This window comes from Equus asinus, chromosome 1 (genome assembly GCF_041296235.1).
Source record: "Equus asinus isolate D_3611 breed Donkey chromosome 1, EquAss-T2T_v2, whole genome shotgun sequence".
Taxonomy (NCBI): domain Eukaryota; kingdom Metazoa; phylum Chordata; class Mammalia; order Perissodactyla; family Equidae; genus Equus; species Equus asinus.
The window spans coordinates 192,437,298-192,696,590 of record NC_091790.1 but is presented as its reverse complement, the minus strand read 5'-3'; the positions used below and the strand labels follow the sequence as shown (position 1 = coordinate 192,696,590).

Sequence of the window (259,293 nt, the reverse complement as noted above, 5' to 3'; positions counted from 1 at the left end):
CCTACCCAAGGCATGACTTTGGTTTTGGTTTTAGAGGGGTCTGGGGGCAGATGGTGGGAGGGACATTTGTGAGGGTGACTAGGGGTCACACTGCACTTTGGAAAACTGAACACTCCCACAGGCAGTTAAGTTTCCAAAGAATTTTGCCCTTTGCCCTCTTTGCACCTTCAGTACCTTCTGGAAGTTTTTTTCTCAGGCTTTGAGCACTGCTGGGGGTGGGGACGGGGGGGGGGTCTCTCCATTCATAGCAAATTACCCTTAAACACATGAATGTTGGGAGTGTGTCTGGTCATAGATGGAGTTTTAAAGGGCGGTCCTAATTGTTTGACTCTGGATGTTGAGTCCCTAACTGACCCCAAAGCCGAGTTTCCGAGGTGTGAAGAGGGCGGTCCCAGTTTCGGCAGCCCATCCTCATCCTCCCCCCTTTCCTTCCTCGCTCTGCAGCCTCCCATCACAATCTACTGTGAAAGGTGTTTGTATGGTGATACCTGACCTAATTGAGTAATGAAGCCGTTACCTTAGCTCTTAGCTGTGAAATGTGAAATAACTCTGGAAATTTCCCCTCCCCAACCATAAATTCTACTTATCTTACCAAGAAGTAGGTCCCCAAAGTAGAACCAGCTTGGTCCAGGCCTTAGGCTGACAGGAAGGATACGATGACCTGCTCGAGATGGGGCACACTCAAGCAGCCCCCAGGAGCCCAGAGGGGCTGAGCCCGAGAGAGGTATGAGATGCCATCCTCATGGCGCCACGATCGTCTTTATCCAGAGGTGGGGCAGTGCCATCATTCTGACACAACAAGAAAATGGCCATCCAGAGAGGGTGGGGAAATAAGTCTTTGGAGGACTCACGAGCCAGAGCTGCACCAGACTGGAAAACCCGTTTGTTCCGGACTTTCGGCAGCCAGATGGTGGCAGTACCCCATCAGATTGCCTCATGCCCAGTGACAGTAGTAGCCTCTGTTTGCTTTATTGGGTAGCATCCTGGGCCCCCTTGCACACTTCACTTCCAGCCCTTTCTAGATCTGATCTTTTACAGGCAAAGACAACATAGCCTTCCATTTTAAAGAAAATTATTTTGTCTACTTAAGTTGGAAGTCTCTTACTCTTTCACCTTTTTCTTTCCTTTTCTTCCAGATCAGGAATGAAAGTTCCATGCTGCTCATAAAGATGATATTATTGTACTAATTATTTTGGTTATTACCATTGTAATTATTATCATTATCATCATGTTGATATTTTAGTTGGGGTTTTAAATGCACATTTATTCCAAGTATCTTTGTGTTTTCTCTTTAATATTTAAACTTATTTTTTTGTATCTGTGAGCATATGAGTTGACAGGAGGGACATACAGATGTCCAGTTTTGTGAGACAAAAAAAAAAAAGGAAAGACCCAGGAATTAGGAAAATTGTTTCTGTCATCTCTATTCCACAAAGAGCTGTCAGGAAAGATCCACCACAGAACAAAAGTTTAATGAAGAATCAAGGCCTTTTCTCAGTACAGACTAGTTTGGGCTCTTGACAACATGGTCACCATCAATACTGTATTTTTCCAGGTTCACGGTGGCCTGGGAAGAGCTCTGAAGAGGCGTCTCCTGGGCTGAACCCCTAGCTGTGGTTCTCTCCCTCATTCCCTGCACTCTCCTGTGCTTCTGGAATCAGCTCCATAGATCCTTGGCCTCACATCTGATATTTACCTGGCAAGCAAAAAAAGAGCCGCTCTGCCCAGAGCTGACCCAGCACCTTTCCCCAATGCCCTCCCTTTTCCCATGATGCACCCAGAGAAGGAGAAGGGCCCACTGGGAGAAGCCAGCTTCCTCGTGCGCTCGTTAGCACTCGCCCAAATCTCCCATCCTGTCCTCCGACGCTGAGTCGCCCTGGCAAACAGGATGAATAAAAAGCTGCCCGTCCCTAGGACCAAGCTCTCAAGTAGAGGGATGCCAACCTAGTCCGTATTTAGGCCATAAATAATCTGGAGCATCATCTGTTCTTTGATTGGCTCCATCCTTCTTTACTGAAGAAACATCATTAAGAGTAAGGGGAAGATTGAAAAAGACAGGTCAAGGAGAATGATGTAATAGGAGGCTTAGGAACCACAGGTCAATATGATTCTGTTCTGCTTGCTGACCCATCTGGGTGTTTGCAGCCGTGTCTCTGCGCTTAGTGCCTCTTTCATGATGTTTGGCTGTTTCCAAGGGAAGGGGTGAGCAGGCCGATGGGTGGGAGAGTCTGAGGCTTGATGCCGGTTAATACTGTGAAGTGGAGCATGTGGTTGATCGAATTCAGAGGGAAAGGAAGGGTTGGGGCAAACTGAGGTTGTCTCCTGGACTGTATTTGCATTCTGGCCTTACTGGCGGTGAGTGGCTTGCAGGCTGTGGGAGCCAGCTGGCCTTGTCCTCTTCACCCTGGAAGACTCAACCCGCCCAGACACCAGATTGTTGGACGTAAGGAAGGGAAGGTGAGATGAGCACAGCTGCTAGGGTGATTTCCCTTGACCAGACCTTTACAAACACTCATTTTTGAACAAGCGTGTGGTGGAGGATTTGGGTTGTGTGAGTGTGTATGAGTGAGTGGAGCAGACTTTCTTGGAAACTGGAGGAAGGAGATGAGGAGGCTTAAGGAACTATTACTGATGGGCTGTGGTTGATGAAACGAGGTGCATCCATGGGCCTGCCGCAGCTTTCATCCCGGGTTCTCTGGTGCTGGGGACAGGGTGAGGTGTGAGGCACTTGCTGGCCTGCCCAGGAGCTGCTAGGACAGAAAACAGAAAGAAGAAAATAACTAGGTTCCCTCAAGTAGCAGAGAGAGTTTGACAGAGAGGCAAGGATTCCTTCCATAGGACTAGCCTGGGACCCACATCATGGTTTTGCCACGGAACATTCCAGCCCCAGGGACTTTGCGTGCTCCTCTCCCTGTCTGTGTCTTTTCTTTCTGGTGTGTCTTACAGATTTCAGATGGGGAAGCCTCAAAATTGAGCAGGCCAGAGATGTCCTTACCAAATTGGAAAGGAAGGGGAAACTGTTCCTTTCTTTAGCCAAAGAACCCTTCTCAAAGGACACCTCCAGAATGGACAAAATGGCATTCCTCTCTTTCCTTTCCAGGCAATAATGACGTCATTATTGATGCAACTCCGTTGATGTTTCTCTTTCCTCTCTAACCTCATTGTATTTTTTTATTGCTTTTATTTCAAAACTACTCATCTTTTAAGAGGAGTGAAAATTAGTTACCCTAAGTGCTGCTGCTATTGGGAAACCGGAGGCATCCCGTGAACACGTGGGCTAAACTAATCTCCTGTTTCCACGGTCTTGACTGAAGCAGCCCTTCTGCCAGGAAGCTCTGCTGTGTGGGGGGGGGGTAGACGCACGCTGGAGCTGGCCTCGGGATGTCACCGCTTTTCCGCTGTGGTGCCTCAAGACTCTCACTTCTCATCTGCACAGACCACACGCAGTAAAACCTCCGTCGGGCCAGTAGAGAATTGAAGATGGCAAAGTGGCATTTAAATGCAATAGAAATCTGTCAGAGGCTTTTGGTGCCATTGCTCAGAGTGACCCAATCTAGTAGCAGTTTCTTGCAACTTCTAGCTCCAAAGACCTAGCTCCAAGGCAGTTCTTCCCCTCAGATTCAGTGAGAGTTTACAGAGAAGTGACCCTCCTTCAGGGCACACTTTCTCAGAATACCTGGACCAGAAGGGATCTTCCTGATTGCACCGGCTCACCTCCCACAAGCCTCTGAGAGCCCCTAATCTCACACCCCAGCATTACAGCATTATGTTGACTGTCTCCTTTCTGATGAAACTTGCAGTGTCCCTCAAGTAAGTAATAACCAGCATTTGTTAATGCTCTCAGTACACCAGGCCCCGGGCCAAGCCCTGTGTGAGCGTGACCCCGTGGAGCCCTGGTAGCCACCCAGTTACAGCACCCCCCATTTACGGATGAGGAAGTGGACGAGGAAGCTGACGCTCTAAGAAAGTAGCATGTGTTAAAGGAAAGAAAATGCAGTGGTGGTCCGAAATCTCCAAGTTTTTGGTGAACTTTTTGTTAATCAGATCTTTACTAAGATACAATTTTTTTTTTGACTTTCTTAAATTAACAGCAATGAGTGGCCTCGTATTTCTGATGAACCATTTAACGACGCTCCCATTTACTGTGTGCCAAACACTGTGCTAAAAGTTGCTTGTTGTTAAAAGTTCGTCTTCATAATAACCATATGAAATCGGCAATATTAGTCCCTCGAGTTGAGGCAACTCGCTGAGAGAGCTCGTAACCAGCCTAGGGCCACACAGCTAGTAAAGGGTGGAGTGGGGCCTTGAACCTGGGTCTGCCCAGCTCCAGAACCAAGCTCGCAGCTTGCCTTGGCCGTCTCCCGTGTGTGTGTGTGTGTGTGTGTGTGTGTGTGTGTGTGTGTGTGTGCAAAGAAAGGCCTGGAAGGGTCGTACCCTGCACCATCCCCACACCACGCATGGGACTCAGGAGAGCCTGCGTGAAGAGGGAGTCCTGAACTGGGTGCAGGCGGAAGGCACAGGATTAGGTGGACTTTTAGAGAAGATCTATGGGGAGTTTCTTTTGCTTCGTAGTAGAGTTCCTTTTAGATTCCTTTCCCGCGTACCAGCTAGCTTTAGTAGTGCTGCTACAACAAACTCTTACAAGAGCGAAGAAAAAAGTGTTCTTTTCTTCTTTTAAAAAAATGATTTTTCTTGCTTATAGTTGATTCTAGAAAGGCAATACTAAAGGTATATATTTTTTTCAAAATGCTATTTTTTACTGCACTGATAAATATCATGACAACTCTGGTCTCTGTAATCGATCCGCTCTGCAGCTCTGGGTAGAACCAGGTGCAAGATTCACACCAAATTTGTAAATACCGTGTGTGGGTCTGGTGTCAAGGAACTTTTCTCTTTGTGTAAAAAAAAAAAAAAGGAGGAGAAAGACAAGATGACTTTTAGAAAGAGGAACAAAGTAAAGTTTTCTTTTGAGATAAGCTTCTCAAAGAAACAGAAAGCAACAGTTGTGTAAACTGAGAAAAGCTAGCCAACTTTCAGGACAGAAGGAGAGTCTCTTGCCGAGGTATGAGATTAATAGTAATACAGAAGCATTTTTATTTTGGTTGAGAGGTGGTAAGAATTTAGAAATGCTTTAGGACTAGATTTTTATTTTTTAGAAAACTACTATCACTTGTTAGGAAACATCTCCTCAGTTTGGGGTGGGTTTTTTGTTTCTTTTTTGTTTTAAAAACTTCTTTATTGACTGGTTCCAGGCTTGTTTGCCTAAATTCTTAGGTAGTTTACACAAGTTCTAGAATCTTCTAGAACTATTACTCCATTGGAAGCAAACCCAACTAATCAGAATTTGAGATCCTGGTGGGTATCAATAGGTTTCTGGAATTCTGACGGAACACCTAAGGATTTTTTTCAAGAAGGTTTTAGATACATTATCTTACACAAACTGTGACCTAATGGCAATAATTACCTCAAATGTGGGCATTCATCCTGGTTTTAGCCTTTTTTGAAGTCATGTAGCCAGCTTGATCTTGGGATTTAAAAGATATGAACTCTAAGTGGGCTGAAAATAATGATTAATGCACACCCTGGTCATTGTTGCTTAAGTGAATTCTGAAAATAGCTAATCTTTACAACAAAAATTAAACCAAGGAAGAGATGATTCTTTGTGTGTTGTAATCAAATGTGATATTCAAATGCACATGTTAAGTATATATGTTTTTAGCCACTGTAAAATGCTGTTAGCTTTCTAAGATATTGAAAGTCATATTTTAAATGCATAAACTAAATAATCGACTGTGGATACTTAAGCATATTTCTGGCTACGTTTTATAGTTAAAGTGTTTTATAGTTTACATTTAAACTGGTACTTTTTAAGGAAAATTTCTGTTTATAACTGACATCTTCAAACCCCAGTGATTGCCTCTGTAGTTGGAGGCCGTGTCCCCCCAAGGCAGGTGTGTTCTCCCCGTACCGTTGTGTAGCCCGACACAAGCATTTCCCTTCATGTTATTGGTTTCCATGTGAACTCGAGAGAATGTGAAAGGATTCCCAGGTTGGGTGGGAAGGGGTGAGTCCCCCGCCTGGGCTGGATGCAAAGATCTCATGCCATGTTGTATCAACACTTGTCTTGAAGGCCTTCTCTTTGACATCTTGGAAGAGGCAGAGAGAACAGATACCTGATTCGTTGATTTTGTCTTGGTTTGAATGTTTAACTTATTAATCTGTCCACTGACTTCCAGTCACCAGGCAGTAGAAGACACTGGGATTCAGGTGGCCTCGAAGGTACAGCTGCTATTTCTGGGCCCCCGGTGATATTCTGATCGGGGTTTTGCGGGCGAGAGTCATACATCCCTACGCCCATACTCACTGGCTGGGTTTTCCATATCTGCTGTCATTTCTTTCTTTTCTCCTTTAAAACAAAGTAAATGCAAAAGGATATGTTTACTTTTTACTCTTTGTCAAACTTAGATTTGAAGCCTAGGTCAGTGGGAGGGGGGCACCGAGTTTACTTCCCAGAGATTGTAAGTGCTGCTGAGCAGGAGGAGCGGCTGGGGAACCAAGGGGCAGCTCAGGGGCCATTGAGACCCATCGAAGTAGAGGTCATCATTGTAATGGCAAGAGAGGCTTCAGAGAGTGGGCCCCACTGTCATGTGGGAACCAACTGGAAAATGCTGGGTCCCCTGAGATGGTTCGTTTCTTATTTTCTCTTGTACCACAACCGAAGTGCGGAGGACCTGGTGTTATCTAAAGGGCGTTCCTTAGCGGATGCGACCTTGAACACTGCAGAACACCTCGGACCAGGGAACTGGTGGCGGGGGAGGGGAGTGGTTAATGCATTTGCTTTTTCCCTGTGAACTCTGTTGATAGTGTGTTCTTACTACAGTTTTTTGTTAGAAATGTTATTGTAAAGTATTTTTCATCTCTCTCCTCCTAATTATACTCCCACTTTTCTATTTGGTTTTTTCCTTTGCTTTAATTAACCAAGTGAATTTTGTGTCATTGTCTTTGGGGCTTAACCGTATTTTTAAAAATTAGAGACATAGAAATTGGCCTTTAAAAAAAAGAAAGCAAACATGTCTCTGAGAAGGGCTCTGCCATTGCTCTCTCTAGTTTCCTTTCAGCCCATCTCCACACTCATCTCTCCCGGTGCTGCCTCCCCATCTTGTGTTCAGTCACTGTTCCCATGGCCACCTCGGCCTTTGCTCTGCTGTCACCACAGCCCCACACCCAGGCACTCAGAACTCCCAGGAAGCTCTCAAGAGCCAGGACCCACTTAGCCTTGTGCGTGGTGGCCTTGCCTCCCTGTTAGATGTTCGCCTGCTTGGTTGAAGGAGCAATGGATTTATTATTATTATTATTATTATTATTATATTATTAATTATTATTATTTTAATAGTTTGGCTCAGGTTATAAGGAAGAACTTGGGAAGTGGACAGTGACTTGACCATGCCCATCCTTTGTAGCTTTCTGTGACTTCTGAATGGAACATAATGCGTCCCCCGCCCACGCCCCCCTCCTCCCTTCCTGTTGGCGTTGCCTCCACGGCACGGAGTTTCTCCCCACCCTGGTGCACTCCTCACTTTTGTGTTACTGCTCATTTAAAGCTTTCTTCCGTGGCTTTTCCAGGGCACAATCACTTCTGGCCCCCAAAGCATCTCTCATCCTCTTTGTGTGCATTTTTTTAACCAAATGAAGTAGACCAGGAAGTCATACTTGGGGGCAGCAGAATTTCTAGTTTAGTAGAATCACTGTATAGATATAGATGTTGATATATATGTTTGTGTATATATATATCAAACCAAATTTCTGATAGGAAAAGTATAGCTTTACAGATGAGGAGGAAGAGGAGCTTTTAGAAGTCGGAGTCAGCGTTGGCTGAGCCTGGGAGGGCCCAGGCCACACCTTCGTACATGAGCCTGAGGCATGGTGCCAGGCCCTGGTCACCCACCTCAGCACAGCAGAGGCAGGTGGCCCTGAGGGGTGCTGCTGCTCTCTCTGGGTCCCCAGCATCAAGGGCATAGATGAGTGAGGGGGGCAATAAAACAGAATGACTGGAATTTTCCATCCCTCTTTGCTTTGACCACATGTATTGAGCTACAGCCTCTGATACTCTGTCACACATCCAAAAATGGGATCCATTAGGATGGAAGGAGAACGGATCTGTAGAAATGTTTACCTTTCAACTGCCCATGAATTCAGGACACTCTCGATAGAAAGGCTCACTCCCCAGCATGAGGACAGGGAAGAGGAGACCTGGTGATGTTCGGTCACCAGTCAAGGAGCATGGCTCCCTCCCCAAGGTCATCTCGCCTAGATCTTTCACTACCAGGTCATCTCAGCTCAATAACCCTATGAAAGCCCTGGTCTGTTGTGTTCCTTCACTGTACGGTTTCTGTAATAAAAAGTGTTAATCCATGTTAATCTTTGTGAAAATTATTGCGTGCAACAGTATTTTCTCGTGTACCTCTTTTCCTATGTGAATTGTCCCTCTTTTCTTTTTTATTTATAAATGTCTCCTTTTTTTAAAGACAAACCAATGTGTTGTAGGCCTATATGTAACCTATTCCTAGTCTCATATTATAGGTATGTTATAAGAATGGATATTTTACTTGGCTTTAGAATGTTTTACAAGAAAAATAATTCTTAACTGATCAAGTCCTTGCTACTAAAATGCTTGTGTTTTTCATCATGACGTCGTGTGCTTCTAAATTAATAATCATTTTCGTTGTAGAAAAATGGAGTGAATTTATATTAGTCTTGGAAACTAATATAGCATTGTAAATTTATGAGATGATTTTAACAGAAAAAATTATAGAAGAATATAGTTATTTTAATTGTAATATTACTAACTGTAGGGTGAGAAAGGGGGGTCCCGTTGTGGTGAACTATGTTATAGCTTGTTACTCACAGTTTCTTTTTGATCATTTTTTCGGTCTCTGAGGTGAAACGAGTTATTAATTAAAATTTGTAAGCTCACATATGCATATTGTATATGTGCAGAATGTAATCACACTTTGTCTTGGAATTACATTAAACTGTTTGGAATCACTGTATGCTCGGCCTGGCGCACTGATTTACTGTAGAACCAGACCAGTTATAAGACTACGGAGGTTATTGTTACAAGTCACATCTCAGAAGTTTGTTAGCCCTTCAGAAATGATTTAGTACCGTTGGACGTGTTCATGGCCCACTACCGCGTTTCACATTTGCCAGCTCCCTGCAGCTTGGAGGGAGGGCCTTGAGGTCGTTTCACTCCCAGCTCCTGCACGGCTGGGCAGGGGTGTCTCCTGCTCCCACCGCCTCTAACAAGCCCTTCCAACCTGGGTGCTTCCCAACTCCGTTCCTGAGAGCTGTCCAACGTTCCCTCCACCCTTACCTTCCCCTCCGCCTCCGCCGCACCCCCCCCCCCCCCCCGCACCATCTGGGTGCCGGTGCAGCTTTGCTCTGCCCCCAGACCCTGCCCTCTCACCAGACTCCAATGTCAGGCGGCCCCTCCCTCCTCTACCTCATCATCAGGGCCTCCCCCAGGATGCCCCACTTGAGCAGTGAGGTCCACACCCCACTCAGGCCCTCGCACTGTAGCTGCTCCACCTCAGGAAGCATAAGAAACTCCACATCTTCCTCTGGCTGTGGCTTCGCATCTTTCCAGCTCTCTTTTTTTTTAAATTTTTTTATGGTGGTGAAATATACGTAATATAAAATTTTAATCATTTTAAAGTGTACAATTAGTGGCATCAATTACATTCACAGTGTTGTGCAACCATCACCACTAGCTATTTCTAGAACTCTCATCATCCCAAACAGAAGCTCTGTGCACCTTGAACAACTCCCCGTTTCCCCTTCTACTTGGCAACCACTCTTCTACTCTCTGAGTTCGCCTGTTCTAGGTACCTCGTGTATGTGGAATCATATATCTGCCCTTTTATGTCTGTCTTATTTCACCTAACAGTGTTTTCAAGAGTCATCTGTGTTATAGCTTGTGTCAGAATTTCCTTTTTAAGGCTGAATAACATTGCATGGCATGTATATACCATGTTTTGCTTATCCGTTCATCTGTTGATGGATAAGTGAGTAGTTTCCACTTTTTGGCTTTTGTGAAGAATGCTGCTGTGACCCTTGGTGTGCAAGTACCTGAGTCCCTGCCTTTGATTCTTTTGGACGTTTACCTAGGAGTGGAATTGCTGGATGAAATGGTAATTCTTAACTTTCTGAGGAACCATCAAGCTTTTCCACAGCCACAGCACATTTTACCTTCCCACTAGCAAGCAGCAGTTCCAGTTTCCTCATTTGGCACTCTTGTCCTGGCTTCCATTGCTGGTGTTCTCGGGCCTCAGGACCGCCAGGCTCCTGGCCCTCCATCTTCTATGCCTCCTGGTTTCACAGGCTTCCCAACCAACCTGAACTCCACTCACCTTCTCAGCTGTACCCTCAGCTCCCAGCTGCCTGTCGCTCCTGCCACACCCACTTGCTGTGGATTGATTCAACCATCTACCGTCTCTGCTCCTACACCCAAGCTCCCAGAGCTGCTGGGGTAGACCCCCAAACCCTGCAGACCTCGCACCTCCGCCAGGCCTTCAGCGTGCATCAGCTCCCTCTGTGGCTAATCGGCAGCCTCACCACGCTCTCTCTACCCCTCACTCTCTTCGGAACCCCTACCCCCCACAGTAACCCAGAGAAATCCAAGCTGCTACAGAGCTCCCTCAGTCCCACGCCATCCCACAAACCTCACCCATCTTCTCCCTGCAGCCTCAGAGGAAGAAGGGCCCTGCATCCACCTCGTTCCTTCTTCACTCTCCAGAGCGCTTTCTCATCAAGCATCCCCTCCTGTTTTGGGACCTTCTTGCTTTCCTCACGCCTAAGCCCTCCAAGAACCAGCCTGCATCATCTCCCAGGGAACCTTGCCCTAACGTCCTGATAAGTAAGTGTCCCTTGTCTAGGTTCCCAATCCCATGTCCATAATTCTCACTATGCCATACTGTCAACATTTCTTTCCTGATTTCCCTTCCCCACAAAACCGCAAAATCCTTGCAAGCAAGGCTTCCTCTTTCATCTCTGTTTCTAGGGCACCTATTACTATGGCAGGCACAGAGTGGGTGGCCAATAAATATTTGGACAAATGGACAAACAAGTCAGCCCATTTTCATTGCCCAATCTACCCACCTTTTCACTCTCCAAATTCTGTGTCTCCCAGAATTCAGGTAATATCAACAAAACCCTAAATGCAGGCCATACCTGAACTTGGGTTAAATTCAACTCAACCAAAATGCAAGTTACATAAAAATCTATGCAGAAGATTTTGACAGAACTTCAGAACTCTTCCATCATAACCTTATTATTTTTTTAATTAGAAATTCACTGCCAGGGATCACAGCCCATGGAAATGGAGAGAAAAGCAGACCCTAGGTACCAGCAGGGTAAGAGCATGTCATTCGTCTGAATGCGGTGCAGCTGTGCATAAGAATCTCCCCATCCAGGTCTCTGGAAAGTTATTTACCCCTAAAGTGAAAAGACAAACTCACTGCTGTCAATATGTTCCCTCAAGCATATTCAAAACCAGGGTAATAAACACCTTAAGTGGTCGTAAGTTGCTCCCTTGAACCGATGAGGAACAGGAAGCGGAGTTCTAGACCACCCAACAAGTACTATTTCCCAACCCAGCCAAGGAGCCCTCGAGGAGGCAAGCCAGCCATCGGATGGTGCTCTCCCCGGTGGCCAGCTCGGGCCTCTGCCCACTGGGGCTTCGGCGTTCAAGGGAGATGCTCCTGCATCGCCAAGCTCCCCGTGTTTTGGGGACGTGTTGCTGGATGGTGGGGCTCAAGCCCAGGATCCTGTTGCAGACAGCCAGGTGTACATTTTTTGTGAGTCTGACTTACAAAAAGGTTTCTGACTCTTCCCTGGAATAGCTAAGCTCAAGCAAATATTAAATAACTGTGAAACAGAGAACACACTAAGAGCAAAGTGTCAATATGACACTGATGGGGTGGGTGTCCTGAGGAACTCTGAACGTGCCTGTTTAGTCCTCCTTTCTGCGGGACTCTGCTTGAAGCAGCCCTGGATCCGGCCTCCCCAGCTCACACATTCGTGTCCCACTTGGACCGTGCACACTTCCCCTAGGATGACTCTTTCCTCCACAGCTTCCCTTCCACTGTCTGGCGCTGCTTGAAGATGGAAAACCCCCACACTTCAGCAACAACCCCAATCCTCACCCTGTAAGGAAAAGCAGAGCTCCGAGCTAGGCAGCCCTCTGTGTCGTGAAACCATCTATGTCACCCGTGCTCCTCTGTGGGTGGTCTGTAGTCCCTTCTCCTGAGACCCTTTGCATTTGGCAGCACTTCTGAAACAACATTGCAGGACAGGTCCACTATAGAGAAACCCTTACAGCTACTTTTATGTCTTTTTGGTCTGTTTAAATGTCTTCTTACACTTTATCGCAGTGGCTCTCTCAGAATCTTCATCCACTGCAGACTAAGCCTGTGGACAGCGCTGCTTGTAAGAGAATAAATTACCCTCTGATAGATAAAAGGACAGACCCACAAGGAAAAAGTGGGTGCTTGGAGGAAGTCCTTCTGAGGGGGCAAAGACTGTCACAGGTCGCAAGATAGCACAGGCCAGAGAGGAGAGAAGGCAGTGTCGACAGCAGAGCGATTCAGGTCCTGGCTTTGGAGTCAACCATATTCGGGTTCAGCTCCAGGCACTGTTGTTTATGACTGTTAACCTCTGAAGCCTCAATTTTCTTATCTGCAAAATGGGGATGAGACTACATGTGGCTGGATCCTTCCCAAAGCCATTTCCTCTTCTGGCTCAGCACACAGCTAGACCATCTCTCCTAGTTTCCCTCGCGAATAAATATGGCCAGACCTGACCCCTAAGATGCTCTCAGACACTTATCCACACTCTTCCCTCAGTTCCTAGCCAGATGTGAAAGATCCAGTGAAGGACTCTGAGGGCCTAGAGGAGTGGGGCCACCAGATGGAAGAAGCCTGGGTCGCTGCATGACTTTGCGGCCTCCTAATAAAGCCACATTGGGCAAAACCACAAAAGAGCAAGAAATACATCTTTTTCTCTATAATTAAGCCACTGAAGCTTTAGGATTGTTTATTACAGCAATTAGCCTATCCTGTCTAATATAAGCATTGAGTCCTGAAAGTGAGGTACTGCTGGAACAAATATCTAAGATGAAACATATGACAGTGACGTAGCAGCTGGACAGAGAAGCAAGGAAATTGATTTCAGGAACTGGAAAGATGAAGGCCCACGTTATGCTTCAGTAAAACACTAGCTAAGCATGCAATTAAAAACCCTAACCAGTATACCAAAAAGTCTACTAGAGCCAACAAGTCAGTCTGGCAAGACTCCAGGGTGAAAGGTCAGTGTGCAAAAATCTATCCCACTTCTTTTTTCTTCTTCTTCTTCTCCACAAAGCCCCCCAGTACATAGCTGTATAGTCTAGCTGTAGGTCCTTCCGGTTGTGGCAGGTAGGATGCCGCTTCAGCATGGCCTGATGAGCGGTGCCAGGTCCGTGCCTGGGATCCAAACCAGTGAAACCCTGGGCCACTGCAGCGGAGTACACGAACTTAACCACTCGGCCACGGGGCTCGCCCCTCTATCCCATTTCTTTATACTAGTAACAAAGAGTTGGAATATGAAATTTACAAATTATATCATCCGTAGTAGCATGAAAATTAAAAATATTTAAGGATAAACTTAACAAAATATATACAAAAACTCTACCCTTAAAACTTGTAAACTGTTGATGACATTTTTAAAAACTTAAATGGAGAGATCTACCTCATTCATTGATTGGAACAGTCAAACTGTTAAAATGACAGAGCTCCTCAAATAGCTTTGCAGATTCAGTACAACCCCAGTCAAAGTCCCAGGAGGTTTTTTTGGAGAATTGATAAAAATAAATAAAAATTGAGCACTAGAGACCTGTGTGACAACGTCAACCAGCCTTAATGGGAGTCCTGCCTGGAAGGCGAGAAAAAGAGATTCAGGCAGGAGAAATGTTTAAAGAGAGAAAAGGCAGAGAACTTTCCAACGTTGGTGAATAACTCGCAGGTTCTCAGTGCACACCGGCATACAGCAGCCTGTGTTTCTCAGCCCTGCACGACCGGCCCGGCCAACGGCCTGTGGGCAGAGGTGATGTGCGCCCCCTCCACGGCTGGAGTAAGACATGCTCTGACCACAGGAGACTCAGTCTCCGAGGATTATTGCTCACGTACACGGTTTGCTGCCAATTCAGACAACTCCCCAGAGAGCCTGTCCCCCACACTCCAGGGTGCCATCAATCGACAAATCACGATTCGAGGGGAGGGAAAATATGGAGATGTGTGCATTGGTCCTTAAATGCTTCCACCTGGAGATGACGTGTGTCACTTTTTCTTGGTTAAAGCAAATCACCGGATACCTAACTTCAAAGAGACGGGGCAATACGATCCTTCCAGGTGCCCAGAAGGAAAGGAAAGGAAAAAGTCTTGGTGCACGTCAGTCCTATCTACACATTGCCTGAAATATGTCCTGTGTGGACCCCACATTCAAAGGCCCTGGATGGAGCAAAGCTGTTCCCCGTCACGGACCTGCGTTTGTCTGTGGCGTGAGCAGAAAGAGATCTCTACTTTGTTAAGCCTCTGAAATTTGGGCATTATTACAGAAGCCAGCACACTCTGACCAACACCCTACTCAACTTACAGCATAAAGTTAAAGAAGATGATAATTTTTTTAGTAAGCACTTACTTCACGTGTGAAATGCTTAGCTCAGTGTCTGGCCCTACTAAGCTCTTAATTCGTGTTCATTGTTCTTGTTCTTCCAATTTTGTCTTAGATGTGTATGTATTTGCTCAAATGGATTCTGTGCTCTAGACTGGAAGACCCGAACGGGTGACGCCATGCAGCGGAACATCTTGCGTATCTTTTCTCTGGAAATCGGCCAGTTCTCATACTTTGTGGGCAGCCGAACTGGACATGCAGGTTTCCGGGGTCAGAGACAGCATGGTGTAGAGGAAAGAGCACTTGAACTAGGAGTCAAGATCAGTTTAGTTCAACACACATTTATTGAGCACCTTCTGTATGTACCAGGCGCTAGAGAAACAAAGGAGTACAACGAGAGCAGATCCCTGCCCCCTAGGAGCTTCCACTGCTGCATGGACGGCAGACAAGCAAACAAATGAACAAAGCATGAGATGTGCAACAAGGAATGGGAGAGCCACAAGACCTCAGTTCTAGCTCTGCCACAAGCTGTGTGACCTTGGATATGTTATTTAACCTCTCTGAGCCTCATGATAGTGAGAATGGGGCAATTTCTAATCCCTGAAATTCTAACACCTACACTTCTCAAAACCCCGGGAGGCAGACAGGGCAGACATGATTTCTACTTTATGGAGGTGAAGCCGGGGGCCACAGAGGTTTAGCACAGTGGCCTGAGCTACACGACTGTGTGTTGGTAGAGCTAGCCGCAGACTAGACTCAGGTAGGTCTTCGGAGCCAGGCCTCGCATGTGTCCATTGCAGGCTGCCTTGGCAGAGAGGTGGGCTCTCCAGTGGGCGTGGCAGGAGGTTTTCCAGCGGCCCTGAGTTTGAATCTCACAGTGTGGGGCTCGCTACAGACCAGGCAGAGGAAAGAGGCAGTTGCCTCCTGTGCTCGCCTCTCCTGGGGTGAGCTCGGGGCAGAAGGCGGGCATTTCTGAAAGCCAGCTCATCTTTCACAGAGAGGCAGTGACGTGAGCGTGATTATCCCAGTGGTCACAGAATCTTCAGCACCAACCCCAGTCCCTGCCGGAGACCCTCCCGGGGCTGGTGTCCACTCACAGCCATCTCCCCATCGGCTGGCTCTACGCACGGTGCGAAGGACACTGGGGAGGCTGAGGCAGCTCGACCCCATCGCCCCTGCACACCCAGCTGCTTGGGGACTGTGAGGGAGCTCGGGTAATGGAAGCAACACAAAGGAAAGCATTCAGCTTTGCGGCGCCTCTAAAATCGTCACACCCACCAAAACCAAAAAGACAAGCCTTCTGAGGAGGGCCAGCCACTGCTCTCTCCTGCCACAGCAAACAGTTCAGAGAGGATGCTGGGGGCAATCTTACTGTCACCTACAACAGTGTTTTGAGCACGTGCTCTGTGTGCTACAAAGACGCCATCAACACACAATCCCTGCTATCCAGGGGCTTATAATCAGATGACAGGAGCGGTCAGATGACCTGAGGGGAGGAGGCACAGACGACAAGGCCACACAGACTCGGGCCATGTGAGAGGCTAGTCCTAAGTGCTAGAGGCCCCGGGAAAAGGAGTGTCACTGAGGGCTGCAGCTGGAAGGCATCCCAGGAGGCTCGAGCTGGGCCTGGAAGGGAGAGAAGAAGTCATTACTCACGCTTTATGGGTAATTCGTGTGAAAAATCATAGGAAGAAGACAAAAGCGTCCAGAAAAGGAACCGCCTGTGGGCACCCGATGTCCCTTCCTTAGGGCAGCCTCTTCTCCATCGTTGGCACCCACAAACTGCCCCCCCACCACCACCCCCCAGAGCTGGCCTTAGAGCTGGCTGGCTGGGCAGGGGACACACCTGCCACACAGGTGGCTTCCCAAGGGCCCCGTCAGGGTGCGTCTGGATTCAAATCCTGCCTCTACCACCTCCTAGCTGTGTAACATGGAGCAAGTCCCTTAGCCTCTCTGAGCCAGTTTCCTCATCTGTGAGAACGGGCGACAATGCCAACCTTGCAGGGTTGTGGGGGACTGACAAGCACACACCATTCAACCCACCAGCACAGTGCCAAATGCTACCACCCAGCGAGCCCTCCTACAAAGTCTCCCCTGCCATCCTGCCTCTTTGCAAAGGACGTCTGAAGGTGGCCGGTGTGCGTGTTCCGGCCTTCCGCAGGCACCTGCGCGCTCCAGGGGTTACACCCAGGACGGGACTGGGGCTGGGTTCAAATCCGCCCACGGAGCTGCAGCCCAGGCCCCAAGCTGAGCACACCCTCAACCCCATAGGAGTCACCTCAGAAAGGGAATAACTTCCAAAGGGGCTGAGGAATGGGGCTTGGGCACGCATAGGCCCTCGGGCCCTCCGCCGAGGCAGACACGGGCTCCACGGGTCAGAAACAGGGGGTGCTCGCTGTCAGTGCTGGCCCCTGTGGCCGCCTGGAGCACAGCACAGGGCACTGCCGCCCAGCAACCAGGGCCCCGGTCAGCCCATGTAGGCGGGTGGGGTGCTTGGCTGGTTTATAACCTTTGGAAGGATTTTCTACATTTCTGAAGTCTGACGTTCCAGCGTTTTGTTTTGTTTCTGTCTTGTGTTTCCTTCCTTGGTGGGAACCAGATAGAAAAACTCTGCAAACACTGGTGACCCTGAGTCAGGGCTCCTTTAGCTGAACGAAACTGATTTAGGATTGTTGTGTGTTCCCAGGGCAAACCCGAGGTCACAAGAGCTTATTTGCCAGTGTGCCTTGAAAGCTTCAGGCAGCAGGCTTGGACCAACAGAGAAGAAATAAGATCCGAATGGCTCATGGCTCGTTCCCTGCCCTCTCACACTTCCCAGCCCACCTCATGGCTGGGTTCTCCCCACAGGAACCCACAGCGCAGGACGAGAGCACAGTTCGGAGCCCTAGGCCCGGCCCTACCATCCTCATGGCCCTGGGGTCCCTGCCATGGTACAATTCCATCGCCTGCAGCAGCACTACCTGCCTCGGGCATTTCTGCGAGAATTAAATGAGGTACCACAGGGAAAGCAGCGAGCTAAGGCTTTTGAGCCTCACTGTCTCTGAGGGGAAGACGCTGGTGAGAACCACCGGCCTGTGCCTGACAGAGAACACGTGTGAGTGAGAGACACCCCCACCACAAACGGCGGCGGCAGCCGCTGACCACTCCCTCACTCCTCAGCCCCTCAACGCACTTCCCCACAGGTGCTGGAAGGCAGTGGGCTCCCTGCCACCCCCTAGAGGCCCGCCACCACCACGCTGGATTCCCTTCACTTCCTCACCATACGCGCCGGTTCCCCACTGCTTCCCAATAAAGACAACATATGAAACCATAAAATATCCGTATTTTACTAAATGTCTGGAAAGTCTGCAGAAAGGTCAACAAAACCAAGTTGACAGTTTAGTCTGAAAACCGACACTAAAAGGACTGAGCAGACCAGAGCAGGACCTGGTTTCCCTCTGAGCTAGTTTCTGAAAATGGGCCAGGACCCATATTCACATGCGCAGCTCCCAGGCTGGCCGCCTGTGTCTCACCCAGCCGGGGACACGAGAGGAGACTGGGAGGACCCAGGCCCCACTGCAGCTGCTCTGGGGCCCCAAGTGTGTGTGTGTTGGAGGAGGTGGCACTTGGAGCCTCTCAAGGTCCTAGGGAACCGCCAGTCCCCTACTTCCTCCCCAGGCCAACCAAGGGGGAGAGGACGGGGCCATAGGACGTGCACAAACTCTTATGGGGCCCCATGAACATCATCTCCTCTCCATGGCTAGTCCTCCTGCTCACTTCACCCCATCCTCCCCTAAGGCAGAATACACCATCCCTCTCCTGTGTTCCAGAATGTTCTGGTGCTCTCCAAGCTGTTTCCTCGGCTCCCTGTGTGCTCCTTGGGGGATAAAGCTGTTGCTCCCCATGCCTGGCGTGGTGTCTGGCACGTGGTAGGTGTAGATAAATGTTGCCATACTGAGTTGGATAGTAATGAGGGAGCCAGATGGCCTCAGACATCTCAGAATAACTCAGCGGCCAAGCAAAATTAAATGGTGCCCTTAGGCCACAGAATGTGTTTTTGTCCTCCGTTCCTACACACTGCCGCCTGCCACACTAGCGCGTCTTGGTGGTGCCCCTCCAGAGACAGGCCTCCAGGGACCTGCCGCCACCCCTCCCCCGAGCCACAACCTTGAAAGAAATGGCAGCAGACTTCTCTGGAGGCCAGTCACCTCTTTATTCCATCAGTGACCAACACAACAGCACCATGGACACAGCAGGGGCCTGTCTGAAAACCCCGGGCAAGGCAAAGAGGGTGGATGCAGGGGGCCAGGTGAGGGGGAGCATCCCTCCCCGCCTCACCAGTGGCCAGGAGGGAAAGGGCTGGGGAGGGGGCCTGTCTGTGCGGTCACTAGTGCAATCCACGTCCGCCCCCATCCTTCCTCAAAGCACCAGGGCCACATGAGGAAGGACTGTTCCAGGGCGGGGCCAGGGAGGGACTTGTTGGGGTGACTAAGGGTGGACTCTGCCTTGAGAGGGGACTGTGCGCATGCACTTGCATGCGTGTGTGTGTGTGTGTGCACACGCTTGGAGCACAGGTGCCTACACTACTGAGCATGTGGGATTTGACTGCTGAGCCACAGGACCTGCCTGGGGCCAAGGAGACCAGGAACCAGGGCTCTGGGGCCAGGGAGAGGGGCTCAGGGTGGAGGCCAACGCCCTCACTGCTCCGCCTGGGAGAGGAGCCTGATGCAGGCAGGTCTCGGACCGGCTGGAGGCCGCCTCCGGCCTGACCCACCTCAGGTGTAGGCCATCTTGCTGCACACCCAGGGCCGAGTCATCAGACACTCCGTCGACACCAGCCGGGTGGGCTCCACGAAGACACACTCCCCCGGGCCCGAGATGGGGAATCTGTGGCCGGGAGAGAAAAGACCAGGCACTCACGACCTGCATACACAGCCCATCACTGGGTGGCCAGAGGCCCTGGGACCTGACCCTCCCTCTGGAGCCAGCTTCCAGGACATTCAGCCCCGACAGACCCTTCTAGCACGGCCTCTCGCTGCCTCCCTCCTCCGTGCCCCATGCTCCAGCCACCCTGAGGATGCCCATGGACACTTTCTGGACAAACCCTGCGCTGCCACATCCTTCCAGGGTCAGCTCACTCGTCCCATGAGCCCAGTACCCAGGTCAGGACCACCCTCTGCCCACCTTCCCTCCCTGCAGCACCCTGCCTGCGCTGTCAGGCACCACTCATCACAGCCTCCTGGGGGCCTGTGTCTGTCTGTCTCCTCCAGCCCCCGAGGCGGGCAGCTCCTGAACAGTGGGCTCCAGGCCTCTCTCATCTTGGCTCCCCTCAGCGCACAGTGTTTAGAAGGAAGAGCTCGGTAGAGATGAGTGGAATTCAATGACCTCACCGGCTAGGGGAGAACCCGAATAACCCGATGTTTAACACCTGAGCGCTGTCGCCTGCCCAGGAATCATTCCTAGAACTGGGCTTGGGGGGTGGGGGGGTGTTCTCCCTGCCTAAAATCATCCCTTTCCAGTCTCAAGATTTCTTGTTAACCTCATTTGGTCACCCTGATGTGAGTACCCTGCCAAGGCCTGAACTGGGGTCTCACAAGAGAAGGTGTCAGAAGGACCTTGGGGAAGTGCAGGGGCGAGGCCACCTCAGTGTCAGGGAAACGTGGCCCCAAGGTGGTCACCAGGTGGTCAGCACTCTGGGAACCCCGGCCTCTAGGGCTCTCCCAGGCTCTGGGAGCAAGAAGTTCCAGAAGGCATAGAAGAGGGTAGAAAGTGCAAGACTTCTCCAACTGCTCTAAGAACAGATCTGGGATGGTGGCAGGAAAGGGAAAGAGGAAAAGAGGAAGAGGCAATGAGGACAAAGAGAGGTGCAAGATGCAGAGAGGAGACAGGGAAAGGAGAAGGGAAGGAGCTCTCCAGAGGCCATCACCCCCTGCAGGCTGTGGGGACTGACACGGCCCTAAGCCAGCCTCAGATGGGAGGGCAGCTGATGGACAGCCTCTGGCCACGGAGGAGGGCTGGGGGTCTTGGGTGCCCTTCTGCTTCTCCTACCTTGAGGACACCCATGCATCATCATCATCAGGTCAACAGCTGTGCCTCCGCCCGCCTCCTCAGGGCCTATCCCTCCAGCCTTAGGGTCTCGGCTAGAAGCTGAGGTCCTTGTTCCCCTGTCTGCACTTCCTTGCATTTCCTAAACCTAGGCTGCCCCCCTACACACACACTATCACCACCCCTACTGCCACAGCCATATACCCCACCACCCATGATTACCACCACCATCACCCCACAACACAAACCCGTCCCTGGCATCACACACTCACCACCCCATCCCATGCTCATTTCCATACCACTTGGGCCATACAAATAACACCACCACTGCACATACCAACACCCCCAAGAGGTGTCGTCTCAGAGAATGCTCGTAGTGCCCAGGGCTCAGATCCCCTTTCTTCCGTGGTAATAATGTTTAGGTGGCACATGGTTGTGCAGGATAAAGGCCCCATCTCCCACCCTCCCTTGCAGCCAGGTGTGGTCAAGTGGCTAAGTTCTGGCCAACACAGAAGGATGTCCAGGACACAGCCTCCCCTTCTTCTGAGCCACACTGAGCCACGCAGACGGGCTGCTGCATGGACAGGGGAGTCACAAGATGGAAAGAGCCTGGGCCCTGGCAGCAGGAACCTCTGATGACTACATGAAGCAGAGCCACCAAACCAGGCAGGACCTCATGGGAGAGAGAGGTACAGGCATCGTCATGAATGGGTCTCTATGTCACACCACTGAACCTACAGGTTTGTAGCTCTAGCAGCACAAAACCAAGTGGTTTTCCCTCGGGAGGTTGTGTCCGGGGGGCCAGGCCTTCCCCAGTCTAAGCTCAGTGGCCAGAAGATGAAGCCTCAGCTCACGTGTCCGGGTCAAACGGGTCCCCATTGACCCAGTGGAATTCGTCCCCAACTCTGCGCAGGCCAATCCAGGGCTCCCTCCGTGTGAACTTGAACATGAATTCCTGCACCAAGGAAGAAAGAAACCTCACAGTTAGACGCAGTCTCCCGATTGCTCACACATCCTAAGACTGACCCCCAGCTCGGAAGATTGGCTCCCACAACGTACAGACGCCAAGAGGGGCACCCTTCACTGCATGCCAAGGGTGAGAAGCTGGGGTCAGAGAGGACCCTGAACTGACAGTGACCTCCCAGCAGCTGCCTGCAACAGCCTGTAGGGAACCCAGCTCTGGGACATGCACACTGGGCCAGGAAGCCAGGAACACGGCTGTCTTCCTAGCTTAGCAGCCCAGCATGCCAGCATTCCTGATTTTCTACTTGATGGATTATCTGGGACATATCTCAATGCTCAGACTGGTTGTCCTTCTACCTGCATACTTCTGGGCCTTTCTCTGCAGCAGGGGTTTATCACATTGTGTATCAGAGACAAACAGAATTGATTTTTAGATTATCTGCTATTTTGAATTGTCACATCACTGTTACCCTCAAAATCCACAATGGCCACTTGACTCATGACTTGCCTTTCTTTCACATTTCTATTGCTAAAACTGTTTGGGGCATTACATGAGAGATCATGCCCTGATTTGGACTAGTAGAAGATGCCAATGTGTTTTTATGATCAACAAAGGCATTTACAATTTGTAATGCTCGCCCTTCACAACACTGAGCTGAGCTCAGCACGCCAGCCTTGGATCGACACAGCTGGCCTTGACTACAGCAGTGGAAACAAGAGCCACTCGTGAACCCGCTCAGACCCCACGGGGCTCACCTGCACACCCCAGGCTGGGCAGTGGCTGTGCGTGCTCCGGTAACACGTCATGGGGACACCACATCCTTGAGGCACCCCTCTCCCCTAAGGTCCCCCCGACCCCAGCACTCACCAGCTCCTTCTGGCTCTGAATCACAGCCAGCGCGGCCTCGTGGGTGTGGCAGTACTGCCTGCCCGTGTTCCAGTCTCTCGGTTCCTCAGAAAAGAAGTAGCATTTCCTCCCATAGAGCAGCCAGTCCTCCGGGCAGGGCGCCTCGCACTTGATACAGCCCTTGGAAGCTGCGGGGAAGAGAGACGGGGCTCAGCATCCGCCAGCATGCCTGGCCCCACCTGGCCCTGAAGAATCGCACGCTGCTCCCCACCGCTCTCTCCACCCGCCTCGACTTTGGTGCCCTTCAGCGACACAGCTCATGTGGCTCAGGTGAGCACCCCTCACAGTGCCCAGGAGATGAAAGGCTGGCGACTAAATGAATAAGAAGGAGGAATCTGGGAGGTGGGCAGAGGTAGCACCATGAAGGGAAGCGACAGCAGGGTACCCTCTGGGTTAAGATCTCCTCTCTTTCTGCAAACGTCCCAAGGTGTGGAACCCCAGAAACTCAGATTTGGAAGGGACCTGGAGGCCATGCATCCTATCTCTCGAGCCAGGGTGGGAACGATGGCAGGCTCGATGGGCCCACTCTCATTGGCTACACCCTCATTAGCTAACAAGGCAGCCTGTTCCACCTCTGAACTGCTGGAAAGTTCTTTTTCAATTTTGAGCCCCAGCCTGCCTTCCTGTGACCAGGATATGCCTCCAGAGCAATCCAGAGCATACTCAGTCCACGTCTACCGCCTACTTGAAGGACACCAGACTCCCCTCATCCAGGCACCATCTCTTCCACAATTCCTGGCAGGGCATGCTCTCCAGAGCCGTCTCCATCCTGCCTGGCTCACTGCAGTGTGCCCACATCACCCCGAAAACAGCGCCACCAGAACAAATAGAACACGTCAGATGCGTCCCCCCCAGCAGCAACAGTGATCACCATGCTGCCTCCCAGGTGCTACGGGCCTTCCGCTCCGCAGACTGTTTCAGTGAAAAGAATCTGTGCGTACGTGCATACACGCACTTTTCTGGGAAGGAAGCCCGGAGCTTCCATCAGATTCCCAAAGGGCCTCCTTGCCAAAAGGAATGAAGCCATACTCTTCAACTGTTTTCACATGATCTGTTTCCAGGTCCAGTCTCTCCAGTGTCCAGATCACGTGTAAATCACTTTTCAAATCCAAAGGCAGCATCTTAGATTTATTTCTTCCACATTTATCTTGTGCACATTGACTTGTTTGAGATTTTAAAGATACATTTTAATTTTGATTTTTTTTTCATCTGTCATGTGAAGCACCCCTCTTTGGATGGCATCACCTACAAATTCCATTTGTGTTCATACAAGTGATTGATGGCCAGGACAGAGCCAAGAGTGGACCCATGGTACTCCAGCCCTTGGGACCCACAGCCACACCGACACCAATTAATTAATCGACACTCCGGCAACTCCGCTCAGTGAGCGGCAGGGCCACGCAGGAGTATTGACCGTGGTGTGGCTACATTTCGACTGCTTTTCCACGAGGATCTCTGAAGAGACTCTGTTGTACTCTACTGAAATCACAACATGCTATTTTACACACGGCCCTGACCTCCCAACCTAGCAACAAGACAAAAGAAAACTGATTAATTTGTGGTAATTATTCTGAGTGAATCCCAGCTGGCGCCAGCGGTCAATATATTCCTTTCTAAACACTCAAGCTCGCTGCTCATCATGCACGCCCTCCAGGCGGGATGGTAGGGACTCATGCTGTCAGTGGACTTTTCTCCCATTTTGAGGTGCCCACTCCTGGTCTTATTAAGGCGCTTCTCAAAGATTAAAGACAGAGCCACTGAACTCAACCCTTCAGAACGCACGACAGTCTTTGACTCGAATCCATTAAAGGCAGCCGAACTCCCTGGTCACGTAGCCTCGCCTGTCCTTAGTGGCAGTTTCCTCCTTTTTTATTCTTTCAACCTTTTCAGTCCCACACACCACTCTGTGTTTTTCAGGCCTCTTCCACCCTCGGGATGTTCTGTTCCCTCCATCTCCTGGTCTCCAGGAAAGCCCTATTCATTCTTCAGGGTTTAGCACATGTTTCCTGCTCTGGGACGCCCTAGAGCAGCAATACCTCTATAACTGGACGGGGAAGATGATATCACACTCATCTTTTTCTTTTTTAAATCCCTAGCACTTAGCCCTGGGCATAACACACAGCAGGGCTCAGTAAATGTTTGTTGAATGAATGAATGTGATCTTTAAAGGCCCTTATCCCCAAATCATCTCCTCCAAGAAGCAGTGCCTGCCTAACCAGCCCCCTCAGGTTTGTTCTGCGTTCTCGCAGCATATTTATGCAATAGTGCCTACAGGACATCTCCACTTTCCCTGCACGGCTTAGTAAAAGGGACGTGTATAGCTGATGTGTGAATATATTATTTTAGGCTAAAATGCCATCATCTCGAATTAACACTCTATTTTCTATTTACTTTATCCTCCACAGAATTCATGGTATGTCTGGAACTTTTCTTTCCTAATTAGACGTGCTTTTGACAAGGTGTGTATAAACTGAATTGCGTGTGTTCTGACATCCATGCTCACCCAAGATGCTCATCACCACCAGGATGGCGAACAGAAGGACGGCGATGGCCCCCAGCAGGAGACGTGTGGTGGTGTCTGAGGAGAAGAGAAAGCGGTTCAATTCCCAGCCACCCACCCCACAGCCAATCCCAACTGCCAGCCCCAAGGCTTCATAGTGAGAAACTCTGCGGGTGGTCTGTTTTAGCAAGCCCTCCAGGTGATCCTGAAGCACACAGAAGTCTGCGAGTCACTGTTCTAGGACACAGTTCTGATTCTGTGATTCTTCTGCTTAAAAACCCTCCCTCCGGGGCCACGCACCTGAACCCCGTCTGTGGCTGTCAGAGCTTTCCAATCTTTAATCTCCTGCTGCCTCTCTACCTGGTGCCCGGTTTCAGTCACACAGACTTCTTGAAACAACCCAGTCCGCCTCACGCCGCCCTGTGCCGGGTCTTTGCTCCCAAAATTCTTCTCCTCCACTGCTACGGCTCAAAATCCTGCCACCTCGACACCATCCATCCTCTCCACAAACCCTTTCCCAGCCTCTGGCTTCTCCTTTTTTTATTTTTATTTGTTGTTACCACTTAAAATTTTTATTTTATATTTAATGAAAGAACCATTGGACTTTAGACATACAGTCTTTTAAAGTTTTTTTTATTGTTATAAAATATACATAAAAGTTGCCATTTGAACCATTTTTAAGTGTACAATTAGTGGCATTAATTACATTCACAATGTGGTACAACCATCCGCACTGTCCATTTGCAAAACTTTTTCATCACCCCAAATAGAAACTCTGTACCAATTAAACATTAACTCCCATTCTCGCCTCCCCCCAGCCCCTGGTAACTTCTAATCTACTTTCCATCTCTATGAATTTGCCTATTCTAGATATTTCATCTAAGTGGAATCATAGAATATTTGTCCTTTCATGTCTGACTCATTTCACTTAATACAATGTTTTCAAGGTTTATCCATGTTGTAGCATATATCAGAATTTCTTTTTTATGGCTTAATAATATTCCATGGTATGAACATACACATTTTGCTTATCCATTCATTTGTTGATTGACACAGGGTTGTGTCCACCTTTTGGCTATTGTGAATAATGCTACTATGAACATTGGCGCACAAATATCTGTTTGAGCCTCTGTTTTCACTTCCTTTGGGTATATACCTTGGAGCAGGATTGCTGGATCATATGGTAAATCTAGGTTCAACTTTTTGAGGCAGCACCAAACTGTTTTCCACAGCAGTTGCACCATTTTACACCCCACCAGCAGTGCCAGCACTCAAGTGTTCTAATTTCTCCAGCACCTCGCCAACACTTTTTAGCTTCTATTTTTTTTTATTATACTCATCCTCATAGTGAAAACTCCCTTTTTTAAGTCTTTTTTTGAAACCAAAGTTAAGTGTGAGCATTGACGAAAGTGGCACCTACACAGACGAGTGCTGGTCTGTAAAATGTTACTCATCCATGATGAGGTACGTATCAGAATGGAGAGGAAGTATCCAGAAACTTTTATAGCAGTTTAACACTGCCATGACATCCAAGTGCACGAACATGTTTCTAGGAATTCATTTGTATTCTACTTTGCAAGGATTGGGAAAAGAAACCTGGTCCTTCATCAAGGATCAGAAAAGCACAGATCTAAAGTTGAGAAATTCTACAAGGCCTCATCAAACAAACAAACAAAAAACATCGCCCCTTCCAGGAAGCAACCACTTTCAATTCTTTTAGCCAATTCTTTGGGTATTTGCCTCCAAATCTCTAAATGTCATGTGTATGTCAAGACTTCTTGACTTTTCCATTTAAGATATCATTTATTGACTTCCCACTGTAAGGATGGGTTTAATTCGCTCTGCAGTACCTTCCCACCACGACCTCTCACACACTTCCTGCCCTCTCAAACCAGAGATGGGTTAGATTGACAATGCGGGTTAGTCTTATGACAATGTAAACGCTACTCCCAGCGAAGCCTCGCAGTATAGTATGATCTTCAGTTCTACACGTCTTGTCTCCCTGTAGTTAATCATGGTCTTCTTTTTCCTTTGTTTAGACTTCCATGTGCTTGTTATTATTTCAACCCCCAAACTCTTCTAAGATGATGAGACAATATCGGGAATTCTCTTTCGCCTTTGTCCTAGTCAGCTCGGGCTTCTATAACGAAATATCATAGACTGTGTGGCTTTAAAAAGCCAATTATTTCTCAAGGGTCTGGAGGCTGGAAAGTTCAAGATCAAGGTGCTGGCAGGTTCTGTTCTTGGTGAGGGCCCTTTTCCTGGCTTGCAGACGGCCGCCTTCTCCACATGTCTTCACGTGGCAAAGAGAGGAAGCTCTGGAGTCTCTTTGTGTTCTTAGAAGGGCGCTAATCCCATTATGGGGCCCCACCCTCATGACTTCATCTAAACCTAATTATCTCCCAGAGGCCCCACCTCCTCATACTATCACATTGGGGGTTAAGGCTTCAACATATGAATTTGGGGGGACACAAACATTCAGTCTCTAACAACCTTCTCAAAGAAATGCCCCCAGAACCACCTGAGAGGCTCCGATCTGACTTTGCTGTCTAAGCCCAGTGGCCACCCTGGGACCTCCCTTCACGAGCAGCCTGATGATCTCTCTGCCTCTCTCCTGTGCTGGCTCTCCTGCTCCTTCCAGCCCACGTCTTCCTCTTTCTTGGTTTACTCCCTTGTTTTGGTGGAGCACATCTTTCCAATGGCTGTGTGAGAAAGGGTAGACCAGGACCACAGCACTGCACAAACCTCCAAGGGGCAGAAAGTTTATTCCTCCCTGGATAGTCCTATCCATCCCAAAGTGCTTTGTTTCTGTTCATTTGTTTTGGTCTCTGGCTTCCATGTTAAAGAACTTTCCTCATTGTGCTCAGCAGTGAATGGTGTGCCCTGGAGTTGTGAACTCAGAGGCCTGAGAACTACAGGTTGGAAATAATTCTCCTTCAAAATTTTGAAGGCATTACTTAATTGTCTTCTAGCTCCAGTGTTGCTTTTGAAAATTGTAGAGCAATTCTGATCCACGATCCTCTTAACGATCAACTGTTTATTTTTTTCCCCTCTGGAAGCTTTTAGGATCTTTTCTTCATCATGCAGTCTTCTCAAATTTGATCATGCATGCCATGCCTTGGTCTGAGTCTGTTTCATCCACGAGAGCAGGCAGTCAATGGGCCCTTTCCATCTGGAAGCTCATGTCCTTCAGTTCCAGGACATTTTCTTTAATTGTATCATTGATGGTTTCCTCTCATCTATTTTCCCTGTTGTCTTTCTGGAGGTCACGTTCTTCAAATGTTGGACCTCTTGGATTGGTGCTCCAAGTTTCTGGTTTTTCTCTTCCTCTCCCTTACCCACTATCTCTTTGCCTTTTTTGCTCTATTTCCTGGAAGATTTTTTTCAACTTTACCTTCCTATCCTTCTACTGAATTTTTCATTTCTGCAATTATTTTTAATTTCTAAGGTTTTTTTGGTTTTGTTGCTACTGTTCTCTGAATACCTCCTCTTAAAGCATCCTTTTCTTACTTTAATGATGCAATCCTTACTCTCATCTCTCTGAGGATATTACTGATAGTTTGTTGGGGGAGGGGAATGAGGAGAGGTGGGTGGAAAGTTTATTCTTCGCTGGATAATCTCTGTTTCCTCCAAATTGCACTTTTTTTCTTCATTTGTTTTGGTCTCTAGTTTGCATGTTAAAGACTTTGCTCTGATGTCTGGAGATTCTTGGTTATTTGTTTATGATTAAGGCAGGAGGACTAAAGAGTTCACAGGAGTCTCTGAGACATGGAGGGGCTTGTTGACTGTGGGGGTCACAGCAAAGTGATCTGGCTGGGCTGATCCTCAAGGCTCTCTGTATGTTGACCTCCTTGGGTTTTTCCTCTTGGGTGGGTCAGAGTCCCTGGAGAAGGCTCTTCTGTTTTCCCTACTGGAGGGTGTAGGATTGGCCAGGAGAAGAGGATGAGAGGCCATCCTCAGCTTTCAGTATGTGAACGTCACCTTAATTGCTTGCTCTCAAATGTGTTGGTGTCAAGAGACCCTCTCTCATGAGATTTCACCTCAGGCTCCCTGCCAGGGCTGGGAAGAAGCTGTAGAGAATAGGAGGAGGATCTGGAGATCTAAATCCTTTCGAAAGAAATGTTCAACCAGGTTGAACCTGGTTCAACCAGGAGGTTCAACCAAGCCTCCTGTTTTCAGCACCATCTTCACTCACTGCCCTGATGACTGGTGCCCCCATCTCTGTGTTTTGGGAGTCCTACGTGTAGCTCGGGTTGCTCCTCTGCTTTCTGAACTTTCTCGGGCCTGTGGAATCAGTTACCACTCACTTTTGCTCCCTAGCTCTCAATTTTATTGCTACTGTCTCCTCTCCTGTTCTTGTCCTTGTGGCCTCTTAAAAACCCCTTTACTATTGTATTAGTAGGCTTCAGAAGGGAAAGAGAACAAATGCATGCACTCAGTCTGCCATCTTTACCTGCAAGCCCAGCAAACATTTTGGAGTCCTTCCTATGAGCAAGGTCTATGCTGGCGAGTGACCAGGAGTCCAGAGGCAGGGCACTCCAGGTATGGTAAGAGCAGAGGCTCACACGTGTCCTCGAGACCTGGGGTCTTTCTGTGTCTGCTCTGCTGTCCTCAGTGGCAGTTTGTCCCGTAAGGGATCCCCCTTGAGCTGCATGACGGCTGCCTGCGGCCAGCACGCTGTACATATCCCTCCTCTCCCTTTACACGCCTCTCAATCCTCTTCTACAACACGGCCCTGTAACCCTTTGTGCATTGAGGATATGAGTATACTGTCTTAAACCACTTTGCCTGGGTTCAAATCCCAGCTCTGCCACTTTCTAGATGACTGAATAACTTTTGCATAGCTAATTCCTTAGCTTCTATTTTATTTCATTTTCCTCATCTTTAAAATGAAGTAACAATACTACCTGCCTCTTAGAATTTTATGAGAATTCAATGTGCAGTACTTAGAACAGTGCCTGGCATGATAAGGTCTACTTCAACATCAGCAATTACCATCAGGACGCTGATGAGCAGCCCACAGCCTCCTCTTGGGTAAGGGCTGTGCTCTTCTGTCTTTGGAGGCCCTACACGGGCTCAGGCACTGCCTTGCATGCAACAGAGCACCCACTGGTACCAGAACACGAGGGGAACTTAGCTACACTGAATGACAGTGGCCTTGGTCAGCCTTAAACTCAACTGAGTTTCTAGGAAAGGCCATGTGGATGGCCCTCTGGGGAAAGGGGAATCTGTGCATGTGTCTCCAACATCACCAGAGCCGAGGAGCCTCTTCATTCTTCCTTGGGGATTACTGCTCTGGCTGCTGAACTGTGCACAGAGAAAGGATAGGCTAGGGAGTCCCATTCATTGTTCACTGTCTGCCCTCATGGAGGACGGCTGTGGGGCTGAGCAAAACAATGTGGTATTAGTTTCCTAGGGTTGACATAACAAAGTGCCATGAAACAGGCGGCTTAAAGCACTAGAAATTTATTGTCTCACAGTTCTGGAGGCCAGAAGTCCATAATCAAGGTGTCAGCACGGCCGCACTCTCTCTGGAACCTGTAGCAGAATCCTGCCTTGCTTCGTCCTAGCTTCCGTGGTTTGCTGATCATCTCCGGCGCTCCTTGGCTGCCGCTGCATCACTCCCATCTCTGCCTTCACTGTCAGGTGGCCTCCTCCCTGTGTGTCTCTGTCTTCATGCACATGTGTACTTACAAAGATCAGTCATATTGGATTAGGGTCCACCCTACTCCAGTATGCCCCCATCTTAACTAATGACATCTGCAACGGCGTATTTCCAAATAAGGTCACATTCCGAGGTACTAGGGGTTAGGACTTCAACACATCTCTCGGGGGGACACAATGCAAGCCATAGCAACATCTAACTCAACAATCCCTCCTCCACGCAATGGCCCGTGTTAGATGGAGTTTGAGGGGGCAGTTCACATATGTTTATAAAGGTATACGATTTAGCCTAACGTTAGAAAGAACCACTGAAAAGATCTGGCTTCCAAGCCCAGACAAATCTGCCATCACCCTCACACCACGGCCCAAACCAGACTCACAGCTGACGTCTCCAAGTCGTCAGGGCCACAGGCTGGCGAGCACAATCTTGACTGCTCAAAATGATCAAATGTAGAGTTTGGTAATTTTTAAATTTTTAAGAGGCTTTGCTAAATGCATGTGTGTGGTTTTGACCAGGAAGTTGCGGGTTTAGGCCTAATCAAGAAACTTTCAACATTAAAAATTCAGAATCAGTGAGCACTGAAAAATCTATAGCCTGAGAGACGCAGACTCACTCTGGCCCCCTCCCACGCCCCCAGGCCGCTTCCCCCCCGCCCCCACCGGCTCCTGAGCCCAATGCCAGAAATATTCCCATCTCACATCACCTCCAGTCTTTCCAGAACCCGGGCCAGAGCGCTGGGTCACCTTTTCGAGGCTCCTCCCGAGACAGGGGGGTGGAAGGAAAGGTGCGTATCCACGGGCAGGAAGACTTGGTCAGGAAAACTTCTGTTTGGCTTTCTATTTATAAAGCTGATTGTTCATCTAAGGAAAGTCTTAAAGACCTGGGCTCTAATCCCAGCTTTATGATTGAAGAAGTTCCCTTTTCACCTAAGCTGGGAAGAAGAAAAATGTCTGTGCTGGAGGTGGCAGAGCTGTCTGAGGAGCGTGGGGAGGAGAGCCACAAGCATCATAAGCACGATTTGATTCTCCCCCATTCGTCTCACCAAGCCCGATGTCTTTGGTCAGCACAGGACAGTGTTAGAGCTTTCACGTCAGAGAACCCTTGTGGCAAACCCGATGGGGGGGTTTCATGTGTCAGCAACCAACACGTGTCCTTGGGCAAGACGCTTAGCCTCTCTGAGCCTGTGTCCTCATCTATAAAATAAATAGAATGCTCACCAAGCCCTTGCAAGGGTAGATGTGAGGATTAAATGAGACAGCATTGGGAAAGTCCCCAGCACCCATCCAGCACACAGCAGGTGCCTAATAAATGTCGGGCGCATGGTAAGGAAGGAGCACAGGCCCCCTGAGTATCAGCTCGGTCAAGTCAAGAAGTCTCCCTTTTCTCTCAAGATGGGTGCTTGGCTAAGCAGGGGCTGCAAAACCCTGTGATCCCCAGACCTGGCAGACCCCTCCCCGATCACGGTGTTTCTCAGTGTTCGCGGACTGGGCTCACTATGTGGACTCCAGTCTAGCAGGGAGTAGACTCAAGGTAGGCAGACCAGCAGTCAAAGGATTTCAACTGAGTTCCCCACCAGGGCTGCAGGGCGCCGAGTCCAGGTGGCTGGGGAGAGGAGTCCCCTACACACAGCCCACATGCCAGCGCCTTCGTCTGCGTAGCACTGAGAGGCAGAAATAACTATCTAGCTAGGCAGAGGAGGAAAATGAGCTCAAACAAGTTCGGAAACCTGCCAGCCCGTGGCGGCGGAAGGACCTGGCACAGGCTTACCTGACTCCAGACTCTGTGCTCTTTGTATCTCGCCAGGCTGCCCCAGCCCCTGTCCCATGATTTCTGCTAGGGCAGGGATGCTCCCAGAACCAACAGCTGTGCCTGGACAATGTGGGCATTCCATAAACGTTTGTGGAAGGGAAGGAAGAGTGAGGGAATGTGGGAGACCAGGGCAAAGACAGTGCTGGGCCCACACGGCAGCACCCTGGACAGCATCAGCCCTGGGCCCACAGCTCCCCTCCACTGACAGGAGACGGGGACACCCAGGGAACCCCCAGGAGACCCTCAGGGGACCAGCGGCAAAGGGGAAGCCCCTGGCAGGGACTCAGATTCCAGATCCTAAAACTCCTGTGGAAAAAGTCCATGGGCTCCCAAGGGCCACAAGCATCAAGGGTGGAGCTGCTTCTGGGAGGACAGGGGGCAGGAGGGCAGGGGCCAGAGATGGCATGAGACACAGAGCCAGGCAGGGTAGGGAGCCATGCCAGGACAGGTGAGACAAGGCTGGGCCCCAAGCCGGCACTAAGCATGGAGTGGGCTAGGCTCCGCAGGGGGTGGAAGACCCAGTGTCCTGAGAGAGCCGCTGGGCCACTTCCCTGCCCGCTGTGCGGCTGCTTCTTCAGCGTAACTCACAAGTGGTCGCCCAGCCTCAGCTGGGAGTAGGAAGCAGAAAGGGCCTGTCCTTTCTGGTCTGGGCGGGAGGGAGAACAGGAACCAGCAAGCCCGAGGCTTTGAACGAGGCCACACCACCCCTGGAGCAGCCCTAACCATCGGGGAGTTAGAGTTAGGTTAGGGCAGACTTTGCAGAAATGCTTACAAATGAAGACATACAGGCAAGAGGAGTGAGCATACAGGCAAGAGGAGTGAGCAACTTCAAGAAGTAACCTGCGCAGGAGAGATGCAGGGGGTGACGGGCAAGTCCAAGAGCGCACTCGGAGATGCCCACCAAAGAGAGGCGTTTGTCCACCTTTATTTAACTCAACTCTTCTCAGCCCAGAGCTCTTCTACTTGAAGACACAACATCTTTGCCTCCTTTGTCCCAAATCACCATGCAGGCATCCAACTCTCCCTCTGGAGTCTGCACAGACAGTCCACATCCCCCGGCCCACCAGCCGTTGGGCCAAAGGCTGACATTACTGTCCCCACTTTTCTCCCCTTGGCAAGGCACCTGTCCTGGCAGGTGCTGGTTATGTCCCTCCCCTGACCACTGCCCATGCGTCCTCCCTGACCTGGCCTTGGTTTGACCCCTCTGGGCCACAACCACCTTTCCAAGGGCAAACCTACTGTCTCATTCTAGGCTTAAAACCTCTCAATGGCTTCTTCAGACAAAGTCCCAACTCTTGGGCAAGGCCTGGGTGGCCACTCACCGTCTGGGCCCTCCAGACTCATCTCTTCTCACCCCTCCCCCCATCCTGGTATTCTGGAGTTCAGTTCCCGACAAGGGACAGGGGAGCTCTGGCCACTTGGCCCCTGCACTTGTCACTCCTTGAGCCTGGTGCACCCTTTCTTCTCCTCTCCACCTCTCCTAAGAGGTCACCTACTCCAGGAAGCCCTCTTTTCCTGATACTCCTTCCCTATGGGTTGGGTGATTAGACTGGGCTTCCCTAGTGAATGCCGCCCAGGTCCCCCGCCTTTGGACTGGGGGTGTCGGGAGTATGAGAAGTCCAGAGGGCCCACCTCTCTCTTGCCAACTCCAGCATCTTCCACCCCACACACCACCAGTGCCCACAAAGTTTCCTAAAAGAACTCACGAACTTGAAATCTATTTTCCACTTTGCTTACTGCCCCTTTGACCCACCAGGGGTCACTCCCTGAGCCCGTCAGACTGGAAGGGGTAGGCAAGACCCATGATCTTACAAGGAAGAGCCTCCAGCACACTCTCTACCTCTCCCCTCCCCACGCAGCACCATCACCACCAGGTGACCCCCCACCCCCTTCTCACAGGGCACCGGCACCATCTCTGGGGTCTACAGCTTTTGTCACTTTGCCCAAAGCATTTCCACTGCTACAGATTCAAGCCACGCTCTCAACATGCCCATCAGGCAAGTGCCAGACAGTAACTGTCGCCTTCACTCACGAGGAAACTGGGGCTCAGAGCATGAAACCTGCTCCCAAGGACAAAGTGTGAGTGAGCTGCAGAGGCAGGGTCCAGGCTGTCACTACAGTGGTCCCCAGTTACATCCTCCTCCCCCGTCCTAGGTGGCACCCTATGGCCCTAAAATCAATCCTCCGGGTTCCAGAGTCGCGCTCCCCGCGCTCCCCTCCGGGAGACCCGCCAAGGTGACTCTGACCCGCCTCCGGGTCCCGGGCTGGGGGACGGAGGACCGCTCCGCGCTTACCCTCCAAGGCCGCCTTCCAGCTGGTGCTGCCGTCGTAGCCCGAGCCCGATCGCCGCAGCAGCCCCTCGGCGCCGCGGCCCTCCGCTTCGCCGGGCGAGCGCGGCCTGGGTGCGGCGGGGGCGGGCGCGGGGCGTGCGGCTGGGGGCGGCGGCCGGGCCCGCGCGGGGGGCTCCCGGGTAGGGGGCTCCCTGGCTGGGGGCTCCCGGGCCGGGGGCTCGCGGGCGGGCTCCATGCCCTGCGCTCCGCAGCGCCGCGCCCGCGCTCCTGCGCCCGGGTACGGAGCCCAACCCGACGCGCCCTCGGCGCTGCGCGCGCCCTGCGGGCCCCCCAGGCCGCCTCTGAGCCCGGCTCCCGCGCCGCAGCCGCTGCGCCCGCTCGCCGCCGCCGGCCTGCGCGCCGCCTGCCCCGCCGAGCCGCAGCCTCCGCGCAGAGCGGGCGCGGGGAGGAGCCGGGAGGAGCGGGATGCGTGGGGAGGAGCGGGATGCGCGGGGAGGAGCCGGAGCGGGTGGGGCGGGGCGGAGCGCGGCGGAGGGGGCCAGCCCGCAGCCCCGCCGCCCGCGCCCTCGGCTGGAGGCCAGCCGCGCAGAGCGGGGGCGCGGAGTCTGGGGCTGGGACACCTGGGTCCTAACTCAGCTCCCCCTCCCGGCCACCCGCTCGTCTGTTCAAAGAGGAAGAAAGTTTACGGGGACCACGCCGTGAGGCTCAAGGACGGGGAGGGGCTCTCCTCCGGGCTGCTCTGGAGCCGCGGCGAAGGGGCGCGGGCTGTGCCTGGCCCGCACCCTGAGCAGAGGAGAGAAAAGACAGGAACAGAAACGGTGCGAGCGCGAAGGTCCACGGGGACACGTGGGGCAGCATTTCACATTCACTTACCAGTGACAGCATCTACTAAGCGCCAGGAGCTTCGGCATGCTTTAGCGGACAACATGCCCTAAGTTGAGAGCTGGAATTAAAGAGGTCAAGGGCGTCTCTGGAGGCGGCACCACGCAGGTGTGTGCTGGGCCGCTCCTCTGCCTCCCGACCGGGCTTCCTGCGACCTTCACCCGGCCTGCGCTCTTCCCGCGGCGGCCCCGGGCTCCTCGCCTCCAGCCCCGAGCTGCTTTCCTCTCCAGTCCCAGTCCCATGTCTCTTTCCTGTCTTCTCTGTGGTTCCTCATCCTCAACTCCTGCAGCTCTCTCTGCCCCCAAATCCAGTCAGCCACCAACTCCTACGAGCTCTCCCTTGTAAAACCTCAGTCTACCCATTTCTCTCCATGACTACGGCCACTCCCACGAGCAAGTCAAGGTCACCTCTTGCCTGACCACAGCAGCAGCCGCCCAAGTGGTCTCCCTCAACTGCTGCTCCCTCCATCTAGCCCCTCTGTCTCAGCACCAGAGGGCTCTTCCTAATGTGCAAAGCTCGCCACGCCTTCTGCGCCCCCTCTCCCTGTGGGTGAAGTCCAACTTTTTCAAGGCTTCCTTCATGGTCTTAGTCCTGCTCTTATTTCAGGCTGCATCTCCTTCTACTCCTTTTCTGCGGGCCCCTGACACACCCAACTATGTTCTTTCTTTCCTCCAGGCCTGTGACTGTTCTCTCCCCTCTGCCTGGAACACATTTCCTCCTTGGTCCTTCTAATCCCAACCTGTAGCCCACTCACACACCAGTTCGCTTGTTTAACTTCTGCTGATGCTTCAGACTGCACACCCTCTAGCACACTGCATTCATTCAGATTTGGTTCAGCAGACTACCAGAGAAAACCTAATAACAGTGGCTTAAACTAGAAAGGAGTTTACTTTTTCTCCTGTAAAAGAAGTCGGAGGTGGTCAGTCCAGGACTGGATTGAGAACTCCAAGGTGATCAGGGACCCAGGCTCCTTCTATCTTTCTGCTCACCATCCTTAGCATGTAGCAGCTATCTTCAAGATTCCCTCATAGTCACAACATGGCCACTTAGTTCTAGCCATCACACCTGGGTCCAGGCTGCAGAAAGTAGGAAAGATAAAAGAGGAAAAGGCATGCCTATTGTTAAATCAGGCTCCTTTAAAGAGTTTTTCTGGAAACCCCAGTGACTTCCATTTATCTCTCACTGGACACTTCTATCCGCAAGGAAGTCTGGAGAGTGTGGTGATGTTTATCTGGAGCCACTGCCACTCCCAACAATGCAGGAGATCTGTTAGGAAGAAGAGGAGAATGGATCAGATGCACGACCAACAGTCTCTGCATCAAAAGCCTCCTGAGACCCAAGACTGCGTTTTCCACATCTGCTTTGGGCTCCTAGAATACTCGCTCTCTTACCATACTGCTTACCACACCTGACTGTCACTGCTCGCCTCCGCAGCCAGGTGGCCAGCTGCATGGGGGCAGGCATGGCTACACCCCCTGCTCCCACTGCGGTACCCGGAGCTTCAGACCTCATCACATAGGCAGGAGGAGGCACCAAGATATTTGAGCAGGGAAACCTCATACTCACAACGTGCTTTGGGAAAATTAACTTTGGCATCAGGTGCAAGGCAGTCTGGGAGCTGGGAAATCAGCGAAGAAGCTCTTGCAATAAATAGTGGGGATGAGAATGAGTAACAAGAACATAACGCCAAAGGGGCGGCCATGGAGCTAGCCTTAGAAGCATGCCAGTGGGGACCAGCCCCCTGGCGCAGTGGTTAAGTGCGCACGTTCCACTTCAGCGGCCCGGGGTTTGCTGGTTCAGATCCCGGGTGCGGACATGGCACCATTTGGCCAGCCATGCTGTGGTAGGCATCCCACATAAAAAGTAGAGGATGATAGACACAGATGTTAGCTCAGGGCCAGTCTTCCTCAGCAAAAAGAGGAGGATTGGCAGTAGATGTTAGCTCAGGGCTAATCTTCCTCAAAAAAATAAAAAAATAAAAGAAGAAGCATGCCAGTGGCCAATCGACAGCCTTTAGGACCTGGTCAGAGGTAAGGACTGAGCCTCCCGGAGTCCCCATGCCATTACTGGCTCCCCTGCTCCCCAAGTTAACTACTTGCACTCAAGTCCTTGTGTCAGGGTCTGCTCTGCTCTGGGGAAACCCGCACTGAGACCATGACTCCCCAGGGCTGTCTAAATGAGAGTCCTTTGAGGGGGCTGCCACGGTCACCAAGAAAGGCTCATGATAACAGACACTACAACTGAAATAAACCCCTCCAGAACCCCTGTCCCGAGCTCTGAGAGCACAGAGTCTTTAAGATGGCCCGCCTCGGGGACATGGGGCCACGGCTGCAGTAGCTGTACCACCAGGAACAAGCAGGGTGGGTTCTGCTTCCCTCCTGGGGACCCGAGGTTCTCTGGCAGATGCTGCTATCAAATCATCAAATCCTGTGCTATCAAATGCCCTTGGATCCTTACACGGGACATCTAAAATTCCCCAGGGAACACCCACATCAGTGTCACACACTATTAATGATGCCTAACAGATAGTTGATCAGAATTAGGGCGAGCCCTCCCAGCTTGGGAAGTAGAGGAATATTTGGAACCCTCCTTGACCAGCACCACTCTTCCTGCTGCCCCCTTGGGCAGTGGTTTTATCACACCCTAACACACTGCACGTCCCTGTCTCCAGAAGACTCAGTGCCAGGTAAATCTGAGTCCCTCTGTGTCTCAGGATATTGACTCAGTCTCCTTTGCTTAGAGTCAGGTAATGGGAATGCATTCATTCACTCAAAGGGAAAACCAACGTCTCCTTTTCTTCTTTTAAATCATCTCAATTTTAACTTCAGTTTACCGTCCCAGTGGGGTAGTAGCGAATTCCATCTCAGTTTTGAAAAAATTTTTGACTGAGATAAAATTTACATAACATAAAATTCACCATTTTAACCATTTGAAAGTCTACAATTCAGTGTCTTTTAGTATATTCCAATGTTGTGCAGCTATCACCACTATCTAATTCGGAACATTTTCACCACCCTAAAAACAAACCGGGTACTCATCAGGCAGTCACTCCCCATTCCCCCTCCCCCAGCCCCTGCCAACAACCAATCTACTTTCTGACTGTACGGATTTGCCTGTTCTGCACATTTCATATAAATGGAATCATACAATACATGGTCTTTCGTGACTGGCTTCTTTCACTTAGCATGTTTTCGAGGGTCATCTGCATTGTAGCATGTGCCAGTCCTTCGTTCCTTGTCATCTCAGTCTGTTTTGAGGGCTATCCTCCAAGCTTGTATCAGAGTCCCCAAGGCTCCTGAGGGAAGTATATTTGACACCCCTTGTCAAGTCAGCATGTTCCTCAAAGCCCAGTAGAACCTGGTTTCTGACTTTGACGCCATATGGGGTCTTTGCTGGTGCTGGGGCTCTGGGACCCAAGTCCTGCCTCTCCCGGCCACCCCACCATGTGGCCACCTCCAGGAGGCTATCTGACCTGGTGGTGGGCCCCGCTGCCTGTGAGGAGCCCCCAGACCCCTCTGCCCTTCCCAGCCAGGGGCTCACCCTCCTCACCTTACCATTTCTCCAAGGTCCTCTCCCTCCCAGGATACCCCGTCATCTCTTCAGTGGCCTTAGGTTTTTAGTACTGATCAGTTTCATTTTCAGGCTCCTTTGCCCTCTGCCCCACCAAAATCTGTTAGGCGAGGAGGTACAAAGCCTGGTGAATTGCTCACGATCAGGAAATATGTTGAGAGACAAACAAAAATTTTGTTAGAATCGATTATCCTGCCACCTGGCAGAGTCTGATGGTTAGACCTGAACCCTTCATCTTTTCCCATGTGCCCTGAGCAGTTCTGGAGTGTTGGCATTTACTGGACCAGGAGGGCACAGCGCTGCAAATCCAAATCTCCAGAGACCAACAGGTCACAGGAAAGAGTAAATTCTGCCAGCGGGGGCTGTGGAGGACCCCTTCACTCAGGTCAGATCGGAAGCTGCATTGCCAAGTGGGAATACAGCTCCATGTTACCAGCGCTTCCCGATTTTCCAAATGAGGTGGAAAATTGAGTTATGTGAAACTTCATAAATTTTACTGCCGGCAAATAATTCATATTTTTAATAGAAAACACTATATAAGCCAAAAAGAGCAACAACAACACACACACATCTGCAGGATCGATTCGGCCTCTGGGCTACTCGTTGACAGTCTCTGATTCAAGCAATACATTTGATGTCAGGGTGTCAGGGACCCTGTATAGCACAAGATGTCACAATCCCTCAGGAAAAATGGTCGCTGAGTCAGACCCCCAAAGGTAAGGGCCTCGTTTGTTGTCTTGTTTGTCTCACCTGGAAGGAAATTTCTCCCTGCTTGTTATGTGAGGACAAGGTGTGGGCTGTCAGCGCTGTGAGCAGGAGTGGAGCTGGGAGGGCATCAGGAAAGGTATTTCCATGTGGACAAGGACTTAACCTGTACACAGGTTCTAGGTTTCTCGGTTTTGTTCCTTTGGTCTGGGCTTGAGAAGTCGCACTGCCTTTCCCCATACTGGCACACACCTGGAAGTCAAGAAATCACCTTAGACCTGCAACCAGGCTGCACGTCCCCATGGGACGCCAGGGAGGTCTTAGCTCTCGGCAGAGAGAGGGCTAGGAGCACATCCTTTACAATAACGAATATAAACAATTCACTTCACTGTCCATACGTTAACAAAGAGAAAACATTGTGAAACCAAGACAAGGAGAAGAAAAACTAAGTACTGATAGTAGAAAGCATTTTATTACGCGGTTGTATTTTGGCATAGTCTCTTTCACACAGTCTATTCTTGGCTGTCAACAATCAGATTCTCATTGCCAAGTCCATGTGAGTAGCGCTGCGTGATTCACTACTCCACGTGGAGTCACGGGGTCTTCAAGGTCCTTCTTCTTTGAGTTCAGGAAGACATTGTCCTTTTTGTGGATCAGAGAAGACATCCTTCTATGGAAGAAATGCCTCTCCACTGGGGCAAAGGCTCCCCTCTGTCGAGTTCATCTGTGTTTCTCTCTGGACCACGGCTCATCTTGCTGGAATAAGTCTCCCCAGCAGGTAAGGACCTCTCTTCCGTCCGGTCTTCTTGCCACAGGTTCCCCATGATGTATTCATCCTCCACCCTCTCAGGCCAGGTGATGACTCAAGAGTCTTTTTAGTCCTCAGCCTAACCCCAATATGCAGCCTATATTTGTGACCTCAAGTAGTGCACACAAATAGATTGCTCAAAGCAGAAAAGGGGATAGGCAAAAGACTTTCGCCAAGAGACATGCCAATCACAGAACCAACTGTGAGACGCGTTGCCAGTAGTACTGTGGCCCAGGAAACGAGCATGGGCTTGGTCAGTTCCCAGATGTGTGCACATCAAAAGATGATGGTGGTGAATAAATCTTTGAAGCGGCAAATAATTTTGCATAGCCAGCTGTTTTCCTAAACTACTCCAAAGATTGTTCTCAGGAAGAAAGAGAGACCATGGGAGTTAAAGGATGTGAGAGTAAAGATGAGGGCTGGCCAGCTGGCCACTTTTAAATCCTCTCCATGACTTTTCTGCGCCCAGGGTCAGAGGCCCAGCTCGCTTCTCCTCGTTGGTGCAGCAGGGCCTGGAGATCGCCTGTGGGTTTGGCCAACACCAGCCTTTGTGAGCCAGATGCCAGTATCTCCGACAACACAGTTCCCTTAGGATTTCAGGGGCTTCCTGGCTATTAGCTTCCCAATGCCGCGGAGCAGTAACAAAGCCGCCGACCCTTGTTACTCTTGAGTCTTGACTTCTGGGTGTGTGCCAGTATGGGGGGGAAGGCAATGTGACTTCTCAGAAATCTTGTCAAGGGGAAGTCTTTGATTCTAGAATCTTTCCTGGACATTTCAAGCCTCAGGGCTCCAATCAACCCTGAAGGACCCCCATCATGGCCCCTGCCTTGGGGTGACAAGGCACTATAGGCAGCCTTGGGTTAGAGGACAATAGGGGAACATTTTGCGTAAATCTGGTGAGGAGGTACTTAGAAGCAGCAGAAAGAAGCAGCCCAGGTGGCGCAAAGGTTAGAAGCTTGTGACCGGCCAGGTCACAGTCCTGCTCTGTCCCTCACTTCCTTAGGATTTATTTCTTTACCTTCCCCATGCCTTTATTTTCCTCATCTGTAAATCAGCACCTACTTCAGAGGGTTGTTATAAGTACATGAGTTCATATACGTAGAAACTTACAAGAGACACCTCAGTGTCAGTTATTATCATTTATTCTCCTAAGTTCCAACCTTCTCTCTTGCTGTTTTCTGCCTCTCGGCCTTTGCTCACAGTAACTTTAGCTTGGTATAGAAAATTCAGCTCATCCAGTGTAGCTTGAGCAGACTCTCACCATATTGGATTGCAGGTCACAGGCAGAAAGGGCCTCTCTTAGTAAAGTTGTATTTTCTTCCTTCTGTGTATTATTTTAATTGTGGCAAAATACTCATAACATAAAATTTGCCGTCTTAACTGCTTGGAAGTGTCCAGTTCAGTGGTATCCAGACATTCGCACTGTGGTGCAGCCATGGCCGCCAGCCACCTCCTGAACTCCTTTCATCTGGCAATGCTAAAACTCTGTACCCGGTAAACAGCAGTTCCCTGTTTCCATCTCCCCCAGCCCCTGGCAGCCACTGCTCTTCTTTCTCTCCCTAGGAATTTGACTGGTCTGAGTACCTCATATAGGTAAAATAATACAGTATTTGTCATTTTGTGACCAGCTTATTTCACTTAGGATACTGTCATCAAGGTTTGTCCACGTTGGAGCAGGGGTTGGAATCTCCTTTTGCTTATTTCTTTCGTATAGGATCTTACTGAATGAGAGTGGCAGGAAGCGCTCATCAGCTTTTTCTATTTAGCACCTTAGTTCTCCAGCATTGGTAAACACTAGTCTGAGCGGCCACAATGTGATTCGTTGCTTCATTACTGCATTACAAGAAGGCCGACTTGCTGCCAAGAAGAGAAGGGTCTGCACTTTGCCCTGTCTCAGCCAATTCTATACTCGAGGGTCACATGCGATCCCCCACTCTAGATGCCAGTTTCTACGTCAGGACTCTCCCCAGGGGGAGTTACAGAAAGCCCGGCCCACATCAGCTTAGGCAAAAAAGAAATTCATTGGCTCGTGTAACTGAAAGTTCAGGGTGGAGAGGGAGGGCTCGAGGTACAGCCGGAACCAGACTCTCAAGCTGTGTCATCAGACAGGCACCATCTCTCGCCGTAATTTGGCTCGGCTCCTCTTCATCACAGCTTCGTTCTCAGATTCCACACGACGGAAAGTGCCTCAGGCCTGCATCTCCCCAGTTGCAAGTTCAGCAGAAGGAAGAGAGCTTCTCTTCCCTTAAGAGTTCAAATAAAGTCCTGGCCCTGACTGGCATGGCCTCCCCTGCCCACCCCACCCCCAGTCACGTGTCTATCACTGAACCAATCACTGTGGTAAGGTCTGGACCGTGTGTCCAAGCCTGGAGCTGGGGTCAGGGTCATCCCCACCCCAATCACAGGACAGAATGGGGAAGAGACAATTCTTCAAAGAAAATGCAGGCTTCTATTACAAGAAGAAAGAGGAAAGTTTGCTGGGGAGAAAAAACAGTAAATATTTGCCACATATTCAATGGAATAGTATGCAGCCATTTAAAAAGAATAAAGTAAATTTGTATGTCCTGATTTGGAACAATCTCCAAGACAAATTAAGGTAGAAGAAAGCAAGGTACAGAAGAGTATGTATAGTGTGCCTATTTGTGTCCACCAAAAGATGTGTGTGAGGGTGTGTGTATGTGTGTGCTTGTATATGCGTGAAGATTTGGGGGAGAATATACAAGAAACAGTTAACAGTACAGTGGATCTGGGGGTGCGGGGTGGAAGGAAGACTCATTTTTGGTCTTCTATCCTTCTGAATGTTTAACTGAGTGCGTGTGCATTTTCATTACACATCGACCTACCAGGCCCCATCTTTACGTTGTGTTTGGTGCACCTGTGTTGGAATTTTTACCTCACACAGTCTGGGGACGATCACTGGGTGCACGGAATCTATGACCCGGCTGAGATTTTGACTGAGGGGCAGTTGCCTGGGATAGCACAGCCCCGGGGCCCCAGACCAGGAACTGGGCAAAGCAGAGCCACCTGTCATGTTTCCGTGGTCAGAGCAAGAGGCTGGGGAGCCCTTCAGAGGGAAAGGGAGCGCAGGGCTCAGCTCTGAGAGCTCAAGGTGGGGCCTTTCCACCTTTTACAGAAATAAAGAGAGCACTGGCATCTGGGTGGGCCTAGGTTTGGGGTCCAGAGGGTCTTTGGAGGGATCTCAGGGCAGCTGCAAGCCCACTTAGGTCCCCCTTTGGTACCTTGTCCCCAAAGATTACCGCAGAAGTGCTTCATTTTGCTTTGAGCATGAACACCGCTTACCGTTATTTATCTCAGGTGATTAACATTTATATCTAGTTACCATGTGGCAGATTCTACAAATCGCTAAGACATGTCAGATCAACTCTATGGTGTGATTTCTGGGTCCAGAAATGCGTCTTCTCCTGTATGTTAAGACTTCATCAGGTACTGCTCAGGTGGCCGGGCCATCTGCTCACAACTTTACAAAATGAGGAGCCCGGGAGCCAACCCTGGACTCATCACCCAGGAATTGCCAGCCACATTCACGAACACCCCATTTCCCCAAGATACATGAAAATCAGGCCGACAGGGTTCAACAAGTTTTTCTTCCTTCGACAAATTCATTAACAACTAGTGAGCATCAACTACATGCTGGGTGCTGTGCCAAGAATATAGAGGTCACTGATGTACCCAGCCCCAGCCCTTGGAGCTTCATGGCAAGGGCCCCAGTGGTGGCTGGAAGCTGAGCCTCTTGGTCTCTCCTTCTCTTTAGAAGCTCCTAAGTGAGAGACCCCCAGGCCTTGTCACCACAAAGGTGAGTGCCCTGGCTACCAGCTCGGAGAGTGAGAGGGCAGCTATGTTTAGCGTTTCCTGATGGAACCAAAATCTGCAGCCAAGAAAAGCTGGTCCTGGCCGAAAGAAAGATTGACTTTTGGATGAGAACTATGTCTTCAACAATAATTCTGCCAAAAACCACTGTCTCAGGCATTAGCCTCTCCCTGGAGGGTAAGAGGAACCTGCAAGCGACAGAAAATTCACCTCACACAGGCTGAGGAAAAAAACCAAATCTGATTTTGTATTTTTTTCTAAAACGACAAAAAATAAACACAAATTTTCTTATTACAAAACTCATACATAGGCTGTTTTCATGCAAACAACATATAAAATTTTAAAACAACTTTTCCTTAGAATTTGGCATACTATGTATGATTGTAAGCACTTTTTAATATATGTAAAATAAATACTTATGATTTTTTTTTTTACAAAAGTGGAGTTAATACATTCTGCAACTTGCTCTTATGCTATTTCATATAGCTCTACTGCATTCCTTTTTAACATTTATATAGAATTACATAGTACGGAGGTACCATAATTATTATTACTTCATTATTCTCCTGTTGATGGATATTTAAATTGTTTTTAATTTTGTAATAGTACAAACGATGCTGCACTGAACATTCTAGCACATATACTTTTGTGCCCTTATAGAAGTGTTTCTGCGGAAGAAAATTCTAGAAGTGGAATTATTAGGTCAAAAGTTCTCTGAAACGGTTCAACTTGATTTTGAAGTAAAGAATACTATGTAAGTGAACACTCTGCAGACCAGAGAGTTATAAAATAATACACAAGATTAATTATTTAGAGCGAGCTGTAAAATGTGCCTGTGGGTATGCTCTGGGCTGTTGGGCAGACCTGGTCAGAAATGTTCCAGTGAGTTCCCTCACTAGGACAGGAATTCAGCAGAGCAGGATTCCTGAGTCGGTATCTCCCTGATCCCACTGACATGAACGTGTGAGGAATTTTGATGGCAGCAGCAGGATTAGTCATGGACTGAACACACAGTTAGGCATAGATGGTGATGGATCACACAGGAGCATGAGAAACCCTCAGACTAGAAAGTACTGTTTTGGAGAAAGAACAGCGCCCCCAAGAGGCATTTGGCTGTCAGCACCTGTCCTCATAGTCCCAGCTGATCCTCTGCCTGTTTGGACAATAAACTGGGGTCAGTTTCTCATTTATTCTTAAACTTACCCAGTAAATATTTGTTATCAAAATATCTTCTTAAATAAAATTAATACAATATAACACAATAAGACTCTGGGTAAGTCTCAGAGAGTCTGAGTAAGTCTTAGTGTTCTCATCTGGTGAGTGACCAGAGGCCCGTGATATGCAGTGATGCATAGATTTTCCCACAATGGTGTGGGAGCCACTACCTTATCGAGTCCCTGGGCCTCACCAGCTGGCCAGCGTCCACCTCCCAGGACAGTTTTGTTGTTGTCGCCACATTACTGAACATGCAGCGATGCTCCCCAGTGATAGAAACTGACACAATTGTTTAAAAACAGTCATAAGGTAAAAAAATAGAACATTAGTAGACCAGGAAACGATGGTTAACTGGTAGTCTAAGAACGAGTACAGGAACAACTCTGGACTGAGATTTTTTTTTAAGGAGCAACTCAGGAGCCAAATAAACACTCCCATATTCCAGGCTTTCTCACCTTCTGCAAGGTTGACATTTTGGTCCGGATGATTCTTTGTTATGAGGGGCTGTCCTGGGTATTGTAGGATGTTTAGCAGTGTCTATCCACTAGATGCCACTAGCAACCCCCTAAACCCAGCTGTGACAGTCATCAATGTTTCTAGAACCACTGCCACATTTGAACATTTGGAGATTCAAAATCTTGGGGAGTATCTCTCTTGAAGGCCAAGCAGCTGCTGTGGACCCTGCCCCCAACCACAGGAACCACTTTGGACTTTTCCTAATCAATTTCCCTCATCCAGACCAGAAGCCTGAATTCAGCTACCATGGGGCGGGGTGAATAGCCCACAGGGAAGGGAGTAGCCTCTGGGGATGGGAAGCCCCTCAAACAAGAAACCCATAACTTGGTTTCTGGAGCAGCAGTGTGTGCTGGCAGCGAATCTTTCCAGAAAACTGGAGGCTCTGGCACTGTCCTGCCCAGAGAGAGACTGAGAAATGCCTGGTGAGGGGGCCGGTTGGAGAATTGCAGTCATCTTCATGTGCTCCCCAAGGTATTTACTGAGCACCTGCTCCTGGACGGTATGCTATAGTGGGGGGAGAGGGTTTGACAATAAGCCTGTTAGGTGGGGACATTTGCTGTGACAAGGCATGACAAGGAGAGAGGGCAATGACCGTTGGGAGGGGGAGCTGTTCCAGACGCGGGGGTCGGGGCCCATCATCTCTCTGATTGAATGACTTTCAACCTGAAAGACAGGAAGGCACGAGCATCTCATTTAGCCCCAAATTCCCTGAATCTGACAGCAAATGCATCTGGCAATACGGCACAGGCTAATTTCAGCCTAGTCGGGCTGTTAATTTACCACATGCTCTTGAGCAAATGGCCTTCTTCCCCTAAGCCTCCGTTCCCCATCCACCTGCTGGAGCTGTTTCAGGGCCGAAATGACGCAGACGTAGAACATATACTGTGAATAAATGTATAGGATGAAGATTAGAAACTTGTCTGCGGTTGTTACTTTCGAAACATGCCCAGACATTAAGGAACATTTTAGGAGCTACAAAGCACAGTAGATTTTTTTTTTTCTCACATTCTACGCTTCAGTTAAGTAGGTGTCCAAAGCGGTAAGAAAAAGCACTGTTTCCTGTAGCGCTAAAACTGCTTTCCTCTCGAATGGGATAAAAATACACACAGCCTTTGTGAACATCTTTATTTCCCCTGGTTTGGCTTTGGGAACGACGGGAGGAAGTTTCTCTGAAGCCCCGCCCATCCCTTCCTTTTGCTGTTTATAACCCGCAGGGGACGCCGCTGGCCCCGGGGAGCCTCGACCCTGGAGTCCTGGGCAGACGCATGACATCCGAACCCCTCATATTTGCGGGGCAAAGTGACTTCACATCAAGCGTGAGGTCTAATCGGGCCGTGGAGAATTCGCTCACAACGGCCGTTTCTCTGCCTTAGACTCATCGATACTCAAACCCTTTGATTTGGGTGCCGTGATATGCCTGACTGTGAAGCGATTCCACAAGCTTCCAAACTCACTGCAGGGCTGTTATTATTATTATTGTTGTTGTTGTTCAATTGTACACGCTGTGAGCACACAGAGCCGCTCCGGTCGTCCGAGGAAACAGCTCCGCGCTCAGAGGGTGCGGCTCGCGTGCTGCCCCCGCGGGTGGGCGCCACGCGGCCGTGGCCTGGAGCCGGGGTCGGTGCCCCGGAGCCCCTGCTCGGCTGGCCTGGGTTCTCCCTCCCTCTCTCAGGGCTCACCTCCTTGCCCCGAGACAGTGCTCCACCTAAAAGCAGCATTTGGGGGACAAAGCAGGCAGCCGAGGCGCGGGCGCAGGGCCGTTCGCCGTGTGCGCTCGGCTCGGGGAGCCGGGGAGCCCCGCCGGGGGGCGCGCGCGCGGGCAGGGCCGGGGCGGGGGAGGGGTCGCCAGCAGCGCCGCGCCCCGAGCCCCGAGCCCCCGGCCGGCCGCGAGAGCGGGCACCGTCCTCTCTCCGGGGAGAGGTGGGGGTCTGCCTTCTCCAGACTCCCCAGGCAGCTGCGCGGGGCGAGCGGCTTCCAGCGACGTCCTGCTTTACCTTTACGCAGGGTCGCCATCTAGTGACAACAAGGGTGTCTTGCTTTGTTCTAGCGGAAGATGGCCAACGCTGCAACTTCGGAACGTTTGGGTTTGTGCGGGAAAGCTCGATGGTGGGGGATAAACCCAGTTCCAGGCCCTACTGGGGGAGGATGATTGGCAGCCCTTTGCTCCCCTCAACACGTGGCCTGGGGCCATCTCCGCAGAGGACGGCGGGCCTGGCCTCCTGTTGACAGTGCTCTTGTTCCGGAAAAGGGGAGGCCTGACAGGTTGGCGCTGAGCGTCGACACTCTGCCTAAGGGCTGTCTGGAAGTAAGCCTCGCTGAGGGCACCCCACTATTTTGGGGAAAGGGAAAGGTGTTCAGGGAGACAAGTGTCCCAGCGGAAGCTGCACCGTGACTAAGAGCACAGAACAGGCCTGACTCTTGCCCTCCCAGTGCACCTCCAGGTACAGACTGAAGATAGCGCAGGGCACAGGGCAGGACTCCCAGGTTCCTGGCATGGTCTCCCCTAGAGCTACCCTGCCTTGCCATTCCCACCTGCTCCAGGCACAGACCCAGAGTCAAGTGTGTTCTGCAGCTCAGTGAGCATTCAGGTGGGAAGGAGGCTCCAGCCTCCTTTTGTTAGACATCCCCTTTTCTTTCCTAGGGTTTTCTTCCAGCCCCCTGCTTGGCTTCATGGAAGGAAAGCACCAGCCCCATTAAGGGAATGGCCTCTCTCTGTAAGCACTGTACTCCCAGAGGCTGACGACCTCCTTCCCTCCCTGTGGGGCTGTAGTGAGGGGGTTTGGGGGAGAGGAGGAAAGAAAGTTCTCAACAGGCACCATTCAGTAGCCCTGTGGATAGGCTTGGCCTGACTGCTGAGATTCCCTGGACTTAGAATGTACGCTTAGCACCTCTTATCCACAGCTTTGGGCCTTCACTGCCATTCTTGGGAAACAGGACAAATCCCCCACCCACATGGGATAAGTGCATCAATAGAAGCAGATATAAACTGAGAACAGAGAGAGCAATCAGAGCTGCCATGTACGTTGGTGCAAGTTGCTAACTGCATAAGGGTCCCTGCCTGGGAGGCCATTGGGATCTGGAATTCAACCCTCACCTGATCGCAGAGCTGTGCCACCTGGCAAGGAGCCACTGCCTGGAAGAAGGGGCACGGTTTTCAAATTCACCTGCTCCCCGTGAGCCTGGCCACAGGGGCCCCCTTTTCTGATTCTCACAAAGGCACAGACAGGGGCGAGCTGCAGCCCTTGGGGAGCTAGGTGACTCTCCTTGGAGAAAAGGCTCCTGCGTGGAGCCCAGGACGCCTTGGCTTCCGTGGGCACTGACTCACCTCTGTTCTCCCACAAGTAAAAATTCCCCGGAGGTGCCCTGTGTGTTAACTGGGGGGCAAGACTTTTCTGGGAAATAATGTCAATACTCTTGCAGAAGCCTAGTATGGATTATAATGTTTGTCAAGCGGAAAACGTATTTGCCACTCTTCTGCTCACTCTGGCCTGGTTCCTCAAGCCATGCCATGAAGAGCCTGCCTCGTTCTCTTGTTCTCAGAACACCTTGATACAGACACTCCCCAGGCTGAAAGGTCATTGTGGTCTCAGTGGACAGAGATTAAGGTGGACCTCGAGGTGGGGTTATGTCTCCTCCGTCTGGTCTATAAAATTTGGGTGGTTAGCACTCGTTGATGTTTGAAATGGAACAGTCAGGCCTTTCCTCAGGGCCTATCAGAGGACCGGGAAACTGTATTCATTTGCCAAGGTTGCTGTAACGCAATACCGCAAACCAGGTGGCTTTGGCGACAGACAGGTATTGTCTCACAGTTCTGGAGTCTACAAGTCCGAGATCAAGGCGTTGGCAGGGTTGGTTCCTCTAGGGGCTGTGGGGAGAATGTGTTCCAGGCCTCTCCCAGCTTCAGGAGGTTTGCTGGCCATCTTTGGGGTTCCTTGCCTTGTAGACGCGTCACCCCAATCTGCCTTTGTGTTCACATGGCGTTCTCCCTGTGTGCGTGTCTGTGTCCAATCTCCCCCTTTTATGGGACCCAGTCACATTGGATTAGGGCCACTCCAGTGACCTCACCCTAACTGATGACAGCAGCAATGCCCCTATCTCCTAATAAAGTCACATTCTGAGGTACTAGGGGTTTGGACTTTAGCAGATGAATGGGGGGGCGGGGCACAATTCATCCCATAACAGTAAGATCCGCAAACAAGATAGCCCTGAAAGCCTCATTTTCTACCCATTACCATGGTGACAGGAGGAGTTGATGGAGGGGGAACAGGGGAAGTTTAACTCCTAAAAGCTACAAGAAAGCTTTTCTTTCTGTGTCAGGTTTGTATCAGGACCCTGTCTGATCGCCTGGTCAACAATACAATCTCTAAGACAGACAAGCCAGACGGTCTCTTATTTGTGTGTCCCCAAAGGACACAAAGGAGACGGAGGCTTCAAGTGCCAAAACAGACCCGCACTATGTCAGTGCGAGAAGCTCAGGTCTTTAGAAGGCCTGGCGGACCCTCAGCATGAGCCGTCACAGACCTTGCGGGAGGTCGCCCCTTTGGCTTGGGAAATTATAAGTTTTCTTATCATCATTATAAAGGTCTCCTTAAAATTAACAATAGCTCAAATGCTTGTTTTAGTCGATATATTTTGCTTGCAGAAATGTCATGGTTCTGGCTAAAAATCACAGTGTTTGTTCCTTGAGCGCCGTGGCCAGACTGGCTCTCGAGCTGAGTCATGGTATTTAAATCTGTTGTGTATAAAAGTCCTCCAGAATCCCAGTTCGGGGCTGTGATGAGACAGGTGGGAAACAGCCCTCCAGTGGCCCGTGAAATCTTCATGGGCAAAAATGCATTGGAGCAGCTAAGCCAGCTGGTCAGAGCTTCACCCTGCAGACCAGGGGTCCTTCATGGCTGCTTCAGGGAATCTGTGGTCCCCTAAAACTGAAAACTGCAAAACGTATGTATTTTGCTAGGGAGACGGTCCCCATCTTTCCCGGAGACCCAAAGGAATCTATACAGAAACCAGCTAAGAACTGCTGCCCTAAAAACTCCCATCCTCTTGACATCTTTCTGGTAAAACAGTGAATTCCGTTTTCTTCTAAAGATAGAAGCTCAGCACGAAATTTAGGTTTGTTAGCAATGGGAACGAGGCCTTTAAACTTGACAATGGTTAATCTCCCAATCTGGACCTTGAATCTCCTGTCAAGGTTGTGTATGTGGATTTATAATTTGGTCTAAGGCTATGTTCTTGTGGGCACAGAATGGCACATGATGTGGTCCCCTATGGCCTGGGGTCTCTGATGGGTCTCCAGTAATAGAAATGGAGTCCATGGACTTGATCCCAAGACTGTTAGGGATGTAAGAACTTTCTACTAGAAGTTTGTCTCTGTAGAGGGTTTGTGTAGACATCAGCCAGAGTTGAGTGGCAGACAACTGCTACTTGGCCGAAGGATTCACAATGTTTATAGTAGGACAGAAACTAGTCCAACTCTCTCTCTCTCTTTCTCATTCTCCCCATTGTCTGACCCCTCTCCACCACTCTACCCTGTTATATATATGGATATTATCATATACATATAATTTGTGCCTGGATAACTTTCATGGTACCTAGTACGGAAAGTTCTCAGTCTGTGTTACAAAAAAGACAGCCAGATAGCAACTTTTACAGAAATGAATTAAGAAATGTTAGCAAACTGTTTAAACTATTTTCTTAAATAGATTTCCTTCACAGCCAGAGATCTTCAACAGCCTCCCCGTGAGACATCAATTCTTCACTAACTGATGGGTTTGGCTTTTAATTTGGGGAGAGAAGCCTCTTTTTCTCTACTTGCTTGCACTTTTTGCTTTAATGTCTTCCAGAAAGCTGGGCCATTTTGATGCACGTGTCGAGCACCCTGGGAAGATCTCCACGTCGCTGTGTGCTGTGAGTGTCTCTCTCGGGCCATCCCTCTCCCTGTATTTGACAGGCTGGCTACCATGTTACGCTCATTACCCTGCAGGCCTGGGCAGTGTCTGCCCAAATATGCTCACTGTTTGGAAAGCATCTGTGTGATGTAACCCAGAGGAAGGCTAAGGAAATCCCCCTCCCCAGCCAAGCCCTATGCAAGGGCGTTAGGGTCAGAGTGTCTCCCTTATTGGCCATAGTCATCACCAGTGTTATTAACCTGAGTCAGAGAAGGTCCTCACAACTCCTACTTTTTGGGCAGTGGGGGAATTTCAGGTCCATGCTCGGTCAGGAAGTGAGGAGTCTACACCATTGAGGGTGGTCCTGACAGGTGCAGGAGGGATTGGCACAACATGTCCATGGACAAGAAAGTCCAGGCTGTGGGCTCCCCCTGCCACTGCCAGTCTTGGGTCATTTGGGCCATGGAGGTATGGCGGGATCTGTGGTTGGGAGGTGGGCTCAGGCCCCTGAGCCCCTAGAGAAAAGACACATGTGGTTTAGATGAAGGTCTGAGGGAAAATTTGGCCATGAGGTGTGCTGGCATCAGGACTGGCGGGGAGGAGAGGTGGCCATGACTTGGGGGCAGTGTGGAGAACTCTGGATCCTGGGGTTGCTCCCTTGTCGGGGGATGGGTAGCCCTGGGGAGTCACAGTGTTCGTGCAAGACCTCTCCTCTTTCTCACATGGACAAGTCCTTGAGTGTTTGGGGCCCTTCCAGTATCCAAGACAGGTCTCAGGAAGCAGGCCCACCTGTGCTGAGGTGCGTGGAGGGGACTGAGGGGCAGATGGAGGCAGGTGAGAGGGAGCCATCACAGAAGCAGAACAGGATTGAGATAGCCCAGTGCCTGGGAGCGCAGGTGACCCTACGCTTCGGACGGGCAGAGGCAGCCAAGTCAGTTCAGTCCCAATGGAGCCAAGTCCAGGGCCCAAGAGACAGTCAGGGGAGACCGACCCCCAGCGGGCCGTGGGGTTGCTGAGGCCTTGCGTCTGATCTTTTATCCTGAGCAGCCTGGGCTTCCTGCTGGCTCCAGCACTCCTATCCAGCCTGACATCCAGCTTCACTGGAGCAGCTCGACTTCCTGGGAGGACCAATGTTTCAGATTCAGGTGGAACCAGAATCTGGTGGGTTTGAAATTAACTCAGCCTCTTTGTCCTCATTGAGCTCTGCCCACTTGGGCCTAGAGTGGGTAGTCGGGGTCTTGCAAGGAGACCCCCACATCTTCTTCTGTAGTCAGTCACCGACTGGGTCCAGTAGAGGGGCTCTTGACCAGGGTGTGCAGTCAACAGTGCAGGCTGTCACTGCTCAGCCCAGGGATGCCACTCACCTGGACTCTGATGTGAGGGAGGGTTGAACATCCTTGGAGCAGAGCGCCTCGCTACCTGCTCCTGACAGCAGTAAAGAAACAAAGCTGATGCGTAGGAAGACTCTGACTCAGAGTTAGCCAGCTTACTTTCCTGTAGATTCAGGACCAAAAAAGAGAGGTATTTTCTGCTTCTTCCTCTTCAGAGGGCAGTTGGACTTTTTGTCCTGAAAATTGAAGCATTTCTAGCCCCAGAGGAGAGTTGAGTGTTTCGTTTTTAAAAGCCTAGACTCATAAAATAATCATAACACAGGAGGTTTGGGATAGAGGAAGACTCATGGATGGAGTCCAAAGAATAGCCAAGGATGGAGGAGCCCAGGTGGGGACAGGTGTTCCCATGGTACCAGAGACCCACCCCTAAAGGGGCCAGGACCTCAGGCTGGGGAAGGGATGAGTGGATGTGTGTGTGCAGAGACTCCCTCTGAGAGGTGCAGCTCTGGAAGGACAGCGAGGGAGGAGGGAGTCTGTAATACAAAGCCTGTATTAGTCAGAGTTCTCTAGAGAAACAAAACCAATAGGAGATATGTATATATATATATATATATATATATATGTATAGAATTATTATAAGGAATTGGCTCACATGACTATAGAGGCTGAGAAATCTCAAGATCTGAAGTCACCAGGCTGAAGACCCAGTATAGCCAATGGTGCACTTCCAGTCTGAGGGCAGGAGAAGACAGATGTCCCAGCCATCTGCACCCACGTAAGGAGGGTGAGGGGGTGTCTGATCCCTAAAGAATGGAAGACTAGCCTTGGAGGCTGCATCTGTGTCACGCAGAAGCAGTAGCAAAACGGGGACCCAAGATTCAAGAAATTGGTGTCCCCTCCTGGGATACTAATAAGTCCTGGGGTCATTGTTTAATCCACTTGAGGGAGGGGACCCTGGAAATTGACTCATAGTGAGGTTCGTACACCTCCATAAGTGAGAGCTTGAACTGGATGTAGTATGACCTAGGAAGTAAAGAAAGGTGGCATTTCTTGTACTTGAATGTTGAAGTGCACATTACCACCCAATACAGACCTTTAGGAGCCCTGTCGGTCTAAGGGACAACAGTGATGCAGGATTCAGCTGATGACTAGTTGTCTCTGCAGCTGTTACCTAAGTGAGGGGTTGAACTTTAAAGAAAGTGAGATGTGGGGGCTTTTTCCCACACCAACAAGCAATTCTGTGACACCAGCTAGGCGTCCTACCATTCAACTCAATTCTGACGCTATCTACCTGGAGATAGTGTTAGACCCCACAGGTTACACACTGAGTCCCACAAGATTTCCCCCACTTCAGATGTCAATCACAAGTCTAGGCGGTTACCTGTACTTCTGACCAACTGGCTATAAATCAGAGGTTCCCACGACCCCCTCCTTGGTTTCCATTAATTTGCAGAGTGTCTCACGGGACTCAGGAACCAATTTAGTTGCTAGATTACCAGATTAAAAGGATATAACTCAGGAACGTGCAGATGGAAGAGATGCATAGGGCAAGGTAGGGCAAGGTATGTGGGAAGGGGCAGGGAGATTCCATGCCCTCTGCCCCGCATCTCCACATCTTCACCAACCTGGAAGCTCACCAGACCTCATCCTCTTGGATTTTTATGGAGGCTTCATTACAAAAGCACGATTGATTACATCATTGGCCATTGGTGACTGATTCAACCTTCAGTCCCTTTCCCCTCCCTGGAGGTCATCAGGCTGGGACTGAAAGTTCCAACCCTCTAATCACTTGCTTGGTTCTCCTGGCAACCAGCCCTCAGCTTTTAGTGCAGCCCAAAAGACATCTCATTAACATAACAAAAGACACCTTTATTGCTCTCATCACTTAGGAAATTCCATGGGTTTTAGGAGCTCTGTTCCAGAAATGGGCATGAAGATCAAATATATATTTCTCATTGTAAATCACAATATTATAGATGGTGTTCCCCGGATGCAGTGGTTGAGCCTGGTGATCTCTGGGCTCTCGTCTAAAAAACCAGGCAGATGGTCACCCAATCACACATAATCCAGAATTCAAGATTGTTCACACATGGTGGGGGAGGTACTGGGGAGATGGCCCCCCACTTCTACCTGCAGGGAGCTCCTGGAAGGGAGGAAGGAGCCAAGATTAGGCAGAACAGGAGCTGGAGCCATCAAGATAGATGAGGGGGCCCTAGAGGTGAGGCCACTCACTAAGACCACAGGAGAACGGTAAACTCTAGACGAGTCAGGCAGGATCCAGTCTAAGCGGGGAGTGGATGGTTTCAATGGCAGGTTTTCACCCCAGACTAAAGGGCTCAGATGTCTGAGGCCAAGAAAGGGGAAGGGGAGGGGGGGTGGCCAGGAGCCACGGCGGGACAGACAACTAGGCCAAGCTTGGGACCTCAGACGGGTCTAGGTGGGAAATGGGTTATGGCCTTGGCAGAAGGCCACAGAGGCCACATGGCCCTGTACTCAGGGGTCAGACAGGGAGGTGACAAGAGATGAGATGTGCCTCAGACTCACCAGCCACCTGCACAGTAGTGGGGAGGGCCCCTGATCCTCCCCAGGCTGGCCCCCCTTGCCAGCACTCTCTATATCGAGCCGTGCTTGGAAAGCTTGCCAAATGCTTGTATTGGGGAGACCTTTTCTTATATTCCACTGTTTTTTCCATCCCTGCCTTTCTCCGAAAATGATTGCTTTGTGGCTTTTTTCCTGATTATATAAATAATTACCACCTTTGTCTTGAACGCATGTGTTCTCCAGCTGCTAAATATTTGATTAGATGACAGCTTCCCACATTGAGTCATGGCTTCCTGGTGATGGACTCTAGGCCGTCCGTTCAATTTTCACAAGGCCTGCTTTGATTTGGGAGATACCCTGTGCCTAAGGACTTGCTAGCAAGTCTCAGAGGGGTAGAGGATAACTTTACCCCCAAATTTGGAGCCTCCTCACTGTGTGCTCCTGGCCACTTGTGTCTCCCTCTCCTCCTGCTGCTCTCACACTCACGCTGGGGTCCCTCCAGCCTGATGGAAAGAGCCCTTTACACACCTGCGATGTCAGGTGGTGGGCACTGCTTCTCCTGGTCTCGTGTTCCCTTGCCCCCTTGTCCATTTCTGCCCCTCGTCTCCTGATCCTTGCACTGGCCCCCTTGCAGGTCTTTCCAAGTGTTGAGCCTCAGACCCAGGGAGATCAGCTAAGGCAGGGGCATTAATCTATAGGAGAGCTGGGTCCACCCCAAATGTTACTGAGTCAGGGCTGTCTCTTCACGCACATGTTGGTTACTCACACTCCAGGAACGGATTCCATGGGTGGAGCTCCCCTAAGGGAGGACTTTTGTTTTGACATGCAGGGAGCAAGCAGCTTCTGGCTCAGGGAGATGTTTTCCCGCCCTGTGAAGCTTGCACCATCCAGGGGGACTGTTCTTTTAATCCCTGTTGCAGCCTTATCTACACACTCGACCGGAAGCCACCATTTGTTCCTCCATCGGAATCATGTTTGTCTCTCTGCCCAGCTGCCGGTGGATCCTCCACTAAATAAACGAGGCAGAAACAGGGTGCCTTGTCACTCCCAATCGTTGACTAATGTCTCAGAGAGCAACAGAGGCCAGGTCGGGGGTGAGGAGTGGGTGTGTGGCTGCAGAAACTTGCAAGCGAGGCCTCGTCTGCTGCGTAACTGGGTCAACACCTCCACCTCGGCCTCAGCCCACGATTTGCATGGACCAGATCAGCCAGAGACTGGCGACGAAACCTTTGGGGAACCTAGAGGACTAGGGCAGCAAGAAGCAGGAAGAGGGGAGAAAACGTGTGTTCAGGTGTCAGAGATGCGAGATGGCATCTTGACTTTGCCACTTAGCGGTCGTGTGACCCTAGCAAGTTCCTCAGGCTCTCTGGCTCTCAGTTTCCTCACCTGTGAAGTCGGAATTTCAGTGCGTTCCTCACAGAGTCGTTATGAAGAGCAAATAGACACCACAGCTGAATGCAATGTATGAACCTTGATTGGATGCTGGTTTGAAAAAAAAATGGGGAAATTTAAATATGGTCTCTATCATATCATCTATTATGGAGTGACTTTTTGCCTCCTGGTGTAGGAATGGTATTGTACTTATGTAGAATACATGTGTTGGTAGGAGATAGATGCTTAAGTATTTAAGGGTGAAGTTTCACGAGGTCTGCGTGCACTCAAATGGTTCAGCAGCAACAAAAAGTATGTTTGCGTGGAGATAAAGACAAAGCAAAAAAGGGGAATGCTCATTGTTGAATCTAGTTGGAGGGTATTCAAGTATTCACTGTTTATTCTTTCCATTTTCCTTAAGGTTTAAAATTTGTCAAACAAAAATTGGGGGAGAAAAAGAATAAATGAGACGAGGTATGTCCAGCACCTCACACAATGACCCATTTGGCATTATTTAATTCGTAAGTATTCACTAGCCCACTGGGGGTGACATCAGCCAAGAACTAGGGATGGGCATGAAGACACTGTTCTGGGGATACAGCAATGATTTCTAGAGGGCGATAGATAAACATTAAACAGCAAAACAAACATGTGAACGTGTTGGCGGGAGACGGTGCCGAGTGCTGCGAAGACGGTCCATACCTGAGGGACTGGGGACCCGGGGAGGTGGGAGTGCCACAGTGGCTCGGGTGCCCCTGAGCCTCTGAGCAGGTGGAATGTGAGCTGAGGATGGGCCACGCCAGGGAACTGGCTGGGCAGAAGCGTCCCTCGTGCCCTGTGTGTCCAGGGGCCCTTGAAGGGTCCAGGATGCCATGGGGGGGTGACATCAGCCCAGAGCCAGGGGCCAGCATGTTTGTGTCCTCTCTAGCAGCAAACAGCCATGGTTCAGTTTATGCTCTTTTAACTGTTGAGTCTGTTCAGACAGGCCAGATCCCATCGGCCTCCCTGGACCCGTGGGGAGGTGTGGAGTGGGGGCAGGAGGGGGTAACGAGGAGACCTGCTGAGTCACTTCCTGGAACCAACGGGTGATCTGGAACTGGCCTTAGAGGGAATCTCAGTAGCCTTTTAGACAGGCCCTGAGACTGGCAGAGACACTTCTCATGACACAATTAACAAAGGAAAAGATGTTTGACCTTGTTCATAACTAAAGAAATGCAAGTTGAAATTTTATATTTTCACCCATCTGATTGGTCAAGACTGAGAGGATTGGTAATATCAAGTCTCTTTCATCATTGTTCGTTCAGCCTCTTGTGAGCTATTTGGGTAATTTGGGTACTGTCCATCAAATGTGAGATTGTGACGACCCTTTGGCCAGCAGTTCTATTTAAAAGAATCTATTCTGGGACCAGCCCCATGGCTGAGTGGTTAAGTTCACGCTCTCTGCTTCAGCGGCCCAGGGTTTCACCAGTTTGGATCCTGGGCACCAACATGGCACGGCTCATTAGGCCATGCTGAGGCAACGTCCCACATAGCACAACCAGAGGCATTCACAATTAGAATATACAACTATGTGCTGGGGGGCACTGGGGAGAAGGAAAAAAAAAAGAAGCGGCAAAGCCTAGTCCTCATCCTGAGAGAGCCCTGGGGAGCCAATGGTTGGACTTGGGTTTTCTGCCACTTGCAATCAGAGTGGTAAATAATATGCTAATTTAAGGCAAAAAGAAGGGTGCTAGGGGAAGGATACTCTGGGGTCCCGTGAAATCCACAAGCCAGCTTTAGGAGGGGCTGAAAGCAGAGAAACTCCAGGGACCCAAGGAGGAGTTGGTGGGCCTTCTCTAGAGAGTTGCGCTGTTGGGAGGTGTGACAGCTCCCAGCCCCGGGCCTCTCAGGTCAAGAGCCAATTTCCTGCAAGGGAGAATCTGAGTGGCCCAGGTGAGTCAGTGATGGTGAAAGGTGGGGGGGCAGAGACCACCTGCATGGGTCCAGAGAGCTGTCACCAGGGCAGGCAGCCATCAGAACAGGTGACTTGTATTGGTTTGCTAGGCCTGCCGTAACAAAGTACCACACACTGAGGGGCTTAAACAACAGAAGCTTATTTTCTCACAGTTCTGGAGGGTGGAAGTCCGAGATCATGGCGGCAGCAGGGTTGGTTCCTCTGAGGGCTGTGGGGGAGATCTGCTCCAGGCCTCTCCCAGAGCTGCTGGACGTTTGCTGGCCATCTCTGGCCTCCCTTAGCTTGTGGACACATCACCCCGATCTCTGCCTTCGTGTTCACGATGTTCACGATCTCTGCCACATGTCCCCTGTGAGCTTGTCTGTGTCCAAATTCCCCCTTTTTATAAGGACACACCAGTCGGATGAGGCGCCCACCTACTCCAGTGTGACCTCATCTTAATGAATTACATCTGTGAATGCCCTAATTCCAAATGAGGTCGAGTTCTGAGGCTCTAGGCGCTGGGACTTCAACATAAGGGGCCAGGCAGCGTGGGAGGACAAAATTCAACCCTTGGCATAACTGTTATGGTCAAGATCAGGAGACGGATCTGGGCTGGAGAGGCAGGGACTTGATGGAGAGCAGAAAGCCTCTGGGAGCAGACTTGAGGAGGAGCAGCTGGGGAAGCAGAGGAAAAGCAGTGAAGTGCGGTGTTAGGAAAGCCACACCTGCGTGGGTTTTGGGGCAGAGGCAATGATCGACAATGTCAAGAGCTTCTGAGAGATAAAGCAAGCACTGAAGAATGTCTACAGGATTTGGTGACATGTGCTGCCCTCGGCAAGGAAAATTTTGGCAGACTAGTAGGGGCGGAAACAGACTAGTGCTTTAAGGAGTGCCCAGGATGTGATGAAATGGAAAGAGACAGTGGGGACAATTCTCTTGTTAAAGAAGGTTGATCGTGACGAGGAAGAAATAGACAGGGTGTTAGCTGGAGAAGGATGTAGGGTCCAAGCAGGTATTTAAAACTTGATCATGTTTAATGATCATGAGAAAGAACCAGGAGAAAGGGAGAGATTAAAGGGAGAGGAGATCATTGTGGCGCGAGCTCCCTACAAGGTGCGCTGGCCGTCTACCCGCATGCCAGGCACACGATAGGTGCTCAGGAAACGTTGGTGAGATGAAAGTCTGACTGCAGACAGGAGGGGACAGAACCCAGCAGACAGCCTGGAGGGACTGGCCAGGGCCCATTTTGAGGCCACTGCAACTTCTGCTGCCCACTTGTCTTGCTGCCAGCGTTCTCTCCACTCCTGACCTCTCAGCGCCAGGGCCCCCACCAACTTCCCAAAAGCACAGTGGTCTTCAATTCAAATTCAAGGCGGAATTTAGCTGCCCCTGGGTGGCTCTGAGTCAGGAGCCCAGGCCAGGTTGGAGAGCTGTGGCCAGGGGGGCCAGGCCTCTGGGATCCCCCAACGGGTCGAGGGAGTGTGTCTGGGAGCGACGCACATCGTGTTTTCCTCATTGACTCTCTCTGAGCTGAAGGTCCTTGATTTTACACACTATTTGATAATCATCATCCCAGGAGAAGACATTTAAGCAGGAAAGCAAGTCAGGATGCTCCTCTCTCAGCTCTAGACCACACCGAAAATGCACAAGCGGCCAATCTCAGTGGCTGCCTCTGAGAGGTGAAACAGAGGGAAGCGACCTGTTCTTCATCTTTTATGTACTTTTGAACAACATGAATTTTTTTTTTTTTGGTTTTCAACTACATTTAATTATCTCTTTTTTGAGTAGAAAGACTTGACAAAATCTTAAAAGCATGCTGGAAAATTTCAAGAATGAAATAGTTTAAGATTTATGGTTTATGTAAAGACTGAATAATCTTCTCTCCATTTTAAAAAATAAAATAAAGTGAGATTCAAAATTTCATGATTGTGTGATATCTGTTACTATCAGGGAAACTGGATGTTGAAATGGACAAGACTGAAAACCAAAGCAGATATATTCCTAAAAACTGTGAAAGAGGCAGGGGACGTGGGGGTCTTCAGAGGAATAAATCTGACATTGACCAAAACCAATTTTAGCTCTAGGCTTTGCTGTAGACTATGCATAACATGAATGGAAAAATTGGGGCACCATTTTTTCTTAAATAGTTGAAACTGTGGTTTTGACCTTGAAGACCATGTTTTATCAATTCTTAAGGGACGGGGATGAGGTCCACTGTGTTCAAGGACGGAAATGTGACAGCATAAACTCTTTACTGCTCTGTAAGTCTGTTTCATACAACCTTGTGGGTTGGTTCAGCTATGTGTTTGCAATCTCCAGCTTTTGCTGGGCCCTCATTGTGGCCCCTAATCTTATGCCACATTTCCCCAAGAGAACATTCTAAATTGTCACTGTTCTCACTCTGAACAACCTTACACCCAGGTTATATTACCTCCTAATTCACAGAGGATGCATAACTCAGCAGGCAAGAACTCACTCAACTTCTTGATCCTCTCACTTAGAAACAGTGATGGCCACACCCCTCCCTCCTCGTTTCAGGCCTGGCTCCCCTACATGTGCCCTGGGGGGGGGCAGTCCTGCCCACCCCATCTCTTCGGCTCAACTAGTCACCCCTACTCTACTAGGTGCTTTTAATCACTCCTTTCTGTTGGTTTCCTCTCCTCACACGTGAACGCACAATTCTTTCCCATCTTAATATGTACAACTTTCCCCTGACCAGGGAGTCCTGGACACCATAGGTCTCCTTTACATATACAGTCACAAGGGGAGTTTATATTCATTACTTCTGCTTCCTTAAGAACAACATGAACTTTTACAGTAATCTTTATTAGTCCAAAAAATAACTTACAATATGCCATCTTTTTAAAGAAATTGAATTTTTATTTAAGAATATGCGTAAATACATTCTCTTTCCAGAAAGTGGAAACATTACAGATAAGGTTAAAGACCCCTAGGCTATCCGCGGCCCCCCAAACAATCTACAGCAGAATCCACTATCATTCTCACTTTGGAGTATATCATGCCACATCTTTCAAAATGCATTTTCATGTATATACATGTCCCCACATTAAATCTGTAGTCTGGGTCTTTGAAGGGGTTAGAGGTGCAATGTCTTCATATAGCACTTTCTTCCCGCTGGACTTTTTCTCTCAGTTACTTGTCCTCAAGGAGCATCCCTTCCAGTAGTTTAAGCCCCCTCCTAAGAGCCTTCCCTCCACGTTCTCCTTCCTTCCCCTCCCCCAGGAGTAACAAGGCCATGGTCCTTTCCAGGCCTGCTGCTCCTGAGGCCACTCCAGAAGTCGTCCCTGGAGTAGGGTTGCCAGATTTAGCAAAGAAAAATATAGGAGACAGGTTAAATTTTAGATAATGAATAATTTTTAAATTTTTATTTTAGTTTTATTTTAATAATTTAATAATTATTAATAACAATTAATGGATTTTTAAATAATTTAATCATATTCTATTTGAAATAATTTTAAAATAAGTATATCCCACACAACACTTGGAACACACTTATACTAAAAAACACTATTTCTTGTTTCTCTGAATTTCAGATTTAACTGATTGGCCCGTATTTTATCCATCTGTCCCACCCTGGGGCATTGATGCACATGCCATTGGCCTCATCCCCTTATGAGAGTCAGTAGTTCTGGGTCGAGCCCAGCCAGGAATCTGTATTTTTAAAAATGCTATTCAGATTGCTGGGCAGGGTTGGGAACCCTGTACTCCACCACACCATGCTGGCCCGCGACCAGGCTCCTCTCCCGGTGAAAATACACATTTTTATGCTTATTCCTTCCTCAGTCTTTAATGAGTTAAGTTAGTAGGAGTCAGGCCTGCAGAGTAGCTGCCCTGGGACTTCTGCTGTGAGGGAGGCCTCTCAGTATGGCGCCCCTTCCCCCACTACATTGTCAGAACGACCAGCTCTGCTGCTTTTCTGCAGCCCCCCGCCCCCGGTACCTTCGGACCCGCTGATGTTTCTGAGGTCCCAGGATCTCTCCAGAGTTGCCAAACGCTCACCGCCCCAGGTGTAACTCTCAAAATCAGCATAACGGCCGAGGGCTAGAGGGAGAAATGAGTGGGGTGGGGGCAAAGAAGAGGGAAGGGTCAGGCCAGCCTCCGGGGTCGCCCTCACGCGTCGCTCGTGCCTGGCTGGCTCCGCAGCGCTGCCTCCCACCGGTTAAACCCTGTGCCAAGGAAAGGTGGGGCCGGTGGCCTGAAGGGCGTGGCCAAGGAGTCCTACCCACAGCCAATCTCAGCGGGGTCCTCGGTGGCGGGGGTGGGGCGGGGAAGGGGGTTGACGGTAAGGGGCGTGGCTGCACAACTCCGGCGACCGGGCTCGACCCACCCAGATGCGGGAGGGAAGCTGGCTGCGTACCCCGGCCCGGTGCGCTCCGCTCGGCTTCTCTCGGCTGCTCCGCGCAACGAATGGAGTGCGCCCGGGCGACATCGGGAGGAGGCCAAGCCGGGGCCGAGGTCCCAATGGAGCCCTTGGGAAGCCAGGTGCCCGAGGTGGAGCAGCCGCAAGTCCCCGCGGGAGAGCGAGGGCCCGGGAGCCCCGCGAGCAGCCCGATCTCGGCCCGGGCCGCGAAGGAGGCGGCGGGCGCGGGCCAGGACCTGTCGGGCGGGAGGAAGCTGCCCTCGCCTCGCCCCGCGCTCCTGCGGGTGCCGCCGCCCAGCCTGGGCTACGGCGCCTTCCGCCGCCAGACGTCCTCCGGCCCCGAGCCGCCGTCGCCGGGCCCCTCCGCGGCCGAGCAGTCCCGGGACGGCGAGGCGCCGGGGGCCGAGCTGGCGCCCTGGGCCGCGCAGGGGGAGCCGGCGCCCGGCGCCTGGGCGCCCATGGAACTGCAGGTGGACGTGCGCGTGAAGCCCGTGGGCGCGGCGGGTGGCAGCCGCGCGCCCTCGCCCGCGCCCTCCACGCGCTTCCTCACCGTGCCGGTGCCCGAGTCCCCAGGCTTCTCCCGCCACACCTCCCCCGCCTACCCGCTCCTGTCCCCGGGCGGCACGTGGGGCTGGGCCGCGCCGCTGGCCCCAGCCCGGGCGGAGCGTGGCCACGACGCCGAGGGCCGGGCCAGCCCCGCCGAGGGGCGCGCGGAGTCCCCGGGCTCCCCCACGTGCCGCTGCCGCTGCCGGGAGCTGGGGCTGGAGAAGCGGGAGGACGCGGTGCTGCTGCCGCGCGCCGACGCCGACTGCGACTGGAAGCTGCCCCGGGCCGTGACGCTCGTAGGTAAGTGCGCGCGGCGCCCGGAGCCCACCCCGCCGGGGGTTCCACGCAGCCTGAGAACCAGCCCCCCGCCCCTTCCACCCGGCACTGGGCCCCTAGGCAGTGGAGGGACTAGGGGACCCAGACAACCATCCCGATGCCCCCACCCCACCTGGCCTGTCTGGCTTAGAATCAGTAACATTCTGGCCTACGTAATTGTAATTCAAATCATTTGCGGTAAAAGAATCCAACCACTATTTCTCCGCCCCACCTCCCTCAAAAACTCGCACGTTCTCTCTGCGCGCAGCATCTTTGAGAAGTGGAGGTGGATGGAGTTCCAGGCGGGGGAAATCTTTCAGCATCACGTGACGGTGGCGGCAGCCGGGGCGGAAGTAGCCTTGGCTCCTGGCTCCAGGCTCGCCGACCTCCCGAGGGCATGGGCTCCCTCTTTCCCTCCGCCGTATCCTGAGGAGCGTTTGGCCCCAGACCCCATCCCCTCAGCAGCTACAGGCCAGACTGTGCTAGGGTGTGTGGATCCTTTGGTTGCGGGGAGGGCAGAGAAGAAGAAACAGCTTGAAAAAGCTATAAACAGTTGTGAACAAGGAACCAGGAGGGAGTGGTCGGTGAACTTGGGGCCGTGGGAAAGCTTCCAGGAGCTGAGCTTTGAAAGGTGAGTAGGGGTTAGAGGTGCTAGAGGCCGTTTCTAGCCGGAGAGACACAGGAAAGAGGCTGGGAGGGGCTAGAGGCCTGCCCAGCAGGCAGCCTGCCAGAAGCTTGGCCCGGTGAGAGGAAGGACAGGCCGGCCAGCCAGGACCCAAATCCTGAGGACCTCTGCGCCAGGGGTTCTTAGACGTGAGTAGAGTTGAGGGACCCGGATCACTCAGAAACGTTTGCAGTTTTGTGTGAGCACATTTTCTGCCTGCTGGGTTTATTAGTTTTCTATTGCTGTTGTCACGCATTGCCGCAAACTTAGAGGCTTAAAATGACCCCAATTTATTATCTTAGAGTTCTGTAGGTCAGAAGTCTGAGTTGGGCCGGATGGTCTAAAGTTGTCAACAGGGCTGTGTTCCTTTCTGGGGCTCTGTGGGAGATTCTGTTTCTTTGCCTTTTCTAGCTTGTGGGGGCCACCTTGTTTCTTAGCTCATGACCCTCTGTGTATTCAAAGCCAGCATTGTCAGGCTGAATCCTTCTTCCCCTGCCATCTCTTTGACTGTCCTGTTCCTCTGCCTCCCTCTGCCATTTATGAGGACCCTTGTGATTACATCGGACCCACCCAGAAAGTCCCGGATAATCTCCCCATCTCAGAGTCAGCAGATTAGAAATCTTATTTCCATCCGCCACCGTAATTCTCCTGTGCTCTGTAACCTAACATATTAACAGGCTCCCGGGATGAAGACATGGACATTTTTAGGGGGACATTGTTCTCTACCACAGCGAGTTTATAGCTTTTCATCACATTGATAGTAAACAGTCTGTGGCTAAAAAGGGTGGGATTATAAGGAAATGAGGAGTCGGGGGGAGGTGACGTGGTTGGATTTTTATTCTAGAAAGTGAGCTCTGACAGCCATGTGGAGAAAGGATGGGGCAGGCATGAGACTGAATAAGAGATGTTAGGAGGTGATGTCTGTAGTCCAAGAAGAGATGATAAAGTCGTGATCTGTGGCAGAGGTGGGAGGGAGGCTTCGAGAGGTAGAATTAGTGAGCTGGGCTGATGAACGTGGGCTAATGGGAGGAGTGGGGATGAGCCGAAGTTGCTGACTTGGGTAGCTGTATGATAGAGCATGTTATCCTTCCACAATGGAGACGGGGGAAGAAGTGTGGGAGAAATAAATAAGAAGGTGCATTTGTAAGTTCCAGGTAGAGATGTTATTTAAAGGGACACGGTAAGCTACAGCCTGGCAAAGAAAAATGTAGGTGGTAGGAAGAGCATCAGGAAGCATAGAAGCAGAAAAGGGAGAGAGTTTCCAGGAGAGTGTGGTCAGCAGTGTCCAATGTTTCTTGGGGCGTCAGGGGAGAGGCAGACTTTGGGACTGGACCATTAGGGAGTGCTACCACGTTGAGTCAGTGCTCTGGGGGTGATGCAGGTGACCAAGGGATGTGAAGACGAATGGGTGGGAGGGCGAGATGCCAGACAAAATACTGCGAGTGCATGCTGATGCTCCGCCCTCTGGGCTTGCTTTCTGGGAAATGTGAGATTAAGGGACTTTGGCATTCCTGGTGCAGGGCTGAGGCATGCTGCTTGGATGAGGAGTGGTTTCCGCCTGTGGTGGCCTTTCCCACCTTGGATCAAGCTGGTCACTCAACAAGGGGGCCAAAGCACAGCCCAGACACCAGGACTTGCCCAAGCCATACCCAGCTGATTCGCAGGAGGACCTTATGAATCCGGGAGGGCAGAAGCCGCTGTGGAGAGGGTTGGGAATGTCAATGTTCTGTCTCTTCTCTGCTTTTTTGGGCAAGTGTCACAAAGGTGCTGTCGAGCTATAGGCTGAGGCATCAAAAACTCAGAGGATGTTCTCGATGGCAACGCTCAGCCTAAAAGAGAAATCAGTCTGCGGAGAGCCTAACACTGGAGCAAGAGCTGGATCCTCAGATGGAGAATGTTTCCCCCTTAGGTGTTGGTTTAGAGTCACCTCACCTGGTCCCCAAGGATGGATTAGATGTCCCTATTCCATGCTCCCGCCGGCCCTGGTGCGGCCCGACTGTGGCATTCCTCACAGGTGGTATAGTTACCTTTTTGTCAGTATCCTCCCCTAGATTCTGAGCCCCTTGGGCGCATGGAGGTGGAGTTTAGACTTTTAGGGAATCTCCAACACCTGGCATGTTGCTCTATAAATAACTACTAAGTGAACGGCCCTAACCCTCTCAGAGTACACATGTCTTAGTCCCCGGCTCTCTAAGCGGGAGCTGTATCTCAGTCTTTGCCAGCCCCCTGGCCCCTGCCAGACTGTGCTCAGCGCACCAGGTGTGCAGGGTATGAGGCAGTGTCTGCCCTGGCCTCTGCCGTCCAGGATTCTCAATCTGGACAGGGGGGAATATATTCATAAATAAGCACGAGGCAGTCTAGGATGGTGCCAGGAGGGGAAAAGGGAGGGAGGACTGGAGCCAGTAATGAGAACAGAGGCTGTGGGTGAAGGTGTCTTTTGGAGAAGGTGGGGCAGCCTAGGAACCCCAAAGGTGGTTAGGACTGTGGTGGGGCAGAAGGAAGAATGTTCTCAGTCCTCAGTGCATAGAGAAACTGGAGCCAGGAGAGGGTGATGTCCAGTGTGCTCAGGCCCTGGGAGGAGCAGAGGTGGCAGCAGAAGTAGATTTACCTGAAGGTGATGACACAGAAGCAGGCCTCCAGCTGGCAGGAGCCCTCTGAGTCCCTGTACCAAAATTTGTATTTGGAAGTTTGTGTTATATAGATATAGATAGATAGATAGATATTTTTTAATTGAGTTCATAATAGTTTACATCATTGTGAAATTTCAGTTGTATGTTATTTCTTGTCTGTCACCACACAAGTGCTCCCCTTCACCCCCTGTGCCCACCTCCTACCCCCCTTCCCCTGGTAACCACTGAACTGTTTTCTTTGTCCATGCATTTTTTTATAATTCCACATACGAGTGAAATCACATCGTGTTTGTCTTCCTCAGTCTGGCTTATTTCGCTTAGCATAATACCCTCCAGGTCCATCCATGTTGTTGAAAAATGGGATGATTTTGTCTTTTTTATGGCTGAGTAGTATTCCATTGTATATATACCACATCTTCTTTATCCAGTCATCAGTCGATGGGCACTTGGATTGTTTCCATGTCTTGGCTGTTGTGAACAGTGCTTCAGTGAACATAGGGGTACATATGTTACTTTGGATTGTTGATTTCAAGTTGTTTGGGTAGATACCCAGTAGTTGGATGGCTGGGTCATATGGTATTTCTATTTTAGGTTTTTGAGGAATCTCCATACTGGTTTCCATAGTGGCTGCACCAGTTGGCATTCCCACCAGCAGTATATGAGGCTTCCCTCATATACTGGAAGGAAGCCTCATATACTGCTCACACCCTCTCCAACATTTGTTATTTTTGTCTTAGTGATTATAGCCATTTTAACAGGTGGAAGGTGGTATCTTAGTGTAGTTTTGATTTGCATTTCCCTGATGATTAGTGATGTTGAACATCTTTTCATGTGCTTATTGGCCATCTGTATATCTTCTCTGGAGAAATGCCTGTACACAGCTTCTGCCCATTTTTTGATCAGGCTGTTTGGTTTTTTTTTTGTTCAGTTGTGTGAGTTCCTTATATATTATGGAGATTAACCCCTTGTTGGATATATGAGTTGCAAATATTTTCTCCCAGTTGGTGGGTTGTCTCTTTGTTTTGATGCTAGTTTCTTTTGCCTTGCACAAGCTCTTTAGTCTGATGAAGTCCCACTTGTTTATTTTTTCTTTTTTTTCCCTTGTCTGAGAAGACATGGAATTTGAAAAGATCCTTTTAAGTTCGATGTCAAAGAGTGTACTAGCTATATTATCTTCCAGGAGTTTTATGGTTTTATGGTTTTATGGTTTTATGGTTTCAGGACTTGTCCTCAAGTCTTTGGTGCATTTTGAGTTAATTTTTGTGTATGGCATGAGATAATGGTCTACTTCCATTCTTTTGCGTGTGGCTGTCCAGTTTTCCCAACACCTTTTATTGAAGAGACTCTCCTTTCTCCATTGTATGTTCTTGGCACCTTTGTTGAAGATTAGCTGTCCGTAGATGTGTGGTTTTATTTCTGGGCTTTCAGTTCTGTTCCATTGATCTGTGTGCCTGCTTTTGTACCAGTTGCATGCTGTTTTGATTACTATGGCTTTGTAGTACATTTTCAAGTCAGGGATTGTGATGCTTCCAGCTTTGTTCTTTTTTCTCAGCATCACTTTAACAATTCTGGCTCTTTGGTTGCCCTATATGATTTTAGGATTCTTTGTTCTCTTTCAATGAAGAATATCATTGGGATTCTGATTGCATAGAATTGTAGGTTGAATCTGTAGATTGCTATGGGTAGTATGAACATTTTAACTCTGTTTATTCTTCCAATCCATGTGCATGCAATCTATTTCCATCTCTTTATGTCATCATCTATTTCTTTCAATAATGTCTTAATAGTTTTCATTGTATAAGTCCTTCACCTCCTCAGTTAAATTTATTCCTAGATGCTTTATTCTTTATGTTGTGATTATAAATGGAATTGTATTTTTGAGTTCTCTTTCTGTAAGTTCGTTATTAGAGTATAGAAATGCAACTGATTTTGTAAGTTGATTCTGTACCCTGCATCTTTACTGTAGTTGTTAATTATTTCTAATAGTTTTCTGATGGATTCTTTAGGGTTTTCTGTATATAAGATCATGTCATCTGCAAACAGTGAGACTTTCACTTCTTCATTCTGTATTTGGATTCCTTCTAGTCCCTTCTCTTGCCTAATTGCTCTGGCCCAAACCTCCAGTACTATGTTGAATAAGAGTGGTGATAGTGGGCATCTTTGTCTTGTTCCTATTGTCAGAGGGATGGTGTTCAGTTTTTCCCCATTGAATATGATGTTGGCTGTGAGTTTGTCATATATGGCCTTTATTATTGTGAGGTAATTTCCTTCTAGCCCCATTTTGTTAAGGGTTTTTTTTTTTTTTTAATCACAAATGGCTGTTGGATCTTGTTAAATGCTTTCTCTGCATCTATTGAGACGATCATGTGGTTTTCATTCCTCATTTTGTTAATGTGGTGCATCACGTTGATTGATTTGAGGATATTGAACCATCCCTGCATCCCTGGAATAAATCCCACTTGATCATGATGTATGATCTTTTTGATGTTTTGCTGTATGTGGGTTGCCAATATTTTGTTGAGGATTTTTGCATCTATGTTCATCAGTGATATTGCCCTGTAGTTTTCCTTTTTTGTGTTGTCCTTGTCAGGCTTTGGTATCAGAGTGATGTTGACCCCGTAGAATGTATTAGGAAGCATTCCATCTTCCTGATTTTTTGGAATAGCTTGAGAAGGATAGGTATTAAGTCCTCTCTGAAAGTTTGGTAGAATTCTCCAGGGAAGCCATCTGGTCCTAGGCTTTTATTTTTTGGGATGCTTTTGATTACTGTTTCAATCTCTTTACTTGTGATTGGTCTATTGAGATTCTCTGTTTCTTCTTGATTTGCCTTTGGAAGGTTGTAGGAGTCTAAGAGTTTATCTGTTTCCTCTAGATTGTCCATTTTGTTGGCATATAGCTTTTTGTAGTATTCTCTTATAATCTGCTGTATTTCTGTGGTATCCGTTGTTATTTCTCCTCTTTCATTTCTAATTTTATTTATCTGAGCTTTCTCTCTTTTTTTTCTTTTTAAGTCTGGTTAGGGGTTTGTCAATTTTGTTTATCTTTTCAATGAACCAGCTCTTTGTTTCATTGATCCTTTCTGCTGTCTTTTTTGTTTCAATAGCGTTTATTTCTGCTATAATTTTTATTATTTCTCTCCTGCTGACTTTGGGCTTTGTTTGTTCTTCTTTTTCTAATTCAGTTGGGTGAAGTTTGAGATTGCTTATTTGGGATTTTTCTTGTTTGTTAAGGTGAGCCTGTATTGTGATGAATTTCCCTTGTAGTACCACTTTTGCTGCATCCCATATGAGTTGGTATGGTATGTTTTCATTTTCATTTGCCTCCAGATATTTTTTAATTTCTCCTTTAATTTCTTCAGTGATCCATTGGTTGTTCAATAGCATATTGTTTAGTCTCCTCATCTCTGTCCCTTTCTCAGCTTTTTTCTTGTAATTAATTTACAGTGTCATAGCATTGTGATCAGAAAAGATGCTTGTTATTATTTTAATCTTCTTAAATTTATTGAGGCTTGCCTTGTTTCCCAACATATGGTCTATCCTTGAGAATGTTCCGTGCACACTTAAGAAGAATGTATGTTCTGCTGTTTTGGGTTGGAGAACACTATATATGTCTATTAAGTCCAACTGGTCTAGCTTTTCATTTAATTCCACTGTTTCCTTGTTGATTTTCTGTCTGGATGATCTGTCCATTGATGTGAGTGGAGTGTTGAGGTCCCCTACTATTATTGTGTTGTTATTAATATCTTCTTTTAGGTTTGTTAATAGTTGCTTTATGTACTTTGGTGCTCCTTTGTTAGGTGCATAGATATTTATAAGTGTTATTTCTTCTTGATGGAGTGTCCCTTTGATCATTATATATTGTGCCTCTTTGTCTCTCTTTACCTTTCTTATCTTGAAGTCTGCTTTGTCTGATATAAGTATTGTGACACCTGCTTTCTTTTGTTTGCCCTTAGCTTGGAGTATCGTCTTCCATCCCTTCACTCGGGGCCTTTGTCATTGGAGCCGAGATGTGTTTCCTGGAGGCAGAATATCATCGGGTCTTGTTCTGTAATCCATCTCGCCACTCTGTGTCTTTTTATTGGAGAATTCAATCCATGTACGTTTAGGGTGATTATCGATATATGAGGGCTTAATGCTGCCATTTTATCACTCATTTTCTGTTTCTCCTGCATTTCCTTTGTTTCTCATCCTGTGTATTTTGGTCTACCAATTGAGTTATGTAGTTTTTTATGTTGTGTTTCTTTGTTTCTCCTTATTTATTATTTGTGTCTCTGTTCTGCTTTTTCATTTAGTGGTTACTTTGAGGTTTGTACGCAAAATCTTGTAGCTAAGATAGCCCATTTTCTGATGGCCCCTTATTTCGTTAGACTAAACCGATTCAGTCCCTTTCCTTTCCCCACCTAAGTTATTTTTCTCACATCTTATTCCATCTTGTGTTGTGAGTTTGTGATTAAAATGACAAGATTATCTTTGTTTTTGATGTTTTCCTTCCCTTTATCTTTAATGCTATTCTTGAGTATTTGCTAACCTGTTCTGGTGTATAGCTACGATTTTCTGATTTGGTCTACCTATTTATCTCCTTACTCTGTGCTTTGTGACCCCTTTCTCCCTTTTTTTTTTTTTTCGGGTATGAGGGCCTTCTTGAGGATTTCTTGTGGCGGGGTGTCTCGTGGCTACGAACTCCCTTAGCTTTTGTTTATCTGGGAAAGTTTTTATGTCTCTGTCATATCTGAAGGATATTTTTACTCGATAGAGTATTCTTGGCTGAAAGTTTTCATCCTTCAAATTTGAATATGTCATTCTAGTCTCTCCTAACCTAGGATTTCACAGAAATCCGCTGAAAGCCTGATAGGGGTTCCTTTGTAGGTTATTTTCTTCTGCCTTGCTGCGCTTAGTATTTTTTCTTTGTCATTCACTTTTGCCAGTTTCACTACTCTATGCCTTGCAGTAGGTCTTTTTACACTGACATATTTAGGAGATCAGGTAGCCTCTTCCACATGGATTTCCATCTCCTTCCCTAGGTTTGGGAAGTTCTCTGCTGTGATTTCTTTCAACAAATTTTCTGCTCCATTCTCCTTCTCTTCTCCCTCTGGAATATCTATAATTCTTATGTTGTATTTCCTAATTGAGTTGGATATTTCTCAGAGACTTTCTTCGTTTCTTTTTAGTCTTAGTTCTCTCTCCTCCTCTATCTGGAGCATTTCAACATGTCTATCCTCGATTATGCCTATTTGCTCCTCTATGATGTCTGCTTGAGCTTTCAGGGAATCTGTATTTTGTTTTATCTCTTCTATCATGTCTTTCATCTCTAATATTTCTGACTGATTCTTTATAGTTTCAATCTCTTTTGTGAAGTAGCTCCTGAACTCGTTTAATTGTTTCTCTGCATTCTCTTTTCACTAGTTGAGTTTTTTGATGATAGCTATTTTGAATTCTCTGTCATTTAGATTACATATTTCTGTGTCCTCAGGACTGATTTCTGCGTACTTGTCATTTTCTCTCTGGTCTGGAGACTTACTCTGATTTTTGATACTGCTAAAGGGCGTGGCTCCGTTTTGTGCGCATCTGGTATTATTTGGTCGCAGTTACTGCCTGTCATCATTCGGTGGGGGTCAAGAGTTGTGTATTCTGAGCCCTCTGCGTTCTGTTGGGATCCCAGGCGCTGGGGCTGGCACTGGGCAGGTCGGGGGGCAGGCAAGCATTCTTAGGGGTGCTCTTGGGGTTTTCTCACTCTGTCTTCACTAGGTAGTCTCCGGGGTGTTGGCTTGATGAGGTCACCCCTGTGCTAGCTTTCACCCTGGTAGGGGGCTTTCCCCTAGGCTGCCAATGTACTTGGGGAGCTTTGATGTTCCCATGAATGAATGTCCCCTGCCCTGTTCCTTCCCTGTTAGAGGCTGCCCGCAGTCCCGGATCGCAGTCTTTTGGGGAGGGAGCAAAGTTTTCTCTTACCCCGTTCCACCTCTGAGGGGGTCTCCAGCCTCTCCGCCCTCTGACATATGGCTGTGTGGGTCTCTCCAGTGTCTTTTGTGTTGTGTTTGGATGTTGGAGTATGAATGTCTTTTTTGTTGTATGGTGGAGGGGAGAGATTACCAGGAAAGCTCACTCAGCCATGATGCTGACGTCACTCTTTGTTATATTTTTTAAGATGCCCCACCCCCAATTGAATAAAATTTAAGTCCTCCAAAACCTGACTCCACCCCCGCCCTGGGATTTGACTAGGAGGAAGCAGAGGGTGTTTCAGGTGCAGGGTAAGAAGGTAGTCAAAATGTAGTAAATGAAGATGGGATGAGCAGTGGGAAAGTGAGCAGAGGGTGTCAATTCAGAGATGTCAGTCCAAGACTTGAAAAGGACGTTGGGTGGATGCTAGAGAAGAGGGCAGAAGGGAAGATGCTGGAGAGGAAGGGGACGTATAGTATCATCGCCATGTTACTGCTCTCTCGAGGTGTGGCTGAAGCCCCTTAGGAACTGGACTGGGTGGGTTTGCAGGCACTGAGAGAATTCGATTTAAAGAGGAGAAGGTCCAGGATTGGGGTAGGGAGAAGACGGGGTTTAAAGGGGACTTTAGCTTCATGTGTAGTTTCATTTGTTTACAAGGAGACTTGTATTTGTGTTACAATTGCCTTTGAAAGGGGGTGGGCGGGACTTCTCTTTGCCTGGAAGTTGGGGGGGACAGAAGGCTCTGTAGGGGCCCATTTCCAAGGTCAGCACTGCAGCCCTACATTAGAAGGTGTGTGAAATGTTTGCAACCGTTGGTATTTCTTTACTGCTTTGTTTTCTGAAAGGTCAGAGCTGAATTTAGTGTTCAGACGCAATAATTATTTACTGAGGTGACTGATGGATTTATTTTCCTATTCTTCTCCAGGCTTTTTAGTTCTGCTTTTATTATTTTAAGACTCAAATTACCTGTATCTTTTATTTTAAGCATTTTCGTATCCCTGTTTTGGTAACAGCTTCATTGAGCTATAATTCACACACCACACGATTCACCTCTTTAAATTACACAATTCAATGGTCTTTAGCATATTCGCAGAGTTGTGTAACCATCACCACAGCCAGTTTTAGAATATTTTTATCACCCCAGAAAGAAATGCTGTACCTTTTAGCTATCATCCCCCCCCACCGCAACCCCCAGCCCCAGGTAACCACTTATCTACTTTCTGTCTCTGTGGGTTTTCCTATTCCAGACATTTCATAAAAATAGACTCACATAATATGGGTCCTTTTGTGACAGGCAAGTTTTACTTAGCATAATGTTTTCAAAGTTCATCTGTGTTGTAGCATGTACCAGCACTTATTCCTTTTTATGGTTGAGTAATACTCCATTGTATGGTGGATATACTGCGTTTTATTTATCCATTTATCAGTCAATGGAAATTTGGGTCAAATCCCTTTAAGATGCAGATTATGTATTTTAAAAAAACAAACTCCAAAAAAGGTCACAGATGGCATGTCGACTTTTCAGGTATCAGTATAACACACTTCTCCAGTCTTTGAAGCGAGCATTTTCTCTAATACAAATGGAAAAATGAGGATGTCAAAAGTGCCTATGCTTTTAAAGTTCAATTATTATTGAAACCTTTATTAAAAAGGTTTATTGAAGGTCTGTTGCAAACCTTGCAATTGTGTTGTCTTTGCATATGTGTGGGTACCATACACACGTGCACATTTATGTGTGGGTATAGATGATATACATGTGGGTTTAAAATGGCATTAGTCTTTTCAAAGTAATAAAATATTTGCTACAGCATTACTTCAGCTGTTTCAGGCTTTGTCAAATATGATGACTGAGTTCTTAGGACCCTCACAACAATTATGTGGCATTGCTGACCCTCATCCTCCAGACTGTGGGGGGTCCTGGGCCCCTTGCAGCAGGGGCTCTGGGAGAGAAGGGTCCCCTCTTCTTCTCCCCGGTGTCATGCTCTGGCTGGGCTTAAGCATTTGCGGTGTTTATTTTCCTAGTCTCCCCCTCTGGCCACCCTGGTATTCCCTTTACGTGCTGGGATGTGGCCTTCGAATATGTTCTCTCGCAGAGTCTTTGCCTGTGCCCTTCCTCCTGCAGAAGTGTCCTCCTGTCTCCGGAGTTCCTTTACCCTCTGCAGCCTCATTCCAGCCATCTGGTCCCCTGGGTCCTTGAGCGGCTGACAGCCTGCAAGGCACTCTCTGCACAATGCCTCCTTAGAGGCCTCCCATGACCTGGAGAGAGAGAAGAGGCCGGTGTGATTCCAGGGTTAAAGTGGGAAAACCCCAGCCACACTTGAGGGGCCCATGGAGTTGGGACTTGAACCCGGGTCTGGCAAACGTCCAGCCCTCATTCCTTTCTATTTAAGAAGCGGAACACCTAGTGTTTTTCTTCCAAATACGAAGTTTACTGAAATCGAGTGGTTTATCGTGGTGTCTTGGGCTGACGGGGTGCTCTGTGGGGCGTGATGCTTGTAGATGAGTTCGTGTGGTTCTGAGTTGGGTCTGGTTAGGGGGGTCTCTTCCTAACCTGTGTCTCCTGATTGTGCCTCCTTGTCCCAGGGCTGCCCATGTACCTGAAGTCCCTGCGCTGGGCCCTGATAGTCATGGCCCTGCTCCTGGCAGTGTCTGCAGTCGCCATCGTGGCCCTGGCCTCTAGAGCAGGTACGGTGCCTCCTTGGGGTCTCCTCTCCTCCCCTGCTCCACCACCCGGCTGTCTAGTCCTCACTGTGCTTTTGTGAGAATTAGAAGACGTCCCGGGGCAGATGCAGCATGAAGACACGGGGCCTGCTGAGCAAAGAGAAGGACAAAGCTCCTTCCTCCCGCTGGACACGGCCTGCTCTCTGACAGCAGTGGGAGGCAGGCCCCTCGGGGGCTTGGTGCACTGTACCAACCGTGCAGCTTCCGGGGGCCCTGCCCACCCTACTCGCCAGCTCCATGCCTCCAGATTTGCCCCCTCACTCGAGGCGCGGCCGTGTTTTGACTTTTCAGTGCACGTACATTCAGCTCTTTACAGTTTGCCCTGTGCTCACCGTGGTCTCTGTCCTTGCAGGGGCCAGGTGCCGGCCCTGCCCCCAGGGCTGGATGTGGTCCGAGGAGCACTGCTACTACCTCTCTGCTGACACTCAGGCCTGGGAGGCCAGCCAGGCTTTCTGCGCAGCCCACCATGCTACCCTCCCCCTGCTGAGCCACACCCAGGTGAGAAGGGGGGTGGGCAGGAGAAGGGTGTGGATGCCTTTACAAATGACAGGTTCCCAGCATTGGAAGGAATCACAAAGACCTAGTCCAACTCTACATTATAGAAAAAGTCACCAAGGCCTGGAGAAATGCGGGAGGACTGGACGTCAGCAGTGGAGGTGGAGCTGGAGGGCTGGAGCAAGGCTGCTCTCATCCAGCCTGGTGGCCAAGCAGTTAACAGCGAGCCCAGGACCTAGTCTGTGCTGGCAGGTCTGTGGGGGAGAAACGTGTGTATTCTCTGGGAGGTAGTACGGAAAAGAAATTACATTTAGTGGGTATGCTAGTCAGATATTGCTACAATAATGCTGGCTAACAAGTCACCCCAAAAGTCAGTGACTTGGACAATAAGCATTTCTTTCTTGATCGTTGGTCTGTGGGAGGACCACTGATGGGCTGATCTTGGCTGGGTTTGACGCAGCTTCAGGATGCAGATTGGCTGGGCGTAGCGTGAGGCTGTGGGTTGGGTTTGCATTTGCTCCATGAGTCTCTCATCCTTCTTCCTGAGAGAAACTCTTCAAAAGAAAAATGGCAGAAGGGCAAGAACCAAGCATCATTTAAGGTCTCTGCTCATGTCATCCCTGCTAACATCCCATTGGCTAAAGCGAATAACATGGCCCAGCCCAACGTCAAAGGGACAGGGTGGTGGACGTCACCCCAGGGGAGATGGGGAAATGAAAAAGACACAGTGTAGATTGAAAAAAATCAAATCTATGATCCCAGTATGGTAAATATATATGCCAACAAAAACCACTGAAATAGACTTTTTTTTTTAAGATTGGCACCTGAGCTAACAACTGTTGCCAATCTTTTTTTTTCCTCCCCAAGTCCCCCCAGTACACAGTTGTAGATTTTAGTTGTGGGTCCTTCTAGTTGTGGCATGTGGAACGCTGCCTCAGCGTGACCTGACAAGTGGTACCATGTCCGCTGCGCCCAGGATCCGAACCAGTGAAACCCTGGGCCACCAAAGCGGAGCGCGTGAATTTAACCACTCAGCCACGGGGCCAGCCCCAGACTCGTATTTTAATAGTGGTTACCACTGGGGGGCAAGTTTACAAATAATTTTTTTCTTCTTCTTTAAAGTTTTGTTTAATCTTCTAAATGTTCTACAAACACTATGTGCTTTCATTAGGAGGAAATGCTAGAGGAACGGTAGCCAGTGAAGGCAAGAGATCAGGGTGCACATAATGGTTTCTGGGCCTGGGCTGGACCCTGAGTTCTTATAATTGGGAGATGAAAACAGGCTGTGCAGAGAAGGCTTCCCAGGCACCTGCAACGAACAATCCAGCCCGGTTGCATCTGCAAAATGAGGGCCAGTGGAAGCGGAGGGAGGTCCCTAGAGAGGCCTGGAGCTGGGGAGGGTGGCCGAGCCGGGCAGGGACTTCGCAGGCCAGCATAATTTTCCCATCTCGTGAGACAGACCCACTGAGCTCAGCAAGTGTCATCAGAAAGCCAGTGAAATGAAGGGTCCCTGCCCTCCAGCCTCTCATCAGACAGGTTCAAACCAGGATGACCTCAGGCCTCGGCTGAGCAAACGGCCTTCCTGTGGCTGGTGGGTCCTCAAAGGGGAAGACGGGCTTAACCATCCAAGTTGCAAATGGAGCTTGAGATAATTCTTTTAAAACGAAGCATCAGGGTCAATCATTTGAAACACAAGTAAATATTCAGAAAATATATCACAAAGTCTGGATAAGCTCCTTCCAAAAAGCTCCTTGCAAAAACACCAAAGCAAAGATTCGGGACCCAGGCAGTTACAGTTCAAAATACGCTAACTGTGGAGCTCTGGAATCCTCCTGACTTCTGCACGAGGGCCAGAAGCTCCAGGAGGCACTGAGCTGGGGGTGGAGAGGAGCAGCCAAGGACAGGCTGGCAGAGGGGCTGGGCCCCCTGGCAGAGGCCAGGCTCCGTGAGCTGGGATGCACAAACCCAGGGGCATGCCAAGGTGCCAGCCGTACACACAGCCCTGGGATCAACACATCTCATCCTCCCCAAGAGCTGGTTGCGCTCACAGTTAGAGAAAAGGAGGACGTTTCAGCGCCGTCTACACCAGCAGTCATTAGATTCACTCGCCGTTGGTGTGAGAGCAGCTTCGTTGTGCAGGATGGGTGAGGGAAGAAGCCGCCTTAAATGAACACTGGCCCGTAAGCCACCTCTTGATTGCAGAGAGGAAAACATGAGTAAATATACATCATAGGATGAGGAAAATCAAATCATTCACAACATTTAAATATTAAAGCAGAAATGTATGGAGGCAGGACGGAGAATGGTGCTTGCCGGGGGCGGGGGAGGGGGAGTCCGTGTTTGGGTGCAGAGTTTTAGTTCTGGAGGTGGATGGGGGTGATGGTTGCACAAGAGTGAATGCACGTAATGCCACTGAACTGTACGCCTAAGAATGGTTCAAAGGGTAAATTTTATGATGTGCACATTTCACACAATTTTTTAAAAAGAAATGTATGAAGGCATAGGAAATAATTTACCTTAATTTTCAGACTATAATTTGAGATTTCAAGGAAGTTCTGCTCAGGCTCACATTCCCCCTCCTCACATTCGTGGCGAAGCTAGAGAGGCACCAGCTGAAGAGAGTGGAGGCCTTGGGGTGTCTGTGCCTTCCTTACAGAGCCGTCCTTTGAGCCATAAATTACTCAGAAGTTTCTGGAGCTTATTTATGTCTCTGGACAACACTTTTCTCACACCATAATTTTTGCTAACAGTGAGAACAGGTTAATGGGGTCTGAGCTGCAAGGAAAAGAAGGACTGGATGGAGTGGATGGAGCGGGGCAGGGACAGGCCATGGCTCCTGTCACCAGGAGGCACAGAGTTTGAAAGAAAGGAGAGCCAGAGGGCCTGGGGCTAGGACAGAAAGAAGGGCTGGATCCTCTTAGCAACGCTGTTAAATGAGGTCAGTGTTGGGGACAGGGCACAAAGCTTTGCATGCCACCCAGCGCAGACTGGCAGTTCCTCTTGAATGAGTGTGTACTGCATGCCCTTGGCTTCATAATGTGATCTCAGGCCTCATTACAAATGTCTCCTCCATTTTACAGAGGACCACACTGAACCTCTGAAAGGCTGGGTAACTTGCCTCAGGTCATATAACTTATAAGTCAGAGAACCAGAATTTGAATATGGGGTGGCCTGACCCCAAAGCTCTACTCTCCCCAAAGATGGCTCCTCTCTCAGCTCTGAGCCCTGGTGTGCCTTCCCGAACAGGCAGCTAACTGCCCCAGGAGGACGGTGCTGGCCAGCAGGAATCCCAAATCTGCTGCAGCCACGGCAGCGAGATGCCTGGGGCTGCTCTGCCCTCTGACTCACACCCCAGAGCCAGCCCAGGGTCCTTCTCATTCTCTCCCAAGCTCCCCGCCCGGCCCCTACCCGCGGGCCGCAGCGTGTGGAGTCCAGCCAGAGGGGAAATGACTAACCTAGGCAAGGCTGTGTGTGCCTTCTCTGTTCTGGCCACCACTCTCCCCTTATCATCTGCAGTCTGATCTTTGGAATTTCAGAAGGGATAAGCTTAACAACCGTCAGCCTGGAAGTTGCTTCTGGCTTCTCTCAGCTTTAGCAGGCTGGTGCTCCCTTGAGGGGAGAAGATGGGTCTGCACTGATACCTCTGGGGCACATGGTTGCCCTGATGGCCCCTGTGTGACCTGTGGTCCTTGCTGGTTACTGGCAGCGAGCACAGTTTTGTTGAGCTAGCCTCCTGTGGGCTGGGCTTTCATGGTCAGTGGAGAATAAGCTAGGCCCCCAGTCCTCAGCCAGCTCACTGTCTAATACAGGAAACTGACACATAAGCAAGCCGGTGAAATGCAGCCCACCAAGCTCTAAACGATGCAGGTTATGGTAGCACAGAGGGAGCTCACCTTAGAGGGGGTCAGCACGGTGTCCCTGCAGGAAGGGACCTTTAAACAGACCTGAATGGCACCAAGGAGACAGTCATGACTGCAGCTTGCTTTCTAATTCCCAGGGTTAAATATAAAGATTCTGTCTTTGCCAACTTAATTTTCTAGGGAAGAACTGAACATACGTTAAATTCATTTATACCAGTCTACTTGTAATCTTCACTAATGTGAATATATGCTTCTTGGCATTGTGAGTGATGTGTATTTGCTGGTGTGGCCTGCTTATTTTTTTTACTTGGCATGATTTCCTATTTACCTTTTCTTGCATAACTACATTTTCTGTGTACTTGTCATCTTTAACAGCACTGTAATTTTCCATCATGTTGATATCTCATAATTTGCCTAGTTATTTCCTGATTGCTGAGCATTTGGGAGCTTTCCATTTTTTTCTTTATAAATAGCACTGTGTTATCTTTGGGTAAGTTCATTTTCTCCCCATTATGTTCTTGGATTTATTCCCCAAAGTGGAATCACCCAGCCGAGCAATAGGAATGGTGTTACCACTCGTTCATGGCACCAAATTATGTTCCAGAAAAACTGGATTCACGTGGACTGTGCCAGCATCGCTGCCCCACCCCACCAAGTCCCCGCATTGGTACTTACAATACTGAAACATGTTTTTGCAAGCTGAAGTTTTTTTTTCTTTTGAAGATTAGCCCTGAGCTAACATCTGCACCAACCCTCCTCTTTTTTTTGCTGAGGAAGACTGGCCCTAAGCTAACATCTGTGCCCATCTTTCTCTACTTTATATGTGGGATGCCTGCCACAGCTTGGCTTGACAAGTGGTGCGTAAGTCTGTGCCTGGGATCTGAACCAGAAAACCCTGGGCTGCCAAAAGTGGAACATGCAAACTTAACCGCTGCGCCACTGGGCCGGCCTCGCAAGCTGAAAATTTTTAAGTACAATTTTTTGCTTTAATTTGTTGCTAAAAACAAGACGTTGAGGACAAATATTTAAAAGAAAAAGATCATCTCTAATACCTCTCTAACACACTTGTTTTGGTTTTTGTTGCTCCTTGTGTGTCTGCCTCCATGTGCATACTTACCTTTTCGTTGTTATAATCACACAACTTTGATTCGGCTGTTTCACTTACTATAACCCTTCACATACCATAACTTTCCCCATATTGCTCTGTGGTCTTCATACTTGTCTTTTTTTTTAATGGTCTCAACAGTATTGTGCTGAACGGTTACAACGTAACGTATGCTCCTGCTGGCAACTGTATTGTTGACCATCTTCTCCCAGTCTGCTGCTGCAGCCTTTGCAGCCCCATCACTCGCCTCCTGCCCTGTTAGGCTTTTCGCTATTACCTGGACGTGCTTTGTAGCCTCCAGCTCTGCTCATGCCTTTCCTCGCCTTCTCTGTCTGAGCTTTCTCTGTCCTCTCAGTACCCATTGTGTGTTGCTCGCTGGGGATTGGTGTTCACATCCTCTCTCCCCTTGAGGGCTCAGATGGGATCACCCCATTTCTGGTCCCCAGTCCTGAGCACAGTGCCTGGCAGCTAGCAAGCATCCAGTAGAGCTTTCCGATTCCTGGTGTTTGGGGAAAGGTGGCTTGAGCAGTTGCTTCTCCGGCTTAAGGAGCAGGGAACGTGCAGAAGCCTGGGGACGGGGACAGAGCTCCAAGTGAGCCATCCTGGTGTCGGGGAGAGTGAGCAGCCGCTTTTTTTCCCTCAGGACTTCCTGAGCAGATACCCAGTCACCAAGTACTCCTGGGTGGGGGCCCGGCGAGGCCCCCAGGGCTGGCACTGGATCGACGGGGCCCCCATGCCACCCCAGCTGTGAGTGACCATGGGTCTGGGTGGGGGCCCCCTCTGTCCCCAGCACACTAGTGTGGGTTCCCCAGTGTGACCAGAGTGACGGCAGGTGCCAAAGAGGGGCTGGAGGCCTTCTCCTCTGCTGACACCTCCTCCCACTGCCATTTCGGATCCTTCTTAGTCCCCAGATTCAGCCTCCCGCCTCCACCCCCAGCCTGGGGGGCCTCTCAGGAGACTGACCACATCCATGCTCAGGACCATACTCCAAGATTTTGTTTGGTCCCCATCGCCCCGTCCCTTGTTTGCGTCCCCCAGTGCATTCACCCAGGCAGGAATGTCACACTGTTTTACAGATAAGGGGTATGCAGCTCAGAGAGGTTTGGTGGCTCACCCAGTGCCACATAGCTGATGAGCCAGGAGGCATTCTCATGGCTCCTACCGCAGGGCTCTCTCCAGACCCCCTGGCCTGTGTGGCCATGCAAGCAGGACTCGGGCCAGTAGAGGCAGCAGGCATGGATGCTGGGTGGGCCTGCAAAGGCCAGGTGGCCCAGTTATCCTGAGTGCCTCCCCTCTTCTCGCGCTTCCCCAGAGTTCCGGTGGAGGACGAGGACGAGCCGGATCTCAAGTGCGGGGGCCTGGAGAGAGGCAAACTTGTGGCTTTGGACTGCGCCTCTCCAAGACCTTGGGTCTGTGCCAAGGGGACCGAGTGATGTGGGTTCCGCTGTCCTGAGTCTGTTGGCATGCAGCCCCCGCAGGGGAGGCCAAGTTGAGAGCGGGAGCAGCTTTTGCCTGGACTCTGGCTTCCAGGCCTCCCTGCTCCACGCTCTAGGGGCCCTTCCTGGGCGAACCAGAGAGCTGGACTTCTGGCGCAGGAAGATCGCATCGAGGGGGAGGAGACCTTCTGTGGCCATGGGTCTCGATGCCCACTTAGTCTCCAGCTTCTGAAGCAGATTTGTTTGGTGACCTGGGGATGGCTTTTTTAACATTTCTGAGCCTCGATTTCTCCCTGATTAAAATGGCCATTTCCCATTGTCTCCCTTACCTGCTTAATCGCAGGCACACTCTCTCAGTCATAGAGGAACAGAAAGACTAATGACCACAGGTGATCCCCATCTGGGTCTCATCTGAGCCCATGAAATGAGTCTTCTGTCATTTTATGGCGTTGGGATTTGGCAGTGATAACATCATTGCTATAAATGCCATTCCCAGGCAGCTGGGCGCATGGCTGACACAGCTGACACAGCGGCAGTGACAGCAAATGAGAAGTGGCTGCCCCAGCAGAGGAAAAGGGAGGGGCCTTCCCTGTCCCGAGAGTTGGCAAAGGGCTCGCAGAGTGAAGTTCTGCATAGAGACTGGCGTGTGGGGCCCCGGGGCCTCTGACCAGCTGACGGCCAAGGCTGGGAAGATGCAGAGGACAGGGCCACCTGGGTAGGAGAAGCAAGGGAGCAGCCCCTGCTTGGTCGGTGGAGTTGTCGCAAAGCAGGGGTCCGTCGGAGTGAGAACGGCACTGGCAGACGTGTGGGGATACCAGCCTGAAGATGTCTCTGTATCAGGGTTGCGTGAAGGGCCTTCGGGCTAGAGGGAGTGGCAATGGGGTGGGACGAAGGGCTCGTTTAATCACTCCGGCCTCGACCTGCACCTTATCTTGGTGCTGAGCATTCAACACAACTGTAATGTGCAAACCAACCTTCCTTTTAAAGTCAGACCATGCATCCAAATTCTTTTCAAACAGGGATATCTTCATTGGTCCATTTAAACCAGCACCTTGTACTGAATGTCTGGGCCGTCTCGGAGAAGGGGGCTAGTTCTAAGAGTGCGCTTGACAAGCAATAAAAATCTTAGAAACACTTCGGTCTTTCTCATGGTTTTCTTACTCGGACTACAAATTACCCCTCAAGCTTGGTAACATGTTCAATTTTAACTCATTTCCAAGCCCTTCTAAGTAAACATCCTGTGTGTGGTGCATTCAGGAGCCTTCGACTCCTCCCAGCATCAGGGCCAAGTACCAGACTTGGGGCTCCCTGGGCACGGGCGCCACTTAGCATCACTGGTGGAGGATAAAAGATGCAGGTGCCCAGGGTGCCGTGATGTGCTGAGGCCTGGAAGTCTGAGTTTTTTGGCTTCACTTGGGAATGGGAATGAGTGAACTTCTGATCCGCCATAGTAGGACGCTACTAGTTACTGTCCAAAGTTGGCAAACCAAGAACTAGCAGTTCACACTTATTAATTAGAAATGAGACAAATACTAGAGGAAACCTCAAAAATAATTTAAAGTGGTGTCTTAAAACTAAGTGATGGTGACAGAAGTCAGAACATGGTTCTCTGAGGGGAGGGCAGTATTAGCTGGGAAAGGGCACTAGGAAGCATTCTAGGGGCTGGGAATGGTCTAGACCTTGATGTGGGTGGGGTTGGGTGGATACATAAGAATCCAGCAAACTGTTACACTTAAGATTTAAACACTTAAATGTCTGTCTCCAAGGAACAGGAATGAGGTTAACAAGGGGCTTATTATTTTTTTTAAACATGCATCCTTTAGTACTAACTTAAAACCATATTCACATTTATTTATTTTGAGGAAGATTAGCCCTGAGCTAACTACTGCCAATCCTCCTCTTTTGCCGAGGAAGACTGGCCCTGAGCTAACATCCGTGCCCATCTTCCTCTTCTTTATATGTGGAACACCTACCACAGCATGGCGTGCCAAGCGGTGCCGTGTCCGCACCCAGGATCCAAACCGGCAAACCTGGGGCCGCTGAAGCGGAACGTACGCACTTAACCACTGCGCCACCAGTGAATGTTTTAATTCACATTAAAAAAACAAAAAAATATTCATGTACTACTTTGATAAAAAGAGAAAGTAGAATTTTTGAAAGGTGCACGAGATTCTGATGTGCAGCCTGGCCTGAGAACTGCGAGCTCCAGCAGTTACTCCTGTGACTGCCTTTTCTTACAGCCTCTAATTCTCTTTCCCTGAGGTGCTCCCACAAGTTTCAGCCTAGCCTTCTGAGCATGTCTTTTTCCCTTTCTACAAAACAGAAGTGGAAAAGTTACACAGCAGGTTAGTCTGCGTGGAATTCCTCTGAGTAATTTTCCTAGTCTCTCTTCCCACTAGGCACTGCCAGCTGCTATTGTTTGAAACCAACATCTAATAACGTTGCCACCAGCACTGGCTTGTTTCCTGGAGCTTTGGAGACCAGCCTCCGATACCGGCTGGTCCAGCAGCTCGCAGCAGCCTCTGGGGAGCAGCTCTGGACATCTGGTTTGGGGAACAAACCTGTGTTAAGCACATGCAACTCATTCTCCCCAAGTCAGGAGATCCTGATTCAGTGGGTCAGGTGTGGGACAGTGGCCCCCAAGTCCAGTTTTTAGCAGCTTTCCTGGTGATTCTGATGCAGACAGTCCAGAAACCAGATTATGAGAAACCTGTCTGAAAGAGTACATATTGCCACCAGGAAAAAAAAAAGTATATATATTTTAAATCGACCTCCTTGAGGTATAATTTGCACAAAAGAAATTGCACCCATCTCGAGTACCTTTTTTTTTTTTGTCAAGGAAGATTAGCCCTGAGCTAACATCTGTTGCCAACCTTCCTCTTTTTTTCTCCCCCTCCCCAAAGCCCCAGTACATAGTTGTATATCCTAGTTGTAAGGAGTTCTAGCTCTTCTCTGTGGGATGCTGCCACAGTGTGGCTTGATGAGCAATGCTAGGTCTGTGCCCAAGATCTGAATCAGGAAATCCTGGGCCACCGAAGCAGAGCACACGAACTTAACCACTCAGCCACGGGCTGGCCCCACGCATATTTTCTTTTTTGATTCTGATACTGATGGTCCAAAGAACATATTTAGAGAAATCCTGCCTAAAAGACATATGCCTACCAAGGCAGAGCAATTTTAAAGTGATGATTTAAATGAAAAGTCTGATATCCCTCAACTTTGTGAAAATTTTCAAAATATAGTTGAAAAAAGTGACATGATGAATACCCATATGCTCTCTAGCCAAATCTAACAACTGTTAATGTTTTACCACATTCACTCTTATTTATGTATATGTATAAAACTGTTGAACCATTTGAAAATAAGACGACACGTCCCCCCTAAATACTTCAGTATCTCCTAAAAACAAGAATATTTTTCTACAATTGTAATTCCATTACAGTTAATTAACTAAGATTAACATTAAGTTCATATTCAATCCATGTTCCGATTTCTCCAGTTTCACTAATGTCTTTTAAACAAAGACCCAATCAGGGTTTAAGCATTATGGGTTATCTCTTTAGTCTCTTTTAACCTAGAAAGTTTTTTCTGTAACACTGACTTTTTGAAGAGACCATGTAAGCTGTCTTGTAGAGTGACACAGATTCTGGATTTGTCTCATTTCCTGTAAACTGGAAGTTAGGCTTAAATTCAATATAGACACTTTTGACAGAAATACTTTGTGATATTGGGTACTTCATATTTCATCACCTGATAGATTTTAACACTGATTTCAAGTAATTTGTACCAAACTTTCTAAAAAAATTTTTTCTCAGGGAACTAAAACATGTAACTCCATATATTCTCGTTTGAACATTGGCTTTTCATCTGTTATTTTCAGTTTTAGAGGTAATATAAAAGTGAAATGAGACTACAGGTTTTAGAAATTGTACAGTACTATACAGTTATTCTGCCTGCGTTCATTTTGGCATTTTTTGTTCCCTCTTTGGACACTTCTGTTGGTCCTGAGTTGCCCCTCCCAGCCCAGGACATCCCTGTCACAATACTATGCCAGGAGCCACCTCAGGCTCAGAATCAGATATCAGCTGACTGTGTCGTGACTTGGATTAGTCACTTGGCACCACCGTTTCCTCCCCGGTAAGTGGGTGTGATGATGGGAAACTGCTCCTGCAGTTTCACGGTGATGTGTAAGTCAAACGAAACCATGTGGATTAGTGTGCTTGAACTGCTAAGGCACTTCATTCATGACACATTTACTGAGCATCAGCTGTGTCCCTGTGCCAGGCTCATGGGAGGATGTGGAAAACAAGGTCCATTCTCTGCCCCAGAACTTGGTCTGGCTGTAAACACTAGGGTGTGTGTGCAGGCCAAGGAATCGCTGGGGTTGTCTCTCCCTCACCTGCTCTACCCTCCCGCCTGCACCATGGAGCAGCTGTGTGGTCTGGCAGTGACTCCAGGTTCGGGGTAGGGGTGAGCAGGGATAGCAGGCATCTGACACATCTAGGCCAATCCTGCCAACCTTGCACTCCCGACCCCTGGCCAATGTTTGGTTCAGGAGCCCAGGCCTAAACCAACCAGAGGTGTCATTACCCTGCCCACTTCAGTTGGTTCCCAAATGGGAACACAACGCAGTTTGAATCAGAGATGTAGAAGAAGGTTGCCTGAGGCTTCTGGGAAAAATTGCCTTGCTCTTAAGATACACAAGGTGGAATGGTTTCTTTCCATCTGGATATCAGGCTTGGGTGCTAACCTAGGGATGGAGCTGTCACATGGAACTCACTCCCATGAGCCAATACAGACCCTTCATTTTTATGCCCATTTGAGTTGATCTTCTGTTACAGGCAGCCAATAGTATCCAGAAATACAAGTGTGCTATCTTTGGGACTTTTAGAGTCACTCTTCCAAAGCAGTGTCAGTTGATTCTGGTGTGCGCACCAGCCTTTGGCGTCTCCTGTATGGCGTCTTTCCTTGCTGGATCCTTGACTGAGAGCCTAGTTCTGTGAATCTGAATGCCCTGCTTTCATCCTAAACCCTACTATGCAGGCTAAGTTTGGTCTGATCCCCAGATGTGCTTTTAGACCCAGAACCTGCAACATCCTGGTCTCTGCTGAACATGTGGGCATATCTCACAGTTCAGAAACATCTGCTGGCCCCAGTGCCCCACAATGCTCTGCTCACCGGAGCCCCAGCACCACTCTGCTGGCAGGCCTCTGCCATCAAAACCCTGTTCTCAGCCCTCTCCACGCTTTCCTAACTCCCCTGAAGCTGGGATTATTTCTTCAAATTAGAACAGGCAATGGAAAGAAAAACAGAGAAAGGGGCAACTTTGTATTGCCATATTTAAATCGTGGGAAAATCTAATCATCAGTAGTCAAGGTTTAGTAAGATCATGATGTAAACAGCTTTGTTTTTTCAGATAGGAAAAACACAGACGAGGATGGTTTTCAAAACATTTGAGTCACTACAGCACTGTGGTGGGCCAAGGTTATGAAGGTTCTCAGCTGTGCCAGGCACCAACCTTGAGAAATGCGAGGATGTTCTTGGGTCGGGGGAAGGCCCTCAGGAAGCTCAGGGCAGCATCTAATTACTGACCGAAGGGGCATGTTTCAATGTTTTAACAATTTGTATAGCCACACCAGTCACAACCAGCTGAATATCCACCTTGGATATGTATATATCTTAAACTATATAACATTTACTTGGGTTTTTAATGTTGAAAAACTTAGACATTTATTTATAAAAACATTATGAAGATGGGTCATTATCTAAAACTACCATTTTGAAAGGTACCACAGTGAATGACAAATTACCACGATGAATGCCCAAAGTGTTTAAATTTAACTCACCCTTGGCTTTGGTTCAAAGGGCTAATGTTGGAAGCTATTATTAAATAATTAAAATAGACTCTTAAAAGAGGACCTGAAGGGAAAAAAACAGGACCTTGGAAAAGACAAAGAAAAGTTAAACCTTAGTTTTAGGGTTAATTATCAGAGAGGTAAGGTGGTCTTCCTTGAAAAAGAAAAACCTACTTAGAAATGGAGGGTTTTTTCTTTAGCTTTAGCAGCTCAGCAAAGCAGCTTTGGGGGGAATGCTTGATGAAAGCAAAACAAAGGCCTTACTGAAGGGAACACTTAGCACGATACCCCCCAGGTTATGAAATGCATTTGCAAGTATGTGACTAAACTTATACTTTCTATTAGTGTTCACCAGATAACAGAAGTATCAAAAATTGTGTGTGTATGAGAGAGAGAAAGATATTGAGATTCTATGGTTATTCTAATTCAGAGTGGCTGCCCTGGCTTAAGGATGATTATTAAAAACAGACTGTCTACCCCAAAGTCTAAATATTAGGAGTATTTAAGCAACAGAATTTTTATAAAAAGATTTTTTAAAAGTGGGTTCATTCATTTAAAGAAGCTTGCAGCTCAAGTGATCTACCATGGTGCCAGCCCGGGATGAGGATGTCCTTCCCTGGCTGTGATTGATTGCTGGTGGTCGCGCAGCCTGTACCACCTACAAATACCAACTGCAGTAGCAGCTAACAAGACAAGACACCCCGTCATTTAGATGATTAGGCAGGGAACAAGTGTTGAATTCAATTTATACAAACATAATTCTAAAACACTTTTTAATCATGTTTTGGAGTTTGGTCTCTAACTTCAGATATATCACTAACTCTAACAAGTCAAGACCCAGACAGTTTTCCTTACACCCACCAGCTTAACCTTTTTGATCTTACTCCATACCCCAAGGAACTAAATCCAAAGTACTTAGAAGGATTTAAGAAAACAGTGCAGACCAGTAGGAACAAAGTAGATAAAAACAATTTCCCAGCAACCAAAAATAAAACAAGGGAATGGACCACTGTGTAGGCGGCTCTCTCAGATTAAATTCTGTATAAATTGAATTGTGAAACCAGATATGGTAGAAATCCTTCAGCTAATGAGGCATAGCTTGGTAAACTGGGAACTTAGTGAGTGTCCCTTCTAGACGTAAATCTGATGTCACTTAGATGGTATCAGTTTCCCTCTCTCTCTCAGGCCCACGTTCCTCTGTCACATCAACTTTGTCACACTTAAGGGACCAAAGACAGAAATAGTTCTTGAAAGGTGTTTTTTTTTTTGAAGATTTGCACCTGAGCTATCATCTGTTGCCAGTCTTCTTTTTGTTGTTCCTACTTCTTCTCCCCAACCCCCCCAGTACACACTTGTATATTCTAGTTGTGGGTCCTTCTGGTTGTGCTATGTGGGACGCCACCTCGGTGTGGCCTAATGAGCGGTGCCATGTCCGTGCCCAGGGTCCAAACCAGTGAAACCCTGGGCTGCTAAAGTGGAGCGCGAACTCAACCTCTCGGCCACGGGGCCAGTCCCCCTGAAAAGGTGATCTTAGTTAACTATGCTCACAGACACTAATTTCATTACTTAATGTATTTTTGTTCCTCAGATTTCCTAGAATCACAGGTGATACCTGCCACCTACTGTTTAATCACCAGCGGGCCCATCAATTTTCAGTGTAGAAATCGTTAGTCTCATCATGTTGGTTATACCGTGTTTTTATTTCAGTTTGCCGGAGAAGAAGAAAAACAAAACAAACCAAAAACAAACAAAAAACCCAATTTCTTCTGCCAGTCCGGTCCTTCTCCATAGCGGTTGTTACGACAGCCCTGAAGTAGCTGGAATAGAGTCAGCAAGGGGCCCAGGTGGAGCAACAGTTCATCCTGAATCTTTGCAAGTATATATTTATTTCCTTTGGTGCCTTGCACAGTAAGGCACTATTAATGATATAACAGAATAGAAGAAATGCCCACAGCAAATAGTTCTAGTGACAATTTACTAGACAAGTTACAGTTTAATGATGGTGGTGGTGATTGTTTCTTTCATTTTATTACTATTATTATTTTTCACAATAAGAGTGTAGCCTTTATACTCCACACACACAAAATAAAATAAGAAGTGCTTATGAAAGAGTCCCTGCCCCCACCCCCCTTCAAAACATCCTGAATGTAGCAATTTAATAGAACAGAAAAATCAAGACGTTTGATTTCAAAATTTCAATAAAAAAGCAAACTATGTAATGCAACAGCTGTTCAAGTTCCAACTCTAAATAGGCACCATTAAACAAACAAAAAAACCTCCCAGTATTTTAAATTTCTCCAGCACACATTCCATTATAATGCTCTGAACTGTAATCAGCTAGTAATTAATAATGGGAATAGAATCTTAGAAGAGAAGTTATATTGCTTCCCTGACCCCCTTTCTCTTACAATTAGGGGATACAAAAGGCAGGAAGAATAAAAGAAAAAAAAAAATTCCCCAAAGCTGCTGCTGTTTGAACTAGAAAGGAAGACAGAATTTTACAGATGTTCAAAAAATCCCAAGGCAAGTAACACAATTCGTTCACTATCACTCCTACTAGAAAGAATAAAGACATCAGCATCTTATATAAAACTGTACTTTCAGAATTGTATTACAGCTTCACCAGAAACTAGGGATGTAGTTATAGGCTTCACAAGGAAAACAAGTTCAGTTCAGATCAAGTTAGATACTGTACATCTAGCCTAGCTGGACTGGTGTCTCGAACTGCTCACTGTGTCACCCCGAACAGCTGTAAACTAAACAATAGTATGTAACTCCATAGGAAGCTTAAGGATTGAGGACATGTACATAGCTAATTATATCTCCCCTGCTTCGCGCTCTTCAGAGCTCCTCCTGTCTTCTGATCTGCCATTAGCGCTCTCATAGGACCGCTTCTTATCTTTTCGATCTCTGTCACGAGGTGATCTGTCTCTTGAACTCCTGTCTCTGTCACGTGATGCTAAGTCTTGGTCTCTGAATCTTTCTTTTGAGGATCTGAAAAATATTAATTTGAGGAGCAAAATGTGTTGGGAAACCCAAAATCCAAATGAAAGAATTGGATAAATATTAAGGTATTGCTAGCTGAAGATATAGAGAATACATCCAAGAAAGAAAGGGGAATGATTTATAGGATATTCTCATTATCACAGAGGCAATCATAGCAAATTGATAGCAAATGTATTTAATATAAAAAATAATATAGAGACAATACCTTTAAAAAGTGAAAAATGTTATCAAATTTTTAAAAAATATATAACAGAATTTAGATTCCAAATTGAATGGAAATCAATGACTGGACACAGGAGTCAGCAAACCTTTTTTCTTTGCTGTCTAGTGAGACAGTAAACATTTTAAGGTTTTGTAGGTCACATACAGTCTCTATGGTACATTCTTCTTCCCTTTCTTTTTATCACCTCTTTATCAAAGTAAAAACCATCCACAGCTCGCTGGCTATAGAAAAACAGGCTACAGGGCCAGATTTGGCCTGCAGGCGGTACTTTGCCAACACTTGACTTATATAAGAGAACTACTCAATTAATAGTATGGCTTTAAATAACCATTTATTATTTTGAATATCTACTTTACTCCTCCTGAATTAGCTCATTCAACCAACAGAAAAAAAATCAGAATGGAAAACAAGATGATCACACCATAATAAATCTTGATTAACCATAACTGCTTCTTAATACCATCTGCTCCATTCCCATACCCAACTTCAATAAGAAAGGTAAATAATAACAAAACAAGCTCATATCAGAGATTCAATCAGAAGGAAAACCAAAGGACAGTGGGATCAGAATTAATACGGAATCTTCCATACTTTCAACATCTAGAATGACTCAGTAACATATATTACATTTATTTGATTCTTTACAGGTGACATGGTACTTTTACATAATTATCTCACTCAACTCATGTTCAGAATTAGGATCTGAGGCACTGCCAAAAACCTGAATAAGTAATACTTTCAACTTCTAAGGCAGGAAAAAAACTACCACTGAAATCAGTTTTAGAAATATAGTTAAGGAGGGTCAAACCAAAAAAGCTGGAAGATTAAATAATGTTAACTTTGAGCATTCTATTTAATTAAGGTTTTAATAAACTTAATTAAAAAATGATGTGTAAAAAAAAAAATCATACAATGCATGCCTAGTTACACTAGTCCTACCTACAGCCTTTGTAAGAACAGAACATGGAGAGAGATGATGGAGACGATGCCTAAGAATAGGGACACCAGGTGCTGGTAAGTCCCAGAGGTTGGTAATAATAACTGAAAAACAACTATGAGATGAGCATCAACTAACGTTTTGTGAGAGATTACAATGTCCCAAACATAAGCTATTCACTATTTCACTCAAATAAGCCTAATAAGGTAGGTACTCTTACTATCTTTACTTAGCAGATGGGGAAAGACAGGTAGGATAATTAGATTACTGGGCCCAGGGGGCCAGTGAACTCAAGTAGGCTTACTCTGAAGTCTGCACTACATGTGTCTAAACACAATAGGAAGCAGAAAAACGCAAATAGTCCTCATTTACCAAGGGTAACTAACTATTGCCAGAGAAAGGTTACAAGCAGAATCTACTTATATCAGAGACCAGTATTTCACAGTTGGAGCAGGAGAACTGCAAACAAAAAACTTCTAACTGGGACTTTCACCTTGAAAACTAAATATATAGCAATAACTTGATGTTATCTTATATGTCATAACGTAGGTTTTAATAGCAATTGTCTGCTAATTTTTGGCAAAAACAAAGAATGTTACTTTGAAAGAATAATTTGCATATAAGGATTAGAAGTGCTCTTAAGGAAAGCAAAATTTATAATAAATAATCCTCTTTATGAACATGCTGAAAATATTAGATTAGAGGTGTCATGTAGTATGGTGGAAAAATTTCCTATACAACTTCATAAATGCAGGAAGCATTAGGGACGAGGAAAACCCAATCTCAGATGAGGAGACTTCATGCCCACCCCTTCCATCCCCACCACCAATGAAGGCCTTTAAACATTCAGACACCAGAAACAATGACAGGTGGGCAGGCTGACAAGGGAAATGGTCTACATCTTCCATCAACCAGAAGGATGATTCTCAAAATTTATACCACAGATACCACTCACGGAGAATTTTTTTAAATGCAATTTTCTGGGCAATGCACTTGGTGCCCACAGTTTTAAGAGTGTGAGATAAGTGGTCTACAAATGACACTATGGGGAACTGTGTCCCTTAGAAATTCCTTGCTTGTTTTCTGCATTTGCTTGTGATATTCACTCTATCTTGAATACCTTTTTCCTACCTGGTTTTACCTATTCAAATTATACCTACTTTATTCAAGTTTTATCTACTACCTGAAGCCATTTTTTATCACTCTGGAATCTCCCTCATCTAAATTCCTGTATTATTTACTCTATGATATAAAGTTTAGTACATTATAATATATTAGGTCTTATATCAGTCTCATTATTGTCGAAGATGTTAGTCCTGTGTTCTAACTCACTCAAAGTTGTTTAACTATGTTGTATTTCTTTGTTATTTTTTTACTAGGCTAGTAGAGTAGAAAGTATACAATTCTTACTGACTGAAGTCACCTTAAGAACTGCGTGGTCCGCTAAGAGAATAGAACTTAAATGTTCTCACCAAAGAAAATATGTGCAGTGATGGTGTTAATTAACTAATGGTGGGATCCTTTCACAAAGTATACATATATCAAATCATCACGATGTACACTTTAAATATCTTACAATTTTATTTGTCAATTATAGCTCAATAAAGGTGGGGGGAAAAAAAGAATCTCGAAAAAAAAAACCCTACTTGGAACAAGGCAAGAATATAATAAATAAAATACTGATTGAGAGCCTATTAACCAACTGAGCTTGCAAGTAGTTTCAGGGAATGACTGGTTCAGGGTCAAAAAGAAAAAAGATTTTCAACAGCTTTCTGTGGATTCTATCATGGGCTTTATGTGGAGTAATCCACAGAAAATTTAAGACTAGTAGGTACCAGGCACTCAAAAAGTCTGTCATACATACGCTGAAGAAGAGTTGGCAAGAAAAAGCTATTTTAAGCATGGTTTATGTTCCATAGAAATCACCTGGCTTCAGGGCCATCAGACGACCTGAGCAGCTCTGGGAGCTTGGTCTACACAGACTGCGAATGCTGAGGCTCCATCACACTCGAATTGTCTGTCCTGAATAGACACTCAGGTCCTTAAACATCCCTCACTCTAAGTCTACCCTCCTTGCACGTTTTGAGTTTTCACGTCAAGGAAGTGTAACTTCTTAAGATTCTGAATCTGCCCTGCCAAGTAACTGTATATAACAATGCATATACCTAAGTGCAGATTAAATAAGAATACTAGAATGTGTCTGCTCTGAAAAAGTGCACAAGTTCAAAGAAGTCTGGAAAACAATGAGTCAAACAAAGCTAAAAGACTTTTAATGAAAGGACTTCTCAGAGCCCCTAATTTGCCAATACATACTGAAAAAACTCCGAGTATTGGTACCTAAAATTATTTGCCCATAAAGTACTTTTTTTACAAGACACTGTAAGCAGAGAAAAGCAGTAACCTCTGCACATATTGGTTCCAATTTCTTACTCTGGCTCATATGTATGTTCTTATTGAATTACCCATATAATCAGGGAAAAATACGTTATACACCCACACAAATGTGTACATATCACCAGAGGCAAGTTGCAAACCAACAGTATCCAACTCTCAATCATAAAGGGAGCGCCACTCCTCTTACGGATGCCTCAGTACCTCCTCCTGGATCGCTCTCTGCTCCTGTCTCTAGAACTGTGCCCGCTTCTCTGGTGGCTGCGGCTGCGGCTGCGGCTGCTGGAACGGGATCTGTGGCGATGGCGTTTCTCCCGGGATTTGGATCGAGTTCTCCTCTTCCGTTCCCGTGACATGGAGCGAGACCGATGTCTGCGATGCTCTCTGGACCTGGATCTACAGAAAACACCTGACTTAGTTTTCAGCTTCGGCAGCACCACACTTCTTGCTTTCTAAAGCTTTTTCTTTAAAGAGAAAATATCCCTCTGCAGCCTTATTTAATGCCAATTCTGTTTCAAGTCAGCTAAATCTACACTAAAATAAATTGCTGGCATATTAAATAACTACATGCTAGAATTCAAAAATAAAAATTAAACATGGGTTCTCAGAGGTCAATCAGTATTGTATAAATTTACATCAGGAATATCAAAAAAGTGAAAGGAAACAACCTCTACCACTACTACACACCACGAATTGTATTATCTAGAGGCTTTATGGATTTAATTCCATTTAAACGTCTAAGATTTTTAGTATACTTTAGAAACAAAGTAAGTACCTGATGGACATGGACAGAAGAGAGGAGAGGCATGAGAAAGAATATTGTTTAGAATAAGTTACTAACTCTGAATTAGAAAGGTTATATGAACTTCAAAGTAAGTTTGAATGCCCACAATACCCAGTCACAATGTAATTAAAACACAGTAAGACAGTTCTCTATTCAAGTAGTACATGATTTGTGAGGAAAAACTCACATGCATAAATCATTTGAGAACTTTAAGTTGGGGGGAAAAAACACTATTTACAAGTACATATGAGAAGGAAAAACATTTAGAAGAAATTAGAAGGAAAAACACTCCTGTAGGCTCCACTTGGTTGCAAAACTAACTTGGGTATTATGTGTGTGGTGAGAGTTGGGATGGCATATGCAAAGGACATAAAACATTTGAGAGAAAACAAAGGGGAAGAAAGGCATGCAGCTTTGTTAGAAAAGGCACTTTACAAGTGATGAAAATGTTCTAAAATGGATTGTGATAGATGCACAACTTTAAATTTACTAAAAATCATTTACACTTAAAATGGGTGAACTTATGATATGCTATGTAAATTATACCTCAATAAAGCTGGTACAAAAATTTTTTTAAGCACCTTAAGAATGTGATGTTTTCTTATAATTTGATAAAGTTCAAACGCATATCATTAAGTTGACAGAATTTATAAACTGAGTTTATTTCCAAATGATTATTTTGTTAAATGAAGTTTAAATGCATTCAGCTTATGTCCACATTATAGGCAAAGAAAGTCACAGATTGTGGACCTAGCATCAACCACAGCTGAAGAGACTACTTCTACAACTGAATAAAAAATATTTCCGAAAAGGAGCACAGGGAAAAGAACATAACATTCAATCGATACAAGTTTTATCAAATGATATTTTGTTTAATCACTCATTTTGAGCTATTATAATGAATCTATTCCTTCCAATGCATAACTTTATTCATCTTAAAATTTTGTTTTCTTTGTGGAAGATCAGCCCTGAGCTAACATCTGCCGCCAATCCTCCTCTTTTTGCTGAGGAAGATTGGCCCTGAGTGAACATCCATGCCAATCTTCCTCTACTTTATATGTGGGATGCCTGCCACAGCATGGCCTGACATGTAGTGCTTAGGTCTGCATCTGGGGGTCTGAACCAGCAAACCCCGGGACTGCTTAAGCAGAACGTGTGAACTTAATTGCTGCACCACCAGGCCAGCCCCACTTTATTCATCTTTGAAAAAAGACTTCCTTAACCTCATGGAGCTTATACTCCAGGAAGAGGTTTACATAGATATGTAGGCAGTAAATAAAGATAGGTCAGGTAGTAAAGAAACGATATATTAAGAAGGGTAAAGATGGAGAGAGAGAGGAGGTAGTAATTTTTTATACAGAATAGGCAGGGAAGGCTTTTCTGACAGGATAGCATTAAAGCAAAGATGAAATGAAGTAAAGGAATCAGCTAATAAGCCATCTCAAAGAGTGTGTCTGGTAGAGGGAACACAAAGGCCCTAAGGTGAGAAAGTTCAGCATGTTGAAGGAATAGAAGAGACCCACTTGGCTGGAATGAAGTGAGCAAAGGGGAATAGTATCAGGGGTATTACAGGCAGGATGACCAAGTTCTTTACCATTCAAAACAGGAGGCTCTGAATGATAAATTATGTGGCGGGGGGTGGGGATTAATAACTATGCTGAGAGAAGACATAAAATGGAACTACCCCAGGGCAGACTGACCACTCTACTTAAAAGCTATGGTGAGGATTTCAACTTCTGTGAGAGATGGAGCACCTCCGGAGGGTTCAAACAGAGGCCTGACGTGATTTCTTTCACTTTGTAAAGGGCTCATTCTGGCTGATGTGTGAAAAACAGACTGAGGTGGAAAAGAAGAGTGGGCAAGTATAGAAATTAAGAGACTAGTTAAGAGACTTTTATAATAGAGAGGTAAGAGGTGGCTTGGACTAGAGTGGTAGAAATTAAATTTCTGGCCTGAATATCTAAAGATGTTTTATGTCTAAACCCTTCAAGTATCTTTTCAACAAAGGGACTAGCCTGTATTAGTTAACTGGTAAACAACTACAGTGTCATCATCTAATGCTTCTATTTCTTATCCTGGATTCGAGAAACTCACAACAATATAAATTGGCTGATATAATTGGTCTCGTTTATTAAGTCTTCGTTTTTTGGTGTTTTAAGCAGAAATACCACTGAAATTTTCTTGAAAGTACTAAAGGGCATGTAACAGAAATATAAGGTTTTTCTTTCATTAACAACAAATGCTCCAATTTATAGGGAAAAGTTCTTGGGAAATACTCTTCAGAGTTAAGAGTACTCAGAAGGTTTCAAAAAGATGTGATGTGAACAAGAGGAATGGGAGGATTTGAAAAAGAGAGAAAGGGCATTCTACATGGGAACGGATCCATGAGAAAGACTCCAGAATGGGAATGGTAAGTGAAGAATTTAAGAATGATGAAGTACATTATGTTCCCCACCTTTCTGAGAAAAAAATTACCAGTACTTAGTAAAAACTATGAGAAAGGCTTCAAAAGCCCCCAAATATTAATGCCCAACGCCAAAGTCAAGTGTTATCTTGTCCTCTTCGTCTTTAAGGCTGTAAGCACCCTTTAAAGCCTTTTGTGATCACTGTAACAAAGGGATAAACTCATAGAAAGTCAAGATCAAGGCATAAACTAAACATTTCAGTTTCCCTTAATAACCCACCATGGATCTTTTTCATTCAAAAATATATCCAACTATTTAACCTACTTATATTTTCCACAGGTACAACCTCTTCGAATGTTTCTTAAATGCACCACTCAAATTGATTTTTAAAAAATAAATCCTGTCACATGTTTACTCTGAGCTTCTAAAGATTTCTTTAAATTTTTATTTAAAATTTCTTTACATTTCTTTAAAATATAAGCTTTCCCTATAAACTCCAGGGCACTGTACATAATTACTCTGACAATACTAAATTGTAGTCCATGAGTATCTTCTGACCAGTTTGTTCTCAAATGACATTGCTCAAACTTAAACTACAAAAGAATTAAGAGTATTAATCTATTAATTCTCATCCATTTTTAAAAGATATTTAATTTATAAAAATAACCTTTGAAAAACACAGCTTCACTACTTATACCTTTCTTATACAATAACCTACCTTTTTGGATTCTTGCTATGTGATCGAGACCTAAAAAAAAAACTATTTTTAGAAAAGTAACCATAAATGAGAAAAAATGTGCAGTTAAAATTATTCTTCCTGATTTTTAATTTTTATACCAATTTTATAAATATAAGGCATGTATTGTATGCATACAAATTTTTCCAAAATGCACCACAAACTCTATAGACGTCCCCGCCTTGGCATATGAGCCTCCTTAACTAGGTTATCTGGCGCTAAAAAAGAATATGCTCCTAGGAGACTGTAACAGTACATCACAACTCACTAATTCTCCGGAAACCACTTCCCAACCTGGAAAAAATAATTTGTCATTTATATCTCTGTCATTTCTTCTTTCCCTCTGGAAACAAAGTAAAATTCCTATGATGAGATGCATACACTTTGGAACTACAACCTCCTACTATAACCCCTAGAATGCCTGATTCAATCTTACATCTGCTTCTTAACATGAAACACAATACTCTTACCTGAAAGCACTCTTCACATTTCCCAGCACAGAATTAATGCTCAATAAGTAGTAAAAGCTAATATCATGGTTACTAGGAAGGCACAGAGGTTTTTTGTGGAGAAAATACAGCATGGTTGATACACAGCTGTGGATTCAGCCTGACGTAAGTTGTAACTCTGGTTTCACCAATCACCATCTGTGTGACCTGGGCAGACTATATATTCTCTCTCAGCTTAGTTTGTCAATTGCAAAGGAGGAATAGTAATATAAATTTCACAGGGGGTTGTACGGATCAGATGAACTAATATAAGTAAATTCTTAGCACAGTGCCTGGCACATGATAAGCAACCAGTAAGTGATAGTAATTTTTATTATTACCCTTTTCACTACCATACTTGGAATCCTATCTCATGTAATTCTGTACTTGCTTGTAATTTCCTTATCTTCCATACTTAGTTGCAACATTTCCTCAAGTTCATAGATTAAAAAAGAAATTTTCAAAAACATTTCTGAAATAGTGTTACATTTTATAAACAGTGTTAAAAGAAATTTGCCAGTTGGCAACAAACAAGTAAAGATGTGATGTACTTTCTTATCATCTGTGAATGTGAAAACGTAATCAGGCAAAGAATTCTTTTCCCCCCATTTGACTGTCACCTCAGTTGAATCATTTATATTACTAGCACTAAATTCAGTTGAATTTTAACTTAAACTGAGATTTCTAATGCCATTTATATGGTCTTAAATATTACATACTGGGTAATATTCCCATGGAAACTTAGTGTACACAAAAGAGCACAGACATAAAGCTCTTGAGTTAAAATTTATGGTAAATGAAGAACATATATATCAATAGAGGAATGACAGCACTTTCCCTAAAAAGGGAGGATACCCATATATAGCTGTGTTTCATCTTGCCATGACACTGTAAAAAGATTACCTGTTACAAGCCATGTAACAAACGAAGTCAGTTTAAATGTCTTGAAATTAAAACTGCAGGTCAATGTTCTGAGTCACTTTTATCCACTGGCAACAAATGCATCGCGTCATGGTGAAACATTCTTTGTAACACATCTTCATAACTACTGTAACAACTTGAGGATGGACAGGATACCTGCAGTTTTCATTTATAGTGTTCCTTTAATTGTATTACACATCTCTAAAATTTAAATATATTCTCTTCTGTAGATATTGTGCCTAAGTTAATTAAACTCCTTTATAATATGTGACTAGGTCATGCCACCTTCCTCCAAGCTTTGAGCATGTTATACTCAGTCTATTTCAAGACATTTAAACTGACTTCATTGTACATTTTAAAGGAAATCACCTGGACTTAAATGGCCACAAGTGAACATACTCATATAAATATTGTTTCATATGGTAATATTTTTAAGAGTAAACAAAATTTCCCACGTCCAGATTTATTAACATCTAAAATCTTGCATCAATCACATCTCTTTTGAGAACTGGAGATATTCAGCTTCAGATACTGGGACTAGTCAATTAATTACTCCATACCTCCTCAGCTTCTCTCTTTCTTCTCTCTCCCTTTCTTCTCTTCGTTTTAGGCGTTCCTGGTTTCTTTTCTCCTGCTTCTCAGCGACGACTCTCTTAAAAAACAATGATAGTTCAAATAATAATAAACAGAAAGCATTATTTACTGAGTCCATTCTTACTGAGCATTATCTTAAACTTTAACATATCTGGTTTCCAATATAGTACAAGGTAATATCAAAATCTGTTTAATAACAATTCAATTTGAAGTTTTGCCAGGCCATCAGGCTTACAAGTCTGGTTTCTAAAATCTTTCCTTGGGGGAACATTTGTAACACTCCATGTTTCTCCATGATTTCTTAATGATATTTCAAAACCCCTTAAGACTGTCCACTTCTGAATGTTTTCTAGCATTATTTTGTGTTTTTTCGAACATCAACCATTATAAATCACCACAAATTTCCATGCTCTATGATTTGCAATATAGAAATGTCTTCTGTCACTTCCAATTACCATCTTGATGTTGCTGCTTTTAAAAATACCAATAAAATGCTAAACAATTCTGTTGCTCGGTCTATATCTGCAAAGATACCCAAGTAAATAGAATCTTTGAGTTTTACCTTAGAGGCCCACACCATTTGCTGTAGTGAAACTCATTTTGTGATTTTTTAAAAATTTAACCCAAGATCATCCTCACTACTCGGAATACTGAGAAGAGCTCAGTATTAACTGTAAATATGGAGATGTCTCTAGCTGTTTCTGATTCCACCTTATTTTAAATGTCAAACTATGGATCTTGGGTTAATTCCAGTCATAAATGCATAAAGTCACTATCCAGTGTTTGCCACCTTTGAGCCAGTCCTGAATTCATGACAAAATGCTACAGTGCCACAATTTTTAAAAAACTAACCACATAAGACTGTTGAAAAGTAAACTGATTATATCCATTGACCACTTATGTTTACCGTTTCAGATACCCTCACTTTGTTTTTTAACTTCTCAAAAGAACTCAGCAGATGTGTAAGAACTGTGTTGTCTTTCTCACGACAGCCTATATATTTAAGTGACAGTGACTGTCTATTTTTTAAAAACAGGTTTCATTCTAACTCCCTTCTGAAATGGAGGCAGAAGCATAAAATAAAACTAGAGGTCCTACAAACAAGGTCCTGGCTATTTGGTGAAAAACTGGAAAATATTTCAAATAAATACATGACTCATTTTCTCCATCTTCCTTTAAATATTTGTTATATTAATATTATTAATAATTTTATATAAAAGAAAATAACAATAGAAATTTTAGGGGACTTTGTATGAAAGGATTAGTTTAGAACCCAGTTTGGAAGATTCCTAATTCAACATGATACCCAACACAAAATATTACCTCCCAAAATAAGGGGATTGCATTTCAAAGTCTGCTTCTCAGACATCATTCACTAAACCAGCTGGTATCTCCATTTATAATCCTACACTATTCAATATGAATTGTTAACAGAATCGCAGTCAAGAATATTATACAAAAAGACAACTAACCACAACTAATGCAGATCAAAAGAATGAGTGGCTAAATAGGATAAAGTGACAGATATTAATTTACCAATATACCTTTAATTCTTCAAGCTTCTCTCTTATTTCAATAAATCCCAGGTGCAATTTACCCCCAAAATGATCGGCCAATCTTCTGTCATTATCATGAAGACCTAAATAGGCAGAGCAGACTTCACAGACTCGAAGTTTCTGCTGTTGGAAACTTGAAGCTGGCATAGAATTCCGATAAACTTCCTAAACAAAAGCAAGGAAAACAATGTTCATCATAAACCTCACTGAAAGTCATACAATTAAACAAAATTACACTGTTTATACTAAAAATGTTTTTAAATGACTACACAAAATCAAGGCTATTTTGTCACAAAAATTACAGGTACCCCATGTCCCCCATCCTCTGTTCTCAGGACCTGTCCACTGGAGGCAAAAGATCAGAGCCTCAAACACCTTTTGCCAAGAACTACCATTAACAATTCTACTATGATCCAGAACACAACATTAAAAGGTTTTCTCAATGTTTTACAATATTCTGTTTTCTATAATTTTTCTTAAAAATGAGATGTAGCAACCCCAGAACTATACAGCAGTGAAGGGTCAAGGAAGCAAAAGCTGCCCATGCTTGCAGAGAAGGACTGTCTGTCTTCCATATTGTTAGAGCTTCCTTTTTCCCCACACATCATTTCCCCCTGCTCTGGAAATGTGGACAAGACATACTAATGATAAGACTTCCCACTAAACTAAAAGTAGTTCTATAAGACAAGAGATGAAAAGTGTCTTACTGAGATTAAGATGTCTTGTACTCAACCATTTTATTTATTTTAAGTTCATTAGTGAAATATAGATTAGTGGGTTTGCCTATCCACTCTACCCTTTGCCCTTACTGAAAATTCTGGTTTTTGTTGAGGCAGCAGCATGCCCAAATAAAAACATTAACTTTCCAAGCTTTAAAGTAGCTTTGGCTAAGCAGATATAAGTAGACATTGCTGGATAGAGTCTATAGGAAAGTTCTTTAAAAGGGAGTCAACAAATTCTGACGAAAATCCCCAATGGCTTCTACAACCTGTGGATCAAAAAGTGATGGGAAACAGAACATTCACAGTTTCAAATGTGTCATACGAAAATACCTATTAATTACTAAAAAGAAAACATCGTAACTTCACAGTGGAAAAATAGGCAACATCACCAGAAATGGTACAAACCACTAACGTTTGCCTTCTGATAGGATATAACATTACTTCAGTGGCATTCCTCTGAAAAGTCTAACCAGGAAGAAAAATTAGACAAACTCGGGGTCAGCTCTGTGGCCAAGTGGTTAAGTTCGTGCATTCTGCTTCGGTGGCCCAGGGTTTCACCGGTTCAGATCCTGGGTGCAGACATGGCACTGCTCATCAGGCCACAGTGAGGCAGCATCCCACATGCCACAACTAGAAGGACCCACAACTAAAATAGAACTATATACTGGGGGGGGGGGGGGGTCTGGGGAGAAAAAAAGCAGAAAAAAAAAAAGATTGGCAATAGTTGTTAGCTCAGGTGCCAATCTTTAAAAAAGGAAAATTAGACAAACTCAAACTGAAGGACACTTTATAAAATAACTGGCCTACAATTTTTTTTTAAAGATTTTATTTTTTCCCTTCTTCTCCCCAAAGCCCCCCAGTACATAGTTGTATATTCTACTTGTAGGTCCTTCTGGTTGTGCGATGTGGGCCACTGCCTCAGCATGACCTGATGAGCAGTGCCATGTCCGCCCCAAGGATCCGAACCAGTGAAACCCTGGGCTGCCGAAGCAGAGTGCATGAACTTAACCACTCAGCCACGGGGCCACTCCAAAAAATATCCTTGTTTTTAGGAAATACACACTGAGGTATTTAGAGATAAAGAGATACCATATCTGCAACTTACTATCAAACAGTTCAAATACACACACAGAGGAGGAGAAAAATAAAGCAAATGTGGTAAAATGTTAATATCTAGGGAGTCTGGGTTAAGGACACAAGGAAATTCTTTTTTTCCCGAAAGATTTTACTTTTCCTTTGTCTCCCCAAAGCCCCCTGGTACATAGTTGTGTATTTTTAGTTGTGGGTCCTTCTAGTTGTGGCATGTGGGACGCCACCTCAGCATGGCTTGATGAGCACTGCCATGTCTGCACCCAGGATCCGAACCGGGGAAACCCTGGGCCACCGAAGAGGAGCTCATGGAACTTCACCACTTGGCCATGGGGCCGGCCCCAGGGGAATTCTTTATACTACTTTTATTTTTTTACTTATCTGAAACTATTTCAAAATACAAGTTTAAAAAAGGAAAACACAAACACACAAAACAGAAAGGTGAGTCAACTTAATTCCTATGCCTTGTTATTCCTCCTCTTTATGCAAAGAGGAAAGGCTTTAGGCTTAGTGGCCATATTGCTACTACAAACTGGATAAGCATAAAGATGAATCCAACATAAAGCCAGAAGTAGCCTGTAGCTAGATGGCTTCATGGAGTTGCTGTACCAACCCCAGACTCTCTAACCTTGAATATTTAGTAAATGAGAAAAACAAAACTCTTCTTTGGTTAAGCCATTATGAGTTAAGTTGTCTATTATGGGCAGTGAACACAATCTATAATTTTTTTAATGCACTATCCTTAGTAAAGTGCAAGTAAATTTCCTAATGCATTATCCTTAGTAAAAATCAACTGATGATAATATATAACAGGCTAAAGACGTTAAGCTACTGTGTAATACCAGTAAATCTTCAACTACATACTTATGAAGTTTTACGGAAACTAGTATATGGAAGGAAAGTAATAATGCTCACTGGATTCATTACCCAAGAGTCTTTTGGGGAAATAAATTAGCTATAATACTAAATAGTACTATATTAGTATAAATATTTGCATTTTAAAATGCAGTGTTTTATTTTCTGGATTGATATTAATTACACTTAAATAAATTCTAAATATTAAGACATTAAAATTACCAACAAAGGCTATATGGCATATCTTTTTTCATCCTATTACCTTTAATGTGTATCTTCATATTTAAAGTGGACTTTGTGGCTAGCATATAGCTGAGTCCTGCTTTTTTTAAAAGAAAAATCCAGTCTCACAATCTCTGCCTTTCAATTGGAGCGTTTACACCATTTACATTTAATGTAATTATTGATACATTGGATTTAAATCTACCATGCTGCTATTTTTTTTCCTATACGTCCAATCTGTTGTTTGTTCCTTTTCTTCTGCCCTCTTTTGGACTAAGTGTTTTTTAGGATTCCATTTTATTTCTCCTCTTAGTTATACCTCTTTTTTTCCTCTAATGGTTTCTCTAGGGTTTATTGTACACAACCTTTAACTTACAAAGAAAGCTAGAAAGGCTTTATTAATATCAAAGGAGATTTTGGGGCCAGCCCCATGGCTAAGTGGTTAAGTCTGTGTGCTCTGCTGTGGCAGCTCAGGGTTTTGCCAGTTTGGATCCTGGGCACAGACATGGCACTGCTCATCAGGCCACGCTGAGGTGGCATCCTACGTGACACAACTAGAAGGACGTGTAACTAAGATATACAACTATGTACCAGGGAGACTTGGGGAGATAAAGCAGGGAAAAAAAAATAGATTGGCAACAGTGGTTAGCTCAGGTGCTAATCTTAGGGGAAAAAAAAAAATCAAAGGAGATTTCAGAACAAGGGATGTTACTAGGGATAAGTAAGGACATTTCAAAATAATAAAGGGTTCAATTAACCAAAAAGACATAATCTTAAATGTGTACTAACCTAATAACAGACCTTCAAAATATACAAAACAAAAACTGACAAAATGCAAAGCACAAATAGACAAACTCACAGTTACAGCTGGAGACTTCAACATTCATCTCAGTAAATAGTGTACAAGAAGTAGAAAACACACAGCATATAGAAGACTTGAACAAATCCATCAACTATCTTGACTCAACTGACATTTACAGAACACTCCACCTAACAAGGCAGAGCATCATTCTTTTCAATTGCAGATGGAATATTCACCAAGACAGACCATATGCAGGGCCATAAAACAAGTATAGACGAATTCATGATAAGTGAAATCACAAAAATGTTCTCTGACCATAACAGAACTAAATCAAAATCAGTAACAGAAAAGTATCTGCAAAAAGTACCAAATATATAAAAACTAAACACACCCACAATAACCCATAGGTCAAAGAATAAATCATAAATGCTATTAGCAAACATTCTGAACTGCATGAAAATGAAAACACAATATAAGAAAATCTGTGGGATGCAGCTATAGCTGTGCTTAGAAGACAACGTATAGCATTAAAATGGTCTAAAATCAATGATCTAAGCTTCCATCTTAAGAGCCCAGAATAAGAACAAATTAAACCCAGGGGTGATAGAAGCAGGGGAGACTATGACAAAAGGAAGAGTACAATTTCATGTGAAGGCATTCCATTTAAAAAAAAAGAAAAACAAACAAATTGGGTGGGCCAAACAAAATAGAACTTTGTCCGCAGGATATCAGATTTTGACCTTTGCTTTGGAGGAAGAATGACAGGAAGCTCCCAAGGTGCTAGCAGATTATACTGAGGTGGGAAGTATCTTTGCAAGGGGATAGAGTCAGGGTTAGGGTATCATAATGACCATGTTCACACAGAGTATGTGACTGTTACATGTGTGTGACTGTTATGACTAACTAACAATTTCATTTACCAGTTATAAATTTCAACAAATTGATGGCTCTAAATTAAAAAAAAAACCTGTAATTTTGATACACAACCCATTAGTACAACATGGACTAATCTCTTTCTTCTTTTTTTTTCCTGAGGAACATCTGCCCTGAGCTAATGTCCACTGCCAATCTTCCTTTTTTTTTTTCATATGTGAGCTGCCACCACAGCATGCCACTGACAGATGAGTGGTGTAGGTCCACACCTGGAAACCAAACCCAGGCCGATGAAGCGGAGTGCACCAAACTTAAGCACTAGGCCACTGAGGCTGGCCCCAAATATTTTTAAATTGGCTTAAATTCCCTTTAGTAACTTTTCAATAATTTCTAGTCAAATACATGTTCTTTAAGAAGTACAGATACAAAGGCTCCATATACTACTGTTAAGAATTTAGTTACCTCTGCTTCTCTCTTCTTTGCCCGTGCTTTCTCTACTTCATCCATTACTTTCTGGGATTCTTCCACATTCCCTTCAGCTCCTAGTTGTTCCACCTTGGCCAACAATTTACCAATTTCTTCATTTAACTCATGAACACGTTCTGCCTAGAAAGAAACAAAAGAGAAGATCATGAATAAAAAGCAGAATGAGTATCAAAGTTCAAAATATGTCAGAAATGCTCAGAAATGACTTAACGTTATCTAAGGTAAACTGAGTATAAATAATGCCTTTGAGCATATCCTAAGTGAACTGGTGGGACATGAGGAGATTCTGAGCCTGCCTGCCTGCCTGCCTTCACTTTAGTGAGGTCAGGGATACAAGGGATTTCAGTAGAACTATTACTTTCCAACCTTGCTTAGGCAGTGTATTCCAAGGATAAAATACCTTTTCTTCCACAATCTGGCCCTCTGTACCTTTCCAAACCATCTCTTGCTGTTCCCCCACTTCACAACAAAATCTAGTTATATCTAGTTTCCCAAACTTACCCTGTTGTCTTCTGCCTCTATGACACTGCACATACTGTTTCCTCTTCCTGGGATGCCATTCCTTACCTCCCTTGCCTGCCTAGTCAATGTCAATTCATTCAACCAGATCCAACTCGAGTCTATTCTTTTTATTTTTTGAGGAAGATTAGCCCTGAGCTAACATCTGCTGACAATCGTCCTCTTTTTGCTGAGGAAGACCGGCCCTGAGCTAACATCCATGCCCATCTTCCTTTACTTTATATGTGTGATGCCTATCACAGCATGGCTTGCCAAGCGGTGTCATGTCTACATCCGGGATCCAAAACAGCGAACCCCGGGCTGCCAAAGCAGAATGTGTGAACTTAACCGCTGCACCACCAGGCCGGCCCCTCAAGTCTATTCTGTGAAGCATTCTTGACCAATAAATCATCACATTTCATCCCACTTAAACATGTAAGCAGAGGGAGCCATACCTCCTTTGTGCCACCTTTGTATCTTTTATGACAATTACTTTTATATATATTATACCACTTTAAAGATAGCTATCTATATTTCCCATCTTTGTATCTCCAATGCACAACAGATGGTGTAGGGTCAAATATGACTTAAATGAATAAACTGGTAGATACTCTTTAAAGCAAAGATATGGCTTTATGGTCCAAGAGATCTAGCTTACTGCAAAATCAATTACCAGCTATGCAATTTTGGCCATATTACTTAACTTGAATCTACTTCCTCATCTGAGAAATAGGGATAATACCTATCATACCTATCTCACCAAGTTGTGAGAAGTGAGAATATGTGCCTTGTACATACATTGCACAGCATATTATTGACTTTTCAGTGTACTAACATGGGACCCTTTCTATCTTGTTCCATGTCTTTCCACCAGGATTAATTCTTTCCTTGGTATTTGATATGCTTCCTCTTCTTCCCTGTCACCATCATTCTGGAAACCTAGTTCACTCCTACTATTTTGATGGCACATGATACATATACAGTCTGTATTTTGGCCACAGAGTAAGTATTCAACCTGTGTGGCCAACTATATTAGCAAAGAAGGTTTAATGTGATATGGACACTCAATTCCAATAAACTAGTGTGCCAATAATCTTTACTTCTCAAATCTCCTTCAATCCAAGATATCTGTCCCTCAAAAAATTCCCAATTTTATTATCATTATCCTACTTCGTTAATAACAAAGTGATATTTTTCTTTAAAGATCTGCCACGGAATGACTGCATTAATGCCCAAAACTCTTCACCCCTCCTTGTATCCATGCTCTTTGCTGTGTGACTGAGTACCATCATACTGACTCTGAATGTGGCCATGTAACTGGCTTTGGTTACTGGCAAGGTGACAAACATAACAAAAGAAAAGGCTTGAAAAGCGCTTGTATGACTGGGCATGAAGCTTCTGCATCTCTGCTATTACCAAGAGAACATGGCCAGGCTAATCTTCTGGGCACAGTCTGTTTAGCAGCCCTGGCTGACTGAAAGACATATGAGTGGGCTCAGCTGAGACAAGAATAACTGCCCAGTCATTGACTATAGACTCATACAGGGTAAATAAATATTGTTTTAAGTCACTGAGTTTTGAGGTAGTTCGTTCAACAGCATTTTTGCAGTAATGGATAACCAATACAATGCTCTATAAACCAGTACAACTTGGGATCTAGCCAACACTTTGGCTATCTTTCAACTAAGAAATATTAGAGATCCTTTGTACTTTAGGAAGCCCATCTTTCCAGTCTCCATCTTCAGAAAACTTTTCAGAAAAAGCTGGCTAAAAGTAACCCTTTCCTCAAACAAGTCAATTAATTTCCCTTTGTATATACATATCTGAGCATTATATTTAATGCTGTCATCTGAATGCTATCTGGGTAACTCTTTGACCCATTCAGCATTTTCATAAAATGTACCAGACTGCACTGAATGTAACAGAATGTTATAAAGGAGTAAGTCATCAAATCAACAAAATGCAATATACGGACCTTGTTTGGATTCTGATTAGAATAAATCAACTTCCTCAAGCAAAATGAGGAAGACTGCCAACAGATGTTATTAGCTCAGGGCCAATCTTCCTCACCCTGCCCCCCCAAAAAAGAGACTCCAATTGGAAAATGGGCACAAGATATACACAGACATTTCACTGAAGGAGATATATGAATGGCAAATAAGCACATGAAAAAAAAGTTTATCATTAGTCATTAGGGAAATGCAAAGTGGATACCTCAATCACTACACACCTCTCAGAAGGGATAAAATGAAACATAGTGATATCATCAAATGGTGGCACGGATGTGGAGACTAGATCTCTAATAAATTGCTGGTAGGAATGTAAAACGGTACAGTCACTCAAGAAAAAGTTTGGCACTTGCTATCAAAACTAAAAATGGACTTACCATATGACCCAGCAATTGCACTCTTGGGCATTTATCTCAGACAAATGAAAACTTATGTCCACATAAAAATCTGTACACAAATGTTTATTACAGCTTTACTGGTATTAGCCAATAACTGGAACCAACCCAAGTGTCCTTTAATGTGTAAACGGTTAAACTATGGTATATCCATACCATGAATATGACTCAGAAATAAAAAGAAATGAACTACTGATATACACAACAACTTCTGTGAATTTCAAGGAAGTTACACAGAGTAAAAAGAGCCAATCTCAAAAGAACACATACTGCATGGCTCCATTTATGTAATATTCAGTGAAATAACATAATTATAGAGATGGAGAAAGAATTAATGGTTGCCAGGAGCTAGGAATAAAGGGGTATGGGTGTGGCCAGAAAGGGGTAACATGAGGAAGTCTTGTGGTGACGTCACAGTTAAGTAACCTAATTATGGTGATAGTTACCCAAGTTACACAAGTGCTAAAACTGCATAGAGCTACATACACACACACACACACACACAGAGTGCGTGCATAAGTGAATAAAATGTAAGGATTGGACCAACATCAATTTCTTGGCTCTGATACTGTACTACAGTTGTGTAAGATGTTAATATAAGTGGAGGCTAGAGGAAGAATACATAGAATTCCCTAAACATGTCTCTGCAATCGCCTGCAAATATAATTATTTCAAAATTAAAAAAATAAAAAGTAGTGAGCTGAAACCATATTTTGTACTAATGAAATGACTGAAATTCTTACCTTTGCTGCCACTTCAGCACTAATCTCTTCTTGAGTTTCTGCTAATCTTTTCTTAGCCACTTCTGTTCTTCGATCACAATCTGCAATGAATGACTGCAGATGATCCATAGCCTACAAAGTTTAATGAAAAGAAAATTACTGCCAGAAAAATCAACTTCATTCATAAATATCTTTACTCAAAAATTATGCTTTGTTTTTTAAAACACTACTATAAGGTCTGGCCCCAGGGCCTAGTGGTTAGGTTCAGTGTGCATCGCTTCAGTAGCCTGGGGTTCCTGGATTTGGATCCCAAACATAGACCTACACCACTCATCAGCCATGCTGTGGTGGCAACCCACATACAAAATATAGAGGAAAATCGGCACAGGTGTTAGCTCGGAGCTAATCTTCCTCACCAAAAAAATAATAAAAAAAGTAAAATAAATAAAATGCTATTATAGAAGTAAAAACTAAGAAAAGCATGTTCAATTATGAATCATAAATACTATTCATCATCTATCAAACCGGCAAAGAGAAACATGAATAGTTCCCAAAAAACGTTATAAAGAAATTGCCACTCTCACACACCACTGAAGGAAGCAGAAACCAGTACAGCCTTTAAAAAAAAGCAATGTGGTAATTTGCATCAAAAGTCTTAAAAATGTCCCAACTTAGTAATTTTATTTCCAGAAATTTGTTTTAAGAAAGTAATCAGATATATGGAAGGATTAAAATTCAAATATGTTCTTCACATTGCTATTTATAAATGGTAAAAAGCTGTAAATATCCTAATTATCCAGGTAACGTAGAAATTTTGATCTTCAGCCATTAAAAGAAGATCTCAATAGAACACTTAAGGACATAAGAAAACGTTCATGATTGATTTATAAATAAAAAGTCACAAAACGTAATATGCAGTAAGTGCCCAATTTTCTAAAATAAACAAAAAAATGGAACAGCATACATAAAACGATAATTATTTCTGAAGATTTGGATAATTCTTAATAATTTTTCTGCATTTTACAAATTTTCCACAATGAAAATGTTATAATCAGGAAAACACATCCTTTTTTCAAAGAATAAGCCATTGAGAATTTCAGCAGTGTCTATAGTCTACAGTGCAAAAATCTAGTTGAATATTTATATTAAAGACATTTGTCAAGCATATATCAATATGCCTACAATTAAATAATTGTTTATTTAAAAGTAAACTTTTAAAGTTTATTCCCAAATTAAGCAATCTGGACATCCATATCTTACTGTATGGAAATACCGCTAATTTAAAGCACAAATGTTCAATTAAAAATATAAATTTACTCAGCACATATTGAATTCTATAAATGGCTGGTTAACCCAAGAATCTAGGAAATGAAAAGCAATAAGGGTCATTTAGAAGCTTTTATCTGTGATGACAAAGAGAGAGCTCTTTTAATTTAAAATTCATCTTTAAAATTACAACAAAAATCAATTAAAACTTCCTTGTGGGAAGATAAAAGTAGCATCTCAAAGCAGTGAAAGAACAGATGGACTAATCAATAAATAGTGTTGGGTCAACTAAGCAGCTATCTGGGGAAAAAAGCTAGATCTATACCTCAATTCCTTAGACCAGAATAAACTTAAGTTGGATCAAAGATTTAAGTGAACAAAACAAAGCCATAAAAATACCAGAAGAAATCACGGTAAAGAACTCTTATCCCCTCACAACAGGGAATGCTTTTTGAATTAATCCAACAGAGATTTTTAAAAGACTGGTAAGTTAGACACCAATAAAAGCAATCTCCAAGACCCACAACCACCAAAAGAAAAATAGGAAAAAATGTAAAATATTATGAGGGAAGGGACTAATTTTCATAATAAAGAGTTAGTACAAATCAATTAGAAAAATGCTAACATCCAAGATTAGCCAATAGCCCCAAAAAATTGTATACTAACAGTTCACTGTGAAGGAAACAGAAACAGATCTTAATACATGAAATATGTTCAAACTCACTCATAAGAGAAATACAAATTAAAACTACAATTTATGTTCCATATTTCATCTACCAAAGTTGTAAAAAAAATCTTGACAACACACTATGTGGCCATATGAGAAATAGATAATCTCATATATTAATGGCGGGAATGCAAATTGGTAATTCTCATGGAGAGCAATTTGGCAAAATGAACTCTTTGACTCAGTTATTCTATTTCTAGAAATTTATTCTATAAACACTTCCTAAGCAAAAATTATCTATTATCATACTATAATAGAAAAAGACTGAAAATACACCCTAAATATCCATACCCCTACATCTAAGTGATGGTGAATTTCTGTTGTGTTTTATGCCCAGTGTATATTAAATCATAATCCAACTGCTTTAAAGTTTTTTCCCCAGTTGTTTCAACCTCATATTAAATTGTTTATATAAATGATTTTCATTTCTGTTAGGAGAAACTGTCTGAAGTTTAAAGAAGTAGACGGTGGGGCCTGTTGACTGCTTTATGTCCCAAACTAAATGAAACACCCACTACCTTACTGATAAAAAGTATTATAAGATTTAGGGGTCAGCCCGGCGGCGTAGCAGGAAGTGCGCACATTCCACTTCGGTGGCCTGGGGTTTGCGGGTGCGGACATGGCACTGCTTGGCAAAGCCATGCTATGGTAGGTGTCCTACATATAAAGTAGAGGAAGATAGGCATGGATGTTAGCTCAGGGCCAGTCTTCCTCAGCAAAAAGAGGAAGATTGGCAGCAGTTAGCTCAGGGCTAATCTTCCCCCACCAAAAAAAAGAAAGGAAAAAGAAGTATCGTAAGATTTATGCTCAATAGTATGTTTTATGTAATGGTGATTGGCTTTTTAAATATAAATGCAAAAAAAAAGTTTTCCTGTTTTTTATTCATTTTGGTGAAGAAGACTGGTCCACAGCTAACATCAGTTGGTTGCCAATCTCCCTCTTTTTTTTCTTTCTCCCCAAAGCCCAAGTACATAGTTGTATATCTTAGTTGTAAGTCCTTCTAGTTGTTCTATGTGGGATGCTACCACAGCATGGCTTGATGAGTGGTATGCAGGTACATGCCCAGGATCCAAACTGGTGAATCCCAGGCAGCTGAAGCAGAGCACACAAACTTAACCACTATGCCATGGGGCCAGCCCCCAGTTTCCCTATTTTTAGACAAACAATTCTCATCATGTTTGTATAAACAATAACATAAAGTCAGATTTTGAGCCCTTTAGATACCCAAATGGTGTCTTCTATTTCTTTTATTAGATTTACATAAAAAACATCATCCATATCTTCCTTCTCTCTTTATATATTTACAGATACAAAAATGAGTGTGAATGTAAAAATTCAGTAGATTATTAAAGGGCCTTATATACACTAGAAATTAGTTGCTTTCATTTGCTTAAACTGCTATTTCCTTAATCATTACTACTTTATTGGGAAGAATATGCTTACTTTTCAAAATAATATATGAATTGCATGACCTTTACAAACTTTCTTAAAATACTCAGTTTCACTTTATATTTTTAAAAAATGTTAGTCAAGAAAGTACATGATCTTACTTAATTTAGTACTACCCTTCATATAACCACAACGAAGATAATTTGATAAGAGCCTTTTCCTATTAAGAGATATTAATCCATATTCAAAATATTTTACTGCAAAAGATAATCTAACTCATTAAACCAAAATCACATACATCAAGTTCAAAGAAAAAATCTTGTTCTTTGGATGCAATTTCATAATCCGCTCTTAAAGCCAGGTCATGGACTTTCAGACATTCTCCAAGGTCCATTCTCTAGGGAGGGAAAAAAAGATTCATATTACTGAAACAGAAAACACATTTTTCAAAAATTCATTAACCACCACAGTTCTCTTCAGAATACATATCAAGTTATAGAGATGTTTCTTTACTTATGGACTTTAAAACTACAAAATTTCATGGACTAGTATAAACTTGGTGCTAGAAAAAAAAAACTGCATTAATTCTGTCTACCAACAGATGGGAACAGTGATTACTTTTTTACCTAAGAACAAATGGTTAAGAAAAAGCTTGCCAGAATCTCAAAAAAGCTTCCAGCTTTTATATCAAAACATATTTCACTTGGCCCTTTAACACAGAAAAGATAAAGTTAATTTTAAATCAAACTAAAAGAATGTATGAATCAAATTGTTGAATTATAGTCAATATCCTTTGAAGAACATTTTGTTTTTTATTGTGGTCCTAATAGTTTATAACATTGTGAAATTTCAGTTGTTCATTAATAGTCATCAGACACTACATAAATGTGCCCCTTTACCCCCTGTGCCCACCCTCCAGCCCTCTTCCCCCAGTAACACTACATTGTTCTTTGTTCATAAGTTTGTTTATATTCCACACATGAGTGAAATCATACAGCGTTTGTCTCTCTGTCTGGCTTATTTCACTTAACATAATGCCCTTAAGGTTCATCCATGTGGTTGCAAGTGGGATGATATTGTCTTTTTTAATGGTTGAGTAGTACTGCATTATGTGTGTATATATATATATATCACATCTTCTTTGAAGAACACTTTGATTTTCAAATAAAGATGGAGTCCTCAAATAATAGACTGGTGAGTTTGACATGGATTCCCAACAAGAGACCAAGTGAACTAGTAAAGAGAGAATTTATTAAGACTCACTATAACTTCAGCAAGAACAAGTATCTAAGTCCACCTCTGATAAGCATTTATCAGGGAAATAAAATACTGTTACAGAACATAGGATCTTTCTACTTAGAATTCCAATTAGACATTATTTACCAAACCATAGGTGTTTCTCCTATCTAAAACAAAAAGTTCCTAAAAATCGGTCAATTTCTACTTGTATCTGGGAAACTGATGTTTCATGAAATATTTTTGGGGAAAAACTGAGGGGGAAAAAATGGGCTAGAAGCAAAGATAATTACAGATGTGATTAATGGGTGATGAAAAGCAAAGCAGAGGTTTTCGAGTTGTAGGTATGCTATCCCATCACTGGAAGGTCTCAGAATCTCTGGAAGGGTGGTGAAAAGGAAATAGACTAATTCAAAAAGGTACAGTAAATATTCCTTTTGTTTTTTGTTACACAAACTACACAAAGTACAAGTACAACAAACATTACCACAGTAAAGTCATTCCTTCAACTAATAACTTAGGACCTACTTATGCCAAGCACTATGCTAGATGCTAGCGACACACTAATAAGTGACACCAAGATACAGTCTCTGACCTCATGGAGCTAACATTCTACAGAGAAGGAAACAAATAATGAACCACACTTGTGTCTGAACAAAGTTAAACGACATAATAAAAGAGCAATGCTCCCATTACTATGGGAGGCTACTTGGGATGAGGTGGTCAAACAAGATCTTTCTGAAGAGGACACATTTAAACTGGATCTAAAAAGTGAGAGGAAGCAAACTAACCTTAAGTGTGTTCCAAGATTTACAGAAGATTTAGAAGGCAGATCCTTCAAAAAGGATAGGCCAGAGTCACTCAACCAAAGGGAAGTTTCTAGCAGCAGGGAACAGGACTGGAGTATCTACAGCACACAGGTCTGCGTCTCAGCTTTGTAGGATCTAGAAACAACTTTGCCTGTTTAACTTTTTTGCGAACAATCTGGATATGTGTACAACAAAGGATATGATCACCAATTTTGCAAAATATCCCAAACTAAAACAGTCAAACAGATTGACAGAGCAGATAAAAAATAAATAAATATGAAGTCCTATGGTTATAGCTAAGAAAAAAATTTACAGATAACTAGGTATGAGCAGAAAATTAGACAAATTAAAAAAACTTAGTAGGCAAAAGTAAGGGTTTTGGTGTGGCACGACTGAGAAATTTAAGTGATATAAAACTAACTTACAGGATGCAGTATGAGCAAAGTGAGAAATCTCTTACTGAAGGCTAGTGTTAAAAGCAAACAACTCTCTTCCAAAAAACACATTCTGTGTGGTAACACATTTCAATAAATAAATTAGATTTATTTAATAATAATAAATTTATTTAATAATAAATAAATTAGACAAAGTGTCTCAAAACCAAGCTATACAAAAAAGCCAGAGAACAGATGTAATTAGCTGGAGAAGAATCAAGACGTGAACCTAGTCATCCATCAACTGAATAACTTTTCAGTTTATTATGGCCCCAAGGCACTCCAGTTAGATTTTAACTCTCTCAATACAAGAAAATATTTTCTAATGATCAGAGCTTTCCAAAGATGGAATAAGCCTCCTCAGTTAGTGAGTTTCCAGATAACGGAGAGAGTCAAATACAGTTTGGACAACCATTTTTCTAGGTTATCAAGGAAAGAATTCAACCATCAGGTAGCTTTTTATTTTTTGAGGAAGATTAGCCCTGAGCTAACGTCTGCTGACAATCCTCCTCCTTTTGCTGGGGAAGACTGGCCCTGAGCTGACACCAGTGCCCATCTTCCTCCACTTTGTATGGGGGACACCTGCCACAGCACAGCTTGCCAAATGGTGCCATGTCCACACCCGGGATCCAAACTAGCAAACCCTGGGCCGCCGAAGCAGAACTTGCGAACTTAATCGCTGCACCATCGGGCTGGCCCCTATCAGGTAGCTTTTATTCTTCCTTCTAACTCTGAGATTTTATGACTATCTAAAAGAAAAGTTTCTCTGTAAACTTTATTACCTCAGTTCTTAATTGCACAAAGCAACGAATGGGAAAATAGACAATGCCGTCAAAGATATCCTTGCGGAAATAATAAGGGATATTCACTATTATAAAAGTCCTCATCACACTAATGGCTCTAAAGTATCAGGGTGTTGCTGAGCATGCTGAAATTTTCCCAGGCCCCACTGCTTACTCCCGTTCATTAGTCTATGGGTTAACAAACTAAGGAGTTTCCCAGTGACAAAGAGCAAATGAAACCTTCTACAGGTGTACTGAAATTCAAAGCTGCTTATTAAGCAACATGTAGTAAAGAAAAAATGTAATACTCTTTCAAAAAAACTTGCAGGAACGAAAGAAGTTAACAAAGAATGTTGTTACTGCTACACCAGCCAGTCGTTTTCTTAATATCTTTTTTTCTCCCCAGAGCCCCAGCACATAGTTGCGTACCCTAGTTGTAAGTCCTTCTAGGTCTTCTATGTGGAGCGCCGCCACAGCATGGCCTGATGAGAAGTGTGTAGGTCCGCACCCAGGATCCAAACCCGCAAACCCCAGGCTGCCGAAGTGGAGTTTGCAAAGTTAACAGCTACGTCACCAGACCAGTCCTTTCATTAAGAGTATCTTAACATTAATCACTCCAACAACTCCCTTTACATTTGTATGTATTTCCACGGCTATAGTTGTTCATGGGACTACACTTACTTCATAAAATGTTAAGATGTCACAGTCGGAAATGCCTTTGGTTGAGCACACTGGTTCTCAACCTGGACCCAGGGGAGCTTTTAACTAACATTGATGGAAGCTTTTGAAAACAGGCCCAAGCCCTACCTTCCAAAGACTGAACTGAAAAGCCTCCCAGGCGCTTTAATGTACAGGGTTGAGAACCACTCACTGATCTAGTTCTCTTCCCATTCTACAGAAAAAGGAACTGAAGCCCAGAAAGACTGACTTGTTCAGGGTACTTATTAGAAAATCTGGTTAGACTGATTTCTAGTCTAACACCCCTTCTACCTTATCACGTTACTTCCAAGTATTTCAGTAGTAACTTATCTTTTAATATTTTCAGATGATATCCCCTATAACATCTAAAAAAGCTCTGCACACAGCAGATATTCAAAGCAGCTGTCTACTGCCTTTCCCCCAGTTCTATCTTTATCCCCTGATCAACCACAATTCCAATCTGTTCTAAAAAAAAACTTAAAAGTAACATATAAGCCTTTTCTGTGTTTAACCTAAACATCTCTGTTGCCCACTCATAACTACCTTTTGACAAGAATTCTAGGCTTTCCCACAACTCTCTCTTTAAATTTACATCACAAGACCAACCAAAGGAAGACAAGCAACTATGTGGATCAAGAACAAAATGAACACCAAAAAGGACACAATGACACCACTGTAGTGGGGCTGGAGCTTTGGTGAGAGGAGTAGAGTTGGGGGTAATGTATGCCTTGGGAGAGATTTATGGGAGAGGAAAAAATTTATTAACTCACTAGAATCTAAGCTCCAAAAGGACGTAGATTTTTTGTTTTATCCACTGTGTACCTGTGCCTGGTAGATAGCAATGTTTAATAAATATTTGTTGAATGAACCAAAGTGGGAAAATAGGGCATCCGGCAAAGGGGGTTCTAGGCTTGACAAGCAAAGGTGGTCAAGATGCACCCCAGGACAAAACTGGTCTGAGCTCTGCAGGGCAAAGTCTCCTCAGCCTCTCCTTGGATTATCTCCTTTGCTTCATCTCCTTTCCTTCATACGTCTTCTGAACTTCTCTTCTTTTTTCCTGTGTGCTCTTTTCCTCCAGGAGGTAGACTACTTGGGCTTTTCACTGTCCTGGGCCGCACATATGGAATATTTAAAATAAATAACAAGCAAGCCAAAATAAACCAAACAATTATTTGCCCCTGTAAAAGTGAGTAAATGGAAAGTATGCGTATGTTAATGTTCTCTGAGACCCTAGCCATCTAATTAAAAAGCAACCAGAGGGAATCATGATAGAGCACACCATGACCAACTATGGACCAATATTCAAAAGTAGAAATCAATCCTGACTTCATCACTGATGGTGCAATAGTGCTCTGAACACTAAGTGCACAGATAGATATTTGCTGTTGCTGCTTCTCTGTTGAAATAAGTGAGCCTCGGGGCCGGCTCCGTGGCCGAGTGGTTAAGTTCGCATGCTCCGCTGCGACGGCCCAGGGTTCGGATCCTGGGTGCGGACATGGGACTGCTCGTCAGGCCACGTTGAGGTGGCGTCCCACATCCCACAGCTAGAAGGACGTGCAACTAAGATATACAACTGTGTACAGGGGGCTTTGGGGAGATAAAAGCAGGAAAAACAAAAAAAGATTGGCAACAGTTGTTAGCCCAGGTGCCAATCTTTGGGGAATAAATAAATAAATAAATAAGTGAGCCTCAAACTGAGCAAAATAAAAGGTTTGGTTATTTAACTTAAAATGACTTTTTGTGATGAAAGTCACAGGAAGCGTTTTGAGTTTTTAAACTTAACAAGTAATCTACTTCATAATTAAATTCTTTCCACGAGTTTATTCTTTGTATTTTAATTAACAGACATTTAAATTCTTAGACTGTAAATGAAAAAAATAGGGGCCAGCCGAGGGTTCGCAGTTTAGGATTCCAGGCAAAGACCTACACACTGTTCATCACGCCATGCTGTGGTGGTGTCCCACATACAAAAGAGAGGAAGATTGGCACAGATGCTACCTCAGGGCCAATCTTCCTAACCAAAAACAAACAGCTTATTTTTAACTGGATAAATTCAGTTCTGCATTTTGTCTTCTCCATCCTAAATCCGTTTCCTCTACGAAATCTTAAATAACTATACCCGATCCCTTATAACTTCATAACATTTTATATTGTTTTATTATTTAACAAAGTTGATTCTTTGAACTGCTTTTTAGTTGTTATTTTGAAATTCCAAAAGTGAATGTTATCTCCCCAAGTGGACTCTAAGCTTCACGAGGAAAATGGTTTATTTCTCTTATTTTTCTCTCCGACATAAAAGACCAGGTTTTTCACAACCCAAGACTATTAAACAAACTTGATGATTTGACTAAGGAATTGTACTTCTAACAAACTGAGGAAACAATGAAATAAGTTCATAAAGATAAATGGACAAAAAAGTTTTAAAATCATGTTTTTGATTTAAAAAATTAGAAACATTTTAAGAGCCTAACAATAGGGGTGTAATTAATTGAATTATGGAATAGCCATACAACACTCCATTTTATAGCCACTAGAAATGATGTTCTTGATACTAAGTGGAAAACACAGAAGATAGCAAAGAAAGAAATATAATAAAATGCCATTTTTCTAAATTCAGATACAGATACAGCTGTGAGATTAGTTAGTTTGAACTTTTTGATACTGGATGAATTAAACGTAATGAACATATTATATATCCTTACAATCAGAAAAATCAATGAAGCCACTTTAATTTTAGAGAAAAAAAGTAACAGCAACAGAGGCATGTGGAAATTATACATCAAAATCAACAAATAAAAATGATATTAAAGTAGAGCAAATCAAAGGGCTGATTTATACATTTGAGTGTACTGCCAAATGTAAACTAATGGCAGTAGTATGTTAATGAATATATCAGTGACAGAAACGAGGCACAGTAACAGCTCCAAGTAATTGCAAACACTCTTGCTTTGTTATATGTTAGTACATTTGCTCAGTTCTATGAGCTAGATCCTGAAGAGAATTCCAAAACAGTATGAGAATATAAAGTCACGCTATCTAGGAATTTATAGTCTCAACGAAAAAAACAAGACATTCAATTAAAACAACAGTTGCAAATGTAATAAAGATGTACATTCAAGAGTTTCATTGCTACAGCGTACACCAAGAACAGAAACAAAAAACTATTAACACACTAAGAGCACTGGATAAATAATTTAGGAGACAGCCATATTTGAAATATAATGCAGGTATTTTAAAAAAATGTAGACTACTAATATGGAAATTTCTCTAAGTGAGAAACATTCAAACGTGTAATGCCATTTGTTAAAACACACACACTTACAAATAAACACAAAAGAGAGTGAAAGATGTACATTAAACTGTTGACGGGGTTCAGGTCTGGGAAGGGGATGATGTGTAACAGGAAACATTCATGTGTCATGCCTTTACCTCTTACACTTGAAGACTACACTGCCTAAGTAATAAACAAAACAAGACAGACTGAGGACTGACCAACTCGGAAGACCTCCCTTTACCTTTTACTAGCCATTTAGCTCTGAGAATTTCACTTAATCTCTTTTCTCAAGTACTTCAGAACTGCTGTATCGATCAAATTACAGACTGACTAGACGGCAGAAGATTTTTAAATACGAGTCAACATATGCAGAATTTACTCTGTAGGCAAAGAGGAATGTTTGACTACCAGGACAGGAATGCGACATGATAAAATCTATATTTTTAGAAGCATTAACACTAAACTACTGAATGGACTGACAAGTGGTTAAGTTCGTGTGCTCTGCTTCAGCAGCCCAGGGTTTGCCAGTTCGGATCCTGGGCGTGGACCCATCACTGCTCATCAAGCCATGCTGAGGCGGCGTCCCACATAGAAGAACTAGAAGAGCCTGCAACTAGGATATACAGCTATGTAACGGGGACTTTGGGGAGGGGAAAAAAGAGGAAGATTGGAAACAGATGTTAGCTGAGGGCCACTCTTCCTCACTAAAGAAAGTGATTACAAAAAAAAAAAAAAGAAAGAGACTAAGGGCAGAAGAGGCTATTACAACAAACCAGAAATAAAGCCCCGAAGGGTCAAATTGGAAGAGGAAAAAGAAAGGAGGTCAAACAGAGTGCTAAAGAAAACTAAAAGCATTTTAAAGAGGATGGATCTCTGAAATCATCAATTTCATCACCACCTCCCTACAAATCTAGAAATCCAGGCTCAGAAGTCTTAAGATCCTAAGCCAGTGGTAGGAGAGTAAAAATTTGAACCTATCCTTTAATATAGCTCAATATTCTTTCACTGACCCCCAAATCAACAGGTTTTAACTAAATGGAAATGAAATGTGGAGAGGAAAGTTCAGCAGTATTATCAAGACTTCAAATATTTCAGACAGGAGCAAACAATGATGGCACCAAGATACTAAATCAAACGGTAGAGTTGATCTGTGAAGGAAATTGTTTTGCACATGCTGAATTTGATGTAACAATAGGAAATCCAAGTAGCAGTTTCCAGAATTGTACAGACTAAGACTACGTTCACTAAAGGCTTTCTTTATCCAACTATGTTTTCCAAGCAGAAAGTTTTACATATTCTTCTTTGGAGTTACAGTTCAAGTATTTTTCTGGGGGACTCTCATTAAACAAATCATATAGAAACCCTGAGAGTCTGACGACCTTAGGTCAATTTATTAATAGTGGAGACACTGAAAAGTACTTCTAAAGATGACAGCAGCAGGACATCATCACACAAAAATTTAAAGGGGGAGAAGGTGAGGAAGAATAGTTGGGAATAACAGTATAAATTTCTATAAAACGTGTCTTAATAATATAAATAAGAGTTTTCATCATACTTAAGATTTAAGAAACTCCATTCCCAGATAACTTTATTTAACAATCCTTTTTTTTAAAAAAAAAAAAAAAACAGCTTCATGAGAGCAACAGTTCTAATTTCATCTAATCTGGCTTTAATTCTTCCATTTATTTACTTATCCTGCTTAATTTGTTTAAAATAATTTTTCCCATTTGTCATTTTATTATGTTTTTCTTACACTATTTTAAGAGTCTTAAGTGAAAGACATCAAAATGTGACAATGATAATTTAGATATAGTAGAAAGACAGCAAGGAATATAAGAATAGGTAGCAATATCGGTAAAGTACTAACAGGAATACACATCATCAGCTGGAGAAAAAATGAAACAAAACCACAGCAGCAGGACAGAAAGCAAAGAAAACACAAAGCCCTAGCCTAGCATTTGAACCCTTCCATATATACACCACTCCAAAGCCAGTGCTATTTTCTAAAACAAAATCATCTACACTTTGATCCTTGCTTCTTGTACCTTCACTTTCTTTCTTCCTCGTATTTGTAAAATCTCTCTTCCATCCAAGTTCAATGTTTGCTTCAAGACCCAGCTGAAGAACAAGAGAAAGCCTAGAATAATATGGAAAAAATCTTGAAGTAACAAAACCTGGGTATGACTTTCAGTTACACCATTACTGTCTCAAACTAAAAATTAAGGTTTTTCTTTCCCAATTCCAATTTCCCAATTGCTGGCTCTCAAAACAAATTAAGTCGAACATGAGCATTCAGTGGAGAGATGGGGCGCACTGCGCATTGTAGAAATTCGTGGTTTTCCAGTACTTAATTTTTTATGTGCCAGTTCCCATTTGTATGTTACACCGCCAAGTCCATTTTCCCCTCAGCAGATAAAAATAAAGCCCTTCTTCTACCTTTTCTTAATATTTTTATCCATTTCTAACCCTAGATATGCAAAGATATCTAGAGAAAATTAAAATAAAAGGCCTTGCCCAACAAAAGACTACACTATCTAACTGAGAAGAGAGCAAGAACATACACACGGACAAAATAAAACAACAAGTGCCTATTCAGTAGTCTGGAGAGTATGTGCTACACTGGGGTTCAGAGGCTACACTGCTGCAGGCTCAGGCAATCATGTGCAGTAAGCTAGGCAGGATTTACATCTCCAGAAGAGACAGAGTATTCCACGCAGAGAGAAGAGGGTAGGAAAAAGCATCACGTTGGGGAAGGAAATGAGTGAGACAACAAGGAACAAGTCAGTCTGGGTGAAAAAGAAGATCCTTCAAATGTCACTTCATCAAAAAAAGTTTTCTCCAACCACCCTGCCAGAGTAGCTTCTTGCTGTCTGTCCCAGACAATGTAAATTACCTAACCATGCTTTATTCGTCATAGCACTTAAATCCTATCTGAAAGCACCTTACTTATTTTCATACTTGGTTATGTGCCTCACACATTGGAACGTAAGCTCCCACCATTAAAGTAGAAATCTGTGTCCACTTCTGTGTCCTCAGCATAGCATGTGGCACATACATAGTAGGTTCTCAAGTACGTGTTAAGTGAATGAATGAATGATCTCAGCAATCGGCACCATTCCCAGAGATGAAAGAACATCATTTCTTGAAGAGGAATTTTTTAACTTTTACTACAAATTCTCTTACTTTCTCCACTCAGCCCTCATTGATGACACCTCTTGCTCACCCTTTTTTATTTCTTCCTCTGCTTAATTCTAGTATTACTTAAATTTCATTATTCTAAACACTATTATTATAATAAATACCATAAAGGGGAAAAAAACATAAAAACCAATCTAAATTTGGAAATTTTACAAATTACACTATCCAAATACATGAAAACAGGTGCCTATATTTTTTGATCCTGCAGACCAAAAAAGTCTACATAATATATATTTAAGATGTTTTAATCTATATAGGTCAAACACCAAATGCTTTTAAAAGTTCCCTTAATGAGTAAGAATCATCCAACTAGAAAGGATTTTACTAAGTCATTTGGTCTTGCCACTTGCACATCAAGGTAGAACTCATCACATTTTTAAAAGTATTTCCAGGGTTCGGCCCGGTGGCGCACTGGTTAAGTGTGCACGTTCTGCTTCAGCGGTCCGGGGTTTGCCGGTTTGGACCCCGGGTGAGGACATGGCACTGCTTGGCAAGCCATGCTGTGGTAGGCATCCCACATATAAAGTAGAGGAAGATGAGCACGAATGTTAACTCAGGGCCAGTCTTCCTCAGCAAAACCAGGAGGATTTTCACCAGATGTTTTAGCTCAGGGCTAATCTTCCCCCCCCAAAAAAAAAAAAAAATATTCCAGAGATAGAAAATCCATGATTTTGCTTGATGTTTTTGGTTAATCAACTGTATAATAAAAATGTTTTAAGTTTTCGCTTATTACCATGCATTTGCTATATTCTGTGTTCATTGTCTACATACTCCAAGTGATGCATTTATAACTCCATCCTCCCTTTTTCAATGAATAGCATCAGAGAACACACTGGTTTCTTCAGACTTGATAAAATGCAGTTTACAAAACTGTACATACGTCTAAAAGAGATCTGAAGAATTCAGGGAATACTAAGAGGATGATTCCTGGTTCTTAGATAATAAGTATTTATTGAGAATCACTGTACAGAAAAGCAAATGTGACACGGAAATATGTTAACCAAGTACTAGACTACAAAAAACTATTTCTTTCAACAGTGACTTCCAGACCTCATTTTGCCTTACTTGGGAGTAACTGGTCTTTGATACTTTGTACTGTTTCAAGAGTCATCCTAAAGGACAGGTTCAAGATTTAAGATATGCCTAAAAAACAAGCAAAAGGATGGAGAGGACATAAGTACGTATAAATGAAATACGGTAGTTATGTGTAAAATATTTATTGAAGCTGATGTATGACGTTCATTACACAATTCTACTTTATATTTGAAATTTTCTATTAAAGAAGTTAAAAAAGATTCTTCCCTCAGACTGATTCAATAATACTACAGAATAAAAATAAAAAGTAAAATTAATTTGTTATTTGATTTATAAAGACTGGACATCAGCACTATGGCTCATCATATCTACATGCATATATGTATTGGTATTTAACCATTAATGCAAGTAATGCTCACCAATCTCAACTAGAGACAGACTAAACTAGAACAAGATTCTAGAATACATGGTCTTTGGGTCACATTAAAAAAAAATCACCAAACTGGTGCAGCCACTGTGGAAAACAGTATGGAGATTTCTCAAAATATTAAAAATAGAAATACCATATGGCCCAGTCATCCCACTACTGGGTATCTATCCAAAGAACTTGAAATCAGCAATTCCAAAAGTCCCATGCACCCCTATATTCATTGCAGCATTATCTATCATAGCCAAGATGTGGAAGCAACCTAAGTGCCCAGCAACTGATGACTGGATAAAGAAGATATGGTATATACAATGGAATACTACTCAGCCATAAAAAAGGATAAAATCACCCCATTCACAACAAGATGGATGCACCCTGAGGGTATTATGTTAAATGAAATAAGCCAGATAGAGAAAGACGAACTCTGTGAGACTCCACTCATAAGTGGAAGTTAAACATGCAGACAAAGAGAACAGATTATTGGTTACCAGGGGAAAGTGGGGGTGGGGGGCGGGCACAAAGGGTGAAGGGGTGCACCTTGAACATGACCGACAAATAATACTGTACAACTGAAATTTCATAAGGTTGTAAACTACCATAATCTTAATAAAAAGTAAAAAATAAATAAATAAAAATCACCTCCATAAGCCTGAAGTATATTAAGTTATTTTAAGGATATAAAATGAATTTCTGCAAGATTATTCAGGGGGCTGGCCCTGTGGCCAAGTGGTTAAGTTTGCGCGCTCTGCTGCAGGTGGCCCAGTGTTTCATTGGTTCGAATCCTGGGTGCGGACATGGCACTGCTCATCAAGCCACGCTGAGGCAGAGTCCCACATGCCACAACTAGAAGGACCCACAACGAAGAACATACAACTATGTACAGGACGGCTTTGGGGAGAAAAAGGAAAAGAATAAAACCTTTAAAAAAACAAAAAGATGATTCAGGATGACAGAAAAAGGTTATTTCCCAAGGGCATATGTACCCTAAATTGAACAGTTCTGTGTATTCATGTGCCAATTTGCCAACAAAGCTCCAAACTATATTTAGGACTTAGTTTTTAAAGTTTAACAGTAAAGTTTTAATTATTCACTCGAAAGCTGTTAATGTGCCTCTGATTTCCTAGGCATCAAATGTATTTTTGGTTTAGGTAGTCTCCAGAAATGCTTATTAAAGGAATGCATATTTTTTTAAGAGACTGAGAAGGATAAAATACAAACAGCAAATCTGTTCAATACAAGGACATATTACACTTCAAAAGCCAAATCAGGTAAAACCTAGGTTTTCTGGCATTTTACAAACTGGAAAGCTCTAGAAATTGGCTCTAATACAAATTTTTTCAAAAATCAAGCCAGTAATCCAGTCTAATGCTAAAAACACTTGTTAAAAAATACCAAAGTAGCCCAAAATAAACCATTTCTGGGGAAGAGATTGAGTTTAAAGTAACTACAGATTAATTTTTTCACATTTGCATGTGGAACCACCGCTGTCGTATCTTGATAAGCAGCTCAACAAAACCAAGATATTCTCCAGCTCCTTACCTGTTAAAAGGCAACACAGTTCTGACTAACAATCATTAAATTTTGAAATCCAAACTCAGTTACTGAAACATTTATTTAGCATTCCACTTTTGAGTTGATTGATTATTCATTCAACACAATGGAGGAACACTGTTCTAAATGTCGGGGATACAGCATTGAACAAAACAACATCCCTGCCTTAATTATATGAAACTTACAGTCAAGTGGCTGGTTGAGAAAATTCTGCACAGGTTTACTTCTTATCACCTATTCTGCTTCTCTATACTTTCATGGATCTTTTCTATATGTACTACCAAAGAGACTTCAGCAGTTTTAAAGAATAGGTTTGTATGTACCCAACTAACTGATTTTAAAATAGGCCTTAAAAGAAAGAGTTAGAGGAGCAATAAAGGAGTTTCAATTAGTGAAAATTGCACTTCGGATAAAACCCAGAACCTCTTGGGGCATCATAAAATCAACTCAGTCAGAATTGTTGACAACCAATACTCCCAACCAATTACTTCAAAAAGGGATATAAAGTTTTTACTTTATCCCCATCTTTAAGTATTTAAAATCAGTTCTTTTTAAATTCTATCTCTGAGCAGTAGAATCTTTTTGAAACAAAATTTCATAGAAAACTTCCACATTTAAAATGTGTAAAATTCTAGTTTAAAAAGGAAAGACTGGCCTACCCTTATGTTCTTAGTACAGAGATGTCTCCAAGGACTTGATCTGAAAGATCTGAAAGTCATTGCCCTAGATACTTGTTACCTAAAAACTAACAACAACAACAAAAACATTTTAAAAGGTATCTAGATTTAAGTAACTCAGATTCTTGCACGGCATAATATACTGTGATTCTTTGATTATGAGACACATCTGACAAGTGTAAATTTCTCTGAGCCTTAATTTTTCCCATCTATAAAATGAAGGTTTTAAGCTAGAAGACATGAGGGCCTGTCAACACTAAAATTATACTATGATAGGGGCTATAACAAAATTACTAGTGGCCATTTCTGAATTTAGGACAGGCACACTATGAGAGTATATATTTCCATCTCTGCAGATCTTAATATCGACTTCTGTAACCATCTCTGCTTTAGATTTGATGCCTTTTGTAAATTATCACTAACACGTATCTTTTTCCCAGATCACTAGGAACTAGATAGACTTTTTTAAAAGTACTTCAATATACTTATCTTTCCTCAGGGAAGATATGTACCAGAAATAATGTGCTGGGAGCAGGTGGGGATAACAACTCTACTCAGATTTTTTGTTTTGCCTAAATCTGAAAGGGGATGCTGTCTAGTGTCTGCATGGTGAACACAACAGGGAGAAACCAAGTGTGCCAAAAGGAGAAAAGAGTGGGACTAAAACAAGAAAATATTCTAGATGCATAGGAAAATAAGCCAAGCCTTTGAAATACACTAACTTCCTAAGTTATAAGAAAATTTCATGCTTCTTATAAAAATCATAATCCAAAGAGATACATATACAATTACTTTGATTCTGTTCTACATTTTACCTCCTGATTAATTTATTAGTTTAAGAATTAGTTACACCAGAGTTGCAGACTAATGAAAGGTAAAATGTTACAGGGGCATTTCATCAAACTGAATTCCAAAAATATTCCATACTAATTGTCAGTTAGAGTATATTTTTAGAAATCACACTTGTCCATTTTCAAATGCTTGATATAAAGTTCAACCTCTTTATAATGGAAAACGACAGAGAATACATTTCTGTGTATTCTTTTGCTAAATAATCTAGAATATTGGTGAGTCCTATTCTGCCAGAAGTGATAATTCTGAGCAACAAGGTCAGGAAAACTAAAGGGCAACCTTCAGTTATACAACAAAGAAAAAGCATTATAAAGTCAAGTTACAATTCAGTTCTTTTCATCTAACATGTAAAAACAAAACAAAACAAAACAAACCAGCACCTTCAACATAAAGAGGTGTGAACTGTTAGACTTTGTGCCAGAAAAGTCTTTGTTCTACAGAGATTGGTTGCTAAAGAAGTCACAGCTCTATAATTACAAACCATTTGTACATAGGATGAACGGTTATAAACAGCCCTTTTTAGTAATCATAAGGGTCATGAGGAAGTGACACTACGGATGGTTTCAAGTTCTCAAGGATAGCACTCTATGGCAACCCTGGAGTTGCCTTAGAGTCCTAGAGACAGTCCTTAAAATTCTGCTTAAATTCTGACACACATTCACCACTACGTAACCCCTTCCTTACATATGACCACCTTTTTTCTATTAGACTGACAAAAAGGAGGTATTTCTCATCTAGAGTTTCCCTGGCAAGCACCTGTGGAAGGACTTTCCTTAACTGTTTTTCATATAATCCAAGATAGGAGCCCCTCTCTCTCTCTCTTTTTTTTTTTTTGGTGAGGAAGACTGGCCCTGAGCTAACATCTGTTGCCAATCTTCCTCTTTTTGCTTGAGGAGGATTGTTGCTAAGCTAACATCTGTGCCAACCTTCCTCTATTTTACGTGGGATGCTGCCACAGCATAGCTTGACAAGCGGTCCTAGGTCTGGCCCAGGGTCAAAACCTGCGAATCCCAGGCTGTCAAAGTGGAACACACAAACTTAACCGCTACAGCACCACGCCAGCCCTAGGATACCAGCAATTTTAAGCTTCATCATTAAGTTCTGTACCATATGAAAACTGTTACCAACAAAGACAGTATTTTTCTGTCATCAATTTTAAGATGTACTATTTCAGGGATGTTAAAATTTGAAAAGATGTACATGTTATAAATCAAACAGCAGGAATTTTACAAGAAGGGAAAGTTCAAGACCAACCACTCATCCTTTTTATTTAAAATGATGCAGGATTAAGTATTACCTACAGAGTAGAAAACATGCTGAAGACTACAGCTCAGAAAATTTGGGTTTGGTCCCAGTCTTACTTTAAATCAACAAAACTGAGTGATTTTGAACAAGTCAGTTAATATTAAGGCTAACTGTGGATCATATATCTCAAAATGGCTTAAATAAATAAACGAGCATAACTGCATATGTGCATTATAAAAAGTAAAGGACAGCCGTGATGCCAGATTTTTATTTTTAATGAAATACCTGAAGAACATAATACATCAAAGTCTTGCTATGGCTGGTCTTAAAGTATTAAAAAATAAAAAACCCAAATTCTGCCACTTTGTTAATGAATCTAGCTCTCAAAATTTATTTGAAGTGATGATTTAGCCATTAAATAAAATGACTTTGTTAAATTTAACACAATAGTAAATGTGAAGAATCAAAGTACACTACAGATAGATTTTATAGATTTCAATTTTATTATAGCACAGTAGAAAATACTTCTAAAACTCTAAAGAGGAGATCTGAGGATTAATTATCTGTCATAGTCCTAATTCAAGCACTCAGAAACTGGATTTCTTTCCTTGTGGTATTACACTTTTTAAAAATTTAGGTATTATATATACTTATTATATATACTTTTAAAAATTTAGGTATTATATATTTTTTAAAGCATAGGCTCTTTTTTTCCTTTTAACATTAATATATTTTTGATAGTTTTTCCTACTGGAAAAAGAAAGCGATGTCTTCTATTGCATATGCCTGATACATATCTGTTTGGGGCATTTAACTCTTCCTATCAAGAAGAAATCACTCATTTAGACATCCTTAACCAAGGGAACTCATCACTTCTGAAAAGGGAAGTCAGAAGTCTTTTCTTCATTTCAGTCATTTCTGGCAAATGAGAAATAAAGTCAACTCAATATTTAGCCCCCACTGGCACTTCTCCGCCATCAGATGCAGCCTGTGAATGGAAGCTCTTGCAGTGACTAATCATTTCCACCCAATCCAAAAGCCAGGGAACCAAATCCTTGGTTCCACTTAAGTCCAGCATCATGTGGTTTATCTTCCAAATTAAAATGACGATACTCTAACATCAGCCAACACCATTAGACACAGAATCTGAATTAGGTGAGCTTTACATTATTAGGAGTCAGCAACATAAATGAATTTTAAAGGATAATACTACTTGCAAATTAAGCTGTGTGAATTTAAATATTTACGAATCTATTTTCCCCACTATGATTTCCACAATATAAATGTGCACAACTCTTAACAAAAATGTATACTGTTTTGGACAAAAGTCTACTCTGCTCAACAGTAAAGGAAACTATTTTGAAAACCATTTATATTGTTTCTAAACTAAAAGTGCAACTGCTATATAACTGCCTTTATATTCCAAATAAGAAATGTTTTAAATTGTTCTGAAGAACAAAAAAACCTACAAAGTACAGCAGTGAGTTGTGTGAGAAATCCCATTATTGCAGATTTAAATTATCAACCTAAATAAATAAACAACATAAGGGACGCAAAGCCCTCTGCTAAAAGCAGTGTTTAAAAAAATCATTGCAGAATAATTTGACAAGGAATTAAGACTTTATCAAGTTGTTCATTTTTGTAGTATACCAATAATCAAATAATAGATTTAATAAATACATACAGTTCCAGAGAGGACATCATGAGGGCAACAGTTGAGAAGGTGACTCTTGCATACTCTGTCATCACTGAATTTGATTCGTTGACGAGTAGTATCTCCTGTAATATAGGAAAGTTAATAACATTCAAGGTTAGACAACTGCAAAATACGTATTTTCTGAGAGCCCTACGATCACTAGCTTTTTATGTGTGGCTTATTACACACACATTTATAAATCAGCTCAAGAGGGATTAGTTTTTCTATAATATCCTACAGAAAATCTATTTTAGACAACATGCAGCTGCAGTACGTGTACTGCACATGTAACTCAAATAGTCCAAGTGGGAAAGCAATGCATTCTGTTACACAGAGCACTTCAGAAAAGCAGAGGATTTTAGAGCAGGAATGGACCTTAAAGATTATCAAGTCCAACTCCTTCATGTTGCAGATGAGGAAACTGAGGCCCCAAGAGGTTAAGCGACTTGCAGCAGACCCACTAGGAGAGTTTCTACTGGTATACAATGTTCCCTACTTGACACTAAGCACTGATTCATTTTGTAATTATTTACATTAATTGAAAAACATAAAAAGTAATCTTGCAAACATTGCATACACACTGCGAATCCCCACTGAACCCCAGACGCCATTTCTTCCACTATTTTGTTCCAGCTGAAGTGTCTCCCTTTTGCTGCTGGGAGGAGTTAGAGAGGGTAGAATAACGTGTTTAAGAGCGTACAAACCTGGAAGAAGGACTTACACACCAGTCAAACAAAGGCACATTGCCGAAATGAAATGTTAACTTTAATGCCTCCAAAGGTCCCATACCTCCAAGTTTTTTGTAGTCTGTGCTATATATGGCCAAAGTGGGTACATTTAAATTTATTCTATCTTCATAAAACACAATACACCTCCTAAGCAACAGAAGTATCCAACCTGCTAATCAAATATGCCTATCTACTCAAAATTTTAAAGAATCTAAGAAAAAGAAAAGTAACTAGCTCTAACAAAACATAGATGTTAGTTACAATTTTTTTGCTTAGAATCTTTGAAAGAAAAAAAACCAAACAAAACTCAAGGATGTTTCCTCTATGTAGAATGATAAGCCCTAAGAAACGTAGGTGTTTTATTTTAGCCTTAAATTGATATCATCATTAATGAATGAAAACCTACTGGTGAATTACTGAAGCAAGAACTGTAGGTACCAAAACAGATTGTAAATACCTTTGTACTTCACATGATGCTTGGAGCACTCCAAAAACTTTCATCTAGGAAAGCGACTCAATTATTTAATTTCTGTCTTTCACATGTGAATAACAAAAAAGGTTAAAACTTTACCCCTTTCATATGGTCTTATTTTGAAGAGCTTAACTCAAAGTCAACTAAATACTGTCATTTTTAGGTGGGGTAAGATTTTGTTCAAATTGTTTTGACTTGGTTAAAAAGACTTAAAGAATATCCTAATTTGCAAACAGGGTACATAAAATTTTAAGAACAGTAACATAGCTAAAATGATAGCTTCAGAGCAGTTCAACAATAGGTTTTCTAGAGGCTAGTCTCTAGCTAAATAGCTTATTTTTGACACCACAATTTGGAATAATTCACTTAGTGTTCACGCCTGCTACTATAATAAAGGTTGTCTTGATGGTCCTTTTTTCCTTTTAAACACAACTGCTTTTGTTCCACATTCATTAACACATCTGAAAAGTTAGTGATAACTCACGGCTCGGCGAATGCGGGGCCTTTCTGACACTCCCTTGCGGATTGAAGTGGGCAGGCATAGATACATTGAACCTTTACAAATAAAACAAGGGGCCAGATTGTTCAGTTTGTATAGAATAGACTCTGCCAGCAATTTCAATACAGCATCTAGAAGTACATGTTGACTGTAAAGATTCTGGTATATGAAAACAAAAGTGAACAAAATCAGGGTGTTTTATTTTTTAAATATTGACTTAGTAAGTCTAAGGCTAGAGCAGAATGTGACTGACCATGGGCAAAAGTCCAAGGCTGCAGCTCTGGAAAGTGGTCCTTGGGCCAAGAGGGTTTTAAAAAACATTTTTTTTAAAGTATATTTCATCGAGACTTTGGTGAGGGCCTCAGGCTGATGTGAGAATGGGACTGTGATAAGCTCACGCCAGAATGGCAATGCTACATTAGAGGGCTATATTAGAAGCTTTTTGCTTCCTAGCCTATAAAAAAAAAGTTTTATTTTAAATCTGTACCCAAATTATGCTAAGAAACTTAAAGATGATATACATTTTTTAAGTACGGGCAAAAAAATCTTACCTACCTAGGAGTCTCCCTGCTACAAGTCTCTAAGCTTTTCAGTAATGCAACAGTGGTATAGTTTCAGCACTTTGTCAAACTAACGGCTCGAGAATGTTATAAGCTAGACCTTAGAATAAAATCAAGATTCATGGAAATTTTACTAATCAAACATTTCATCAAGTAGGGCAACTGCTTTCGCTCCAGAAATCACAACATTAAATCTATCATTCAGATATATGTGCCCTGAAGACACAGCTCTCAGATAAGATATGAACAATTTCAAACACAAATTTAGCAAATATTATCCCTGACGAGCTTTTAAAAAAGAATCAGTTTCTATAAATGCCAAAAAGTATTTTAAAACAATTCTTCACTGCATATGAATGGTTGTTCCACAGACATTTGATAACTGCAGCAAATACAATAAATACAGCTATCAAATGTCAGCCTGTACATTACAGAAAGCTTTAAAACAATAAAATAATAAAACCTCTAATAATTTGAGATACAGAAATATTCTGAGAGGGACCAGCAAGTGAGTATCTGTTTACTGATATCTTGAAAGTTTTACTTAAAAGACTTTAAGGTTAACATTCAAAACTAATTTGGCCACATTACCATGCAGTACTTAATAAATTTATTTGGGCTTATGCCATGAAAGTATAATCTGGCTACACCAAGAAATTTTACAATAAAAATACTGGTAATTTTGGTTTCTGTCAAGATATCTGGCCCAAACCATGTTTTTCAAAAGAAACTAGGTAAACAGTGCCCATTTGAGGGGAGCGGGGGACACAAATATGAACCAAATCTCTTTATAATACAAGGAATTAATTTATGAGTTCAATGCATTTTATCTTTGGGTTTTCTGGGCATATATTCATACAAAAATAACCTAAATTAAGAAAAAACAATTGCCCTGTTACACTAACATTGGATCCAAATCAGAGAATCAAACCTATCAGTGAACATATCCTCTGTGCTAGACAATGAGGTTAGAATAAGGCAACTAAGACAAGCTCTCTACCCTCAAAGAGCCCATGATTCTGCTAGAGAAACAGGACATTTAAATGAAGTAACAAGTAATAATACAAGGTAGCATGATCCAAGTATGAAAAGGATGTTTCAAACAGTAGTACTTCAGGAATTCTAAGACTAGAATGACTATTAGGGACTGGAGAGGTTAGAAAAGGCTTCAATAAATAAGTAGAAGCCAAAACTTGAAGGAAGATAGGACTTAGACCAAAGGAAAGGAGAAAAAAGAGCATTCCAAACTGGAGTAATATCTTTGACAAAGCTTATAGAGGCTGGAAGGTTTGGGGAACAGTAAGTAAATCATATTTAACTTTGGCAAATGGCTTCATGTAGGGGAATAGCAAAGTTGGGCCAGAACAATATTTTTTGGGTAAAATTTGATTTCTTAAATAAGTTTTTCATTCTTTTCTTCAATCCAGAGTTTTAGTGTGTAAACAACGTAAAAAAAAAGTTTAAAAATAATGAGGCAGAGCTTAGACCAAGTTATTTGAGTTAACAACATGTCTTACCCATAAAAACATGGAAGTCTCTCTGCCCTCTAACCTCCACTACTAATCAGGCTTTGTACGTAACCACAATGCCAAGTTTTTAGAATTAGAAACTTGTTACGCACTTTGGCAGGCAAAGTGTTCCTCACTTGAATGGAAGCACCAAAATTTCTATTAATATTTCCCACTAAGCAACTAACTTCAGAGTACAACTCTCTTAACCTCTCTCTCTCTCTCACTTAATTCCTTCATGAGTTTCATGAATTATAACCAGTATTTGGGAACACCTGAATCACAGGTATACAATAAAAACTGGAATGCAAGTTATTCCTGTCGAAGTCTTTCAGCAATCTAACAGAGCCTAAAGTGGTACCAAGGCAGTTTCACTCAGGTAATACAGACAGGCCACACTAAAAAGAAGGCTCCTGTCCAAACCGTACCCAAATACTGCTATTCTCAAAACCCCTTCAACCTGTTGGGAGGGAAAAATCAGCCCACTGTAAACCCCAACACTGCTATTTTATGGTCCTGCCTTTTCTGAAACTGACTTCACCTTAAATTGTAGTAGTAACACTTAAAATCTTACCCTAGATGGGATCTAATATCATTTACATGGTGCATGCTATTTTCCCAACATCCACCCCCTCCCCTCCAGTGCTACCCACCCTCTCCCTCCCAAACAAACAATAAATCAAATCAACTTTCATAGATTTAGGTGCTATTTTAAAAACATCAAAATTTTACTTTACCCATTCTCTCCGATGCTCCCTGTATTTTTTTAAGCTGTGAGTGGATGACCATGCTATGTGATCAACAACTGTGAAGGCTAAGCAAAAGTGAACTGAGTTTAGTATTGTAATTTCAAAAGAACCTTAAAGTTTGTAATATTTGACATATATATTGGTATGCAGAATCCTTATTTTACTGCATATTATCAGGCATTAATGGCAAGCAATTTATAAAAAACAACTAGTATTTCTTTTGTACAGAATTAGCTTAGAGCTTAGCTTAGGGAAAACAGAGAGGAGAAAACTCAACAGCACACAAAGCAAATGGAAGCATCCCCTAGTTTATAAATGAGGCCAGGAGAGAGAAAGCCCTCCCACATCCTCCAACACCACAACCAAAGCCCTCCCCACAGGCACAGTTGTTAGGGGCCACATGTTACTGATGGCTTGGGACAGGGTAGGCACATTCCCACTGAAATAAAACCCATACACCTTCAGTGAAAGGAACACCAGAGTTAGAAGAAGTGTATAACTGAAAGCTTAAAGCTTCTTACTTCCCTGTGCCCTCGAATCCTCAAATGCAGAGAAATGTTCCACCCTCTTATTACCATTTCTTACAATATAAGCTACTGAGTCCACATAACAACGTGGGAACTGGAGAAAGACCCGTGGCCAAATTCTGGTCTAGCACAAGGAAGGAAGAATCTGCCCTGTACTAGTAAATCCTTACATCTTCACATGGAACCAAGGTAAAAGCAGGTGACTACGGCTACACAGTGACTATGATACTGAAGAACCAACGTGATCACTTTTACACCCTTGAATTTTCTCACCAACTCCACTAACTTCTCCCACCTACCTTTGTTGTTTGTTTAGAATTCAGCCTAAAACCCACCTCGAAGAACCCTTTTGTAATTAACCTTTAAAAAACAACCCTCTTATTACTCCATGTTCCTTTGTTAATACATTCAGTTTAATTCACTGTATATTTATACAGCTCAAAGTATAGGATTCATTTTATAAAAGGACTCACTATCATATCTTAACACAAAATGATTATAGATGCTTTGACACACTTAGTATGACTTGATCCATGTCAAACGTCCCAGGAATATATTTATTACATAAAGAAAGGAAAGAGAGAGTACTCAGCCAAAGATGGTAGTGGGAAAGACCAATTATGGTATTCTCCCTTCCAAATGGAACATCAAGTCACTTCTTTCTAACAGAACTTACAAATTCATCCTGAGTAGTAGTAGCAGCTCTTTCCTCCAGAAAATACAAAAATAAGGGTACTACACAGTTCAGAAAGGCTATCCCTCTTAATCCTTTCATATGGTCCTATAAGCTTATAATTAAGAATAGGTACTAATATCACCCCCACCATAATCCCCATGACAAACCCAACATTTTAAAAATGTAATGCCCACTGTAGAAGAAATTTCCAGAACAAATTCATTCTTGCTGAATATGATCAAAGATCATACTAAATACTAAAAATCACTTTTTAAATCTACCAGCCTACTTGTCTATGAAAACTGTCTAACAAAATTCTAAGGAATGAGACTGGGAAACACCCTGGATAGTAGGAGAAAAAGCTTATAGGGTCTTTAAGAGCTATTCTAATGGTGACAGAAACGTGAGAACAGAATACTAAAGGAGCTGCATTCCAAGGGCTCTACACCATCCCTTGCCACAACACTATCTTCTCTCTCTATACAAGCAGAGTCCTGGCCACTGGCAGGGGTCAACACCATCACATCACATGCTTTAGGAAATCTATCAACATATTTTTCCTCTTTGATATAAGAAATAAATTAGAAAAGCTTGAATAGTTATCTAAAAATTAAGCTCTAAAAGTAAATTATTTTATGAGATATGTTATAAAAGAAAGTCAGTCACTAAAAAGTTGCAGCCTGCTAAATTTTACACTTTGATACTTACTTGCAGAGCTGCAATTCTGATAGAGTTAACACTGGAACTCTGGATATCTGGTGCCTTCTATCATCCAGAACTTTCTATACACAAAATAGAAGCTATCTCTGGCTATGAAGAAATAGCTGAAAAGAACCAAAGAAAAAGTGATTGGCTGATTTATCTATTAAAAAGACAAGTTCTCATTGGTTGGTGATAGCTATAAAAGCTATGCAGAGCCTCCCCAAACCTAAAACCAATGAAGGAAAGAAATAAAAAGGGGAAAGAAATGAGAATATCAAAGGACAGAGGTGACAAACGACTCAATGATAAAGGAAGTTAAAATGAGAAACAGATTACCATGAAGGAGACTGAGCCTTACAACTACTGAAACAACACAGGAGAAATACTGTGTCACATTGAATACACACCAAATTCACAAGCTTCTGGAGAAGCTTCTGGAGAAAGGACTGAGACTATGAAGGGGAACATAAGAGACTTCATTTGCAATGCTTCGATTTTTTTTAATTTGAGGGAAATATACAAAACATTTGTTCATTCACACAGGTGTCTTTTGTTTTGTTTTTTGGTGAGGAAGATTGGCTGTGAGCTAATATGCGCTGCCAACCTTCCTCTCTTTGCTTGAGGAAGATTATCCTTGAGCTAACATCTGTGCCAATCCTTCTCTATTTTTTGTATGTGGGACACTGCCACAGCATGGCTTGATGGGTAGTGAGTAGGTCTGCGCCCAGGATCCAAACCTGTGAACCCTGGGCTGCCAAAGTGAAGTGTGCAAACTTAAGCACTACGCTGCTGGGCTGGCCCATCTTTTGTATTTTTAAACACTTTTTTCAAACTTAGACACCTATAATCAGTTGTCACAGAATTCATCACTTAAAAACAAACATAATTGTTCATGTGTAAATTTTCGCTCCCCACTAGACTGAGTCCCTCTAGGATTAGAGTCCTATGTCACTACTTTATTGCAGAGTCAAAAGATCACAGAAGCAAATATGTCCATAATCTCTAAGAAAAGGAAAGGAGGAAATAACCAAAGCAACTCAGCAAACTGGGGATATTCAGGAAAGCAAGATTCTATTTCTATCAACAATTACTATACCCTAAAGCACATCAGCCAATAAATACGCAGAATATCATGCCCGAGAAAATACTCCTTCTAATACTATGAGGCAAATTAAACAGTAACACAGGAATTTCTCAAACACATGGTTTCCAGAAACCGAGGTGAATCAACTGTTTTCCTAGCATGCATGCCCTGCTGTTCTCCTGTCCATAATGAAGAATTATAGCCACTTTCCCCAGTTTCTAGTCCAGGAGTTATGTTTGATATGCAGCTTTTCCCACAGCCAGGTACTTTTTCACATTCCCACTATGGAACAGAATGGTGAAATTCTGCAGAACTGCTGACTACTATGGACCAAAACACTAATGGAGAGGTGAGAAATTAAGCTAAATGAGGCAATTTCACCCTAGAAGTCTCAATGGGCCTCTCGAGAGATTCCTAGATCTCTCCATCTCACAGGTGTGTATTTCTGGCCAGTCATTTCTACTTAGTGGCTTGGATGCATACAGTTCAAGAGGCTTTCCTTTCAGACGAATAGCTAAAACAGTATTTTCGAAAGTATGGGATTTGTACAAAAGATGATTTTAGGTGTTATATGATTCCACCAACATGACATTTTAAACACAACTCAATCACTTAGAGGTGATTATTTATCATGATTGAGTCAAGAAAACAAGGTTCCACTTGGCCCTTATATGTGTTTAACACATCTAAGAAGTTCTAATTTTTAGCATAAAGTAAGTGACAACAAAATCTAGTTATCTTTATGACACCATATTGTTTTCATTGCATTTATTTTTCTGGTGACATAAACTTTCATTTTAAAATTAACTTAAAATTTTTAGAAAGTGAGTTGACAAAAAATATTAAACAGAAAATGGGATAAAAAATAGGAAAGGTGTTGTGTGTGACTAATACATGGTTTCTCAAAACTTTTAATGTGCATCAGAGTCATGAGGAAGGCTCTTAAAACACAAATTGCTGGCCCCTATCCCAAGAATTTCTGATACAATAGGCCTGGGGTGGGCCCAAGAATATGTATTTCTAACAAGTTCTCAGGTAATGTTAAGGTTTCTGTTCTGGGGACCACACTTTGAGAATCACCCATCTAGAACAGTGGTCAACAATCCTTTTCTTAAAGGGCCAGAGAGCAAATATTTTAAGCTTGCCAGCCATATCGCTCTGTTGCAACTACTCAACTCTGCTGCTGTAAGGCAAAGCAGCCACAGATATGTACAAAAAAGGACACAGTCGCGTTCCAATAAAATTTTATTTACAAAAAGCAGGTGGGCCATAGTGCCAACCCTGATCTAAAACATACCCACAAGTAACTGAAAAGGGTACACCGTGTAACCTAATAGTAGGACAGAACGTAGAAGCAGCTGAACAGCTAGGTACACGATAGGTACTACCCAAAAGATACCCAATCTATTTTACCGAAAGGCAAAGCTTTGGAAAGTTTTAACTCTGAAAGACAAAAACTAAGGTCTCAAGAAGATAAAAACAAAACAATTTACCATGCATTCAGGAGACATGACAAAAGACTCAGCAAGGGCAGCTGGTTAAATTCTTTTCAGGTTGAATCACATAGGTCAAACATCATTGCACATGGTTCACAACTAAATTAGAACATATGAATCAATATCTAGTGAGTGTTTTTTCAGGAAAAATGTTTTATAGTCCATGTTAAATAGCAAAATATGGCATTTATTCAGTTGATGAGCTACACTGTTACTTTCAGATGGCTTTGACTTTTCAAAGTCCTAAGTTATTCAGTTAAAACAACATGAAGCTGTAGCCAATTTCAGAGTTACAAACTACTTTTCTCTATATCCTCAATAATCTTACAAAATTGGTTAGCTCATCTATTTTGGCCTTGCCTTCCAATTTCTACCCTAGCAGCTGCTGGTACATGAGAATTTAAACCAAAAAGGGACAGAATGACTTTTCTGCAGGTGCTGAATCCACAAGCTTCCTGTCAGAAACCCTTTCTCTGTCTCACTCTTTCCCCAGCAAAACGTTCCCAACTTTCTTCATCTTCTTAGTCTACAATTTCTTAGCAGATTGATTAAGCTGGGTAGTAGGATGCTTATGGTTCCTCAAGGATTATACTAACAGCCCTGGGCTTTTAGGATTCAATCCATTTCAAGCATCTTTCTAGAATTCCATTCTTGAGGAGCATCTGCCTCATTTATCTAGTCTTACCCATACTTACTGACCTTCAGTTTTAAGCCGTCTGCCTATCTTTGCAACCCCACTGCTTGCCTGAACCCCTAGCAACTTGAAGCTCTAATATCTGTATGAACCAACTGGTACTGAACACTATCTGACTCACCAGCTCTGACCCTGATCCAGGATACCTACTTGCCTTGAGTTCCTGCTACCTATCTTGAACAGGCAGCTCACTACCGTTTATCCCTATATGACAGCTCGCCCTAATCAAATCAAAGCATTTACCTGCTGCTTACAGACCTTATGCAATGACAGACAAAATGATTTTTCTTTGGTTTTATTTTTTTACCCAAAGTGAAAGAATGTCTCAGAAGCAGAGGCTTCCTTGGGAAGAGCTAAACAACTGAAGAGAATGCAAGGTTATATGAGGTGATACTATTATTGTTTTCTGGGCTGTTCTGTAGACAGAAATATTACTCAGAGTTCAAAATGCAAAATAAAGTTTTTTTAACCAGGTTCACTATATGGGTGTTAACATAGCTTTCAGTGTTTTGATATGCCTGGACCTCTGATAAACTCAAATATTTACTAAAACTCTATTTAACGTTATGTTTGACTACTGTTTAACATTGTGTTTGCTAAAATTTCTTATAACATTAAAGAATTTACAAGCTCTGGAGTAAGATATACCCCATTATTTTTTCAAAAAATGTGAGCTTGTACATTAAAGGCTACGCCTCCTTCACTTAAAATGAACAATCCAAGTAGAATAGAAGAATGGCTTACAACTGACCAAGAAATAAATATGGTTCATTATGTTAATGAGAGAAAATTAAAAGAAAATGCTCTCAATGCTGATGACAAGTCAAGAAACAGAGATTACAGTCAGGATGATTTTTATGAAGAAAATACACTGAAGACAACACTACTTCAATCTTTGATTCAATAATTTATTTTGCAGAAAGGCAGAAATGTCATACTGTCCTACAGGTTCAACAGACAGGTATCACTAAACTTATATTAGAAACAAGTATATGATTTCTGAACTGTATTTTCCTGGTTATCTCCTGGGATGAGTATCCTTTTAATTTTACAACCCATAAACTACAACTAATCAGCAAAAAATATTAAATTATGATTAATAAACTCTGTTAACTGAGGAAGTACATCATTACATGTTGAGAAAGAGTACCCTCAAAAATAGCTAAAATTATCTGAAAACTTTAACTTGCCCTAAACATTCCTTAAGCATAATGGACAAGTAACGATGCTACAAAATTTTATTCTATTAGTCTACTGGCTGTTTTTGAGGGCAGACTGCCATTTCCAACATGTTTTAACCTTTCAGAGATCATTTCTAATCCCATTAAAAGGTTATAAACAATTAAGAGGTATGGAAACCTCAAAACTACCTTTTGAGACCTCCCTAGTTCCTAAACTTAGAATGTAATCTAAATTCACACCCTCAATTTTGTTTAATTCCTATCCCTTGCACCTTGCCAGACTTTTCTGGAGTCAAGACAAGAGACTTATAACCAAACTGTATTTGTTGGCAAAAGGGCTTTGTCTAAGGGACATTCTTACAATTAACCCAACTCAGCAAAAATGACTATAGTCTGTGTGAGGACACTGGGTTCTTCCAAGTGTCACACAGACAATTCTCAAACTGCTGCTTGAACTTTCCTGTCCTGCTCCTCCCTTTCAAATAGAACACAATCAGGGAAAACAAATTAACCCTCTCCCTTCTATTAATGCTAACAACTAAAACAGAAAGGTATTTATAAAGTTTAACGTTATCTTAAACTTCAGATAAAATACCAATTTATATCTACTTATAGTTCCTCCTTTCTAAAAAACTTAAAGTATACTTATTTTTCAACAATTTTTGAGTATAACATAGGAAATTATTTGGTTTCCCATTTAACAAATTATAGATTTAACTTGAGGCAAAAAAGGTGAGGTGACTTACCCAAGGTTACAATTAGAGGTACAGCTGGGGCTAGAAACCAGGTCTCCTGAGTCTCAGCCCAATGCTCTTTTCCTTAGCCCATGATGCCTTATCAGAAAAATCCAAATACAGTCAGACCCCCAGTTACATGGGTATGAGTTACACTGATTCACATATACAAACTTTATATAGTGTGACCAATGTTTCAACTCACGCGGTACCCTGCTTCCATTTATGCAGTATGCCAGGCATCGGCACGATTTTCAGTGGCACACAGGCGGTTGCCACCACCAGGGCCCTAGGCGAAATTGCAAAGAAGGCAAAGTTTGTCTTTGGCCCTCCCACCTCCCTTATGCATTCCTCTCCCACCTCCTGGTCACCCCCTGCCCAGCCTCCCAGCGCCATCATGCTGCCCTCTGGTTGTCCAAAGCCCCCCACTTCCACCACTCACCCAAGACTGTCCTTTCTGGAAGTGCCCAGTGATCCAAGATTACCTCTCCTTATCCCTGCCACTAAAATTCCTAGTCACAAAGTTTAGGTAATCTAATTATTAATTGATTCAAGCAATTCAAAATAAGGTATATTTAACAGACTTAAATCTCCAAGGAGTTTTAAAAGGAACTAATTAAAAACTGATTTTGGAGAAGGGGAGAGGAAATAAAACTTTTATTAGGGAGAGACGGAGGTGAAAGGGAAGTAAGGTTTTCCCAGTACCCTGGACCACCTGTGCCACTTCAGATTCCCTCACAGGCAGGACACTAAGGCTTGATGGGGTCATTGCTACCTCGAGTCCCACTAACCAAGAAGACAGTGGCTGCTTTATAGTCTCTAGGATTTAAAAAAAAAAAAAAAAAAATTGGACAGCTGCCTTAAATACCCTCCTACCTACCTTTTCCAACTCTCTCCCACTTCTTGGACCCCATTTCCACCTCTTAGTGCCAAACACACCCAACAGCATTCCCTGTAAGCTTTTCCTGTGTCCAATACAAAGCTTCCCATTACATGGTTTCAAATTCATGATGTTATTCAAGAACATATCCATGATCCCCTATCCCTGGATAACCAAGTTGACTGCATGCTAAAAAGGAACAATCCTAATTATTTAAAGGTCCTGAGTCATAAGATGAAATACGTAAACTTATTATCTGTAAGAAGGAAAAGAAATGTTCTGATTCTTATCTCATATGCATAAAAGAACTAATTTGGGTATGTAAAAAAACGTTCAATTCTTTTCCTTGCAAGTAGTATGCTTCTTACTTCTGGCCCAACACAACAGTGAAAATCCAGTCATTTCAGCTAAATAATATCACAGACTTGTAAACATAAGTTCACTGGTAAACCTCTTAGTCTGGAGGCAAAAAAAATCCAGAAACAGACACATAAAAAATATAAATTTATTTGTATACAGAGTGGATTTTAAGAAAAATCCATGTTTCTGCTGACTACACACACAGGAATATATATATTTTTAAATTTAGCTTTGCAGTACTAGATTGGATGCCTAGTTCAGAAATTCATCAGGTGCTAGTAGTTGCTTTGATCCAACTACCCTCCCAGTAAAATTAGGAAATTCAATCCTCACAGAAGACACCAAAAATGGTATCCATCTAGGAGTAAAAGGATCATGTAAAGTAAGTCTTAAATGATTTTTATAATTTTATTACAAAGATTATTCTGTCAGCTAAAATCCTGGATTAAGCCCCTTCCCAATATGGCTTTCATAACGAAAAAGGAGCAATGTTAAGACACGATGCAAATATAAAATAAACGTTTTTACCTAAAAGTGAAAAATGGTAAGGGGTAAAAGTTTCTCCAGTGGCATTTTTAATTAATGTTAAGTTTCAAGGGTTTACTATGCAAATAAAATTCGTCTCTTTCGCAATCTTCCCCTCCTCTCTACACAAGTAGGTTTGCCATCTACACCTATTTGTCTATATGTTCTTCGAAAAGTTCCCAATGTGGGTTTTCATTAAAACAGAACTGCAAACACTGAAAAGCCATTCTAAATATGCATTGCTAAAAATATTTCAATTCAATAAAATTTTTTAATCTACTCACATATTTCGCTGCCAAGCACTCAAAATTCTAAGAGCGACTGCTAAAAATGTAAGAGTGTCCATTTTCTCTTACATCAAGCAATTTAAATAACTTGTCAAGAAAAAAGCATTTCTTTAATGGCTAAGTAACTATGTCTGAACAATCAACACATAAAAATGAGCAAGTGTTCTGCTTTGTTTTTAAGAGAGAAAGTACTGCACTAGACCTTTCCTCCACGTTAGAATGGATTTGAGATGAATTTCAAAGAGTACATTACGAATTATCATCACCAAAAAAAAGCAACAGCATTTCATCTTATTTAGAAATTCTCTTTATCACAAAAAAGATATCCAGCAATTAGTACTTTTCTATATAAATTCTAACCTAAATGCCTAAAAGGATCGTTGCTTCCCTCCATTGTACTTCACTGGGCACCACATTTTCAAAATGGTTCTATTTGGGGCACATGCAAGACTTGTCAATATTTACTGAACAAAGCCTCTATCAAATTGTCTAACAAAATGGAGGGCTCTCGGAAAAAACAGGCCATAACATTTCTTTTTTCACAAAATGGGGCCAAACACACCCACTTCAAGAAACCATGGTTTGGGTCAGATTTTCTCATAGGAACGGTGGTTTCTGCGGGGATCGAGAGAGCACCCCTGCGCCTGGGTTCCCGGTGAAGGCTTCCTCCGGGCCCAGGGAAGGGGTGGGGGCAGTTCTCTCTGGATACCCTGGAGGGCGGCGGCGACGGGGAGCCCGAGCCCTGGGTTAAGGCCGTCGCGCCGGGGTCGGAGGCTTTAGCAGTCCAGGCACCCAGGGAGCCACCAAACCGGCCGCCCAACTACGCAGGAGAGACGTGGGCTCTCCCATCCCAGCCAAGTCAACACTGAAGGCTCAAACTCTCCTTTCTGCCTCCAGGCCCCGCCTGACCCCATTGGCAGCAGTTCCCGCCAATCCGTTCTGTCGCCGCCCCCCAAACCCGCCTGCCCAGCGCTGATTGGATGGGACGGGAGCCGGGACCTCGTGTACCAATCTGGGAGCCCCTTACTCAGCCACACACACAAGCCCAGGTGCGCCCGCCGAGCCCCTTCCCCTCGCCGTCCCCGGCCCCCTCCCCCACCCCCAGGGCGCTGGCAGAGGCTTACCGTCCCGGGAGGTGCCCATCAACTGGTCCAGCATCGCGCGCATCTGGGCCTGCGCCGACATGGCGGCGGCGTAGCGGGCGGACGGGCGGGGGTGGGGCGCCAACCGGGCCCTTTCGGGCGGGGGGACAAGGGGAAGGGGTGGGGGAAGGTGAGGCGCTGTCTCGGTGGCCGCCGGCGCCTCGAGGCGTGCGGAGAGGGAGCCGGAGGGGCTGCAGGAGACTCCGGGCTGCGCTGCTCACGACGACGCGTACGTGGAAGGCAGCAGCCCCCGAAAGCGACCCTCGTTCCCTCACTCTCCGTCGGGTTCCTGGGGCAGAAGCGATACGGGCTAAGCAAGCTGCCGCCTCCAACACCGCCACCCGCCAGAAGCCGTCAGCCCCCCCCTCCAAGCTCTGACGCCGCTCGCCGCCACCGTCGCCGCGACGTGAGCGCGCACGCTCCTCGCGCTTAGTCGTTTCCCGCGGGGCTCCACCAACTGGCTTCCAACAGCATTTGTTCTGCCCGCCCCGCCCGGGAAGGGTTCCACCCTAACGGCTCTCGGGCGCGTGCACGCGCGCTTCTCCCGCCCCTTCTTCCCAGATCTCGCGAGACTCTGGTGCTTCAACCGATCCTCCAGCCGGATCCGCCCGAGGCGCCAAACCTCGCGCTACTGGCTGCGGGTGTCCCGGGGAACCAGACCCAGATTAGCAAAAGTGCTAGAGGGTTAGCCCGAGTCGAAAGTAAGTAGAAACCAAGCCCGTCGGTTCCACTGAGGTTAGCAGTCTTAGTAGCTAATATGGGCGTATTCCTGACGAATACTCGCTGACCGATTAACTCGCTTTCAGGGGCCCACCCAGAATCGTGTAGACGCAAGCTTTTTGTCCCTGCCGCCTGACCCCTACAAAAGGAGCCCTGGGGACCTGACATCTGGCTCAGTTCTCTTCATCCAGGCCTAGAGGCCTTAAGCCCCCCGCACTGGGATGAGTCAGGTTCAGGAACTAACACCTGAAACACGTTAGGAAACAGGTTAACTAACCCATTCGGATTAATCATTACTGATGACAGCAGGAAGCTGTTAGTGTAGATGTGGAACTAAAAAATTATGCAGTGTTCTGAGAAAGGAAAGGAGGTGGTCTTGTAGAGATTTTTTTTTCCTGCTTGAGAGAGAAATTTGAAGAATAAGGCCTTTCCAATGTATCGGCAGCACTGACAACGGGGAGGAAAGCCTGTGGGTTCGGAGCTTGCCGTTGTCCTGGACTCCAGCCCTCGGTCGACCGATTACTAACTGTGGGACCTTCTGCAATTTGTTTCTTAATCTCGTGTCTAATGGAGGTGAACGCACATACTTTAGAGCGTGGTGTGAGGACTGACTGAGCTAACAGAAAATGCCTAGCCCAGAGCCATGCCTGGCCTTTTGACTTTTTGTAAAATATTAATTCGTTAAGATGAGACATAGGTACTTCCTAGATACTTCGAAAAGGAGTAATGGTAAAAAAATTTCATTAAAATTTTATATGCATCGCCTGGGAACTTATAATTTATTAGCAAGATCAATAAGAAATTAACATGAAATAGCAATCAGTCCCAAGATGCCTTGAAATGCATATTGGGCCACTAAAAATTGTAGAATCACGTTGTCTTTAGTAATTGCCCAAATAGTTTCTCTCTGATTATTCAGAGAACTCAAAATTCCAACAACTCCAAATACTAGGAATACCATTCTTTGAAAACAATGTACAATAAAAGAAAAATGTACAAACTATTATGTCCTAGGGAGATGCACTGTTTTATATACAGTATGATCTTATCCTGAAGAACAATATCCTTGGGAGGGAAATAGACTAAAATGTTGAAGTTTATATTCGTGTCACTACTCATATTGGGGTTTAAAGTGCTTATGTTTTCTATTTGTCTCACCTGTTTTATGTTTACTTTTCTCTCCTTGCCTGCCTTTTAATCATTTCATTTTTTCTCCTTCTAGTACTTTGGAAGTTTTATTCTGTTTTTATTCTTGGAGTGGTTACCCTAGAAGTCATTACAAGCATCCTTAATGTATCAAAGTCTAATTTAATCAATACCTTTACTCTTCCTCCAGAAAGATAATGCAGGGAACCCAGAAAACTAACTCCATTCAACTTCTTCCCGGGTTCTATGCTCCTCTTGTTACATGTTTTAGTTCTATATGTTTTTTAAAACTGAGTTTCATATAATTGATGTTTGTTTATTTATCACTTGCTTTGCCCTACATTCCTTCTGAAATCTCGGCCTTTCTGTCTGTGATCATTTCCCTTTTGTCTGAAGTTTAAACTTTAGGTCAGGAGTCAGCAATCTACGTCCACAGGCCAAATCCAGCCCACTGCCTATTTTTCTGAAGAGTTTGATTGGCATGCTGCCAGGCTCATTCATTTACTGTTGTCTGTGGTTGCTTTTGCACGACAAGAGCAGAGTTGAGTGGTTGTGACACATAATACTGTATGGCCTGCAAGACTGAAATAGTTACTATCTGCTTCTTCACCGAAGTTTGCCTAACCTGCTTCAGTTTGCTTTTGTGTTGGTCAGCTAGTGGAGAATGTCCCATTTTTGTTGATCTGAAAAGATCTTTATTTTGCCTTTCTTAATTCTAGATAAGTATTTTTATTCAGTATGGAATTCTAGGTTGGAGGTTGTTTTCTTTTAGCATGTAGATTCTTTCTGCTGCCCTTTACCTTCATTGCTCCTGCAGTCAGTTCTCAGTCAGACTCCTTTGAAGATAGTTGGTTGCTTTAAAATTTTGTTCTTTTTGCCTTTGGTTTTGTGCAGTTTTACTATGATGTATCTGGGTGTGGATTTTTTTTTTATGTATTCTGCTTGGGATTCATTGAGCTTTTAGAATCTGTAACTGAGGTCTTTTATCAATTCCAGGAAATTTTTAGCTATTCTCAAATTGTCTCTCACTCATCAACTTCTGGATCTCCAAATAAATGTATATTAGGCAGTTTTCACTGTATCCTCTTTATCTTTTTACTCTTTTTGCATTTTCCATTTTGTCTTGCCAAGCTGCCTTCGTGATGTTTTTCTGACAAACTTTACAGTTCACTAATCTCCCTTCAGCTGTATCTAGTCTGCTATTAAATCCATTAATTGAATTCTTCATTTTTTCAGTTCTAGAGAATTTTTTTTAGGTTCTTTTCAAGTCTACTGTGTCATCTTTTTTATAATTTCTGGTTCCCTGATGAAATTTCCAAGCTTGGTTATGCTTTGACCCGAGTGAACATAATTGCTTTGTAATTCGAGTTTGCTAATTCTAATATCTGAAGTTTTTTGTGGTTCTGTTTCTGTTGTCTATTGTTTCTGCTGGTTTTCACTTCTGGGTATTGTTTTTGTGTGTGTCTGGTTATCTTTGTGTGCTGAACTTGTATTTGAAAAAATATGTATAGGAGTAATACAAGCCCTAAGATATACTGTAATGCTATGTTCCTCCGGAGAGGATCTTTATTTTTCCCTGATAGATAACTGAAGACAGTACGAGTCAAGGACCACCATCATACAGGTTCAAGACCTGTTTCTCTTCACCACCAAAATGACACAAATCTGGGCTGAAAGCCTAGCAAGGACGTTTTCACTTCCAGTTCACCCTTGAGGGTAAACTTCAGGGTTCTAGTTTAAAGTGGGTGTGGTTTATTAGAGTTTCTACCTTGGTGGGCCCTGGACTTTGCCTTTTGCCTCCCCAGCCCTACAAGCTGGCCAAAGGTGCAGCTCAGTTTCAATACAGAAGCTATTGCTACTAAACTGGCAAATGCCCTGAAGTAAAAAATGTGCCTTTGTGTGCCACACTTACTTTCACTTCTTGTCTTCTAAGATTTGGCCCAGTATTTCCCTATCTTAATAGCTCTTCAGTGACCCCCGTGGCCAAGTGGGTAAGTTCGTACATGCTGCTTTGGTGGCCCAAGGTTCACCAGTTCAGATCCTAGGCCAGGACCTATGAACCACTTGTCAAGCAATGCTGTGGCAGGCGTCCCACGTATAAAATAGAGGAAGATGGGCACAGATGTTAGCTCAGGGCCAATCTTCCTCAGCAAAAAGAGGAGGATTGGCAGCAGATGTTAGCTCAGGGCTAGTCTTCCTCAAAAAAAGAGAATTTTAAAAAATATTTCATACACATTTTTTAGTTGTGTTCAACGGAAGGGTTAATCTAAATTACCTAGACTATCATTAACAGAATTGAAAGTTTGTTCTCTTCTGTTTGTAAATTTTTTTAATTTTTAAATTTTAGTAGCTATGTATTAATCTTACCTGAAAAAAAACAAAAAGAAAAACCTCTGCGAATATGTCTATGTGTACATTCTAGCAATGATATCCATTCCTCTTCAGGAACAAGGTCTCATAAGGAAATATGAACTTATATAAGAGTAGAGTTAATCTATACATGCTAGAAACTAGGTAATTAAAAACTGGAATAGGTACAAGTAACATACTTTTTGCTAGCTATCCAAGCAGACAACTCTTCATTTTAATGTAAGTTATAAACTAAATATAGTAAATAATTAAAAGCTATATAGTAAAATTTAATATTGTAGTTATTCTGGGGGCATCAGTACTCACCTATCAAATTTTATAGACATGGTTCCTGTTAATTTAAATGTAGATTTAAAAATTCAAATTCAGTGTAAATTATTTATCTTTTAGTTGAGTGCATTAAAAACTTACCTTACAAACAGAATGTGCCTTGGATTAGCTTACCTTTAGTTTAAAACAAAACAGATTTCTTTTCCTCTCACATAATCCTGGTATGTGAACCTTTTTTTCCTATCGTCATGTTCATATTTGTATCCCTAACGCTTACCCAGACAAGGGACAAGCAGAGTACTAATAACTTAGTACCTTATAGCCAAAAACAGTTCTAGTCAAAGTGCATAAACATCTGAAGTTTATGGAGAGGAGAAACAGCTGGAGCCAAACCTGAGCAGTGAGAGCTAGTTGACTGGTCTGTTAAAGGTGGAGGAATTAAAAGCAATAAGCATATATAAACCATGTTGCTTGAAAAAAGACACTTTCACTTTTTCTAAGAATGAAAAGATAAGGATAGCTAAGCCACTGTCCAATACATAGTAGGCATTCAGAAATGCCTGTTGAAGGAGGAAAGGAGAGAAAGTGAAATTTAACCTCAGATCTGAAGAATTAATAGGAATTAGCTAGGGAAAGGGGTACGATTAGGGGAAAGAGCGTTCCTTGCATAAGAAACAGCAAAATGTTGAAAGACAGACCATGGCGTCTAGAAGTGAATTTTGGCATGGCTAGACTGTCAAATATAAGGAGAGTAGAGATGAAGCTGAAGAGATTTGGCAAGGCCAGATTCTGGAGGCCCCTGTTAACGTTGAACTTTGAAGGGTTGTAAGCTGGAGAGTGACAAGATCAGTGGAAAATGGATTGATTGAAAGGAGCAATTTGGAGTTAGACCAATTAGGGAGGGCAGTGGTTCAGGAAAGAGATGCAAGATATAAGAGGTCTGGACTAGGGTAGTAGCAATAGAGATTCTGTGGAGGTAGAATCTAATTAATTTAGTGACCTGACAATGAAAGAGAGGAAGCAGTCAAGAATGATTCAGATTTCTGACTTGAGTGACTGAGTGAAAGTGTCAATAGACTGATAGGGAATACCAGAGAGGAGGTTTATAGGGGAAGATGATGAGGTTCCACTTTGAAGGCATTGAATTTGAGATGCATTTGGGTCATCTAAGTGGTGCTGTCTGCTAGGCAGACACATCTACAGCTTGGCAGGGGGGCCTGGACTGGAGTTAGCCTGTTGATCATAATTGAAGCCTGGGAAGTAGAGGTGATTACCCAGGGGAAAACATGTAGAATGTGAGGTAAAGAGCTACGTCTCAACCCGAGGAACACCAATATATAGGAGATATGCAGAAGAGGAAACTGAAGACAAATGGCTAGAGTGAGAGAAAACAAGAATGTGGTGTCATCAAAGTCAAGGGAAGAGGAAGCAATCGTCAATAGTGTCAAATGCTCCCTAGAGATCAAGATAAGGAATGACCCACTGTGTTTAGTGACCTGAAGGTCATTTGTAACCTTGCAAGGCAGTTCTGGTAGAGTGGAGGGGCAGAAACTAGACTGCAGTGGATGGAGGTTGCATGGGCAGTGAAAAATGCAGAAAATGTATACATGCAACATGGATTTATTTATTTTTTTGAGGAAGATTAGCCCTGAGCTAACATCTGCCGCCAATCCTCCTCTTTTTGCTGAGGAATATTGGCCCTGAGCTAACATCCGTGCCCATCTTCCTCCACTTTATATGTGGGACGCCTGCCATAGCATGGCTTGATAAGCAGTACTAGGTCTGTGCTCGGGATCTGAACCGACTGAACCCTGGGCCACCGAAGCAGGGTACGTGAACTTAACTGCTACACTACCAGGCCAGCCCCTGGATTATTAATCTCAAAATCAGTATGCTGAGCAAAAGAAGCCAACTCAAAAGAGTACATACTGTATGACTGCATTTGGATGAAATACTTGAACAAGCCAAACTAATCTATAGAGACAGCAAGCAGGTCAGTGGTTGCCAGATGTGGGGAAGGGAAACTGACTACAGATGGGCACAAGAGAACTTTCTGGGGAGATGGAAATGTTCTCTAGCTTTATTTGGATAGTTACTACACAGGTGCTTTCGGCATTATTCGTCGACCAGTAGACTTAAAGTGGGTATTGTTATTATATGTAAATTCGACCTCAATACAACTCATTTTATGTTTAAAAAATGTAGAAAATGAATATAATTCATTCAATTCATTGAATGCATTCATTCAATTTGTGAAGAGGAACAGGAAAAGGCAGTAGCTGAAAAGGCATTTGAGTTAGAGGCCATGTATTTGTTTTGAAATGGAAGAGCATTGAGCATACTTAAATGCTAACAGAATTCAGTGGGAGGAAGCAGGTGAAGTTAGAGGAGAGAGGGTAAAAGAAAAAGCAAATGAAGGAATGGGATACAGCATGCACCACATCACTAACTAGTAAGTTAACACAGTGACCAAACCTCAGGATTCCCTAGTTCTGAGACCTTCCCAGTATAGAAAGTTTATCATTTGTGTTCCAGAATCAGTTCCTTCCATTTCTGACATTGAGTTCACCTAATTCTTGATGGAAAAACCATTAATAAGAGTTGCAGGTTTGAATATATATGGACAGAAATGGCCTAAGTGGGTTCTTTAAACCATAAGAAATAACTTGTCTATACTTTGGAAGATTGGTGGCAATAGGGCTTAGAAAAGGGTTCATGATAAAAGAATGAGAGTATAGTAAAAAGATGAAAACAGTAAGATTTTCTTTTCGTCCAGCACTCATTATGTACTATGCAAGTGTTTTATGTAAACATTATTCTTATTTATTACAGCCACCTTGTTGGCACACCGATTTTACAGAAGAGGAAACAAGCTCAGGTCAACTAACCTGCCCAAGATCACACAGCTGGTAAATTATAAAGGTGGGATTAAAACCTATGTCTATATGACTCATACCCATAATCAATATGCTTACCTTGTTAGGCAATTCTGCTTCAAATCTCTTTCTTTCAAAATGTTATTTGTTGCAGATACAATATTGTAACAACAAAGGAAATCAAAACATCAACCTGTCCTAATCCTTTTGCTTTCTTCATCTTACCAAAGTAAAACATCTTCAGATAATATTAATATACCCATGCCCATGAAATAAAGCAGGGGGGGAAACAAGTATGTTAAACATTTCTATTTTTCTGATCCATTTAATTGAATAAATGCTTGTTTGACCTTAGTACTATTAATGTTAATCTCTTAGAAGAAAGAGATGGTGTTTTAAAATGCTTTATGAATAGTTCTGTTCAGATTGTACTCCCCTAGTGAGTAGAACTGAGCCATGCATTCAAAATACTGATTGAATAATGCTATATGTAAGTCACTGACTGTGGAAGGTGTTTTGGAAACTACAAAGATGAATGAGACATGGTCCTTATTCTTTTTTTTTTTTTCTGAGGAAGATTAGCCCTGAGCTAACTACTGGCAGTCCTCTTTTTTGCTGAGGAAGCCTGGCCCTGAGCTAACATCGTGCCCATCTTCCTCTACTTTATATGTGGGACGCCTGCCACAGCATGGCATACCAAGTGGTGCCATGTCCGCACCCGGGATCTGAACCAATGAACCCTGGGCCGCCGAGAAGCGGAACGTGCGAACTTAACCGCTGCGCCACTGGGCTGGCCCGGTCCTTATTCTTAAGGCACTTGCAGGGAAAAAGAGGGTATAGGACATGTCTATAAGAAACTGACATATACCACTACTGTTGGTAGTTCACAGAAAGAGAGTAATTTTTACCTGAGGAATTCATGACGCTAGAAGCAAGGGGACCATTTAATAGTTCAGCTAAAAGACGATCAATGCTTTAACTAGAACAGAGGCAGTGAAGATGGGGGAGGAGAAGGATGTTAGAGCCATTGCAGAAGCAGAACTTGCTGGCTGACTGGGTGTGGAGAAGGAAGAGAGAGAGGAATAAAGAAGGAAGCCCAAGTTTTTGACTTGGTCAGCCATGTGCATGGTGGAGCTGTTCACCCTGATAGAGAATTCAAGAGGAAGAGCAATTTGACAGGGAGATTAGAAGGCAGGAGAGAGAAGTCAGTGTGCTCATTGCATCTCCCTCTCCCTAGACCTCCTGCCTGGCGCCTGCAGTTGAATGGTGGCCATCTTCCTGTCCTAAGGGTCAACTCTGTCAGGCCTATGGAGGTAATAGCTCCCCCACTGTGCTATCCTCTAGGAGCTTCACCATGTTGCCCCACATCTTCATATATCCCTTCATTAACTCTCCTCAGTAACCCTATTTGAGTGTGCCATCTGTTGCCTGCCAGGACCTTAACACGTGATATTTGTGTATTTTTTAATAAAGTATATATGTATAATTGTATGTTTATATACACATAGGAAACATCTGGAAAGATGCACATCACACTGTTAGTAATGGTTACCACCTGGTAATGGAGATGGCAGAGGGGTGGGACATGGGGGAAAAAAGACGGCTTTTATTTTATGTCTGTACCATTTGAATTCCTTAAAACAATAGGCTTGTATTACTTTTGAAATTAAAAAAATAAAGAGTTTTAAAAGCAGATCAAGAACATCAATCAGTGTAGTGTAGGAAGTTCAGTAAATTAACTGAGAGTAAGGATGAGACCTCCCTAAGAAACACTCAGTCAACAAAATTACAGAGAAAAATCCTAAACTTAAAAAAAACTTTAATTATAAATACATATGACAGAAATGATTAAATTCTTGTATGAAGGCAGCATCCAAGGAATCTCTCCGTTTTCATGGCTCCCAGCCCTTCCCTCCAGGCTGATGGGGCAACTTGAGACCCACCAAGCCAGCGGACTCCTCCACTGAGCGCTCACCCTTGCCATGAAATTCCTGATGAAGGGCCACGTGTTCTCGGATGCTGCGTAGGAGGCAGAGATAGGTGGCAGCTTGGAAATGAAGCTCATGTTGGGCTCTGCACAACTTCTCACTGGTAACCTAGAGAAGTAGCAAGGTCAGATACTCAATTAACAGCCCAGCGACAGATACAAGGCCACAGAGACAGATTTAACACACAAGCATTCTCTAGAATGAAAGTAAGTTGCACAGAGGAAATACAAACATGTATATGTGTATACTTAATACATAAATGGAGGCACTCTGTAATTATTGATGATTAGGAAAGCTGACCTCCTATTAATCAAAGACGAATTTTACAAGGACTTTCTCTGAGGAGCTTCATTGAGTGTCCTCACATTTTAATACTGGAAAGTCTTCCCTTTTCAATTCCCTCATTTTATAAAAGAGGAAATTAAAGCCCAGAGAGTCTTGGTGGTTGGTTAATGGCAGAGATGGGGAACTATAATCAGGTCACTAATCATTAATGTCACCCAAGGAATATAATACAGAACTTGCTCCCCTTCAAACAAATGAAGGACTGCCTTATGGTTGTGACTTTGGTTAATGTGGCACATGCCTTTCATTTCAATGAAAATTAAAAACTTATTTTGTCTGAAAATAATAGCTTTGTCCTCAACAGTAACAAAATAAATGTTTTATATATAAAAGTAACAGGCATATATTCATGTTACTTAATTATATTCACTCTCACAATTTACTTATCCATCTGAAAAATCCAGATTCTGATGATCTTAAGTAGCTGGAAACTCCATGTCCATTTGGAAGTCCCTAATGACTCCAAACCTTGTTTTTTCATCATAATTAATTTCTAGATTAAGTTAGTACACTGTCTTTTACTTGACTAGTTTTGTGTTCTAAGGTTTTGAGAAAATGGCAGGAAAGGTGAGACAGAGATGTGGGCACAGCCTCAAATGACTTAAGGAGCCCTTTCCAACCGTGGATTAATCTCTGGGCACCACTGCCCACATAATCCCCTTTCTTTCACCTTTCTTTAGTTGAATATTTAAGGTAGGACTCTGAAAACTAGAATGTATGGTTTAAGATCTGTAGATCACATTGTGTGAAAATGGCACTTATAAACAGCTTGAAAATAGAATTCATCCGCTTTAGTCAATATAACTTTTTATAATTAAAAATTTATGAAGGGCTGGGGGCTGGCCCCGTGGCCGAGTGGTTATGTTCGCGCGCTCCGCTGCAGGCGTTCCAGTGTTTCGTTGGTTCGAATCCTGGGCACGGACATGGCACTGCTCATCAAACCACGCTGAGGCAGCGTCCCACATACCACAACTAGAAGAACCCACAATGAGAAATATACAACTATGTACTGGGGGGCTTTGGGGAGAAAAAGGAAAAAATAAAATCTTTAAAAAAAAAAAAATTTATGAAGGGCTGGCCCTGTGGCCTAGTGGTTAAGTTTACACGCTCCGCTTTGGCGGCCCAGGGTTTCACCGGTTCGGATCCTGGGTGCAGACCTAGCACTGTTCATCAAGCCATGCTAAAGTGGTGTCCCGAATAGCAGGGCCAGAAGGACCTACAACTAAAATATACAACTATGTACTGGGGGACTTTGGGGAGAAGCAGAAGAAAAAAAAGATTTATGAAAGATGAACACCAATGTCACACCTCAACAAAGGGTAACACTCATTTCTATTTCATAAGCCCAAATTGACAGGATTTGAAACAGGAATTCTATATTACTGTAGGACAGGAGAATATTGATCTTGATTCAGCTCATCCTGAGTCAGGAGAGAAGGGTCAGCAAAATACACAGTAAGGAAATCACAGGAGACCAAAAGAGATCAAATGAAATAGTATATTTTCCCTAAGGAGAAAGAGGAGGTTCCTCCTTAATTGAATCCCTTCAACCTCGGGAAAGGATAGAGAAAAGGGGCAAAGATGGTTACTGAGTTACCTCTGAGCCAGCAGGAAATAAAAACCATTCCCCACATCCACGTATGCATTCCAGAGTGGTGTTTCTGGAATTTTTAGCATGAATTTCAGAAGTATTTCCAAGAAATTTCAGAGCCATTACCAAGCCTCTCTCAAGGGCAATAATGTTGCCTACATAACGTAGGACTATAACCATGTCACCTTCTTAAAAATCAGAATGACCTCCCGTTACATTTACAGTCCAGTTTAAGTTCCTGCCTACCACATCTCGCTCCACTTCACCCACCACACCCTAAGCCTGAACCATTCTCCACTGGCAGCTCTTCTCACCTCTGGGCTTCCAGTTGTGCAGCTTCTTTCAAGTGGACTTCATCTTCCCCAACCCCATTTGCTTACTGGTTCCAGTTTATCCTTCTAATCCCTGTTTAATGAATTTCCTCCTGAAAGCCTACCCTTCTTTATACTAGGACCTCCTGTTTACTCCCTCAGCACTTATTTATTCTAAGTGCTTCCTTGTATGGCTCCTCAATTGGACTGTAAGCTTCTTAAAACACAAGACCCATGTGCATCTTACTCGTCGTTTGTAGCCAAGTTCCTAGAAGTCCTTAGCATTGTGGCCTTTAAAAAATTAGTTGAATTTCATTTTGCATTCCAACTTCCATGCTCAGAAATTTGAGTTAGGATGACGGTTCTCCCTTTCCCACATTGCTCAAAGGACAGTGAGCTTCCTTCCCTAAAGGCCAATTCAATTTCCTACTTCAGAGATAGGCTGCCACTTTTCTCCAAGCCCGATCCATAACTCCAAAGGCAGCAATTAAATGGAAGACCCCTTTTTGGGAACCAGGTAACCTAGGTTCTAGTTGTTCTTATCCACGTCCTTGTACAGGTCACTGTCCCTGAGCCTCACTTGCCCCATTTGAAAAATGAAACTGTGTTCCACCCGCTCGTGCCGAAGGCGGATATCAAGTGTGGATTTCACATGGGATATCCCAAGGATGGCTTCCCCTATGTTCGTATTTGTCTGCTAGATAGAAAGAAGGCATCTGGGCATATTTCACGTGGTAACGGACAGTACAACCTCATTATAGGTTTCTACTTCGCTCTAGAAGGCACTATTAAGTGGTGGAGATACAACATAAGTAAAAAATAGTTCCTGCTCTTCAAGAAGCTCCCCATAGCCTTCACCGTATTACAGTTTCCTGCCTCAAAAGTTGCTTCTCAGGATAGCTCTACTAGGGGAAGGGGGAGGGGAACGCTGGACAGATGCTGTGGCTGGTGACCCTACACTCGCCACCAAGTGCACCGTTTTTCTTTTCTCCCATTTCCCTTTCTCTGACTTTCCGTCTACACATGCAAAGACCGGCCAACGAAATCCCCGGGGACGGCGCCAGGCCAGGGCGGCTGTGCTCTCCCGCTGGCCCTTGGTCAGGCCCCGGGCTTAGGCCACAGACCAGAGCCGAGAGCCTGGGTTTGCTTGGCCGGAACGGGGGCTGGGTGGAAGGGCTGGCCTCAGAAATGCAGGCGCCCCAGACCCGACTCTCCCTCCCTTCCCGGGAAGGGACGCTGGAACCGGACACGGGCTTCCGTACCCGATGTGCACGGAAAGCTTTCACGAGGTACCGATAGGCCGCAGTGTCGCGATAGGGGCGGCCGGTGGCCGCGTTCATGTAGCGCAACTCCCGTAGCAGGCCTCGCAGAGTGCGCGCCGGGGACCCTAAGGCCGCCATTTTCCCGTGCTCCGAACCCGGTGACGACGGCGCCCACACCGCCCTGACGGCGCCCGCCAGCCCAGCCGCTCATTGGCGGGACCCCGACCAGACCTCCGCGCGCCCTATCGACGGCGGAGCCCAGGAACGTCTCACCTCCCTGCTCTGCGGGCCCTTATTAATCAAACGCCGAGCAACGCCCCCAAGGAGTTAAGAGAAAAGCAAACGAAAGCCGAGTGCAACTGAATAACCAGATCCTTAAGAAACCCTGAGAGAGGCCGGGCGAGGAAAAAGGAGGTCCTTTCCTTACTGAGTAATTTAAGAAGCCATTAGCTGGCAGACCGCTGAGTCTCGAAAAGAAGAGGGCTTGGCGGGAGTGGGTATTGATTTGAAATAGAACACGCTGAGACGACTTTTGATTTCTAGAGGGAATATCAAAATTCAACGTATCAACTTCCCAGAAATCTTACGGGACGTAGGGCTCAGAGGAAAGAAATGGAGTATGTTGATTCTCATAAACTGTAGCCCAACACCTAGGAAAACCCCACATACACTTCCCATTTTTAAAAGGTAAAATTAAGTTAGCATATTTCGCTCTAATTGTTTAGAAAAGGAAAAAGGCATTTTAAAGGCAGAAAAACACTAACCACCCCAGATGGGACTCGAACCCACAATCCCTGGCTTAGGAGGCCAATGCCTTATCCATTAGGCCACTGGGGCTTCTGCGAACGACGCGCTCAAACAACGTATTCAGGTTTTTCCCTTTTGGCACGTCATCATCACGTTTCTTTCACCCTATCTTGGGAAACCACACCTACTGCCAATATGAGGGGCCGGGCATGCTGGGAGCTGTAGTTCAGAGAACAAAAGCCCGCGTAACAGCTCCAAAGGTTTTACCCTTGAGGCAGCTCCGATGCGCCGGGCGGAGAACCGGCGCGCGCACGATTTTGCATACGCGTTTGCTTGCGCAGGAGCCCCCGCGCCTGCGCAAAAGCGGGCATGTCGGGGTCGCGGAGCCGAGCGCGCTGGGCTCACCGGCCGAATCTCGGAGACTCGCCCCCTGAGCTTCTGCTCTGTCGCGTTTTTACCGGAAACAGCCGGGCCCTTCCGGTCTTGCGGCTTTCCGGACTCAGCTTGGTTCCAGCCGGCCCTTAGGTGGCGTCTGTAGCGGTTATCTTCTGTTTCCGGTTGAAGCGCTGAGGCTATTTCCGCAGAGCCAGTGGCGAGTTGAAAACGTATGCCGTGTGTTCTGGCTTGGCGGTCAGTGATAAGCATGGGACAGCGAGGAATTGGTAGTTGACTCATTAGGAATTAGTTAACTAGAAATAATTGGGAGTTAGTTCGTTTTCTGGTTCTGTGCCTAAGTGTATATCTTGGACAAGTCACTTCTCTTTGTGAGTCTCAGCGACCTCATCCCTTGTTTAAAATCTCTCAGTGGCTCCCCACTGCCCCTAAGGGAAAGTTCAAACTGCTGGACCCTGCCTAAATCACCCTTGCCTGTATGTCTCAACCTTCATCTCTCACCCTCTGCTGCAGGTATATGAAATTCTCTCCTCATCTTCCTCCGCACACCTTGTTACTCCCTCTGCTTGGAACTTGACCATTTGTATTAGTATTCCTGTTTACCTTTTGCGCTTCACGTTTCCTGGGGAACTCTAGATCAGACACGGCCCTAGGTCCTTGTGGTCAACATGGCAAGGTTAAAATGATTCACTCCGCTGAGCTCCTCTAGATTTTCTGCGTTACCTATGTGATCTTAGCTTTTACGAACTAGATTACCTGTGTCTCAGCTTCATCATCCTCCACGAGCCAAGGTGCAACTGCTCAGCCTTGTGACTTCCCACTCTCACAGGTCTCTCCTGGGGCTCTGTCAGGGTCCACCAGCGCTAGCTGTGGCCAACTTCGATGTAACCTTTCATATTTTGGCTAGAACCATGAGCTTCCAGAATCAACAGAAGAGGAAACTAGTATGACTTCATGTGAATTGTGAAAATTAATAAATGGAAACTTCATTTAAAATGGACTCAGGAGGCCAGAAGCACCGGCTCTCGTGCCCTAACAAGACAGCAGAGCCTACAGGAAGAACACTTTCTCTTCTTGCCCGGCAACAGCTCAGCCAGTGAGATTCTTGCAACTCAGCCATTGAAAAGCCCCTGCACTTCTTGAATCCCAGTCTCCTCTAATGGACTGTTTGTTTATACTAGCTGCCTCTACTTCCTCCCCCTCTGTGAAAGAGTTTTTCCTTCCCATGTTGCTCAGGGCTTGTATGTGGCTGGCCATGGTAGCTGACCCAGCATTGCAGGTGGTTTTTAAAAAATGTTTCTTTCTTCTTTCTTCTTCTTCTTTTTTTTTTTTTGCTTTGGAAGATTTGCCCTGACCTAACATCTGTTTCTGGTCTTCCTCTTTTTACTTGAGGAAGATTGACTCTGAGCTAACAACTGTGCCAATTTTCCTCTATTTTGTATGTGGGTTGCTGCCACAGCATGTTGGCTGTTGTTTGGTAATAATTCACACGTTTTGGAATTACTGTGCAGCAGTAGAAAACCAAGTCAGTCTGAAAAAGTTCTTAGTGACAATTTAGCCCAACTTTTTTTTTTTTTCCTTTTTCTCCCCAAAGCCCCAGGGGACATAGTTGTATATATTTTCAGTTGTGGGTCCTTCTAGTTGTCACGTGTGGGACACCATCTCAACATGGCCTGATAAGTGGTGCCATGTCTGCGCCCAGGATCTGAACTGGCAAAACCCTGGGCCACCGAAGCGCAGCACAAAAACTTAACCACTCAGGCACGGGCTGGCCCCAGCCCAGCTTTTTAATTTTGTAGCTTTAAGAAATCTTTATATTCCTAGTGCAGGGCTACAAACAAACACTACAGCAGAGACCAGGCAGGTAACAAGTGAATCAGGCCAGGTGGGTTCCCACCTCCTCCAAAGGAGCTAGGCTCTTTGCAGCACAATCTCCTTGTTGCAAAGTAGGAATGTGGTCCCAGTGTTGCCAGAGCTTCTGATTTTTCAAGAGAAGTTGTAAATCTAGAATCGTTATGAAATGCCCTAACTTTTAAATGTTAGCAATCAGTTAAAAACAACAGTCAAACAAAACACTTCTGTTGGCCTTATATAACCTAGGGTTGCAAGTGTGTGAACTACATCCCAGGGCACTTTACAGGCAACGTCTCATTTGACCCTCACCAGAATCCTATGAGGTATCCTCTGATTTTACCCACTAAAAAATGTGGGAACAAGCTCAGAGCAGCTTCATGGTTCAGCCAACATTACTAACTGGTCAGTGGTGAAGCCTGTGTTTGACCCCAGGCAATCTGATGCCTGTTAAAATTTTTTTTTTTTCAAGTTTTATAGCAGAAAAGGCATTCTTATTAAAAAGATGCTGGATGATTCTCAGAATTTCCTGGTAAGGCTAGAGACCAGGCTTGGAAGCTACACAGCCAAGAACCTCACCCAAAATCCTGCCCCAGATCTGGTCCAGTGAAAACAGCACCAGGCACAGTTGCTACAGCTTGCAATGCTGACACAGTGACAGTTGACAGTGATGACGCTGGCACCAGAGCTGCTGCTCCAGGACACTGGCTGTAGCTGACTTCTGTGCTTCCACTTGTGCCAGAATGGGTGAAGTCATTACCCAAGAGTTCCATTCTGGGGTGAGTAATTCTAATTAGCGTGGCAGGGGTCATGTTCCCCTGTCTTGGTCAAGGGAGGCTGGGAAAGCAAATATTTTATCAATCAATGAATTTTTATTGAGCATCTGCTTTGAGTCAGGCACTCTTCTAGATGCTAGGGAAAGAAAAGCAGGCAGAATAGGTAAAACGTCCTACACTCATGAAGTTTCCATTCTGCAAAGGGGAAGACAGACAATAATCAAATAAACATAAAACTTGTCAAATGGTGATGAGTGCTATGGACAAAAATAAAGCCAGAGGCAGGTGATTGGGATCTGCTGTTTTATAATGTGTTCAGGGAGGTCCTTACTGATAAGGAGACATTTGAGCAAAGACCCAAATGATGTGAGGGATCTGGGATCTTCAGCTTGTGTGTGTGCACATGTTGGGGTGGGGCAATGCCCATGCTTTTACGTAGAGAGACCCCACCTCCATCCCTCAACCACTGTGTGGCCACCATTATTCTGTCCTTCAAGCTCTGTGAGGGTAAAGGAGGAGTTCTAGGACAAGTTTTCTATGCCCATGAAACTGTGGGGGTAGACCCCCAAGAGTCCAGTCTTAACTCTCTAACAAGAGCAGTGACTGGCTGTTTGGCCATGCACATGGGAATCTGGGGGAAATTTTGGTTGGAGAGAGCCAGGAGTAATAAAAGAGGGTATATCTGAGAGAGTATACGCATGTAGGCACTCGCTTCCATCAATTGTGGTAATATAGAGGTGTGTCCTAAAGCAGTGATTTCAGAACTTTTTTGATTGTATATCTATCGTGGTAAAAATTGTGTGCCTCCCCCATAAGTCTTTAAAGTTATATACGTGTACATTTACAGCATGCACAAAATAGAAATAAGGTTGTTTTAAAAATGAAATAAACTATTTTGAAAATACTTTTATTTATTAACAGTAAAAAAAAGTCCTAATTTCTCTCAGTAAAGAAACATTGTTTATTTTATTGAAAACAGTGTAATTCAGTATGCTTCATTATTTTGAAAATCTTGGTTTAACACATTATTTTGGGCAATGAAATCACATAGTGATAAACATTTCTAAACATCCATTTTCAAATTTCTCTATAGCATGAGTTTCTTTTTAAAAGGCATAGTTAATGCCTCACTTATAGCATTAAAAAATTACTTTTAACTTAAAGGGACCCATTAAGTATGTTCATTTCTTTCAAAATATCAGCTAGGCAGCTGTATCCATCAGGGCTCAGTCAGAAAAAGAGAAACCACCATAGGCCTTTCGAGTGCAGGGCATTGAGATGTTTATGGCACTAGCAGAAGAACTGCAGGACTTAGGGAAGTTGCCACTGACGTTCAGCAGTTCAGAGTATTAGAAGGCTCCTGCTGTCCCCCAGGTCAGGAAAATGCAGGGAACCCCCACTGCTGATCAGAGCTGCCCCTAAGTACTGAGATATTGGGCTGACGGGATCACTTGGAAGCTACAGCAGAACTCTAAGTCTACCATGGCCTACCCATTTTGCTAGATGCTGCTAGAGAAAAAAATACCACTTTTTCCTCCCACCTACAAAATCTCACATGAATACACTGGCAAAAAGAAATCACATCCAGAACCTTGAAGGCAAAGGCGTTTGGGAAATGTAGTTTCCAGATTTCTAGTCCCTGTGACACAGAGAGTAGCACAGAAGGCTGTGGGAATGAATGCTGGCAGCCAAAAAACAGACTATAGACAGCATGGCAGCATACTCCTGATAGCCTCTTGTCATCACAGAAAAGGACAGCAAATGAAAAACACTTGCTTCTTTTGTAAAAGAAAAATCAGTAATTTTTAAGTTTGACAACTCTTGTAAATACTTTCCAGCAAGATAATCACTTGATCTCTGTGTGGTTTACAGGATTTTCATGGCTACTTCCCATTACATAGTAGTTTCTACTATTTAAAGGTCTTACTTGTAATCAAATTAACCTTATTAATAACCTCCTGTAGCATATAAACTGTAGTACAAAATACTCAGAAGTAAGTGTGACATTAGCAAGCAAGCTGGACTTGCTAGATGCAAGCAGAGAGCAATTCATTCCTCTCCCTGTTTGCAAACCTCCTGGCTGACTTCTTCCTTTCCAGCACGAAATCACAGATGGTTCCCACAGCTTTTCCAGGAAGTAACATGAGAGTTAGCCTTTTTCCCTTTGGTTTGAAAAAAGTCCAATCTGTATAACATTAAAATTCCAAACTTCACCCAATAAAAGTTCTCCCCATTGTCAGCTGAGGTTGCTGTGGGCTGAGCAGTGAGGGCTGGAGGACATGACCAACCTCTCCATCTCCCTGATCTGCTCTTCTGCTTCTCAAATGCAACCTGTTCGTGGAACAAGCTAGACTTGTAAGGCATAACTAGAAAGCAGCTTTGTTTTCTCATGAGTGCCCTACAAACCTGCTGTAATGATTTGTTCTTTCCTATGCCTGGATGAAATTTATAGCTTTTCCAATCTCTTAGGTAACAAATAGGTTAAAGAGTTATCATCATCATCATCATTTAAAAAAAATAGTCTCTTTTTCTAGGTATTAACAAGCCTCATCCAGTGTCATATCAAAGCTTCAAATGTCAGTTAATTTAAAACTTCTCCCTCCACCAGCCTGGAAATCTAAGGGAGAATGGGGGTCACGGTCAGAGGCACGTCTGTTTCGCACACACTGCCTCCTCCCCCCTTGCTAGCTGCTGTCCTGGACCCGCTCTCCACCAGCAGCAAAGGAGGGAAGAGCTAAGGTCTGACTTGATTGGTAGGGTTGTAAACTGGCGTTAGTGTCCCCTGGGAGTAGCAGATTCCAGTGCTGCTGCTTTTCTCATAGGTGCTTTCTCATGCGTCCTCAGGAGTTTCTCCATCACTGGAGATCTCTCGTCTGTAGTTCCTTGTAGGCCATGACTTCTCTAGTTACTTAGGATTCCTGCCCCAGCCCCTTAGTTTCCAGCAGCCTCACTTCCATTGAGGCCATTTCATCCCTCCATGTGTTCTTTTTGGCTGGATTCCTTTTTAAAATCACCAAATCTGTCTCCTTTCCTTGAGAACCACTTGAGGTCCATAGGAATTCAGGAACTTTGGGAGTGTAAGCCATTCCGAATGCAGTCTTCTCTCCTCTTCTGTCTTCTCAAGGAGCTAGCCACCTACAATTTATCTTTAGACTTTTAAAAGTGAGTCAGACACCAGTCCCTGTGTCTCTCAAACTCCACAGGATGTGTCAGGCTTTCCAAATGGTCCTCTTGAAGTGCCCCCTCATTGGCATGAGGTGAAGAGGAGCACCCCCACCCTCTCCTGCTTGGGGAGAAGGGAAATGTCCAGCACACAACAACTGCTTCCAAAGAAATCCTCTCATATTCTCTCATATAGCACGGAGGTGGATGCCGAGCTCAGTGCTTCTGAGTACGAGCTTCACAGTCTCTTAGCATGTGGCGCACAGCTGATCTAGCTCCTCCTCCCTTTAGAATGGGGATGGACTTGGCACCTATTGTTTTGTTCTCAGCCTTTGGGGTTTCTGGTGAAACTGACACAGAAAGAGTCCCATTTTAGTAAATGAAGTTACCAGTGTCAACCCTTCCTCCTTATGGGACTCCTTCTTTTCATCAGGACACCTGATGCACTGTAGGTGACATGGGACAGACTGACTTACAAACTGGACTGTGGGAATGGACAGTTAATATAGAACTATTACTATTTCTACATTATATTGTATATTATTTATATATTATGTTTATATATAGATATAACTATTTTTATACAAAATACATATAGGGCTTTTGTTTTTGACATTATGGAAGATTAGATGTGCAGAGAAATCTCTCTCAATATAAAATACCTTAAAGTGCTGGGTGCAATTTTGACAAACCACAAAAATACTTTCTTAAAGCATAACTGAGCTGACAGTAAAGGAAGCCAGAATAACCAGAAGTCAGATAGGAGAAGGAATGGGTAAGTGAGCACTAAAAGCAGCATTTGCTGAGGATATTTGCTGATCCCTGGTGGCCTAGAGTCTGGATTTTAATTTGCTTTAGGCAGTCAAAAGGAAAGAAAGCCTCAGACTAGCTTGGTGGGAGGTCAGATCATAGAGGCTTGCAAAATGATGGAACCCCCAAGGATTGACTTTGTTGCTGAGAATGAAAAAAAATATCCCTGACTTCACCAAGAAGAGACCTTTTTTTGTGTGGAAGATTAGCTCTGAGCTAACTACTGCCAATCCTCCTCTTTTTGCTGAGGAAGACTGGCCCTGAGCTAACATCCATGCCCATCTTCCTCTACTTTATATGTGGGACACGTACCACAGCATGGCCTGTCAAGCAGTGCCATGTCCACACCTGGGATCTGAACCAGCGAACCCCAGGCCGCCAAAGTGGAACGTCCGAACTTAACCACTGCACCATTGGGCTGGCCCCAAAGAAGAGACTTTTCTGTCTCAACCTCAGCTCAGGGTGGGGCGGCAGGGTGGGAAGCTTATCAAGAGTTCTTAACCACCAGCAACAATCACTCACATGCCTTCATGGCTGAAATTCATCCTATCTCTGTGGCCCCAAAATCCTTAAGCTGAACATTTAGTTTGAAGTGGTCTTGGGTTGGTAATGTTCTGAGAGCCTGGAAGAAGCAAACTCAGACTACTCTTTAGAGGAATGCACTTTAAATCCAGGCCTCAAAGAATACCCATAGCTAAAGTTCCAAAGTGCAGGGATATATAATAAAATAGCAGCAAAAACACACAGAAATAAGCCACTGTGAGCAGGTTAGTAGAAAACAATAAACTGCATGATTGGACCCACAGTTTGGTTCAAGGTCTGACTCTGGTGCCTGGGACCTTGCTGTGGGAAATGCCCCCTGATGCTCCCAATCCACTTCTTAAAGTACATCCTAGGGCCCCGACCTTGGCCTCTCCCTTTAGTATACATCACTTGCTAAGAAAGTTGATAAACCCAGGAAAAAACAAGCTCACAGGTGAAAATAATGAGATATTTGAGAAATACAGTCACAACAAAAGAAGCAATAAATGGAACAAACTGTACTAGACAAACCAGAATGGAACAAGACAGATGAAGAGCTTAAAATAAGCATAGTAAAGATCCACACAGAGATAAGAGGAAAACAATAAGGAAGAAGCAATTATACAGAACCAAATGGAAATACTGCATCTGAAATATGGAACAGCTGAACAAACTCAACAGATTAGACAAAAATAAGAATGGCTACATAGCTGAAAAATGAATAATGAGCTAGATGAGCTCAAGGAATTTTCCCAGAAGATACTGGAAAGAGATGGAAAACATGAAAGAGCATTTAAGAGAGAATAATAATAAGTCAATATCTATACAACACGAGTCCCAGGGAGAGAGAAAATGGATTTAGGGAAGAGAATATTTAAAGAAATCATAAGAACTTTTCAAAAATTAAAGATAAGAAGGACTCCAATTCAAAGGTCTCACAGAGCACCAAACAGAATAAATATGGAAAAACCAAAACTTTGATAGAGTATAGTGAAAAACAATTATTTTTTACAGTTTTATTTATTTATTTAAGATTGGCACCTGCGTCAACAACTGTTGCCAATCTTTTTTTTTTTTTTTTTCTGCTTTATCTCCCCAAATCCCCCCCGGTACACAGTTGTGTATCCTAGCTGCAGGTCCTTCCAGTTGTGGCATGTGGGATGCCGCCTCAACGTGGCCTGAAGAGCGGCGCCATGTCCTGGCCCAGGATTCGAACCAGCGAAACCCTGGGCCGCCACAGCGGAGCATGAGAACTTAACCACTCAGCCATGGGGCCGGCCCAATTTTTTTTTTAATTATGGAGTTTCCTCCCTGTTTTTCATTCTTTTTTTTTTTTTTTTTTAAAGATTGGCACCTGAGCTGACAACTGTTCCCAATCTTCTTTTTTTCCCCCTGCTTTTTATCCTCAATTCTCCCCAGTACATAGTTGTATATTTTTTAGTTGTGGGTCTTTCTAGTTGTGGCATGTGGGATGCTGCCTCAGCATGGCCTGATGAGCTGTGCCATGTTTGCCCCCAGGATCCGAACCAGCGAAACCCTGGGCCTCAGAGGTGGAGTGTGCGAACTTAACCACTCAGCCATGGGGCGGGCCCCAGTTTAGTGAAATTTAAGAACATTAAAGAAAAAATTCTAAAAGCTTGAGGTCCACAAAAGAATAAGAATTAGATTGACGTTAGTTTTCCTAACAGAGACACTGGAGACAAAAAAACAATGGAGTTATATTTTCTAAGTGATGAAAGAAAATAACTTAGAATATTATATCCAGCTAAACTGTTATTTAAATGTGAGGAAGAAAAGATGATACCCTCAAACATATAAGGCCTTCAAAAGTTTATAGCACAAAGAGTCTCTTTGAAAACTCTTCTGGAAGAAGTGCTTTTATACTTAATATACTAATATAAATAAGTTATACTTAATATATTAAGTACTTAATAAGCACATGAAAAGATGCTCAACACCATTAGTCATTAGGCAAATACAAATCAAAGGAGGAGATACCACTTTATACCTCCCAAGATATAACCAAAAAAATGGGAAATAACAAGTTCTGGCAAAGATGTGGAAAAATGGAAATTTATACATTACTGGTAAGAACATTAAATGGTTCAGCTATTGTGGGAAACAACTTGGTGGTGCCTCAAAAAATTAAACAGTTACCATATGACCCAGCAACTGCACTCCTAGCTATATACCCAAGAGAAATGAAAACATACATCCACACAAAAACTTGTACATAAATGTTCACAGCAGCATTAATCATAATATCCAAAAAGTAGAAACAGCACAAGTGTCTGTCAACTGATGGATGGATGGGTAAATAAAAATGTAATATATTCATACAATGGAATATTTTTGAGGATATAGATACCTGGGATATCAAATTTAATATTAGGGCAAAAACATCAAAAAGAAAAATGAGGGACATTATAAATGGGTAAAAAGAACAATAGATCAAAAAGATAACCATAATAAACATATATGCACCCAGTAAAATTCATGGTTCTTTGAAAAATTAAGAAGGACAAACCTCTCGTAAGATTGAATAAGAAAAAGAGGGAGAAGATGCATCAAACAAAACAGAATGACAACAGGGAAACAACTGCAGACACAACCGAGATTATAAGAAGAACAAAATAGAATGAATCCATTTCTAAGAAATTTCCTGCAAGTGCTGGTCATACATAGGTGTTAGGGGAAAAGCACTTGATGTAATTCAACTCATACTTATGATCAATATTCCCAGGAAATTAGGAATAGAACTTTCTTAACTTCATAAAAACTATATACCAAAAATCTAGAATAAACACCAGACTTAATGGAGAAAATTTAGATATTTTGCCACTAAAATACTTTCCCCACTACTGTCTAACATAGTATTAAAGGACCAGTCTAATGCTCTCAGATAAAACAAGATATGAAAAGTGAAAGAATTGGGAGAGGACATTAAACTGTCATTATTTGTAGATTATTTGTACATCATCTCCATTGAAAAGCTAATAAAATAATCAGACATCCAAGTTATTAGAATAAGAGAGTTTAGCAAAGTTGCTGGATACAAAATCAACAGCATTCCTTGATACTAGGAAAAAACACTAGAGAACATAATAGAGAATAATAGAGCATTCATAAAAGTAAGCACTATAAAGTACCAAGCAATCAATATGTGAACAATACCTTTACAGAGAAGATGAAAAAGTTTTATTAGAAGACATAAAAGAGGATTCAAATAAATGAAGAGAGATATCATGAATGAGGTAATTGAACAAAGATTGTATTCTTCCTAAACTACTTTATGAATTAAATTCAATCCTAACAAATATTTCGGCTGGAATTTTTAACGGAACTTGAAGATTTTATTCTAAAATTTATATAGGAGAATAAAAATCCACAATTAGCTGAGACAACATAAAAGAGCAAAGAGGGAGACTCTCCTTACTAGATAAGGCATACAGTAAGTCCACAGTAATGAAAAGACATTGTGATCCCGGTGCAGAAATAAAAAGACCAATGGAACAGAACAGGGCTCAGAAATAGACCCTTGCAATTATGAGGATTTGACCTATGAGAAAAAGTGGTACCAGGGGCCGGCCCCGTGGCTGAGCGGTTAAGTTCGCACACTCCGCTTGGGCAGCCCAGGGTTTCACCAGTTTGGATGCTGGGCACGGATCTAGCACAGCTCATCAAGCCATGCTGAGGCAGCGTTCCACATGCCACAACTAGAAGGACCCACAACTAAAATACACAACTGTATACTGGGGGGGCTTTGGGGAGAAGAAGGAAAAAAATTTTTTTAAATGGTACCAGAAATTAAGGGGAGATTCACTAGATGGTGCTGGGAAAACTGGCTCACTAAATGCAGAACAATAAAGCTGGATCCCTACATTACACAGTGCACGAAGGTGGACAACAGATGGATTATGAATGAAAACAAGTGAAAGGTAAAACTATAAAGCTATGAAAAGAAAATGGAGGAGGATATCTTTGTGACCTGGGGGGTGGGAATATTTCATAACAAACCTCTCAAAACATAAATATAAGACAAAAAAAGATCAATTTGACTGTCAAAAGGATTTTTGTTCAATAAAGAATCTCATAGGCAATGTAAAAAACAGGTGACAAACAAATCTCTGACACATCTAAAACTGGTAAGAGATTATCATCTACAACAAGAAGATGAAAATGCACTCAAATAATGAGCAGAGATGAACAGGCAACTCACAGAAGACTATAGCCTTTCTTGTGGTAAGAAGGAATTGGAGGCAACCTAGGCATCCACCTCTAGGGGGATGGATATGTAAAACGTGGAGGATGCACAGTGAGGAATACTATGCAGCAATAGGAAGCAACACAGGATGTACATATAGCAACATGGATAAATCTAAGAAAGTGAGAAAAGTAGGAAACAGCAAGATTTATAGCACGGGAATATTAGTATAAAAATTGCATACACAAAAGAACAATTCGTTCTTTAGAAGGATGAATACATAACAAGGGGCACATATCAAAAAAGTAACAGTGGGTGCCTACGGGACACAAAGGAGTGAGGACTAAGGAAGAAAGGAGAAACCTAATTTCTAACAAAATGAGGGGCTGAGTTATTGTTCTGAGTGCTGATGGCCGAGTGCTGTGAACTCAGGCACATGATTAATGCATTGCTTTGTATCTGAGGTACAACTGAGCAAAAATAAACTACATACAACACTGAACTCACATACAGTTTGGAACTGCAGCAGCCATTTGGCTATGACGGGGGAGCCTGAAGCTGTCAGGGGCTACCTGTGGAACCCCACATTTTGAATGCCAGAGCAGAGGGGTGGGTCTTGGTGACACTGAATCACTGGATAAAGATTCACCTGAACCAGGTTTACCTCTAGACTATTCAGTTATGTGAACCGAAAGATTCCCTTGACTGTTTTGTTTAGTAGACTTTATTTTTTAGAGCAGTTTCTCTTTACTTTTTAAGCAAGGGGTTTGGTACTTGGAATGAAAGAATTTTAACTGATACTTATCCACTCCTGTACTTTAAATATTAAAAGATTTTTTTAAAACACTTTGGCTTCACTCCTATATTTTGGAAAATTAAGAGAGCAAGAGGAAGCATGAATTTAAGAAGAAAAAAGGCAGAAAAGAGAATCACAGTAGCCACCATTTCTTAGCTCTTCTTATGTGCTAGGCACTATGCTAGGTGCTTTCCATACCTCGTCTCTAGTCCAACAACAAACCCCGCCACTGGGTATGACAACGGTGGAAATGAGGAACAGGCTGGAAGGAGCTAAGCATCTCATCTAAAATGCCACAGCCTCATGGTGGGGACTTGTGAACCCACGTCTGTCTAATGTCAGCCTTTTCTCCTTTACGCTATGCCACCTTACTAGGAAAGATAGTGGAGAAACAGTGAAGGGACAGACACAGGGACACAGAAGAGGAACACACACACACACAGACAGAAAAACCAAGCCACGTCAAGGCACATACAGATGAGGGAGAGCAATCATTTTTGGGGTAAGGACACTCACAACAGAATACACCTGCATCAGAGGGGTTGTCACTGAAAAGCTCATGATCTCATCTGCACTGTATGTAACCCAACCCTTGGTGCACCCAGAATCAGCTCTTCTATTTTTATTTCCAATTATCAAAACTCCCTTAAAAAGATTTATTTTCTCAAGTATTTCTCAAAGCTTTACACGGATATGAAGCGGTCTTACAAATTGGACACTGATTTTCAAATCTAGAGCACTAGATCATCATTACACTCACCAAAAAGGACTTTTGAATATCCACTTGATACGCATACTCAGACTGAAAATACATAAAGGATATCACAGTTTGATGTGTGGTAGTAATCTGAATGCCCATCAATAAAGAATGGATACAATAAATCATGCTGATTACCACACTATGGAATACCATGAGCTGTGGAAAAGAACGAGACAGACCTCTACGTACTGATGTAGAATAATTTCCAATTGAAAAAAATGCTAAGTACAATACAGTAGACATGTATGCTAAATTTATGTTAAAAAGTCAGATACATATCTATGCTTATAACTGGATAAATTGGCAGCAGTGGTTGCTCTGAGGAAGGAGAATGGGGATCATGGGTAGGAGAGAGGCTTTGGGCTCACTGTATATCCATGTACTTGGTACTTTTTTCTTTTTAACCAAGTGCAAGGATAATCTTTTCAAAAAAATCTGTTTCAAATCAAGCAGTTCATTGTGTCTTCCGTCCAAGCTAGATCCAATTTTGGGATATGGCAGGATCTGATTGGAGGAAATAAATTCTTTTCTTTTCCCTTCTCTCAGTGGTGAGACAGGAAGAGCCACTTTTCCCTTTCTTTCTCCCTTTCTTCAACCAAGTCTACCTATTTGTTTCTTAAAAAACAAACTTGCTCAGATTACCATTTTCACTGAAAATACGTCTAAGTAAAAGGATAAAGAAGAAGCACTCATACCACTCTACATTTTGGGGTGTATGACTTCCTACATATTTTTCTGTGCATTTACACTTGAAACTGCTCTTTCATTTAATACATGGACATCTTGGTCTGGTCTTACTTTTAAAAATTTTCATTTAACTTTTATTTTATTTAACCAATCCCCTCTAACATGGCATTAGATTGTTTCAAACTTGTACTGTTATGAGCAACATTGAGATGAACATCCTTGTACAGAAGCCTTTGTACAAGTCCATTTTCCCCTTAGAATAAGTCTGTAAGGGCAAAGCAGCTCCTTCACCAATTTGTTCGCTTTGCCTTCAAGCTCCACCTAGAGTTGCTGCTCCACGCATCCTTTTTGTAACCAGCCGCAGACACTTTCCTGTGCCAAAGCTCAGGTCTGAGATGATTTCTTACCAACGTGGACAAGTGTAAAACATAAACTTTCTGCTTCATACATTTTTCTTTACTCCCTTGAACAACCCTCCCTTCTGGACACATGACCCTCATTCAGCTCTAGAGAATTGGTTGCATTTCTCTACCCACTTACTTCTTGGCTCTCTAAACCAAAAGAGAATAATATTTCTCTCTTAGTTATTCTGAAATCCTTAACTCCTTGGGCCATGTTTTTTCTTCTTAAAATCTTGTCTTTTTTAAAATACAGAATATAATAAAGAATAAAACAGAATTGGTATGAAGAATAATAAAGCTAACATTTGCCCAGTGCTTACTACATGTCATTGTGCTAAGTGCTTCACATGCCATATATATTTAATGTTAACTGGAGTTACAGGAAGAAAAGCATTCCGTGGTCAAATAAGCTTGGGGAAATTGTGAGTCTAAAAAAACCTTGTTTAACAATGGCAACTTTAATATGTTACTATACACCTACAAATGGTGACAACATAGTTAAGTGCAAATTATTTAACCACAAATTTCTTGAGGGGCTGTTTCTCCCAAGAACACACTTTTGCCAAAACTGTCCTTAACTGTTAATGTTTTAGTAAAAGCACACTTGCAGCCTACCCTCATGCCCCATGCATGAGGGCCATGCCTTTTAAAATTTCTTATCATAATGACAATGCACTGAAAATGCACTTAACTAAAAGGAAAAATAAAAGCACTCATACCACTACTCTTTATGCTTTAGGCGGTATGTCTTTTTGTATTTCCTATGCATATATAAATATACACTTAGAAATGACAAACTGTTCAATTCCTCTGACAAGTACTTTCTTTCTCTTCATCCTTTTCCCACTCCCTAGCTGGATTTCTAAAGTTGAATTATTTTCTTACTCTTTTCTCTTAATGATACTTTTCCTTTAAGAAGTCCTCTATAAGTAAGGCTTTAAAACATGATCACTTTTACAGATAATTCCCTATCTACATTTCAAGCCTTGACCCTGGTAGCACCCTCACACACACACACACCCTCAAACCCAAAGGAAGAACCTAATTGAGCCTGCATTCCAGGACTTCCACAGGCTGGCTTCTGCGAATCCCAACACACACCTCAAACCAGCCTGGTCTACTTCCTGCTTCTTCCTGACTCCACTCAAGACATTCCCTTTTCCTTCTGCCTAGCCAAATCCCAACTATCCTTGGAAGCCCACCTCTAGTGCCATCCACTTGACAAAGTCTTCCCAGATCTCTCCAGTCCGATTTCTCCCCTGCTCTGAACTCAAATGTCAAGTGGCAATGGACAACATCTTTCTGAAAAATTCTGAACTGTTATCTTTTAATTTGTCATGTGATTGCAAACTGTTTATCAATATATTGAGGGTGGGGACTGTATCTTTTACTTCTGTATCCCATAGTGCCTAGCACAATGCGATACAGACAACAGATATTCAACCACTACTGAAAGAATGAGATACTAGAATCCAAGTTAGCCCAATAATACAACAGACACGAGAATAATATGTACATTCCTCTTTATTTAATACAACAAACACATAACACATACAAAAAGAAAAAACACTCATGTAAAAAGCCCTGTCACAAAGGATAGACAGGAAACATCTACACTGAATCAAATAAGGCTCCTGCTTTAAAACAGGGGTTTGCTAGCTACACCTGGAATATGAGCAAGGCTGTTGCAAAAAAAAAAAGAAAAAAAAAGCGAAAAAAAAAAATCCCTGCACTGAAGGAGTATATCCATGGGTTTAATTTACCAAATTCACAGATCCCTATTTAGGAATGTTTAAGACCTCTAGCATAACCAAAATTTATCAGGGTTTTATGAAATGTGTGATATTTTTTGGTTAAAAAATTTACCTGTCCTTCTTTCTTCATAGAAAATAGTGACAAGAGCTCTCTGACAACTAAAGACCACCAAACCACCCAAAGTTGGGAAAGCGTTACCACTGAGAATGCAAAGGCAAGATGGCAGTGGGAAGAAGAATTCAACCTCTCAGCCGTTTCCTGGTAGCTTGTATTTCATCACCCGCTGGGAAAGACAAATGGAAATACCTGGGCTCAGTGCAGGGGTCAGTAGCAGCAGTTTGTCCATATTCCTGCTCTGATTAGAGCCGGAAATTAAACAAGCACCAGTTCATCTCAAAAGAGCCTTATACAAACACACACACACACACCCAAACCCATTCACATGTCATCACCACCCCCTTTTATTTAAATTTATTATTTTTTTACTAAAATAATACAAAAAAGAGAGACAGGTATATTTACAAAAATCCATGGCTGGTACAGTACATAATTTTTAAGACACACTAAATGCTACAATCTTTCAGGTCCTGAGATTATTACAAATATCAACTCAAAGCTGTGTTCAGGTCCAGTTTTAAAGGAGGAAAAAAAATCCCAAAATATTAAGTCATACACTTATTTAAAATACAGTATATCCCTTCAAATTAGCAAAAACACACCTCCCTATAAACAAATGCAATACAGTAAGCGGTGCCTTTCCCCCAGGGGAGCAGCAATTGTTTAGGCTCCTTCCTTCAAGGTTGGTTGTGAAAGCTGTTGGCGTCTTTATCAAGTATGGAGGAGGGTGCAGTGAGAGGAGGATGTGTAACTGGAGGGAAGTTCCTCGACAGAGGGAACGCTCACTGTACAAATACGTCCTGTTTTTCCTTCTGTCACCAAACAAAAGTCTTTCCCTTATCAAAACTCACACTGTAAGGGTTGGAAATATGTGCTTACCCAGACTAAAAATCAGAATCCTTATTTCCAATCAGTTATAGCAAATAGGTCTGCAGTCCCATAATAATTTTTACAGCTATAAATAGATTTTCTTGCTTGTAATAAAAGAGAGAAAACACCTTGGTAGAGTCTGATTAACATATTATTTGGGGCACAAAATTTTCACCAGCCAGAAATTTCTTTTCCTCTTCTTTTAAGCCTGACAGTGTTTAGTGAGCAAAACACAAGGGCAAGCCCCAGATTTACATACTCTTCTTAAGAACAATTTGATATTTTTGATACCTACTATAATACAATTTTTCAATGACAGCCAACAAAAGGACTGTCCAAGCTTGAATCCTTTCTCTGGAGGCTGGCCATGGATTCAAGGAAATTATTTGTAGGTTGGGAACCTATTCTACTGGTGGAAGGGCCCTTTGCTTATCTGAAGGTCTCAGAAGGTATATGTAATTAATTACATAGGCATATCAGGATTTTAAAAGTTGGCCAAAGTTGGCCAACTTTCCAACTAACTATATAAAACAATAAAACCTTTGTCAACTGAAAATAACTTCTTTCTCTTTTAATGCTTCTAGCCAGAATTGGGGTAATCCTTGGTAATTGTGCAGGTACGGGAAAGAACACCCAATGTTTGGCACGGGGCACACTATCCCTGCAAACAGCAGAGATAAACAAAAAATGAGGAAAGTTTACGGCCGTAAGGACAGAAAATACAGGATAGGTAAGATCTGACAAATTAAGGGCACGTTGTCACATAGAAAAACATGCCACCTGTCTGGTCTTGATTCCTGCTGACTCCTAAATGTGCTTAGAGGGTAGATGGAGCTGTTAACTTCAAAAACAGAAGTATTTCCAAGTTATCTTGGGTAATAGTCATCTTGTTTGTATTTCAATTAGGTTTCCATTAGTGCTCTCTTATAAAATATTTTAAAATTAGATTTAGGATAAAATAGAATTATATTATTATTAGGAAAATGGGAGCAAATAATGTATAGAGAGTTTTCTGAGGAACATAAAATTGGTACTAAGGATTCACATGGCCTGTTTGACTCAGACCTTTGCCGAGCAGGTTTATTGCAGGGAAGTACGAAATAGCAAGGCAGAGTATTATGAAGGTAAGAGCCCCTAACAAAAGTCTGCATCTCTCTTGAATAACCTTGAGAAGTATCAAGAAGCAGCCATGAAATGCAGCTGCTACCACATTATACAGCAGAGAAATCTATTTGTTTAATACAAAGGAGAAGAGAAAAAAAAAATCCAGTTACTAATGATGATTCTAAGTCCTGGATATATAGAGCCCCTTAATTGTACTACTGAGATTTCTGTAAGTATTCTTGACCTGTTTGGGTAACAGTTCAGAAATGTGTCCAAAATTTAAGTACTAACCTGCTATAAAATGGAAATATATTGGAAAGATTGAGCAGTAGAAGTATTACAGTATGAGGAAATTATATAAAGATCACAAATAGCTACTTTCAAGCAAACGGTTCTTTAGGAGTATCTGAGAAAAATGTGATTTAATATCACCTTATTCAAAGGCAGTCTGACTGAAATCCTATGAGTCCCTGTCCGTGTCTATGCGGGGATGTAAACAGTCTCCTGGAAAACGCCTGCAGTCTGTCCTTGAATTCAATGGGGACACAGGATAGAGGGTCCAAGTGAGAGAGAACAGGTGAAAGGCAGGGTGACCTTGCCTCTGCGGACCCTTAACATGCACTTCATATTCCACTGTAGCAACTGGTTGACGAACAGTTAACTTAAGAGCTCACACTAGAGGAAAGAAGAATGAAGACTAAAGGAAATGAAGAAAGAAGAATCAACATTAATATTCAAAGCTATTTTTAATTAGAGTCTGACCATCTGTTCAGCTCTACAAACCTGAATACTGTGCCACAGAATCTAAAACTTTCTCAGAATTGAACTCTGGGATGATTTTATCATAACAACCCAAAGACATGCCATGGTTCCAACTACAGTTCTGTACCAGAGAAAGGATCTGTATTTAAGTTTTTCAATATAAAGTTCACATTTTAGGATAGATGAACACACAAAATATCTATTTTACGCTTCTGTTAATTTTCCCTTGAGGAACACACATTCAACAAAACCCTTATGCTTTATTTCTTTGGGTAGAAGTCTTAACATCTGTTATTTGAAGAATGGAAAATGAGAGAAAATGTAGAAAATAAAGTTTGTTTATCTGCATAGTTGATATTTAGAGGCTACTAACTAAGGCCTTATCTGGAAAAAGCAACAAAATGCCAAAAAGTGATTTTTAAGGAAAAAACATCCTATCACTAGAGATTAAATGGGCCTTGGCCAATTCTGGGAATTAACCTAGATGCTCTGTCTGCTTGGGCCTGGTGTTTTCTCCTGACTCACTTACGATGGATAATTTGTTCCTCATCCCCCTACATTCTCTTTCCTGACCCTGAATAAGGTGCTACAATTTAAATCTACACACACCCCCAGCAATTGTTGCTCAGCTTTTAGCCCTAACTAAAAATGCAGTATCCACTTTTTCCTGTTGTTGTTTTAAATGACGTAAGGAAACTTCTATGTATTACTACTTAATGTGTCGAGATGGAAGGTGGGATAAAATGATCTTGATTTCCTCCTCAGAGCTGGGCAAAATATGTTTCCTTCTACCCCTGCCCTAGCTAGAAAGTGAATCTTGCTTCCCCTCTCTCATTTTCCTACAACCTGAGCAGTTGATGGCTCCAACTCTTTCATGGGTTGAAGAAGCATAAATTACAAAGGTAGACTGGCTAAAAAGTGTACCCATCTGACTGTGTGTAGTGCTTGCTCCCTTCAGTGCAAAGCTGGATAAACGGAAAGTTACAGGAATAGTACACAATCTCTCATTTACAAGAATGAGGCGACCCCACTCATTCTCAGAAAGTTAAAAGCTTAGCTATCCACCACCGAACAAGTAATACAAGGAAATTAAATTGAGAAGATGGAAAAGTGAGGCAGATAAAACTTTTGGGATCATTTATCAACTCCAATAACCAATCACCCACACTTTACCTAGCTTTAGCTCCACAATCCTGGCAAAAATCACACATGTAATAACACCATAAAAGTCTAAAAAAAATCTACTTAGAATTAAGAAACTTAGTGTTATTCCCCCCCACTTATTAACCTGAAACTAACCATTTTATCCCACCACAAATATAATATGTTTAAATAACAAATATGCATCTAAATTAGAATTCCAGTGATTTTTTTAAACTTAAAAAATCATATGGTGCTTTTTATATCCATCATAGGGAAACATTTTTTAGCCTCTGCAGGAAGATGATAATACTTTTTTTAATTATATAGGACATTTTAGAAAAACAAAATATTTTTGAAAGTCTCTGATATCCCTGGGAGGTAGGTGAATATTATCATACCCAATTTTCTAATGGGTAATGTGAGGCACGAAGGTTAAATGACATTCCCCCTACAAACAGCAATTCAAGAGTAACACTTATGACTGAACTGAGGCCACCTGATGGCAGTTCCTCTCCGGTAACACTACCAGGAGCCTCTACTTTCTCCTTATGGCCATCAGTCTCCTCTTCCCAATTAAAATGTATTTAAAAGGGGGCACTTATTAGATATATTTGTACTGGGTTCTGAGGATTGGTTCAACTTAGTCTCCCTTAACATGTCACATCTGTTTTCAACAAGAAACAGATGAATCTTAGACCTGAAAATTATGTTATTTTGCTCAAGGGAGAAATCTAAATAACCATCAAATCAGATTAAGCCAAATGTTAATTATCTGGCAAATAAAAAGAAAACTGAAGATCTCTCAAGAATGCTATAGGTTATATGAGTGTTTTCCTCAGTATCTGAAGTCTTTCTGCTTCTAAGTTTACTAACCTTTTACAGATACGTAGCTATATGAATTCTTCAAAAATCATTTCCCAGAAGAATATATGATGCGTTTTTAATGTTGACAAAGTTGCTGACTTCCTTCAAAACTCAGACAGATACAATACATGGTTCTAACTCTAGCTCTTCCATGTCTTGAGTCTTGCCTGCCAGAGTGCACCGTATCAGCTTGACCCACAGAAGACTCTGGTTATTCCAACGCTTTCTTCAGCATTACTCACCAAGTGTGAAGGGCATAACACAGTGGGTTACATCTAGGAACAGTCAATGAGTCCACTAAATTTATTTTGCTTGTAATAACTGACTAATTATATATATACTTTTGTTAACTTCTACAAACAGATATTCAAAGGGGGAGATAGCATCTTGTGAAAAGACAATTTCCCAATCCACCCACTTGAATTGACTAGAAGCAATGGAATAAACAAGGCAGAAGTTTTGCAGACGTTGAAATGGGAGTGTTTGGAAAGGATGCAATGGTACAGCAGCGACTAGTTTTATATATATATTACATATGTATACATATATATATCCATATATATGTACGTATGTATCTTACACATATATCCATATACATAGAAAGAAAAGGAAGAATGTTAAAACAAACAGCACGACACGACATTGGCAAATTTGAGACTCTTCCTCCTGAATCCCCTGACTTATTAGCCTGTACTTTAGGATATCTGAGAACAGCTTCAAAAGAGGGGAAAAAAGAAAGCAAAAAAGGCACTTAACAAAGACAAAGGCCTGAATTGAGCATGTTTTAGAGGAGTAATATAAGCATTTTACCAGAGCTAAGAAATGATTTACAGAGAGTTAAACTTTTTCCCTTAAATTTTATAAAATAAAATTGCATAACGTTTGTAATCATTTACCTACTACCGCATTTTCCTTCTGCTTCATTATTACAAAAACAAAAGCCCCCAAAAGCAAAAAACAAAACAAAAGAACAATCATACATGCACAATAGAAAGTAACAGTGCCCCTTTTGAGAACATAAGGTCAGCAGAAACCAGTGCTGAAGCACAGGGAAAGTTCTCAAGTTTGGCCTGATTATAGATTTTTCTCACTTTTTTATTTCTAATTTAAAACAAAACAAATACCATTGAACAAAAAAAGCAAACAAATTCAAAACCTAAATGATGATAAAAAGAATACAGGGACCAGTGTGCTTCTACAGTACACCCCTAAAATAAAGTATCCTAATTCTATACATGGGTGAAACTGTATGACAAAACCTCCCAGAAATAAAGAACTGTAAGTTAGATTAAAGTAGACCAATACAGGCAAAGTTCATCTTACAGATGTAGCAGCAAATATGATAGATAACTGGAGTTCTAAGAGATGATCCCAAGGGACACAGAGTTCTCATAATCAATGGCAGTTTGAACAACAGCAGAATTTCCATTTCAGAAAAGGTCTTGAACCAAGTAGAGGTGGAAAGGGGTGTGGCAGAGGGCAACCAGAGGAGAAGGATTAGAGGTGTCTGCCCTTTCCAACCCTGGGTAGTAAACAATTTAGATCTGCTTTGGGAAAAAAAAATCCTGGGTTAAAAATCTTTTCCAATAAGTTGTTCTCAAACAGGTGTCAAACCCACAGTATTCAAACACGTATGTGCCCGGTTCTTCCTCCCACCTTGGTAATATAACAAACCCTCTTCAGCTTCTATGATATAAGGAAATGTAATTTGGGCTAACAACATCCATCAAAGGGGTGGTAGGCATGAAAGAATGTACTAACACAATCCTCTGATTTCCTCAGAATATCAGGATTTTGTGACTTCAGATTAACCTCACTTCTTTTCCCAAAACCTTTTTCTTCAGGCTGTTTTAAAATTATGATTTCTTTATCTTCTTATCTCAGAAGCATATGAGAAAGAATTATCATCAACTTATAATGGAATTATTGCTTGTATTTATTTCGGAGGCTCTGAACGAGCTTGACACTTTGCTCCCAAACAGTCTCCAGCCGAGGCTCAGCACGGCCGTCTCGAAGACAACTCTGCCGACCATTATTGCTCGTGAATACTGAGGAGTCACTTGTATGCACAGTAACAGCTTATACATCAGTGAAGGCAATTTAAAATACAAAACAGTGGAAATCAAACAGCTTAATTTTCCTGAATCAAGAATCCCGCTGAGTGGGACGTGAGTGTGCTGATTACTTTTGCATTGGGATGTTGCTAATGCTCTGCAGAAATACACATCGCTCTATATCCTTTCCAATTACTCAGCATTTTAAAAAATAACATAATTTGACTTTTAAGTGCAAAAATACAGTATGAATCACAAGTCTCTGTGCTAAAAAATAAAAACTTTATATGTTTGTTTTTTAGTAAGAAAAACTGTAAAGACAGGTGACCATAAAGTATGGACACCAATTTCAATGTTATGATCTAGAAAAGAAATAGGTTTGTATTTACATGTAGGAACTCTCTCATCAGACTTATTTAATAAGGAACATAAGGATATTTGTTTTATTTGTACAACATAAAAAGGCAGTCTTGACTGAAATGGATATAAGTTAGTGACAATGAGGTGGTGGGGCGGGGCTCTGGCAGCAGTCCTCCAGGAATCAAGGCTGAAGAGAACAGAACACAGTCTCCACACGTGTGGACTTCTCAGCGCCAAGGCCTTCAGATATTTTTACTGGTTAGTTACAAAATGATACTGGGGACAAGAACTGATGATCTTGTTCTTCTCTAATGACAACAGAGAGTCATCAGGGATTTTCACATGGCATGATTCAGAATTCATAGATTTAAGAAATTAAAATTGTTATTCCTCGACTTACATTAGTCATGACCTTATATATAAATAAATATATGTGTATAGACACACACAGATGAATACATGCACAGTTATCAGAAGGAAGAGAGATTAATATGCACTCTGCTTTCTCTCCTGACATAGGAAGTAAAACAAAGGCTAGCTTCTCAAAGGAAAACTCCTATAAAGTATTAGCAAAGACTTTTTCCCCCCAAATTAGATAAAAGCAAGAGGTATGCTACACTGCAGTAACTCAAGAATTGAGTAAGCTTCTCTAATTAAAAAAACAAACTTACTTTAATCAAACATACTCAATTCAAGTCAAACCTTTCTGCAACATCCCAATATCCTTCTAAAATATCTACCAGGGTTGATACAATATTCTTATTTGTTTTACTGGTAAACTAAATTCTTAGAGGCAAGTAATTATATCAATGAGTTCTTTAAAATAATCCTTTCCTCTTACCATAACAAGTTCTTGGAACTAAAGTTTTCAGTTATTTATTAACTTTTTGCTATGAAGGAAGCCAATGTGACTTTGAAGTCAAAATACAGGCTTACAGATCTGCACAGATCTGTGATAATTTATTCACAGCCCCATAATCTATTTGGGAATTTTGCTTATAAAAAGAAAAAAGGGCCCAGTTAATACTCTTATTTGCATAAACAATGGTATAGGGTGATTCGTAATGAAACTATGCACAAGAAATCTTGCTACTACCAATCTGATGCCGTTTTTTAGGTTAGTCTGTCATTATAAATGGACCAAGCTTACACTATTCTTGGGTACAGTTTGAAAACATTCAGAAGCCTAAATAGGAAGAATAAAAAAGAGAGGGGGAGAGAGAGACAATGATGAGGCCAAAAAATCAAATAAAATGCATCCAAACAGAACCATAAATTTCTCCCTTAACACCCTTTGTTGAGTATGCTATTTGCATAAGGAAGCTATAACAACTAAGGAATCTTATTATCTGCAGGCTCACTCATATATCAATACTCTGAGCAAATATTAGTAAAGCTTTAAGATCCCAAATGCTCCAAATCAATTTCACTACACTGGTTATAGGGAGCAAAAATACACTGATTGTTATAAAAATAATCCCTTGTATACATAATGATCCTAATGTAATTCCTCCCTTTAAAATACCATCTTAAAAATTCCAAAAATATATCTATGCCATTTGAATGACCAATGAAGAAGCATATGTAGTACACACTATGCCTGTTTAATCAATAGTTAGTAATTGCCTGAAGTACCACTAGCTAAAAGAAGAGAAAGAGAAGTTGTGAATTGAGGGGGAAATTTACAGTTCATACTGGTAGGCCTGAAAGGGCTAAGAGCACCAAAGCCACAGCCCTACATTAAAGATCCCCATTTCTCAAGAGAAAAATGTGAACAGTCACATTTTAACAACAAGAATGGAAATAAGAATTAACCAGTCAATACCAGATGCACAAATCACCTGAAGAAGAGAGTTAAGTACCTGCTTCTGAATGCGAGATGTAATTGACCCTTTTACAAAAAGGGGACATCTAAGTTTCGTCTGTTAGGAGCAACAGGCTCAATTTCTTGACTTTTAAAAATCTCAATGATTTAATAATATATATCACTGTGTTAAAATAACTTTCCTGAAGCATCTGTAGTCCACTGATTTATATGGGGAGTTGCTACACACTGGAGAAGATTCAAGTTTGCTCAGGATTTTTGAGGGTACGGTATTTACTCAGCTACTGTCTCTATCAGACATAGGGGCACTAATTTTCTTTGTGGCAAATTTGCTGCGTAGTCCACTCAAATAGACATGATCATTACTCCTGATAAACTGTCCTAATTCCAGATAAATTGCCTTTTATTATGCAATTATGTCTGCAAGTGTTCAGATCCAACCCCCAGGATGGATGGAGTTCACCCAAATCCTCAATTTCCTTCTTCCTCCCCCGGGAAAAATAAAATTTGTACTTCTGTGGGTTTGACAACTGATTCTCTTTCAAGTCAGTTAATATGGTAACTCTCTTTCTTTAGAAGAGACCAAAGGTCACTAACTTTGCATGAAAGCATTTCTTCCTCCTGCACCTGGCTTTACTCAAGTAATGTTTTCTTTTCTTTTTCCTCCTCACCACAGTGCTTGGGACGAGAGAATGTAAACATCGACAGAACAGCAGCCCTATGACCACATGAGTACTTTCCCATCAGGTAGATTCCATCAGCCAGCTGAGTGTGTCATCTCCTTTGCTTGCTGGGAAGTCACTGAGATTTCCGTGGTAATTTAGTGTCCCCTTTACTTTGGCCTCCATCTGAGAAAAAGAGATGTTTAATTGGTATGGGTCGGCATGTTTTAAAAAACAGACAAAAACAAACAAAGCAAAAAGAACAATTAGCTTTCAATTTTCATGTGGATGACACTGTTAAAAAGATAACCTTTAATATCTTACATGCTGTAGCAGTACGGAGGTTGAGAACATAAAGGGGATAAAAACAACAAGAATGACCCTCTTATCTCCAATGACTATGGTTCAATTGGCCTTCAGTGTCCCACAAATAATATTTCAAGAAGTATTTATTATCTATCTCACAGCCAATTGTGTCAAATGCTGTGAGGATTATAAAGGAACATAAAAGAGAGAATCCCCCCCTTCGAGGTGTCTAACACACCTTTTGATTCCTTTCCAAGACAAGATCAATTTCATTTTCTTTCAAGAGAAATTAAATTTCTTGCCATGACATGGCATTTGGTAATTAACTCAATTATCTATGTAAATGAATGGGGCACACCGGTAGTAAAAAATCCAGCTGAGTCTTTGTTGCGGTCCTAACCTGGCAAAAGTTGTAAGCAAGAGGAAAGTCTGCTACTGGGAACAAGGGTTTCTAGTTTTACATAAAGCTGCTTAACTTTTACTGGGAAAACGCTGATTAGTCTATTTAAACTGGGCAAGAGTAGGACCCAATGACCTCAAGAGCCAACAAAATACGGAGAAAGCCTCTAACAGGTCATTGCCTTAGCAAGGAAAATGAAGTCCCCACCAGGCTGGAGAGAAAAAGACAGGGGGAGGCCTGGATGGCAGAAATACACAAGTAAAAAGGAACAAATTGGGGTCAGCCCTGTGGCACAGTGGTTAAGTTTGGCATGCTCCACTTCAGCAGCCCAGGTTCCTGGGTTCGGACCCTGGGCATGGACCCATACTACTTGTCAGCCATGCTGTGGCAGCAACCTACATATAAAGTGGAGGAAGACTGACACAAATGTTAGCTCAGGGCTAATCTTCCTCAAGCAAAAAAAACAAAGGAGGAAGATTGGCCACAGATGTTAGTTCTGTGTTAATCTTCCTCAGCAAAATAAAAGAAAAAGAAGGAACAAATTACTGTACTACAATAATAATCTTAAGGCTGGAGGAGATCACAAAAGTCACATTGCTAGGTACTCTCATGATGTCTAAAGTACTCTGGTAAAACATAAACAAAAAAACTACCTCTTTTGATGAAAAAGATACAGCAATGAAACAAGATTATTTCAAAAGCTGTATAAACAGAATACTATTAAACTAACGTTGGTGACAGTATCTAAGGAATTGGCTTTTTCATTTATAATGAGATATTATATACTTGCATCTGTAGAGAGAAATAATTTGACTTAAGGTATACTTAAATTCATAAAATGGCAAGGTGGGATTTTGCTCAAAGAAGCTTGGTTAATTAGCAAAATAAAATATTCACATTAACTGAACTGTGAGACCTGGGTTTGGTAAACTATGGCCTAAAGGCTAAATCTGGTCTGCCACCTCTTTTTCTAAGTACAGTTTTACTGGAACCCAGCCATACTCACGTTGCACATCGTCAACGGCTGTTTTCGCACTACAATGTCAGAGTTGAGCAGCTGTGACAGAGACTGCATGGCCTACAAAGCCTATAATATTTATCATTCGGGCCTTTACAGAAAAAGTTTACCAACCTCCATCTTTAGACTAGATAAGGTCAGAGAATTAACGTTAATTGAGTTCTTACTACGTACCAGGTACTATGCTAGAAGCTTTAAATTCTTTTTATTAAATTCTCATAAGAAGCCTATTAAAAACATTTTGTTGTCCCCAGTTTACAAGCAAGAGAAGTGATGGTCAAACAAGTAAAGAAACTTGCTCAGAGAGGCAGTCCTGGAATTAAAAAGTCCAAGCCTGATTCTCAAATTCTGTGTGTGATACTTTAAAATGAAAAATTATAAACTTTTTAATTTCAATTACTTGGGAAATACTGATAGTCTTATTTCTTTTCTCCCTCTGGAACAATGGTGCTGCCCAGACAACAGGATAATTTATATAAAAGCTGGAATACTGGGGTGTTGAGCCACCAGAATCCTGTTTGTCTAACTCCTTGCAGGTTCATACCACTCTGCCCCATGTGCATACAGCCCTAAGCCGGACTCATCGTTTCGAGCAGTTGTCAATACCCAGGGTGGAACTGCTTTAGTCACAGGACAGTTTTCCTTGAGCATGTAAGCCTAATCAAGGAGTCCAGGAAGATCAGGACTGCTGACGTCTGTGCCCACTTTGTGTCTCCCCACTTGCACAGCTGTGCTTTTATTTTCATTCTCTCAAGGGGTGAGTCTGGAGCAGCTTACCACTTAGGTCCTTTTAAAAAAAAATTTTTATTGTGGTGACACAGGTTTATAACATTATATAAATTTCAGGTGTCTAGCACTTGGGTCTTTTAGAGGATTAATTACAACTGTTGCCTCATGACTGCTACCTAGCTCTCATTTGCACACTGTGGTCCAATTGTAAACTTGTTCAAAGATAATTTTAAATGCAGAGGCCAAAAAGAATAGTGAGGCCTCAGTCAACTTCCAAAGTTAAGAGGGCAATTGAACAGTTATTTCTGCTCAAAAGATCCTGAAAATGGCCTTCAGAATAGCATCAGCAGTATACTGAGGTCAAGTGCTGGTGAGAGCAAGAACCTGGAGGTCAACAGGTTATATCCAGTGTCCACTATCTAATTTCAGATTTCATAATGATCTAGTTAGGCTGCAAGTACATAATGCATACAGTTGGGATCATATTAATTTAATCACTGCTAAGAGGCAGTTTCATGGTTAAGAATACAGGCTACAGACTTAGACTTCCCAGGTGTATAACTCAGATCAAACACTTACTAGTGTATTTTCTTGGGCAAGATGCTTACCTCTGATTCAGTTTCCTGATCTGTAAAATGAGGATCGTTCTCTCATTCACAAGCTTGTAGTAAGGATTAAATTAGCTAATAGCTGCAAGTAGTCATAAGACTATTTGGCAATCAGTAAGCTTTCAATAAAAGTAAACTTTTCTAATTACTGGACCTGACTTTTGTACACTGTCTTATGAACCCTCTTCTTTGCCATCATTTCAATATAATTACACCTTCAAAAAAACTGTTTCACTCGTAACAAAAGATCTCATTCACCTATTTCCTTTAATTTTTTTTTTTTTGAGGAAGATTAGCCCTGAGCTAACATCTGCTGACAATCCTCCTCTTTTTGCTGAGGAAGACTGGCCCTGAGCTAACATCCATGCCCATCTTCCTCTATTTTGTATGTGGGACGCCTGCCACAGCATGGCTTCACAAGTGGTGCGTAGGTCCACACCCGGGATCTGAACCCACAAACCCCAGGCTGCCGAAGCAGAACGTGCAAACTTAACCCCTGTGCCATCAGGCCAGCCCACCTATTTCCTTTCTTTTTAAAGAAGGTTGTTGCTAATGAAGATTCAGTCATATGAAAATCTGTTTCTTCCAACCTTTGTCATTCCATTCACATTGTTTTCAGAAAAGATTTATAATCCAATCTATATATCTATATAAATAATAAAGAGATGAAGAAACAGACGCCTTTCTTACCATTAAATGTTTGCTGTAAATGTGCAGGCAGAGGTGAGTGGGAAAGTGTTGCTGCATGCTGAGCTCCTGGTTGTAAACCCTTTAGTAAATCTGAGAGAAAAACAGACTGTCAGTGATCTTCTTAAATCTAAGATGTGAGCCCTCTTTGATCAAAAATGAAAATAGTTTAATTTAGTTAATGCAAGTACAGCCCCTGACTTCAAAGGCTTTTCTTAAACAAGAGCACATACGTTTAAAAAAATTTACATATATCAATGTCTATATGTGTGCAAATAACTCAGCAAACTTGACTTCCTCTTATTATAAATTTCAGTAAGATAGAAATGTGGTATAGATGGCTCATTTAAAAATTGTAAATAGAATCTCAGACTCCAGTAATTTGACTTATTATATATAGATGAAATAAACTGCATCTCTGAAAAAAATATTCTATAATCTTCACTAAATCAAACTAGACTACTCTCAATTAGTATAAATTTGTGAGGTTTCCTGTTCTCTCAAACTAGGTAGCCGAAAAATGAAAGAGCCACTTACTCTGAGTTAGGCTATGGTGGAAAGCGGCTGAGGTAGATCCCGAGGTGGTTGTCACTCCAGCTGTGTCCGTTCCAAAGCCAAGTAGCTCCAAGGGAAACTGGAAGGGCATGGTCACTGGAACAAGGCCACCCAGCATCCCAAAAGGAGTCACATTTTGATTTGTTACAGACAAAGGTGATGTCATGAGAGTCAGAGGTGAGGCATTAGCCAATAATGATGCTCCTGCTGTAGACTGCAGAAACCAGGGGTCAAAATACATAAGAAATCAAATCTTTAACCTGAATTGATTTATTTTATTTAATATCCTCATGGGTGCAAGACTGTGTCTTATATCTGTTCTAACAAAAACTCTGAGACAAATAAAGACTGAGGTGAAAAATAAATTTCAAAGAGCTACCAAGATGGGTTTTGGAAATAACTCTATACTCACTCTTCACCACAAATTTAGACTCCTTCTTATTTTAATGCCTACATTAACACCCACTCGCTCTCTTATTCCACTCCTTTCCAAGATTAGATTTCCACTTTTCCACTTTTGCTCCTAGCCCCTAGATCTGAACCACTAGTAATTAATTCCATACAATTTCAATGTGGTCCCTGAAAATGCTTGGTAATTTTACTGTTTGTCTTACAGTTTTTCCCGGCACAATTCCTGCGGTTGCTCTTCCAAACTATTCCTCTCTCAGAGCCCCTTAACTTGATATCCTTTACGTCCATCCTAACACCTTAAAGAGACAGGGCCATCCTAGATGTTCTTGCTCATCATTAGCCTCACCTGTCTTTCTCCAAAGCTAACCACCTGAGCTATGCCACGAACCCCACCTATGCACAACTTTCTGGTACAAATACCTAGCACTGCACCTTTTCCATGTGTCCTCTGCCTTCTCATCTACAGAGATCTTTTTATCTCTTTTTACAACCACACTGTTATTCCTGGCTCTTCCTCAACCTGACTTATTTGTATTCCTTTTATTATTCAACTTACTGAATGACTGCCTGTGTTTCCACAATATCTAGTCTCTCCTTAACCCCTGAGAGCTGGTTTCCATTTCTACTACTTGTCTGAACTTAGACTCCCTATAAGGTAAAAGGTAAGCGAGAGAGTGTTTTGATGCTCCCCTACTTGGGGCTTTGATGCTATGTTTATGAATAAAAACATTTAAATGAGAAATATGCTAACAGTGATAAGCTTTCATTAAGAAACTACTTGAATATACTTCCTTAAGCTAATTTAACTCTGAACAATTTTCTATATAGCAATTAAATAGTTTTTTCCCATTTTGACTTTTTTCTTTTCTATGTGCACTTATCCACAAAGATTACAATAAAATTGTCTCGGTATCAGATATTATCTATTATAGTTTCTGCAACTGTGAGTTTTCTTTTGTAGCCTTATTTTACCAACCCTAAATTTCCCTGGCCAAAAATTTTGGCCACAGTTCTAAATTTGGTCAAGAAAATTGAATTCTTTGAATATTTTTTCAATCAATAATAAATGTTAGCTATTGTTAGGTTTGTGTGTTGATTACTTCTACCAGTAAACATTATGAATTAATAAAGTGCTGAGCATTTATTAGTTAATGTATGAGAAAAACACAGGTGAGCTTCCCATACATATATGCCACATTACACATATTCATACACTTACTGGTCCATGCCACTGCTGAACAAAAAATGAAGAATATCCTCAAGAAGCCTTCTATTCTGGTTCTTCCACTCTCTCTCCAATAGGCTCCCCTTCCCTTATTCTCCTTTATTTGTTATCTCTCAAATTTACATCCATAGTTCTGACCGCTCATCTCAATTTCAATCCTGTATATCTAAAAAGTCTGGAAAGAATTCCACTTGGATAGCTAACACTCACCAATCTGGCATGTCCACAACTGAACTCATCATCTCCTGTAGTCATTCCCCACCTCATGTGTTAATTGCTATCATCAACAGTCTCATTCTGTCCTGCCACGCAGGCTTGAAACCTTTAGTTTGTAGGCATCATAAAATGAAGGACCAGATGAGTTCATAATTACCTACTGTAATTATGTACCTATTCTTTTTTTTTTTCCACAACTTCCTCCAACTCCTAAGTACAAATCTTCATCACTTTATGCCTGGCCTTGACTACTCTGATCTTCCAGTCTTTCCCTCTACTGTGCCAACATTGATATACAAAATGGGTGCATTTAGGAAAGAATTACTAAGTTAAAAACAGTAACACTTTGAAGCAATTTGGGTAGAAAAAATCCTGTGTCGATTTAAGAATGAACAATTGCTCTTTCTTCTTTTTAGTAACAATTGTATTGTAGTCTCAGGATAATATGGGGCACACACTCCATGGCTGTGTGCTCCAAGTGGAGCCCCCAGTGAGGAATATTAAATACTGCTAATAAGGAGAACTCTTAAGCTTTTCTCGAGGAGGTTAACTAAGCATTAAAACAGATGGAAAATGGGGGCTGGCTCCATGGTGTAGTGGTTCAGTTCTGCATGCTCCACTTTGGCAACCCAGGTTCGTGGATTCAGATGCCAGGTGTGGACCTGTACCACTCATCAGCCATACTGTGGCAGTGACCCACATACAAAATGTAGGAAGACTTGTACAGATGTTAGCTCATGGCTAATCTTCCTCAAGCAAAAAAAGAGGAAGACTGCAACAGATGTTAGCTAAGGGCGAATCATCCTCAAAAAAAAAAAAGGTGGAAAATGTAAATTTGGCCAACTTCCAAAATTAAGTAACTACTAGCAATAAAAAATGGTACCATGCCATAACTGTCTAGCATTTTGTACTTTGAACAAACTTCCATATCTACTTTCATTTGTTTATAAAACCAAAATGAACATCAGTTTATCTAAATGTTACAGGGGTATTTATAAATTTCTCTCTCCTAGAGGATGGAGACTTTTTAAACGTGGGGTATCCCACTGCTGACATCATCCAGAAGCATACAAGAGAAGCTGTCAACATGAAGTAGGCAAACAGTCCAGGATAACGCCCAATTATCAAAAATATTTTCCATGACCTCCACATTGCATTCCCAGGGGGACATATAAAGAGAAATTGTGCTCTTCCTGCGGTGGACGTTACATTTTTTTTTAACCACGTTTTATTTTGGTGAGTACATCTGCCCCCCATCCTCCACAACACCCACAGCAATCTTTTGAAATATAAATTAGACCATACCACTCCCCTGTTGAAGACCCTCCAATCTCTTCCCACTGCACACAGCATAAAACCCCACGTCCCTTATTGTGGCCCACAAGGTCCTCCATCACATGGTTCTGGTCGATCCACGACCTCATCCCCTGCCATCTCGTCCTACAGTCTAGCCATGCAGGCCTGCACGTCAGGCTCTTTCCTATCTCAGTGTCTTCACACCTACCATCCCTCTTGCCTGGACTGTTTCTTCCCTCTTATCTTCAAATGGCTGGCTCCTGCTCATTCAGTTCTCAACCCAAATGTTGCACCCTCAAAGAGGCCTTCCCTCACTCCCTTATCTATGTCAGCAGCAATAAGACTTTATCATATTATTTTATTTTTTCATACCACTTAATATTTTTTAAAAATTTGTGTTTTGCTTATCTTCCTATCTAGAATATACGCTCCATGAGAGGAGGAGTCTTGAGTATGGTGTTTACCCTATTTCCCCAGCACCTAGAAGAGTGCCTGGCACATATTTAAACACTTAAACATTTTCTTAATGAATAACTTATTTTGGGAATGATAAAGTGGCAAAGACAAGATTCATAAAAAATAAGTTGAAGGGCAAGAAAGAAGAGGAAAGCTTTGAGTGGAAAGTTATTAAATAGAAAGCAGGTAGAGGTAATAATCTGAACGTGGAAAGATTTTAACTTCTGTTAAACTCAGGACCTGTCATTTTCACTCCGCAAATGAGTAGACAGCTGAAGATGTCTTTCAGACAGGAGTTGAATGTTTTGCAGGCATAGATAGGAAATCTGTTTTTAGAGTTGGAGTGCAAGAGACAAGATCTAGAGCTTACAAGGTAGCTGATAAGACTTCAATGAGATGCTGTTTAAAAAAAAAAAGAATCTTAGGTTTACCAAAAGTTAGAAACAACATTATTCAATTACTGACCTTTTCTTCAAACTGATAAGACAGAACAAAAAGGATCAGATATGAAGGAAGGAACACTGAGGTCTCCAAATAATAAAGCCATTTCAGAGAGGAAGAAAACAAGGGGGGAGTAGGTACTTCTTAGAAGCACAAATTTTGCCGTGTAGGTTCCTTGCTGACAAACTAATTGATAAACAATTGGTATCCCAAGTATCTGAGCTCTTTTGAAATAAATGATCAAATACAAAAAGGTTTCCAGGAAAAAAATAGAACTGATCGATTCTGAGGATGACAAAGAATGGAGAGAGATTTAACCTTAAATTCAAAGAAAACGAAGGAAAAAAATCAATTTTTAGTTCCAGGAAAAAAGCCAAAACTTTATAAGAAAGGAAATGAAACCAGAGTTTATGATATATAGCTCAACAGAAACAGTATTTACATAGTCATGGATTTAACCAAAAGTTGTGATTTTATTCTTTCAGGAGACTGAGAAAGGCAAAAAAAAGCTAAAAGCCTTATTTATCATGAGAAGTCAAAAGATAACACTAAAATGGATAACTAAGAGTCTTCCATTCACTCATTATTTTAAAATAGAGAAAAAGCTAAGAGAGTTAAAAAGTAGTTGATACTAGCAAGGAGAATATGGGGCAAGGAACTGCCATTTCTGTCATAATCTTCTCACATACTCCTTTGATCAAACTAAAGATGTATTTCAAAAACAGTCCAACATTTCAATAAAGATAATACAAAGAGGAGCGTGGGTGAACTCCCACATCTTAGTTATAACTTAAGTTTTAATATACAATCCCTAATCAGCTTGTTTCTTATTTTCTTATTTCTGATAAAAGCAAAATTATATAGATAAAACATCAGTTAATCTTAGATTTCAATTAATGCAGTATCAGTTAACTGAATTTTGTTCTATATTAGAATTTTGGAATAAATTCACTCCTAACTCTACAGTAATGGCAGAATGATGATTTGGATTTTAAGCATATACTAAATACCAACACTCAGCTTGGACTGAACAGTAGAGAACCTCTACAAACACCGAGGGGAAAATTCTCTCATTAGATGCTCCTGATCCACATAAACAGGAGGCAGCACAAAGAGCACTTTCTGAGACAACACAATTCCATAAATCAATAAAAGTCATGTTTTCAAAGAATATTTAAAAATTAACAAATCATAAAATGTTATATTTTTTAAAAAGCTAGTTATGAAACAGAATATTATATAAAACACACTTTCTTTTTGAAAAGAGTTTTTAAAAGTACCAGGAAAAAATGAACAGTGGTGGGATGATGGGTGATGTTTAATTGTCTTTTTTCTAGATTTGCCTACACTGAACATGTATTACTTTTCGGGGGGGGGGGGGGGCGGGGTGCAAATGCTTAAGAAACCAAATCAGTAATGTGAAGGATAAATCTGAGAAATACAAATCTCAGAACACAAAGTGGCAGAAGGATGAAAACAATAACAGAGATGATGATATGAAAGGCAGAGAGCTGAAATATATGAGTAATAAAGAGTTCTCAAAAACCTAAGACAAATGAATCAGAAATAAGAGACATAATATTTAGAATAAAATATTCTTGACCTGAAAAAACAGCCAGGTCTGAGATTGAAATATGTTGCCATGTTCTAGGCACAAAATTAATGAAAACTAGATAAACCGAGCCATAATCTAGTAACACTTAAATTACAAAGAAAAAGAGAAAATCTTACTAGCATTTAGGCAGAGAAAACACATTACTTATAAGGGCACAAAAAATCAGAATGGCCTCAGACTTTTCTATAATCCTGAATACTAAGCAAGGGTCAGCGGAGCAAAATCTGGAGAGAGACAGTTAGCGACCCGAGAAGTCCATACCTACTCAAGTGTGACAGCACAGAAATGATCAAGCACGCAAGAGCTACGGTAAAAGAGCTCTCATGTTAGCCTTCTTGAAAAGATTCCCTGAGTGAAGTACTCCTGCTAACTGAGAGATAAATTTAAATTAAAAACTCATGAATGGGGAAATCATGGTATAAAAGGATTACTGACACTAATTAGACATAGAGAATTACACATGAATAGCTGCAAAATTCATGCAAAATAAAAATTGTATTTGAAAAGACAAATGGTTAAAAGAAAAAATAATCTGAATACATACATTTTATTAAATAAAAAAATAAGAAAGTTGGCAGAAGAAAGGGGACTAGGGTGGGGAGAAGGGAACAAGTGAAGGTATGTTAAATTCATAAGTTACTGCTTTTTTCTGAACTTTGAAGATATGGTTTTAAACATGCATTTTCGTTGTGCTTTTCAAAAATTCTGAAAGTAAGCATGTGATAGTTACTGAGAAAAAAAATCCACACCTCAACAAAAACCTCATCCCCAAGTGTCCCCATCATTGTGATGTCAACATCAGGAACATTCCTTGGCCATAAGCTACAATAAACTATTATAAACAATTTATATATTATAACAAGGTTATTAAATTGACTCACAAGAAAGATTACACAATCTCACATTTGATCACATGAGTGTATATTAACATACATACCTGCACACTGGCTGTTACCACTGAAGACCCTGAGGCAGAGGATGGTCTATGTGGAGTAGACAACGGTTTAGTAGCACCCTGTATTCCACTTCCTGTTCCCCCAGATAGACTAGTCCTATTAGCTCCGCTTGAGTTAAGGTTGCTACCTCTGCTGGCAGGTACATTCATTGCAATTCCACTCAAGCTATTCTTCCCAACAGTTCCAGTGGATGATGAGTTTGTTAGCTTTGAAGGGGCCTGAAGATTTTTTGTAGATGGAAGGCCTGAAGTGCGATTAGAGGGCAATAAATTCAAGGTGGGAGACTGTCTGCTGATGTTTATTCCACTGGGCTGTTTATGGACTGGGTTGTTACTGCTGGAGTGGCTACTCTGGGCTACTAGTGCATTTGGACTGGAAGAACTTGGGGATACAGTAGGCTTGGGAGTTGGGTTGGATTTAGAAATAAGTTTAGTTGATACTGAAGGCTTAGCTGAGAGAGAGGGCTTGGGTGAGGCAGAAGGCTTAGGTGAGGGCAAGGGTTTAGGAGATGTGGCAGGTTTTGGAGATGCGGCAAGTTTTGGGGATGCAGCCATTGAGAAGGGAGATTTGAAACCCTGCGTGGAGATTTGTGACACCATAGCCTTGGCTAAATAGTTACTGGAGGTAGTGGTGCTAGGTACTGTCCTTGAAACCAGGGGGTGGGACCCTTGAGAACCATTTCCAGATGAGGGAGTAGATAAGGGAAGGCGGTACATAAGTGGCTTATCTGAAGTCTTAATAAGTGGGGATGAACAGGAAAGTTGTGGATTATTACTTAATTTCACCACTGGGTTGGTCTGTGATTTACTAATGGTTGCTTGTAATGGAGACACATAGTTTTGTTGGACAGCTGAATGCTGGTGCACCTTTGTTACTTGTGTTAATGAAGAAGCATCTTGGGCCTCTGATGTTCCCAGAGCATGAGAGGAGGCAGCAACTTGGGCTTGGGAAGAAGAGGAAACATGGGTCTGTGAAGAGGAAGAAGCGTGAATCTGGCTTGACCTCTGCAGTCCTTGCTGAAGTAGCCTGGCTGGTAAAGGTTCTAAGGAAACTTTAGGGTTCTGAATTGAAGAACCAGCAATAAGGCCTGAAGAGATGCCAGTATGAGTTAAATCCTGGGGTTTCTTTGGTACTGGCCCTGTGTGACCAGCAATAAGACTTGATGAATGCGCAGTCTGAGTAGAATCTAGTTTTTTGGGAGTAGCCAGTGGCAGCTTACTCATGATACTTGCTAATTTCTCTTCTCTCAGTCCTGGACGAGGTTTTGCAGTTGGCATGCTTAACCGTGAGCCAGCTGGAGGCCCCTTGTTCCCATTGTTGATAACGGCTAAAGCTTCCGAGACAAGATCCAGTGCAGGTGGATGGAAAGAAAGGTCTTCATCTAGTGAGTCATCGAGGCAGATCGTCTCCTGGGCTGGTGTAGAGCCAGAACTGGTGGATGCCACGGCAGATGTGCTAGAACTTGTTGAAGGACCACCAACTGAAGCCACCAAGGATGCAGGAGTTTTCTGGTCCTTTTTTGGGCTACACTCCTAGCATAAACAGCATTATATTGAAAAAAATAAAATGATTAATAAAAAATTATGAAGTATTAGCTTTTAAAGGACTAAAATCCTCATGGTGATTAAAATTCTGCTGGAAATCTTTTTTACAGACTGTAAAAACCAAAACAGTTTTTGAGAGGATAGAGCTCCTGACTGAACCGTCATAAGCCAAAGTATCTGATATACTGCACACAGCTGTCATGTCTTTTAGTAAGCCATTCTATGAAGGCTTACAACCAAGATGAGGGCACATTCATACACTAGTTACATTACTGATGAAACGCCCCTCCCCCCCACACCTGTATCAGATCTCTGGATTCTAAATCCATCTGTTCAGAGACTATTCTCTTTTTATTCTCCTTGTACCTAGAAGAAATTCTGCCTTTATCTTAAGACTCTAGCCCTCTTGTGTAGTATGGTTTGCTAGAATACTACCCCTCAATTTCCACTTCTTTGCATTTCTGCCTCTTTGTATGCCCTGTCCAGAAGCTACCCATAGCTAGTACATAGAGAAACTAGTACATCAAGCTGGCAGACGATTCAATTCAAGCTTACTTAAATTATGTTTTCTACTCATTATGGTAGAAGTCATTTGTAATTTATTCAACATATATTTACTAAGTATCGACTATGAGCAAGGCACTATGCTAAGAAAACAAGGGTATTAGGAATTAAAACTCTGAATACGTAAGAGAGTATTGCCTGTTTTTTAAAAAAAATTAACTTTCTTAAAATTCAAGGAAGAAATAACTGAATTAGAGCAGAGTTTAACCTATTCAAAGAGCAAAAGAATTAAAAAGTAACTCTTTCTCTCTGAACAGATTTGTGGTTACCAGAGGGGAAGGGGGTTGAGGGGTGGGAATAAGGAGTAACGGGGCCCATATATATGGTGACTGACAAATAATAATGTACAACTGAAATTTCACAATGTTGTAAACTATTATGACCTCAATAAAATTTTTCTAAAAAGTAACTCTTAAAAGAGAGTTTCTTTTAAGTTTCTCTTAAAAGGGAAATATAGAGTATTTGACTCATTTCATTTTTAAGATTAAGAAGAAATAAAACTATTACATAAAATCATTTCAAAGTTTCTTCAATTAGTTTCTTAAAAAGAAGAAAACAAACCCAAATAAACCCAAACCCAAAGTCTTCTATCATATATTGATTTATACAACCACAACACTTACCTTAATCATAGTGGGGACAGAATGGAGAGGAAGGGTCTTTACCATCACCTTCTAAGGTATTACAGTAAATAAGCTGTTAAGAACGCTGTTACACTCTAACTTCCTTAGCAATTTTTCTAAGCTTCTATTCTAAAAGCCCTGACTGAAAACCTCACTGCCTCTCAGAAGTCTGTAGTGTAAGTGCATTAATGTCACAATTGTCTGCTAAGATGAATGGGTAATGTAAATAAGACAATATTTGCTTTGACATGCCATCCAGTTCAATGATTAGTGAAAAACTCATCATCATAAAAAGTACAGAAACTGAGGGTGGGGGAGTGTTTCAGAATAATATTGGTAGTGTTACCAGTATAAAATTGCTGTTTTAAGTAACTTTTTTATTAATAACTTTTTCTTTAAAAAAATAACATTAAATCTACCCAAGAGAGTACAGTGTAGATTTACAATGACAGAAAAAATTGTTCAGGATATACATTTGAGTGGAAAAAGCAGGTTATCCCATTTATGTAAAACGTTAATTCAATCTGAATGAATGAGTAGTTGGACGGAGGGACGGAAGGAGCAGCGTAGGGACAGGGATCCAGAAACAGCGAGGGCAGATGGTACCAGAAAGTTAAGAGCTTTTTTTCTCTGAGTGAGCAGAAATTTCTGGATACTTTTATTTTTCTCCCTCTTACTTTTCTGTATTGTTTGCATTTTCCACTGTAAGCATATCCCTACATTATCCTTTATGATTCAAACAGGTATTTGAGGGGCAGTAGGGTATGAAAAAAATCAAATCAGCAATAGTTTTCCCATTTGGGGAAAAAAATGAAAAAGTAATTTAATCACAAAGAAACAAACAGGTAAATCCCCTATACCATCCTAACACATCCATTATTAGAGTTCTGATAAATTAATCATATGTTTGAATAGATGGATCAAAATTTAACCAACCTTTATGGAGGATATTAGAAGTTTAAAAATAAAGTCAAATGTCAAAACAAAGCATGAACTCAACAGAGTTAATGAAATATTGGCTCAATATTATTTGGATTAGAAGACAAAGTAGGTTACTAAAATAGAAGAGGACTATTTACTCTGTATTCAAAGAGCCTCTAACACCAAAAGGTAAGAAGGCTACAGAGTAACAAACACTGACCTACTGGCCATAATCTTACAAGCAAAGAAATTCAACTATTCAAAGAGATGCAAGCTATGAGGAGAGGCTAAAACCTAAAGGGTGTGGGCTTTCATTACAATTTTAATTTCAAATCATTATAGTTTTCAATTCTAGAGGTTATACTTGGTTCTTCTGCAACTCTGCTTTGCGTATTTTCTTAAGATTTTTTATTTTTCCTTTTTCTCCCCAAAGCCCCCTGGTACACAGTTGTGTATTTTAGTTGTGGGTCCTTCTAGTTGTGGCATGTGGGACACCAGCTCAATATGGCCTGATGAATGGTGCCACGTCCACGCCCAGGATCCAAACCAGTGAAACCCTGGGCCACTGAAGCTGAGCGCACGAACTTAACCACTTGGCCACAGGGCCAGCTCCTGCTTTGTGTATTTCCATAGACTATTTTTTAACCCATCTTCTATTTCTTTAAATATTGAAAAAATTTAAGTTAAATTATATTCTAAACTCAATAAATTTATCACTGCCCTTCTTAGGGATCTAATTCTGCTGGTTGGTTCTGCTGACTCTCACTCACAGTAACTTATTTCCTCACGTATTCTGTATTTTTATATTGTAAACTCATGTTTGATATGGAATATATGTGGCTAGGATGAGGAGCCTTATTCCAGAAGAATCTGATTTGCCAGTTGCCCTCGCTTAATACTAATTTATCTAATCACTTTAAGTTATTTTCTCAGCTTGAGGGTTCCCCAAATGGCGCAGGTAGTATAAATAAACCAGAGAAACTTCTCAGGGAGGACTTTCGTCCCCTCACCCAGAACCCAGGCCAAGACACTTAAGTGTCTGAATCTTTCTGCTGGTATGTGGACTTCTTTCCTGGTCTTTTCTTTTATTAAAGATGTTATCCTTTGAGGGTCCCAGGTTTATGCAGAGTTTCATTCCAATCCCCAACCTATATAAGCCCAAGAAAACCCTATCAGCTACACTCTGAGAAGAAACTTAAAAATAAACCATAAAGTGATAGATGGAAATCAGTAAAATGCCCCTAAGGGAAACCAAAGTTTCAGTGACAGATTAACATTCTAGCAGCTTCTTTGTTTTGGGCCTTAGGAATTTCTTTTACATATCTGCAATCATAGCTATGCTTTTAAAGGATATTTGTTATATTTTATCTACATTAGCATTTCTAAGTAGTATTAAGTGAAGCCTTACAATTTAATTGATGTATGCAAACTTCCCACTGCTACACAATCATCCATTCTCCCAAAAACAATGGTTCTGGATTTTTACAAAGTCTGAAAATACCCATCTTAAGAGTATGGTACCTATCGATCTATGCTAAATACCATAAATCCTTTTCACCCTAAGAATGCATTTCAACATTCACCAATTGTGTCTAATTAAAGATTTGGTTCAATACTTACCTTCACTTTGGGTTTAGGTGCAGGAATCACCTTTTTCTTTGCCCTAAGACAAAAGATTAAAAAGGAGGTCATTTCAAACAAAAAGAATAAAATACCTCGGGGTAAATTTAACTAAGGAAGTGAAGGACCTATATAATGAAAATTACAAGGCCTTTCTGAGAGAACTGGATGACGACATAAAGAGATGGAAAGACATTCCATGTACGTGGATTGGAAGAATAAACATAGTTAAAATGTCCGTTCTACCTAAAGCAATCTACAGATTCAACGCTATCCCAATCAGAATCCCAATGACATTCTTTACAGAATTAGAACAAAGAATTCTAAAATTTATATGGGGCAACAAAAGACCCAGAATTGCTAAAGCAATCCTGAGAAAAAAGAACAAAACGGGAAGCATCACAATCCCTGACTTCAAAACGTACTACAAAGCTACAGTAATCAGAACAGCATGATACTGGTACAAAAACGGGTGCACAGATCAATGGAACAGAATTGAAAGCCCAGAAATAAAACCACACATCTATGGACAGCTTATATTCGACAAAGGAGCAGAATGCATACAATGGAGAAAAGAAAGTCTTTTCAACAAATGGTGCTGGGAAAACTGGAAAGCCATATGTAAAAGAATGAAAACTGACCATTCTTTTTCACCATTCACCAAAATAAACTCAAAATGGATCAAAGACCTAAAGGTGAGACCTGAAACCATAAGGCTTCTAGAAGAAAATGTAGGCAGTACACTCTTTGACATCAGTATTAAAAGGACATTTTCGGACACCATGTCTTCTCAGAGAAGAGAAACAATAGAAAGAATAAACAAATGGGACTTCATCAGACTAAAGAGCTTCTTCAAGGCAAATGAAAACAGGATTGAAACAAAAAAACAACCCACTAACTGGGAAAAAATATTTGCAAGTCATATATCTGACAAAGGCTTAATATCCATAATATATAAAGAACTCTCACAACTCAACAACAAAAAAATCAAACAACCCAATCAAAAAATGGGCTGGAGACATGAACAGACATTTCTCCAAAGAAGATATACGGATGGCCAATAGGCACATGAAAAGATGCTCATCATCGCTGATCATCAGGGAAATGCAAATCAAAACTACACTAAGATATCACCTTACACCCATTAGAATGACAAAAATATCTAAAACTAATAGTAACAAATGTTGGAGAGGTTGTGGAGAGAATGGAACCCTCATACACTGCTGGTGGGAATGCAAACTAGTGCAGCCACTATGGAAAACAGTATGGAGATTCCTCAAAAAATTAAAAATAGAACTACCATACGATCCAGCCTTTCCACTACTGGGTATCTATCCAAAGAGCTTGAAGTCAGCAATTCCAAAAGTCCTATGCACCCCAATGTTCACTGCAGCATTATTTACAATAGCCAAGACATGGAAGCAACCAAAGTGCCCATCAACAGTTGAATGGATAAAGAAGTTGTGATATATATATACAATGGAATACTACTCAGCTGCAAAACAGAACAAAATCGTCCCATTTGCAACAACATGGATGGACCTTGAGGGAATTATGTTAAGTGAAATAAGCCAGTTAGAGAAGGATAATCTCTGTATGACTCCACTCATATGAGGAATTTAAAAATGTGGACAAAGAGAACAGATTAGTGGCTACCAGGGGAAAGGTGGGGTGGGGGGTGGGCACAAAGGGTGAAGTGGTGCACCTACAACACGAATAACAAACATTAATGTACAACTGAAATCACACAAGATTGTGTAACCTATCATTAACTCAATAAAAAAAGAAATGGAAAAAAAAAAAAAAGGAGGCCATTTCAGTACCAGTTAGGACACCCATCAGGAAGTTATACCACATCACCTTGTAATGATGTGGGCAAATAATTTCTTCTGCTATTTGGAAAGCTCTCTGAAGGAAGGGACCATATACAAATGCTCAGTTTATATGTGAATACACAGCAACATTTTCCCCAATTTCAATTAACTAGAAGAAAGGTCAAACCATTAGTAAAATATAAAATGCAGATTATGATAAAGTTTTAAAAAAAATTAAATGTAAATATTCATAATAGGCTAACAAACTGCCTAAGGAGACTCACTTCAAGGAACTGGTAAGAATTTATAAATATTTATAGCAAAACAGAGCTTCAAGAAACTTTAAGCTGAAATTAAATCATGCCAAGAAACTGTAAATGAAATACTAAAAGACAAAGCAAAAAGATCAAGCTTTAAAGAAAATTATTTTTAATATAAAAAGTCACGGGGCCAGCCCCATGGCATAGTGGTTAAGTTCAGCATGCTCCACTTCGGTGGCCCGGGTTGCCGGGTTTCAGATCCCAGGCATGGACCTAGACCACTCATCAGCCATGCTGTGGCAGTGACCCACATATAAGGCGGAGGAAGACTGGCACAGATGTTAGCTCAGGGTTAATCTTCCTCAAGCAAAAAGAAAAAAAGTGGAAGACGGACAACAGATGTTAGTTCAGGGCTAATCTTCCTCAGGAAAAAAAAAATCAAATAAAAAATGACAGACAAAAAGGCAAGAAAAAATACTGTGGAAACTTAGAAGCTTTGAGAACCAGTGTGAAAATTTGAAGGTTAAAAAAAATCTTATGAGTTCCATAGAAGGAGAAAGTACTCAAATGTTTGCTGAATAATTAAAGATTGACAAGCTAAAATACACATTGTATGAATATTTCTACTTCAATAAGTTAAAATGTCATCAATTAGATTAACAAATATATTGATTAAAACTGCCAATCTACAACTTCAGTAGGACAACAGCAATTTTCAATGTTTTTTTTTATAAAGACCACTAGGGCAAAAGACTTCCAGACGCACCTATCCCATAGAGTCCTAATTTCTGGTACAAAACAAAACAAAACAAAGTTTGCTATAATTATGAAGCTACTAATAAATTGAGGGAGAGGATCTATGTAAACACTTGCTTTAGAATTAAAGGAATGAATTACTTATACCTGAATTGTAACACACATGTAATTTTAGAACTATAGAGAAATTAAAGGCCAGAAATATTACTGACACAAATGCATATAAATAAATAAATAAGTACATAAATACATAAATAAATATATCTGTCTCTCTACTCCCTGCGCCCTGGGATAACTCGAGTAAACCTATAATAGATGAAATCAAACTACCCGAAACCTAGACTCAAAAAAAGAGAATAGCAAGACCTGAAAACCACAAGCAACTCAATACATTGCTGATGGTGAAGTAACACAGCATCCTTCCTAAGAGCTGTAAGACCTCACCTATCAGAACTGCACAGAAGGAGACGGGGACTTTTCTAATGCTACCCAGACCTCCAGGCAGAAGGCTGAATTAGAGTGCTCAGTAAACTCTTGGTGACTTGCTAGTTTTATATTTTATTAACCCTTAATATTACACTTCTAGGCTACAGAAAAATAGCCCTAAGTTGCAGGCAAAAATAAAATTTTTGTTGCGTTTAACCAGTATTCACCCAAAAATGTAACCACAGAAAAAACTTGCCTTTTTACTACTGCCTATCAGGAGGATAAGAGACCTTTCTGTAGTAATCACATCACTAAGGAAATAGCCAGTTTTGAACAGAAGGAAGGACATGAAGACTTGGTTAATTTTGTGGAATAAAACACTCTGCAAGGCCAGACAGGGTAGGTATGCATACAGAACTGTCTTGGAAAGCACAAGGCTATAGGTTTCCCATGTAGATGGTCACTAAGAGGGGAAGAAAAAGAACAAAAGAACTGGAGAGCAGGAGGCCCAGGAACAAAGGAAACCACCAGAGCCTTCCTGATTAGATGGCTCCGTATTACCAGCTCTCAGGCCAATACATGTTACTTTATGGAGTCAGGTGTGTGGAGACTACCCTGAGAACTATTTAATAGAGAAATGTGTTCTGAGTTCTACAAGGTCAACAGTACAAATGATTTTTTTTAAAAAGGCCACTGTAAAATGGAGATTGTCTAAATGTACGTTTAAGTCCTATTTTACCTGGCATTTAATAAATGTTACCTTCATTTACTAAAGCGCATAATGTGAATAAGAATAAATGAAGAAGTCTGGAGTCTGCATTTACTCACGGAGCAGAAGTAAGATGATTATGTACACTCCGGCTTTCTTTAAAAAGCATTCTGGAAAAATCAAAAGGACACAATTATTTTTTTATAGTAGACAAAAACATGATAATTACTTTATCATTTTAATCATTTGATTTTCAATAGGCTATTACTTGCTTATTTACCAAGCAAAAGTTATAATGGTACAATAAATTCAATATTGATTTTTATGGAGAGTTTTATACCATCTCTATTTAAATCTTTTAACAAATCAACAGATGTTTTCTGTTGATTTAAGATGCAACACTTTAAGATGACAGGTTGAGATAGCCAAGTCTATTAATTTTAACATTCTTTACTTAACTCTTTAAACTTTAAAACTGGACTACTCTTAGTTTTTGAGATACCATTCTACATTAACTATTTTCAATAGAACTTAAGGTTGTGTCTCTTTTTGTACACTCTAAAGCTTGTATTCAGGTCCTTATCTTCAAGATACCCATACGAAGTTCCCCTCCCAAAGTTCATAACCATCTTCCCTCCTCCCTTCTCCTCTACTAGAAATTCAGGTGCAAACAAGAAAAAGTGGTGTGTAAAAACAAATCACCTTTATGTATATCTCTATGTCCAGGTGACTAACTGTTTTGTCTTTTAAGTGCTTGAAGTTTTCAAAAGCAGAGATCATCTGAGACAACTGTACAGAATGTTAAACACATCAAGTTCTTGGCAAAATCAACGTCATATATGTGTGTGTGTATATATGTATCTTTAATAACAGAAATAATAAGAAAGTAAAACAAAATCTGGGATGTTATATTTCTTACCTTGCCTGCATCCAGCCCTTAGGCCACAATGGTTTCACCTCTGTCTCCATAAAGGATTTAAGATAATCCTCAGCAGACTGGCTTTTATTTGGCTCTAACTCATAGCATCCCAATTTGATCTCAACAAGGTTACATAACAAAGTTCTAAACAGATTAAAAATATATGTTTATATATAAATCTGACTGCAAAATTGTAGAAAATTAAGCTTGAAACAGATTTTTTTTAAAAAACACATAAATCTGACAGCAATAATAAAGGATATTATCTGAAGAATTCAGAAGGTGACATGAAGATAAGCAATTTCTAACATCCATCACTCATTGCACTATAGCCAAATCCCCAAGATGAAACAATTTCCTTTGACACCTTTAATCTAGGCACCAAAGATTGAAAGGGACAGTCCTACAACTAAACCCTCTACTTGAGCTACAGAAATACTGGTAAGAAAGATGACTGATTACACAAGTGAGTACTTCACCTTCTGAAACCAGTATGACATACTCAATAATCAGAAGATTAGCTTATATAAAGTATTACATGAAAATGAAAGTGAAAGCATTCTAAAGATATTAGGACCAATTCAATCTTCTATTTTTTTTTCCTGCTTTTTCTCCCCAAATGCCCCAGTACATAGTTGTAGGTCCCTCTAGTTGTGGCATGTGGGACACTGCCCCAGCATGGTTTCATGAGTGGTGCCACGTCTGCGCCCAGGATCCGAACCAGCAAAACCCTGGGCCACCGAAGCAGAGTGCACAAACTTAACCACTCGGCCACAGGGCCAGCCCCCAATCTTCTCTTGAATGAACTTTTCCTACACACTAGTACTTGCTTGCTTCCATTCTAGTCTTCCATTTAATGTGGATTCTTTTTATGAGAAACCTTACTTCCGCATTATCTATTTGGTTAAAAGTGAAGGCTTTGGTTAAACCTTACCTAATAGTGTCATCCCAGTGGAATTTCTTTCTTGGTCCTATGACACGTTTGCCTGGTTTCTCATCATCATCTTCCTCGGATCCATTTTTTTCTCGTTCTTCATCTGTCTGCAACCTAAAAACGAAAAACATTTTATGAAGTAAAGTTTTAACCCAACATTACCTATAATATGTTCCATAGGCATTTGCTGAATTGCTTAAATGAATGTTAACTCAAAAGACAGGGTAGGGCCAGCCCTGGTGCCCTAGTGGTTAAGATCAGCGTGCTTCGCTTTGCCAGCCGGGTTCGGTCCCCAGGTGCAGACTTAGACCACACATCTGTCAGTGAGTGGCCATGCAGCAGCTCACGTACAACAAGCGGAAGACTGGCAACAAACGTTAGCTCAGGGTGAATCTTCCTCAGCAAAAAAGAAAAAGAAAAACAAAAACAAAAAGAAAAAAATACACAGTAAATAGAGAATCTACCTTCCCACATAATACTTTGAATTTGAAGTGCATTATAAAGTGGTTTGGCAAATAAAGTCGCCAAACTATATTATAAAGGCATGAACAAATCTTTTAGCTTAGAAAATATTTGTGTCCCACAAACATGTGAAATGTCTGACCAAGGTTAGCTCTTGCTTTGATCACATCTATCACTAAATCAATAGGCCTTGTGCCCTTGACACCAAAGCAATTGAGTGGGAAGTGACGTATCATTTAGAAAATATTCAGTTACACCATTTCAGGGGTATATGTGAATTTCTACTTGGTGATGAAGTCCACTTAAGACCAATCCCTAACAGCTAAAATTATTTCTCAAATGCAAAAGCCAGTCCAAACAGAAGAGGTACATACTTGGCACACTTAGCTTGACTACGAGCCTGGCAGTCCTCCTGGTATTTGAATAGCTGTTCAGGCATGACATTGCTAACAGCCAGTTTCAGTTTTTGCAGAGGTTCTCTTAAACGATCATCCTGAGGAAAAAAACATACTAAAGTTTTTTCAAAGATATTTACAAAACTTATTTTGCAAGTAGATCCTCAAAATGATGAAATTTGTTTTAGATATTGATTATAGATGTGAAGTGTTAACATATTTAAACACAGACATTTCTTCTCTAACACTGACTTTTCATAATGCACATTGGATATAAAGTTAGGATGACTATACTTCCCAGGTAGCTAAGGAGAGGCCCTGTTTTTGCGTGTTGACCCAGCATGATTATTCATGATGCTCCTTTATAATCTTAAAAACGCCCTATGTTTGGCCAATAAATTATACGGATACTTTAACTGTAATACAAATGATTCGAGAACAAAAGCTACATTGCACATGATTTAGTTTGGGTGACTACTAAAAGGATGTGGCATCCTGTTCTCTCGTTTATCGTTAGTAATTGTGGCTTACGCTGCGAGCAAAAATGCACAATCAAGGCCAAAGTGAAAGAGGAAACTGGGAGACTCTTATCCATGTGGGTTTAGAGCAAAAAGAAAAGCAAGCAGGTTTGCATCTGACCGCTTTAACCAACCAATTTATTATTTTCATCTTGCAAGTTAACAAAATATATATGTAACTATTTAAAACATACTTTTATTACCGTCAGAGGTACAGAAATATTATAAGACTTTGCTTTTCTTCACTGGCACAACTGTTTTTAAAATGTGATTTTTGGTAAGGAGAGGATTTTTAGGAATGCAATTATCAAGTTATAGCAGGTATGTGTTTTACAAATTAAAACATTTATTTTGTTAATAAAAACAGAACACAAATATTACTACTAATAAGGATTTTTTCTATTTCATGCATACCAACTAATAAATATTATTGCACATAAGATAGTGTCTGCTATAAAATTCCATTTTAAAAAATGTGAACATCCAGTGTCATGGTTTTGGCTGATCACTTTTTAAGAATTATGTAGCTAAGACTATCTACCTGAGAACAACCCAAATATCCATCAACAGTAAAATGAATAAATTAATTGGGATATATTTATACAATGGAACACTGTACACAGCAGGAAAAAATGAATGGATTTCCACTACATGTAAAGACACAGATAAACCTGAGGTATATAATGCTGAGTGTAAAAAAGCAAGCTGCAGAAGAAAATGGACAGTATGAAGCTCAAAAACATGCAAAACCAAACAACATAATGTTTAGGAATAAAAATGTACGTGACAAAACCATACAAAGAAAAGCAAGGGTAAGATCAATGTGTTTCTTCTGCAGCCACTAAGGATATTAAATAACTTCAAACATCAAACCTGAAATCTTCCTTAAAAAATATTTTATAATGTGCAGAAAGTTGTTTTCCTACTTCTAGTTCTTTTTTAACTGGTACTCATTTCTGTCATTTGAACTTAAGGCAGTAAGCTCCAACTGTCCATGTCTGAAGGTGCCAGGAATAGGCACAAAATCTGAGACCTCAAAAAAGTTTCATTTGTTCATTAATTCACTTTGAATTGATAAAGAACTATAGTTTCTCAATTCAAAAGAAATATTTTATTAACAGAAGTATAGGACCTATAATAAAGAATTCTATGCCGGTCAGATCACTCCCATTACGGTGTTATTCCCCATCCGCACCCTGGGGAGCCCTGGATAGCCATACTGTGCTCTGTGACTCCCATCCCTTGGCCAGAAATAGTTTAGATTGATCCAAGATAGTATAATCAGATTTTTGTCCCAAGAATTTGGATTGGGATGAGAGAGCTGAATTAGTCTCTGTGTGTGGCTTTTCTGTAATATAAAACCTTGGGAATAAAGTAATCTTACCTACAGATGTGCATAAAAGGATAAAAATGAGACAAGGGGAGAGAGGTAGAGAGAAATAGTTAATCCAAATTATCAGTTCCCATCCCTTCCTGGCTGCACTCTTTCCCTTAATTCTGTAAAATACCTTTACTCCTAGAAAAAAATGTCCTTTTTGAGTCTTAAACTGCATTCAAGTTATTTTCCATTACTTGCAAGTCATAAATATTTTTAAAATATATAGTCAAATGATTAAGGGAAGAGTAATCAGGACAGTGACGGTACTGAAAACATGAATCTTATGTGAAGTAAAGAAGGGAACGTAATAAATGCGTTCAAAAATATGACAGCCAAGAAGTGGACAAAATTAGAGTCGTGAATACACTCAAAGGTAGAATTAACACCAACGGGGTGGAAAGCACTTGGATTTGGCTCAACTTTCTGACAGTGTAATGAAATAAGTCTCTGACCACCAGAAGCATTAAACTTAAACAATCACTTAGTGCACTGTACTTGAGGAGAATCTAGCAAAACATGGACGATAAATAATTTTTAAGTTTACATGCAATCCTGAGATTCTGTCCATTTGTCTTCATAATGTCAGTGTGAGCATATCTGTATAGATTCATTTCAGGAATATGAAAAGTAAATTATAAATATGTCAGATTATTTGTTGAGGGCAAAGTTGTTTCAGCTGTGGAACTGAGGTTAATTTACCAGTCCAAGAATCTATGCCTTAGAAAACATTATTTCTTATCTAAACTTACCAACCGTTGAAAAGTAATTTTTTTTCAGGAGATCCAACGTGCCTTTAATAACCTCTTATGGTTGTTAAATACACACAGTATGACTATAAAGCAATTAATACACAAAAGCCCCACACAGAAACCAGTCCCTTTACAGGTTATAAAACCCCAGATGTAGATATTATTGCTCATCCTCTTACCTGGACATTGAGATGTAACTTCTTTAGACGTTTTACCAGTGTTTCTTTATTGCATGGCACAAAAGCTTCAAGATGGGAGTAGACACCACTACGAATGACGGGGCCTAGTTCCTGCAGCTGTAACTCAATGCTGACCAAAAACAACATCATCAAATAAATAGAATAGAATTTCCTTTAGGTAGCAACACACAAGCAAGGAGGCAAAGGCAGTGATTCTTTTCACATTTTATCTTTCCACAATTTCCTAGATGGTATTTTTCAAGAGAAAAAAAAACCTCATCAACAAATAGTAATGCTACAGAAAATTCGGATGAGTCTAGATTAAGAGTAGAATTTATAGAACTATAAGCAAACTGAGTTGTTTTCTTTCTTTTCTTTTCTTTTTTCCTGAGGAAGATTGGCCATGAGCTAGCACCTATTGCCAACCTTCCTCTTTTTGCTTGAGGAAGACTGTCACTGAACTTACACCTGTGCCAATCTTCCTCTATTTTGTATGTGGGACGCTGCCATGGCATGGCTTGACCAACGATGTGTAGATCCACACCTGGCATCCAAACTTGTGAACCCCAGGCCACCAAAGTGGAGTGCTTGAACTTAACCACTATGCCACCAGGCCGGCCCAGCAAGCTGGCAAAACAATCTTCTGATAACAGGAAAAGTCTACATTTTTGGATAAAGCAAAGACACTTCATTATTAACCAAAAGCTTGTTTTCCTCAAAGAGAGCTTATACTCCTCCTCACCCCCCTGAAATTGCTACACTACAGAGTCACATAGTTTCAACGAGTTCTAGAGTACTTTTTTTCCTTAGAGGTGTGTGTGTAAAAATCAAACATTCAGAAGAGGTAAAGCTCTTCAGCTTCTAAAACATATATACTGTTTTATCCATCTTTCTTTCCCTTATTGTGCCTGCATTGTACAAACTAGATATTTAATAGTTTTGTTAAATTTATTCCAATTCTCCAGTTCCTGCTTCCACTTATAAATTAGGTTTTCAGAAAGAAAACAAGTTGTTAAATGGGTATTTAGCCTAATAGCTATTTTTTTAAAAAAAAGGAGAAGAGATTGTAGCAGTCACCATATTCTTAGCAGGACAAGCCTACTAATAAATAATTGAGGTTTCTTTCACAGTGAAAGACACTGTAGCTGGCAGCTGTTAACTGTAGAAAGCTGAGAACAGATGTTAATTTGAAGGCCACGACCAAAACGGGCTCTTGGCAAAAAACTACGTCCAAATCCTACATTCTATTACGGGAGAAGGTGCAGATAGACTTAATCAACATTTCTCACAAATATAAGATGCGTCCAAGGATTCAATTAACAGTGTGGGGGAAGAAAAGAAACCCTGCCATATGAAATGTATCCATCACTTATAAGATATATTGTAATCTCAGAAACAATGAAATGTAGAAAACTATGCTCCTTAGGATTGGCAATAGAAAATTCTTGGTCTTAGAGAAGCCAAACAAAATTAAAAAAATGGAAAGAGGTTTAAGACTTATAAGAGCCAGAGGATCAAATGCAGAGGTTCATATGGAAAACAATTACTATGGTCATGAGTTCTGTGTAAAAGCACTTGGCTAAATAGCACTATGTGTGATCTTTGTTAAAAGTCTAGACTCTGGAGAGGAGGCTTTCTAGGCTTGCCCTGTTATTAAAGGTTTGTTGAGGCTGAAAACAAAATAGAAACTCCAAGCAGTAAGAGATCTCAAGTAAGAATAAATTGACTCAATGACCTACATATAAAAATCAGTGGTTTCCAAAGAGGGGGTAACTCAGAAACAAGAAGCGTTCCTAAGCCAGTAATATTAGGTCAAAATCAGAGAAACGTATTAACCCTAGAAGTTACTAGGGTTAATTCTCTCACAAATATACACAAATTCCTACCTGAAAGCAGTAAACACACACACACATATATCTATTTTTTTTTTGGGTGAGGAAGATTGTCGCTGAGCTAACATCTGTTGTCAACCTGCCTCTTCTTTTTTCACTTGAGGAAGATTGTTGCTGAGCTGACATTTGTGCCCATGTTCCTCTATTTTGTACGTGGGATGCCATCACAGCATGGCTTGATGAGCAGTGTGTAGGTCCGCAGCTGGGATCTGAACCTGTGACCCCTGGGCCGCCAAAGCAGAACATGTGAACTTAACTACTATGCAACTGGGCCAGCCCCTCTGACAACAGTATATTTTAAGCACGCATTCCTCACACATCTACTTTAATATTTTTTTTCTCATTAAGAATTCCAACCTTCTAAGGTCTAAGAAGTATCTGGGGACAACTAAAAACACATGGCAATAAAAGTTTGAATTTCATTATTTTCACATTTATTTCACAGAGAAATAAAGGTCTCCTGAAATGGTAAACCTTGAACTCCGTCCCCTTCTCTCCACCAGGTTCCTTTCCCTTCTTTAACTGAAATCTATCCCAAAAGCAGATATCCATGCATTAAAGTTACTACGATGGGCCTCAAACCTCTGATAATAAATTATGAGCATGAGATCACTACAGGCTCTAAATGGATGAAAATATACTGGGACCATGTGCTGTTAATGCGTTAGAGAACGAACATCAGGTTTTGTGAGTCAATAGGGTGGAAATCCACCTTTATACCCCTATCTATCCAAAGCTCTCATTTGCCTCTGGAGAAGCTTCAAAGAAATGCAACATGGGAATCCAGAGCTGAAGCAATGGCCACCTTTGTATACAAGATTCTTCTCAGGAAAATTTAGTGATCCCTATACTATGGTATTTTCACAAAAAATTCTCGAAATATAATTTTCCCATAGTAGATGTATGACATATCTTCCTAACCAGCAATTCCCTCTCTTTAAACAGAATATACTTTCTTTATTCAATCAGTTAAAAATATTGATAAAAGAAAAGCTCTCACTAATTAAGTACAAATGAATTCTGGGATCTACTGAATTTTTCCTCAAGTATTCCAGATTATCCCACCAACCACTGAAAACTACAAACTGAAGAAAGACTTGGAGCAATAATCCAAACTCAAAATCCAAAATAGCTCTTATCTTATAGTAAGAATTCAAAAGCCTGTTGATGTGTTAACTGGAAATAGACAAGAGGGATATTCGTCTGTCTTGTCCTCGAACAGTACTTTACTCAGATGGGCTGGTGTGAGTGTTACCTAAAGAAGGCCCAATGAGGAACAGGTTAGAGATGTGGTTGAAAAATTGTTTGGGATTTTTCCAACTGCAAAGTAACCCCTCAAGAGAGTAAGGAAAAGCAGTGGCATAGATCACTTGGTAACCTTCCTTTATTTCAGAGAGAGAGAGAAAGAGACAGACAGACCAATTGATAAATCCATTCATATTGAGATTCAAAAGCCACTACTCATTCATGAGCTTCTTAAAAGAGCATCTAACAATGAGATGGCAGACAGGTCTCACTGCAAGTGTCCAGCAGGACTGGTAGTACCTGCCTAGAGCATTTGATGAGCTGGCTCAACTGTCAGGTTGAATTGGGATCACAGGCAAAGAGTGTCAAGATTTTATGAGCAATGTCTGCTTGAGGTAAAAAAGAAAATAGGGGAGGAGATCAAATCAGCATGTTATATATTTGTTAATCCAAATCAAATTAAATTAGGCAAAAAGAACAAAGGCTTCCTATTCAAACAAACTCACCTCTTTTTCTCCCCAGCATATGGAAGCAATGGTGAGGCAGGGCCAACACACTCAGATAACTTCATGGGAATCACTACCCTAAACAATCATGTACCATATGCCCTTAAAAGATCAACTCAGTCTAGAGAAATAAGGGATGTTTGCTTAGGAAAGTGGAAAAACAGACCGGCGGGCATAAGAAAGTGACTAAAAGGGTATAATTCAACTCTGAAGACTAGGGCCTGCAGAATTGCAGGCATACACTCTATGAAATAAAAAGTATATGGGCTCCAAAAAACTAGAGGATTTGTTTTGATATAGACACGGGAGGAACTAATAGAGAAGCCTGTTAATGGAATAGTAATATTCTGCTTATTTGAGATGTTACTTCTCAAGGATGGTCTTTTGATTCTCCCAGGAGAGAAACATTTGTTTCCGCTTACAGTAGAGTAAAATAAAAAAGAATTGTCTTCATCACAGAAGAAGGACCTGATCTAGTATACTCAGGGCTCTCAAATGGAAAGAAAAAGATGAGCTAGTCAGATCCCTGATTATGGAATCTGGGACAGCTCTGGCGAGTAATGGTTACACTGTTTATTGAATCTGGGGCTGAAAAGGGAGGTAGGTAAAAGGAACTGGCACAGACAGGAAGCATTTGCCTTGCTTTCAGGCAGACAGAATCAATCTGAAAATCCCTGGCTAAAACAAAGAATGGGAACAAGAAATTCCTGTCACCCACACCAGCAGTACACTAGGTTATATGTTTCATAAGTCCATCAGGATTAAAAACATTTTTTAAGTACTCCAGGATAATGAGAGATTGCAATTAATTAAAATAGTTACCGGAACCAACAAACCAATCTACCCTTATATCTCATGAGAAACTATCTCCATTATATATTTAAAAGACAGGAATCACAGTATTAGAAACATTGCTTCCCTGTTTCTTTCTATATGATCCCACTGAACCCCCAAGAGTAGGCATACATTATTTTCATCAGAGAGGAGTAAAATTTGCTGCTTTCCCCAGGATTACTTCTTTTTTGCCTAGTTCTGCTTGCAGTCAATTACATACTCAATTTCTGTAGCTAAAGGCAAAATTTATAAGCCAATCGGTTTTATAAGTACAACTTATTTGACCACAATCTCAGAGCCTGCAGCTCCATTAGTATCAAACTCTAGAGTGAAAATTATCACTAATTTAAATACAATCTATATCATACAATATCAGCCTACATCCTCTCCTTCCCAAACTAACTTCTGTCGCCTCCACAATGGCCTCCATCACCCTACAACCACGATTCCTTCATCAAACCATACTTTCCATTTGGCTATAAATGCTTGTATGAATTAGAATTAACTTCACTAGATATCAGTGGAATTATTTTTCCTAAGTCTGAAAAGTAGATGTAAAATTATACCAAATTTAATATAAACACTCAGGAAGGTATTTTCATATAAGGTGACAAAAAATACATTTAAATCTAGAATAATATTCAACCTGTACAGTAGTCGCTTGCTCTGGCAATTATAACCCTAGAAGTTTTGATTATCATAAGGAGTCCTAGAGAAACAATATATGCAAAAACATAATTTTGCTGAGAAACAAATGTTACCATACAAGCTGTAAGGCAGAAAGGGAAGAGCTAATGCATGAGACTAGCCAACCACTCAGCATCTGTATCTCAATGGCCTACTCTATTTTTAAATGAATTCTTAAGGTGTAAATAATTTTTAAGGTTTTTTAATCAAAGAAGAAAATTACTTACTCCAGAAGAATATTATTCATATCCTGTGTAAAGAATTTTTTCCTTCCTTCTTCATCAAAAAGTTTGGCAGCCTAGAGAAACATAAGATTGTCAATATAACTCTCAAACACATTGTTTCCATATCTATTTACTAAAGACTAAGCTCCTTGAGGGTGAGGCTAAGATTTACTCCACTTTGTATCCTCTGTACCCAGCATTAGGAGGCTGAAACAAAATTTACATACATACCATTCTTTCCTATCATGTCTATATTTAACTTTTCTCAATCTTCCTAAATTCACAAAATTATACACACAAGACTTTTCACTGCTTTGGTGTCCTATGCATTTGACTATCTGTAGGTTTGTTTCTTAATTCTTGCTGTGATCTCCAAGATAAGAGAAAGCAGATGTCTCACTTTCTACAGACATTATTGTCTAAAATGTGTCTGACACTCTGTATTTTATACTCATTACCATATTTAATCCTCATAACAGCCAATAACATTGATATCATAGCCCCCATTTTATAAACAAGGAACCTAAATCTTACAGAGGTTACACGGTTTGCCCCCAAGTCACGCTGCTACTAAGTGGTAGATCAGGACTCAGACTAGAAGCTTCCTGACTTCACTGTGCAACACGGCCCCCCTGTACAAAGATCCTCAGCTTACTGCAGCCGGTCTGGGTTCTAAAAATATTAGCCAAGGTTATTATCAAGGGATAGGCAAAAGTTAATTCAATGAGCTTAAGGATAATATTTTCATCATTATGTTTATGGCGTTAACCACATGACCAGAAACAAAGAGTATACAAACCAAGACACTACCATAAGCAAAATTTACTGGGGAAATCACAAAAGATACACTTTATCTTAAGAGCCACGAGATGTAAAACAACAAGAGGCTTGACCCAATAATCTGAGCAAGGCATACAGTGACTGTCAATCTACCAAGTTATTCGGCAATTTTATAGACTGCAAACAGAAGAGGAAAATTTCTGCGACGTGCCTCAGCACTTCTTAGGAAGGACAAAGACTGGGTATGTAGAGGACAGAAATGCAGGAAGAAAACCAGAATGAAAACTAAATTTTAAGAAAGAGAATCAAAAAAAGTCAAGAGGTTGAACAGTGGAAGAATGTTACAAAGTGAGAAAAGAGCAACAAGAAGAAACTCCTCGTCAGACAGACGAGTATTTTACCCGAGGATGAATTCTTAACTCCCGAAGAAAAAACACTACCTCATATTTTAAAGAAAAAATATGACGAATGCATAGATAGCAGTAAGTGAAACGAATCTTATTGATAATTTCCTACTGAGGATCAGGAAGCAGTTATACTAATCCTGGCATGGCTACTATAGAGAGAGAGGATGGTTTTTAGTATGTGAGATATGACAGAGCTTTTCACAAGACTCAACCACACTCATTACTAACCAATTTTGTTTATTAAGTGAGAATGAATGGCATAAAACACAGCAGACAGAGTGCAAGCTATGGAGTTCGATGGTCCTGGCTTTAAATCCTGCATCAGCTACTTAAAAATTACGTGGTCTTGGGCAAACCACTTAACCTTCTGAACCTTAGTTTCCTCATCTATTAAATAGAAAAATATTACCTACCTCACATGTTTGTTGGACGACAGTCTACACAGTATGTAAAATACACTACACCCAGTCAGGGCACTGTCTCCTGAGTGGGAGGTAAACGGGGCCGTGACACATGAGACAGGGTAGCACTGCACTTAATGCACAGTATACGGTTTTGCTAAATAAATACTAGCTATTATTATTAATTAAATCTTGAAAAACCTGGATCGCATCATTAACTCCTTTTTAAAACCTATAAGAAGTGAAAGATATTAGGGATGGACAACTTGGGACAACAAAAAGCACATACTTGGAGTCAGATGAACCCTTGTGTTCAAATTCTGGCTCCCCCACTTACTAGTGTGAAGACTTGAGCAAGCTCTTTACCTCCACTTAAGCTTCTTAACCATAAAAAGGAAACAATCCCTACACTTTGCATATAGAGTGGTAGAGAAGATTAAATAAAAAACCTATTCGATTAATAAAACTACAGATTGTATACTTTTCAAAAATAAGCACAGAAAATAGCAAAAGAATAAAAAGAAAGGAGGGGGAGGGAGGAATAAAACAACATAAAAAAATGAAAATAAAAATCAATTATATCATCATAACAATTCTAAGTAAAGATAAAATCATTTTTTAAAAGAAAAAAGACTCAGATGAGGTCAATAAACAAATTTCCATTTATATCCTGTCTATAGGAGAAAGAGCTAAAATAAAGGAACTCAAAAAGGTTGAAGTTAAGTGATGGAAAAGGCTATACCACACAAAAATAAATAAAAAGAAAGCAGTCTACAGTAAAATCAGACAAAATTGAATTCAACATGAAAAGCATTAATAGCACAAAAAGGGTCACCTTCAAATGACAATTGTCACAAGGAGGATCTAGCCATCAAGAACCTCATGGGCCAAACACCATGCATACAAATAAACAAAGCAAAAACCACAGTAAGCAAAAGTTACAATCTACGAAACACTGGCAATAAGATACTTCAACACTTCTCTAAGTCTTGGACTAATGAATACATTAAAATAAAGTAAGTAAAAATATAGAGGAACTAATTAGTAAGTCACTACCTCAGAAGAAACACTAAAGAACCAAAAATAGAAAAAAAAATAGAATTGATAAAATCTATGGGCCAGTTGCTGGAAAAATTAGATAAATCCCTAATCCTTGTTCAAAATTTAGAAATAGTTAAGAGAAATAAATGCAATATAGAGATAATTAATAAATTTTAAAATCTGATTTAAATGGATTACTGTAATCCTGCAAGAAAGAAGCTGTAGAATAGTCCATATATTACAATCCCATTAACAATTATTTTTCATAATAATATATTTGCAAATGCATGGATTAAAATCCAGAAAAATAAACAGTAGTTTAATTGTGGTTATCTCTACTGGGGGTAAGGAATGTCAGATTATGGGAAATCTTCCCTAAGTATGAAATACATTTTATATTGTTTTACTTTTGTAATCAGGAAAAAAAAGAGGACTAAAATATGGCATGGGTTCAGATAAACATGCTAAAGTAATCAAAAAGGGCATTTTAAGCCAGGTTTGGCATATTTTAAGTCAAAATATCTCCCTGAGATTAAATGGAGAAGAGTGATGACATTTATCTTAATTTGCGGCTAAAGAAATAAAGATGATGAATCCAAGTCAATCTGAAGAGAAATCTACTGTGACATGTTAAAAGCTCAACTCCTAAGTCTGTCCCAGTGGGAACACAGTGTGCATGCTTACTAAAGCTGCTGATTAGCTGGAAAGGATTAGCTGGTAAAATCGATTAGAAAATAACCAGATGTCAACATAGTTTGGACCAAGTTCAGGTATACTGCAATGTTACTATTTGCTTCTATGTTCCCTCTATTTTCTTTACATGACTATACAAGCCAGTAAAAATTGTATTTATAAAACCTATGCAGAAAAATATTTATAAGGTGAAATTAATAAAATAATCAACTGTATCCATGTTATAACTGTAGTTATGTATATAAAAATAAAGGTCTACGCATATAGCCAATGGCTAAAAGGAAATATACAAAATTAAAAGTCGTTGTTTATATGGGTGTTAGGATTGTGGGTTATTGTTTTTGTCTTAGAAAAAGCATTTATTGTTATGTTTGTGCAACAAATGAAAAACAAGAGAATTATTACACTTACTACACGGAGGTCTTCAATACGTTTTTCAAGAAGGACAGGCAGACCCTCTGGGAGTGTAGGTACCACCTTGGGCATAACCTGAGAGGTGTAGGTTGGCTGGGTGGTGGTTCCATTCTCTCCCCCTGACTCAGAGAGGGGGCTACCATCAGAAGCAGCATCCAGTAATCTGTCAAAGTCGAAATCATCTAGCATCTCTAGGGCATTTTCAGCTTCCTGAAACAGTTCATGTTCATTTGTGCTAACAAAAATGGGGAGGTCTGGATCAGCATTGTTCAGATTTAAGTCCGAGACATCATTTCCCAATGCTACAGCCACAGATGGGGGTTTATTCAGAGAGGAGGTTGTTAAGTTCACCGGGACTTTGGGGTTAGACTCCTTCTTTAATGCATCTTTCTCTTTCTGAAATTTTCGTATCATGGCAGCTAGAGAAAGAGAATCCTTATAACGTTTCTTTTTTTTTTCAGACTTGTGTGAATTTAGAGCCACAACTCTGTGAAGAAAAAAGTGATCAGTTAGCCTAAGTATGATTTTAAAGGTAAAAATAAGCAGGCACAGAATTAAAATAATCATCTGATAGGTGGGAGAGCAAATTTCTTATTATACTTTTTTTTTTTAAAGATTTTAATTTTTCCTTTCTCTCCCCAAAGCCCCCCGCTACATAGCTATATATTTTTAGTTGTGGGTCGTGGGACGCCGCCTCAGCATGGCTTGATGAGCAGTGCAATGTCCACACCCAGGATCTGAACCAGGAAAACCCTGGGCCACCGAAGCGGAGTGCATGAACTTAACCACTTAGCCATGGGGCTGGCCCCTTAAATTATACTGTTACAATAGCATCGTCATCGTCATCTGGATTGCCACTTATGAAAGGTATCTAGGCAAATGGCTATTAAAGTGAAGAAATGAAAGGAATAAGGTCAAAAGAAAGAAACACAACTGAATGTAGCTCAGGTTTATTACAGTACACTAAGTTCCACTTACTCTTTCTGGAGTGTTCACATTCTTTAGCACATCTACAGTTACTTCAAGAGTTAACTAAGTAAAGAAATGCACATTTGCTGAAAACAAAGTTGCCTTACAACCAGAGAAGCCCACATAGTATACGTTCAAACTAGTACCCCAGGTGGTCTGTCCTACAAACTGCCAAAGAAATACAAACTCCTCTGTATCCATCTGGGAGCCTTCATCCATCACCATGTCATCTATCTAGACCCTATTCCATCTGCTACTATCTTCTGATCATTTTTCACTTTCTATTCTAGGAATGTGTCAGGCAATCAGATAGATACGTAATTTTCAACAACATCTTTCTCCCTCTATAGGGAAAAGAGGATCTCAGTTTAGCTATCATTTTCTCTAAGAAATCTTTTCTAAATTCTATGGCTTACATGCTTCTATGTGCACTACAGAACCTAAAAGATTATTAGTACCTTGAAGGCAGGCCCATGTTTCATTTACTATTATATACCAAAACCAAGAACAGTGTCTGAGTAATGTAGGTACTTAATAAATATTTACTGGATGAATAAGTTATACATTTGAGAAAACGATAAATTCAATAAAAGGCATTACTTATACTTTTCGTTCCCAAAGAAGTTTACTTGTAAATAATAAACATTTAAAACAACACTAGTAATATATTTATGTTTTTTCTTAATAACTTCTTAATGACTCAAGGATCACTATAATCTCATGCTTAGGAGGTTAAATACCTCCCTACATCAACATTTTGGACACTGAGAGCCCAAAATTCAGATGCACCTCCCCTGCTTAAGGAGAGAAGGAAAATCCAGTCTCTCACAAGTTTCTGTCCCTTAGTTCTGCAAAAACAGCCAAAGAAGTAGGGGCAATTGGTAATTTTAGGACTGCATGGTAAAAACATTTTATTCTTAGGACTTAAGGCTTTTGAGAAATTCTACGTGGTTTTTAGAAACAATATCACTACCTAAAGTCACAAGCATTAAGAATAATTAAATAAAATAAATGACTTTTTTTATATTAAAATGACAATAAATCATTTACAGATAAACTATAAACTGTTTACACATAGACTACTGCCAATCCTCAATCCCTAAGCATCTAAGCTTAGTTTTAGCACAAAAAGATTAAAATGATCTGTTGGCAAAAAGTTGTAATCAGCAAAATACTTAATGAACCAATTTCTAAATCTGATCTAAAACACCACGACGTCTCTAGGAAGTCAAAGCCTTCTACTTATTAATAAATATATTATTAAAATATAAATTAATAGGTCGTTGATATTTACAAATACTGTATTGAGTTAGACCCAGCTAAGCTGAATTAATTAATGCTAAATACATTTTCTAAAAGGAGAGCTAGTCATGCTATGACACTAGTTCCCTTATTATGTTTAATTTCACATACCCCAGTTGTTTGGGTACTTTTTTCCTTGGTTTCTTCTCTTTTTCCCCTTCCTCTTTCCGCTTCCGCTTCTTCATCTCAATATCATCTTCTTTTATTTTGGGAATCTGAACAACGATAAAGGAATGCACTACTTATCTAAGTATCAATGCTTTACTCTCTGATGTCAGCAATCCAGCATCCAGGGCAGTGGTTTTTCTCAAATTTCAGTGTGCATTAGAATGCAGATTAAAAATCTTGTTAAAAATGCAGATTCTTAGGGTCCATGAGCACTCCCACCCCTGGTTTTGATTCAGTTATCTGGGGTAGGGCCTTGTAACAAACATTTTGGTGATACTGGTACAATTCACTTCAAGAAAATTCTGGATCACACTTCAAGAAACACTTATCTAAAAACATTCTATCCATTTCCCAAATACAATATATATATTCTATAGAATTTGTCTTACAAATTACATCTTAGGAAAGATAACTGCTATGAACAGCCATTTCTATGCCAAGTTGTTAACCTAGAAACTTAACCTTATCCCAGAAACAGTAGATTATTAGACCACATAGGGAGAGAGCAGTTTTAAAAGAAAATATAATTCTTTATCAATTTCCCCATATCTACATAATTTTACTTTAAAGCATGTAAATAACCTATAGATTCATTAAACAATGGTTAGCATTTTACTGTTCCTTATATTCACAGCCGTGGTACAAGTAAAATTCAAAAAGTATATCCTATTAATTGAACGCTCACATTACTGCTGCAACATTGGATAAACTCACTTTGGGTGGCTTGTGCTTTTGGTTGTCTGTAATATCTTCTTCTTCAGTGTCTGAAGCCTGGCGAAACTGCAGAGTGCCAGTGTTGATATAAAAGCCTCCATATTTTGTTGTTAGAGAAGCAGGAACTAATTCGTCATACTAAATTAAAAAAAAAAGATTTCAGATATATCCTATCATCTTCAATTCTATAACTATGTCAAAGAAATTCAATCACCATGTCAGCACCCTCCTTAAATCCTAACTGCAAAACTGACTGCAATGAGGAAGTTCATGGAATACATTTAGAAAAAGTGAATATCTGGAATAAAAATGAGCTCTGATCATTCAGTATTTACGAAGAAAGGAACTTCTAGAATAATGAAGCAAATTCTAAATATATCATCTGATGAGAAAAATTTAAGGATCATTGTTACTATTCTTAAAGACAAATGATTCTCATGAGAAAGTGAAACAAGGTAAAACAGATGACTAAACGTCCAAAGACTAACTTTCACTTCCCACCAGATCAGTATATAATTTTATTCATAAGGAGATTATAAAGAAGAACAAAGTTATTTCTTCTGTCTTAGCTCTAAGCATTTAAGGAGGGGGGAATTTTTTAAACATTTAAAAGAAAAACAGCATATATGTATTTTAAAGGGAAGCAGAAAAAGAATTGCTCAATTCAGTAAGCATACACTGAGGGCCTATAATGAGCCAGGCACTTTGCTTAGAGCAAGGGACTGGAATTGTCTAAATCAGACTGAAGGTCTGACCTAGATTCACTTAAAGTTGATGCCTTTAAGAACAGATTTTTTTTTTTTTCCTGCTGAGGAAGATTCGCCCTGAGCTAACATCCGTTGCCAATGCTCTTCTTTCTTTGCTTGAGGAAGATTAGCCCTGAGCTAACACCTGTGCCAACCTTCCTCTATTTTTTTGTTTGTGGGACACCTCCACAGCATGACTGGTGAGTGGAGTAGGTCCACACTCGGGATCCAAATCCATGAACCCAGGCCGCTGAAATGGAGCGTGTGGAAACTCAACCACTCGGCCACAGGGTGGGGCCCTAAACCTGGATTTTAAAGTTTATCATTATCTCACCTGATGAAGATGGATAAAAAGCAAACATTAAATGAAAGTCAATCAACTAAATGAAGGTGTTCACAGTGGAAGAAAAAAAGGAACTACCTATTTAACAGAGGCAAGATATCTGCTACCGGGGGTCCCCAGAACTCTACTCATGGGTTCTGCATATTAGATAATTAGTCTTGAAGAAAGTCAGATTTTTAAGGAAAATTCTTTGCCATAGGCAAGGAATATACATAACATACTAGTTACTTTAAGAATATTAAGGCTAAGCACAAAATTTGTGATTTTAACCTGTATCCTTTTAAATTACATGGGGAATGGAAAAACAAAGAATGTCTGGTTTAATGATATTGAATCAAAAAGAAAGTGAGAAAGAAAAAAGGAATGAAGTCCTTTCTTGTTGCTCCACTTGATGAGCTCCTCTAAAGATCTACAGGAACGACCTTCAGAAAGAGTCCAGCACTACCTGCAAGTAAAGGACTGACGTGAGAAGAAAAGGATTCAGAGTGAAAAGACTTTGTAGTATTAATGTGTAACTGTGATAAGATAAATACACCTATACTTTTTGCTTACGTATACTTGTATACTCCTTTAAATAATAATAATTTGCAATGCTTCTTCATATAAATTATTTCATTTGGTCCCCCTGACACCCTTGTGAGGCAAGGAAGGCAAATATTATTCCCATTCGATAAGTGAAAACCAGATTCAGAGAGGTTAGGAACCCTGCCAGAGTAATTGTACTAGTTTACAGCACAGTCACTGGCTGACTCCCAACACACCCACTACACCGAGCAGCTTCTCACATGGGAAACACACTCACCACCAGGTTACTGGGCACTGTGGACGTGCTCACATCTGTCTTCTTCTGCAGTATTCTCCCGAGCTTTCTCTTTCAGAACACTCTCCAGGAGAACAAACTCTTTAGGCATATTTAATTTAGCCTTTTAAGCAGAATGCGTTAAGAGGCAACGGAGCACTAAACCTGAGAATCAGAAGGCCTGGATCCAGATCCTTTGTCACTGACTAGCTTTTGTGACCCACAATAAATCACTTAACATCAATATTTTGGGGTTATAAAACAAGGACAATATTACTTACTTCACAAAGTTCTAGTGAAATTTAAAAGAGACGACCTAAGTAAAAGTGCCTGGTATGGTTATTTATTAATAATAAAGAAAAACATTTTCTTTCAATCCTTCTAAAGTTTGGAAGTATATATGTGAGACTAAAAATAATCTTCAAAAGCATTTATTTTCACGTATTTATAGTAATAAGTAGTACATGATTCTGAAAATTAAATAGAACCACAATATTTTCAGTCTCTACTAAATAATACATGAACAGGGAAAGCTCACAAACAGTACACTGAATGAAAAGAACAGATCATTTGGTCAGATCATAATTGTTTTATGTCTGAATTATCTCATAAAAAGAACCAAACAATCTGTTAAGGATAACAACACAAAATTCTTTTGCAAGTCAATGAATGACTTGTATTTTAGTTCAATTTCCTCTTATAAAATAAAGACCTAGCCTGTCCTATAAATATCAGCAACTAACTGTACAACTTTTATACAACTTACACAAAATTTATTCTTACTTATTAAAGCAGTGACTTTGAAATTTTCTTCCCCACAACCCAAGTGGAAAATACACTACACATCAAAACCCAGTGTGCACATACACACACACACAATAAAAATCACATACTCCACCACTGATTTACTATGATAGCCCCTATTCTATTTCATTTTCTTTAAAAATGCTGGCCACACTCTCTAAATTGATATATAATCCAATTATGGGCTGCAAAAGTCAGTTTGAAAAACACTTTATTCTAATATTCTGAATGCTACGAAAGGAGATATTAAAAATGCTAATTATGACAGGCTACATACTGGATGACTCCAACTGTATGACATTCAAGAAAAAGCAAAACTATGGAGACAGTAAAAAGATTAGTGGTTGCCAGGGGTTAGCGAGGGATGAATAGGTGGAACACAGACTTTTTAGAGCAGTGAAACAGTTCTGCATGATACTATAATGGTGGATACATGTCATTATATATTTGTCAAAACCCATAGAATGTACAACACCAAGAAAGAACCCTAAGGTAAACTAGAGACTCTGTCAATGTAGGTTCATTGATTATAACTAATGGGCCACTCTGGTTGGGAGATGTTGATAATAAGGGAGGTTGGCATGTGTAGGGGCAGAGAGTATATAGGAAATCTCTGTATCTTCTGCTTGATTTTGCTGTGAACTTAAAACTGCTATAAAAAAATTAAGTTTATTAATTTTTAAAAATGCTATTTATATAAGCCTGAGTACATGCAATGTCCATTTATATATGGCTGAGTTCCTTTTTGGATTATTTAGAACTCAAAATATACTTTACATATATACTAATGCTTTATACTTGCTTTATGCTTTTCAGCATGTCATTATCTTACTTGAGTCTCAGAGTAATTCCACTGGGCAAGATAGTCAAAGCAGAGAAAACTGGGCGATGCTAAAAGACTTGCTCTTGGTCACATGGTGAATGAGAAACTGAGTCAGGTCTAGAATCCAGAAATTTTGACTCAAGTTTCCAACTAGAGTCAAGACTCTTGAAAACATCCCATGCCTTAATCTACTGGTTGACAATCTTTTCAATAACAGGAAGGTCTCTCTACCCCAATGGGCGTTGTCAATATTTTACCTCTGCAGACTAGGGTGTCTGATATGGTAAACTAGTTTATGTCAGAACACCAAAACTGAGTTATTTTAGGAGTATGACAGGGTATCCAGCATGCCCCATGCTGGAAGTCCTTCTTATCACTCTCCTACCACTACATGCCTTGTCGGCATCTATACAATCAAGCACTACAGCAAGAGGAAAAAGACATACAAATTTGTGTAAGTCTAATAGTCACCATACTGTCACTTTCTGTATATCCTAAGTGACGACTGCACACTGCAGAGGATATCATAATCCCAGGGTTTAGATTACTCTAGCACACTGAGATAATATAAAAACATACACCTTAACTGCCCCGAAGTATCACATGTCCTCATTCATTTGCTGTGTGATCAATGGACTGCCACAGTCCTTAAATGCTCTCCTAAGTTCTTCTTCCTTTTATAAGAGAAAGAAGAGTCCAGAGGAAAAGCTGCAGGGCTTGATCAAAACAGACTGGTGATAAAAGCTGACATTCAATCACTGCCATTGTAGTAAGGCTTGGCAGCAATAAAAAATTAAGTAAACTTTAAAGATGTCTGCCAGATTAACTTCAACCAGCAGCTCCAATCTTCAAGATCACACAGTTCTTATCTGGTAGTCATTTCAAAATACACCTGCCCAGGGGCTGGCCTTGTGGCCAAGTGGTTAAAGTTCCTCACACTCTGATTCAGCAGGCTGGGTCTGTGGGTTCGGATCCCAGGCATGGACCTACTCCACTTGTCAGCCATGCTGTGGAGGCATCCCACATACAAAGTGGAGAAAGACTGACACAGATGTTAGCTCAGGCCTAATCTTCCTCAAGTAAAAAGAGAGGAAGATTGGTAACAGGTGTTAGCTCACGGTGAATCTTCCTCACCAACAAAGAAAATACACCTGCCCAAGTTTGGAAGTATCAATAAAATTTCAATACATAAATACCCTTGGATCAATAAATTCCACTTCTAGAAATTTATCCTACACATATATTTGCATGCTATCTTACATACATATTTACTCATTACACAAAGAAAGGTACATAGGTGCTGAATTATCTGTAAGCACATAAAACTGGAAAAATTCAGATGTACATCAATAGCGGATTAGTTAGCAAAAACATTCGATGACTAGTTTCGTTACTTTATCGCTGATTTCTACTATCCCAAACAGACAAAAAATTGCTGCTATATTAGAGAAACATTACTCACAGCCTCTGAGTTATCAATAAATGGATCTGTCTCATCATAGCCAAAACCTATATCAATTAAATCTTGTAGCCGATCCTTCCGGTGTTTACGGGGTTTCCCACCCTGCAAAGAACAGATATGTTAGACTGATTCAGTACTCATGCTATCTCCATAAAGTTAAAAAATATCTGTTAGAAGAATTCCAAATAATTTCTGTAGCTAATCCCTACTCTAGGAGGCTGAATTTAAGTCCCCCCAGACCTTGAATGTAATTTGTGCTTAGGGACTTGCTCCAAAAGAGTAGTGTATGAAAAGCAGGGGACAAAGTGACTGTACACTGAAAAACCTGGCCAGCATTACCTTAGCCAGGTGACCAAGGACAAAATCAACAGTGATAAGTCACGTTGACCGCATGTACCCCTGATATGATGTGATAAAAATGTCACTTTACCTTGTGGTCTTCCTCTCAAAAGCCTATAACCCCAGTTATAGGTTAACCATGAGAAGAACATCAGACAAACTAAACTGAGGGACATTCTACAAATAACTGACCAGTATTCCTCAAAGCTGTCAAGATTATCCAAAACAAGAAAAATTCGAAAAACTGTTACCGTCCAGCTAAGCCTGAGACATAATGACTAAATGTGATGTGGTATCCTGGATGGGATCCAGGCAGTAAAAAAGAGAAAACTAGTGAAATCTGGATAAAGTGTGGAGTTTAAATAATAGTAATATACCAATGCTGTTTTGTTAGCTGTAACAAATCTACTATACAAATGTAAGATATCATAGGGAGAGTGGGTGAGGATTATGTAGGAACTCTTTGTATTATCTTCACAACTTTTCTGTAAATCCAAACTATTCTTAAAATTACTTTTTAAAATGTCATAGAATTATACACATAGACACACAAGAAAATAAAAACTGAGTGCATGTAAGAACTGGTGAAATCTGAATAGGGTCTGTAGGCTAGGTAATTGTATTGTGCCAATGTCAATTTCCTATTTTGATAACTATAGTTACATAAGGTATTACCATTGGGAGAAACTGGGTGATCGGTACAAGGGACTTCTCTCTATTATATTTGCAACTTCTAGTGAGCCTGTAATTCTTTTTAAATAAAAAAAATTTTTTTTAAACAAAACAAAAACAAAAAGAACCAGGTAGTGTAGATTCCATTATTCACATCATACTTCATAGAGCCTTCTAACTCTGGCTGATTACAGCATAAAGAACTCATTTTATCTCAGGTATAAAATGTTACATGTACTCTAAAGGCTATATACATAAGCTTGTTATAAGTAGTTTAAGTGAGCAGGAAGGCTAATATTGTGACACCACTAAAAAAAGTATTTAGTTCAGTCTCTAAGACTCATTTTAGATATTCATTTACTCACTCAAATTCAACTATATTTTGTTTTTTTTTTTTTTTAAGATTGGCACCTGAGCTAAAAAACGTTGCCAATCTTCTTTTTTCCCCCTCCCCAAATCCCACCAGTACATAGTTGTATATTACAGTTGTGGATCCTTCTAGTTGTGGCATGTGGGATGTCACCTCAGCATGGCCTGATGAGCAGTGCCATGTCCCCGCCCAGGATCCAAACTGGCGAAATCCCAGGCCGCCAAAGTGGAGAGAGAGAATTTAACCACTCGGCCACAAGGCCGGATCCTCAACTATATTCTCTAAGCATCTTTCTAACACCTCCCCAACCCTTATTCTTTTTTTGGTGCAGGAGTGAGGCATGGGGAGAGGATGCTCAGAAAGAGGAAAGCAATTGGTGCTAAGGGTTCTGCCTCCCGACATGCCACCACTTAGCCAGAGTAACACCTGCAGAAAGCATGAGATGCAGGATGTGAATCTCATTCAGTTTCAATTCTCACAGTGCATTCCCTCTCAATGCAAAGTATGATTCTAATGGTGCAACATGGATGAGTTTTGTGCAACACATCCCTTAAAGCAAACTGCTTCATTTTATTTCCATGCAAAGAAACAGTGATCCGTTCAGTGTTCAACGGGAAAAATGGTTATGCTGGACTTACTGAGATGTCTCCAACACGGTGCCATCCCTTTCTAAGTAATTTGCAAAAGTAGTTTTGACTAACTGCTATGTTTGTATTACAAACCAATGTTAACAAAACCTAACCCCTGTAAGCTATGATTCCACCGTACCCTTTCAGTGGACAAAGTAACACTATTAGTATATCATCACCATCAAAAGAGTCATTACAGTGTTAGATAAAGTAGTGCTTCCCAGATTTTTGGATTTTACAAGTTAGGTAAATTTCAAAAACATTTTGGAGAACAACACTTGGGTGGCAAACCTTTTACAGTTGGCCCTCCATATCAGAGGATGTGGAAACTCGCAGTTAGGGAGGGCCAAGTGTATTCACTGTGCTTTGTGCCATTTTATATAAGGGACTGGAGCATCCTCAGATTTTGGTATCTGAGGGGGTTCCTGGAACAACAGTATTTTGCTGAATAAGGCCACTGAAGGCACAACCTCAGAACAAGGACAATCCTTCTCAAGAAATATCACTTGGCAACCTTAAACATACACAGGCACATATGCACCAAATAAACACACACACACACACATATATACACAAAACGTGTGTGTTCTCAAGAAATGCCATGTGGCAATCTTAAACATACAGCCAGACACATGTGCAGCATACATACATACACACAACATATGTGTGGGCTTAGATGCAACACACAATAGTCCTGATTTTTTTCCATTTACCAGGTCTGCAAACTGGAACCCTTACACTAGATTATAGAATTACAGTGAGAATCAGAAGTCAAGGGAAGGAAAGAGTTATTTCTAGGATAGGAGTTATTCTATTGAGAAAAAGTCACACACAAGCAGTTAAGTATACATGAGGGAGTGTTTCACCCAAAAGAAAGAGCAAGCTCCAGGAAGAATCTAAAAATCTAGAGATAAAAACTAACGAAGAGGACCAGCTCTGTCACATATTAAACATATTTAAAGTTACGGGAGTTAAAATAGATATGGCAGGTACATAAGAACAGATAAATGAACAGTAACGTTCAAAAACCTAGGCCAGTATCGGAGAATTTAACATGAAAAAGACAGCATTACAACTCAATGAAGAGCAATTAATAAATCAGAGATGGAATTAAAGTAAGATACCAATTTCATCTATGAAATTACAAACTTTCTAAATTCTGGCAAGACGGAGAAGAAATAGGACTGCTCAAACACAGCTGATAAGAATATACCAATAAAACTCTTTTGGAAAGCAATCTGATCTCACCTGCCGAGATATTTTGCCACACTCTTAGATTCTCTTCTTTTGCCTCTTCTATGTTTTCCAAACTTTCTATGAAGTATTACTGTCATAATAGAAATACACTAAAATAATTTTTAAAACTTTTCATATTTGACCTGATAATTCTAAGTTACATAGTTTATTTCAAACCACTTAGACTCAAAAGTATCTGTTAAGAACTTATGCTATAGAATGCAATATGTTAAATGTCAGAAGGAATTTAAATTTAAGTATGAAAAGTCCTTGTCCTGAACAAACTTAAAACAAGATAATCTGCTCAACAAATTAACTAAGCACCTACCAAATGCCAGCCTTCGTGAATTTAATAGTATTGTGGAAAGAAGAAAGATTAAACAAATAATTACAGTAGTGATAAATGGTAGAAAGAAAAACATAGGTGGTACCAGACTATTTCAACAGAGGACCTAATCAAGGCTTTCCTGAGACATTTATGCCCAAAGGATAAGTGGAAGCAATTACTTGCAGAAGCCACTGAAAAGATTAGAACAAGGAAGTAACCTGACGAGATTAGTGCTTAACAAAATCTCTCTGGCTATTGTGGTGGGCAATGAATACAGCTGGGGAGAAGATCAGTTAGGAAGGAAGAAAATACAGAGATCTACAAGAAAGTCGCAAGTTACTGGGGCATAAAATATATATATATTTAAGCAGCAATCATGATGATGAGGAGGAGGACAGCCACCAGCCACTGAGCGCTAACTTTGCATCAGCACCTACACTAAGTGCAACCATTTGTTAGTTCACATTTGACAAATAGGAAAAACTAACGCTTGGAAAGGACAAATAATTTGTCTAAGATCACACAGAAAGTACTAGAGCTAATCTTCAAACTCGTGACCATAGGACTCCAAAGCGCCAATCTATTAGAAGTTCTGTAAGAGAAGTTATGGAAGCTCTGGGGTCATTTTTCCAATCAGACACACCTTAAACTCAATACCAAAACTGAAGCCATTGTCCCCAGTATCACTTGTCTTCAAATTAGCTTCTCCTACTTGACACTGTCATTTTATTCATTCTATTTTTCTGCCTTAAAACTTTATTATTAGCAAAAATTAAAAAGATTGATGACACCAAGTGTTAATAAGGATGTGGAGCAACTGAAACTCTTACATGGCTGGTGCAAAATGATACAGCCACTCTGGAAAACAGTTCGGCAGTTTCTTATAAAACTAAACACACCCTTACCATATGACCTAATAATCCCACTCTTGTCATTTACTCAAGAGAAATGAAAACGTATGTTCACACCAAGACTTGTATTCTAATGTTCAGAGTAGCTTCATTCACAGCAGCCAAAAACCGGAAACAACCCAATGCCCAATGCCAATCCAGTGAATGGATAAACAAATTGTGGTACATCCATATGACGGATTACCACCCAGCAATACAAAGGAAGGAACTACCAATAAAATGCAACACATGCATGAATTTCAAAAACATTCTGCTAAGTGGAAGAGGCAGACACAAAAGACTATAAAATTCTATTTACAGGAAACTCTAGAAAAGGTAAAAAACCAAAACCCCATAGTGATAGGAAGTAGATCAGAGATTGCCAGGGCTGGAGGGAGAGGATTATCTGTAGAGAGGTAAAATGGAAATTTCTGGGGTGATAAAACCATTCTATTCACGATTGCAGTAGTGATTATAGAACTGTGTACGTCTGTCAAAATTCATCAAATTGCACACTCAAAATGGATGAATTGTATTTACTTAAATTATACTTCAATAATGCCGATTTTTAAAACCCCTCATAATTATTTTCACTTCAACTTTCTCTCCCCACAAATGTTTGTTCACACAATTATTTTCATCTACAGCTTCCTTTCCCTTCTACCAGCTATTGCTATAATGCTAGCCATTGTTTTTCACTCAAATATTATGAATGCCTTAATTAGCCTCTCCTCTCTCATGTTTACCCTCAATTTATCCAGTATATCATCATCTAATTAATATTTCTAAAATACCATTTTATATCATTCCCGGCTCAAAATGCTTCAGAAGCATCCTTTCTATTACAAGATAAATATAAAACCGTTAATATGGCATTAGTTAAATGCCTTCTACGTGTTGACTCAAACTACCTTTCCAACTTTTTTCTTACAATTCTCCAACTTGAACACTGATCCATTCACTCTATCCACTCTCCGTCCAAACAAACTTGCTTATCTTTCCTCATACTTTCCGCTTATTTGGAATAATCTCTTATTCTCTGAATTCTCCCACCCATCACAGCTCAGCCCAACTTTTTTTTTTTTTTTTACAGATTGGCTCCTGAGCTAACAACTGCTGCCAATCTTCTTTTTTTCTGCTTTTTCTCCCCAAATCCCCCCAGTCCAAAGTTGTGTATTTTTAGTTGTGGGTCCTTCTAGTTGTGGCATGTGGGACACTGCCTCAGCATGGCTTGATGAGCGGTGCCACATCCCTGCCCAGGATCCGAACCGGCAAAAGCCTGGGCCACCAAAGCAGAAGACACAAACTTAACCACTTGGCCACGGGGCCAGGCCCCAGCCTAAGTTTTAAACCTTTTCTTCTTGATACTTTCTACTTAAAATCACAGTCATCTTTTTCTGCTCTCCTAACATATTTTTTGTCTGGGCACAAGTAGCTGCCTATAAGATTTACCTAGAAAATTAAAAAAACAAATAGGTTCTGTTATAATGGGCACAATCAGACACATGCAGAAGTACAAATAACTTATGTATAATTAGAGAGATTTAGGAACATTTAAGTCTAGTCAAGGTTGCCAGTAGTTACTACAGGAAACTACAGTGTTGTTAATATTCTGAGTTCATAATCTAATATATGCAGTAAAATGGTTAAACACATAAATGTGAATCTTATCAATGACAGTAAACAAAATGGCTAAAGCTTTACTTAGTCATAATAGCATTAATCTGACCAAAATGCCTCTCAAAAAAACGACTGTAGAAGTATAAGATCTTCACCAAGCATCATAACAATGATAAAGGTTTAAATACATATACTATGAACATCCAGTCAATGTTAACATTCATTTTAAAACAATGTGGTAGAGGAATATTTAATAGTATAAAAGGCCACGAAAGCAGTTTACCAAATGTTACGTATAGTTCAGGTTATTCACAGAAAAGGTAATATTAATGTTCACTAATTATTTGAAAGTGTTCAACCTAACTGGTAATCTGAGACAACATTAAAATAACAAGATATTGCTTTTCCAACTATCATACAAACAGTAGGATCTCATTTATGAAAAATACAGCATAGCAATACATGTCTATAGATATATACAAAATGCTCAAAGAATTACAAGTAGGTAACCGTGGTTATTACCGACAGGAAGGGATATAATTGGAGGCAGTGTGAGGGAAGACTTTGGCTTAATATTTCTTATTTGAATTTGTTCTTAATAACGGGAAAGTATTCATCTATTACTCAAGTGACTAAAAAATTGTAAGTGCGAGAGGGCAGATACGTAAGCACACATACAGTTTGAAAAGCCCTGAAAGGATACACATCAAACTTCAACAGTGGTTATGCCTGACAGTGGGTTTACAGATGATTAGGTGGTTTTTATTTTCTTCCCTCTGTTTATCTGTATTTATACATTTTATACATTCTTTTACAGTGAACAAAATCTCTGAAATATGTAAATGCTTACATACACAAAGATCTCTAGGACTAGAAACTCACACAGTGATTCTTTCTGAGGAGGGAAGTGGTTAGCTGGGAGTCAGAGGTTGCAGGGGGTTCACTGTTCATCATATTGCTTTTTCCATCTTTTCATCAAGTACATGTACTGCCCATTCAATAAATCTATTTTCTTAGGCATGGTCCACCAAGTGGTCACCATCACTCAGTTTTTGACTCCACATACGATTCTGCTTCCCAGTCCCACCTCAGGGAGAGTTCTGGATACATGTGTTTGACACATCCCTGCCTGAGTTTTATTAAACCCCTCTCCATTAGCCAGGGTTACATGGCCTTTGTTCTACCTATTAATCGCTTTCTGCCAAAGTAGCCACTGTTAAGCACATTCAAGGTTCCCTCCTTCATCAAAGAGGCCACCAGAATACAGTTTTGGGCCTCGGTTTACTTTTCCTCACCTTTTGGCCTCATTAGAAAATTTCTCCCCTGGCCTGCCTCCTGCCTTACCCTCTTTTCTTTTCTCCAACCTCTAGGTCTCTAGGTTCCCCAATTATGCTGAAATCCAGTGACAGACAAATGGTATAAAATGGAACTAAACTTGTGACAGTTGCCAACAAGGCACAAACCAATTAATTCACAAATAGTAAAATTTCACTTAAAGGAACTCAAGATAGATTGGCAAAAGATTATATTATAGTGTCTTCCCTACTAGGTCTATTTTGAACTGCTCTTTTTTAGCATCCTGAGCAAGAATAAGCCCTGCAGCAGAATCACAGTCTTCCTTGAATCCTCTGGACCTTGGTAGTTGTCGATGTTCCACAGTCTACACGATAAATGCATCTTATAAAAATACAAAATTTATTTTCCAAATTGAAAAAAACTTGAATTTTGCTATATCTAAAATGAAGAAACACCTTTAAATCTCTTCCCCTAGGGAACTAGTTCACTATGACTCAGAAGAAAATGACCGACTGAGTCATTAGTACCTGCTTAACCTGATAACCAGTGTTTCAAGCCAATGCAACTGTAATACTAAGTTGGAAAACAACTAAGATGTTCTTAAGAAGGACCCCCTATTGCCTCCAGGTAATAAGAAACCTAACTAATAGCTACCATCATTAATCACCTATGGAAGACAGAGGACGCATGACACTGACTGCTAAGACTCCAGTCTTATAATTGAGAAGAAAGTATCCCGTGGTCACATAGCTTCCATATTTGTCCCAGCCCTGTCACAACCTTCTTTCTCCACCTCTGCTGATTTCCTTAACCTACCAATAGAAAAGAGTAAAGATTTAAGTCAGCAGAAAGACAGTGAAGAACTGACTTAGCATAGAAACAGTATACATACATTTCTATAATCACCACTTATGGAGATAGAACCTCCCTCCCAAGTACCCTAAAACTGCTGATTCTCAACTGTTCCTAAGAAATTTAAGGAAGTTGAAGAGAACTTATGTAGCTCAAAGAGGCCAAGGAATCAAAAGTGCATGTCACGGCAAGCGATTACAAGTGGTTTAACCGAAATAAAGAAACTATTAGTTGAGTTGAGAATTCTTCCTTGCTTTTTAAGAATCCCCCTCAGCTCTACTTGTTTTAAAAGGCTATTATTTTATGTTTTGATTGTACATGTAGTGTCACACAATTGTTGGTCTAAAGAACCTAAATACACTGGCATTTGCGCTTTGTAAGCAGAATTTATTTTGTGGTGGTGTTAATAAGTTTGCCCAAACTGCTTTACCCAAAGCCTTACCAAGTTGATCCTTAGGGACCAGAACTAATAGAAAGTGAAAACAAACAGGGAAACCAGCCGAGGAAGTTCCCAAGGAAGTTCTAACCCCTCAGCAAGTGTGGATGATCATCTGACAACGCGAGTAAGTAAAAGAATTCTTAAAACTCCCAGAAAGAGAGCATAAATGCTTTCTAACATCCACTTGGATCAGCCTCATATTTGATCATACTTTCCAAATAATCCATAATTATTTTAAATATAAAAATATACTTCCTTTCCACTCAATTGAGTAGTCCTTACTGTGAAGAAGTCACTCTTTGGAAATTATACAGTTATTCCAAGATATTGCCATTCTTTCCCTTATACCATCAAATCTACCCTTACCTTCCCTTTTAAAATAAATACAAAGCCACCAGGGCTCTGAGAGTCCAAAATCACATAGAATAAAGCATCAAAGGTGGTATTCAAAGTTTACATGGTATAGTAAGCAGATTTTAAAGTTGTATTGTGACTTCACAAATGCTAATAGATGCCCTGGCAGAATACACATCTTCCTATTCAGAGTCACTCAGATCCAAACAGCCTTAACTGAGCCCCGGCTAGGGTACCAGGTACTATGCTAAGTGCTTTCATTTAGGTTACTGAATTTATAGCGAGTTCTAGTATAGCATGATCTTTCAAGATGGCTGGGGTAACAGAATGAGAAAAATCACTAAAAGAAATCTTCCCACCACCACAGGTTATCTTTTGCCTTAGAAGGGTTAGAGATCAAGTCCATACTCATCAAACCAAATCTCCTCTGCTCTACAGTATACGTGGCTTCAGCAAAAGCATACACAACCTCGAAACCATCTAAAAACTGAGTTGGAAACTAGGATATTTAGCCTAAACATTTGGAGTCTTAAAAGTGGGAATGAGGAAAGGCACAGGGGCCTCTTTATTTATTTTTTTATTTTGGGGGGGCAAGGAAGACTGTCCCTGAGCTAACATCTGTTGCCAATCTTCCTCTTTTTGCTTGAGGAAGATTGTCACTAAGCTAACATCTGTGCAAAACCTCCTCTATTTTGTATGTGGGACACCGCCACAGCATGGTTTGATGAGCAGTGTGGAGGTCTGAGCCCAGGATCCGAACCTGTGAACACTGGGCCGCCAAAGAGGAGCACACAAATTTAACCACTAAAGCACCAGGCAGGGCCCACAGGGGCCTCTTTAACTGTATCCTGCTTCCCTCCTACAGTAACCACCACGACAAATCTGGAGCTCATACAGCAGTAGAAATGTTAAAACTTGGACTTAACTAGTTATGTACAAATCTTATTTAATATATTTAGGGTATTACTAAATATTACTAAATTGTTCTAGATAAAAATAAGTACTGAATAGTTATATTGCCCTTTTCCCCAAAAAGCATTTAGCAATTGATGTTGAATGTGCACTGTCACATCACCTGAAGAGCAACAGAACAGGAACTAGGACATAGGCAATGAAAATAGGACAGAACAGGGGAAAAACACAAACAAACCATTCAATACAGGCTGCTCCTTTTACAATTTTATACTCCCTATAATTTCTGTTATCACTGTTTTTCAGCTACCAAAACTGTCTCAATCTTTCTTCCCTGAGCAACTGCTACAAGAGGAAGGACACGTCCTATACTCCATGGTTATCCTTCCCTTCTCCCTCAAGTGGCAGCCTGCTCCACTTGCCGAAACTCCTCTCCAGCACACCCAACAGCTACACATACTAAAAACCACAAAAAGCCATCAACTTGCCTCTCAGGCCTTCCAACAAACCACAGGATTTATCACCAACATCACTCACAAGCCCAGTCACATCTCAATGCATTTTATTTTTCCCCATAACTGGAAACCCCCAACTGAGTTTAACTTGCTCAGTTGTCTGAAACTTCCTACAAACATATTCTCCGCCACAATGGAAATGGCATGTCCTTCCACATGTACCACCAACCACTCTGCTCGCAGAAGAGAAAGGGCAGAATGTGAAAGCAGATGGACTAGTGAGTTAAATATATTGGGGGGGAAAATCCAACAGCGAAGCAAGTACATCAAGGACTCAAACTAGGGCCTGAGAGCTGAATTTGGCCCACAGATGTATTTTTGTTTAGCCTACTAGGCATTTTAATTAGAAGCCAACATTTGGAAGTAAGAGATGTTAGAGGAAAATCCAGATTTTGGCCCTTTTTTGAGAAATGGGAAGATATGGCAACCCTAAGCCCAAGTTCCTGCAAAGTAACAAAGGGCTGGAGCTGAGCAGCAGCTGGCCCCTCTAGATAGGGCATGTGCTGTCCTCTCTTTGGGACAATTCCCTACATTTATTGTCCATTTGGCCTGCTTCACTAACTAATCAGCAGGGTCTTGGGGACATGTGAATTTGCTACTCCTGAACTATAGGATACTAAAGTAACTATAGGACAGTAAACTATAGGTCAATAAAGATCTTAGTTTGTTATTTAAGAGTGATCTTTCATAAGACCCTATCATGGGACAAAATATCTTCTCCCAGGCCACTTTTGGTCTGATGACTTCCAAATACTTAACTGTGGTCTTTAAGAAGACCACAATAGTTAAGAAGAATCTGTAAAAAGTGATTGGAGAACCAAAGATAAAGGCCATTTGGAATAGAATGCCTGAACTAAAATATCAAAATCAGTAGGGTAGTCAATTAATAGAGTTTACAATCCCCCAGATGTTTATGTCAAAAAGAATTTGACATGTACAGAATAAGACAGAGCATTTCTCCACAAGAGTAACAGGTTTAAGTGACTAAACAGTACTCAAAATTAGATAGTACTTTAAATATTTCAAACACTAACAATCTATTTTTTCATCTGATGATGACAAAACCCCTTTGCTATAACGTTGGCTAGGCAGATCTTACTTTCCCCTCATAGATACCAAAGGATAAAAAAGCCAAGAGCCTTCACTAAGGTCATCCAGATAGTTAATATGGCAAAGACAGGATCACAATTCAGTTGTGTTAGCTCATAGTCCTGTGCTCCTTCCATTAGAATACATTGCTGCTACTGCCTCTCATCCACCACTCTCCTACAAAGGGTAGAAAAGCTATTCCGGGGACTACAGAGAAATTTGCTTCCACAGGAGACTGGAAGTGTCCATTCAAAGACTATGCACCAAAGTCTCCAAAATTCCTTCCGATTTCAGGACTGGAATCAGCCCTTCTACACACTTTCAAATCCCCAAAGGAAAGTCACTCCTTTCTATAGGCGCTGCATTTGTGTGTCATACATATGTCTTATCTTCTCGATTATTTTGAAAGTTTCTCCAGGCGAGGGCAACTATCATGCTCCTTTGTATGCTCAATATAAATGCTCAAATACTTTATTATTTATACACAACATTTAACAAGTAAGTGCATCTCTCAGTCCAAGAAACAAAGGGCTAGAAGTAACCTTAAGCTATTTTCAGAAATAAATAATGACAAGGACATCTAAATTATAATATTAAGGAAACAAAAGAAGAAAAGGTAGCTAGGGATGCAAGTTTTATTTGTTTTATAAGCCTCAAACAATGAAGTCCTCTTTTTGTCATCTGCAAAAAAAAAATTAGAAAAAGGGAATCTAACTTTGGTGGGTTAATATTTTGCAAGACTTTACACACAGTATTTAAAAGATTTTCTTCTACTTAAAATAGAAATATATATATTCTACGTATAAATATAAACATACATATAGACATCTGAATTTGTACCCCTGAAGACCAATAAAGATCTTTGTTATTTAAGAATGATCTTTTGTGACAGCCTAGAACCTAGAGCTGGATGAGGTATCCTCTCCCAGGTCACTTGTAGCCTAATGAGTTTCTTAAAAGGCTCCAAATAATTCATTATAAAATATATATGTGTGTGTGTGTGTGTGTGTGTGTGTGTGTGTGTGTGTGTAATACTCATAGATATAAAACTCATGGCAAGCTTTCAGGTTTATGCACATAAAGCCTTCATGAGGTAGGACATTTTAAATCTCTACTTAGAATACAAATAAGAGAGTGAGTAGCCAAAATAAAAACCTAGAGAAGAAATACAGTTCATTAATTTGGATTATAACAAGAGTAACATTTTATCTGTGCTCAATGACAGTGCCTGGATATATTCCAGTTATTTGAAACTCAATTTTATACATCAACCAACGTCTTCAGAACACTGGCTTTTCTATGCTAAGTACTATCCAAAGTTCCCGAATAAGATTCAATGTAACTCTGAGGTAATACATCATATTACTCGTAAGATCATATGGATAGGGGCCAGCCCCGTGGTCGAGTGGTTAAGTTCGTGCGCTCCGTTTCGGCAGCCCAGGGTTTCGCCAGTTTGGATCCTGCGCGTGTACATGGCACCACTCATCAAGCCATGCTGAGGCGGCATCCCACATGCCACAACTAGAAGGACCCACAACTAAAAATACACAACTATGTACCAGTGGGCTTTGGGGAGAAAAAGGAGAAATAAAATCTTTAAAAAAACAAAAAGATCATGTGGATATATGATCATTATATAATCATATAGGATCATATACTAGGACCCTTCCTACCTGCAAAGGGCAATTCTAATCCTTGGTTTTATAACTCATGGCAAAATAGGTACTCTAAAATAGTGTTTGAGGGAGTGAAAACTGGTAATTTAGAAACTGGTAATTCAATAATAATATACCAAAACTATAAATGCATAAATCTTTTGACCTAAAAATTCCACTCCTAGGAATTTGCCCTACAGATAAACTTGACAATATGTGAAATGCCATGTTACTAATAATTTACTGGAGCACTATTTACAAGAGCAAATTTTTGGAAACAACCTAAATCATTTGGGGATTGGTTAAATAAATAGTGATATGCCATACAATGGAATAACATGCAGCCTTGAAAAAAGAGAGAGAAAGCTCTCTTTGTCCAGATACACAAAAATCTCCAAGATAAAGTAAATGAAAAAAGCAAAAACCAGAACTGTGTACTCTGTAATGTGTAAAAAGGGGTGTGGGGCAGGGGGAGGAATACATGTACATACAGAGATAACCACAAAATATCTCTGGAAGGACCCCCAAGAACATTACTTGCCTCTAGGAAGTGAGATTAGGTGAGCAGACAACAGAATGAAGGGAAGATTTTTCACTCTATACTTTTTATTATTTTTGAATTTTGAACCATAGAAATGTACTGCTGGTTAAAACATTAAATTGAACAAATATATTAACTTGTATAAAAAGTATAGACAGTAATTCAGGATGTACAATCTGAGAACATGGTATTGTAATTAAACACTACAAATTAGTCTAAGTAACAACTTTTACCATTACTTCCATCAAAACACACACCAGTCCATCTCGAAATTTATTATTATACAGTCACAGAACACAGAGCAAGAAGGGGCTTCAAAAAACCTAAACCTCTCAATTTATAGAGAAGAAAACTGTGGCCCAGAGAGGTTAAATAACTTCCCCACAGGACATGAATAGTAGGTGGTAAAACGTGGCCTAGAACCTGACCCAGACTCCAATCTCTTCACCTACATTTCCCCCACTCTCAAACAGTTTCTGCACTATCACAAGGAGCCAACCAATGTCAACCAAGATCGTAGTTGCATTTTGAGGGTAACATGAATGACAGGGCTAGTATGAGCTGCCATCCCATCTCTGTGAGATACATTCAATGCTCACAGGGGAACCAGAAAGGGTAAGGTCTTCCTTCTCATGGATTAAGTTTTAACAAAGTGCCAAAGAGTCGCTAAAGCTATAGGATAAACATGGGGTGAGGAGTGAATCTTCCTTCAAACCCCAATTACACTAGAAATTTTGAGAAAAATGTTAAGCAACTTCACAATCAGATAATTAAATTTATTTTTATATTAAACTCCAATCTACTGTGACACAAAATATAAAACGTACACGAATTTTTCAGGTAAACAAGACACTTTCAAAGAAATTTCATGCTGCTTCTGATTGATTCTGATCCTGGGGCCTAGAAATACACACATTCATTCCCAAACTCTTAAGTGGCAGGAAGCCTTGAGAACTACGACACCACAGGAGTTAAAGTAGCATTCTCCATGGCAGTAGAAAGGGCAAAGATTTAGAGCTGGACAGACCCGGACACACAGCCTAGTTCCTCCCACTGTGTGATCTTAGATCAGTTACTTAACTTTGAGGTCAGAGCCTCAGTTTCTTCATCTGTAAAATGCAGTCAATATTACTCACCTTGTAGTTTCGTTCTAACAGTTGGAGACACTCTATGTTAAGCAAACTGCCTGGACTCCAAAAGGAGTACAATAAATGATGGCTATCACAAACCTATCAGAATCTTTGACTGTCTAACAATTCATTAGGATTCAATTTGTGAGAGCAAGATAAGACGGGCAATGGATATTATAAGCCCTCCCAACCAGTCACAGAAAGAGAGTAGGCCAAAAGGATAAAATTACCTAAGTGAAGAGTTTATTATACTTACATATTTCATTTCAAACTTCTTAGCCAACATTTCCACTTCTTGCCTCTCTTGATGCTCATCATTAAATGGGTCTTCTACATGAATGGGCTTCTTCTGATTCAAAGTGATTGGGAAACGAAACAGAAGTATTAGTATTACTTTACCCAGAGTTAAACATATCCTTAAGAATCAGTTTTCCCAAATATCAACAAATAAGTTAGAAGCATTAAAAGTAACTAGAAAAAATGTTGGTTTGTAGCAAAAATACTTGCAGTTTTAACAGACTCTTACACATTCTAAAGTTGTTTTTGGTGGTTGAGAACTCAATTCAGATTGTCTCCACCTACAAAATGATCATACAGTCACCTCATCCAAAATAACAAGGCCCCAAAACACCCCAAGAAAATTAGGTAGAAAGAGAAATTCTAGCTATAACTCTAGTTTGAGATCTTCCCAACAAAGATTAACTGCTTTGGTCACAGCAAATGCATGTAGAACGATCTGTAGGTTTTTAATTTGGAGTCAACGTTCAGTCGTCTGCCCTGAGTTATCACCAGAGTACCTGGAGCTGCTACAGCTTTCTCTGAGGCCTGGTATCAACAACTTCTGCATCACCTGCACCCTGTCAATGGACATCCATTCAGGGAATACACACTACCTTTAAACAAAGCTAGAAAAGTGCAACAGCTGCAAATAGATTACATTACCAGAGCTTCATCCAGTAGGGGAGAGTGAAAGTTTACTGTATGTTTAAAAAAAAAAAAAAAAAAAAACACAGCTAGGATCCCACATTTACCATCTACTTACCAAAACAAACCAAAAGAAACCCAAATCCTTTACTCAAGCTTACTATTTTAGCAAACGCATTTCATACATATGGTTTTTCAATGTACAAAACAAGGAGCTCTGTATGAATACGAGTTCTATTTTTTCTAATTACAGACAATTGACTAGAAAGTTAATTTAAAAAAAAAAGGAAGGCTAGATGTTTTTACTAAACATCTTCAAGTAATTAAAAATGAAAGTATACTACAGCTGAAATAGTGGATACAGATTTGGCTGACCCTGAAGGGCAAGAAAAAATAGAGATGGGGCAAAGATATGCACACTTTGGAACTGAGACACTTCATCCTGGATACAAAGGCTGAGATAAGATCAATCTAAAAGACATGACAGAAAAATATAGACAGAATGAATGCAAAACAATTCATCACATCTATGGCATTAGAATAAAGGGAAACTCCTTAAAGCTTAAGGGAATTAATTTTAGAATCAATTTTTTAAATTATTAAATTTATTGTAACAAGCAATAAATTTATAGATCTTTTATCCTGACAGGAGTTATCAATAAAAATTAAAAGTAGCTAGAAAGAAATGCTGTTTGTAGCGAAAATACTTGCAGTTTGTAGCAAAAATACTGAAAAGAAATAAACTAGCAGGAAAACACTAATAATGAAATAAAAAATACTAGGTATGTTCAGGGTATACAGCCTTAACTTGAGGCTAAAGTTAAGGACAGTGAGCAAGTGACACGCCTCGCCATTATAAACTGCTCCTTCATGTCACTGTGAAGTCCAAATACCAGGTCTTTTTACTAGTCTAATCTCTTTTATATGTGCAAATATAAATGCATGGACACATATTTTTAGTAAGAATCATCTTATATGCCACTCTAAAATATTTTACGCAGACTTTATAGAGGTATCAAAAGTAAATGTCTTGTTTACTCAACACTCTGTAACAATACATTTAAGCAAACTGACTCACTTTTCTTTCACAGCTAAAAAATAACCTTCTACCCCAATCAAGGTTCTAAGTAAGCTTTCTCTACGTTTTCCAGGTGAAAAAAAGATCTGAAAATTAGTAAATATCAAAATAACCAATTATCCACACATAAAGCTGACCTAATAATTTTGTCCTTTGAGGCTGACTCGTTGACACCATTTTCAGATCTTTCACATATCTTATCCAAAACATGCAATTTGACAAGCAATGGAATACCACAGAATTCTGTAACAGTATAATCATATTAACACTATAATCATTTATTTTTCTTTTTAGAGTAAAAGTTCAATCAATCATGTTCACAAATGGATGTTTCAGTTAACCAATTTTCTGATTTACTAAGAATTAAAAAAGAATTTCTTGCATATCAATTACCGCTAAAACTTATTTCTAAATTGTACTATTTCCCTTTAGCCAGAAGTGATGAACAAATTAGCAGGATATACATGATTGCAACACCTTAGTCAGCATCCTGAACCAGCCTCTCCGAGGCAACAAGGTTAAGGGTTTAGCTACCCTGTCCTGACAACCTGTTGTTTTTTTCTGTTTTTTGAGGAAGACTAACCTTGAGCTAACATCTGCTAATCCTCCTCTTTTTGCTGGGGAAGACTGGCCCTGAGCTAACATCTGTGCGCATCTTCCTCCACTGTATAGGTGGGACGCCTGCCACAGCATGGCTGCGAAGCGGTGCCTTGTTCCCACCCAGGATTCGAACCGGTGAACCCCCGGCCGCCGAAGCAGAACGTGCGAACTTAACCACTGCACCACGGGGCCAGCCCCTGTCCTGACAACCTGGAAGAGGGTTTTGATTTTCAAATTTTGCCAACATATGCTCATTTAATTGTGCTTCTTCTCATTAATAAAAATAAAATGTAGAAAAAACTTTCCATTTGGTTAATTGGGGTTTTACTGTTCATTTAGTATTTATTGGGGGGGATGATTTAAATGCACCCCAATACAGATGATATTTACATGTAACAGATTTTTTTATACCTTCACCCATCAACTTAACAGTATGAAGCTAAAATCTTATTCAGTGATAAATGGCTATTTCAGAATTTTAGAACCTTTTTTTCTTTTAATTTTACCAGATCTCTTTTTCTCCCTTTTCTACTCGTACCCTACTACACGGTATGTTGTTCAGTTACATTAATTCAAAATTAAAACTATTTTGAAAATATTACAACATCCCTCAAAATAATTAGACTCCCTCTGAGGGGAAGAAAAACCAAATTTGGGAATCGCCATGTCCCAGATCAGTTCTAACAGCCACATTTTGCTTTTTGATGTTCTCTCTTCCTAGGATTTCCTTTCATGGATCTATAACTACTTTATTTAGAAAGGTGTTTTCTACACTTTCTTATGTAATAAACATGTTCATTGGGAGTAATCATAGGAAAATCTGGCAAATCTTTGTTGTAAACATGCATTGTAATAAACAATGGATTTTTTTCGGTGGGATACGACAAATGATATACAGCTGAAAATACAATGAGAAAATTGGACTAATTAACCCCTAAATTGGTAATATAAACACAAAAACTAAACAGAATTATTCATCTTTCTCCTACTTCATCAAATTAGCAGTTCTGATATTATCAAGTTAACAAGATAAGGTGTCAAAATTAACCTTTTTATAATTATCAGATATATTTCTACTATTATCAATGCATGAATATTACAGCATAAAGAGTCTTAATAAAGGTCTTTGTATTTCTACCATGATTCTAATTTTAGTTTATTTTGGCAGGATCCTCTAAATATAAACTATATAACTGTAAGAAATTTTGTTTTACTAAGAACTGGTACTAGTATGGAAAGAAGTTCTATTAAAAACACATATAACCACTCTGCGCCTCCTCACTCGTAAAGCGGGGATGATGGCTCCTGCCTCATGGAGTTCTGCTGGACTAAACTCAGTAAGTCATGTACAAACTCAGAAGTGTGTCTAGTACATAGTAAGAACTCAGTAAATGTTAGCTATTAAGTATTTTTACCCAAATATGATGCTTTTTATCTGAAATTTATGAAATAAATTAGGGAGTAAAACTGCAAACCTACTTAGATTAGAAGATCAAATACAATTTATTTGAAAAACGCTCCAATCCAATATTTTCGAAGTTCTTTCAGGGAAAAAAAAATGACATCCCATTTATAAATAGTAGGGGCACTGAAGTGAGTCTACAGGGCCAAACACTACGTGGAAATGACCAAAATGAACTGTTAAGGGTAGAGATCTTAAATGATCCCTTCACAGTACATTTTGGTTGCAAACATTTAGTAATGATCTGACAAATATAACCATATTTGTAAATAATGATCACAAGATTAGTTGGCCATAAAATAAACAAAATCTAGCGACATCGTTTAATACATTTTTAAACTAGAGTCATTCATTTCAACCGTAGAGATAGTTGAGGATGAAAACAAAACAAGCGCCTTCTAAAGTCCATTAGACTGTGCCAAAGCAAAACCTGAGCATAACCTCTAAACAAGAGAGAAATTGTTTCCTTAATACTGTTACTCTATCATTTCCCTTTTCAGTTTACTTCTGAAGATCACCAACCCACAACAATAAAAATTACAATTACCAACAAACCTCTCTCCTATCTCCAGTGTTCACTAGTTCCATCAAAGGCATACCTACATATTTTCAATAAAGTTTCTAAAAATTCAAAGCTAAGATCTTTTTCATTATTCTCCAAAAATGACAATAGCCAAGTGCAAAATCCTCCAACTCGGACCTATAAACTAATGATACGCACTCAAGAATATGATGGTAGGCGCCAAATCTAACAGGAGAGATACCTTCTCATTCAATTACAATATAAACAAACTCCAGAGAAAACAAAGCTAAAAGGTTCACCAATACCAACACGAGAGAGAAAAATAACAGATAACCCACTTCTCCTTCATTCCTAAAGTAGAATCCTTAGTCCGAAAAATTTCAGATTACTTTTAAATCCCCTTCGATTAAGAAAAATACCCGGCGCTCGCAAGCACATCTCAGCAGCCACAATGCCAAGCAACACAGTGATGAAGATGAGGATGATACTGGAGAGGTTACACAATCTGCTTCAGATTGGGGGGCGTGTCCCCCAAGGTTTTCTCTTCCTTTCTACTGGAACGACAGCAGGAGCTCCACAAGGAAAACTCAACCACGCAACTTGCAGGGCCCCCAGATTTGGTGTGGGGAACAGAGAAAAGGAGGAAAATCTGAGGTTTCGAAAGGTACACAGGAAAATCGGCTCGGAGCTGCGTTTGGAGCTGGCGCACGAGGGAGGCTGGTGGAGCAGGGTGGGAGCCTCGGCCAACCCTTGGGGGCAGAGGAAAGCAGCACCAACCACCCGTCCACCCGCTCGGCCCCTGCCCCGTCCAGCCCACCCTCTCCGGCGACCCGAGACGCGCAAGGTGGGCGTCGCAAAGTGCAAACCACGGGGGAAGGCCGTCGGGTCCTGAGGCTCCCCGGCTCTAGGGGATGAGGAAGGAATCTTCTGTACCCGTTGTTCTCCGCACAGCAGCAGCTCCGGGTAACTGAACTCCACGCAGCTCTCGTCGGTGGGATCCTTGAGCACCAGCTCCAGGCGCACCGTCTCCCTCGGCGGCCTCGGCTGCGGCTCGGCCCGGGAAGCCGACTCCCGCGGTGCGGGCGGCTGCAAGTGCAGCTGCGGGAGCGGGAGCGGGAGCGGGAGCGGCGGCGGCGGCGGCGGCGGCTCGGGCCGCGGGGGCTCGCGCTGCAGCGACATGGGCGGCTCGGCGCGGCTGACCTCGCGCTGGGGGAGCGGCTTCTCCCGCGGCGGGGGCTGCGCGTCCGACCGCGGGGCAGCCTCCCGTGGGGCCGGCTGCTCCGCCCGGGCCGGCTCGCGGTACGGCTGCGGCTCCAGCCGGGGGGGCTCGCGAGGGTACTCGGGCTCGCGTTCGACCGCCGGGTACTCGGCCTCGCGCCGCCTCACCGGTGACAGGCTAATAAACGCTACTCGGCGCGGCTCCGCCATCCCCACTGTTCTGGCCCTCTGCCTTCGCTCGAGCCGGCGCTCGCTTCTACGCCGAGTTGTTTGCCTGCCCGCCCTTCCTTCTGCTCTCCGTCGCTTTTCTTCCCTCCACCACCCTCAGCCGTCTCCGCCGACGCCACCGTGAGTGCCGACCGTGCCCCCTGCCCCGCCACTATGTTCTGATGGGCTCCACCGCCATCGCCATGGTCGCCGCAGCCGCCATGTTGGATCCCCCACATAAATAGAAGCAGGCCGCTGAGCGGGCGCATGCGCAGACAGGAGACGCTCGCGTCCACCGTCGTGGCTGTGGCTCAGTTTTCCTCTTTTCCTCCCAACCGTCTGGAGTCCGGGCAGGTCAACGGAAGTGACGTCATGGCAGAACCGGTTTCCTTGGAAACGGAGACGCCATCTGCGCCCTTCCAAAAGGGAGGGGTCTGGGGCTTCCCGAGAAGCTTACTATTCGCACCCGGAAACCAGAGCCGCGCATGGGTCTCCTTCAAGGGCGGGCGTCGGGATGTGCCCGGGACTGACCTAGTCATGGCGCCGGGTCCCGCCTGGCACGTGCCTCCGGCTTTCGGCCCTGAAGAGTTGGGGTTGTCAGCTGGTTATTCAAGGCAGATACCGTGAAAGGGTAGATGGCCGCGCCGCCCGCCGCCGTGCCTGCCGGCCCGGCGCCCCCACAGCCCGAAGTGTCGGGGGAAGAAAGGAAATGGCTAACTCCAGCCGGACTCGCCCTCGGCTTCCCTCCGCGGAGCGCAACACTGACTCCCACAGGCCTCCCTTTCCTCGACCGACTCCTGTTGCTCTCGCCCTGCCACGTCGTAAAATGCTCAGTAACGTCTGCAGTTGGGAAATTGAACAAGCAAATGAGCAGTTCTGGGCTCGTTCAGAAAACCTTAGCTGTTGAAATCAGTCACAGAAAACTTCTCAACAGGGTTTGGTAGTATTTCAGGGGATGCATTGTCTGAAAGTTGAGTGCTAAATGACGCACATGGGATGGGGGAGGAGCGTTGATTGAGACAGCATTGTAGGTACACCTTGATAAACTAATTGCAATTCCTTTTAAAAGGATGAGAATTACTGTCCATTTTAATCTGTTCAATGGAAAGCAATTTTGAGGGCTTGGCCTCTACATCCTGAAGGGAATCCGCACCTTCTGTTGATTCCATTAACCGGATTAACAGTGTTAACACCCATTGATGACTCCTTGAGTCAGTGTGACGTCAGACAAATTCCGAGTAGGTTCAGTTTTTTGCTCTTATTACTTTCCCTATTTGTATAAAGGTGGTGGTGGAATCGATGGTTCTGGAGGTCTCTCCGAGCTCTAAATTGCTATTATTTTTCCTTAGCATTCTGTTTTACCTCCATTATCTTCTTTCCCATTGCTCCTAGTCTGATTCCGCGTTAGGATCTCATTTCTGTATTGTTTTAATAGCACGTAAGTGACCTTTCTGCTGGCAGTCTCTATTCCTGCCAGTCTTGCAATGGGGCTGTATTAATGCTTCTGAAAGACTGGTTTTTATTATATCATTCTCTGTCCTAGCAGCACCTTACCTACAAAGTAAATTCTATACCTTACTTTTACTCATATTCAGTATCCTCCACAGCTTAGTTCAAACAGCAGATTGGTGGTCTAGGCCAAATCGTTTTGCAGGTGTGTTACCCGTCTAACGTTATCTTCTGCTAACTTCTAAGGCATTGAGTGTTTTTCCAACTTTTTGAACCACAATGCACAGTAAGAAATAGATTTGACATTGTAACCCAGTATACACAAATATATATATCTGAAATACAAGCTTCACAATACTTATTGTGTGGAATAAAGAACAAAGTTCATATAAACATATTTTAGAATACAATGTAGAAACAAATCTTATCATAAAGAGCACAGAAGCAAATTAGTAAAGATTTTATTTAGTGCCATAGAGGTCCTTGCCTGTTGATAGGTTTATTCCAGTCCAGAATGCATGAGGGCAATGCTACATGCACATCTGGTCTACTATTGAGCCTGATCTTTTCCTTTATTCTTAAAAGGATCAAAATTAAAAATCCTAGTTCACATATAAGGGCGTTGTGAATAGTGATAATGGGAATCCACTTTCTTCTTAGCAATAAATTCTTCTGTAATCTTAATCCAACATAATGATAAATTTCATGTATGGCAATCATTTGTCTGTGTAAATGAAGTACCAAGCCACAGTAATTTATTCTCTTCATAGAACATCAAGTTGAATCCAATTATTTAAGGTTTTGAAAAGCAAATGAATCTTATATACAATTGTTTTTATTTAATATTCCCGATTACCTTCTGTTTTTAGTAGTTTTTAACAATATTTTTGTATCTCAACTATGTTTCCTGATCATATTTGTTGTTCCATCACTTGCAATTCTGTTATAAATTAGATAGTTTAATTTTTATTGACCTAAATGCTATTTTCTAATTCTGAAAATATTTTTCTCTATACAGACAATAACTCCTCTATAAAATTGTTTTGTTACATATCTGGCATAAAAGTGTTATGCAACTTGTAGTATTAGTACTCTTATCAAGTTGGACTGTAACTGCATAATATCATTGATTCTTCTAAACGTCCCGTGGTAATTGAGTTAATATTGTGCCATTGCTAAGAAGGATAGCTTTTAATTTATCAGCTGCTTTTCCACCAAAAACATATGCACCATATCCATAAATATTGGATGAAGAAGTTTTTTGGCACTTAATATGACCCATTTCTCTTTTGCCACAACTAATTACAAAGATGGTCTTTCTCATTCATATTTGTGGAACAACTGAGAAACTGTGCCAATAACTTTATACCTTTCTCCTTAAGAATATATTTTATGGGCTTATTAACAAGTTGATCATGCTGTATTTTCAAGTGTCCTTTTAATTTTGAACGTACTGAGGTTTCATTTGCAGGAAATGCATTATATTTTTTTTTCTTTCTTTTTTTTTTGAGGAAGATTAGCTCTGAGCTAACTACTGCCAGTCCTCCTCTTTTTTTGCTGAGGAAGACTGGCCCTGAGCTAACATCATGCCCATCTTCCTCTACTTTGTATGTGGGACACCTACCACAGCATGGCGTGCCAAGCAGTGCCACATCCACACCTGGGATCTGAACCAGCAAACCCCGGGCCGCCGAGAATCAGAACGTGCAAACTTAACCAGTGCACCACCGGGCTGGCCCCAGGAGGAAATGCATTGTATTTTTATTCTTAGAATGAGATGTAAAGTCAATGTTTTCTGATTAAACATTTTTCTCAGTATTTTCACTATTTACGCTTCCACATCCAACGCTAAACTTGAAAACGCACCTGTATTTTTCAATATGTTTTTTCTTCTAATAATAAAGCAACTTCTTTGAAACGATTTATACTAATTTGACTAATAAATTATAGTACACACACATACACAACACACTTGATGACACACCCTTTCTCAAAAACATACTTAAAGTTCCTCATCAGAACTCAATAGAAAATTCTGGGTTTTCTATCAGCAAATAAAATTCTCTTGTACTTTGCTTCATAAATGACAGGTAGTTGTGGTAATACAAAATTAGACTGTACAATGTTATCTGTGCAGCAGATTAACCTGGAATTCCAATGAGACACCAGTGCGTGTATCACCCCTCACTCCCCGACTCTTGCCTTGGATAAGGATTAGTGTGGTGCCCTCTGATATCTTTTATTAAATCAAATTCTGTTGTAGTCTATTTCATTTGTTTAAAATGCTGCTTGTGACCCTCAAAATTGATTTCACAATCCTCTAAGTGGCTATGATCACCAATTTGAAATGAACAGCCACCTTAGCAGTTAGAAACTGAATAGATGAGGAAAAATTAATTTTGTTACTTTGGGGACTTTTTAGGGGTAGAGCGTGTCTACCTATGTATTCACTGCGAATTTGGAAAATCCTGAGTACTGTTACTGAGTAGTGAGGGCCTTTGAGGAGGCTGGGAAGAGATGACAGTCAATTCCTGTTGAATGCAAAGTCAGAATATCTTTGTCTAAGATATGAAATTATCTAAGATATCTGAGTCAGTGTTATCTAAGTGTAGTACTATAAGATCAGGCACTGTTTTTGTTTTTGTCATAACTTTTTCATGAATAATTGCTATCTAAAACATCTGCACAACAATTTTGATAATTTTATGAACTCTCAAATCTCATGTTGAAGATTACTGTTCAACGCAAGGTGTGGTAACCTTGCACCTTGGAGAAGAGCACTTGTAGGAAAGGGGCAATTCAACCCCACTCCTTAGTGCCTTCTCCATTAGTGTTGAGTCCAAGAGGCAGGCAGCAGGATTCTCACCAACTCCGTCTCCCACCTTCCCCAAAATGAATTTAGGAATAAGGTAAGACAGTTGCCCTCTGGAGTCAAACAATAGGAAAAACTTAATTGCAATAGCAGAGACAAACAGAATCAACAAAACCAGGTAGAAAGGACCACAGTCCAATCTTAGGTCAGTCCTCTCTGAGTAGGGCACATTTGAGTTAAGACCAGAATGTCTTGGGAAGATCCAATTCAAAAACAAGGCAAACGATTCAAGTGGTTTCCCTGGGCTCTTTGCTCTGAAGTCTGCTTTGTCTGATTATGAATATAGCCATCCCAGCTTTCTTATGATTAGTATTTGTGTGGCATATCTTTTTACAGCCCCCCCTTTTTTTTTTTTGCTGAGGAAGATTTGCTCTGAGTTAACATCTATTGCCAATCTTCCCCTTTTTGCTTGAGGAAGATTTGGCCTGAGCTAACATCCATGCCAGTCGTCTTCTGTTTTGTATGTGGGTTGCTACCACGTCACAGCTGCCAACAAGTGGTGTAGGTCTATGCCTGGGAACTGAACCCGGGCCGCCAAAGCAGAGCACACCAAACTTAACTACTAGGCCATGGAGCCCCCCCTTTACTTTTTTTATTGTGGTAAAAAACTCGTAACATAAAATTTACCATTGTAGGGGCCAGCCTGGTGGCCCAGCAGTTAAGTGTGCACCCTCTGCTTTGGCAGCCTGGGGTTCGCCGGTTCAGATTCTGGGTGCGGACATGGCACCGCTTAGCACGCCATGCTGTGGTAGGCATCCCACAAATAAAGCAGAGGAAGATGGGCACAGATGTTAGCTCAGGGCCAGTCTTCCTCAGCAAAAAGAAGAGGATTGGCAGCAGATGTTAGCTCAGGGCTGATCTTCCTCAAAAAGAAAAAAAAATTACCATTGTAATCATTTTTAAGTGTACGGTTCAGTGGTGTTAAGTATCTTCACTTTATTATGACACAGGTCTCCAGAACTTTTGCATCTCGGAGAACTAAAACTCTATACCCATTAAACTCCCTTTTTCCCCCACTCTCCAGCCTCTGGTAACCACCGTTTTACTTTCTGCTGCAATGAATTTGACTGCTTTAGATACTTCAAATAAGTAGAATCATACAGTGTGGAAGCTCAGTGAAGTCCCAACAATGAGTCTTTTTAAGTATTCCAACTGTACCTTGCATGACTTTCTCTGGAGGCAGACATAGCAACATTCTGGAAGAGGAGTCAACAGACTTTTCCTGGAAAGAGCCAGATCTTAGGCTTTGCAGGCCAAGAGGCAAAGTTGAGACTATTATAGCTACCTTATCACGAGAGAAGCCAAATTTTCCCAAATTTCTTATTGATGAAATTAAAAATACAACAATGACTACAATTTTTTTGTAATACAGATGTACTAATGAGAAGAATAAAATTCTTCTGGAGTGAGAGAACCAGACATTATAAATCCCCTGACATTGTCCAGTAGGAAGTACACACCACCTAAGAAGCCTAAGATTTAAACTTGAATCTACTCAGTCTTTAGATCTATCAGTTTAAAGGCAATTTGAGTGCTATAGGAACAAGTTCAACAATGCTATGAGGAAGCAATCTACCAAATTCAGAATGCGGGACATTCCACAACACAAATAACCCAAGTTTCTCCCAAATCAATGGCTTGGGGAAAAGTAGGGAGGGGGTGTCTATTAAAAAAATAAGTGTAAGGCCTATAACAGCTGCATGCAATGCTGGACTTAGTTTGGATCCTAATTCTAGTAAACCACGTTGGTGACAATTGGGGAAATTTGTATAAGGACTGAGTATTAGTTGATATGAAGGAATTATTGATTTTGTTAGGTGTAAACTGAAGATCTCTTCTTTGGTTTTAAAAAAAATATTTTAAAATTATTTTAATGGTCTTTTCCTGATAATATAAGTGACATGCTCATTGTGGAAAAATTGGAAAATACAGAAAGAAAATAAGAATATGAAGTACAGTTACCTAATTCTATCATTTGAAGATAATCATTGTTTACAGTTAGGAGTATTTCCTTCTAGTTATATGTTTATATGTTTTGTTTTGTTTTTACCTCAGGTACACAGGATTGGGTTAGTCGTAATTTTTAGTTCAAGACATATGCTCACCATTGTTTCTCTTTTAACTTTTGATAATTTATCTTTAATAGTATATTTATTTACAGGTTTTTTTTAAGGCATAAACTCCTGTGGCTCACCACCCAACATGGAAAGTAGAACCATAACAATAACCAACCTGTGTGGTCTCACCTCCACCCAGCCCTTCCCCCACTGCTGGTAACCACCATCCTGACTTCTCTGTTCATCTTCCTGCTTCCCTTTTGATTGTATATTTATATTTGAGTTGTCTTCACCTTATAAAAAGTTACTACAGTAAGCAATATATTGCTGAGATTCATTCATCTTGTTGCAACAGCCTGTAGTTCATTTATTTTGTATAATATTCCAATGTGACTTTACCACAGTTTATTTATCCACTCTCCTTTCCATGGGTATTTGGGTTATTTCCAGGTTTTTCCCACAGACGGTGCTGCAAGGACCATTCTTGTACCTATCTCCTGGTGTGCGTGTACAGGAGTATCCCTTGGGCATATACCTAAGAGTGAAATTGTCGAGTCATAGTATGAAACTACAAGTTTACAAATAAGGCCATACTGTTTTTCAAATAACAAATTAACCTCTCTATGGAAATAGATAAAGGGTAGAAACTATTAAAGATTAAACATCTGTAAATATTACTCATGGCTTCATTTATGCTATCATCTGACATAATTGTTTGCTTATTCTCTACGTAAATTTTACTTCAAGTTTTAGCTTAAGGTTCACTTCCCCCATGTAGACTTTTCTGGTTAACCTATCCCACAATGTTTTCCCCTGTGAATTTCGTCAGTAAATGTATAAGCTGTGCTATCCTATCGTTTCATTGCTTTTACGGTACCTTGAAATTATTCTTTAGGTCACTGTTACCTACATTTTCATCCTAACACACACTTGTACTTTTTAAAACTTGAATAACATGTCTCAGCTCCACCATATTAGTACCTGCTACTCAGAAACTGGCAAAGGAGAGTATCACTATACGTTTATAGAGGAAATCAAAAATAGAAGGGCAAGTGTGATTATTTAACCATACATAACAGGAAAGACCTGTACATGTTTAGAGAAGCAATGAGATTCCCTTGAAACTTTTGTTGAGCGTAGAGTTTTACCTAAGTTATAGTGCAGAAAACCTACTTCAGAACTCCGCGAACAATCAGAGATCGCTAAGAATCGAGTTTTTTCTTCCCCTTAGGGAGTTCATTCGCACAGGTGGACCGTGCATTTTGTATCTCATTGTGTTTCACCCTTTGCTTTGGTTGGTAGGAAGCTTGAAGGTGAATTTCTGGCCCCCCGTTAGCAATTCTGGTATGTAAATGGACTTTCATCTTGGCTTC

At 41.9% G+C, this 259,293-nt stretch overlaps 5 protein-coding genes, 1 long non-coding RNA gene and 1 other non-coding gene across 37 annotated transcripts; 2 read left to right on the top strand and 5 right to left on the bottom strand.

The window, feature by feature from the left end:
• Positions 1–15,031: 15,031 nt before the first annotated feature.
• CLEC2L (C-type lectin domain family 2 member L) lies at positions 15,032–35,510 on the bottom strand. 3 transcript variants are annotated; one of them, XM_014859259.3, is made up of 6 exons: positions 34,869–35,501; positions 25,104–25,178; positions 22,562–22,728; positions 21,585–21,685; positions 19,460–19,572; positions 15,032–16,332 (listed from the first exon to the last, which is right to left on the bottom strand). In XM_014859259.3, the coding sequence occupies exons 1-5, from the start codon at positions 35,098–35,100 to the stop codon at positions 19,461–19,463; spliced, it is 687 nt and encodes a 228-aa protein (XP_014714745.3). In that variant the 5' UTR covers positions 35,101–35,501; the 3' UTR covers positions 15,032–16,332; position 19,460. The 3 variants fall into 3 exon arrangements, with proteins under 3 accessions (XP_014714745.3, XP_070370619.1, XP_070370617.1); XM_070514516.1 differs by lacking the exon at positions 15,032–16,332 and having other exon boundaries at positions 18,852–19,572; positions 34,869–35,055; positions 35,086–35,501; XM_070514518.1 differs by lacking the exons at positions 15,032–16,332; positions 25,104–25,178 and having other exon boundaries at positions 18,851–19,572; positions 34,869–35,510.
• Positions 35,511–40,644: 5,134 nt separating this feature from the next.
• LOC139045783 (uncharacterized) lies at positions 40,645–53,439 on the top strand. The gene is made up of 3 exons (XR_011504880.1): positions 40,645–40,800; positions 52,233–52,296; positions 53,325–53,439. It is a non-coding gene; the product is annotated as an uncharacterized lncRNA (long non-coding RNA).
• A 10,321-nt stretch (positions 53,440–63,760) lies between these two features.
• Positions 63,761–84,674, top strand: KLRG2 (killer cell lectin like receptor G2). 3 transcript variants are annotated; one of them, XM_070514451.1, is made up of 6 exons: positions 63,761–64,683; positions 71,945–72,087; positions 76,512–76,613; positions 77,002–77,147; positions 82,753–82,856; positions 83,422–84,674. In XM_070514451.1, exons 1-6 carry the CDS (start codon positions 63,809–63,811, stop codon positions 83,540–83,542), a joined length of 1,491 nt encoding a protein of 496 aa, XP_070370552.1. In that variant the 5' UTR covers positions 63,761–63,808; the 3' UTR covers positions 83,543–84,674. The 3 variants fall into 3 exon arrangements, with proteins under 3 accessions (XP_070370552.1, XP_070370557.1, XP_044632468.2); XM_070514456.1 differs by lacking the exon at positions 82,753–82,856; XM_044776533.2 differs by lacking the exon at positions 71,945–72,087 and having other exon boundaries at positions 63,763–64,683.
• A 6,397-nt stretch (positions 84,675–91,071) lies between these two features.
• On the bottom strand, positions 91,072–148,734 carry LUC7L2 (LUC7 like 2, pre-mRNA splicing factor). Of its 20 annotated transcripts, XM_070514472.1 has the most exons (15): positions 148,198–148,623; positions 145,227–145,310; positions 142,410–142,511; positions 137,916–137,992; positions 135,096–135,166; positions 133,400–133,494; positions 119,187–119,292; positions 115,795–115,893; positions 112,136–112,246; positions 108,467–108,610; positions 103,430–103,606; positions 101,852–101,943; positions 99,865–99,894; positions 96,162–96,353; positions 91,072–92,394 (listed from the first exon to the last, which is right to left on the bottom strand). In XM_070514472.1, exons 4-15 carry the CDS (start codon positions 137,965–137,967, stop codon positions 92,217–92,219), a joined length of 1,347 nt encoding a protein of 448 aa, XP_070370573.1. In that variant the 5' UTR covers positions 137,968–137,992; positions 142,410–142,511; positions 145,227–145,310; positions 148,198–148,623; the 3' UTR covers positions 91,072–92,216. The 20 variants fall into 20 exon arrangements, with proteins under 20 accessions (XP_070370573.1, XP_070370603.1, XP_070370605.1 ...); XM_070514502.1 differs by lacking the exons at positions 119,187–119,292; positions 135,096–135,166 and adding an exon at positions 139,839–139,954 and having other exon boundaries at positions 148,198–148,618; XM_070514504.1 differs by lacking the exons at positions 119,187–119,292; positions 135,096–135,166; positions 142,410–142,511 and adding an exon at positions 139,839–139,954 and having other exon boundaries at positions 148,198–148,618.
• Positions 148,735–157,399: 8,665 nt separating this feature from the next.
• Positions 157,400–162,531, bottom strand: FMC1 (formation of mitochondrial complex V assembly factor 1 homolog). 3 transcript variants are annotated; one of them, XM_070514513.1, is made up of 2 exons: positions 162,109–162,531; positions 157,400–157,693 (listed from the first exon to the last, which is right to left on the bottom strand). In XM_070514513.1, exons 1-2 carry the CDS (start codon positions 162,514–162,516, stop codon positions 157,490–157,492), a joined length of 612 nt encoding a protein of 203 aa, XP_070370614.1. In that variant the 5' UTR covers positions 162,517–162,531; the 3' UTR covers positions 157,400–157,489. The 3 variants fall into 3 exon arrangements, with proteins under 3 accessions (XP_070370614.1, XP_044633086.1, XP_014714752.1); XM_044777151.2 differs by having other exon boundaries at positions 162,247–162,531; XM_014859266.3 differs by lacking the exon at positions 162,109–162,531 and adding an exon at positions 161,095–161,402.
• Positions 161,859–161,931, bottom strand: TRNAR-CCU (transfer RNA arginine (anticodon CCU)). Its single transcript has one exon. It is a non-coding gene; the product is annotated as a tRNA-Arg (tRNA).
• A 5,660-nt stretch (positions 162,532–168,191) lies between the features above and the next one.
• UBN2 (ubinuclein 2) lies at positions 168,192–254,905 on the bottom strand. Of its 6 annotated transcripts, XR_011504827.1 has the most exons (18): positions 251,051–254,905; positions 245,787–245,879; positions 230,664–230,765; positions 225,687–225,824; positions 224,916–225,019; positions 222,531–223,020; positions 218,801–218,871; positions 213,410–213,539; positions 210,565–210,683; positions 209,729–209,842; positions 208,795–208,938; positions 207,995–208,045; positions 203,911–203,953; positions 198,620–200,170; positions 192,005–192,236; positions 191,471–191,560; positions 187,655–187,905; positions 183,920–184,362 (listed from the first exon to the last, which is right to left on the bottom strand). XR_011504827.1 is itself a non-coding variant. In XM_014859260.3 (17 exons), exons 1-17 carry the CDS (start codon positions 251,543–251,545, stop codon positions 187,856–187,858), a joined length of 4,017 nt encoding a protein of 1,338 aa, XP_014714746.3. In that variant the 5' UTR covers positions 251,546–254,905; the 3' UTR covers positions 183,583–187,855. The 6 variants fall into 6 exon arrangements, 5 of the variants coding, with proteins under 5 accessions (XP_070370546.1, XP_014714746.3, XP_070370529.1 ...); XM_014859260.3 differs by having other exon boundaries at positions 183,583–187,905; XM_070514428.1 differs by having other exon boundaries at positions 183,583–187,905; positions 245,787–245,876.
• Positions 254,906–259,293: the final 4,388 nt, after the last annotated feature.

Coding starts and splice junctions, on each gene's coding strand:
- CLEC2L (XM_014859259.3), bottom strand. CDS start 35,100: ATGGAGCCCGCCCGCGAGCCCCCGGCCCGGGAGCCCCCAGCCAGGGAG. Junction 22,729..25,103: donor GGTGGTGATGAGCATCTTGG/GTGAGCATGGAT, acceptor TCTTCCCCGCAG/CTTCCAAGGGCTGTATCAAG. Junction 21,686..22,561: donor TTCAGAGCCAGAAGGAGCTG/GTGAGTGCTGGG, acceptor TCCTTGGTGCAG/GAATTCATGTTCAAGTTCAC.
- KLRG2 (XM_070514451.1), top strand. CDS start 63,809: ATGCGGGAGGGAAGCTGGCTGCGTACCCCGGCCCGGTGCGCTCCGCTC. Junction 76,614..77,001: donor GGCCCTGGCCTCTAGAGCAG/GTACGGTGCCTC, acceptor CTGTCCTTGCAG/GGGCCAGGTGCCGGCCCTGC. Junction 82,857..83,421: donor GCCCCCATGCCACCCCAGCT/GTGAGTGACCAT, acceptor GCGCTTCCCCAG/AGTTCCGGTGGAGGACGAGG.
- LUC7L2 (XM_070514470.1), bottom strand. CDS start 148,258: ATGTCGGCGCAGGCCCAGATGCGCGCGATGCTGGACCAGTTGATGGGC. Junction 119,293..133,399: donor ATGATGTCCTCTCTGGAACT/GTATGTATTTAT, acceptor CCACTTCGGCAG/CCTGGGGTTTGCGGGTTTGG. Junction 96,354..99,864: donor CATAGCAAGAATCCAAAAAG/GTAGGTTATTGT, acceptor TGTTTTCTGTAG/ATCCAGGTCCAGAGAGCATC.
- FMC1 (XM_070514513.1), bottom strand. CDS start 162,516: ATGAGTCAACTACCAATTCCTCGCTGTCCCATGCTTATCACTGACCGC. Junction 157,694..162,108: donor GCATCGGAGCTGCCTCAAGG/GTAAAACCTTTG, acceptor CTACTTCTCTAG/GTTACCAGTGAGAAGTTGTG.
- UBN2 (XM_014859260.3), bottom strand. CDS start 251,545: ATGGCGGAGCCGCGCCGAGTAGCGTTTATTAGCCTGTCACCGGTGAGG. Junction 225,020..225,686: donor AAAAGCACAAGCCACCCAAA/GTGAGTTTATCC, acceptor ATCGTTGTTCAG/ATTCCCAAAATAAAAGAAGA. Junction 223,021..224,915: donor AAAGTACCCAAACAACTGGG/GTATGTGAAATT, acceptor TTTTCTTCACAG/AGTTGTGGCTCTAAATTCAC.